General features: G+C 42.8%; 22 protein-coding genes and 1 long non-coding RNA gene across 43 annotated transcripts; 12 read left to right on the top strand and 11 right to left on the bottom strand.

The window, feature by feature from the left end:
• Nucleotides 1-4,312: 4,312 nt before the first annotated feature.
• Nucleotides 4,313-5,922, bottom strand: Ref(2)p (refractory to sigma P). Its single transcript, XM_076763883.1, has 3 exons — nucleotides 5,588-5,922; nucleotides 4,698-5,479; nucleotides 4,313-4,631 (listed from the first exon to the last, which is right to left on the bottom strand). Exons 1-3 carry the CDS (start codon nucleotides 5,769-5,771, stop codon nucleotides 4,377-4,379), a joined length of 1,221 nt encoding a protein of 406 aa, XP_076619998.1. The 5' UTR covers nucleotides 5,772-5,922; the 3' UTR covers nucleotides 4,313-4,376.
• A 280-nt stretch (nucleotides 5,923-6,202) lies between these two features.
• Nucleotides 6,203-10,781, top strand: LOC143341162 (glutamate receptor-like). The gene is made up of 8 exons (XM_076763882.1): nucleotides 6,203-7,485; nucleotides 8,274-8,422; nucleotides 8,630-8,956; nucleotides 9,024-9,180; nucleotides 9,261-9,469; nucleotides 9,536-9,625; nucleotides 9,687-9,844; nucleotides 9,922-10,781. Exons 1-8 carry the CDS (start codon nucleotides 7,314-7,316, stop codon nucleotides 10,250-10,252), a joined length of 1,593 nt encoding a protein of 530 aa, XP_076619997.1. The 5' UTR covers nucleotides 6,203-7,313; the 3' UTR covers nucleotides 10,253-10,781.
• A 12,067-nt stretch (nucleotides 10,782-22,848) lies between these two features.
• On the top strand, nucleotides 22,849-101,571 carry LOC143340783 (cell adhesion molecule Dscam1). Of its 7 annotated transcripts, none has more exons than XM_076763066.1 (26): nucleotides 22,849-23,163; nucleotides 39,517-39,609; nucleotides 63,217-63,537; nucleotides 65,190-65,351; nucleotides 69,049-69,198; nucleotides 74,643-74,968; nucleotides 77,560-77,809; nucleotides 81,303-81,447; nucleotides 81,958-82,220; nucleotides 83,298-83,459; nucleotides 87,197-87,538; nucleotides 90,283-90,588; nucleotides 90,867-91,166; nucleotides 91,589-91,720; nucleotides 92,057-92,196; nucleotides 92,535-92,698; nucleotides 93,070-93,284; nucleotides 94,076-94,669; nucleotides 94,842-95,111; nucleotides 95,314-95,768; nucleotides 96,082-96,355; nucleotides 96,499-96,645; nucleotides 96,771-96,925; nucleotides 98,722-98,941; nucleotides 99,321-99,411; nucleotides 99,638-101,571. In XM_076763066.1, exons 2-26 carry the CDS (start codon nucleotides 39,552-39,554, stop codon nucleotides 99,900-99,902), a joined length of 5,907 nt encoding a protein of 1,968 aa, XP_076619181.1. In that variant the 5' UTR covers nucleotides 22,849-23,163; nucleotides 39,517-39,551; the 3' UTR covers nucleotides 99,903-101,571. The 7 variants fall into 7 exon arrangements, with proteins under 7 accessions (XP_076619181.1, XP_076619180.1, XP_076619182.1 ...); XM_076763065.1 differs by having other exon boundaries at nucleotides 96,487-96,645; XM_076763067.1 differs by lacking the exon at nucleotides 87,197-87,538 and adding an exon at nucleotides 84,729-85,010 and having other exon boundaries at nucleotides 96,487-96,645.
• On the bottom strand, nucleotides 93,031-94,445 carry LOC143340784 (uncharacterized). The gene is made up of 2 exons (XR_013079507.1): nucleotides 94,257-94,445; nucleotides 93,031-94,176 (listed from the first exon to the last, which is right to left on the bottom strand). It is a non-coding gene; the product is annotated as an uncharacterized LOC143340784 (long non-coding RNA).
• A 353-nt stretch (nucleotides 101,572-101,924) lies between the features above and the next one.
• Nucleotides 101,925-105,110, top strand: LOC143340886 (actin-like protein 6B). The gene is made up of 6 exons (XM_076763276.1): nucleotides 101,925-101,964; nucleotides 102,052-102,246; nucleotides 103,124-103,561; nucleotides 104,040-104,380; nucleotides 104,454-104,549; nucleotides 104,640-105,110. The coding sequence occupies exons 1-6, from the start codon at nucleotides 101,940-101,942 to the stop codon at nucleotides 104,802-104,804; spliced, it is 1,260 nt and encodes a 419-aa protein (XP_076619391.1). The 5' UTR covers nucleotides 101,925-101,939; the 3' UTR covers nucleotides 104,805-105,110.
• A 125-nt stretch (nucleotides 105,111-105,235) lies between these two features.
• On the bottom strand, nucleotides 105,236-111,852 carry Cln3 (CLN3 lysosomal/endosomal transmembrane protein, battenin). 3 transcript variants are annotated; one of them, XM_076763273.1, is made up of 9 exons: nucleotides 111,497-111,851; nucleotides 111,350-111,384; nucleotides 110,040-111,077; nucleotides 108,715-108,863; nucleotides 107,977-108,135; nucleotides 106,845-107,181; nucleotides 106,354-106,503; nucleotides 106,080-106,220; nucleotides 105,236-105,821 (listed from the first exon to the last, which is right to left on the bottom strand). In XM_076763273.1, the coding sequence occupies exons 3-9, from the start codon at nucleotides 110,235-110,237 to the stop codon at nucleotides 105,681-105,683; spliced, it is 1,275 nt and encodes a 424-aa protein (XP_076619388.1). In that variant the 5' UTR covers nucleotides 110,238-111,077; nucleotides 111,350-111,384; nucleotides 111,497-111,851; the 3' UTR covers nucleotides 105,236-105,680. The 3 variants fall into 3 exon arrangements, with proteins under 3 accessions (XP_076619388.1, XP_076619390.1, XP_076619387.1); XM_076763275.1 differs by having other exon boundaries at nucleotides 110,043-111,077; nucleotides 111,350-111,852; XM_076763272.1 differs by having other exon boundaries at nucleotides 111,350-111,851.
• Nucleotides 111,853-115,052: 3,200 nt separating this feature from the next.
• Trm7-32 (tRNA methyltransferase 7-32) lies at nucleotides 115,053-116,850 on the top strand. The gene is made up of 5 exons (XM_076763731.1): nucleotides 115,053-115,526; nucleotides 115,595-115,664; nucleotides 115,748-115,947; nucleotides 116,009-116,403; nucleotides 116,472-116,850. Exons 1-5 carry the CDS (start codon nucleotides 115,406-115,408, stop codon nucleotides 116,781-116,783), a joined length of 1,098 nt encoding a protein of 365 aa, XP_076619846.1. The 5' UTR covers nucleotides 115,053-115,405; the 3' UTR covers nucleotides 116,784-116,850.
• Nucleotides 116,851-116,922: 72 nt separating this feature from the next.
• LOC143341109 (uncharacterized) lies at nucleotides 116,923-119,311 on the top strand. Its single transcript, XM_076763729.1, has 4 exons — nucleotides 116,923-117,087; nucleotides 117,164-117,404; nucleotides 117,473-118,585; nucleotides 118,782-119,311. Exons 1-4 carry the CDS (start codon nucleotides 117,073-117,075, stop codon nucleotides 119,189-119,191), a joined length of 1,779 nt encoding a protein of 592 aa, XP_076619844.1. The 5' UTR covers nucleotides 116,923-117,072; the 3' UTR covers nucleotides 119,192-119,311.
• A 323-nt stretch (nucleotides 119,312-119,634) lies between these two features.
• LOC143341111 (putative U3 small nucleolar RNA-associated protein 11) lies at nucleotides 119,635-120,698 on the top strand. Its single transcript, XM_076763732.1, has one exon. The coding sequence runs from the start codon at nucleotides 119,873-119,875 to the stop codon at nucleotides 120,632-120,634; it is 762 nt and encodes a 253-aa protein (XP_076619847.1). The 5' UTR covers nucleotides 119,635-119,872; the 3' UTR covers nucleotides 120,635-120,698.
• Nucleotides 120,691-121,641, bottom strand: LOC143341112 (uncharacterized). The gene is made up of 4 exons (XM_076763733.1): nucleotides 121,622-121,641; nucleotides 121,393-121,479; nucleotides 121,231-121,321; nucleotides 120,691-121,034 (listed from the first exon to the last, which is right to left on the bottom strand). Exons 2-4 carry the CDS (start codon nucleotides 121,430-121,432, stop codon nucleotides 120,812-120,814), a joined length of 354 nt encoding a protein of 117 aa, XP_076619848.1. The 5' UTR covers nucleotides 121,433-121,479; nucleotides 121,622-121,641; the 3' UTR covers nucleotides 120,691-120,811.
• A 620-nt stretch (nucleotides 121,642-122,261) lies between these two features.
• On the bottom strand, nucleotides 122,262-123,212 carry LOC143341383 (uncharacterized). The gene is made up of 3 exons (XM_076764271.1): nucleotides 122,807-123,212; nucleotides 122,538-122,686; nucleotides 122,262-122,450 (listed from the first exon to the last, which is right to left on the bottom strand). The coding sequence occupies exons 1-3, from the start codon at nucleotides 123,210-123,212 to the stop codon at nucleotides 122,262-122,264; spliced, it is 744 nt and encodes a 247-aa protein (XP_076620386.1).
• Nucleotides 123,213-123,294: 82 nt separating this feature from the next.
• Nucleotides 123,295-124,870, bottom strand: LOC143341184 (uncharacterized). Its single transcript, XM_076763910.1, has 3 exons — nucleotides 124,683-124,870; nucleotides 124,315-124,599; nucleotides 123,295-123,964 (listed from the first exon to the last, which is right to left on the bottom strand). Exons 1-3 carry the CDS (start codon nucleotides 124,771-124,773, stop codon nucleotides 123,597-123,599), a joined length of 744 nt encoding a protein of 247 aa, XP_076620025.1. The 5' UTR covers nucleotides 124,774-124,870; the 3' UTR covers nucleotides 123,295-123,596.
• A 460-nt stretch (nucleotides 124,871-125,330) lies between these two features.
• On the bottom strand, nucleotides 125,331-132,778 carry LOC143341182 (uncharacterized). 2 transcript variants are annotated; one of them, XM_076763907.1, is made up of 7 exons: nucleotides 132,581-132,778; nucleotides 129,472-129,672; nucleotides 128,521-128,609; nucleotides 128,273-128,458; nucleotides 128,022-128,111; nucleotides 127,171-127,339; nucleotides 125,331-126,899 (listed from the first exon to the last, which is right to left on the bottom strand). In XM_076763907.1, the coding sequence occupies exons 3-7, from the start codon at nucleotides 128,594-128,596 to the stop codon at nucleotides 125,756-125,758; spliced, it is 1,665 nt and encodes a 554-aa protein (XP_076620022.1). In that variant the 5' UTR covers nucleotides 128,597-128,609; nucleotides 129,472-129,672; nucleotides 132,581-132,778; the 3' UTR covers nucleotides 125,331-125,755. The 2 variants fall into 2 exon arrangements, with proteins under 2 accessions (XP_076620022.1, XP_076620023.1); XM_076763908.1 differs by lacking the exons at nucleotides 129,472-129,672; nucleotides 132,581-132,778 and adding an exon at nucleotides 128,737-128,838.
• LOC143341183 (uncharacterized) lies at nucleotides 131,466-134,101 on the top strand. Its single transcript, XM_076763909.1, has 4 exons — nucleotides 131,466-131,968; nucleotides 132,557-132,784; nucleotides 132,976-133,180; nucleotides 133,422-134,101. Exons 1-4 carry the CDS (start codon nucleotides 131,896-131,898, stop codon nucleotides 133,924-133,926), a joined length of 1,011 nt encoding a protein of 336 aa, XP_076620024.1. The 5' UTR covers nucleotides 131,466-131,895; the 3' UTR covers nucleotides 133,927-134,101.
• Nucleotides 134,102-134,364: 263 nt separating this feature from the next.
• LOC143341016 (uncharacterized) lies at nucleotides 134,365-152,391 on the bottom strand. Of its 2 annotated transcripts, none has more exons than XM_076763520.1 (6): nucleotides 152,011-152,391; nucleotides 148,416-149,767; nucleotides 139,114-139,350; nucleotides 138,078-139,036; nucleotides 137,717-137,999; nucleotides 134,365-137,345 (listed from the first exon to the last, which is right to left on the bottom strand). In XM_076763520.1, the coding sequence occupies exons 2-6, from the start codon at nucleotides 149,692-149,694 to the stop codon at nucleotides 137,158-137,160; spliced, it is 2,946 nt and encodes a 981-aa protein (XP_076619635.1). In that variant the 5' UTR covers nucleotides 149,695-149,767; nucleotides 152,011-152,391; the 3' UTR covers nucleotides 134,365-137,157. The 2 variants fall into 2 exon arrangements, with proteins under 2 accessions (XP_076619635.1, XP_076619634.1); XM_076763519.1 differs by lacking the exon at nucleotides 152,011-152,391 and adding an exon at nucleotides 151,124-151,243.
• Nucleotides 152,392-174,996: 22,605 nt separating this feature from the next.
• On the top strand, nucleotides 174,997-178,433 carry LOC143341382 (uncharacterized). Its single transcript, XM_076764270.1, has 2 exons — nucleotides 174,997-175,831; nucleotides 175,919-178,433. The coding sequence occupies exons 1-2, from the start codon at nucleotides 174,997-174,999 to the stop codon at nucleotides 178,423-178,425; spliced, it is 3,342 nt and encodes a 1,113-aa protein (XP_076620385.1). The 3' UTR covers nucleotides 178,426-178,433.
• A 12,155-nt stretch (nucleotides 178,434-190,588) lies between these two features.
• On the top strand, nucleotides 190,589-196,890 carry LOC143341070 (solute carrier family 41 member 3). The gene is made up of 9 exons (XM_076763663.1): nucleotides 190,589-191,175; nucleotides 192,119-192,229; nucleotides 192,396-192,674; nucleotides 193,360-193,514; nucleotides 193,983-194,304; nucleotides 194,864-195,158; nucleotides 195,240-195,445; nucleotides 195,547-195,695; nucleotides 195,790-196,890. The coding sequence occupies exons 3-9, from the start codon at nucleotides 192,398-192,400 to the stop codon at nucleotides 195,967-195,969; spliced, it is 1,584 nt and encodes a 527-aa protein (XP_076619778.1). The 5' UTR covers nucleotides 190,589-191,175; nucleotides 192,119-192,229; nucleotides 192,396-192,397; the 3' UTR covers nucleotides 195,970-196,890.
• A 994-nt stretch (nucleotides 196,891-197,884) lies between these two features.
• Nucleotides 197,885-201,818, top strand: LOC143341408 (uncharacterized). 3 transcript variants are annotated; one of them, XM_076764321.1, is made up of 5 exons: nucleotides 197,885-198,186; nucleotides 200,081-200,198; nucleotides 200,279-200,353; nucleotides 200,465-200,632; nucleotides 200,965-201,818. In XM_076764321.1, the coding sequence occupies exons 1-5, from the start codon at nucleotides 198,178-198,180 to the stop codon at nucleotides 201,165-201,167; spliced, it is 573 nt and encodes a 190-aa protein (XP_076620436.1). In that variant the 5' UTR covers nucleotides 197,885-198,177; the 3' UTR covers nucleotides 201,168-201,818. The 3 variants fall into 3 exon arrangements, with proteins under 3 accessions (XP_076620436.1, XP_076620438.1, XP_076620437.1); XM_076764323.1 differs by lacking the exon at nucleotides 197,885-198,186 and adding an exon at nucleotides 198,756-198,785; XM_076764322.1 differs by lacking the exon at nucleotides 197,885-198,186 and adding an exon at nucleotides 199,055-199,924.
• Nucleotides 201,296-202,472, bottom strand: Rtv (QVR superfamily protein rtv). The gene is made up of 3 exons (XM_076764324.1): nucleotides 202,339-202,472; nucleotides 201,848-202,015; nucleotides 201,296-201,737 (listed from the first exon to the last, which is right to left on the bottom strand). Exons 1-3 carry the CDS (start codon nucleotides 202,406-202,408, stop codon nucleotides 201,526-201,528), a joined length of 450 nt encoding a protein of 149 aa, XP_076620439.1. The 5' UTR covers nucleotides 202,409-202,472; the 3' UTR covers nucleotides 201,296-201,525.
• A 90-nt stretch (nucleotides 202,473-202,562) lies between these two features.
• On the bottom strand, nucleotides 202,563-205,149 carry LOC143341407 (uncharacterized). 3 transcript variants are annotated; one of them, XM_076764318.1, is made up of 10 exons: nucleotides 204,927-205,149; nucleotides 204,624-204,859; nucleotides 204,234-204,337; nucleotides 203,994-204,152; nucleotides 203,800-203,867; nucleotides 203,541-203,723; nucleotides 203,343-203,476; nucleotides 203,156-203,260; nucleotides 202,925-203,064; nucleotides 202,563-202,643 (listed from the first exon to the last, which is right to left on the bottom strand). In XM_076764318.1, exons 1-10 carry the CDS (start codon nucleotides 205,121-205,123, stop codon nucleotides 202,632-202,634), a joined length of 1,338 nt encoding a protein of 445 aa, XP_076620433.1. In that variant the 5' UTR covers nucleotides 205,124-205,149; the 3' UTR covers nucleotides 202,563-202,631. The 3 variants fall into 3 exon arrangements, with proteins under 3 accessions (XP_076620433.1, XP_076620432.1, XP_076620435.1); XM_076764317.1 differs by lacking the exon at nucleotides 202,563-202,643 and having other exon boundaries at nucleotides 202,896-203,064; XM_076764320.1 differs by lacking the exons at nucleotides 202,563-202,643; nucleotides 203,156-203,260 and having other exon boundaries at nucleotides 202,896-203,064.
• Nucleotides 205,150-206,083: 934 nt separating this feature from the next.
• Nucleotides 206,084-209,165, top strand: LOC143341404 (protein lin-9 homolog). Of its 2 annotated transcripts, none has more exons than XM_076764309.1 (7): nucleotides 206,084-206,220; nucleotides 206,938-207,277; nucleotides 207,345-207,650; nucleotides 207,728-208,145; nucleotides 208,224-208,573; nucleotides 208,651-208,897; nucleotides 208,974-209,165. In XM_076764309.1, the coding sequence occupies exons 1-7, from the start codon at nucleotides 206,202-206,204 to the stop codon at nucleotides 209,163-209,165; spliced, it is 1,872 nt and encodes a 623-aa protein (XP_076620424.1). In that variant the 5' UTR covers nucleotides 206,084-206,201. The 2 variants fall into 2 exon arrangements, with proteins under 2 accessions (XP_076620424.1, XP_076620425.1); XM_076764310.1 differs by lacking the exon at nucleotides 206,084-206,220 and adding an exon at nucleotides 206,288-206,791.
• On the bottom strand, nucleotides 208,183-212,658 carry Nup50 (nuclear pore complex protein Nup50). Of its 6 annotated transcripts, none has more exons than XM_076764313.1 (5): nucleotides 212,434-212,658; nucleotides 211,918-212,081; nucleotides 210,910-211,847; nucleotides 210,670-210,819; nucleotides 208,183-210,589 (listed from the first exon to the last, which is right to left on the bottom strand). In XM_076764313.1, the coding sequence occupies exons 2-5, from the start codon at nucleotides 212,071-212,073 to the stop codon at nucleotides 210,283-210,285; spliced, it is 1,551 nt and encodes a 516-aa protein (XP_076620428.1). In that variant the 5' UTR covers nucleotides 212,074-212,081; nucleotides 212,434-212,658; the 3' UTR covers nucleotides 208,183-210,282. The 6 variants fall into 6 exon arrangements, with proteins under 6 accessions (XP_076620428.1, XP_076620427.1, XP_076620429.1 ...); XM_076764312.1 differs by having other exon boundaries at nucleotides 212,465-212,658; XM_076764314.1 differs by lacking the exon at nucleotides 212,434-212,658 and adding an exon at nucleotides 212,308-212,326.
• Nucleotides 212,659-214,182: 1,524 nt separating this feature from the next.
• LOC143341403 (uncharacterized) lies at nucleotides 214,183-225,569 on the top strand. The gene is made up of 8 exons (XM_076764308.1): nucleotides 214,183-214,692; nucleotides 216,873-216,905; nucleotides 217,465-217,530; nucleotides 219,958-220,202; nucleotides 220,268-220,532; nucleotides 220,622-221,018; nucleotides 221,140-221,325; nucleotides 222,842-225,569. Exons 1-8 carry the CDS (start codon nucleotides 214,615-214,617, stop codon nucleotides 224,761-224,763), a joined length of 3,192 nt encoding a protein of 1,063 aa, XP_076620423.1. The 5' UTR covers nucleotides 214,183-214,614; the 3' UTR covers nucleotides 224,764-225,569.
• The last annotated feature ends 12,981 nt before the right edge of the window (nucleotides 225,570-238,550 follow it).

Below are 238,550 nucleotides of genomic sequence, written 5' to 3'. Positions count from 1 at the left end.
CCTAACCCAGACCTAACCCAGACCTAACCCAGACCTAACCCAGACCTAACCCAGACCTAACCCAGACCTAACCCAGACCTAACCCAGACCTAACCCAGACCTAACCCAGACCTAACCCAGACCTAACCCAGACCTAACCCAGACCTAACCCAGACCTAACCCAGACCTAACCCAGACCTAACCCAGACCTAACCCAGACCTAACCCAGACCTAACCCAGACCTAACCCAGACCTAACCCAGACCTAACCAGACCTAACCCAGACCTAACCCAGACCTAACCCAGACCTAACCCAGACCTAACCCAGACACCTAACCCAGACCTAACCCAGACCTAACCCAGACCTAACCCAGACCTAACCCAGACCTAACCCAGACCTAACCCAGACCTAACCCAGACCTAACCCAGACCTAACCCAGACCTAACCCAGACCTAACCCAGACCTAACCCAGACCTAACCCAGACCTAACCCAGACCTAACCCAGACCTAACCCAGACCTAACCCAGACCTAACCCAGACCTAACCCAGACCTAACCCAGACCTAACCCAGACCTAACCCAGACCTAACCCAGACCTAACCCAGACCTAACCCAGACCTAACCCAGACCTAACCCAGACCTAACCCAGACCTAACCCAGACCTAACCCAGACCTAACCCAGACCTAACCCAGACCTAACCCAGACCTAACCCAGACCTAACCCAGACCTAACCCAGACCTAACCCAGACCTAACCCAGACCTAACCCAGACCTAACCCAGACCTAACCCAGACCTAACCCAGACCTAACCCAGACCTAACCCAGACCTAACCCAGACCTAACCCAGACCTAACCCAGACCTAACCCAGACCTAACCCAGACCTAACCCAGACCTAACCCAGACCTAACCCAGACCTAACCCAGACCTAACCCAGGCCCTAAACCAGACCTAACCGGAGGCCCTAAACCAGACCTAACCGGAGGCCCTAAACCAGACCTAACCGGAGGCCCTAACCCAGACCTAACCGGAGGCCCTAAACCAGACCTAACCGGAGGCCCTAAACCAGACCTAACCGGAGGCCCTAAACCAGACCTAACCGGAGGCCCTAACCCAGACCTAACCCAGACCTAACCCAGACCTAACCCAGACCTAACCCAGACCTAACCCAGACCTAACCCAGACCTAACCCAGACCTAACCCAGACCTAACCCAGACCTAACCCAGACCTAACCCAGACCTAACCCAGACCTAACCCAGACCTAACCCAGACCTAACCCAGACCTAACCCAGACCTAACCCAGACCTAACCCAGACCTAACCGGAGGCCCTAAACCAGACCTAACCGGAGGCCCTAAACCAGACCTAACCGGAGGCCCTAAACCAGACCTAACCGGAGGCCCTAAACCAGACCTAACCGGAGGCCCTAAACCAGACCTAACCGGAGGCCCTAAACCAGACCTAACCGGAGGCCCTAAACCAGACCTAACCGGAGGCCCTAAACCAGACCTAACCGGAGGCCCTAAACCAGACCTAACCGGAGGCCCTAAACCAGACCTAACCGGAGGCCCTAAACCAGACCTAACCGGAGGCCCTAAACCAGACCTAACCGGAGGCCCTAAACCAGACCTAACCGGAGGCCCTAAACCAGACCTAACCGGAGGCCCTAAACCAGACCTAACCGGAGGCCCTAAACCAGACCTAACCGGAGGCCCTAAACCAGACCTAACCGGAGGCCCTAAACCAGACCTAACCGGAGGCCCTAAACCAGACCTAACCGGAGGCCCTAAACCAGACCTAACCGGAGGCCCTAAACCAGACCTAACCGGAGGCCCTAAACCAGACCTAACCGGAGGCCCTAAACCAGACCTAACCGGAGGCCCTAAACCAGACCTAACCGGAGGCCCTAAACCAGACCTAACCGGAGGCCCTAAACCAGACCTAACCGGAGGCCCTAAACCAGACCTAACCGGAGGCCCTAAACCAGACCTAACCGGAGGCCCTAAACCAGACCTAACCGGAGGCCCTAAACCAGACCTAACCGGAGGCCCTAAACCAGACCTAACCGGAGGCCCTAAACCAGACCTAACCGGAGGCCCTAAACCAGACCTAACCGGAGGCCCTAAACCAGACCTAACCGGAGGCCCTAAACCAGACCTAACCGGAGGCCCTAAACCAGACCTAACCGGAGGCCCTAAACCAGACCTAACCGGAGGCCCTAAACCAGACCTAACCGGAGGCCCTAAACCAGACCTAACCGGAGGCCCTAAACCAGACCTAACCGGAGGCCCTAAACCAGACCTAACCGGAGGCCCTAAACCAGACCTAACCGGAGGCCCTAAACCAGACCTAACCGGAGGCCCTAAACCAGACCTAACCGGAGGCCCTAAACCAGACCTAACCGGAGGCCCTAAACCAGACCTAACCGGAGGCCCTAAACCAGACCTAACCGGAGGCCCTAAACCAGACCTAACCGGAGGCCCTAAACCAGACCTAACCGGAGGCCCTAAACCAGACCTAACCGGAGGCCCTAAACCAGACCTAACCGGAGGCCCTAAACCAGACCTAACCGGAGGCCCTAAACCAGACCTAACCGGAGGCCCTAAACCAGACCTAACCGGAGGCCCTAAACCAGACCTAACCGGAGGCCCTAAACCAGACCTAACCGGAGGCCCTAAACCAGACCTAACCGGAGGCCCTAAACCAGACCTAACCGGAGGCCCAATCTTCCAGACCTAACCTTTCCAGACCTAACTGTTGAGCCCAACCTTCGGGCCCAACCCCCGGGCCCAACCCCCGGGCCCAATACCCGGGGCCCTACCCGCGGGCGCAACTCCCGGGCTTAACCCACAGACCTAACCATAAATGGTTAGGTCTGGGTTACAGGGTGTGGTTAGGTCTGTAGTCCGAACCCTCCCACCGAGTCGTAACCACAGATGGTTAGGTCTGGAAGGGATTAGGACTGGAAGGGGTTATGTGTAGAGTGGGTTAAGACTGCAGTTCGGACCCCCCCCCCCAACCGAGTCCTAACCTCATGGGGGTTAGGACTATAGGGGTTATGTATAGGGTGGCTCTAATTCACACGCTCCTTACTCTGTTTATTGTAGAAAGGTGCGGGATTCCTATATACCGATACACATCTGTGTTTCCGAGTTCAGGTTTAGCCAGCCGAAATCGAAACTGCCGCTTCTGACCCTCAACGCCGCCTTGTCGCAGGAGATGTTACCCCGTCACTTTGACGTCTCATCCCCATAGAAACGCCACTACCACGTCCTGACCATGCCAACATTCCCGGGTGCGATTCATGACGTCGGCGCTACGAGGAAATTCACCGCCAGAGCGGCACGCCACCCCCGGTAGGAAATCTAACCAGGTATGCCTAGGGAAATCCTTTCTTGCCAATGCCGACAGAATCCCGACGTAACAACTGTGATAAATCACTGTTAGTGATTTTCCACGCCACCCCTAGTCATGACTGAGGAGGTTAAATATTGTAAAGGACCCCAATCTTAACGCCTTAACGTTCATGCTCGAGTCTGACTGCTTCGAAAAATGATATTTCTTTAATTTAATGGTTTGAAGAATGGTAATATTTGTTTTCCTTCACATTGTACGTTAAACACAACATTGTAATTAACAAAAACTACATTTTTAGAAACAAATCCAATAAATAAAGCTGATCATTTATCGTTAACTCGAAAAAAAATTGAGCTTTAAGGTGTTAACCGTAAAAGGTTAAGTCTGGTAAAGGTTAGGACTGAAAGGGTTAGATCCACGACGGTTAGATCAAGCCTCGAATGACATCGACGTACAGTCGTTCTATTTGTGCAGAAAGAATTACGCCATCGGAAAATATACAGACGAGAGCTGCAACGGGACGGTTACTAGACAATCTAATCTTTGCGATGCTGCTCGGAACCTTCCTAAATCTTACAAAACTTGTGACAGTGCTGGCTCTCTGGCCGAAACTGACTTTACGATATTACGATATAACTTGATCAAATGAAATTAATAGCCAAAGACGAGAAACGGAAGGAACCGTAACTTGCAAAATTAAACGATATAATGTAATGCACCCGGAAAGTTTCAACCCAAAAGTATCCATCCACCAATATTTAGCTTAAATACAATGCATGGAAACTAACGAGAGGATTTGTAAAACGTGTCGATGGGTTACGATTTCGTCTACTGTATTTTTTCATAACTTCTAACTAATAACTACTATTATTATTTCATAATAAAATAAAAATTTAGTGTTTGCAACGTTACAATAAGGAATGACAAATTTGCTTGCGCATTTTATTGATTTCGGTGGTACAATAAATCCCAAGGCATGTTTTAACTATATTCGTTCTATTATACGTTGACATAAAAATATCGTTCAAGCGGAAGTTTTACGTTCATTTGTCCGTAAGTAAATCCAATACTTTATTGATATTCCCGTCTTCAGATTCTAATAAATAAGCAATATATTCGAGGTTATGTGAAAATCCCATCTCGATTATATTTGCAAAAGCTCTTTGAAGTTTTGGGTTAGAATGATATCTTGTGTTGATAAATTCGCTGATAACCTTTTCTGATAATTGAGGATAAATCATTTGGTTTGATGGATTATCTTTCGATGCTGACGATGCCACTGATGCAAGTCCAGAAACCTAATAAAAAATATATAATTTAAAACTTAGTTTACATACATATATATATATTATTTTACATCTTACTTGTTTTTCAACATTATTATCTAAACTGGATGAAACTGAGGAGGATGCGGATCTAGAGTCCAAAGCATCATTTTTATCTATGACTGTCCATTCTTCTGTTCCCTCAGTTTTTTTAACAGTTGTATCCGGACTCGAAACTGATATAACATTGTTTGACAAAAGTTTCTTCACTGCATTAATGGTGTGTTCTATTTCTTCTGCTGGTAATTTCGTACTTTTGTCGGTTGTCACATTTTCTTTGTCTTTCTCTTTTCTTTCAGCTTCATAGGCATTTAAATTGTGGGAAATAAATGAATCGATGACACAGTCAGACGAAGCTGAGGATAGTGTACCGTCTACTTTAATGTCTCTCTGTTTTGGTGGCCCTTTGCAACAGCCGACGTTGTCCACTTGTACATTCATGTTATTCAACTTTAATAAGAGTTCTTGGATGAAAGAAAATTTTCTTATTTCTTGAAGGAAACCTTGCGCAATTGACAATTGTATCTGATGCGGGAAACGAATCATACAATGATTTGCATGTAACTTTAATGCTTCGCATTGTGAACATAAATCGTAATTTATGCATTCGATACACTTGTAACGAAATCCTTCGACACGATTGTTGCAACCATCGCATATAACCATACCGTAATAACATATTTCCTCTTCGTCCTTACAAGTTGGTTTCTCTTGATTTTCTGGGCGTAAATTTACATATAGCTTGCAATCTTCAAACATGAATTTTATAGCAACTGTCAATTCATGATTGCTTCTTATTACGATTTTATCCTTATCTTTGTCTATATAATTGAGATATATTTGGTTTTAACGAATATAATTAAATTATTGATTAAATTGCATGGAAGTGTAATTTGTTAGTAAAATAATTATTGTATATAAAAACATACCTAACCACGAGAGTGTGAAATCTTTGTCACGAACTTGGGGAAAAATATGTTTTATTTTCTCACAAACATATTCAAAATCTACTACGTCCACCTCTGTATCAAATCTTCGAATCTCTTTTACAGTATTATCGTTATTTGTTAAATAAAGTTTAAAGCTCAATGGTCCCGTAAATGTAGACTTCATGTTCGCACTTTGATAACAAATTTTTACGTAATGCACAAATTGATATATATCTTAAATTATATTTCTGCAAGCGATAAACGTAAAAATATATAAAAAATATTATTATCAACGACTCGCAACTTGTTCCACCAAATTCGAATTTCCGTATGTTCTGTTGATTCTGTTACGTACGACGCTTTTATACTGTTTTGCGTAATTAATACAAAATGGCGTTTCTGGCATGTAATATGGTTTCAGATTGAAACTTTCAGTTGGATTTTTGTCGAGATCTTTTCGGTTACGTTCTTCTTGCTTACATCGATCGTTTATTGTTGAAGAAGGGACGTTACTATACGCGCAAAAGTTCCATTTTATACGAATTAATGATAATTTTCGCATAAACTTGATCGGTGCCATTTTTGAATGAAATGCGAAATTTGACAGATGCTTACGTGGCTGTTTGCGTAGAAATGATGATTCACGATACACATCGGTAATTTAAATTTCTCATCCGTATACAGGGTGTGACAGAGAAAATCTGATCGCAGCCAACCCGCAATATTTTTAATCTTCTCGAAATGATGGGCATTCAGAGGAAATGTCTCGTTCAGTCGCTTAGCAACATGATGCGACGTTTCCTCTTTGGTACTTCTTACCGGTAATAGAAAGTATACATACATACACATATGTGTGCCTAACTACATTTCTTGACAACCCTGTCGTGATAGTCTTGAACGTTCCGTGCAAACTTGTTGTCATCATCGATGATGGTTGCGTAAACAGTTTGTCCATGATTTTGTCCAAGGGTAATCGGTATACTTTGGTTCTGAATTATCAGTCAGTGTCACTCACAGCAGGTCCCGTTACACAAGGACTCGTTTGCCAACGAAACTGTTGTTGCTTTACTTTCGCAGATCGACAGACCGCAAAAACATTGACCGCAAAAATATTTCGCCAACTATTATAGCGACTATGTATTGATATCCTTGCAAAATCGCCAGTTAGACTTGCAACGACGCGCGACGGCGTTTCCTTGACGGGACTCGATGAAAAACTTGACAAATAATGTATAAAACTGGATCAGACTAATTAAAGCAAGCAAGTTAGCTGCTGATAACGGGAACAAAGAGAACAAACCGTCGGTAATTGTGATTATGTTAACTTTTCGATGCGAATACGAGCCACGTGTGTAGGTACGTAGACATGTAATTTACGTTTATATCGGCGTTAATCTTTGCGGAACTTTTCTGTAGCTGGTACGATTGGACAGTCCGATGCGTGGACAGTGTGTAATGTGTGACATTATGTTTCGTTCGTAATGAGGATACTATCCTCGTGTCTCTAGATCCATAGATTTGATAAATTCGAACGCCCATGTCACGGGAGTTTGTTGCTTTTCAGTTTAGTTAGTTAGGGGTTAAAAGTGGCTGGGCATCGCGCGAGAGAAACGGACTTACTATCGGTACTTGGGTATCTTTCACCAGTCGAGTGATATATTATAATTACAGTGATTATATTTTGACAAGGTTCAGTTCATTAATAAATGTTAACCCGTAGTATGCAATGGCACAACGGTTCGTTTGTTACGCTACCGTCGCGTTGTTGCTGCTCTCGTTCGTTTCCGCGTACCCGGTGAACCTAAACGACATTTACAATTACATATTTCTAATTACTGACGTTTACAATTATTATGGAACAAGCTGCATCACGATCGTGCATTCCGACAAATACACCAGTAAGTTCGCTCTTGGTAAACATGCTCGTTTGCATGGAATTGTATTTTACCGTTTTTACGAATAGTGATATATGTACGAGTCACGTGTACATATACATGTATAGTCACGGAAACATGTAAGATATTTAGCATAGAACGTAAGTTTCAAGTCGTTTCAAATATTATTCGAACCAAACTATCATACGTTAAGATTTAAGATCGCTCTAGACCTTAGGCTCGAAAAATTTCTTCAGTTTCGAATGATATTAAAAACGACGCGAACGCTGGTCGTGACCTATGGTGGAAATTTATTTAACTTCGGTTTCTTCTTTCAAAACGCGAAATGTCTCCAACGTAATTTTAAAAATATTTTCTTCTTGTTCGAAACAACAACAACAACTGTCGGTGAAACGACCATCTACGTATGTATCTAAGTAAGTAAGACGCAATTATCATTTCAGATATGAACGAAACAACTCTGACGCAAATATGGTTTCGTTCGTTTTCCCACAGAGGTATTCAAACCATGGTCGTAAGCTTTTCCAATCTGTCACGCGAAATTAAGAAACACCGTGATTCTATCGTGCGTCCGCTGTACGTTGTCCTTCTTACGACAAACGAGACCATGAACGAGTTCGTAATAGCCAGTGGACGTGTCGACGTCTCTTTTCCCGTCTGGTTGGTCATGTTCCTACCATACCAGAATAATCCTATGAAGAGTTTCTGTCGAGATCCGATCGGGAATCCGTTTAATCTGACGTTTAACACCGAAATGCTGGTGCTATGTTACGATTTGCCAATTTTAACAGAATGGTACTCGTTGAGCAAGAATATTACCAGAGTCTCGAATCTGGCCGTGTGGAAACCCGGCGGGAAATTCAACTTAACCACAAACAGCAGCTTGTACACTAGGAGAAGCAACATGTACGGTCAAGTTATGCGTATAGCTTATGTCAAGGTGAGTATGGATTTTTGTTCGATAATTGCCTCTGATGTCGCGATAGGGGAATGATTTACGAGGCTGGAGAACCAAGGACGATGATGCAGATGTAATTTCGATTTTTCGACAAGCTCGCTTATTTTCGTCCGCATAATTACTTATACATATTTTTCCAACTTGCCTTATCAAGGAAATATTTTATTTTCCAATCGTACCGAATTCAAGGCATCTCCGTTCGTCGCGATGAAAGACGGAGCCCTCACGCACTTCTTCGGGGCTGTAATGCAAGAGCTGAGCAAGTCGATGAACTTTACGGTGAAAGTGATGGGTACTTCGGCGGTGTACGGTAATTGGAACGAAGAGAAGAAAATCTGGACAGGCGTGATAGGCGAAGTAGTGTCGCGGGTGGTCGATTTCGGTATCGCAGAGTTCAGCATGAGCAATCATAGGCTGGACGTAGTCGACTTTACGTTACCATTGATTCTATCGCGCAACAAAGTATACTTTCAAAAGCCCGATGCCTCTTCTGTCCAGTGGTCTGCCTATTTCAAGGTTCTCGTCTTAAACAGCACAACCAGTATTTTTCTTTAAGATAGTTACATACGTGTCCTGTCTTCAGACGTTCAAAATGGACATTTGGATGGCGATAATATTTACAATTGTGTCCGCCCCGATTCTTCTAACGCTTATGAAGACGAGAGGCCGGATCGTAATGAAAATTATTGCGGACAATTACATAAAGGTTTGGGGGATTTTTTGCCAGCAGGGAATGTCAGGTATCGTTGACATCGATATTCGCAAGAATCTTAATATTCATATAACGTGTTCATGTGTTCGCGTGTTCATTTTTCACCAGAATTTCCGAACGAGTCTTCCTTGAGATTGGCTTTTCTCTCGATTTTTCTGTCAGCGTTAATTATCCTCTCTGCTTATTCCGCTTCGTTGATCAGCTTTTTGACAGTCTCCACGGTTGCTCTGCCTTTTTCTACTCTCGAGGAATTCGCGTGTCACGGCTCGTACAAGTTGATCGCGTTCAAAAACAGCGCAGACTACGACATGATAATTGTAAGCACGAAACTACGATTGTATTGAATGATTCCAAGGGTAGAGAGTGAAGTGAGTTAATTTTAGTCTGCCAACGACAGCGTATCGTTGCGTTTGAAGAGACTGTTGAAGAAGAAACAAGATCTTCCTATGACGGTGTTTGATGCCTTCCAGCAGGTACCTTACCGAACAATTCATTTAAATATTAATCGCAGAGTTCATTCTTACCTTTTTCTAGGTTTGTTCCGAAAAAGTGGGATTTTACGTAACGGAGGTGATACAAAACGCCATGGATCGAGTACCTTGCGAAATTGTTTACATCGAAGCTGGCAAACTTGATAGTTTGGCACTAGTCTTGAATAAAGGCAGCTCTTATACAGGATTAATAAATTACCAGTAAATAATACATTTTAACGCTTGGTCATTAAGGGTTCGCCTTTCAAATAGATCGTGATCTTGGTCGATACTTTCAGGTTGCAACGATTCAAAGACAACGGAGTACTGAACAAGCTAAAAAACACGTTTCTTGTAACAACCTCGTCTCGCGAGGGTGGATATCCTGTAGTTACCTTGGGTGGCGTTGCGCCCATTTTATCTGTTCTGGCTGGCGGAGTGATTTTAGGGTGTTTTATATTGGCGTTTGAGAAGATATATTACACTTTTTCGGAGAGCAAATACGGAGAATCTTTGAAATTTCGTCCAATACTTGAGGAAACTGCACGAGCGAGACTTGGCCTAAAGTCGAATAGAAAAAGAGAAACAAGTTTGAAATCTCGCGAGTTAAATACGTATATTTCGAATTAACGATTGAATATTGTTAATCTTTAATATGTGAATAGAAAAATATTTTTTACGCTTATCAAAAGTGGAGAACTAAGAGGGTTAGGTTAGATCAAGGTTCGTGCGAAGCGATACATTTCCTCGAATAAAACTTTGACAATAATCTAGATGTCGATTTGTTGCCGATTAACAGCTGACGATAGCTTTGTTAATTCGTTCTATATAGATTCGTACGAAATGCTTCCCTTATGATCTCTTCATTTCATCATATTTCATCATATTTCGATCATATTTTTATAAATTCTGGTTCTTAGTTGGTAATTGTAAATGTAATTCCTCGATAGTTTCAAGCAACGTATTACGAACATTTCATGAATAATAAAGTTTCTAAAGTAGACAATCTGTTTGTAAAAGAAGAAAAAAGGTACCGATAAGATGCAATAAACATAGCCCCGACAATATACATATAGAGTAATTAGAGTATTTTCAGGGGAACGTAGATTGAAGAAAAAAATAGGTTCGTTGATTAATATAAATAAATAAATTAAATAAATGTTGGTTAGAACAATTATTTTTAGTCTATCCTATACCACAGACGATGTATACGAATAGACCTTACACCTTATGGACTGAAAGTGGCCGAATCTGACTGCCATACCGACCTGAAAATTCAGGGGTGATTTTAGCGTCCTCTTCTCATGGATGGTGGTCAGTTGACAAACTATTCACTGAATTAGTATTGATGGGCTGACAGCTGTAGTGTGTGTATAAATACATGTGAGTTGAGTATGCAGGGATTGAAATTCATTTCTAAATCTGTTGGTAATATTACAAATAGCACGAAAATGGTAATGGGGTTTCGAGACTCCATAAAAATGCGTCGAAAAAATACATTGGATGAAAAATCTACTCGTATACCTCGTCTCTGACAATACTCTAGAATCTTTGATGAATCAATGAGAATCCAAACTAACCTAGCGAAGAAGCTCTATATTCATGATGACCTATGCAAGGCGGATCGCAGCCAATTTGCTAATATTATTTAGTTTTTAATTAACAATTGCATTACCCAGCTAAGAGTGATACGATTATTAATTAAACGTAAATAATATTACCCAGGTCTCACCACGAGGAGGTTGCTGCGAATGGAGACCCGAAGGGAGATAGATGGAATCCAAGTTCCATCGATCTCCCTTTTACATCCTTAGAAACTAGATTAGTCATGCCAAGTAATTATTTTGTTTAAAAAGGGATAAAGCTAAATTGTTGGAGACGCGACGCGACGCGATGCTGAACCGTGCAGCAGATCCGAGGATCGAATCGACACTACCCTTGGTAAATTGATTTCTATTTCTAGAAATCGATCTATCATTGGCAGGCGACTAGATCTTTCGGACAAACTGGACGGCCGATCACATGTTTCGTTTGATGAAACAGTGGTGACCGAAGCAAGAAACGAGAGAACGAGTCGAGAGAAGCTACTTGTTAAATAATTACTTGGCAATATTGGGAGACGCATACAGTAGGGACTTAAAATTAACGTCGAAGCTCAAGTCTAGTCAAGTTGAAGCTAAAATTCGGACGATAGAAGGAAACAAAGTTCCTTGTACCAAGCAATTATGTGGTTAAAAAGAGGGATGAAGCTAAATTGTGGAATACGCGACGCGACGCGACGCTGAACCGTGCAGCGGATCCGAGGATCGAACTTACTGCCCTTGCTAACTCGATCTCAACAAGAAAACAGAGAACTGCAACTCCGAATCGAGGTCTCCATTTCTCCAACGCAACCCGCCGGGAGCCCGAAGGACCCGACTTAGGCTGTCTGACAAAGAGAGAGTACCTGAGACAGAGTCGACTTCCGCTGGAAGGTATGCGTTTCCGCAGAATACGGAAACTCCACACCTTCCAGCGAAGTGCCGTTTTCCCTCGATCAAGCTTACCAAGGGAAGGCAATTAGATCTTTCGGACCAGATACACGGCCGATCACATGTTTCAATCGATGAAACAGCGGTGACCGAAGCTAGGAACGAGGAAACGAAAGAACGAGAAGCTACTTATTGAATAATTGCTTGGTAAAACGCGAAAATATGTACAGTAAAGAAATCTTGGACGTTAATTTTAAGATTCGCGACGAAGCTTAAATCTAACCGACTTGGAATTAAATGTCCCTCGGCGGATGTGGCGTACTCCCTCGATGTCCCTGCGAATAATCTGAAACTAAAATTGATACCCATATTAGTGACATACGAAAGGAAATTTAATAAACACTATAATTAGTCGTGCTGATGTACCTAAAAGTGAGAATCTATAAGATTCTCGATGCTAGACCTACCTAAGGAAATGTACAAAATTTACACATCTTACCAACAAAGTATTCTAACTATACTTGCGTAACGAGAGTATAAAGTCGAAGTAAAATAGCGAATGATTACAAAAATTGTCCGAAGAACCATACAAACTTCAAAGACGAACAGAAACAAAGATTGAAAATCCAACGATGAAATCAAAGAATGAAAATACCCAAGAATTAAACAAAATATCTTAGCGAAATAGAACAAGAATAAAAATCTTATTCTAATTAGTGACATCGAAATTCATAAAATAATATACAAACAAAAATGGTACATGATCCAACACAATTATGCCAATTCAAAAAATAAGGCAGAAGTAGAAATAGAGGAGGAACACATAATAACCAGATAAAACCGGACAGTAAAACAACACCGAATTATGAGCAAACAAATAAAATAAACTGGTCAATTCTGTGATAATAACATAAACAAGTAAAGTGAACTTACTACTTGTTGAGCATTAGTTACCATTACCAAGGAACCAGCACCAGAGGTCCAGCTGTAACATAAGAAACGATTCGTAATTTAGCAAAAGCGTTGGACAGTTCCATAACGTTGAATTGGTATCAAACGACAAAATAGAAGTGGGGAGAGCAATTTTAAATAGTTCTTACCAGTGGTCATCACGGTCCGGCACTGGTCAGTAGTGGTCAGTAGTGGTCAGTCATCGGATCTCCACTGGTCAGTAGTGGTCAGTAGTGGTCAGTTCTGGTCAGTCCTGGTCACTCCTGGTCACTCCTGGTCACTCCTGGTCCCCCCAGTGGTCACCGCTCCACGAATGGCCTGACTTCGGCCCGCGAGACCCGATTCCCCTGGATGCTCCAGGGGAACTGAAGAATGTTTGTCCAGCGGTAGCCTTCCAGTGGGGAAGTCGAAGAGTGGGGAGACAGTGTCAACACGAAGAGATAAGAACTGTTAGAGAACAATGCTATTTCGATTGGTCCCATCTCTTGACCCTTTCTGGATCTTCACTGGACCGCTGACCTTAATGTCAACCTCACTGTTGGCCACCAGTGACCATAAGCTAGCCATTAATCGACCCATTAAAACCATTACGAAGATTAAAGCCTTCTTACGAGGATCCCCTTACAATTTGATGCATGGTCATTTTAACATTTTGTTCCACTTTGGAGGAGAGTCTCTTATGTTATAAGACACTAGTGGTACAGCGATAGCGTTCATCCCACTAACGATAGGTCTAGTTTTTACCTCGGATTTCAGCTGTTTCGAAAGCAAGAAAGAAAGACTCATATTCGCCTTCTTTCGAAGCTGTCCATGCGTAAATACATGTGAGTTGCGGTATACGTGTCATTGAGATACATCCTTAGCTATTTTAATAATCTTGAAATTTTTAAATAATCTTAATCGATTGATTACTCCAATGAAATTAATCGATTAATGTCCAATTATGAACCGTAGAGCTTTCATTCCGTTAAAAAATAATAAAATTTCTGTAATTTAATTTTCTATCTCACTTCCTCTTGTGTTCATTTCTAAATCTGTTGGTAACGTTGCGAGTGGCACGGAAATGGTAATGGGGTTCTAGAGCCTCAGAGAAACGGGTCGAAAAAATACATTAGGTGAAAGGTCTACTCGTATACCTTGTCTGTTAAGAAAAAAAATTAGGCTCTAAAAATATAACTCTAAAAATGTAGCGAGAATATCGTGTATCGATATAGAAGGAATCTAGTTGAAAACGAATGAGACGCGTCTATAACTTCTGTCGGTAAAAATCGCATAGCATTAAGACTCGTCGAAGAGGAAATATTTGAATAAAAAAAAATCATTGAAATAAGAAAGAAATAAGCGCGAAAAATGTGTCGGAATATTTTTGAAAACGCTGCTGGGTTTCGGCGAAAAGGTTTAAACACATATTTTCTCAATTGTCGTCTCTCAATTAATACGTTCACGATCCATTATTTCGGTAAACTATGTATTTATCGCGAAAGGAATACAGTTTGTTTGTAGCTGTGGGGAGGGTGTTCGTGAAGAAAGCGTTTTTGGGGCAAAGTGAGAAGCGCAATCCCGACCTCGTGTTTGTTCTCCGGTGGTAGAGAAGCTCTATAAATCAGTCAAGATCCGCGCGCGGTATCGCGGATCTATTGCGCAAAAAAGAGGAAAAGAATGAACCTCGTAGGAGAAGAGTAGCGTTACTTGATCCAGTTACTGGCGGTGGTTCCTTGAATGATCAAGGGTTAGGATCGTCACGTACACGGTGCGGCGATGATGCCTTTTGTGACGAGGGGCGGCAAGGATAGAAGAAAGAGAGGAAAAGAACGCTCGAGCGTGCTTTCATGGGCGCACTAAAATATTCATTGTCTGAAAATGGGCGTTTGTTAGAGTGTGTATAGTCGCTCTGCGCCTCGAGTGGCGAGAGGTCTGAAATACAGGGCGCGAAGCCTAGAGTAGATGTGGAGGCGTTCTATTATATCTCAAAGCACGAATCCGCTCGAGACCGGGGGTTCGCAACCCCGCAGAAATTCAATATCGTGTTACGTGGACGCGTAATGAGCGTTATTCTGATCGGTCGACGATGCTCGCAAGTTGAAAGTCGACGGTCACTACTCGATTTTCCGATACGGTCTTGTCCTTGAAATCATTCGACGAACGAACCCACGTTGTCGAACGTACGAGAACAAGATTTATCAAGTATGTTCGTCGAATCAAACGATCGAACAACCGCGCGCACTCAGAATACGATGCAGACTTTGCATCGCCACGACGCGACTCGACGCAAGTACCGACGGATGGCATAATATCGATGCAGTCGAATTAATTACTTTTCCCTTCTTTTAATAAAGCATCTAGTTTCGTTTACATGTAACTGTTTCTAACTATTTTTAGACGGTGAAATAATCGATGCACTGGTAAATCGGTTCGCGACTTATTTTTGCGAATTCATCGCTCGAACGAGCGATACGAGGATGGGATCAAAGGGTCGAACGAAAGTTACGCGTTCTATTTGTTACAAAAGGCCACGCCTTTGCACTATGGCATTGAAAATACTTAAAAAAACGAAGGGTTTAGAAGAATCCGATACGCGAACGAACCAAGTCCCGTCCGGAAATTCTTGAGAATTTTCAAATAGCGGGGGTGAAAATGTCAAGTTTTCGTGGCAGTCGAGTAACGCTCCACGCTCGGATATAATCTCGGCTCTTCCGGTGGAGCTTACAAACGCCCGAGGTGGTGCGAGGGTAAAGTTGACTAGAACCAGAAAAAGGGTTTGCTTCTGATACGATGCGGTGTCGGAGTTTCCTCGCGACGAACCACGTTGTTTCCTGCGAAGAATATAGATTTTATGCATGAATAAAGAGAGGAGGGGAAGATCGGTTGGTTGGTTGGTTGCACCCTTTCGTCCCAACAATTTCCCTTACCCGTGTCTGTCTTCGGACAACTAATTCGGTGTCGTTGTGACACTGTCGACACTGTCGCCTCCACGCGGGCAACGATGACGCGACCCGACGCGGCGCGGCGCGGCGCGGTACACCTGCATTTGCAAATTTGCATGCACAAGCACGACAATCCGCGTGTGTTTGCTAGTGTCGCATATTCGATGCAGACGCTATCGACGATGCTGCAACCGCAAAATTTTTTATTCCGTTCTCGTGTACACATCTTAAAGGGAACGCCTTTTAAAAATTCTGCTTCGGGCTACATAATTTCTTACGCGGGAGACCTTGGGGCTGAACATTCCATAAAATACGCGCAAGCCGTTGGTAAATTGCAGCTTGAAAGTTTAGGGATAAAGAGAAACGTATTATTCTCAAGTTAAAATTATACCCAAGTTACCTTCTCGATGAGGAAAATGATCACCAACGAAAACGTAAATCGTTTAATTATAATAAACGTAAATTAAACGCTGGTCGTTTATTAAATCCGAAATAATAGCGAATGTCTACGGAATACGAGTAGTACGGATCGTTTTTGAAAATGAAAAACATACACAGTTTTGCAAACATGTTTTCCTTTACCGACGTTCTCTGCTACTATTTCATGGTTCGTGCCTACATAAGTATGTAGGTATATGCCCGCGCGTTTGGTATCATTCGACGTTTCGATGGGAGGATTTTTCGGAGGGTTATCGTCGACGCCACCTGTAAAATCAAACTGGGTTCCGCTAGGTTGGTGCCGATTCAATTGATTTCCGATTCAGACGAGACTTCTTTTCCTCGATAGACAGACCATGGACGTTGCAAGCGAGCGAGACTCGAGCAGGCTAAGGGACCGAATGCGACCAAAGGACAAAGATGGAATCGCCAAGCGAGAGAAACAGAGGGCGGTAAAGGGGTTCGGGTTGAATCTACCCAGCGCAGTGTGTACCTCTATTCAGAATCATGCGGCATGGCTCGTAAATGGAATAATCAGTGACACGAGGGAACATGGAATACGCTGTTGTCCCGGTTTCCTCTCTCTCTCTCTCTCTCTCTCTCTCTCTTCTTCCTCTCTTCTCTTCTCCTCTCCTCTCCCTTTCTCACCTCTCCTCTCCTCTCCTCTCCGCTCCTCTTCTCTTCTCTCCTCTTCTCTCCTCTCCTTTCCTCTCCTTTCCTCTCCTCTCCTCTCCACTCCTCTCCTCTCCGCTCCGCTCCGCTCCTCTTCTCCGGAACCCGAGCTATTCCTCTCTCGGTTTCCCTAACCTTCCGTTTTCCTCGTTGCTTCTTCCTCTCTCCAGCGACACCGTTGTGTCCCGCCATCGCCCTCTATGGAAACCATCCCCCTTGGTAGTTGCGGTGATGAATAATCCTCAGATCCACGGCGAGACGGCAAGTTGCGAGGTTAACAAGTGAAAACGTCAACGGCGAGCGCGACAAGAACCGGGCTTCGAGATACATACCATGACGGTGTTCCTCCTCGTTTTATTACGGTTCAACGGTGGCGAAATGCAATTCCGCGTTTAAATCTCGCCAAAGAATCTGACTCTGCCGTGACGTTACATTCTTCGAGACGCAATGGAAAGTCGAAACGAACGAACGAACGAACGAACGAACGAACGAACCCTGGGATTGTTCGAAACGTTACGTAGCTGCAAACACCGGCTGCGTTTTGCTCGCGATATTTCAGAATTCGTTATTCTTTCGCATCGGGATGTTCCCTGTTTTCGCTAGTAGACAATTTACCGCAAACAGCCTCGAAGAATTTTGGAAAGTTGTCGTACTGGAAATGTCTATGACTTTCCAAGCTAAAAGTCGAAAGAATTTACCAAGTCGGAAGTTTCAGTCAACGAAGAATTTTCGATGAATTTTCCCGTTAACGATTTGCGACGTACGTCGAAATTTCAGCTCTGATCAGGGTGGTGAAGGCGAAGGCGAAAGAGTAGCAGCAGGAGGAAACGCGAACGGAGACGCGAAGAGTAACAGGCAAAGCCGTAACGAAGGACGTGGAGAGAAGAAGATACGACCCCAAAGATGGGGTTGAGCCGATGGTACTTTCAGACGTAAATTGCAAATGTTCCGGAGAACCGGATAATCGGATAATCAGCCAGACTGTTCCGTCTCCGTTTGCCGATTCCAATATCTGCTGTCTCCGAGACATCGACCTATGGATCAACGACGACGAGTTATCGACGAAATAAAACTACTCGCTACTCTACGCGTGCACTTAAAGCGGTTTATTGTCTCGATAGAAAAGGATACTCTTTTCGCTGAATGTTCTTTCGCTTCATTTTTCATAAAACATTATTATCCGTCTAGACTAGCGATCGCAGTTGCTCGTTCGACGACAAAGATATTTTCGTTTGCTTTTAAGTTTTCAATCGTCTACGTAGTTTACGATTCGCGTTCGAAACGTTCGGTTACGATTCAAAATTATTAGTCGGAGGAGGACGTTTGATCGTTTTTTTGTTTCTTTTCCTTTGTTTTGTCGAAAACAGTACACGTAGCGAACAAGCGCGTCTCCATAGTTCGCGATGTTCGATATCGTAAGCCGCAGACCGCATGCCGCAACCCGAGCACCGGAACTTCATACTAACTGCACTCGCGACAAGTCAGTCGATCGGTTACTTGTGTCTGTACTTAAATTCAATCGATTTTTCGTTTTCCCTAGAGACGGTCGACCGCGACCGTCCTCTCATTCCAGATTTTTCGCCTGCTTCGTCGATCGACTTTCGTTCCATACGAAATTACTTGGTCGATATTCGAATATTCCTACCATTCCTAACGAATAGGATATTTTTCAATGTTCCTTGATCGAAACAAAATAAGCTATAAAATTCGACGATCACGCTGAGACGTAAAATTTACGTTAACGTCGTCTTTTCTCTTAATTGTCCCCGCTATACGCTATAGTTCATTGAGACGAACTTGTCGCGTACGTATCGTACATGTATGTATATACATATACCCCGATATGTATGCAAACGCGACGCGACAAGACGAAATCGAATGGAGCTGATAACTGGTAGCTATTAGCGATAACAAACTTGGCGTCGGACGAATCGTTTTCCAACGCGAAACTGTCCGTAACTGCCAACTGCACAGTTCCAGACAAACTTCTGTCCGTCCGTTGCCGCTCTGCAAACTTCTTCTCGCGTAAGCGGTTCACTGTTCTACGCGGTCCTTCTTTGTCTACTTTTCATCAAAGAATCACGGGAACGAACGAACGAACGAACGAACGAAACCCGTTTCAAGAAACGATACAGGCGGTATCGCTGTTATATACCAATACATTCCAAGATTCCATCTGTAAAAGTTTTCTCTGGGAAAAAGGTGTCGCTGCGGCCAGCCGTTTCAACAACTTTTCAGCCTCCTTTTTCGAAGCAGTCAATTTTTCTCGATGAAATTTAAAACAATATTTCCACAGCACCGAACGTCGACGAATAAACGAACAATTGGAATAAATACTGTTCTTCGCGTTCTCAAAACTGTTTCTGGAGTAAAATTGTCTATTCGAAGCATCGATGTTTTTTCAAAATCGCATCGGGTGTCTTTTCATTCGAGTCAACCGTTCGAAACGTATTGTCGGTCGATATAAGTACAAAAGGAGTAAGGGTATGCGCGCCAAGTGCGAAACGTCAGTCAGCGGAAAAGACAGAATAAACGGTCGGTATTAATCGAGGAAGGGTGGAGGAGGGTCATAGAAAAACCTCCAAGGGAATTCACCATGGATAATATCAATCCGATGCACGTTGATCTCTAAAATAAATAGTTGTTTCTATATTTGTTATGTCCGTCAGAAACGTAACTGGGGAATCGCCGTCTTTGGAGCACGACAAGAGTTTGACTACGTGGCTCCCAAAGGACGCAACCGGAAGTGATATCGAGGCCTTATGTATGTAGGTATAACAGCCGATGACTGTGTATGCTATGCTATCAGACGCGGCGCGATTCGACGCGACGCGACGGTGCGTTGCGAGTAAATCATAATCGATAATCGAACCAGTGTCTTTCTAATCGAGTCTACGTACAAAGTCCTGCTATCCGAACCGACTTTCGATGTAGCGTCGAGTCAAAGAACGGATCGAAAAAGAGTAAAAGAGAAAAACACGAGGCCTCTGAGCATCTTTATGAAAAATGATAGAGCGCAGTCTGTTCCGTGAGTGAATCGTGTTCGGTGTCTCGATAACGTTGGATTCGTATCAGTTACTCGCGCGCGTTTATCGTGACTGCTTTTAAACGCGCCAGACAGTGAAACTGACCAACTTTCTATAATTTCATTACATGGTACATATAATGTAAACGTTGGTTGGATGAAACAACGCTAGTAGCCGCGGCCTGATAATTAATTGCCCTTCCAGCGATCGCATTTACGTCGCTACTTAGCTGAAAGAGTCATTAGTGGTAGCAGCAGTCGGAGAATTCCTGTTTGTCAACCGGACATCTTGATGCTGCGTGGCGTAACGTTTCGTTATTATTCGTAAAATACAAGCTCGCGGCCTCGTCAGCCCGTGAAAGGACATTTTCCATCGTTCGCGTATTTTAGCTTGTGTGTTCACCGCCATTCGTTCATGTTTTCAATATCTTTGTCCCCCGTTCTTTCTCCGTTCCTTCTTTGTCTCTACGGCTCTCCCTGTTACCCACTCGCGTTCGCGAGCCTCTCTCATCGTCTCTCTTTCGGTTACGGCCGACCAACGCTACCACCCTTTTGCATTTCTTCTCTGCGCTTTGCTGTCTCGACCGTGCGACTTCGCTTCTCCTTCTTTCTTTATTGTTTTCTCCCTTTCATTCGCGGTCTTCTTCAGACAATGAAAAGCCCTCGCTCAGAGGTAACCGAGAAACGATAGGAAATTCCACGACGATAATTGTTGGAGATTTCGCTTTTATCGTGGCCAGAAGTAGATCTGGATGCGGTTGAATTTTAATCTCGGACTCTTTGCTACGATTCCACCCACCTATCCGCCCACTTTCCATCCGGACCGAGATGCGACTGAAAGAATTGCCCTTGCGTTGTCATCTTTGTCCACTGTTATGCCCCGATTAATGAACTTTGTTCTTTACTCGATCCAACGCATACGTTTACATACTTTTTTTCTTTCTTCTCGTTAATTAACTGAATTTTTCATAACGCAGTCTATGCTCGACGATAATTATTCTCGTTCTTCGCGAATCGTTTAAGAACCGTGCTCGAGCATGGAGTTGTACGTTTAACAAAATTATAATTCCAATGACACGAAACCGTACGCGAGACGGTAGTTGAGTAGCATAGTCATACGGCAATTATCATGGATTTCAGGTTCCGGACTACGCAACCACTCGATACGTACGCAACGAACACATTCGAAATGATCAATTTCAACAAAATATAATACTCTAGTTGTGTACGGATAGTATTTACTTTTTTTCGTTTCAAATGATCGTTAACGAGCAACCGCGAATGCGATCAAAATCTTTGCTACTTTTTCGTTGCAAGTTATTCGAGATATAATACATAGATACATATTCCGGAAATGCAGTTAGAGCATCGTTGCGAGTCTCGTTCGAATTTGCAACACCGATACGTTGAGGCACGTGTATACGTATTTAGAAGACGACGGTATTGTAAGAGCAAAGCTTTGTACACTACAAGGTATTAAAAGTTCTCTGTCTGCTTTACATTCTCGTGCGCTCTCCGACGCCAAGAGCGCTTTTAATGTTTCGAGTTGTATTAATCGCAACCATTTCGTACTTCCGTCGACGGTGTGCAAAAGCAGCGGTGAAATTTCGGCCGCATCTCGCGGTCAATATTCGTTTACGATTCATAACCAACGCGACGCAACGCGACGCAACGCGACGCAACGCGACGCGATGCATCGATACTATTACGAATTGTTTGTCGAGTAAAGTTTAAGAATTTTGGGTATCGTTACGGTTCTATGCGTCTTCGATTCGGAACACGATGTTAAAGGGATCGTTTAACGCGTGAACATTGGGGCTTCGAGAGCAACTGCAACGCGCTTTGTGTGTCAGCCGTGTATACCCACATTTGAAAAGTTTTCGCGAGTTCGCCTACCGCTCGAATACTAAATGAGCCGGGCCATCGAGTCTCACAATATGGCCTCCATAGCCCAGTAATTATTAAGAAAAGTTTCACCCCTAGGTAGGTGCGAGGGTCGGTTGGATGAGATGCAGGGCTGTAAAGGGGTCGCTGGTGTGTCAGAGAGTGCACAAGGGTGAAATTTCGCGCGTGCTCCCTTTCATATACCTTTATGCTTGCTAGATGCTGAAGGTCGACCGAAATTAACTTTCGTTAGATGGCTGTACTCGCGAAATTTCCCCTAACCCAGACCAGCCAAACAACTCCCTCGGCGATACCTACCGTATCGTATTTTCCGATCGAAAAGCAACACGAAAGGAATACCCATACCTTTAATCCGCGACGTGCTTTTAATATCGCGGTTGCGCGTTATATAGCTTAAACGGATTAAACGGACAAATTTTAATTGCTTATCTTTTTTTATTAATTTTGTTTCTCTAGGTCTACGGATAGTTGCGTCTACGTTATCAAAGATAACGTATTCGGTATTCGATTGCATTTGTCTGTTGGAAAGCGCGCAAAGCCCGGCTATCCAACTGATAATTATCGGTCAATTCGTCTTTCGTTTCAACCCCTTGACATTCTTCTGTGGCGCGAGGTTCGAGTCTGCACAAAATAGATCTGTACGTAGCCGAAGAGCGAGCGAAATGCGAAATGCGAAATGCGAAATGCGAGTTTGATAAAGAGAGAAGGAAACTGTTGGTAGAGGGTGGGAGCAGTACAGGGGCGGAATTTCGCGCGTGCTCTGCTTCATCCCCCTCGATTGCCGCCGCCGCCGCCGCCGCCGCCGCCGCCGCCGCCGCTGCTGCTGCTGGATGCTGAGGGTAGCTGGACCGCGCGCGCGAGGTGTCAGTTCTACGCGCGACCTCTCCCCTAAAGGTGTCAACCTACTCGCGACCTGCTCCAAGGTGTTTGCAAAAGTCTCGTGCAACCAACGAGTCTGTCCTCGCGAGTTTCTTTCTTCCATTTTCCTATCTTCTTTGTTCGTTGTTACGACCATTCGACAAGGACCGACCAGTGAACACACTCTCTCGACTTATCTTCCGCGAAAGGAAGAACCAGAAGTTCAACTGTTCATCCGGCACGTGACACAGCTTCAACATCGCTATCATGTTCGTCGGGATATCCAGAAGCAGCAATGTACGTGAACACGTTTCTATTGCGAGCACGCGTATTATTTAACCGTCCCGTGATTCGGAAAACGTTTTCTTAGTTTTGATTTTACATCGATACGACCGAACGGGTTTAGGAACTTTCCTATTTTTTCAACGACGGATCGTTTCGCTTTGGCCAGACCGGGGAACGCGTTGACTAATGACGCTCGGAATAAAATCCATTCGTCCGGTTAGAATTTAGTTCGTTTGTCTCGACTCCGGCTCGTGGAGTTTCGTGCATGAAGCGCGCGGTATCAACGATACGTAAACTTTAGCGATAACCTAACCACGTTGTACCTACGTGTACGCGGGTACCGTTTATGTTCGTTCGTTTAACGATACTCTGTATCGAATTTTCACGATAATGTATACGTATTCGACGGCGATCGACCAGTTGGACAGCAACGATTCTACTTTTGCGAACCTATTTCGCCGTTCAATGGCCGAATATTCAAAGTTTTGTCGTTCGTTTCCGCATCGGCGATCCGCATCGTTGTTTCGTTCCATTTTCTTTCAACGAAATAGTAGAATTGCTGAAAAGAACAAAGGATCCTCGTAGGCAGGTACGAAAGGTGTATATCATCCAAGTTAGTTGCTCGGGTGGCGATAATTCATCAGACTCGAGTAACTCGGCCACAATCGGATGATTAATTAACTTTAGAGTCAGTAGCTCCGCGCGTCTACCCGGCCCGTTTTTTTCTTCGCCGGCCAAGATAGCTTTTCTGGCAATTTCTATTCCTTCTATGAACTTTTCGGTGCGTCGTCGACAGGCTAATATCACCGTAGGTTTTCAACTCGATCAAGTACTACCTTTTTCTCACTTGCCAAGCATTTACTCGTGAAAAAGTTTGTCTCGGCCATACATTTCTTACGCGTAGACGAGAGTCATCTACCGAACTTTTCTTACACTAGTCAAGCAACAAGTTCGTTTCAAGGATTTAAATTTATGCTACCTTCGAGTCTATTTTGAAACGTGAGAACATGAAAGAGCGTTACTCGCGTATACGACTAAAAAAGAAAAATGAAATTCTCGATAAGTGCGCGTGGCAGAGAGATTTTTTACATTTTCCGACCAGTTTTAAACGTACATAAGTGTCTGGAGCGCATAACGCGAGATATACGATGGCAGTGGTCGTTGGGGCGTAAAATTCGCGATCCGATTAACGATAAAATATTGTCTGAGAAAGTGCTAGACGCGAAGCGAACAAATGTTCAGTGTACTTTGATATAATGAAGCCCGAAAGGAGCTTCCGCGAAGGTTACTTAAATTAGTTTTCCCCAACAAGCGCTTCCCTTTCGAGATAATTCCGCGTCACGCTTCATGGACGGTCGTCCGCTAAGTGTCCTTAATGGAAAATGCGTAAATCCTGAAACGGCGCGCAGTACGCCTAATCCTATTCCGGATGATCCTCGTAGACAAGCGCGGGCAATTTTCATTTAATCGGGGCGACGAGCCGAGCCAGCCAGCCACGCCGCGTCACGTCGCGACGGTTCCTCGTCGCTAAATGCAGTTAAGGGGAAAGGAACGATGAAGAAAGGCAACGAGTGGGGTTGGTCGCGCGAGAAAAGAATTTCTTCTCTCTCACCCTTCGACTTGAAAGAAGAAGCGTCGCGCGAAGGGAAGCTGGGTCGCGTGATCGTCCTCTTTTTGCTTATAAATCTTTTCTCGATCCCTCTATCTATTGATATTTCTATCGATATTCCGTGATTTTCTCATACGTAACTTGGCCGTTGTTTTAACGATCCTTTTCCACACCTAGCGTGTTTGACACGCTACGCAAACTTCCATTCTGGGCTCGAGCTAATATTTTAGCGCGACAAAGATTGAATTTATTCCATGTCTATTAACGCATTATTGCCTGGTACCGGCGCGGCATTGTCTACCTTTCTTTCTTCTTTCTGACCAAAATTTGATAGGTAGGCTCGCGTGAACCAAGACATCACCCTCGCTTTCTTTTTAGAAACTCCTCGGGTAGACTGCGCAAGGGCATTTATTGTTAATACAGCCCCACTGGAGTAAATTGTTTTCTGCTGCTGCTGCTTGGTATAAGTTGACTACTTTTTAATTAAAAAAATAAACATTTAATACGTTAGTTGGACAAGAACTGGAAAGAGAAAAATTATCTTCTATCGAAACAATGATATTTACTCGTAATTAAAATGTTCGTCGAAACACGATTTCCGCGTTTTCTGTGTCTCCGTGAAGCATTTATACGTGCCTAGGTAAGTCTTCGGTGTATAATGTATTCTCATCGTTGACCCACTATTTACGTGGCTTTTATTAACGGTGGTTCTTTAAAAATTCCTTATGGAACAGTCGCGGGAGCGTAATTATAAGAGACGAGAAATGAATTAATTGTATGTTCATATGTCTGCAGCATCAAACGAAAGGAGACGAAGCTACGGTGATTTTGATTAATTTCGATCCTGTCATCCGATGCTGCTTGGCGAGAAACGTGGTTTCGTAAAAAATAACTAAAATAACTAAATACGGGGACGATCGATGTTACATTCAAGGGGTAAAACTCTCTTAAAATGTCGTGCGTCGAGCGAATCGTTGGTAAAATGTAGGTCGAGCGAAATTAGACGTCGCTTCTTATTACTCGCGTCGAACGAACTCGGCGTATACTTACGCGGAGAGGTTTGTACATGCACGGAACGTTATTAATTCCCCGATACGTAGGCAAAACAAAAAAAGAGAAAAAATAAAGCAGAATATGCGTCAACGGCACGGCATTTTCCAACTTTGATTTGAATCCTGAAATAGACGATGAATAGCAAATTACTATTCGATGCTCGATACGCAACGAGCTATTCGATCGTACCATTTTCGGACGAATGTGGAAACAATCGCTGCGTGCCACGTATCCAGGTGTTTCGCGCATCGTTGCATACATTACCGATTGATTTATGGTGAAGATTCGGTGTGTCATGAACCCGATGTTTTGCTAAAAAATTATTTATCGCGTATCGATACTTTCACGATGCATGTATTGTAAAAGATCTACGATTTAAGTTGTATATCGATGTAAGTAAAGCAGTACCTACTTGTTTCCTCTATCGGTGAGCGTAATTTAAAGGGAGTTATCTAAAGTACGATTTGAAACGATATCGATCGATCGTCGACCAACGGTGCGGTACGGAGCGGTCACGTCGGTTTATTCTTGGTAGCCTGTCTTCTTAATCCTTCTATCTGTGTCACGAACTCTTATTTCACCGGTCAAACATGGGCAAGTGACGCGAAGCCGCAGCAAGTCGTGAAATAAGCGTAGAAAGGAAAAGAGCGAGTGTATTTGGGCGCAGTAAATCGGCGCTAGCTCGAAACTCTCGACGCCGTTTTGTTAACTCGGCGAAACTATTTCTACCGACGCGCGTTACCGTCCTCGGACTCGAGGGTTGAAAAATGGCCACCATTCGTCGGGTGGGGGTTGGGAGGTCGATGACGGAGGCTGGTGGCGGTTCGAGGAGTTAAAGGACATTACATAGTACGTTCAACAAAAGTTTCCCGTGCGGCGTGCAGAGTGGACACTGCTCAATTCCTGCTTGGTCCTTGAAATTTACATCCGTCTCGTAGGAATATACATATACAGCTATTTTCCTTTTCCTCCTTCCATTCTGCCCCTCTCCCGATCCCGTATTTTCCAGCTTTGGAGAATAGCAGGTGAGTTTACTCGGGCCAACTTATGCCATTTGCCATTGCTCTCTCTCTCTCTCTCTCTCTCTCTCTCTCTCTCTCTCTCTCCCCCCCCTGTCTCTCCTTCCCTCTTCTAGTACCGAGTACACTCGTACTTTAGTCTGGAAAGTTGCTGGCCCATCTCGAAAGTAAGCTTGCAAAACAACTGCCGGTGTTTCCTGTGCATACGTGCGTAATCGCCTGCTGTTATATTTTCTTTATTTTTAGCTGCGTTCCGAGCGTAGCGTCGATGGTAAATATCGACGATTATTCTTCGTTTCTTCTGTTTTTCGTGTTTCGTCAAGATCGTTATCCACGAGGCGTATTTGATTGGAAAAAAGCCACGCTCTTCGATCGCGTGCGACGAAACGTCTCAACTCGCTCGAACAACTTAAAGCGCACTTTACGATCGCAAAGTAACCCCATCGTGCGGCGAGCGACGTACTTTCGTTTCTGAAAAATGTTCGATTCGTTGAAATGTATTGGTTACGAGGATACGCGAGGATACGCGAGGATACGCGAGGATACGCGAGGATACACTCAGCGGGAAATCACAGCAAAACGCGAGCTTGCATTCTTTGATGTTTTCGGTTCAACCTTCGTTTTACATGGAATTAACAAAGTTATTCGAGGAGAAATGATAAAAGTTTGTAGCTGCATCACCGACTACAGTGAAACCGAATAACGGAGATAGCGGCTCATGGTTTACCAGTTAAGAGATTGATGGAAAGAACGATTAATCCATCGTTTCCGTATTTAATGTTTCCAATATTTGTACCAATATTGCGTAATCGTACTACTTGTATAAAATTAGGTTTATCGAGAAAGTAGGCGCGAATGATCGTGCCCGCGACGATGATAGAAACGTGTATACGTGGTTAACTCGTGGCATCGTCGTTTTCGAATCGATCGTACCTCGCATCGTTTATACGGAATTTAGTTATTTTTTTCTACATGTCGCATGGGTGGAGGTAAGTTTAAAAGTTTCTGTATTTTTGTTCGATCTCGGATATACGTATACCTCCAGGCATAAAGATTCCTCAGGGATGGTCGAATAGAATTCTGGCGAGAATTTTTGGCTCGTCGATGAAAAATCGAATGTTGCTTCTTTATAAATTTTTAATTTCTACCATTAGAGTGTTTTTTTACCGTATGTTTATGATATTCTCTGGAATGCGATATATCATGGTCCGTTGAAATCGATATTGGGGTGAAAGAACGATATATCGAAAAACCATGAGAACGTAGGAAGTTTCCATGATCGGGCCGTAGAAGGTGCGCACAATACGGTCGCAATTAAACTGCTGTAGGGTTAGGGGAGGCGAGAGTTAGCGTAGTTTAGCGTAACGTAGCAGCGCAGCGTCTGGTTGCACGACGCGACGACATACCGTGCCGGTAATATAGCATACCGTGGCATAATGCAGCATAATAAACCCGGAATAGACGGCGGGCGTTCTACGGTCTGGCCCCTGGAGTACGCACGACGATATAGCATTATCGGTTTCCTGACTATAGCGCGGCCACGGCGGAGCATAGTTCCGGTATGCCGTATTCTATCCGTTAAGCTGTGCGCTTTCCTCGCGCTCAGCCTCTCATTATCTCAACACAATGAATGCTCCCGGACGTCCGGTATTGGCATTTGCGGCAATTCCAATGGAATTTAATTGGAGAAGATTGAGCGGACATATGTGCAGACACGCGTGCGCAGGGGAAAGAATAACGGTCGACCGTAGATACCGTCTCGAAAGAGTTTATCTCGCTAGTTTTTTTAATTTCGTCTTATTAACAGCGACGGTCGACTGGATCCCTAGTGTTCGATCGCGATCAACTTTGCTATTTAAAAAATTCAATTGGAGATGATACGAATTGTGCGAGGAGTGTCCGATCCAGAGTGCGATATGCGTTTTGCGGTTAAAATTGTGTATATACATCGTCTTCCTTTCGCCGCACCTGCCGGGTATACAACGTTTACGGGAACAATACCGGTTTTCTCGCTGGAGGGCGGCTATTGTTCCGTGGTATGGTTTTCAATGGGGGATGCGTCTTGCAGGCCAGGAACGTTTCACGCGTTCACGCTGGGAAGCAACGTAACTGGCTTTGGAATCGAGGGAGACTCGTAAATCGAACGATTCTTTTTTGTCCACGGTCGATCGTCGCGATCAAGATATCGTGCGACAACAGCAATATGTATTCTGTAAATAAATGCTGACGACGACGACACGGTATGGAAACTGTATGTACGTATTTACAAGTTTCTTCGTGCTAATCGAGTCGTTGCGTCGATGTCGTTAGCGAGTTTGGTGTATTTTGTAAATGTCTGAAACAAGAAACGTCTCGATGCACTGTTGTGCCGATCGTACCGTTGCACGATTTGCAATTGAAACGAATGCTAACAATCCGCAATCGCCGCGACGTATCTTTTCGACAGAGAAACGAAATAGTGGATATGCAACTATCGGCCGCGAGTCGGATTTTTCAAAATGGCTAGACTCGGTATTTACATTCCATCGGATTACAAGTCCGTTTACAGTAATCGCAGAGAGGCGCGTGGCGCGTGGCGCGGCCGATCAGTTTCGCGAATTTAATTTGTTTTCAATTTGCCCGTCCGACACACAGCAAATAAAGGTCTGATAGAACGTGGCGGCGCGCTCGTTTCGCATTTAAATCGGAGAAAGTATAACGGCGCGGGCCAGCGATCTGCGTATGTCGCACGGACGCGGTTAAAAGTATGTATTCTCCGTTGAAGCGCGTTGCCGTCTCCATGCTTGCGGACAACGTAACGCTCGGCTCGAAGTGGATCGATATATCGGAACGGATATAACGCGGTCCATAATTCACTCCGGTTATATAACGTAATCCTTTAATTCGTGCCAATATAAATTAGAATAAGCTGCCTATTCGCCTTTTCCGGGAACCTCGGGAACGGCTCTGGACGACTCTCGGTTCTCATACGTCCTCGGGTTACGATCGATAGACGCTGAGAACCCAACGACGGATCCAATCGTCTTAGATCGAATCGAACGTACAACGAACTCGGAAACATACAGACACGCAAACGGTGGAATCCTTTAATAACGAATCGCGGCAACTTTCAACTTGCAGCGCGATATTAGTCTGGGAAAATGTGTAACGCGGTTATCGACCTAAACGCTCGGCCCTCTATGCCTATTTATCATCGACCGTCGTCGCGAAAGACGATTAGGAGATCGCAAAGAGGATGACGGAATCCTCCTCCTAAATAACCTTCGAGTCTATCGGTGAACTTTATTTTCCTCTGTTAGATCTTGACGCAGTCAGAATCGCGTAGTCAGTACATATCTGTTTCGGTCTGAACAAAAACTCGAGGGTTCGTTATTCGACGTTCCACGATCATTGTAAATTATGAATCGTGTCATCGTCCGCGTTTCTTTTCGCTGCCAGCCGAACACAGACACCGTGTCGTCGGATAATAAATTTCATCCACCGTGAAATCCTGCAACCGAAAGCATTTTCGAAATATGATTTATCGCACGTGAGCGCGAATACCTAACAAAAAGAGCAGTAAATAACTCATTTTGTTTTTGACGTTCCATTCTTTCGCGCGCGTATCGACACGGACCTTTCATGCAATATTCAAACGCAGCGTCGAAACACGATTTATCTTCCCCGACAAACAACGGAAAACAATTTTCTCCGGTGAACGTAAGACGAAAGCACTCGCCTCACCTCGCCTCGCCTCGCCTTGCCAAGCCTCGCCTCGCCTCGCCCCGCCCCGCCTCGCCTCGCTTCGCCTCGCCTCGACTCGCCTCGCCTCGACTCGCCCGGTTATCGATTTAAACGTTTTACCACCTTCGTAATTCGTCGCGGTTTCAACGACACCTAAAACTAGATGAACCTTTTCACGCGCATAAACCGCCTTAATGTACCTGCTACGAGAGTGCATCATCATCCCCTGCAAACGACACGCCGCCCATTCATTTTCTTTTATCCGTGTTTAGTTGATTGTACCGACGCGACGCCACGCCACAAAAGCGTCATAACGATTTAATAGAAAGGAGTCACGCATCTTTTGCCGCGACAATCTACCGTACGCCGAGTTTGTTTCGTCTCGTTTCATCAAGCACTTGACCGTTTTGAGTATCGATCCAACGGTCAAACGAACGTTTCGCGCAATCTCTGACATTTTAACAAGCTCCTCGAAATTCGAACAATCGTATCTGTTTGCGATCGATATCCGTCGTTTGAATTCGTGCGCACGACGATCGGTCGAAAGTGCTCGAGAGCGCTTTTCACAACGAACCGTTCGAATCTAGATTATCTCGGTAATCGTCGCTGAATCTTTCAACTAGACAATTTCGGTATCCGTTGTTCCGTTTGTTACAACAAATCGCAAGCTTAGGCCGATCGCGATCTTCTAATAAACCGGTAAAATTGATTATTGGCGGAGGCAACCTTACACCCGGAACATTCTAGTACGGTTTCAATGAAAGCAGCATTTGAGTCGGGTTAAAAGACCTCCTACCTCTTCGTGTACATAAACCGCGTTAATGCACCCTCGGTAGCAGGCCATTACACCACGCATATCCTCTTGCAGCCCTGCGCACCCTCCCGTCTTGTTGTCGACTTGCGCTGCACGTTCGCACATTCATGGAAACGAGGGGCTCTGCTCGTGGCCCTGCCCGTGCCCGTGCCCGTGCCCGTGCCCATGCTCGTGCCCATGCTCTCACACGTGTTAACCTACCCATTGATACGGACGAACCTACACGAACGAGAAACATACTTGCCGCATCCCCATTCAGTTTCCCCCTTAACGCATATTTACGCTACATCGACCGGCTAGTGAGCGAAATTTACACTACCAGCAGCGATACATTATTTCCGCGAACATTAGCGAACCGGCGCGGCGTTATTGCATTCTCGCTGTCCGCTGGGAATTGCACGCGACAATGGATTCTCGGGTTCCTGAGCGATACGATGAAAAAATATTCCTATCGGCGAGAGCATTCCAACTATTCCTATGGGTTTCTGAGCTTTTACGTTCTTCTTAAGCCGTTTTAAACATTTTTATACACGCATAAATCTTTCGATTAATATACGATTAAATAAATTGATAACGCGTCGAAAATATAATCCATTATTCTCGCAATTTCGATTAATAATAATAGTAATAATTTTGTAAGAAAAAAGGCAAAATGATAACCGACTTGTTATGGAAATCAATTGACACCGATATTGCATACGTCGTGGCGTTGCTTAGAAAGCTAAGATTTTACCGCTTGTCGTAGATACATTTTATTCTCGTCGATGTAGTATACCGGTTCAAATTTTACGCACGAAACGACCTCGGTTTTTTCCTTTCTTTGTCTTCTCTACGAATTCAACGGGAAATTGCGGCTCGGCGTACCCGCGCTCTCGGGGTATACATACATATACACCAAGCGGTCTATTCTCGTGCACATATTCGCCGGCGTGCCTGTCCCGCAACGCGACCACTTACAGCCATCGAATAATCCCAGCCAGTTTGAAAAATTTAGTCTTGGACCGTGGCGAGCGTAAAAGCACCGATCAACTCTGTGAAACTTTTGTCCGTTCTTGTTATTTCCTCGTCGAGATTCTGCAACGTACGCCGCAAAGAATTTCGACGTAATCGTTGCAACAGCTTCGAGTAAAAAAACATTTTCCGAAGAATCCTCCGTTGCAATTTTTCAATAGCATTGTTCGATGCTAGCTGGTTTGATGATTCCGCATGCAGAAACAACGCAACAACAAGAAATTATCGAAAAGTTCGGTTCCGGATTCCGAATTTCGAACTGTAACGCGATGCAATTCGCATGTGCTAAACGACAAGCATTTATGGAACCATTCTCGCGCATAGAATCCGAAGCATTTCTTTCCTTATCGAAGTGCACGAATTACATATCTACCTTTTTTCCGTCGATTACTATTGCTTCGGGGTCGGGGAACAGAGCCCGGGGCGCTCGATTACCTACGCGATCAAATTAATCGAATGGATATTTATTACTTTCGAGTATTCGTTCTCGTTCTCAATTCTTCGTTTCGATTCTTTCGATCGAAACATCCGAAACAGCTTGATTGCGAAAAACGTTGCTTGCTTGCGTTTGCCCCGGGGCGCGCTTCCTTATCAACTTTCAGTTTTCATTTCCGCCCAAAGTAGTTCGCAGCTGCGCGCAAAGTAAAGACTAGCAGCCAACAACTCGACCTCTTCCGATATTATATTTCGTACGACGCGATGCGACTAGATGCTTTGCGTGAACTTTATTATTTAGACGCGCGTAGTTGGAAAAACTGATATTTCATACTAAGTGTAAAGTTACTGGAACCTTACACTTTGTCGAGCTGGAAACTGTTTATGGTCGACGAACGCGAAATATTACTTTTGCGTCTCGATAAAATTTCCTTTTTCAAAAAGGAACCGAGTTCCATTAACGACTACGTCCTTGTCGCTTTTCCAACGTGCACCGAGTTACAAGGATGCAAAATAGTCGAAAACGATCCAACTAAGAAAAAATGTTTTCCGAGCGGAAAGAAAACCGTTTTACTCGAAAATACTTGCAGGCGCAGAGACAAGCCATTCACCTCTCGACAAATGTTTTTATTCATTTAAGTGTCACCTGTCTCTTCTGCGATCCATTACTAAAAAAAGGAATATTTTTTTCTTTAGAGAAGCGGGTTTTTCAACAGAAAACCGGTGATTACCGCTCGCAGCGCGTAATTTTCAAACAATTTTCCGGCGAGGTTCGCTTCACGCGGCCCCGTGCTCTCTATCGAGTATTATACAAGTTTATGTTTTAGCTCGGCGCTCCGAGCTGCTAACTGCTGCAAAGAAATCCCCGAGGGTGCAGCGTACTTTCAGGATAGCCTGACAACGGGCCGATAAAGCAAAACGGTACGGATTCCAGCCGAATGGCTAGCTCTGGGTTATATTGCTGCCGCCATTCGGCCCGAGTGCCGTGATCTAGCTCGTTGTAAAAATATATTTATCCCCCGCCGTAAACTAGAAATTTCTCCGCGTAAAGTGCCAGGTACATATATGCACATACTACCCTTTGCCCGTTACAGGCTGACACGCAAAGAACGACCGACACGATTACCCTCGATGTTCCAGCGCGTGCGGTAAAACGGTTCGCATTAAAAATATTTCATCCAAGAGGATGGATTGGATTGGATTCGAATCGAGTCTCGATTCTGATCGTTTCTCGATCCGCTGGCTGACGGTCGGTTTTATGATCAAGTACATGCTGATACAATCACCCGGTAAATTTTTCACGCAAACAGGGGTTAACCAAGTGGTTCAAATATACTCCTAGTGTACTCGCATTCGCATTCGTTTACGGTAAACGAGAGTCATGAACGGAAAGTAATATCTGATACTATGTACAATACTGTTCTATGTACTGATATGTGGACGAGAATCGTTTTCGAGAGAGCTTGTGAACAAGTGAAAGTAAAATAACAAATAAAATTGATATTTTTGGAAAATTTCGGATACACAGATGGAAAGGATGGAAATTTGATAGAAAATGGAGTATAAAGCGCGTCTGTCTAGTCTATGTGTACGTGGTGCGTATCGTGCACCGATGAAATTAGGTGTACGAGGAAGGACTCGCATAGTCGGTTCACGTTTCGCAAACGAGCGTTCGCGCGCGTTCCAATATCTAAGGTCATAATTTTAATGAAATTCCTCGGCCCGTCTCGCGGTCTCCGAATTTCAATTCACGATAAATAACGGGTCAGCTCGACGTCTCTCGGAGAATGCCAGCGCCTCTGGTGAACGGCTGCCTCGCTGCCGATATATTATTTTGCTCGGTCAGAAAATGCGGTCAAACCGACCAACTCGATAGGACGCGGAACGGAGGAGGAAGGACGGAGGATGAAAAGAAAAAAAGAGTTGGCGGAAATAGAAATAACGCGCAAGTATTTCGAGGAATGAGAATTCCTTGCCAGATAATGGGAATTCTTCGCGACGAACAGTTCTCGAGTGTTCGTGCGCGGAATTGTATCACGTGAAAAAACCTTTAAGGTCTGCATCAAGGATAGCGGAAATTATCATTTATCGCGCATTACTTTTTTACGATAAATCTCTACTGTTGTTGTTGTTATTATTATTATTATTATTATCAATAGAAGCAAAGTTTGAAAAATTTATCGCCATTTATCGATAGACTGATCTACCGGTATTACGACCCTGTACCAGTAATTTGTTTATCAACTGTACGGAACGATGTTATTTTTCGGACGATCGAGTAACGCGTCTGTTTCGGGATTAATTTCATGGAAACGATGCCAGTGCACGTGAAATGCAATTACTACGGTATATTTGATACTCGCATGCGAACGCATTTTCTTCCTCCGGCTTTCACGTTAATTAATATCAGTTGGTTCGCGGCAACGTTACCAGATTTATAGTAGGTACACGCAGAGAGAAATATCCCTGTTGCGAACACGTAGCGCTCGGGGTTCGAAAACCTTAATGCATCGGTAGCGACGCATTATAGCGACGAAAAGGACCGCCGAGGTCTGGTTTCGAAACTTTGTATGGACATACATATACCACGTATACCACGTTACGAATCGATGCGACGTATATACCAGTGTTTTCTCGATCAAGTTAACGCACCGTTATTTAAAAGACACTCGGTCTTTTTTTCGAGGCTGGCCTTAAAATTAATTTCATGCTACGAACGCGACCGAACAGACTTTGGAACTTTTCAAACTTTTAGATCGTTTCGCCGTTTACGTAACGTTTACGAACATTTATTTATTACGTCTATTCTCTTTCGGCACGAGGAAAGAATGGTCGAGAATCAACCGCATTTACCGGTACCGACTGTACCTTTAACCGAAGCTCCTGTGTAAATAATGTTTCCTCTTGGTACGCTTATTACGACTTTGATTCCCGTTAGAGGGATGATATATTAACTCCAGCTACGAGGCACTTTGGTTCCCTCCGGTTATGAATTCTGCATAAACAGGGGTTAGCTCGAGAGATACGTGTGGTGGTTGCGTATACGCGCGAGCATAGGCTCTGCCATCTCGGTCGTGCGTCGTCGCGTTTGAATCGTGACTTTGGCACGAGTACATTAAATTATAGTTGACGCTTAACGCAACACGACCACGACCACGACCACGACCACGACCACGACCACGACCGCGACCGCAACCGCGACCGGTACGTGTTACGTAAAATTTGCTTTTCTAATTCCTAGAACGAATCTCGATCGTAACGCGATACCTCGAAACTTCTCGAGACACTGGATTCGTAAATACGATTACCTGGTCAACAAGATCGCATCGGATAAATCGATGCGGTTGAAAGGGCTCGGCAACGATTAGGGGACGATAGGCAAACAGTGGTAATGGTATCGGTTCAGAAATTACTTATTTTAATAAAGACTCGGTAAATTGCAAAGCATTTTGCTAAAACGATTACAGTACCGGGAAATTGCTTTTAGCGCCACAATTACGCTCGCGCGTCGTTTCGCATCGAACGATCGGTCGACTGTGCAACTATTTCAAGAATCTGTACATTTTCTTCTTTTCGTTTCACGCTACGCACAGCATTTTGCATCGATCGCGTTGTATTAACGCTAAACCTATCGGTACTTCATGTATACCCATTCCTACCATGACCGGTCAAATGACCAGTCTTCCTTTTTCTCTTATAAATAAGTAATTTATAATCCAGTATTATCGCACACCAGTCGTATAATCAATAGGAATTGCTAAAACTTCGTTTGATCTATAGTGTAAAAGTAAATGTGAAAATAAACCAAGAAGACAGCGTAATTAAAAACAGTTGGTATAGTCACCGAATAGTGGATGAAATGCCCTTTAAAATGAGCGTTCGAACGAGGCGATATCTTTATTAGTTCCGAAGATATAGCGATTTTAATTTCAAGTCGATGCGGTGGCTAGTTTCGGAGATACGACGGACCGCAGCGTTTGTTTACGTTTCATTGACGCGAGAAGAATGACCGCGCGCGCGTAAGTAGTAGCGCGTAGTAAATTCTTGGAAACACTACGCGGAACTAGGTCACGGCAGTCACGTACGCGAGGTAGGTCAGCACGACGCACGAGCGTGCGAGAGCTCCGACGCGCTAGACGAACACAGCGATAGTCGAATTAAGAAAAATTACCTTTTACATAAATTACGATATCTCGAAAACGGAAAGTCGGATCGACAAAAACCAAAAACCATTTTAAAGGGGAGGCCCTGCCGCCGCTAACAATGCCTCGATAATTAATAAAACACTAGTAGTTTCGGAACTGCACGCGTCTAAAGTTTAACTATTTTTAATACGCGTTGTTAGACTGTTCCAAGACAGTGGAAACTGAAAACCCTCTCCTTTCGTCTTCATACCAAATTTTGTCCAGTTTTTTACAAAAAAATATAAATCATTCAACCGGTCAGATGACCGGTCGTGGTAGGCAAGACAGACTACATATTTATCTGAGAAAACAAATGATAAGAATAAAAGTGAATATTGTAAAATTCATTGTACGTATACTATAAGAAAAGTTGTAAAGTTAAATGACGCTAAAATAATATGGTGTGTTAGAAATTCTAAACGAAAAATTACGGCTCGACTAGACCCGAATAAAAATACGCTCCTTTATAATATCATTTCTATTCGATCAACTCACCAATAGATTCTTTTCGCTGTCCCTTAAGCAACTGGCACGTCGGACTAGCAGTTATACTAAATAAAACATAAATAAAATAAATATAGAGCCAGGTTAGCTTATTATCCGTTAACGTTGTTTCAAGAGTATTTTAACCTGCTGGAGGGGAAAGAGCGATAGTAGAAGATACGGGAGTTCTCCCACTAATCGAATTCGTATTTGCAATAGTAAAATACAGTTAAGCATACACAGCCGCGCTGCATTGCGTTCTTTCGGCGTAGCTTAATGACGTTGGCGGCAGCTTAATCCCGGTCTCTTTACATCTCGCTAATTAGTAAATACGTTGTATATTTACCATGTACGGTTTTATAAACTGTAGTATATTCTCGTGCCTGTTCACTGTCCACGATAATTTGGACAGTAAACGTTTTCTATTCGCAGTTTCGCGCGCGTCGTTGAATCGCATCTCGCTATACGCGTACAACGTTCCTTGAGGTAGAAATAATCTTTTAATGTTTCGACGACGTACGTTATTCTCAAATTCGTGGCATTGAAAGATTCAAACTACACTCGATGTACATATATGTATACCATACGGTCCAAATAAAGCCTTACAAACTAACCAAGATATCGACTTGATTTTTCTAATCGAATAGTTAGAGTTTAATTTAATAAGAAACCAAGTCGGTGCCTTTGTTGGTTTTTCGAGGAAACAGCTTATAACAGCACATTACTTGGACCATACGATATATGTATGTATAAGATAACTATGTTCTCTAAAAATTTTTAATCAATATTGTCGACATCATTTTGTACTCGTGAATCGACTTAAAAAAATTGAATTTTAGAAATGCCGCATTTATCGGCAGGTAATAACGAAGGGGTCGTTAACCGTATCGCTTTCTTCGGAACGAGACGAATTCAACGTCCCGCCAATCATCACAGTTACTAGCTCGCGTGACTGTCGTCTCTTCTCTCTCCCCCTCTGTGTGTGTGTGTGTGTGTGTGTGTGTGTGTGTAGTGTGATTGTGTATGCGTGTATGACCATTCAGCCGACGAGCCCCTGGAAAATCGAGGCGAGAAAAAATGTTCAATATTCAACGTGGAGGTAGAGAAAGGAAGCGTTGGAGTGTACGATGAACGGCTAAACTCGTAAATAGAATGCAACGAGACAATCGTATTTATATTCTGTTTGCGGGAACATCGATTCCTTTTGCGCATTTCTCAACGGAATTTACTCTTTGTCGTTTCGAGAGCTCGTACGGGTTCGTCAAAAATGTTTCTGGTCGCTGGATCGAATATTTACTAAAAGACAAATGTATATAGAGAATCTTGGAATGTAATCTATCCAATTCCATTTATATCGTATCTACAGGAAAATATTCGATATTCGTACATTTGAAAGATTCGAAACGCTCGATAGTGGAACATTTGCTTCGAACACTTTCGCTCGTAGACGCGCAACAATCTGAACCAGTAATTCTAGTAAACATAGTTAAGTGATAATTTAAGGAAAAAGAAATCAGTAAAAGGAAAGAGTAATCGTATTAAGTTGCGTATAGGAAGTACCTGCTCGTTGGCAGGTAAGCATCGCCCGTTTTATGATTATGTAGGCACGTTGCATGACGCGCACCGTCTGGGAGGACTTTCATTGAGCGGACAAACCCGTAGGCATGGATTCGAGAGGAAAAAAATTGTCGATACGAAGAAGGGGTTTGGGCACGAAACGAAGGGGAATAGGATGGCTGAGGGTGAGCGTAGAACGGGCAGTCTGCCAGAAAGGACGGGGCGAAAGGTGGGATGAGGTCCGATCGTGGGCATGCATCGAAAGGGGGCGACAGAGACAAGATGAGAGTAAACGAGAGAGGATGAAGTTGCACGGAGGGAATGCAGAGTGTGTATGCCTGGATAAGCGTGTGTGTGTGTGTGTGTGTGAGAGAAAGAGAAAGAGAGTGAAACGGACAAGCTAGAGTTGGCTGGGATACGCGGATAGCGGATTGGGATGGATGGGTTGATTGATTGGGCACGCTTGTATTGTTTCAGGAGGAAGCTGAATCGACGTAACGGTCTACGCCAGGATGGCCAGTTGGCCGTTGAAAATCGTACTCCTGTCCAGCGCCCTCATCCTTGTCCGCGGTAAGTAAGAACACAAATCGCTGGTTGTGCCCGTGGAAATCATTTCTCCTGGTCGTTTCGCCCACCGTGTTCGACCGTCGGCCATTTCAGCAACCGGGGTCGGGCAATGCCGTCGGGATGGCTATTTCGACACGGAGAGGGAGTGCGTTTAAATGTAGAGTAAATATTTGCGTCGCTGAATACGAAGCGAGAAAATGAGACCGTTGCTACCACGTCTGCCTCCAACAGAAAATATTTCGTTAATAAAGTGACTTTCCCTCGAAACAAATTATTTATTTCGGATCTCTTTAAAGAATTAATTCGATGATGGTCGTATTCGAGCAAGTTAGAAAATAAACTAATATTACTTAATAGCATAAATAATCCCTAAGCATTCCAATTGGAAAGCTACCGATAAGATGAAATAGAGGTTTTGGAAAACCATCCGTTTGCAGCGAAACCACTCGCATTAGTACTCGCACTTGGATTACAATGTAACACGATCCTTAAGCTGGGATCGTAAATCATCAACACTGGTGGACTCTGATAAATATTCTCTCAAACATTCGGTAGCTTGATTCTTCTCTGATCCTTCTCTGAATCCTCGTCTTGGCAACGAGAGCCTACAACTGTATGTTTTCGACTATCAAGATGGTTGACGGATACGTTTATTTACCAAATAACGTAGGTACATACAGATCGTTTGGAAGTTAATCCGTCTCGCGCGGCGTTTAAATAGAGTCGGCCAAAGTGCGAGAGCAAAGTATAATACATAGTTTCGTTTCTCGGTGACCGAGTTGCCGGTGATGCCTTTGCCATTGGTTCGAAGCAACCCAGTTTTATTTATTGCATTCCTATAAACGTCCCCGGGGGCATTAAATCGCCGATAAATTCAGCGTATTTCGCCCGATAACAATCGGAACTCTGTCGGAAAAACACGTAGACCGTCCAGCTCGATACTTGTTGCAGCGGATCTTTGGCCTCGAATTTTCCTTTATTCCATTCTTTCTCCTTTCTTATCTGTTTTCAATCATCACCAAACCCAGCCATCCTCTTCCCGCATTGCCACGATCTTATCCGTAATTAAATATCATAGTTTGCGAACCAAAACGGTATAAAGTTTCGCGTCAAGTTTACGACTGCCGTAAAACTCTCCTGCTATTCAATATCATTGCGAAAGACGTTTAAACGTCGAATCTCCCCCGACGATAGTAAAAAGTTTTTAATCGTCGTCGACTAGATTATCGATGTTTCTCCCGAGCATTTAACAAACGCAACGCGTCGCACTTATTTCTTGTACTTGCCTATTGAGGTAGTAAACACACAGATAGTCGAGAAATCGGTTCGGGCGCATCGAATTCGCGTTATCCTAAGCCGCCAAGTAAGTTTGTATTTCAACGCGACTACTTTGACAGCTTTTCTTGCCACTTTATTCCCGGTTTGAAGAGGGAAAGGATGAAACGCGCGTACGAGTACGCGCGGTCGACGCTTTCCCAGAATACAGAGTCGCGGTTGCCAGACGGTTTGCGGGCGCAAGTTGTCGAGAAGAGGAAAATAGCGAAGAAAGACCGTGGAACGATTTTCAAGGTAGTGGTGGTGGTGGTAAGTTGGTTGGGGGCCAATGTGAGCAACGAGGAGAGAAACGGCACGTGACGATGGTTGGGGCGCGTGCGAGAGCAAGCGGCGGTGCTAGTGGAACTGGAAGTGGAAGAGTAAAGAGAAAGAGAAAAAGAAAAAGGAAAAGTAAGAGAAAGTAAAAAGAGGGTGGGTGGTGTTAGTAACGACGATAGTGGGTTAAACGAGAGAGGATGGAGGGGTGGTTTCTTAAAGACGCGAATCGGAGCGCACTTGTTGCACGGAAAAGGAGTATGAGCGACGCCAAGGAAGGAAGGAAGGAGGGAAGGAAGGAAGAAAGGAAGGAAGGAAGGAAGGAAGGAAGGAAGGAAGGAACAGGCGTGTGCAGGCTGGGGAAAGACGGTGTTTCGTCGAGGGTGGCCAGGACGGAAAGGGAGAAGAAAAACGACCAAGGTTAGAGAAGGAGATTTGACAGTGGCGAGAGTTGCCGGAGTGGATGGTAAGGCGAGGAAAAGATGCAGGACCAAGGCGCGGCTAGGGAATCGAATTGATTCTCTTTTACGTGCTGGCATTACTTTTCTTTACCGTCTTGCGATCCTTTGCCTCTTGACCGAGCTTCTTTTTATTCTCCCTCGCACCCCACTCGCTTCGTCTCGCCTCGGCCGTCTTATTTATTTATCAGCTCCGCACGTACCTTTACTCATCCTCGTGCAAAGGATTTGCCGAGTCTTACACTCCTCCTCTTTGTCTTTATCTTTTCATCAATGTTTCTTTTCTACCTTTTCTCTCTCTTTCTGATCTTGTTTCTCTCCACGCCTCGTATAAATCATCTTCTTTCGTTTATTACACCATCCTCAATTTATTCTTTGTCGAGAATGGAAAAAATCGGCGTTGCGATTGTACTACGTATGTATATCGGAGGAAAGGAATGGTCGGGAAGGTTCGATGCCGTTTAAAAGCAAATTACTGAATAGTTATTCTCGTTTTCCATGCGATAGAGAAGAAGAGGCGCAAAGGTACGGACGACGAGGCGCGCGTGTTAATTCAACGTGGATTAGAATTTGCCGGAAAACTCGAGAGAAGAAAAATAGTGCACTCGAGTTTATTAACCGCAAAACAGAGACAGAGTAACAGCTACTCCATGGAATATAGGCTGCAGTCCATTGAACTTTTGGGTCGAGAGAATTCACCGTGTTACTTATTTATCAGCGTCTACGCGTACGTGTGCCGCAGCTATTTTCCTGTAAAGAACCACGCAACCATCGTCCGCTGGGGAAAAGGCACTTTCCAGTCGAGTGGATAGAATCACCCGGTCGGGATTGGATTGGAGCCTCGACGAAAAACTTATTGGGATTCCTTACGGATATAACGGGGTTTCCGAGTTCGCTTTCACCCGGAAGCTCAACGAGCAAATTGATCGACATCGACCAAGGGTATCGCCGCCATATTAGCTAGAGAATCGATATCGCGGAGATAATTTCCCGCTTGTGCGAAGCAACTTGTGCTATAATCCAAGCTCCAGCTTTCTCACACTTTACTTTAAGAAATAAATTTGATTACGAAAGCTTGCCGTTGCCTCGTCTAACCGTATCTTGTCCAGAGCCAATCTTGTTCGACGAATAACCGTGTCCCTGAGAATGCCATCAACTAATCGTAAATTAATATAACGTAGACTCGCGCAGTAACCGGCATGCGGGACAAATTTGCCGCGATGACGCTTTATTGATTTCAATATTAACGCGGCCGGGCGGTTCCACGAGACTTTGACGGAAATGGGGTCGGTAGCACGGTAAGGAGAACCAGGACTCGCATCGTTTCACGCGATCGGTCGATCGTATCCAGTCGAGGAGATCGAAAGCTGGAAACGGTCCAACATCCTTTAAAATGTTCGGTTCGATCGGTTTTTCTGGAAATTTAACCTACCGTATGATTTCGCAAGCGATCAGAGCAGGTATGTTGCAACGTTTCACTCTATTCTCGGCGGTCATGTCGATAGCTTTGTAAAATAGAACGTAATCCCTCATGTCGGAATGCTGAATCCAGAGAAACTCTTCTTCCGTAAATACATATGTATGTGTATATTGAGATAAAGGATTCCGTTACGCGTTACCGTGGAACTTGTATCAATCGGTTAATTGAAATCGAGCTAGTAATTCGGTTTTCGGACCATCTTCTTTCCGACCATCGGAGTAGAATTCACCTCTATCGGCAATCAAACCTTGGAGCGGCAGGAAAGTTTCATAAAAGAATTCAAATTAGTCGAACCTCGGAATTTAACTATCCTGTTCGAGGTTCGCCGATTAAATTTTCGCTCGAGAGTATTGACCTCGGCTGCTTCGTACCACGGGTCGATGTGTGCCTTATTTTTACACTATCGATTTCCTTCGCCTCTTTGACGCGGGATCTTGAATTATTCAACGACTTTTTGGTTCGCGCTGTTTCGGTTCTCATTCTACATATATGGAATATCAGAGATCCGCGTTGGTGCCTTTTTCCTTTTCGGCCGTAGATGATCGATCATCGTTCTATGATTCTCGGACGCTAATTAATATCGTCGAACCACCACCGCCGCGCTGATCTCTCCTATCTCTTGAAAATCTTTTCCGTACGTAATCCGATCTATCGGGCCGAAAGAGGATTTCCTTTGCTACCCTTTTCAGGAAGCAGCCGCCGATTCGACGGATCGGTATCTACACCCCGTGAATCGCGTATATTCCGGCTACGTGAATTATGCGAGTCGGGAACGGCTCAACTATATGTACATACTTGGATCGCAGTTGTTGAATCGTACATTTTAATTAACCAAGTCGTATGGAGGCATTGCCTAGGCTAACCGTCTTTGCTCGATTGATACTCGTGTTGCGAGGGAAGAAATTAAACATTGCACCGATCGAACGTTATTCGTGGTTAACGGTCAGCAAGAAAAGGTACAAAGGCTAACGGAAAAGGACCGAAGGTCGCGGATCCCCGTAGATTCGAGCAGCGACAAGCTATACATATTTGCGCAGAATGTCTCGGGCTCAGTCGGCTCGTTTTCTCTCGCGTAAAGTGTTAAATAAAGAAATTTAAACGTGACTCTGAATGTCGCGCCGACGGACAGCCCAATGGCATGGCGCGACAACATTAAGAGTACATATTCGCAGAATCCTACAATTCCAACACGGTCGCAATTGCTACACACCGTGGTCGAAACGTTATATCTATGTAGCTTTCTTGACGATGGGATACAAAAGAAAAAGCAATCGCAGGTGTATGCGTAAAAGTGATCGATCTGAGCAGTTAAACTGAATTTCCCCGTGCGTGGGCAGCAACCGAACGACACTCGAATCAACCCATGTCACGATCACGATGTTCGTTTCGTTTTAATCTGGAATATTTGTTCGGACACGTAATTGGTAACATGGGCAACGCAGAAAATATTGTATAATTCGAAACGACGTCAACGATTTCACCGTGGAGCATTTGTTTTCTTCAAAGCCCGGGTCATTTAAGCTGGAACGCAAAGTTGGCAGGGTTTGTCGCGTAGAGGCGTGTACACGCGTTGTTTATAAATTTCCTTTCTGGCCGTGGTCGCGCGCCCCTGCGCCGTATTATTCTTTTGTAAGGGAGAACTGCGCTCCCTTTGGGACGCCGCATGGATTTCGCGGCGCGCATTTCCATAAACACGCGGCTGAATTTACAACCGCCAGCCGAAGGGGACCAAAACAAAACGCCTTCTCCCTAAATCGACGCGATTTTCGACTGCAACGCGAACAGGCGGGAAACAGGCGAGCAAGCAATACACGGATCAAAATTTTGCATTCGTAACGCCGCGCCACGCCAATTTTGTTGAAATATTCTGTAATTCACCGTGCTGCGCGTAACCTTTCTGATCTTTTTACCTCGAGACATTTAAATTAAAGCACGTTGCAATTCGAAGATACTCTGCGACGATCAATTGTTGCGTACGGTGTTTAATCTAACGAGACGAAGTGTAACAGTCGGCTCGCGACTGTAAATAAACACAAGTCCCAAACTGAACAAATATTGTTTATATCGTTGTTGTGAGAAATCGTGACATGTATATACCAAACACTCTATCGACGACGATGCTACGTAAAGGGAAGTATAAAGTACTGTTACGTGTCAGGTTGTTAGCTAATTTCAGCAAACCGAGCGACTGGTATCGATCCGGCTCAATTTCCGCTTCCTCTTTCCGGCGTTGCACGCGTGCGTCTTGTAATATCGAAGACGCTTGGCACGGCGCGACGCGACGCGACGCGGAGCGGAGCGGCGAGAGGCTGCTCTGACAGTACAATTTCTCCAGATTCTCCGCGATGCGACGCGGAATTATTGGGAAGGCATTGAAGCACATCGGAGCACACAGCGTTGTGCTTTCAAGGCGGCAACAAAGGCGATTAAACCGCGTGTCACGGTTATGACGTCTGCTACAATAAACGGAATATTCAATGGACAAGGCGGGAACTACGCATTGATAATACTAATCGCGTACTTAGATTCGAGCGGTGTTAGTAATACGTCGCTCCGACGTTCTCGCACGGAACACGCGTTGTTTCGCGTAATTTATGGTATGCAATTTCGACGCGGTTGCAACAAGTTACGCAAACAGGCATTTTAATTAACGATAATCGTACGATTCCATGGCTTTGAATTCCACAAAGAAATTACGTACATGAAAAATGTCAGTTGGCGCGGACGAACGAAAAACAGCGTTGCGCTGCGTCCTACCGATTAAGTTGAATTAATGGAAAAGTAAAAAATAATCGAAAATATGTGTGTCGTTGAATAGAGAGGACGAGTTAACTCGGCTTGCCCGATTCAACGGTGAACGCAATATCTTTCCGAATGTTTTCCCTTTGGAGCTTTTCAATTACCCGCCGGCAGCAACGAACAAGTCCCGGAAATATAGTTTGCTGAATTTACACCTCAGTCGGTTTTGACCAAGTTTCCTGCGCTTCGTGCGCTTCGTCCTCCCCTGACGGACTTTGTTAATAACACGGCACGAGCAGCCACTCGACGGTTTATTCACGCGTTTCAGCAACAATTTCGTTTCCTGGTTGTATACTTTGCCTGGGGAAATCGTAATGTCCGCGGTGGATTCACCGCTGTAAATTGACGGAACGAGCAATTACGCCAGAGCTCGTAAATGGACATCGCACGAGACACATTAGTTTGCGTACAGTTAATGCACGCACGTACCGCTTGTATGCATCTCGCTCAAGTTTACGAACCGGAACCGTAAACTTTCCAATTAAACCATCGAACGTGTGTTTTACCTTTCTGCATCCTTCCGTATTAATTAGACCGAAAGGAACATTGTAGAGAAAAGGAAAAGGTTCGCGTGCAGCGAATCGTGCGCCAGGCCAACAACTAGCGAATCAAAGAAATCGTTTCGATGCTTTCCACTAGCTACAATTCTGACGAAACCTTCGCGACGCTTACGGTCCGAGATAAAAGTTTTCCATCGTGCAAACTATTAAGTTACTTTCAAAGTTGAACGCGTCACACTCGATGGCTTAAACACGCTTCGCCGTAAAATGTTCAGTATATCGAACAAATCCTCGAACGGATCTGGTGGCAAGTTTCTTTTACGCATCGATGCGTTTCAGTGTCTACAGAGACACTTTGTCCCCTCTCCCCTCTAATCGTTTTCACGGTTTTGTTAACCGTGCAGCCAAGTCATACGGTCTTGTTAACGGATTAGACGAAATTTGTCAACTTTCTATCGATCTTTATCGATAGATTCATGCACGAGAGAAATATTTTCTACGTAAACTATCGTTTCGTTGCTCGACGTATTCGGATATTTTCCGAAAGGTTCGCCACCTTGGTAAGGAAAATGTCGATGTTTCCGGCGAGTTCTAAAAGAGAATTAAAAGAAATGCGAATTACAGAGCGAAGGAACGCGGTCTCCACAGGGCGAGGTCTTCGACCTCGTGAGTTTCGGCTTTTGACACGTTCCGCGTATGGTCGTACGCCTCTGAACTCCCAGGCCTCGATGTTTCGCGCTTGTTAACTAGTTAAAGCCATTGTGTTCGTACGTCAGAGCGTGCGGGCGGACCGGCTCCGAGGCCCTGCCTGCCGGCGCCCCAGAGACGTATCTGGAGATGTCTGGAGACACGAACGACGTCGACGACCGACGTCGTACAGGCACACAGGAAGTTCTGTAGATGAGATGAAACGCGTCGGAAACAAGAGGCTCCTCCGAGGGTGGAAAAAGGAAAAGTGATTACGTTGGGAACGTCACCCTACTCAGTCGCCAGCCGTTTCTGGTACACCCTGGCTCCGAGTCGATAATTAACAAGCCAGACCAGCCGAGTCACTTAGGCATGCTGCTGCGTCCTCGTCCTCGTTGCACCCATACTTTTGCAGCGATCCTTTTTTTACCCACGATTTCTCTGTCCGTCTTTTTCTGTATCGCTCCACAACGAACCCGACACTGTGAACAACGGTTTAATCGTTAACGAGAAAAGTTTGCATTTTCGAGAAAACAAACGTCTGCAATTTCTGTGCTCGTTGCTCTCGCTCTGCCCTTCCCCCAACCCAACCCAACCCAACCCAACCCAACCCAACCCTACCCCGAACCCGATCGTCCTTTCGCTCCATGTATTTCGGTAAGAAATTCCACGAATCGTGGATCGTTGCCGATCCTTTTTCGGTTTTTTCATTGTCCGTCGCGAACACGACTCTTTTTAAAAAGGCAAAGGCCCGGCATGGTTTCTGTCAACATCGCCATCGGTTGCGAAACGCACGATCATCCTGTCTCCGTCTCTTTCGTTCGAACAGCATCGTTTCAACATTCTTCTCGAGTTACAATTACTAATTGGATCGCCATTTGAGCTTTTATACACGCGACTGTCTGCTCTTCTTCGAATACCGTCGAATACGTACACGGACAAGGTACCCATTTATATTAAAAAAAAAGAGGTATTCGCAATCGTGCCTGAGGATGTCATCGCGCTTCTCTGCGTCGTCTTTCTTCCGAGGCGATACCCAAAGGCAAACGAGCGTATATTGAATTTTTCGTTTATGGTGTAGCGTATTTGTTGCGAACCGTGTGGTCGAATTCTTTGATTTCGGTTTACGTTGTCGTGCGTGATCGTTGCAACGCGCGCGTTATTCTTTTGCCGTCCGTTCGGTGAGCAACTAAAGGCTATACGAAACGATGCCGTTGAGTAAAAAGCATCGAGTCTCGTCCGGTAACGAGAGTATCGGGAGAAGGAGGACTCGTCTTCCGAGGGAACTCGGGATCCCGTGCGACGCTCGCCTCGACACTCGTTAACGAACACTCGATGAGACCCGTGCACTTAGCCCACGGTATCGGCTGATTCCTCCTACCCCTCCGGCACCAGCCTCACCACCGCCGCGTCGTCGTCGCGCACTCCGCCACTTTGCCTTCGTTTTCGCGCGGCCATTCGCCCCGCTCTCGCAACCACGAACGCCAGTTTATCCGGGGTAAAAATTTAATTTACGCCGCCTGTCGCCGCGGCTATGAGCCGAAGCCGGTGAAAAGCTTTGGCTGAGCCTGTACAAGTGACAAGAGGAAAGAGGAAAGAGGGAGGGAGGGAGGGAGGGAGGGAAGGAGGAGGATAGAGTGCGGATCGAGCCAGAACCCTAGGGTGCGTCAAGAGTATAAGTGCACCAGAGGGGGTGACTGCTACCACCATCCCATCCTCCTTCTAGTACCCAGGGAGGGTAGAGTTTCCTATGGTTTAATTGGGCGCGAAATCATTTCCGATGCAATGCGCGCGGATGCAGCCGCGACGACGAGTAATCACCGTAAAAGCTCGACTTCTCTCTCCCGCCTCTCGTTTCCTATCCCTCTGGCTCGCTCGTTACCTCTTTCCTTCGTGCGCTTCACCCTGTACAAGTTTCCTTTCTTCTTTCCTCTCCCGTCGTTTTACTCGCGTCTATCTTCCACCGTGTTCGGATCGTTTCTCAAGGCACAAAAGAAGCCGCGATCGATACCCTCACTGTCGCACAGCCCTGCACGCGTTCCTCTCCATCCTATTTGTCGTCGAGCACCAATCGGCCGTCGAATCGCGGATCCTTTTTCCGATTCCGTTGCGTTTGTCGCTCGTCTTGACCGTCGTACGCTGCTATTACGTCCCCCTTACGAATACGCCAAGCAAATCCATTCGAAATATCGAAACCCAAAGCCAACTAACGTTTCGCTTGTTGGATGAAAAGTAGCCAATGTCCTGTCCGAGTAACGCGCAATAGTATCCGCACATTCTGCTGCCAAACAGTATGTAATGCACGCGTTTTTCGATCGCTCAAAAGTATGTATCGTATCAACCATAAACAGACAAACGCACGTCCAACTACATATTATAGTCGTTCCTTTAAAATCCCTATTGATTTGCGACACCGATTTCATTAACTCCGTCCTGATTATTATTATTATCATCATCATCATTATCATTATGGTCGTTATTTTACTCTTACGTGGAAATAATAATGGTTATTGCGATATTAATCGTGTGTGTGCCGTGTGTTTGGTGATTTTGCACAGATTCGAGTTGCCGTCCAGCGCGTTAGCCGCAGAACGGAAATGCGCAAATTGCGCGCCACCATCGTCGCCGTTGGATTTCCGATATTTGGTAATTTCCGAGCGGCGGCCACGCCAATGTAGACGCTATTAACATGCCGACGAACATGGACTCGATTTAAAATTAATTACGTCGAATGTAATCGGTTCTCCCGTCGATTCTTTAAATCAGAAAGGCGTAACGACGCCCGAAACGTTTGATTCTCGCGACTAATTACGCGCGGTACCGTATTCGCAAATTTCGATTCGTAATGCTTGCCAACTTGAACGCGCTTGCGACGTACGAGTAACGAGCAAATTAAATTTTGCTATACCTAGAGGCTCGATTTACGAACAATCGACATACTGCGAGGGTAAAAAAGCGTATTCCTTCGTGGGCGATTTAATCGCATTAGTATCGCCTTTTCGAGCGAAAATCGTATCTACAAGACTGGATTTTGGTACGCTCCCGCGTCAGCTATCGTCTGATATACATACATATGTATACTATGTATAACGTGGCGTTAACAGCTTTGTATTCTATCGTAAAAGGCACAGCCTCGTGGCTAACTATCGCGTCCGATAGTTAAACTAGACGGTATAACGAGGATGCTTTGTAAGTCGCTTTTACGTTCCTCATCCTGGGCTTGTCATATCGTTATCACGGAGGAAACTTAAATGGAGAAACGGGAGATCGTTGACACGTGTAACTACGAAGGCCAGGAAATTGCAAAAATACTCGCGGCTCTTACCCGCTTATTTTAATATCGACGCTCCGTCTGTTCGAAGCCATTCCAAACCTACCTCGAATACAGCTCGCCGAAACAGATACGCAATATCTACACGAGTATATTCTTGGTAGGTTACATCAGGTTGCAGGTTGAAGGTTGCATCAGCATTATTTAAATTACAACTTGCGAAAAAATAAGCTAGCATCCGCTGTTAATAACGAATAACAAATATTGAGTAACGTCCTTTATTAAATGAAGCTTTCGGTTCGCTTAGTACGCGTGGTCGCGCTACAGGCAAACCGTCGATGCATTAATCGTGAATAGAGAGATCGGTGGGGGGGCTTCGACGCGTTCCCGTCGCTCGAAGAAAACGAAGCTGCGTCTAGCTGGCGGCGAACGTGCAGCTAGATTTTGCAACGTTGTAGGAAACTTGGCGCAGCTGCTACCACCGTCGTTCACCTTCTCGCCCGCAATTTATGCTAAGTAAATTAACATTGATCTGGCCGGGAAATATGGGTTCGTTCCGGCAGACAGGAAACGGAACGGAACGGAACGCACTGTGCTCTCTGTACTTCCATCTCCATCCTTTCGGCCGTGGCATATTCGAATTTTACGCGCGCACACACATCCAGAAGCAATCCGTGATTCCCGTACATCGTCCCCGGAGCGTTACGGAGCTTTCGTTCGGTCGGTTGAACGCGAACGAAAGCAACCTGTGAAAGGGCGCAATGCACGCTAAGAGGTGGCGTAAATGGTGTAAAAATCGATTAATCCCGCGACGATATTACGCTGTTGCTGCGGAACGTGAACCCTTCAGCGAGCGTTCCATGCTCGCGAAACTTACCCCCAGAGATTCCTTGTTAACATTTTATAAATGGACATATACCTTCATGGAAGCCTTCATCGACAAATTGGTATTCTTGATTTTCGTCTTATTTTGCCCTCTAGAATTCCCCATTAAAATTTTTCCCAGGGGTGGCCGAACACCCTGTATATTGCCCATTTTCTATTTCAAGCGAAAACGTGTGCACGCGCGCCTACAAGTATCTACGTACCTAGCTACATACGTAGGTAGTTGTGCAATCGTCGCGAGAGTATAATATCGCCCCACTCTACGAGAACCAATTAATCCGTGCGACCGACACGATGACCAAGAGTCGATCGCGCTCCTTCCGACACTGAACCCTATATCTATGTATATCCCGTTAACGTATCAATTTAACGACACAAATCGAGTCCGTGTACGCTTCAAACTGATCGTTAAAAATTTTTGCTAAACGCAGCCGGCTGTACGCGAGAACAAGGGCGCCGATATTTCTCGATACAATCTATATGTATAGTCACGCGAAAACCAATTAACCTACATTCGGTTCGACTGCATTTGCGCTCGGCCATTTCCCTAATTATACGCGACAGCTCACCGCGCGTTCTACCTACATATATTTTATTTTCGCTCAACGTCGCAATTCGTCTCATCGAGGATTGTAATATTTTTTTATTATTTATTATATTTACGTATCTATTACTTCAGGAACAGGAAAAGGAGGAGCAAGATAAGATTTACAATGCAAGACAAATAGCCAGAAAACCAGAAAAACTCACGTTTCGTGGATGTTCCGTGTTCTTGGTAACACGCGAACCGTACCTACGTATAATTATTCCTATTTATACGTAAAATATGTACGTCGAATACGTATAGCTTGAAACGAACGGTCCGAGTAACGTTGTTCAGTTTTTCCCCCTTCGAATCGATAACAGTTTCGAGCGGCTTTAGGCAAAAAAAAAAAAAGAAAAAATAAAAAAAAAAAAATAAAAATAAAGGAATTAGAACGAGTACGCGCGAGCGCTGTTACCTTTTTACCGTGGACCTCGACACTGTTTGTAGCCAGGTATCCCATCTGCGCGAGAAACGACGTTTCAAATCGATCGATTAGGAATCGAGTTTCCTCCATTCGATAATAAGAAAATAATTATGCGACTCAACAATTTCACATCTTCCAACGTTTCTTTTCGCTCGGTAGAATTTAAACGTTATTTATTGTTTCTTTCTTTCGTTTCTCTTTGAAAATTCTATCCTCTTTCGCGAATTATTTTTCCACTTCTTGCCGTTTCTGTTTCTTCTCGAACGATCGTACTACGCTGCATCAGATTTTATCGGGCGCACGGTAACAAGCTTCATGAATTTTATTAGTCGACGTTTGAAACGGTACGCGCTGACAGAGTGAGAACTGTGTCGGATAGCGCCTTGTCAACTTCGCCCTACCGATCGATACGCGACATTCGAATTTCACGCGATTTAAAATACGTTCGCTAGTATAGAACCGAAATAAATGAGTTTTTTTCAATGCGAAGGAAAAATCTAGTGCCTCTCGATGTCGACACGATAGAGTTACATCGACGATTAACCGTATTTCGCAGCAGATATTGCGAGAGCTAGTAAATTCTAAAGTTAAACGAAATCGTCGGCGCCACGGTTAAACTTTGTTGCTAGCAGATAGAGAAATAAAATCGCACGCCAATATGCGCGCGAGGCATGATGCGCATTAAACGTACTTGATAATAACGAAAAATCGCGCCATCTTGTTACCTTTTTTGCTCCCGGTACGACACACCCGGCATACATATTTCTCCCTGTAATGACCGTGAGCGAACCATGAATCGCGTAATTTATCTTTCATAAACGTATATTTACACGCGGTAAGAGTGTAAATATAGGATGCATGCGAACGCGTATAGAGGAAAAATTAGGATCAATATTTACCGCGCGAAATAGTCGGTGTACGTAAATACTCGAATAAATCTCGATTAATGCACCATTCGAAACGAGAGAAACAAGCCTTGCACTCCTGCTGCGTCTCGATTATTTCATTGGGGTATTATAAACGATTCAGGCTTGCGATTATATGAACGATCGCTCGTTCCGTTGCAAAGGGACATGCTGATTCGAATTATATTTAAACTCGTTGATCGAATATTAAACGATTAATGGATCTTTATTGAAATCGGCTGAGAGCGAAAATGGAACACGACTACCATGATTTCGTTCTTTCGGTTAATTTTTTTTGTCGAGGTGATTTCTTCGAGCTCCAGCGGACACGATTAGCCGAGAATTGAATGTTCTTTCGCGGAACAGCGAAAAGTTCTGGTAACTTTCTCTTTGGTAAAGAGAGAGATTACGTAGATACGCGAGAATGATTGCGAGTAATATTGTTGGGAGGTAACTCGACCGAGAGATACGCGCGTCAGGAAGAATCACGGAACCGGAAAGAGACAGAAAAATAACACAGCCATTAGCTCATATTATTTGCTATGTAATTAATACTTATATTAATTAGATAGTAAATAATATGACCCAGGTCTCACCGCGTGGAGGTTGCTGCGTAAGGAGACCCGCCCCACGTATGTATGTGTCCTGATTATTAAAGCACCAATATGTACTTTATTATTAATTGGACGCTTTTATTATGATAGCGCCTGATAAGACACTGATGGTCCAATCAGAAATAAACAACGAGTCACGCGTCGATAAGAGGTTTTTAAATTCTATCGGACACTTGAGGGGAAAAAATAATTAAAGGGTAATTAAACGAGCAGCGACGATCGATGAAAAGTATACCGTGATACGTGATGTAAGCGCTATAGGTGGATCCGGTACGATTGCGAGTCCGTGGTAGATGGATAATAAAAAAAATCCCGGGCATGTGCGGCGCATGGTTGGTTTTTAAAAAAGGGTGACTCGACGAAGCAGAAATACCTTTGGTAGCGCAGAGTCTTTGAAACGATTTCGACGCGAGATCGTCGATACTCGCTGCGATAAGTTGCCTACGACGCGTTGTCCCTGGACGCGTTTAACTCGCATCGCTCGACAAAAAAAAGCAAAACGTTCGACAAGGAACAACAGCCGCGTAAAATTGAGGAAAAGAGGAGAGAAAGCCGGGTTGGTGGACGATGCTGGCGGCGGCGGGACGAAGTGGGGCAGGACGGGGGAGTGGCACCGGAGGGTGTTAGGGAGCAGAGGAGGGTTGAGTCTGGAGAGGGGCGTAGAGATCGATGAGATAGAAAGAGAGACGACAAAAGAACCGATGGGACGGAATGGAACGGAACGGAACGGAACAGAGCGGAACGGAACAGAGCGGAACGAAACGGAACGAAACGGAACGGAACGGAACGGAACGGAACGGAACGGAACGGAACGGAACGGAACGGAACGGAACGGAACGGAACGGAACAAAACGAAAACGTTGAAAAAGGAGGTACAGGGATAAATGAAGTGGATAGGGAGAGAAAGTAGCAGAAACGAAACGAGCGAGAAAGAATGAAATATAATTGATAGGGAGCGAACGAGCGGGAAAAGTGTACGGCGTATGCAAATGAAAGGGATGGGAAACCGGGGTTAGAGAGGAGAGAGGAAACGCGAGTGGAATGGAGAAAGGAGGAGGAAACGAGAGGCGCATATGCATACGTGCGAGATGCGACGCAGACTCCGGGGACTGCGTTAATTCCAGGGGAGCTGATTAATCGGAAACAGGACTATCGTGCAAATAGGCGCGAGATAACCCCGTTCTCCGCCGCGTCCACCACCTATCTGCGTGCATGTCCTCCCTGGCTCCATAATGTATCCTGATGGTGGGTTCGATCGACCCCGTTCCTAGATTTACAGTTAAGTCCATGGGAGCTGGAGCTGGAGCTGGAAGGGGCATGGGGGTAGCGCGTCGGATCGCATCGATTTAATTACGATCGATCTGTCGAGCCGATGACGCTGCGCGCAACCAACATCGGCACGATATATGTATCTCGTAGTTTGCCCTAAATTTCCAAACTGTCCGGTCACATGACTGCGCCCGGCCCGGCCTGGCCCGGCCGGCGCTCCTCCGCGCCATGTTGCGTTACGCTGTTTCGTTTATACCATATCTATGTAGTACCTATCTACTGCCTTGCGATTCGCAACCTCTACCGATGCCAATTTCATTCTACAATTACCATTCAGATCCAAAGGCAAATTAAAATTTCCTACGAACATCACCACTCACCAATACGTTCAGACATAACGGGCATCGCCAAGTTAAATATGACAAAAAACTTGATCTTCTTATCAAAGAAAATTTATACGTCTCGAAAACACGTAACATCCACCAGCACGTGACATTTTCCATTCGTAGAGACATTGTCGGTGATTCGTCTCTGCATTCGTTGGCAAGGTATAAATTTCAACGTAGCAGCCAGATTACGGGTCGCCCGAGTTTCCAAAGATACGAATCTCTCGGCGTTCGTCGCGACCACAAGGGTTTCGCCTATGTTGAAACAAAGCTAAAGATATATTCCAAAGATGATAGTTGCAATGTCGTTACTTGCACTTGAATACATTTTAAATGGTATTTATTGGATAGTGTCAGCAGAACGTATTAAATTAATCGATAGCCGCGTCGTTGGTTTAGGTAGACAATTTCGAATAAAAGTATTTATTCTGCAAAAAAGAAGAGGTCGTTTAATTTACTGAGAAATTCAATTAATCGTAGGAATCTATCAGGACGCAATAGCAGTAACAGCGGTTGCCCTGTTTCGGTATATCGCAACTTGGTCCGAATTGCGAAAATATCTGTTCCGCGCAGTCCAATTGCATCGAACCGCACCGCTATTATCGAATGCAGCGTTCGCGCAACCGATTTTCACGATAAAATACGTAGGTACTTTATTCGTGGCCGACAGAGCAACGAACTTTCCGTTTATTCCTCGGGTTGGTTGTACTTTTTGCGCCCTTGGAACCTATCGTGCTATGTACTTGGAACGTCGAAACGGTTAAAAGTTTCTTCTTCGTTTTTCCCCCTCAAAGTTTCCCCACCGCGAAAATGGTCGCGCAAGTTTCGAAATAAAATTCACGCGACGCGTATCATCGATTCCCTCGCGATTTATCCGTCGGAGCAAAGAAGAAACAGAGCCACGCGGTTTCGTTCGAGAAAATAAAAGATATTACAACTGGTTATTAAATTGCGAAATACCTACTATTCTCGGATATCGAGAAACCTAGCTAATAGCCTGAACGATTTAAAACGAACCGTTGTCCGATAGGAGAATAAAGCAGCTTATTCGGGTTACTTTTGCCGACAGTTGGTCGGCGGGCGGATCTTGCGAATCTTATCGTTGATACGGTTGGTTCTTGTCGCGAACGTGTAGCTATATGTATGTACTTTGACCTACGAGACGAGCTTTTAAACAGGTTTAGCAATTAAAAATGGTCAGCAATTAATCTGGGAAACGCCAAGTGGGAATAATTGTAAGAATAGAGGGAACAGAAAGTTTCGTCTCTCGCGGAACTTTTAAATGTGCTCAGTAAACGAACCGTATGCGCTCAGCGAATAGAGTTTCGAGTTAAATTGCCATCAATAGACGTCTTGGCCGTCGCTACATTCGCGCAGGAAAAGCGAGAAAAAGCGAGAAAAAGCGGGAAAAAGCGGGAAAAAGCGGGAAAAAGCGGGAAAAAGCGGGAAAAAGCGCGGCCAAAGGGGCAACGAAACAATTCAACCCGGAACGCGCGCTCTCTCCCACTTTCCGTTCAACGGCCACTCCGGTTTCCCCTTTAATTGTATTCCAAGTAATTAACGATGGATAGCGTATAATGAACAATATCTACGAGCCAGACTGTATTTACGGCGCCGCGCCGCGCCGCGACGGCGGTAATTTGTACGCGGACCATACTTAATCTTACAATTGAAAATAATTTACGATTTACGTTGCGACGCAACTTACGATTAAAGTGCAAAATGAAACGTAAAACGCGGAATGACGGTAAACTGTCGAAACGCATCGAGTGCAGGCGCACCGTACCCTCGAAATTAGAATGACGTTTTCTTGCCGCTCGCGGGGTTCAACGAGCGTCGCGTTGCGTCGCGTTGCGTCGCGTCGCGTCGAACCTAACCCCCACTGAATTATCTCCGTGCCCGGTTAACAGCATCGGATTTTAAACGATCAAATTTTCACGCGTCTACGCGCGTAATTTGTCACTCGCGAACGCGCCCCACGGAGTCAAGTTTATTTAGTCGTAGTTTAAGTTTGCGTCGTGAACAAGCGGTTCTTAATAGAGCCCCGTGCAACGGTTGAACGGAGAAAAGGGAATAAAAAATTAGTGCACGACGAAAACCCGACCCACCAATTATTTGTCGCGCGCATACCGTTTCGTTTCTTCGTTGAAACAACGAGCGTTCCCTTTCTTTCTTTCACTCGGCGCAACTTTTCCGCGCGCGTGCCTTCCCAACCATCATTTCATTTTCTCCCTATATACCGAGTGGGGAATTATTTTCAGATCGTGTAACCGTTGCCTCGGCAGTTATTGTTTTCTGGTTTCGTCCCCATTGCGAGTTTCGCCTTTCTCCCTTTAATACGTCAAGGGGTCCGACGTTTCGTCGTCTGCACCTCCGAGCAGACTAGCTTCTCTCTTGGATCGATATTCTATTGTATCGAGTATCCTGAAGAGTTCTACTGCCTCGTAACGACACCGATGGTATTATGCGTATCGTTCTGCTGTTTGTAGCGATAAGCTACGTTGCCTTTACGCTGCTGTGCCGCATCCGTGCGAGACAGCTTCGGAAAATCTCTCTTGTTCGTTAATTTCCCACCAAACTAGTATGATGTAAACTAGTATTGATGTTGCCCGCGTCAATGACGACCACCACGCGCAGCGCAATTTATCGGCATCCAACATCCCATTGAAACGCTACGTATTGTAAATAGAAAAATAGTAAGCGACGTTCAACGGAAATCCGAAAAGAGAAATTCGTTGAACAGAGGGCTAGCAAGGCATTAATCGCGGAGATTAACTTCGCTAAGAAGGGGATTAAGAAAGTTAGTCGTGCAGCGAGCGAAGGAACTCGGAAGCCGCTATCTGCTGCTAAGCAGTTTACGAAGGACCGACCTCGCGATGTCGTCAAACGCTTTCTTCGCCGGAGAGCGGGACCGCTGTACTTTTTTCTTGCTCCTCGAGATGTTCTTTCCTTTGGAACTGAGAATCGTAAGTAGGGCTCAACCGTATTACCTTTCTCCGAACTCGTTTCTCGTTCGCTGTTTCAATTATCCGGTAGCTCTGCTAATTGCACTTTGCGCTTTATTCTCTGGCCCACCAATTGGCTTTTCTTAACTTGTTCTTGTCCTGCGACAGAAAACCGTTCCCACGACAATCTATCGAACGCGGTTCCTTTTTTAGTCGAACCAACGTGGTTTCCAACGTGGGTGGATCTTTTCGATGTAACCGGTGTTATCGATGCATCGATGATAGTTGGCGATGGTAGGCGGATTCTCTTCGAACGATGCGCGCATCCTCTTCACGATGGCAATTAACGAGTTATCAGCGGCCATCAAGCTCGTCCAAGGACGAAACTTTCCCAATTCGTGCTCGAGAGTTTAGACACCAATCGGTTCATTCGATTTCGAAGGAAAAAGATTGGATCGATCGATTGCCGGATTGATGGAGCCGCTCGAAATTGCTGATTGCGCCTGTCGATGCCCGTTGAAAAAGAGTCGCCCTCTCGAAACGTAAACGCTCGAGAGAACTTTGGGTAGCGTTGAAAATTCATCGTTGTGCTTCGTACAAGTTACGTTCTTCCGATTGTACGATGACCATCGATCGCGAAATAACGCTTCGATGCTTGATATTCAAACCGAACAAGTCACGTTGATTTAACATCCGAGAAATAATTTTGTGTAAACATTATTTAAAAAGTAACATAAAAAGTTTTTTATATTCGAAATAAATTCCTTTGAATGAAATAATAAAAAATAAACGGCAAGACGAATAAGAATGCAACAAAGATAACTGACGATTCGCCAAGTTCGTTGTAAGCTGCTTACGATAACGATCGGGTCAGCAAACGAGCTCCGAGCTCCGAGCTCCGAGCTCTTTCCGAGATGCAAGGGGAGAACGTTAAGGGCGAGCGCGTTTAAGATGCCTGACTTCCTCCCATATTACGATCCATTTACCTTGAGTTTCGTGATATTAGGAATCGACGACGAATCGATTTCACGCGATAATACGGAGACCATAGTTTCCACATAGGCCCGGCGATCGCAAAGTCGTGCACGTACGAGAACGCACACGAACATGGATAGCATGGCGGAAGGCAGAAGGCACGGATCCATGGAATTGTCAGCCATTCCAGACTCCAGGGATTAACTCGCCCAGGAATGCATTCCTCCTTTCTCTACTCCCACCACTCGTCTCTCACTCACTCGCTTGTTCGCTCGCTCTCTCACAGTCTTTCCGTTTTTTCCCGTACTTGGTCTCTTCCTCCGCCATTCACCTTTCCTCTGATTTTCTCGCCTCGTCCCTCTTCATGATAGGATGAAGCACTCACAGTCATTTTCTCCATTCTGCGATTCGATTTCCGTCGATATTGCTCCCGTCTCGCTAGATTCTTCCATTCGGTCGGATGAAGACGCTGCTGCCGAGGGAAATATATTCATCCGCGTCTAGCAGAGAGAACGAGAGAGAACGAAACGGGGGGACAGGTCGAAGGAGCGATGGGTAGAGACTGATTTGAAAAAGGAGAAGGCCAATTGAATCGTTAAGGAAAAAGGGGGAAGGGAGGGAGGGAGAGAGAGAGAGGAAATATAAGACGTTTCGCGACGCAGCCAACTAATTTCATCGTCGTCGATGCTATTCATTTTCCTACAACCTCGATCGATGTACTCCATGGTAAATACAATGTGTCTACGTATATGTTCCAAGATCGGGCAGAGGATCGCTGGTATTTAAAACGAACCGGTAGGATGTTGAGGATTGTCGCGGATAAGGAGAGAGATAATCGAAAGACGCGAAAGTCGTGTCGGAGCAAATTAAAAAGCGTTTAGCGCATCCATGCTTTCGTATTTGTTCATTTTTTACGGTACGTAAAAAGGTAAATTCGTTGCTTTAAAGTAGAAAGGAAAGATACAAGACTGGTTGGTTACGTTCGAGTCTCGATCAGTCTCGAGTTAGCGCGGCTCTATCGATCGTAGGTAACCACGCGATCGGTTGGTGCACGTTTCTTTTCACGCGGCGAATCGCGCGCGTTACCTGTCTGCGTAATACGTGTTTCAATGGAGAGAGCAATCGGATTGCTCCGTGCAGCGCAGTCACGGCCATGATTGGTACGGCATTGTGCGCCAAAACCAACGCAACGGAGAAATTAACCATGATCTCGATGATCAAACGATTCCAACGGTGTGCGCGTGCTAGCGAAATCCAGAGTGGCGCGGTGCGGCGCGGCATCGCACTGCTGCATTGCAGCTAACTTTGGGATGTGTATTCGTATTTATGTAGGCGCTCAAGTCGGATTAGCCGAGCGGAACGCGAGGATAATCGTGGTCGGTGCTATCGATCTTGGCGAACCGACATCGAACCGTTGTTTAAACCGAGTCGAATCAACGAAAGGAACTCCCACCGATCGCGATCGTGCGTTAAAACCGATCGACCAACGAATCGCTGCGATCGGTCTCGAGTTATTCTCGGCCCGCCCCTCGATCGATCGTTCACGCACTCCATTTCCTGCAATTCGAGCTACATAGACAATTCCAAGCCTGATCGAGTCGAGAAGAAAATTTCTACTCGAACGCGAGCTTGGTCTAATCGGAGAAATCGAAATTGCTGTTGTCGCGCGTCGGTGCAGGATCGTTCCGACAAGGAAACCGCGAGAATACGGTCGCGAATGTCGATAGTTCCGGTTCGTAGGTCCATGACGCGTCGATGATACGATGATACCGCGGTGCTCAGCACCGTAACGGTGCTCTGTAATTAATCAAGTGCGCGAGGCGAGAATACAGGGCTGCTCCTTGCAACGCGACGCACCGTTTACATACTCGATGCTCCCGGCTGAACGATGCACGAGCGCGTATGGCACAGTCGCGCGCGCACCAACAATTCGCTACGGTGCGCGCGTTCAAACGAGGGAAAAGAGGCCGGGGTGCCGAGTGTACGATCACGAGATAAATAGCAATGGTTGCATAATCGTCGACTGGGACAGATGTGTATCGTGATCGTAGAAATGGAAGAATCGAGCCGCGTAACCGTCACGCACGGACGAGTTGTTATCTACCCAGCACTGGAGCCAACGATTTTTCTTCGACACAATCGGATTACCGATGTTTCTCGTGTTTCGATACAATGGTCCAGTCGACGTCAACACCCGTCGACCGCGAACAATCCTTTTACGGAAATGCACGCATTAAGACAGACATAACGACACAGTTTCGGATGTAAATGCGAATTTCTACCAACACGCACAAATTACAGAAACGTTTCTGGTCTTGGACGAGTACGTATCAGCTGGTTCGATATCCTATTCGATTCGATCGTTCGGCTCGACGGATCGTTAGAAAAATGCAGTCGAGGAAGAAAAGCTGATCCAGATTCGTACGAGGCAAGGGATTGCACGATATTTGAAATTTGTCCGAGACGAGCCACCGTTAATCCGAGACAAATACACGTTTGTAAATTGTAGTTGGATCGCGTTACGGAAAGAGACGAGAGACAACGGGTGTACCATGTCAGCGTGTAAATATCTACCAACGTACGTAGTTATCCGCCGGTTACGCAATATCGGAAACAACACGTACAATTGCATCCAACTTGTGGCTGTTACGTAATTATCGAGAGCTCGCGGAAAAACAATAGCCTCGAGTAACTATCGAGCCTCCTTTATACAAACATGTAGAGAGAAATATCATTCGTAACGAGGTGTGCGAAGCGATAAGTATTTCTGTTTAATCGTGCTTCGCACCGGTGTTTCCTTTCACGGGTGAAATTGAAACCGGCCACGAACGACTTTTACCAACAATTATCGCGTATTTCCCTCTGATTAATAAAACTTTATACGATCGTGTTCGATAGTTGGATATTATGCACGTGCGATAGGTATCTTATCTGAAACCGCGATAGGGCGCGGCGGTTTGATAACGACTCGAAATAAAATGTTAAAGGGAAAGAAGGACGATTTGAATCGAGTTAAATCGAACGGAACGTAACGCAAACGCAACGTAGGTAATATTCCTTTAGAAAAATGAAATACTTGTTGGTTCTTAATAACCGCTGCACAACTGGTTTAGCTGATTGAGTGATATTTTCCGTGGTTGTCGTTCCAAGGACTAGGAAATGCACCGGCCCATGCGATTCACCATGTACGTACAATATACAACTTGGCGAACGTAGGTACACAGTTACGACAAACATGGTATGCGAGGCGTAAAAGTGCAGCGTGGATGAAACTAGTAGCGCAGGTGCATCCGTGCTGGTATAACGCAAGAAACGGCCGGATATAAACGTATTTCCGACACGCGGTACAGGTTCCTGTCGCGGTACGCTCTTTCCGATCTTCCGGATTCACGCGTATCCGTTTCTCAGGTTATCAAAGCACCGTTCATACATAATGGAACCGATCCCTTGGTACCTTTCTGTCGTCGCGTCGTTTCGTCCTCGATCCCTCTTTGCCCTCCAGCCATACCGCTCTCGCTCTCGATCGGCGGGAAAAATCGCTCGCGAAATTTCGACGACAAAGACTAGGACTAGACTAGGCCAAGACTAGAGCCGAAGAGACAAGGGCTGGTTAGAGAACAGAGGGCTGCTGGTAAGAAAACGAGGAGCGGTAAATGTTGGAATCGCGAGAATGCGCGCGGTAAATCGAGAGACGACCAAGCAACTATTTGCCCGGTATATTTACTTTAGTTTCCCAGCAACGAACCAGCAATCCGTTCTAAATGAAATTTTTAATAACGATAATAGAGTGTGTAAAACCGATAACGTAACACGGTATGCGATTGATAATGTTTCAGGGAGGGGAGTGGTGCTGGATAGTCAGGGTCCGGTGTTGATCTCGGAGCCACGCTCGTCGGTCGAATTCTCGAACGAGACCGGGACAATGATCCATTGTTCGGCCCAAGGTAGTCCCTCGCCAAGGATCGATTGGCTTATGGGAGACGGGTCACCGGTACTCCCTATACCGCACATCCGTGAGATCCTGGTAAATGGCTCGATGTACTTATTGCCGTTCGGAGCGGAGAGCTACCGACACGACGTCCACTCGGCGGTCTACAGATGTCAAGCCTCGAACAGTGTCGGCAGAGTGTTGGGCCGTGAAATTACGGTAAAGGCCGGTGAGTACCTTTATTTTACCTCTTCCGACCGATCGACTCTTTCCCCCCCCGAAACTTGACAACTCTCTATCCTCTGTATAATACATGTATAATATGGCATATCGAAGACCAAAGAAAACATTTATTTTATTTTACCTAAAAGTAGCTTTATTATAAGAGAATTAATGTTAGTGGTACGCGAGCGATGCGTACACAGGCCGGCACAAACTTGTCCTTGCGTTACAGATGCACGCACCTATACTAACCTAACGTAACTCGTCGATGTCGTCGGGTCAAGCTTTGTGCCAACCTGCGTATCTATAGGAGAAGAAACATTGCAACGCGGTAAGAGGATACTGCGAAAACGTTTTACGTTTTACGTCTAAATAGACAAAGCATAGAAAGTAGATTGTAGAAATATGCAGGAATAATCGAGGCAAACACAAGTATTTGCAGTAAATAAACATTTATTGCCGTCACGTCGATCGCGAACCTTATTTACCTGTATTTCCCAACGAATGTAATTTTCTCCGCATAAAGATTCCGCAGCGTATTGTCGTTACTCGTAATTATGCAATTGAAAGCGACGCGGTTGTAACGCGCTTACTGCATTTATGCGAGAGTGAATTTAGCGTGGTCGCAGCAGCGTTACCCCGTTCCAGCGTCATCAGTGCCGAATAGGTATACATGCATATGTATACTTACTGCCACGCCGCGATCCCTCGTTTTCTCGTCGCGTACAAATCGGCCGTTTCTCCCTGTTACGATGTTCTAAACCACGACAGAGGGAGAGAGAAAAGAGTGGAAAAACGTTCGCGACTCACGAGCCAACTACATTTATCGCCGTCCCGCCAGCCAGGTTCCTCGGCTACCTCGCCAGATGTACATTAAAACTTGCACTCGCTTCTAGCTAACAAGCGGCACAGGCACAGGCACAGGCGGCACTGCCAAGATCAAGATTCGCGGTCTCTCGCGCGTTGCCAAGTGCTTTCACCCAAATTTTCCTAAGGACGAGCGTAAACGTTCCTACTCGTTCGCGTTTAACGTACAAGAGAGAGGATCAGGCGAAACGCCATACCCCCGTTGCTGACCAAACTTGCGACAAACGACCTTTCGCTTTCCGAGCGAACGAGATCTCGCGATCTCCGAGTCCTGCCAACGATCGGTTATCGCGTTTAGCGGCTCGCGAATCCTGGCGAAAAATCCTCCCCTCAAAGTGTGCGAGTTACAGCGGAACTGCGAGAGGTGACTCTAATTGCCGAAACTACGGTTTCCATAATGATTTTAAAATCCGCGTTGCTCGCCAACGGAATAACGAGCTTCCGATAGAAAATGTCTGGTGGCAGTTATTGGGGTTAACGAGGTAGGCGGCGATCAATTCTGTTTGGAAATTCATAGTGACGCGTTATCGAGGCGCGACTCCTTTTACGATTATTCGTTTCTACACCGACTATAATATCTGATAACGAAAATAGTAAATGTAAATATTGCTTCCCCACGGATAATGTCCAAAACTTGTTCTAGTCGTTTCGTTGATTTATACGTTACGCGAAAATTTTCATTTCTCGAGCGTTCTCTACTTCGATCGTCCAACACCGGCATCGCAGCTTTTCATTCAACATTTTACGAGGACGTTTTCTTTCTCGGTAAACCGATAGTAACTTTGTTTCCAGTGGTGCGTCAGAAGTACGAGGTCCAAGTGCGAGATGCATATGTCCTGGCAGGAAATACTGGTGTGCTCAGGTGCGAAATACCAACGTACGTTAAGGAATATGTGGCGGTCACATCGTGGGTTCAGGATTCCGCCTTCAACATCTTTCCTACGCCGAAGAGCGGTGAGTGAAATTGCAACAAGTACAGTTGTCGATCTCGTGTCTCGGTACACGCGATCGCGGAAGCTTTTTGTGTGTCGCGCGTTTCCTTTCGTCGCGTCGACAGACTCGTTAAAATGGCATTTTCTATCTACGCGGGCTCGATAATCGTTCGTCGTATCGTGTAGAAGGAACGAATCCTCTTGGAAAAACTTGATCCGAGTTATTTGTTGACCGAACCCCTTCGTTCCCTTTCGATCGTATTGTACCGAATAAACGGCAAGTTTCTGACGCACGGTCTGATCTACATATAACTTTTCCGAGCGATACGTTTTCCATTCAGATCCGTGCCGGGCTGCGCTCTTGTCTCTCCGTTTCCTCTTGAACCGCAAGATTGAATTTTCCTTCGAGAACCATCGGGACTTGAAGCGTCGAGTTTTCCGCGCAGCGACGGTTGGTCGTGATATTTCATTTAATCCTCGGTATAAGTATCATTTTACGACAATTTGTCGGATGATATTTTGGGTACGTTCGACGGGTGTATGCGAACTGGTACAACAGACCGTACACGTAATTTGCAAAATGAACATTCAGGCGCCATGTAATTGTTTCTTTCGCGTGAAAATAATTCCGACAATTTTCTAAAGTAACGCGTGCACAATCAACAGCGCGAAATTCCGTCTAGTACTCATTTCATCCGAGCACCGAGGTTCAATTAGAAATGGCAACCCTACCAACTAATTTAATTAACGGCGAACGTAAACACAAATGTAATTGACGCTGGAAAGTGACACACGCGCGCTCGCATACATTTTCAGAGTCTTGTTTCAGACGGATGAAATCGTGAATTAGACAGAATTCGCGTCGCTATTATGTTAGCGCAACAATTGGACGCTCGTGACACAACTGATGGTCAAAACTCTGACAGACGTGGAGAAAAGAAAGATAGAGAATCGTATTATCCAACGGTTTGGATATGTTCCGGTGGTACGTTAACGCGAACACTCTATGGTTCTCTAATATCGAAACAATACGCGTTTGCCTGGTATTTAAATGCTCGAATGGGTAAAAGCGCACCGCGCGCTATTCGCTCGCCTGCTATTGTACTCTCGATTTCGCGTCCCAGGCTAAAAAAGAAGGAAAACAAAAAAAAAGAGAAAAAAAAGAAACACACACACGCACGCACCCGGCTTCGTAGGAGCGTGCACCTTTCTTGAAACCGATGCTTTCAGAATTATTACACCGACTAAATGGCATTTCAGCTCGTTAATGGGTATTAAAAAATGTTTCATTTGACCCAACCGGAAATCCGCTATCTCCATTCATCCGTATTTTCATTCCGCGAGAGCGTCGGCGCGTCCCGAAGCAGGGAACGCGATCCGCCAAGTCTTGCAGCGAGATTAAATCCCGCGTAATCGGTTGGTCTGCCCTCTCTGTCTATGGCGTCCCTTTTCGGGTAAAGAGCACTCGGTACCATGGCGCAGCCGGGCTCCTATTCTGCCGGTCTGTACACCGCGGCTTATTCGAGCATATTATTCCGCGTGTACGTGCACAAATATTCGCGTGGCCGAACGTTGGTTAGATCCTGCCCCATCAGCCAAATAGACGTCTGTCATTTTCCCTACCGCTCTTACGGATGCGTTGCATGTCGCGAGCCCTTCGCCCTCCGATACTCCATTACGCTTATTAGCGTGAAAATCAAGTAAATCCGTTTAAAACGATATTTTTCCCCTTCGATCGACGGACAGAGATTCCTCGGCGTTCAAGATCCTTGACTTGTTGACCGGCCAAATAGTCGAGCGTGTTTTACACGGAAACTTTTACTTCCGAATCCAGCCTAGTTGCGAGGCGAACAATTTTATCGAATATTTTCATTCACTTTTCATTAAAGTTTTCCGGCGTTCGGTTGCGTCGTAGCACCAAATTCCTGGAAAGGTTCGAATAATTGCGGCACTTATGTATGTGCTTGATACATTCGATATTCGATTATCGGTCGTCGATTTTCTATTAGTTCGTAGACATAATTTGTATCGTAAAATCGAGAATTTTCTTTTCTGATCGTATGCCGGTCCATGAATCTGTTGAAACAAATGGCTGAGTAAGTTGTTATGGCACGAGAGAGTTATCATCAACGGGTAGAATATCGAGCAATTTCTTGGAGAATAATGCAATATCACGAGCGCGCGGAGGATGCGCGGAACGAGCGACGGAATATTGACACTGGCAGCCAGGCGGGCGAAACGGGAAAGCAAAGTGGTAGGTAGGTGGAGAGGTAGGGGAGCAACGAGTATGAATACAGTCATTTATACGGTGAGGTGTGCGAGCGCGGGCAAAAACATTTTCACGCGATATATGTTTTCCGCGTCACCTATGGCACACGTGCACTCGCCGAAAATACTCACGGAAGAAGGAAATTTACGTAATATATTACGCGTCGACCCAGAAAGAAAAAGTGAGAAAATAGCGGCTAAAGCGTCCCTTTGTGATGTGTCGCGTCGAGTCGAGTCGCATCGCGCCTCGTCTGGCACAATACACGCGAAACAATTTCCCATAATTTCCATTAGAAGGTGCGCTCCGTACCCCGTGCCCCGTCTCGCGGTATTTTCATCGTTGTTCGCGAAATACGATATTCGATTTCCTCTTTGTTCGCCGAATTTTCAAGCCGGTCCAAATCACTTTTATCAACTCGTACGGCAACTCGGTTTGCAACCACCAAATCGCGACTGAATCGAATGCACCGTTAACAATGGCTATTTCAGCATCGCGACCTACGATCGTTGCGTCGAAAATTTCCACGAAACGCGATCGAGGATTAACGTTCGTTTTATAAATAGACACGACCTACTACTAGTCTGTATCTCCGTGTGCGAATTTTTCCGACCATGTATCGATTCAACTTCTGACCCAGAATTATCTTGAACCGCTATATCGATAGGTATGCAGAATACCGATCGTTACCGCCAATCTATTCTTTCAATGTTTTCATCTTATTCTCCAAAGACTTTTTATTTTATCTCGTCCATCTTTTCACTTGGGAACATTCTACCAAACTTGTCGAATATAAAAATAGCGTAGAAATTTTCTGTAAACTGTTTAGAAACTTGCCCCCAAGAAAATTGTTCGAGCGGTGTCCAAGGTGAATATTTTCCTAGAAAATTGTTCGAATAATGGCCGTCACGGCAAGAAGCTGCCACGTTGAGACGTCCGCCGACGCGGTAATAGTACACGCGATTTTTTTACCAGCATGAATCGATGAGACTGTATGAAATTAACATCAACGTCGACGTCGAGGCTCAGTTATTTTGGTCAAGCCCGGAGGACAACGGTGTCCATCGGTCGAATTTTCATTTTACGCGTCCATTTAATGACGCCCCGTTGCCGACTCCACAATTAACGACCAAGCCCAGTTTCCAAATCATTTTCCGTGCACCTTTAATTATTCGTCGATTTACAAGAGGCGCGATGCGCAGCGATGCTGCGAACAAAAGGGAGGATTTTCCATAAAAAAAATTTACATATTAATGGAAGCGCAGCCCGTCGTTAGAACGAGACACGATCGAGTCGAAATCTGGATAAAAAAAAAGAAAAAAAGGAAAAAAGGAAAAAAAGGAAAAAAAGGAAAAAAAGGAAAAAAAAAGAAAAAAAAGAGCAAAAGGGGAACGGGAATGGGCAGAGTGCCTATGCGCGTATCGCGGAATCAGTGATACGGATCTGCTTTCAGATGGGAAATATCATATGCTGCCGACCGGGGAGCTCCTGATATTCTCAATGACATCGGCCGATGCACAATCCAGTTATCGATGCCGGACTGTGCACCGCGTCACAGGCGACACCGTGGAAAGTTCTTCGTATGCTCGGCTCATGATAAACGGTAAGTTTCAGATATCAAACACCTGTCGTTATCCCGTGGATCGATCACCCACGCGATCTCGTCGTAAATGGAATTTTCGACTAGCGAATTTATCGCCACACAGCGACGGGTCACGGTTAAGATGGACTCGTTTTTATCGTTTCAACGCGTCGATACGCGTCGAGTCTACATATTTAAACATTTTTAATATCAAGCTCAACAATCGTTGTTAAGGTTTACGTCGCAGACGATAAATTGTAACGACGGCCTTTGTCGCGGCTATTGAGGAAAAACTGGCCAAGAAAGGATAAAACGAACGAGTTCGTGCGGTAAAAGCTGCATAATGTCGGCATAATGATGATTAAAGTACCTACGTGAGCAGCCGTTCGTTCCGAGTATTTCTCAGTGATATCCAGGGAACGTTTCGCGCATCTACTTAAACACGAGCGTTTATACAACGATCTCACGCATACCTCTTGCATAATAAATCATAATGCATTGTTGCGCGTTTCCTGTGACGGCAGGACGCTCGCTGTGCTCGCGCGTTGCCTTCTTCATGAATAAATCATGAGTGTCCGAAATGCTAATGGCCGAAACGTTCGCATTCTCTTCTGGTCGTTGGTGTTTCTCTTTCCACGAGCGACTTGTGCTCCCAGTTGTAAAGAAAATCTACCGACGAATCGATTCGAACCTTTCGGCTATCGGCACCGCATTACGCATTACTTTCGATCTATACAGTCTATAGTTAGGTTAAAACATGCAGCATCCTTTGCAACGCTCGATTATCGAACACTATCGTCGTTCGTTGCCGAAACACTGACTTTTCTTTTCTCAAAGATTGCGTGTATCCAATGCTGCGATCGATATAAATGTTCCTTCGTTCGTCGGTATTTGATGGACGCGTGATATGTAAACGGTCCTAATCGACCCCTGTTAACGATCGTAGCCCACGAACACGATGGCTCGTCGACGGTGCACTTGATCCGGTGCAAGAGAGCTGCTGATTCGTAAGACATAAAATGGGTCGAATGTGGATGAGCCGTTGGAACAATGGGTTGGCTAATGATGAAAGTGCAAGCCGAGATGCTCCGGTGGTTCCGAGATAAAGAAGACACGAAATCGAATGCGAGATGAACATATTGTTCGTTGGTAGTTGCTCGTCGTCTGAAACGATGAAATCAGAGGCGGTTGTTGAAGAAACTTGGACCAAAGTAAGACATTTTTTCACTTCCTGAAACAACTGCTTTCGAAAACCGATGTCTATTAAAGTACATCACCGAGGAACGAAACGTCGAGCAAACCGTTGTATATTACATAATTACGTATGTACTATACACATATATCATTGACAGCGTACGTTTGTTTCTTTTATCGATATCCGTCCGAGTGACATTCGAGTCGACCACTTGATGCGAGTAAAGAAAATCGCTGTGAAAAGAAATCCGAGAACAAAGTTTTCCCTTCGTGGGCAAAGTTTAATCTGTACTGTTCTCCGAAATGTTTCCGGAAACTGAGGACGTGCCTCGAAATATGTTTGCCTCGAGGCGCGGAGAAATTTATTTCCCGAGAAATCGGACAGTTAACGCGCTTCTTGCCAGACTCGTGGAGGACTGTTCCTTGGACGTTGGGCTTTTAAATATCATAATTAATACTTTGAGGAGGGAAAATAAAATAAAATAAGAGAAAGAATAGTATCCGCGCACGTGCACGGTGGTATTACTTGCAAGTATTTTAAAGACTCTCTCGGCCGAAAGTTTGGTAAAATCGTGGAACGAGGCGAGCAGTTTCTTCGTAGCACGGTTTTACGATACCCCCGTGGGTTTTTCGCCTCGGTCAATGACGGGGGTATGGCCGAAGGAGAACGGAAAGGATCGGTGAGATAGAAAGGCGGGGGCTGGACCGAGAGGGGCAAGAATAAGGAAAATGCGGCGAAGAAAGGGGACGGAGGAATATCGCTCCATTGGAGACTCGACGAAAACGCAAACTACAATCCACGGTGCCAGGATGCTAGCAGTCTGCGGAGCAACGTCGGCAAGAAACAATGCAGCCATCACGGTTCCAATCCCTTCGCTCGCTACCCTGCAATCTTATCGAGCTCAACCTACTTGTATATCTCTTTTTTTCCACACCCTGGCGTATTCTACTACGCGCGTATATCGCACGCGATAGATTTTAAATCGTAAGATTTCAGATGCAATATTATCGTTGAATTACAACTTTGCTCGAGGATTTCTCCGTCCGATCGGATACATCGAGTAAAAGCCAATTAGATATCCCTCTCTCTCTCAGAGAGATATAATTATACCGTATTGCGACCGGACGATATACGTATTATACGACACGCACCGAAATACGTGTACGCCTTGCGTGCAAATCGCGCGTTGTGACCCGAATTCTGAAGCAATCAGTGGCTTGCATTAAATTACGCGTGTGCTCCATCGGTTCGAGAGCAGCTCGCCGCTTCGACGACGTAATTAGCGAACGACCTAATACGATTGCCTAAAATTAATGGAGAAACCTGTCGTCTTCCCGACTAATTAACCAAGCACGAACGATCTACCGATTCTTCGTTTCGAATCTTGTTAAGGATTCGCCACGCGTCCAGTGTTTACCTAAAATCCACTCGAACGTCCCTCTCCCTCCTTTCATCCGTACTCTGGTTTTGTTTGTTCGTGGTCGGCGCGGCAACGCTGCAATCAAGAGAATATTATACCTTGAAAGTATTAAAATTGGCATTTTGGTAACGCTTGGCGGAGGTGCGCGCAGGAAAAAGGCGAACGGCGAGAAGCCGCGTCTCTCACCACGCGCGTTGTACAAGATACATTGTACGGCTAATTAGCGACAACTTTGTCACGGTGAAGTTGCTTGCTCCAGGTAAATACGCGGGAAAGACCGGAGCCATTTGAAATTCGCTTTGCCGGCAACACACGCGCCCGGTGTATATTTAATAGAGTCTTAATTGGAGTCGACGGCTCGAAAGGTTTAATTGGACATCGTTCCGCCGCGGTCGCGTTTTTCCCCTCGCTCGCTGCATCCCTCCTCGCCTCGACCGAACGTTTCACGTACCCTTCTACTCGCAGATCGAGTGCCGCGAGAAAGAGCGAAGCCTCTGAATTACGCAGTCAATGACTGATGGTTCAAAGGATATCAAGATGTTCGTTCGAGAACACTGTCTGCCTGCCCGGCCGATGTTCCGCTTAAATGTCGTGCTCGTGCTCGTGTATCCGCCGAGTGTTCTCCCTCGATATCAGTCGAGTTTGCGTACTTGAAAATCACTTGCCGCTGGTTATTAATACCATTCCCACAGAGAAAAATACTTTTCAAATTTTTTTCGACCGGCCTTTACACAATTTCTTTCCTTCTCTTTGCCAGTCTGTCTTGTCTGTCTTTCGATTGCCGATTCGATCGTGAAACGGAACGATAATCATGCCGGAGACGTGGAAAAAGATAAACGAAACAATGGAAATTTAAACCGGTTAGAGATAGAAAAACCAGTTTTGCGAATAAGTAGACGTGCTTCCGCCTGCGATCATCGGGTTCTACTGTTCGCTAATGGGGTTCATTTTCGGTGTTGACGGTTTTCCAAACATCATCGACGGGTCCTCGACGTTTAAATTCCCGGCGATGCTAGTTAAAAATGGCGAATCGATCGACACGTTCCCTCTATCGAGTGGCAGACGGCGATCAAATACTACCGCGGTACGTCGACGGAAAGAGCGAGCAAAGAGTATCTGGCTTCGATGATATACATATAGTTATTAACGCGGTAATGAACAATTGGTCGCCAGAGGAATCTGCGACGAGAACAGTTGTTTCGATTCGAGCATCGATCGATCGGTCACATTCTGCGCAGCCGCGCGTGCGCGTGTTTTTCATCGGTTGAACATCAACATGGACGACAGTGACGCTGACGCTGACGCTGACGTTGAGGTGCGTAAGTCGAATGAGAACGGCATAAAAAGTTTCGAATGTGGATGGCCCTGAGTTGGTGGAACCACCGGTAGTATGAACAAGGGTGTGGTGGCGGGGCGTTGCGGGAATATGGCAACTGGAATTGCACACTGGCATCAGCGAGAGAGAGAAACATTGTGGGCGAGAGCGTGAGAGATGGTTTGAAAGCCAGCGAGAGAAGCAACGAGAACCAAGAGAAAGCGAGATAGAGGCAAGCGACGATCAATACGCCATCAGCTTAAATTACAATAATAACGCCGACCAGACAAAAGCCGAGCGAGCCATTATAAAATAGTGTAGCTGTAAAAAACTGTGGCGTCGCAGGGTCGAAATATTCGACAAACAGTACTCGGCGTTTAAGCGTTACTAGAACAGAAATAAAATGTTGGTTATTTTGGATCGTTGTTAGACGTTAAGTCTCTAATTCCGACAAATTCGGGATGCTCGTTTCGCCATGCGCTGTTTAGCGAGAGCAAAACAGCACGGCAATGCGCCTCTCGAGATTACACTCGTTAAAGTAGATACGTGTTCCCAACTTATTACGTATGCGTATTTCGATTAAATAAATGGATCGATCAATTTTTACGGGTCCATGTTACAGTGAACATTTCAAGATCGTTGAGCGATCGAAACGGCGAAAATGGATTCTTCTTAAGCGTGCAATTACCTTATCGGTGATTGAAACGTAACTCGATCGATCCGATGTTTGTGAAATACGAAATTCTAACGAGGTTCGAGCACTCTCGGACGATGCTCTACGCGTTAGATTTACATTTTGTCGGTAAAATGGTTATTCGTTTTGTAATATAATAATATAGTATCCCTGAAACCTGCGCAATGAACACAATTTCTACTTAAACCGGGAAGAGTAGTAATGTGGGCGTATGAGAGAACGGAGGAGGTGGAGGTGGAGAGAAAAAGAGAAAGAGAGGGGAAGGAAATGAATGTAAATTTTCCGAGCATACTAATTCGCATAATACGTAACAAGAACAAAAGTAGGTCTTTCGTAGACATGAAAGATTGATACCGAGATCTTTGTCTCTTTCAACGAGTCCTCGGAGATTTCTTTCTCAGAAACGTCCAGGAGCTTCAAAATGTATTTGGAGGTATCCACTGTTGGATGGTTAAGGATAAATTGACGATGGTAAGAATCTACTTTTGGCGGTGCGGCGCGGCACAAAGTGCTTCTCTTTCCAACGTTTCACGATTCATCGACCGCACAACTTTTTCAAATAGAGTGGCTAATTCGGACGACCGCCTAAAAAATGTCTATTACCGCAATTTAATACAAGAAATTAGCAAGTATGCGGTACTCGTTGCTCGTGTAATTTTATTTTCTAGTAAGATAACGCTGCGGTTCGTGTTACTAAAATTTTTTAATTTTAAGTAATAATTTTCATCTGAAAATATTTCATTTCTCGTGTAAAGCGTCTAAGAGAGTAGTCGGAATATTGAGAAGAAATTTTCAAGGCAAGGGGCAATCTCTAAAGATTTTGTCCCATTCTCCTTTTCAGACCAACCAAAACCAGTCCCGCCACGATTCAACGAACGAGTCAGCCCAGCACCGATACGGACCGGAGAAACGATCGTCCTCTCCTGCATCTCTCAAGGAATACCGCCCCCGACGTACCTGTGGTTTCGTGAGTCCGAATCAGGCACGGCGATGATCTTCAATTCGGAGAGAATTCACGCCAGAGCGGGCGTGTTGGTACTACAGTCAGCCAGAGCCGAGGACGCCGGACGATACGTCTGTCACGCCAACAATACGGCCGGTTCCGAGAGGGTCGAATTAGAAGTCTCCATTATAAGTAGTCTCTCCATTCATCTAGCACCTCAACAGGTTAGTTTCCGCTAACTTTGTTTCATCTTTCTGTACCTTTGCTCTCTCTCTCTCTCTCTCTGAACAGCCAATCGATTTCGAAAAATTCCCACTTGGATCCTTCCCCCTTTCCTTATTCTCATCCATTTGCCGCCTCAACAGGTTAGTATCCTGTTTCCCGACGATTGGATCTCAGAAACGAATCGAACGATTCGGTTGCTTTTCTCCTCGACCCTCGATAATTCTCATCCTTTGAGAAATCTTTAAGCTCACCCTGTCTCCTTGTTCGTTCCGTACGCCTTTTCGGTCGCGCTGCGTCCTCGTCTTCCGGTGTACTCGATTACTTATTCTCGATTCACTTATCGCAACGAGATACTTTTTTGCGGCATCGACCCATAAACTACCCCACGTCTCGATAATCTCGGCTGGCGTACAATGGTCGCGTCGAGAACGCTTTTCCAGAAATAAATTCGCAGCAGTTTCCACGACAACGCAAAAGGGCTAAGGTTCTCGATGATAAGTAACTTCTCTCTTCGTCCATCTGCAACATCAACAGGTTACCGTTCCTTTATTCTATTTTGTAAACAACTCGAGAGCTCCTTCTTCTCCGTCGGTTTCTTTTTCTTCTCGCTGGTCGGTCTTTCCTCACCCCCAACCCGTTACGTCCCAGCCTATCCTGACAGCGTAGTCGAGATTTCGCAACGACCGTCAATTCTATTTCCAACAGATCTGCAAACTGCGCGACATAACGGTTCGTTGCTCCGAGACTTTGTTAAGTCGATGAGATATTCCCGAGCACGATCTCTCCAACACTGTACTACGCAGACCTTTCCGAATAAATTCCCATCGACTGCGAGACGTCGTCGACTAATTCTCGCCGTCGTGGATAATTGGAGGTCGAGGAATCTAAACACAACAACGGACGACAGACTGATGACGCCACGCCGAGGTCCGTGCTTCCGTTTCTTCCCTCCTATCGACCGAATTTCGCACGACAAGTAACGAACACCGCGCTACTCGTTGCGAACGAAATGGCCTTGGTTCGCTTATGGAACGTTTAAAAAGTAGTGGTCGCACGGTGTACGGGACGTCACGACTCTGCTCGCCGTAATACTGCTGCTATATTGTACGTATCATATAGGCACTGAGAGTTAATCGTAAGGAGAGACAAAAGAATCAAGTTGAAAAACAACAGCGCCTTTGTTTGCCTTTTTTCTCAATGCGACGCCTTCCAGCCTCCCTCCCACCAGCCAATCGGTCGTCTCGAAGGCGCCAACTTGCTCGTCTTATTTCCCATTACTTGTTCGCCCGCTGAATTCCCTATCAAAGGATATTTAAAACCTCTTTCAGTTTAAAAGAAACTTTCCTTCGACGAAACGAACACGAAATCCTCTTGACGATGTTTAACGTTCGCAAATTCGATTCGATCGATTGTTCGTGACTTGTCGGTCGCTTTGCGTCGCTTTGCGTCGCTTTGCGTCGCTTTGCGTCGCACCGTGAACATCCCTTTTCCAAGTATTCGAGTGTCCGTTCGTTTATTCGGCGGCTCGAGCCGATCATTTGTTGCGGCCCTTCCGGTCGTATAGCAAAATCGAGTCTTCCTTCGTTCGATATACATACTCTGATTCTTTCACGCTCGAAAAACCTTCCAATTCCTTAACAGAGTTTAATAGTTTACGCAACAAAAACCATCTTGTTTAATAATATCGATACAAGCTAGATACAAGCCCGATGAGATCGAAGCGTAATATAATAGATCCCGATTAATGGCCGATTCTCAGTTAATCGGTATTCGTATAAATAGAAGAGCAATGTCGCGTCGCGTCCGACGCGTCCGGCGTGCCCGACTATCACAGGCTTTTTCTACTTGCCGTTATCGAACATAAGCACCTACGACATACATATAGTACGTATGATACGTATCGATTTATAGTTTCAACTCGTTGCTATACGATACCCCTAAGAGAAAGAGCTACGTCGCTACAACTTGCCTACTCAAAACTGGAGGTTTTGTTAAACACTTGGCCGCATCCCGTTTACCTAGAACGGTTCTCGTTAATGCTATATCGGTCGAGTCACGAAGCTGATCAAAGGAAGATGCCTGCGAAACTCGGAAGCAATTAAGCTTTCCAAGTTGGACGATGAAATACCCAGCAAGACATTCAATTTGCTAGTATGAATTCCTGTATTTGGTCGCTTGAAATTCGTTCCCCGTTGTATCCACGCACTTTTTACGCAACCGTTTATATTTGTTGAAAACGAGCTACATACTACCCGTCGCACTGGACTTGAACGGCGATCAACATTCTAGCCGAGAACGAAAATAAAAGTTATCGATATTTTTTTATATACATATGGTATGTTATTTTATCTTGACGAGAGTATGCTGTTATTATATTAATGATGCTATCTCGACACAATTTTGTTCACACGTGTTTATGGCGAAACGATAATCACGGTAATACTAAATACTGTTTATCTTCCACTTGTACAGAGCAGCATCCTTTCGGTCGTTTTAAATTAGATTATACTTGGTTTAGGATCAAGTTGATTTATCGTTGTTAATAACCGTGACGAACCGATATATGTATACATGTATGTATCTGTTGCAGGTCACAGTCGACTTGGGGAAAGATGCGAAATTTCAGTGTTCCGTTACTGGTAAGCCAGTTCCGGTGATCTCCTGGACAAAAGACGGTCTTCCAGTGAGAGAAGGCGCTTCCGGCAGAAGTAAAATCACTGGAAACAACGGCTCGACGTTGTACATATCCGCGATCGCGAGAGACGACAAGGGGATGTATCAGTGTTTCGCAAAGAACGACTACGAAATGGTTCAAGCGACCGCGGAGTTACGTCTAGGCGGTGAGTGTATTTTTAATGCGTAATCTTTCGTTTGCCTCTTTGCGAATAATAGAGAAACGAGGCGAGATAAATGGCGTGGAAGTTTGCACCGCGAACGAGCCCACCGGTGAAATTAGTTTTACCACGAGCTAAAAATTTAAGGTCGATGAAAACATATGTATGTATCTCGCCATCGCGCGAGTTACCCGAGGAACTTTTCAAACGCGACGCGCAACACAGAGACACACTAAAAACGACTTTTCAGTCCGAGCCCAGACGGATTAGCTAATATATCCAAGCGCGAGTAACGCGAGTGATTGCACAACTTTCGTCAAGTTGTATAAAATTTCCTTAGGAAAATAATAGAGTTAAATTAAAGCTATTACCGGGTATGCTGTTAACTAAGAGCCGTAAGGCTGTATCGTGAAAGTTTGGCAACTAGCTGTGCAGTTTTTATCGGTCGTTGCGAAACAAAGTCCGTTAAACGCGATAAAAATATACGTATTATAACTAGTCTTTATCCCGCGTTACCCTTTGGACGAGTTGAATATTTTTAATTAAGCGAACGGAAAAGTTTGTTCGCGACGAGCGCGATGGTCTTGGTCAATTCGACGACCGATCATCCCCTGAAACTTGATTTTCTTTTTTGCGACACACAACGCTAGATTCGCTCCGACGAAATATTCAGCCAAGTATAACCTTTTCGTAGTTATGAATTTCGGTCAGAATTTTACTTAGAATCGACGCTAGGTTAATAACATATAATAACATATAGGGTGTGGTGTTTGGCCACCCCTGGGAAAAATTTTAATAGAGGATACTTGATAAATTTGAATAGAGGGTCTCTTTTATTGGAGAAATCTGATTCGATGCGTGAAATCAAATACTCCCGTTACTTGGCCGGCTCTCTCGACTTGTAGGTCTTGCCTATTCTCAAGCTCGTGGAGGCGAGGGATGAAAAAAAAACTGTCGGCAAAAGAAATAATAAGACCTAGAATGGAAGAGACACGGGGAGGAGGAGGAGGAAGTAAGAAAAGATGTAGAAGGTGAAAACGAATAGCGAGAGAGCCGATCGGCGGTAGAGAAAGAAGGAGAAGCGAGAGAAGAATAAAAAGCCAGGGAAGAGCGTCGAAATACTAAAGAAAAAGAAAAAAAAGAAAAGAAAAAAAGGTGCTTAACGAGGGCGATGCATAATGGAGAAAGGAGAAATCCACTGGCTGGCGTGCCGTGAAATAAATACATACCGTTTGTCTTAGTCACGAGAGTGGGAAGTCGGCCGAGGCGGCTGCTAGTTGGCGAAATGAAAGAAACTCGACGCGACGGGGCGTGGAGTAGAAATTGTGGTTCGATAAAAATGTTGGTACCGCTCGAAATTCCCGCGCAAAAACCGCGGGCTAGGACGAACGCCGCTTCGGACGAATACTACCGTCATCGTTCTTTAAAACCATGGTCGCACCGCGCTGCGCCACGCAACACATAATCCATTACCTTAAACGACCGTGTCGATCGACGGTCCCAAGTGCACGTACATACGAACGGCCATTTCCGTCTTTTCGTCGCGTCTCGATGCATCGACCACGTCTGTAACAGAACGAAAGAACGATCCTTGGAATCGACTTAAAAGTTGAAATAAAAAATCGCATCTAATTCTCTCCTATGTGGCATGAATCTGTGCCCGTTTTCTGCTCGTTTTCCCTCGTGCGATACCCTTTCCCCGTATCCGGTTATTCTCCTTTTAAATAATTCATGCATACATCGAATACGCCATGATTCGAAACAGTCCAAATCGAATACATACTTGGAAACGGATTAATCGTTTGGCGTAACAAAGGGAAGGAATCAAAGCGGCAAACTTTCATAACGATGGCTGGCTAACTGACTCGAATGGGCAAATAAATGTATAGCTACGCGTAACGTGCTGGTATTTTTATTCTTGTTTTTCAGTTATACGGCTGGCCGAAGCGGAAGCGTTTACGGAACGCATGTACGACGGAAAGACAGAATTGGTGAAAAATTGCCTGGATTGTCGGTTCGAGTCATATCATTCGTCGAAACGTTCAAACTGGTACAGCGTTTTAGAAAACGAATATGCTAAATATTTAACCAAAGGATTACGAAATCGGTATTACGTATTTTCCACGATTCTACGCGTTCGTGAAACGCGAACGATATTCGTATTTGGTATAGAAAAAGAAAGAGAAATTTAGTGGTTCGCGAGCAGAATGATAGCTCGGCTTACGGGTGATATCAGCCAGAAACAAGCGTGGACAATAGTATATGTATGTATATCGGGCAGCGGGTAAAGTTTTGGATAACCGAGGTGCGGGAGGAATAACGACAATGAGCAGCCGGTCCGATGTGGTGCGACGCGGTGCGACGCGGTGCGACGCGGTGCAACGCGTATACAATAATACGAGATTCGCAAAACGGGGCGTGGCATTCGGCAATACGGAATCCTGATTTACGCGGCGTGCAAACAGCCGCGCAGCTCGGAGCCTCGGTTATTGTCGGCTCTATAATTTGGGGTTAATTCACTAGGCGGCACTCGAGTTCAGGCGTCAAACCGCAGATCGATAGTTGCACCAGCGTGCAGGGCTTGTCATGTAAATGTTGCGTGCGTAATACGCCGCCTTGCGGCTGCCCAGGGTCATTTAGAACGGGACCTCGGGCTACTTCTGGGGTGCGTGACCCCGTGAGCGCACCTGAATCTGCAGTTGCACCGCTTCACGATTTCGAAATTTCGCCCCCAGGTACATCGCGTCGCGTCGTCCACTGCGCCGCGCCATATCGTACCAATTTCCGCTCGCTGCTGGCTGTCCATTGAAAATGAAAACGACCGACGACCTTATGCTACGCGTGACATGCTCTAAAGGGAAATTCGAAAACTCGAAAACGCGAATTCTTCGAAAGCAGGCTAGTAAAATAACACCCCGTAATAGGCACAGCGTATACTCGTGAGATCGAGTGGTAAGCGTGTCTTATCGATACCTTTTCTAAAACGCTGACAACTGTGTGCAACGCACTTTCTCTACTGGCCTCTTCCGTCTAGTATACGTGCTCGAAAAATGTTCCGCAGCTATGTAAAAATAGGTATATCTACTCGAAAGAAGAAAATACGTGACGACGCTGACGTTGAAACTCAATACCGATCAAACATCATAAAGACATATTAAAATGATCCTAGCGACAGGTTCGTGAAAATCTGTTTCGTTTAATTGTGTAACGGTAACATCTCGGAATGCCGGAGAAAGTACATATGTACATACATCCGAAATTACAGCATACGTAAACATCTGTTAGCGCCAACGTCGATACGATTCGATACGATTTAGCTGTCACGCGGCTGTCAATTATTCGCTCTTTCTACTTTTCTCAACGTCCAAGTCGAACTCTCTGTTTCTTTCGTCTGTCCCTCTCCCTCGTGTTATTTAATTTCGAATTTTTATCGACATTTCGTTATTTTTCTCTGATTCGTGTGCCTGCATTTACCTAATCCGAACGGTACGACTTTCAGACGTTGCTCCGCAGCTTCTCTATAAATTCATCGAACAAACGATTCAACCCGGTCCTTCGGTCTCGCTGAAGTGCATCGCCACAGGAAACCCGACGCCGCACTTTTCCTGGACCCTCGATGGATTTCCTCTTCCGCAGAACGACAGGTACGATGTCTCTTTCCACTTTCCGGTGCCGGAGAAAAGAATTAAGGGTTGCGCATCCGTTATGTTTCGCGAGTAGTTTGTTCCATTATAAGCGACCAAGGTTTGCAATTTGAGTTAACTTGTATAGAACAATTATTAAACCAAGGTATTACGATCGATGGAAAATCAGAGTAGAGCTCCTCGTTAGAGCGCAGCTCCCGTGGGAACGTGGGATGGATACCTCCTCGCGGGTTTCCATTCTCTGAACCAATCGAGAGGAAAATTACCAATCAACCGGTCTCGGTTTAAACTTTTTACAGCCGTTCGATTTCGAATGATAGATTTAACGAGCCCGTGTACACGTTATTTGATAATACCATCAGGATCGTTTAATTTATAATATTTCTTCCGTTTCGTAATTTTCTCGTGCGTAGCAATTATCTACCGAACAATTATCGTGCGAACAGAGAAAATATTGGACCAACGGCACGTAAGGTTACGTAACGAAAATCTTATGGTGCTTGCTCGCAGGTTTATGATAGGTCAGTATGTGACGGTGCACGGAGACGTAATATCGCACGTGAATATAAGCGTAGTGCACGTGGAGGACGGCGGGGAATACCGATGTACGGCGGCGAATCAAGGGGCGAGAGTCCACCATTCGGCTCGTCTCAACATTTACGGTCTGCCCCATGTACGCCCGATGGGAAACTATGCCGCAGTGGCCGGTGAAACCACCGTCATCAAATGTCCGGTCGCTGGTTTCCCGATCGCGAGCATTATATGGGAGAAAGGTCAGTGATCGCGGTGCTCGATGGAAACCATTAAAGCCGACGCGATGCGATGCGATGCGATGCGATGCGTTTCGTTTCGAGTCCATTCGTTAAACCTTATACGTCGTATCATCTACTTGGCTCGCTTTACCTCGACCTAACTAACCCTTTACGAGACTCGTCGGATTCCCTGTAAAACAACCTTCGAGGTGAAAGATTTAAATATAATATGCAGAGTATAAGCAGCATATGCGAACAACTAGCAATCGTAAATCTCCACGATCTAACGCGGAGTTAAAAAAAAATGGAATCAAAAAATGTTCAGTCTTTTCTATTTCTTTCAGAGAAAAACCAACAAACCTTTTCCCCCTTAAATTGGAATTTTTCTAACTAAGAAAAAATAAGCGTAACTTTATTTTTGCCCATTTGAAAAATCAGCATCGGTCACGTAAAAACGAATTGCTGGTTTTGGGTTTCATTCCTTCGAACGAGAAAACTCGAGGCCGCTACCTCCGAGAAGTTGGAACGTTTTCTTTTTCCAGTAATGATGAACCAAACTTTTGGAAAAGTTTCAAACGGTACCGTAACTTTCTCCCTTTTTACGAACGATGTAGCATGACGGTGCGCGCGTTATATCGTTCAAAGTCGAGTCGCGACTACAGAAAGCGGTTTGAAAACTCGACTGTATGTATGTAGATACGTAGAGGCGCGAGATACCGTAACGTCGAGAGTTGAACCTTGATTCCGTAGCTGTGTAAACAGTCTGCTTGCACCAACTAAATTTATCATTCTTCTCGCTTTAGGTCTGGGCTATTACGAACTGTTCGATTTATTTAATGCCGATAATAAAGCTCCGTAAGCGAGTAGCGTCTTAAAATTTCAGTTTTACGAGTGGACTCGTGCATAGGTTCCAACAATTTTCATCTGTTGTTAAACGGTTTACCGGGCAACGCAACTTTTATTTCATTTTTACGGTATCTATCTACTATATTATTATGAAAAGCGTTATTAGTTTACTTAACTCGCGAGAGAAAGTGGAATAGTTGCGTTTCGAAATAGAAGCAACGTAATGAGAAAGGTTTCTTGTTGGAACCGCAGACGGTAAAGTGCTACCAACGAGTCGACGTCAGGAAGTATCCCCTAACGGAACGCTGGTGCTTCATCGTGTCGACAGCAGCACCGATCACGGTGCATACACCTGTACGGCGAAGAACAAACAAGGTCGCTCCGATTCACAGACGGTTCACATCGAAGTGAAAGGTAAAGTTTCCTCCCTCTCTTTATCCTCCTCCGTTCGATTTTACCATGTCTTTTCCGAGTGATTTTACCTCCGCTTAAAATGGAATAACAGCGTGTTCCGTTAGCGCTGGTATCTATCTCGTTGTTGGAACTGATCCGCTCTGTCAGGATTTTCCGTGTTTCGACAGCATAGATCGACACCTCGACGGCTCGAACGCCGCGCCGAGACGTTTTCGCAACTACGCGACGTCGATCGATCGATTCTACGCTACTTGTAATTCTGGAAAAGTAATTCTCTTCGGTACGGCTCGGCCGTCTGAGTTTACGTCCGTTACGTGTCGGATCGTTGTTTTGGCGCAAGAAATTGGACGACTTTGTCGCGATGTTTGCAAATTGATGTGCCGTCTCTACTATTTGTTCGGAAATCAAGTCTTCCCGTGACGATTAAACGCGTCGGTCTCTGCGTTTTTCCAAATTATAGTGTTTTTCGAGTAGGTTGTAGCTCGCGATGATTGTTCGATATCCGGCGTGACGCCGGAAAATTATTCGTTAGATATTTCGTAAGGATGATTGTTCAACCAATGATGCTCGAATCGTTCGATACACTCTGTTGTTCCATCCGAGCGAAACATAATAAAGTTCATGTTCCAATTGTAACCGATTTGTTGGTGGCCAGCTATAACGTCGACTCGATACACGACACCGTTTCTCTTCTCTTGGATCGATAACGGTTTCGGATCAACGATTTTGTACGCAGCAATCGCGACGAACCGTTTTCACAGTTTACCGTGTCGGTAAACTTATCGGACGCAACACGAGCATGCGCAATATCCAGATGGCTGTGAAATCGCCTCTATACGTGTATGTACGTTATCCTTCCATAGTGCGATTCAACTCGAGAATCGAGAGGATAATGCGGTGTTTCCGTCGGGCGAAGAAAACAGAAAAGAAGCCAGGAAAGATCGGAAACGTTATTCGAATCTAGATATCGGTTCGCAAGGACCGAAAAGACGACCGTAAAGAAAGCAACGAAAGACGAAAAGTCCGATAGTCGAGCAGACGAGTTGGAGGAACCCAGAGGTAACCCGTGGGGGTCGATGCGCGGAGCTTTTTCTTTCCGCGTTGAATCGTTTCACGACCGTTTGGCGTATCGATCGATTCGTAAAAGTTTCCTCGGCTCGAAACTGTTGGACACTCTCGGCGATGAAACCGATAGGAAGAACGACGAGAAGGAGGTTGTCCAGCGGATCGTGTTTAAATAAAATGTGTCGTGATTCCTGTAATTTTCAGTACCGCCTAAAATCGATCCGTTTAACTTTCCCGCCAATATTCAAGAAGGAGCGCGGGTGCATGTCACTTGCGTGGTCAGCGAAGGCGATTCACCGCTCAAGATCACCTGGCTGAAGGACGGCAGACCGTTGAAGCCCAAGGAGGCCAACACCCATCATATCGGCGACTTTGATCTCGCATTGAGGATACAGAGCGCGTCCACGGCGCACAACGGCAACTATACGTGCGTCGCGAGCAACGATGCCGCCAATACGTCTCACACGGCATCGCTACTGGTACACGGTACGCAGGGACGAGCACGATTTACCTCGGAACAGTTTCTGCGTTTCCAACGTTACTACGTTTTTCTCCTATTCAACGACGCGGTTCCTGTGTACCTTTGACAAGACGATGTCGGTACTCTATCCCGCCAGTCCTCTCTCAATTTCACCCGCTACCTTACGATTCTTTTAAGAAACAGTTTAACTGATTGGTTAACATTTCATTGAACGCACGCCGCCGCGCCGCCAATACGTCCTTCAACTTTTGCTCCCTTTCACGATCGATTCGAATTCAACGCTTGACAAATGCAACCATGTGCTTCTATTTTACTCGAATGTGCTTACTTATTGTCAGCACGACCACAGATTGCGAATAAATTCGCGTGGAGCGTGAAACGATTACCGCCGAGCACCGAACGAACGAACGAACGAACGACTGTGAAAAATGAAGGAAAAAGACGATCCGGGGATCGTCGATATTAAAATCATCGCGCAGCATTCGCAGGACCTCTCGACCGGTTGAAACTCCCGTTGTAACGCAGCGCGCAAGATGAATCGTTGGCGCTCTTCATCCTCGGGCGAGGACTCTGCATCGCCAGGTTTCCTCTTTTTCCTTCCACCTCGCTCTTTTCACGCTCGTTTGCATACACGCATTCGTGTTGTCAGCGCCATCACCAGAGAGTCAGTTCGTTTTCGTTTCTGTCGTGCGACGGAGCGGCCGGCATTAAAAACCACCACCCCCTTCTCACCCTCTCTCTTTTTCTCTCTCTCTCTCTCTCTCTCCCAACCTCGGTTCCCTAGAGGAACAAATCAGTGCAAGCGGAACGAACGAAACTCTTGCCCGCGCGGCAAATGAATTCGAACGAACGGCCCAAGGCTCTGATTTTAACGCGTTGTACCGTGACGAGCGACGATAAACCGAAACGGCATAACGCGACCTGCCCTTTTCTCTGCACGTACGCGTACCAAGATTCCCTCTGAACAACATAAAACGCGCGATCGGTGAAACTATCGCAAGATAGATATTTCATTCTGATTCTATTCGCGGATCGCTCGCTATTCGTTCGCGAAATAAATCCCATCGAAGCCCGCTGCGGCTCGGTCGACGCGAATGCGAACCTATTCGTGTAATGACGCAGAACCGCGTTCACGTTATCGCATTACGTTAGCCCATACTCCATTATGGGAAGCGTAATGCGAGGTCTATGTTCAGCAGATACTGTGTCGACCTTTGGATTCATAGGTTCGAATAAACTTGCCGTACCAGAAACACGCTACCGTCAACCGTTTTTAACCGTCGAAACGTTGCGTTCTAAAGCTGTTTTCTGCGAAATCGACATTTATCCGTGCATCGCAGCCAAATTATAAAAGAAATATAATTACTAGCGATACAACATGCAACATACAACATTCATTGTTATCATTGTAGGAAAATCGGCCAAGCAGCCATATCGTGTAAGAAGAGTCGATCAACGTTGCGTGTTGTCATCGACCGTGTAATAATAACGTTAACAAAGGAGAAAAAGAATCGTTGAGATTGGTTGGATGGGGATAGAGCAGACGCCCGACAAGCAAACGATCCATCCGGTTTCCGAAACCCGGTCCAGTCTTGGTTCTTTTTCTCCTACATTTATACATGTTCATGTATATTATACCATACATCATGTTCCACCGGTAGTTTGTTCGAATTCATCGAGGTATATATGTTTCAAGGATAATACATCGGAAACTGTGCGTTGTTTTGCAACTGATGTGGAAATATGGTACCTTTATAATACCGATTTCAAGTAGGAAAACACAACGTAGCGTATGAATATTAATCCAGACCAAGATGGAAAGATACTACGGTTCGTATGCCGAGATAAAACGACGAATCATCCTCTTTCTATAAAAGTTATTCCTTCTCTCAACATTTTCTATAGTGAAATTGTGTTTGCAGCGACAAGTTGCAACCGTCGGTTTGTACAACGAGTAGACTCGTGAATAATATCGAAAGAAAGCATTATAGATAGGTATGGTGCATACGTTTAAACAGTCGTTTTCGAAACAACAAGTAAAAGCAAGTCGATCGGAGAGTAGTCGGTTGTGAGATTGGTAAACCATGTTGTACGAATCAGAGGAGCAGACTAGAGCTATGGATTCGCGTAACACGTACATGGATACATCGATACCATGCGCTGACAGCTTGATCTTTTTTTTTTTGTGCAGTTCCACCCACGATAGCTCCCTTTAGCTTTAACAAGGATCTCTCGGAAGGTGTGCGTGCACAGGTAACTTGCATGGTCGAGAAGGGCGATCCTCCGTTCACGATCGGTTGGTCCAAGGACGGCGAGCCGATCGCCGGACCGGGTCCAATTGGGTTCGGCAACTCCGGCATAACCGGACTCAGGCACACGCAGACACTCGTCGGGCTGCGCGTAACCAACATTGACGCCCATTCCAGTACCATAGTTATCGAGCGCGTCAGCGCCGCGCACACCGGCAACTATACTTGTTTGGCGCGCAATTCCGTGGCCGAGGTCCTCTGGACGGCCGAATTGATCGTTCGTGGTAAAGTAGACCGAATGAAATGCGAGCCGCCGGTTGAACGAAAGCTCGTCAAACCAGACTCGTTTGCTGTTTAAATGCCGTTTTCACCACCTTTCGTTTACACGTTTTTCTTGCACCTCGCAGCGCACCTTTCTCTATCTTGTCGATATATCTTGTCTACGTACGAGGCGATCTATCCGGAAACGGCAACTTTTCATTCTCCCCCTCGAGAACGGTGCCTGCCGTTCGGAGCCAACTATCGAGTATACTATCGACGCGTTGCATTTTAAAATGGTAATCTTACAAGTTACAGACCACACGTATGTGCATCCTTTCTAACTAGTCTAGTCAAAGTTGGATCCTAAACGACAAACGGGATAATCAGTTGGCCCGTCTCCGATCGATAGTCCTCTATACGTTTATATTCTATATTATTGTTATCATTGTGTAATCACGCGTAAACGCAGCCGTGCAGTCGCAGCAGCAGCCGTAGCAAACGCCGCGCGTATTTCAAATACATATCTAGCATGAGACTTTTCATTCACCTAGGGCTGCGAATTCTCACCTTTGCAACGGATTTTTATTCGGTTCTCCGTATTTATCGACCTTTATTTAAAATTTCCTTACCGTCGAATACGATAGGTACGATCTTTGGTCGGAATAACGATGCCCACACTATTGTTTCTTAATCGTAATAGCATGATCGGTAAATGATCACTTGACACGGTATCGATCAAAACTCTCGTATCTTCCTCGCAGATAAATACCGGTGCGCGGTAAATTGACTTTTTTTTTTTTTAAACGCAGCTCTAGAATCAATATTCTGGAGGATTCGTGAAAAAGCAGCAGCAGCAGCAGCAGCAGCCGCTCAGCCTGCAACGCAACGCACCAAAAGCACTCGAGCACCGCACAATACGATAGTATTTCTCCATGGTCACTGTACAGTTTGTCTATATAGTTGTATATTCCACAGGTGCACCGTCTCTGAAATCGCACCGTTCCTTATCTTCGAATTCGACGAGGTGCCGCGATCCTGGTTTCCAACGTGTCAACTTGTATATTTATAGTAAAGAAGCTCGACAGTTTTCTACGACACGGAATGCTGCGATCGCGGTTCTTCTCGAAGTCGAGAGATTCTGCATGAAAGGGCACCAGCCACTTTTGCGAAATTCGGCTTCGGCGTAGCACTACTTCTACTTGAATTTTGTACGAATATCGGCAGCAGCAGCAGCAGCAGCAGCAGCAGCCGCAGCAGCAGCATCGGCAGCAGTAGCAACAGCAACGGCGACAATCTCCAAGTTGAATTTCGAGCACCGACTACTTATTACTCTCGGCTCGTTCACTTAATCAGCGCACGCATATATGCACCGACACCTTTTCGTTCGTTCGATTTTTCCCCTCCTATTTTTCTTAGTTATTCCGTTCAGTCGATTATGGAACACTTGGCACCAATTCTTTGCGTTGACACTCTTCCCTACAACAGCGTCCGAATCTCGTTTCCCCGAAGCCGATTAGACGATGACGAGAACGGCAGCCAAATCGCGACGATTCAACATTACGTGGCGAATAATTAATTCCAACTGCATCGAAGCATGAATCTGATAAAGTATGCTACGGACCGTCTTCAGAGTCCCCGTATAGGTATATTGTTTCCGTTGTATCGCGATAAAATAATTAAGAGAACTGCATGGTCCAAAACTTATTCGCCACGTATGACTGTTTGATAATTCGCGCGACAAACTATTTAAAAAGAACGCACAAAGGGCCTTGTGATTCTTCGCGTGTATGTACGCAAATGCACACTCACCGCATCGTTCTGTAATCGAAATGTACGCACAGCACTGATTTCTGCATTCTCCTATTTCACTATGATCTTGATATCGTGTTTATCCTTTGCTCAGACCTCTCTCTGTCACGAATCGAAGAAAAGATCGAGTTCTTATCGCACTGTTCGTTTCCATCTTAGACTCCTTCTCCAATCGTTTTCTCTTTCTCGATCGTGTCCACCTTTACGTCTCCTCGTCTATTCCTTGTCTTGCCTTTTTCTCGCGACAGAGAGACAGGAAGAGGACAATTATCCAATATACATATTTAACGATCGATACGATAAGGCTAATTTTTTTTGTTACCGCGAATCTTTACAGAAAGCAACCGCTTTCTTTTTAAGAACTATCTTTGTCCTCATTCTCTCTCTCCCCCCTCTCTCTCTCACACACACACACATACTCACTCACTCGTACTCACACACTCACACGCGCACGCACGCCCACGCACACGCACACGCACACGCACGCACCGTCACTCTTCCAAGCTCGCGCGCACACTCTTAAATCACCCACGTCTTTTGTTTCACTTTGCGCTAAAGTAGGAAGTTGCAGTAGGCCAATTCGACAAGTTAGCTGTTGCCTTGGCTCGATAAATTTCTATACGGGCGCAGTGGCATCCGGAAACGTTACTTTCCTCGAAATATCTTTATATTCATGGCGCAAACTCTCGGTCGAATAACGAGCATTCGTCTGCGTTCGGAAGACCGTCAGACTCGTAAAAATTGTACAAACTAACGACCACGGCCGCGATAATTGTGTCGGAGGTGGAAAAAAGAGTAAAAAAATGGGCCGTATCCGGAATCGAATTAAAACCAGTCGAAATCTGCAAGTAAAATAGGAGGGGACGCGAGAGAATAAAATGTCCAGATGCCACCGCGGTCCGCGCGTGAAACTCAACGACACAGGGCTGGTTAACTAACGACCGGTGTTACGTAACAGTGCCACCCCGTTGGGTGATGGAACCCCAAGATGTTCGCGCGTCAGAGGGAATGTCGCGGCTGGTGCTTCACTGTCATGCGGACGGGTTTCCGCCTCCGGCGGTCACGTGGCGGCGCGCGAGCGGCAAGAAGCCTGGCAATTATCGCGACATTGTCGCCCACGAGCACGCCCAGGACCTCAGGATACACTCGAACGGTTCGCTGGTGTTCGGCCGAGTGCAAGAGGATCACGAGGGATTCTATTTGTGCGAGGCAGTGAACGGGATTGGCGCCGGCCTCAGCAAAGTGGTACATCTAACCGTGAACGGTAAGACGTCGACCTTTATTTGATTTACTCCCTCAAAAAATCGGGCTTTTACCATCAACATACACGTGTAGGGGTTTCTAGGCGACGGGACTAGTCGGAAACTAGGAGATTGTGAAACTTGATTTTTTTAATAAAATGTCAAGGAATACGGCATTTAGTTATCTTTGAAGCATGTTAATTCTAAATTAGATGATCGTCGATGTGATTTCAGTAAAAAGAAAACAAAAGAAATGCTATAATTTTTTTGAGAAAAGGCTAGTTATTACTATGACCCGCAGTACCCGCTCAATTCGTGGAAAGACATCGTAATCAAACGGCGAGGTTAGGCTCGAACGCCTCGTTGCGTTGCGAGGCGAAAGGCGATCATCCCCTAAAAATACTTTGGAAAAAGAATGGTGCACAGCTGGAGCACAAATTGTCCGACTACCGTTACACGATGAAAGAAGAAAACACTACCGATGGTACGATCAGCACTCTCGGATTCATCAGTACCAGTCGAGAGGACAGCGGGAAGTATTTGTGTTTTGCGTCCAACACTTATGGCCGCGACGAGATGACGATTCATCTGTACATTCAAGGTACTGTCAACTGTTTACGAATCTCCGAAAACCATAAATTTCCTTACTTGAAAGAAAGGAAGCGACGAAACAAGAAGCCGCGATCGTCCAGCTCGTATTTAGAGGGAATAATTTGCTGTATCTTTGCGATCGACTCACGTGAATGAAAACACCCGAGCCTAAGTAAATCGAAAATCGAGCGGGCATTCCGCGCCGCGCCGCGCCGCGGCGGTGTGACCGACAACTAGTCCATATAATTAAATGCGTTTCCGCATCAACGACAGCCATTTAAATACTTATTGTTAGCTATGCGAACGACTGGAGAGGTAACCACGGTCGCGAAAATAAATAGCTATCGTTGGCATCGTGTTGGATTGTGGCTGCGGCGTGGCGCGATTGCTAACGAAAATGATTCTTTTTTTTTTGTCGGCCACGACCCGCAGAACCGCCCGATTTCCCACGGAATCTACACGTGATCGAGAAAAGCAGCCGCTACATTAACATCAGCTGGACGACCAGCCAAGACGGAAACAGCCCGATAACGCAGTACATTGTCGAATATAAAACTGACACCGGCAAGTACACAGATAGTTTCGTTTGGTAATTTTTTATCAACTTTCCTATGAAATTCATAAAAACGAAAACGACTAGACGGAAAGCGAGTCCTGTATGTATAATAATATAATAATGTATAATAAAAATATAATAATATGTAGACCGGTGTATGTACAATACTTTGCGTGTCGCTTCCTTGGATTGATAACGGTTATTCAAATTGCCGTTATGCCACTCATTAAGGACTCGTATTTGACAATGATCGTATTTGCTCGGAACGTTCGAATAACAACGGTTTTACCATGCTTGGAATTTCTCTTTCCTCGTAAGTAATAAAAACGATGTACGTTTTACAGAAGTGTGGCACGATCACACGTTTCACGCGACAGTGCCTGGTACTCAAGCTTACGCGCACGTGACCAGTTTGCGTCCAGCGGTTACTTATCAGTTCCGAATATACGCCGAAAACGAATTAGGTCGAAGTCAGGCGAGCGACGTAAGTACCCCAACCTGTTACCAGTTACACAAATTGGGATAACCTGTAATTATTTTCTAACCGAAGACACGAAAACTTTATGTATGAAAAAATCGAAACGATGACATCGCATCTTCGATTAGAAAAAAAGCTACAGTTTGTCCCACATTTTAAAATCACCCTGCGCGTCATTTTTTTACGACTGCGCTTGAACCGACGACCGCTCTCCAGAACCGTTACTGCAATTTTCTTCTTTCTCGCTCGATTGTTTTCGCAAACAATTCGGTCGAGAACAAGATGATAATTAATTTTAATTTCACGTCGAACCGTATTCCCCATCTCGCTATTCCTTGTTTCAGATTTTGGAAACAACGACGGAAGGGGAGAAGCCAAGCGGTCCGCCGCAAAATCTCAAGGTGGACCCTGTCAGCTCGACCGAGTTTAACGTCACCTGGGATCCACCTAATCGCGATTTATGGAATGGAGAGATACTCGGTTATCACGTTGGTTACAAAGAACATCGGTAGGTAACGATTCAAAACGACCGCACAATTTAACTATGCGATGTCACGATAGCTTCGAATACCGTTTCTTCCTACATCACCACGCGCCGTCGCCGTCGCCGTCGCCGTCGCCGTCGCCGTCGTTGTTGTTGTAATTGTCGTCGCACGTTTCACGTTCAATATCTTAGTATTGTATATTTTCTGGCAGTCGTGTTCGAATAGTTCGCTCAACGTCCAACGCTGAATACTATGACACTTTATTTAAAAGTTTTTAATGGTATAAAATAAGGAGAAGGAACGATCTGTCCTAATAACTCGAACGAAAGATCCGAGCGACTCTGTTGCTCTTTAAAATATACGGTTCTAATTGTAATTTGAACATAATGTCCAGGCTGGCAGCGGACCAATATACCTACAGGACCGTCGAAAGACGGATTTCCACGGCCAACCTAGCCTTAGGTTTAGCAAGAACCTCGATGCCCGGTAGGCAATATCAATTGACAAACTTGAAAAAGTTCACAAGTTACAGCGTCGTGGTACAAGCTTACAACGCGCTTGGTCAAGGCCCCATGACGCCGGAAGTAGTTGCGACAACTCTCGAAGATGGTAAGAAAGTATCAAAAACATTATCGTATTTAGAAATTGACATTACATGTTTCGCGCATACCGTACGTATATCAGCGAATATTTTAAATGGTAATCGAATATTCGATTCGCGATAAATGTTTGAAAGTCAAGTACCGAAGAGGCGTCGTATTATTGGGAACAGATTTAACGAATACGATTCGATGGCGTGAAAAAATTCATCAAGAGAATAATATTCGTGGCCCGCGAGCCTATCGTGGACTCCGGTATGAATACCAACCACCGAACCGTATTCGGCATCGAGTTCCGAATAAATATTAAATTCAGCAGCGAGACCGAACAACTCTGCAGCCTGGAACTGATCTGCTTGCAAACAAGTTCTATAATCGCAGCGTCGTGAATGCGACTCGTTTAAACTGAAAAATGTTTTACGGGAAAATGTCGGACTGTTTTTTACACCGTTACCGATATCGTGTAAATTGTCGCGTTGCCGCGAAATAAACAGATTTTGCGACAACGTTTCTTGTTAGACGTTTCCAAGTAGCCTCGAGAAGCAACTGTGCTCGCGAACTGGGGTTGCGTAAACCCCATATTAAAAATAAATTAGTTTAAATATAATTCCTATCAGGGGAGACGTAAACAAGATAAATTATCGGAAATTGCATAACGAATAAAGGTTGAAATGAGATTATACGTACATGGTTGAATGCCCTCGGAAGATGAAATTTTCCAAGTAATCGAGTTTTCACGTATTGCCAAGGCCCCGATAGATTCGCCGTAATTGATTTCTGACGTCGGTGAAATGTTGTCAGTGCCGAGCAGCCCGCCCCAAGACATACGCTGCACGGCGCTCTCCTCGCAATCACTGCAAGTCTCCTGGGATGCGCCGCCTGACTCCAGTTTGAACGGGATCCTGAAAAGCTACAAAGTCATATGGGAGAACATGGACGCCCTGACAGAGTCCACCAAGCCGGAAATGAAGATCACCGGCACCTTGATTGTCGTAATTCACGGCCTTGAGAAGTACACAAACTACTCTGTTCAAGTGACGGCTTCCACGAAGGCCGGCGACGGCGTCCCATCTGCGCCGTTGTATTGCATCACCGAGGAGGATCTGCCAGAGGTGCCGGCGGGTGTGAAGGCGGTCGTCAGTTCCGCGACATCAATTATCGTGTCCTGGCAGCCACCCCTCAGAAGCAACGGGAACATCACATCGTACAACGTTCATATCCTTGGAGTCGACCCGGAGGGAAAATGGTACAGGCGGGCGCTTTTGCCGCATCAAACCAGCTATCAGGCTGAAAATTTGCACAAGAGGAAACAGTACGAATTTAGTATAGCTGCCGTCACCTCGGTGGGCGAGGGACCGCTCACTCAGCCTATCATGGTCTCACCGTCGAGCGAAGGTAAATTTAAATGCTGCGATCGAATTTACCCATCCTGTTTCGTTTCGTTTCGTTTCGTTTCGTTTCGTTTCGTTTCGTTTCGTTTCGTTTCGTTTCGTTTCGTTTCTACCTTTTGCGTTAACATACATATGTACAATATATCGCGATAATTATGCATTTTAATTTATTACAGTCCGGGCAGCGATATATTCATTCGGCACTGTGCTGATCGTTCCTTGGAAACAAGACGCGACATTACCGTGCCAAACCGTCGGAAAGCCAGAACCGTCGGTGACGTGGAAACAATGGGGCCAGATAGTAAAATCATCCGCTAGGGTGTCCTTGTTACCGGAAGGTTCGTTGCAGATTATGGATCTTCACAGGGAGGACAGCGGGAATTACACGTGCTACGTCGAAAATCGTCATGGTTACGATCAAATAACGCATCGTTTAACCGTGCAAGGTGCTCATTTTAAATAACCATTGCCTTTGATTTCAAATAATCATGCATTCCGACAACGCTACATTTGTATTCGTATTAAAACTGTTTGTACGTAGATAGGTGTCCGTAAAAGGAAATTTTTAATACGTATATTTACATACATAGATGTGAGAGAAGGCACGCGACCGCGTACAACGATCACTTATACGGGACTTTTCTCTAGTTCCGCCAGCAGCCCCGTCGCTTCATGCTACCAGCGCTACAAGTAATTCGATCAACGTCCAGTGGAAGAACGGCGACGATGGCGGAGCCCCGATCAGAGGTTACATTCTCCACTACAAACGAGAGTCTGGCGAATGGGAAGAGATGAAAGTTTCGCACAAAATCAACAGTTTCGTTCTATCGCGGTTGTGGTGCGGCAACGATTACCAAATGTATCTGACGGCGTACAATCGGATCGGTATGGGCTCACCTAGCGAAATCGTGAAAGCCACGACTAAAGGCTCCAAGCCGGATGACTCGCCGAGCAACGGCGATAAATTCGTAACGGTCAACGTCTCTTGGATAAATCTTCATCTAAGCATGTGGAACGACGGTGGATGTCCGATCACTTACTTCGAACTCGAGTACCGAAAGAACGGAGAAGACATATGGACGTTGGTATCGAATAATATCGAGGTACCATCAATTTCGAAAACTAGCTAAAATATACATATAACCTGTAATATTAAAACCGTATCACCAGCTCCATTAATTAATTGATCAGACGTATTTTTTCAAATACACCAAACAAAAAGAAAATACAATACGAACCCATTGACTTTCTTTCTCGTTCGTTTCGAGGATAATTAATAATTTCTTTTTATTTCGTTCTCGTAAAACGGTACCGAACTCGTTAATTTCACTCGTTTGTACTCGTTGTGCAGTTTGAAAAATCCGTAAAAAAACAACTCTTAATGAATTTCTTTTAAAAAAAGTTTTCGTTCTTTAGGTACAAAAGACGTATACGTTAAGCGAGCTGCAATCCGGAACGACCTACGACGTTCGAATAAGAGCGCACAATAACGCAGGCTTTTCGGTTGCCGAATATAGAATAACGACTTTGCAACCTCACAGCAGTAGCACGGTACCAGCCGTGGAGATCGATCACTACATACCACAGCATACATCCGTCTACTCTGATTTGAAGCTCATTGTCCCATTGATATTGAGCTCGTTGGCGGTTATCGCCGCCGCTGGTGCTGTCTTTTATTGTTTTCGGAAACGTTAGTAGAAACCCTATATGTACATGTCTATATGATTTGTAGATACTCGACTCGCGTGCATGTCCGCGATACTGGAATGCCGCGATGCCGCGATGCCGCGATGCTGCAACGTTTAACGACGATGACCGTAGGTCCGTTTATAGGGGAAATCGCGAGTCTCCACGACGCCCAAACCGCGGCGGCCTTGGACAATAAGCAAAACATGGAGCAGCGCGAGCAGTACTACGCTACGGTGCGCAAACCGCTTCGTTCGCCGATACACGAGATGGCTACCTTGGAAAAGATTCCAGGTAAATATGCTATCGATGGAAATGCTTTAACTATCTCGAGAAATCGTTTCATCGGCTACGAGGTACGCGAACGTTATTTATCGGCAGGCTCGAAACCGATATCGCCTTGTTAAAAATGATTGCAGAGTACTCCGAGGACATTTACCCGTACGCCACGTTCCAGCTGGAGGAAAGTGTCCCGCCAGGAGGCGATAGTCGCTGTAATTCTGCCGCGCCTCTTCAGACCTTCGTCTATCACGATCCTCGTCTATCTACCGCCGACACTCTTCAATTACGAGAGGTATCTTTTACTGTTCATAGCTTGCTTTTCTCATTCATGATCGACTTTCACAATTACTCAACCGAGAGCATCGAGCGATACATTTGCCTATCTCCGCGTTGCATGCACGCTTTTCCTCCATCGCACGCAAACGATTTCACATATCCGTCACGACGTTTAATTATTTCGGATACAAGGTCGTACGTCGTCTGTTGCAATTAATTAATAACTTTGTCCATGATATCGGTAGTATACACTCTGAAATCAATTTTCAACTCTGTAGAATGAAAAGTATAGGGAATCGTTTAATCGAAAACCATACGTACATACGACCTTTTATCTATTTTCAAACGAAACGTTCACGTCCTCTTTCACGAACCATAAACGTAACGATTTATTGTACCGACGAATCCTTGATTGCACATACTTTGCAATTATCGGTTAAACGATCGCATGTAACGATAGTTGTACAAATTATTGTACAGAAAATGGTTACGCACGTGGCCCTTATTAACGCTTTGCTTTGTTCCTCTCAACGCTTTTGTGTGTGTGCGTGTGTGTGTGTGTGTGTGCGTGTGTGTGTCCCGAGCAATCGGTAGAAAGAACCAACGATAAATAACCTGTATTATTTGATAAAAAAAAAAAGGGAAGAACGCGTCACCGTACAATCCCGATCACATCTCGCAATTCGTGTGCACAACCGCCTTGCTTCGAGGATTGTTTAGTAATTGTCTCGGACACGGCGACCATTTATACCTACTTTTGTCTCGCGTTGTAACTCAGGATGTCAAAGAAGAAACGCGTATACTAGAAATATGTATACTAGAGATCACGGATCGAGTAGAACAGATGAGCATCGTATCATAGCGAATCGATCATTGTGACTGCTGGTCCCACCTTGCTTCGTTTCGCATCTGTCCTGATCAGTCCATCGAGGAACCGCAACACCGACGCAAACGATACTTTTTTTCACACGTATACTTGCCATTCTACGCATATGGTAGCTCGTTTAGCTGTAGTATAACAGACACTCTCTGTCGAATCCTTTTATACGACTCTGTGTTCTTTGTTCGATAACGCATAGAGAAGACAGTAGCGTGGATCGTGACGTTCTACCTCGGTTTAATTTCTACACCTGCGGAGGAACGATCGAACGATAAGTCGCAGAAAGAGTTCTGATCTATGGCGGAGTCAACGAAAGAATTGATTCGAAAAACGTACCACCGAAGGAAATTCTTCCCCCCCGGTTTCTGCGGTTTAGTGCGACAGCGTTTAACGATCAAAAACTAGGTGAAATATCGGGTGAAATAAATCACAGATACCAAAGAGTTGTCGTGTAAATAACAATCGTTTCGATCAAATACTATACGTACATTGTTCGTTATTTGCTTCTATAACGTATTGTATTTTTTACCATTCGTTGCGATGATGTAACGTCTTAGGAATACTTGGTTAGGAGTGTTTGATACGACAGATGCAAGGCGCGGAGTGAAAACTTTTTCGTTCTTGGATCTTTTTCCTCCAACGGTGTAAATTGTTTCGTTGACTTCACCGTAGAATCTCCGGCCTAGTTGCCACGAATGCCACTAACAGAAACTAACAGGATCGGGGGTTAGGTTAAAATGGGGGGGGGTTAGTGGCAGAAGTGGAAGAGAGAGCGAGAGCGAGAGCGAGAGCGAGAGCGAGAGGGAGAGAGAGAGAGAAAGAGAGGGAGAGAGAGAGAGTTTGTTAAACGAGATATAATCGGTGTAGCGCGTCTCCTCGTTTCCTCGTGCGACGTGCCAATTCATCGTAAACACAATTCCGTCTGATTGCAGTCGGATTGCAACCGGTACACTAAGGTGCGCGGAGGCCGTTCGACCTCTGCGCCGTTGCACAAAACGCACAAAGTCAGTCAGGGCAAGTCCGAGTCGGAGGAATACGACACCCTGGGCTCGGATAGCGACACGGAAGTCGGGACCAGCAGCCGAACCGAGTCTTCCAATCACCTCGTCGATTCGCACCACTCGGTGTCTGCGGCCGACTCGCGTGTCCACAGTATGCAATCTTTCATCCTTCTATCTTCTATTTTCTGTCTCTCACTTTCTGATCTGTCTGGTTGGTTCGATCCTTTCTATCTCGCGATCCTTTCTCGAGATCCTTTCGTTTTCGGACGATTTCCGAGAGGGGAACGAGGGGAGGAGAGGAGCGTCGCGAGATTTTCCACGCACCGCATATACATACCGCCGGAGGTCCGTTCCCGTTGCCTGTTTACGTTTGTAGAGTGCACCGAATACATATATGTACATGTATGTATGTAACCGAGCATTCGCAAGCTTGTTGTTTGTAACGTGAGACGTCGGAACGAGATCGGGGAGATAGAACGCTTATTCGGCCCTCGTTCGCTGAGGAAAATCGGCTAATTTTCTGTTCGCAGACTTCCTGTACCATGGACCAGAATCTAGCACGTCTACAGAACCCTCACCGATTTTTGAGAGAAAATCGTTTCCTGGAAGGGGACGACCCAAGTGAGTTGACAATATTACGTTATCGTTGCCATTTCGTTAGAGATTAGTCGTCAGTGACAGCTGATGATACTCGCAAGCGTTAAATGAATAACAGTTTCCGATACATTTATTCGGACGAACCCACGAACGTATTCGATGTGAATGAAAAATTTCTTCAACGGTCTGCAAATGCTTTTCCGTCGCGGTAAAACCAAACAAGAATAATCGATATCATGTGTCCGAACAGGATGTTACAGTTGGCGCGTCATACCAGCGAGGAGACCCGTTCCAACTTCGGCCCAATCTCCGGGCTTGGCAATCCCAAGCACCAGTCGAGCAATTCCTGTTCCAATCGGGACCAGGAGCGTGACGGATCAGGAAACCTGTTCATCCCCAAGCTGGACCCACCCACGGGGTTCTCCGACGCGTTTGAGCTAAGCGAGGCCGAGTGCGATCTCGATCGCGGCCACAGTAGCCAACGAAATGTCCGTGACTTCGTAATCGCGGTGTAAATAAATGCGTAGAGCCTACGACGAACCCCTCCTCCACACGATGTTGCGCGAAACTACGAAACCCCGTTCCAACCGTGTCGTTGTGAAATAGCTTAAAAAGACAGAAAAAAAGGAAAAGAGTAAAGAAAGAAAGGAAAGAGGATAAGCAAAGAAAAATGAAATGGAACAAGCCGTGGTCCGTCTTTCGTTAATTACACTGGCCAACAATACGGTCATCGAATAATGTACTTTGTTCCCACTGTACGTGTTTCCGGCCTACGTTGAGGGGAAAGTGTCAACGACCGTTGTCCTAGAAAAAACGCAGCTACTGATTCGACTCGATGTGTTCTTTCAACTGCCAGTTCGTTCGAATTTCCGCGAACCCGCGACCACGCGACACCGCCGTTCGCTTTCGGTATACATACATATACATACACAATATACATATATTTTTTCGTTCAAGGGACTTGGAGCGAATCGCGCTGTCCCTCGATCGAGTCCTCGCCTCGATCGGGATTAGCGTCCTCGAATACGTTCGAGAGATATTTATCGAACGAATATAACGACTGCCGTTCCGTTCTGCTAAAGGCAAGAATTATCGTATAAGAAATTTTACTCGTCCTACTCGAAGAAACAGCATTCTTTTGCTGGTTATTCAAACAACATTTTATATCCTCCGCGTCTGTTTCGCGCGAAATATTTGACTGTAAACGATAGATGAGACAAGAAACCAACGTTCCGCTAAACGAGACTCCTATTATGATTACTTGTAACCAAGACTCGAATCGTTTGTTTAATACGTCGATTAACGGGAATCGTCCTATCGTTAAGACTAGATTGCAGTAAGATCACGGTAAACGATTTCATTGTATCGAATGCATATCTCAGCGAGCAATACGCGATTTGTTGCGTGTTTACTTGGTCTTCCAATCCCATAGATCGTTTATCAACTCGTTTTATCAATTCGTACGTACGACTCGCACGAACGAGACGTAAATATGGATGCTATCGTAATCTTGTTTTCACGAACAGTGTGTTATACGTGTATAAAGTAAGAAAGTACGAAGAAAACAACAAGAAAATGATAATCTCTCGTCCTTGTCACCGGTGTCGTTTTAATAACAAGAGACTGAAGCGTTTAGTAGCGAAACGTATAGCTTCAACTTACCGTTGAAAAGAAATAATTTATAAGAAGAATATTGTCTGTAAGGTGTCTATACTACCATGCTAACTGTACGTATTTGTACCTCGGCCAAACCGTGAACGCGGAAATCATTTTACCGCGTCCTCGAAACCGCGCGTCGATTAACGATCGACGGACCGATCAGTGCTGTTGAATTGTTCGACTATCGTTAAAAGAAAAAGAAAAAGAATAAGTAAGGAAATCCCAGCGAGTCTGTACATCCGTTGTCATCGAATCAGTTCAGTGTTTGTCGCCGATCGACCGTTCGTTCGTTCGTTCGGCAATGCGACGATGATTTTTAAGTGTCGTGTTCTCGTTACGTCGAAACCCGGGTCTATCATTCGACACCACGGGAGACACAAGAAGAGATATGGATCTGTTGACAAATCGTATACTTTATAATATATGAAAATGATTTACCACGAAACTCGTACTATTGTGTTTTAGACGACTTTAGATTGTTTATATTCTATTTACTTTGTAAAATATACAAGACTAATTCCATCATTGGAACCTATCGTCTCGTCATTATCCTCTCTCTCTCTCTCTCCCCTCTCACTCTCATTCTCACTGACAACCAACAAAATAAAGTAATAATACAAGTATAATGAAGTCGTAGAACGCATGACGCGCGAAAAGCTTTGGCAGCGTCGTTGAAAAGTCCTATCGCAAACACACTGTTGATCGATCGCGTTTTCTCTTTCTCTCGATCGTCGATTCTTTTATGGAAAAGGAGCAACGCGGATAGGACGAAGGCCCGCAATTTCGAGAGAAGAAAGAAGGAAGGAAGGAAGGAAGGAAGAAGGGGTATGTGGACCGGTGAGGTCGAAGAGGGTTGCCGAGCATGCGCGTAACGGCCGTTTCTATCAGATACTATGAGCGGTGGTGTTTACGGTGGAGGTATGTGCTACGCGGTTCGCATTTTTCACGGTAAAAAACGTGGTTAACCGGTCGAGGACACTGTTAAGCGTTACGACTTTCCCACAGACGAGGTCGGTGCTATCATTTTCGACGTTGGACATCAGAGTCTTCGCGTTGGTTATGGCGGTGAAGATACCCCAAAGGCCGAAATTCCGACCACCCTCGGGATATGGGAGGACACTATCGAAACGCCGGACGGTACTCAAACCGTCAGGAAACACTACAACATCGACGTCACGGCCATTCAAGTGCGAAAGAAGGGTACGCCTGACTCTCTGATCGTAATAGATACAAAGTTATATGCTAATTGTCACATGTTGGCCGTAACCTTCCTTTACCTTGGAAAAAAGACCTACAATCCTACGAGCAACATGTATATCTATCCGATTGTCGTAAATTTTCCCCCAAGTGTACAGATCGCGGGTAAACAAGACGAAACTAGACTTTATAATAACAGCATAACGTTTCAATGGTTAAACATATGTTACCACGGTATTTATAATAATAAGAAACCGTGTTTCACGCTTCAATTAATGACAACGTTTACGCGAATGCTAAAAACGAGATTCGTTAACAAGGAAATAAAAACATTTTCGAAATAATGTTTTAAACATCCGAAATCTCTATAGTTATTTAAATTACGTTCGAATAAAAAATACCGTATAAGAGCTAGCATTTAATAATATCTCGTACCTTCAACTTTCTCTACTGTCTATCGCGATGAAAATTGTATAACGTTTCCCGTATAGTGGGGGCAGGAATTATGAAACGATGTTATTACCAAGTTGAAATGTTCGCGTTCGTAATAAGAAACGTCAGGAGCATTTAAAAAATGTAAAATTTACTAAATTTACAAACGATTGGTCGTTCTGTATCGTTTTATTGGAACACGAGTAAAGATAAAAAACTTTTTCCTAACAATTGTACCGCTCGACGAAAGTGTCACGCATTCGATGTGTGCACAATTTTAACGAAAGATATCTTGGTAAGATAGCTAGATTAGATTTTACCCCGGTCCATCGTTCAGAGATAGTTAGGACGTAGATAATGTTTCGTTAAAATGGGTGTGCAATATGCAGTTGTCGTTTCGATTAGTAACTCGGTACCCCGTCTAATTCGATTATTCAATTTTCCTTAGATATGGATTTGATTAGCGTAATGCAGGATGGCATGATCGAAGGTTGGGACATGTTCGAACGCCTAACAGAGTACACCTACAAGCAACGGCTGCACGCTCTTCCGGAACATCATCCGATTCTGATGACCGAATGCCCTTGGAACACCAGACTAAAACGGGAGAAGCTCTTGGAACTTATGTTTGAGAAGTTCAATGTCCCGGCCATGTACATTTGCAAGAATGCAGTTCTGGCGGCGTACGCGAACGGCAGATCGACGGCCATGGTCGTCGACAGCGGTGCGACACACACGAGCGCGGTGCCTGTACACGATGGTTACGTAATCACTCAAGGAATCGTGAAAAGTCCGCTGGGCGGTGACTTTGTCACCATGCAATGCAGACAGTTCTTCGAGGAGAAGGAGATCGAACTGATGCCCGCATGCCTGGTCGCCAGCAAAGGCAAATCTGGTTTTCAACGATAACCGCTTTACGAGGCAAATAGGTGTCCTTTGTGAAATGGATGCGATTCCTCGTCCGAAAATAATTCGAGAACGTGGAACAAGACTTTTTCGCATATTTCGACAACTTTCGGTTTCGCAACATTCACCGTACTCGAGTTTCAACAAAATCGTTCACGCAACCCGGTAGAGACCGACAAAACACTTTGCGCCGCAACGCTTACGAATTCGATTTATCTTCAGATCTGGAATCGCATTCTCTCCGATCGCACCACCAATAATCATCCGATATCGCTCGATTCTATACGTCGTTCGGTTTTATGAATTTGCGCGCCGCCTAGGCTAATAAAACGATACGGGAAAATTTCTTGATTTTACGTATTTCGTTTAATTTCGACAGCACTTCCACCACCACTACACTCCCGGATACCGTTTCATCTTGTAAAAATAAACATGTCTACATTTAATCAACTACACAGACATAGTCCGGGAGAGAGAAACACCGCGTTGGATAAGAAGAGGCGGCCCTCAACCGTCGTCTTCCTGGTTAAATTACATGGTCCGAGAGCTGTTGCAAGACTTTCAAATCAACTGCCTTCAAGTATCGGACAGTCCGTACGACGAGGACATGGCCAACGCGTTACCAATGAAACGGTACGAATTCCCGACCGGATACAACGACGATTTCGGCTCCATCAGACTGATGATACCCGAAGCGTTGTTCGACCCTAGTAACGTGAAAGGTGTCGGCGCCAGCATCCTCGGCGTTGGACCGTTGGTCACAACGAGCGTGGGTATGTGCGATATGGATATCAGACCTGTGAGTATCTTTAATTTCGATCACGCGATGATAAACCTTCGATTGGACCTTTCGAAACGCATTGTTGCTTCAGAGCTTGTACGGAAGCGTCGTGGTTACCGGTGGCAATTCCTGCCTACAAGGTTTCAGCGAAAGACTGAATCGAGATTTAGCCAGCAAAACCCCTCCAGTGAGTATACCTTTTATTTTACTCTTATTCAAAGGCTCGTCTAGCACGTTTACGTAACTCTGCTCAATACTAATTCCTCCTATTTCGCAGAGCATGAGACTGAAAATAATTAGCGCGAATGGCTCGAGCGAGCGTCGCTACGGCGCTTGGATCGGAGGATCGATTCTTAGCTCTCTTGGATCCTTTCAGCAGATGTGGCTATCGCGGCAAGAGTACGAGGAGTCGGGGAAGCTCATACTAGAACGATGCGCGTGACCGCTTAATCGCCTAATCGCGCGATCCTGATCGAAATCAAATCAAAATTAATCATAGTTATTTTCACAAAGTGTCTAACAGCAACATTTTTCTAACGTTTCTTCGTTACACCGAAGGACAGTGGTGATCTCTCGCGCGTCGAGTTCTGACGCGGCGGGACTGTGACAAGCAACTGATATCGATTAAACGTGATTTTTTTAAACGTGACAACTTGCTACTATTACATATAGAGCTGGGACCGGAAAAGGGAGTATTCGTTCAATCGGCTAAATCTAACGGGCCAATTCGTGAATGTGGAATTTTAATGGAACGCGATAGGAAAGATTTCCGTGGATACGAAACAACTTTTAGAACAACTGTCGGTATACACTTTGAATGAAAGGAACAAAAAAAAAGAAAAAGAAAAAGAAAAAAGAAAAAAAACAAAACAATGAACAGAAACACAGTTTTTAATCGATCGAGGTACCTTTCGTTCGTTGTTTGCTTACATTCGCGTTCGCTTTAATTGTCATTTCAGACACGGACGCAAACTAAAATCACAACCGTTTCTAACATATATGTATACCGTCCTTAGTCTTTTTAAATAATTTCTAATAAATAAATCTTGGGACGATCGAAGTTGAAAAGTCCAGCCGGAACATCGGTCGACTGCATATCCATCGACTAGAAAATTGTACGATGCACGGACGGGAGACAACTATTTTACGATCTCTCTGTCCGAGCGACGTTATGCTCGGTAATGGACAGCATTACCGTGTCCAGGAGGGCACATCGAAGAAAATTTAATTACTAATATCGCGCACGCTTTTACCAAGGAGCGTGTGAGATCATGCTTGATCGCGTGACTATCGTTAAATACTATTTTCTAAAGATCACCTAGCTACCTATTCGACTCGGTTGTGGTAGTTTGCAAATCGCATTGTGAACCGGCATCGATAACCATCCCGCCATCGCGATCCCAATAGAATCAGCCATCGTGGCAATTCCCAACGAGATTTTCCGATCCGCTCTTGGAATCTGTTGAAAAGAGAAACGGTTACGAAAGATTTCGAACGTAGGTACACGAGTTAGTCTGTGTTCCGTAGAGTCTCCATTACTAAATTTCTCAAATGACAAATACTTTTATCCCCCACCCTGAGCTAAAGAAAATACTACGTGATATCCGTGCAGGTCGATCTGTTGCCGACTCTTCGATTCTGACATATCGATAATTATAAATTTCGTACATTTAGTTATCTATTCTATAATAGAGGCTCTTCGGTTCTGTCACATTACCTCGGTCGACATCCGATAAAACGTGTTGACGTACGCCCCACCGCCAAGGAGTCCTTCCCACAAGACAAAGACGAATACTAGCCAAATAGTTGGCATATAATAGTACAGGGTCTCGAATAACAGAACGATCACGTTAACGAACTGTAACAAAGACGACCTCGTTATACCATAGACAGGATCTCGGGTACCGAGATCGAACGCGAACCCGAAAACGCGATCGCGATCGTAACACCATGCATTCGCATCGTCTTTGATATCGACTACACATCGTTACCTGCAACACGGCCATGATCCAAATTTTGTTAATCGTGACGAGATTTACGGACGATCTTGAGACGAATACTCCTATCTGATAATCCACTTGAAGCCAACGGTACTGTTCGGCGTGCGTCAACCAAATACCATCGAATTCGATTAGCTCGTACTGAAAATTAGTTTTACACGCACCGATGACAAATATGTACACGTATCAAGTGCCAGATCGAAGCTCGACAATGTACAATGAACGTGCAGCTTAATAGAGGAAACGATTTACGTGTCGGACAATCGTCCGGCGAAATATTCTTAGATGGGTTTGCATCGAAATGGCTAGACACGTAACATTTCAGTGAAAAATTTGTCAAAGAATAATTGGATGGACCGTGATGAAACGAAACGAAACGAAACGAAACGAAACGAATCGAAACCTTTGATTGTCGCGAAATAAACTAACAAGCATTAATCGATCGATGTTTAAATGCGAACGAGTGAAAGAATAGGTATTACCAATCCTTGGTTAATGAAATACTCGAAGAGATAGACGAGTCCAAGTGGAATCATATACTTCAGCAAGCCCGGTACCAGATTAATCTTTTCTTTGAAGCTCTTTCTTGGAACCTCGATGATTTGCTCCTGACTGTCGATACCGTTCTTAGTGATCGGTATACTGGACTGCGGTGGATGGACCAGAACCAACCAAAAAACGATCCCTTGTATGGCCGGTACGATTAACATAAGTAATAATGTGTCTTCGTTGCTCAACCACGTGGCGAGGGCGGCATAGGACAACGCGCCAATTATTCCGGCACCTCCTGTACCGGAAGACCATGTCGCGATTACCTGTCTGCGAATCAATCGATAGGATTTCATTGTCGTGCGAAACAAAAATAATTTTCAACAAGTTTCGGGGGAAATTAAACGTACGCGTAATTGCAAAAAGTAAAATTCCAATACGAACAAAATTGTTAATCGTCTTATCATGAACGATTCTATTGACAAAGATCGCTTCTACGCATAATTTTCGATAAACTTTTACAACCGCAAGATTAATTATTAATTAAGAGACGATATAAGAATGGGAGAATAGAAGAAACAAAGAAAAAGTAAAATGCGATTGACAAGAAGAGTTTTTTTTCTTTTTTTTTTGTTTATCTTCGATTCTAACCTCCAGTTTCAGAACAGTTTGTTATGTTTCTCGATATATTTAAATACGAAAAGGGCAATCTTATCGCTACTTTTCTACCAACAAATGTCCAAGTGTCAACACGCCGCGATATTATGCGCATCCGATAATACTTGATACACATATGCATCCGCCCGCATCTATAATGCAATATAACGTACGTTGCATTTCTTTATAATTCTCTTTATTTTTGAGCGTTTAGTTTACCTACTATTCTTTACCTTCTCCTTTTGTACTTTTCCAGTAATGGAACGTGCGTATGTATCTAGACGGCGCGCGCGACCTCTAATCGTAACATCAGACATACATACGTTAGTCGACTGGTTATTATCAGCTGGTAAGTCAAAATAAATACGTTTATTAATCCCGAATATTACGAGTAAAACGCTCGAAAAAAAAGAAACTAAAAAAGAAATAGAAATCCGAAAAGAAAGATTATCGATAATGATAGCTTACTTGGGATACTGATGACTATAACTCAGCAGGGTAACTTCTCCCAGACCGGAAGAGAGTGACGTTAGAACAACGCCCAGAATGGCGAGCCATTCGGTAGTGCTTAACGACACCACAAGGAATCCTGCAGCGGAAAATAACACACAGGTAGCCAGTCGAGCACTGTAATTAACGATTCGATTAATCGATTAGCGTTTCATAGGTGGGATAATAGCGGCGCGGCGTGTCCACGGAGGGACACAACTCCGGCGAATCGCCGGGTAAAACGCCATATAATACACAGATAGTATAGAAACTCATACGTAAAAACGGTCTGCCACGCTCCTCCAACTAATTCTGTCGAAATGCTACGCGTACTCGCGTGACAGATAATACAAAGTTCGCGTCGTTCGTATTGTATTTTCTGTGCTGATCGGCACCGCTATTATCTATGTATACATATACGCTTTTACCAACCATCGTCGAAAAAGAGTCCTGTTCGTTTCTTGCTTTGGTATTTCGAATTACAAGGCCACGTGCAAAGAAAATTATCGAAATTTCGATACCGAACGTTAAAATTCAATCATTCAGACTGGTGGTGTTGGTTCGAAATGTCGTTTTTATAAGAATTATGTGCTAAGGACTACTGCCGAGCAGCCTGCAATATACTCTCATTGTACTCGCTCGTTTTGGTAAATATTTACGCGTATGCCACGATCAATGAAATAATATAGAAAAAGCAAATAATATAATGTTACTCACTGTACGTAAAACGGTAAGAAGGGTGTTACGATCTTGACGACTAGCGATGGCAGAATGTCCGCCAGTAGTATGGTGCCCGTAGAGAGCGTGTTGCAGGACCGAATTCCGGTGGTGTTCGCCGTGGCATTCGTCAGCGGTCCGTTTGAATCCTTGATAGAAGGACACGCGAAATCAAGAGAGAACAAGCTGTTAAAACGAGCGATCGACGATCAGTATAGATAGATGTATCGTCGTGTAAGCCGGAGAATCACCACCGATTAATTATTATTATTATTACGTTCCTGTAATTCGGTTCCTGTAAGTCGGAAGTGTTATCAGCACCACCGTATCTCTTTTCACGGACGTTACCACCTTGAACGTGCAGAGTATTAATTTCCGTTGCTGTTAGCCGGTTACGTAACTGATTCGCGTTGCGCTCGGTTGCGGCAGAGGGGGGACAAAAGACCTCGAAGGAAGAGAAAGAGGTGTAGCAGGCGTCGATCCTATCGTACAATGGGAATTCGCGCGCATAGATTTACCGATGACATAACAAAAATTCCTACACGTCCGATCTACTTCAAAGCTGTAATTGAGTTTAATCGCTCGCTCCGTTTGAATCACGAACAAAGATCGCGAGACTGGGCACGCGTCGTTAAACGGATAATTTTCATTCTCGAGACAATAGAAAATGCTTTAAAGATTCGATCAAACGTGCATAATCTAGCCAAGATAAACCTACCATCGAATTTCCGGTTTCGTTTTTAATTTACTTTTACAGAACGGTACACTACACGTCCCGATTGCTTGCTATATGTATACAAAATATCAGATGCCATTACTCGATTATTTTAAAAATACAATTAATTAAAGAATTACACACGTTCGTCGCGAAGATACCAAACCTACGATTAATCGCAATAATATTGTATAGGTAATAGGATAGAATAGCCCTGTGGGTCAACAAGATGGTTGCAAAGCTCCTTATTTGCAAAGCTCTAGAGCAAAGTTGGGCGACAGCAACAAGAGCAACGATTCTGACTACGATGATAGTTGATAGTTGATACGCGCCCTTTACCACCGGTTTAATCATTCGTTCCGTAAAACGAGTAGGTGATTGATCGCACCATGCAAATCGACGACACGTCGATAAACGTGAGCGTCAACGTTCGTCACGCTTCGGCAACTTTGCTGATTCGGATCGGAAGCTCACTCGTGTGACAAGAGAATTTCCGTTAATTAACGATGCCAAAATACGATCGACTAACTAATCGCGCAATTTATCTCGTAATTAGATACGCTTTGTACGAAAGAGAACCGTTCCGAAAACTGCTCCAACTTGTACTCACCACCGTTTTACCAAACTTGCTTTCAAGGATATCGTGCGCGGCGCTAAGCATCACCACGTATCCATAATTATTGCAGAGACCAAGTATCCAAAAGGCGGCCAGATTTCGCCATCGCGATCGGACGGACATCGATTCTTCGTCGAACGTAACGTTGTTGGCACAACGTTCAGGGACGGACAAGGACTTGCACTTTGTCATGTTTTTTTCTTCTATCTCTGTTTGCCTGGTTGTTTCGGAACGCGTCTATTTCCTTATCTCCAGCTACCGATCGCTTTTCAAACGGCTTCGCGTGTTTCCCTGGATCCTGTTGTTGTTCCTACCCTCCTCTTTTCCGAACGGCCCTAAACACACACGACTAAAACGCGCGCACGCACGTCTCCTTTTTAATCGGATCGTTGGAACAGAGACGAACGACAGCTCGGTGTTACGAACGTTGAGAAAACTTGCGAGAGGAATCGCGTCTCCGATAGCTTACGATGTTTTATCGTTCGAACGTTTTGCGGTTCAAGCATCAGACTTTTTCAGCTCCTTTCCAATCAAGTATTCTCTAAACACGATAAAAGTGTTCTTCTTAATCAAAATCAAGTCCCGCGTGGTTTGATCGAAAAGGTCAAGGAATGGGAAATTCTTCACAGGCGTTCACAGAAATTCGTCGTTTCAAGGTTTCTGGAAGAGAAAATTCGTTGAAAAATGTGTGATCGGTTCACAGCCGCGAGCTGTGCAAACAACGGCGGATAACGCCTTCCTCCGCCTGAACGACGATACATGTGTCCTATCGAGTTCTCTCTTTTATCGAAAACCTCTGTCGCGTCTCGTTCAACACCGGAGGGGGAACAACGCCAACGATACAGTCGGCTTACAAGCTTCCAGAAATTTCTTTCTCGCTGTTTCCTAGCTGTGCGATCGACTAGATTCAACTTGACCAAAGTAAACTCTTTTTTCGTCGCATCGACTTCCCTGCGTGGCTCGCAGGTTCGGTTTTTGTTCGGAAATCGGTCCGCGTTACGGCAGCTGCTGACTTTGGCCAAGTGACGAAAACTGTTGAAACAGGAAAGGAAAATTCGTGATGGAAAGTCCGATTCTCTGGTTAATCGGTAGATACGGCATAGAACCGATGGTAAAAAACACAAACAATTGTCATTTCGTTAAACAGTTCCGCCACGTGCACCATCGGCAGCTGAATTTTCCATTTTACACCCGAGTCGCTTTCTATGTTGACTTTGACGTCGACTCGTCAATTGTACGCGTCAACCGCGATTGTTGAACAACAGCTGCCGATGCAAACGCGCATTTCTTTCGGAAACACTTACCTACGATGTCGTCGAGCGAACAGATCCCGTTTAATCTTCGACGAAAGAATAGATATCGTTAACGTTATCAAAGTCACAGATCACAGCAACAGTAACGAAAACGAGTAACCGTGTCGCAATTCGAAAGTAACAATGAGCGATACCAACCCTAAAGTGTCTTAAAGAGAAATAAATCGGTAACGGGAACGTTATTCACGATGATAGTAATTCGTAGAGAAAAAAATTTGATGCACCGACGAATCGTAAAACTGAATAGAAACAAAGTCACTTTGATTGTCAATGCGCGTGCACTTTATCTATTTTTTTATTTTCGTTTCCTCGTTTTGTCTTTGTCTTCGTCTTGACAACTCTATTTTTCTTTTTCTATAGTGTACGCGTGCTGTTTGCTATCGTCGGTATCCCAGAATATGTAAAGAGAAAATCGATCGACCGACTCGCAGCTGCGATCTTAGGCACGTGGTAACCGCGGCGAGTTTCAGATTCGAAATAAATAAGCTCCAGGCAAAATCAGCCAGTTATAGAGGAGCGTCGCGAACGCGAACGCGACCACGACCGATTCGCTTCGGTTCGACTCGCCGCGAACTCGGCAGTCGCCTAGTCGGTCAGCTTTAAGTACACATATGTACATATACCTATTCTGCTCGTTCGCTCCGACATAAAAACCTTTCTTCCTCCACCCTCCACCCTCCACCCTCCACCCCTTACCAGACATTATAATTTGTGCTCGCACCAATTGTACAAAACCCGCGTTTAGACTTGTCGTTTTCGTAATTTCGAATAATAGCGAGGGTTTGCTACCACTTTAATAACGAATAGTCGACAAATTATGAAAAAAAAATTCTATACAGATTTGTAGAACGTCTTTTCGGAGAAAATGTTGCGCGTACTTGAAAACGGAAGTCGGCGACAGAGCAACACCAGGTTTCTCGTCGATTATGGTGTTGATTTCAAGAATGCCTCCACACAACCTAGCCTTGGACTAAAATTCGTTCCAGAACAGATCTCGTGTCTGCTCGTCAGCATATCGGATTGCTCAAGAGTGCAGGAAATGCGTCGAGACGACACCGGTAATCTCTCTTAATTCTGTTTCGCGGCAAGGTGGTCAATTACCGTACCGAACACGTGCAATGCATATTTACCTACGCGCAGAGCTTTTCGCGACGAACAAAGATCGAATATCGTGGCCACGGTAGACAATTTTGTCCTATCGCGACAGAGTACATAATTATTAATGATTGTGAGTCACGTTCAACTACGTAAGACCAAACACGCCGACCTGCCACTAAAGCCTTAACAGCTATCGTTACAATTTATCAGCGACATAGGTACGCGCATGCAAACATATGTATACGTAACTAGATTTCTGACCTAACGACAACAACGATAGTCACGGCAAACGACACTGATCACTGGCCATTCATCGTCAAACCTAACCCGCCAGCGAATGGAAGAAAGAAACTACCATCGAGGTTCTCCGACCATTACGGAAGGTCATTGCAATTAAGTTTCCTACAGTTCGTCTTTATTGGTCGGAACAATGTCAAACGATATTAATTCAGAACAGCATGCTTCCTAGAGAAAACAGTGTCATGGTTGTCGAGAGACCTTCCTTGCATCGCGCATAACAATATTTCGTACATTTATTGGAACTTTGGTTTCGAAAAACCCGAAACGATTTCTTCCTCTCTTGCTGTTGTAATAACAAACTTGTTAGAAAAACAATATTCTCTCTAATAACAAACGATGGAAGACTGCTGTTGATAGACGGATCAAGAAAATCGATCGATTCGAACATGGTTTTAGAAATTAATCTTTGTCTTAGCTCCAAGTGTATAAAAAAAGTGAACCGTTTATCCGACATGATCGGATGGTATATTTACGTAAAGTTATTCCTTTTTATTCGAGTAGAATTACGAAGCTGCTGAATAATTCGTCGGGAAGAGTGTGAAAAATAAAATACGTAGAACAAGATCTATGTATGTACACGACGAGTACCTACTTCCATTATACATACATGTAAAAAAATGTTCAAACAGTTGCGTGCCGTCTCCTTCCAAGTTCGCTAGAAAGGGAAACATTTTACGTGCATCGATCTAATTCAAGTTAGGATAATAGATCTCAGGTTCTGAGACGGGATTAAGAACGGCGACGGAGATGATTAACGCGATAAGGGAAACCGATAAAAAAAGCGGTTTCTTCTAGTGGAATTATTTACATATCTGTCGTTGTAGTTGTCAAGTTATCGCGTGCGCTAAATACCAAAGGTCTTCATAACTTGATGATAAAGTTGGAAAACACGCGTCGGCGGGATGCGTTGTTGTTAAATGTAACGTCGTGAAAAACGTCAGTTCAGCCTAGTCTGAAATGACTCGTTACGAAAATATTATTTCTGCAATCTATCTTAAACACACACAATCTAGATATAATACATGTATCTGAGTGTTATTAAACCGAGAAACGTTTCGTCGAGTGTACGCATACAACGTGTATCGTACCTATACAAGATTTGTTAGTACAAGCGGGATATCCCACATCACAATTTCCTATAAAAAAAAACAAGCCTTGAATTGACGCGCGACCAATGAAATCATTACCTTCGATCAATTATAGAGATAGAGAGTTCGAAATGGAAAATACATTCTTTAACACAAAACAAACATTTAGTATACCTAAATCGCATAACAAGCCCACATACGCAATTCTGAATATTTGTAAATTCTATTTGCCAGCAGTTGGATCGTATAAATGTGGCAAGAGGTACGATTTATTAAACAATCGAGGCATTGATCGCTTTGAATCCGACGAAGAAACTACTATATGTATACCTATACTAAACTACGCGAGGAAGATCGCAGCCATCAGCTCATATTATTTGCTATGTAATTCATTATTAAATAATTATGTTATACGGTAACAAGCGATAAAATTAATAAATTAATAAATTACTAAATAATATGACCCAGGTCTCACCACGTGGAGGTTGCTGCGAATGGAGACCCATCCTAGCCTCACCCCAACCACCCTCCTCTGATGAGGAATCCTAACACCTTTGGATACTTTCTCCTAAGAGAAAAGAAGCTAGAGTTTTCAGAACAGCTGCCTGATAAACAGACCAAAAAATTAACAAAATATCGATACACGTGAGATGATTCACCACATGTTTTCTAGGAACGGAACTAGAATATGCAACTGCACGTACGAACCCTGACTGTTATGAGAATACCAATGTGTTGTATTTCGATAGTGCCTAATAAGACATTGATGAACCAAGTAGAAATGTGCAATTGCAGGTATGAATCCTGCCTAGTATACATATACGATACTAGTATGTACCTTAATATTAATTGTTCTTACTTAAATATACGCGTATGTTACGTTAGTACCTAATAAGGAGGCGCCGCAGAATATGCTTGTTTATTTTATAATCTATACGCAATAAAACTTACATATACATATGTATTATTCCAACGCAATCTGTAGAAATAATTTTCTTCTTCGTGTCTGTTAATCCCACGATGTTTTCTTGAAATGTACACTCATCTAGAACAAATATACATATACATATACATATATCTCATATAAAAGAAATAAATATGATAAGATATTATCTTCATGGTGTCTTTGTTAATCCCACGATGTTTTCCTGAAACAAAAACTCAAACGATAATTATGTAACTTGTATGAGATAGTTACTCGCCTAAGAACGATCAAGTTCGAATCTCGTATCTTGTAGTAACTTTTACCTAAAATCTATATTTTAGGAACAAATATTTTAATCAGCAATTATTAATCGGTGGCTCAGAGCATTACGTACACGGACCAAGTATACGAGCCTGTGGTGAAATGTTTCTTTCAGTATAGCTTCTAGCCATTTTCTTCTATGAAATTCAATCGAATCATTAGTTTATTAAATGTGTATGTGTTTGTTCCGAAAACAGCATGTGTATCATTTAATTAATGAACAACATATTGATCCTTTACAATTTTCCAATTTTTATTCCCCTAACCTATATATGACACAAGCAAATTGCATTTGTTATTGTTGTTTAATTAACCATGGGGAAAACATCAAAAGATAAACGAGATATATATTATCGTCGAGCAAAAGAAGAAGGTTGGAGGGCAAGGAGTGCATTTAAATTGCTTCAAATAGACAATGAATGTCGTATCATGGATGGTATGTACATAGAAACAACAACTTATAGTAACAAGTGTAATTACAATGTTTTGTTCATTTTGCAATAGGGGTAAATAAAGCAGTAGATCTATGCGCAGCACCTGGTAGCTGGAGTCAGGTTTTGTCACGCAGGTTAAAGTATATATTCTTAATTTGTAAATTTCTACTAAATATCGTACACGATAGATCCATGGAACATTTTAATTTGTCCACATTTGCAGTGAAAACTATAAAAATATTTCAAAGAGTGAAAACGCAAAACCTCCAAAAATAATTGCCGTTGATTTGCAAGCTATGGCACCGTTAGAAGGAGTTATACAAATTCAAGGGGATATTACCAACACTAATACAGCGGAGCAAATTATTGCTCATTTCAACAACGAACAGGCTGATTTGGTAGTTTGCGACGGTGCACCCGATGGTAAGGATAAATTATTATACATTGTCTCGATCGACAATGTTAATGCATCGGTTGTTTTTAGTAACAGGGCTCCACGATATGGATATTTACATTCAATCGCAACTGTTATTAGCTGCTTTAAATATCACCACTCACATACTAAGGAAAGGTGGCACGTTTGTGGCGAAAATATTTAGAGCAAAAGACGTTTCGCTGTTATATTCTCAATTAAAGATATTTTTCCCTTACGTTTATTGTACAAAGCCTAGTAGTTCGCGAAATTCAAGTATAGAAGCGTTTGTGGTGTGTAAAGATTACTCGCCGCCTGAAGGGTACAAACCTCATATGTTGAATCCTCTCTTAACGCACAAATCATGCGATTTTAGCGATCTTACAGGAATTAATAGAGTTGTTGTTCCCTTTGTTGTCTGCGGTGATCTTGATCAGCCTGATTCTGACACTTGTTATCCTCTCGACGTAAGTAATTATTTTCATCTAAAATTTTTTTCGAACAAAATCAAATTCTATGCTATAAATTTTTACAGTACGACGGAAAGGAGTATAAATACCAAGCACCGGTGCAAATACCAATCGCACCACCATACGAGGAGGCATTGTCTTTGCTAGGAAACAGAGACACAGATTTCAGAAAATCAGATGTTAGCGTGGTAATAGACAACCTAAACTCAATGTCTATCTCCGATTTTAAGAAGCAAGCAAAAGGAAAGCGTAAAGGAACGGATGACGGAAAATTAATGAATACAAATGATAAGGAAAGTAACGGCGAGGACTTGTCGGAAGTTGCTGAATCAGTACTCACGGTGTTACCCAATAACAAAGACCATAATAATGTGTAAAACTTAACGTATTGTAATGTTTAAATACAGATAAGCGTTACTAAAAAATAAACATTCTATACGAAAACCAATTTCTTTTTTTACCCCTCGTATTAAATCTCCGAAAATGTTTCACTACTACCCATTGCCATCGTTAGTCTTTCGTGCGAATTTTGAATTTGGCCGCGTTTCAAAATAATATTTCTTTGATTGTTATCGATACAGCTACATACTCTTCGTACCTCACGACGCATCGACTAAAATGAAATGGTAAACATTGAATCGTCAGTTGCGACGACCTCGTCGAAATATGTCGTCTGCCAAGGTAAGTATTTACCAAATAACTTTCTACGTCCAGTTTTATGAATTTTAGTAAAAATTTTGTGGTAAAAATTTTACAGAGAAACCGAACTTGTTGCGTCTGCGACAAGTTGTTTTGCTGCGCTCAGTGTTGCGAACGCCACGAGAAGAAGAAACATTCGAACCGGCAATTGAGCTGTCCGCTTTGCACGTCCCAGAAACTTCCGTTGCGACTGCTCGAGGATAAATTGTTACTTTGTCACGTAGCGATTGCTCATCTTCCTCTCTATTGTTGTTTGTGCGGTGAAATTTTCAAGCAGAGCGAGGATTTGGAATCATTCGGTAACTATGCGACACGCACGCGAATACCATTTATAACCATTTTTAAATGTTATTTTCTACCGATAAAGGCACGTGCAAGTGGTGGAAGTCTCGGCATCGTCATTCGTTGTTCGTCGACAAAAAGCCCGGACTGGGAACACCGCCTGCAATATTCGAAGGAATAGAATCGTCTATAACTAACTTGGATTCATTGACTTCGCCTCCGGAGCTCTATAGAAACACGAGTACGCCCATGGTCGTCGGTCAAAAGAGCAATTTCGACTTGAAAACTCCAAACGTTCCGAACTTTTCTCTCAAGACACCGAAGGCCAATTCCGTGTCGTTGGACATACAAACTCGTAACGATTTTGGAGATAATTCAGAGAGCAACTACGTAAGCTTCGCTACATTCGCGACTCCCGAGGAGAGACCGTTTCGTTCGAGTCACGGGAACAAGGACAGTCTTCGTAAAAACAACTCCAGAAAGCTGGACACCATGGAGGAGCAGGAAATAATTAATTCAACCGATCGTCGCGTCGACAACAATGACGTTCAGGACATGGAATTGACCGGTATCGAAGGTGAGATGTTACCTGACTCCCAGAGTTTAGAAATATGTGTTCAAACGGAGAAACGCTCGGATTCGTTGAAAAAAGTCCGATTTTCCGACGAGTATGAGACTCTACCAGGACCTAGCACCAGGACCAGCAGCACTTTTAATGCTACGGAGGACGAGGAATACTTCGAAGTATGCAATACGTTGTCGGAAATGAACGAATCCCTGGAGAATTCGCGGATTAAGATTTACGAAGAGAACGTGAAAAATACGGAAAAAGAAAATTGCAGCCCCCAATCATCGTCCGATTCTACCCGTGTCGTGATGATGGTGGTCATGGAGAACAACTCTACCTTTTCGACTTCTGACTTGATAGATTCCGGTTTAAGAAAGTTAGATCGTATCGCTTCCAAAGCCAATATCTCGACTAAGAGCCACAGTTCTTCTGGTTGTAGCAGCTCGATAACGACCGTGGATAGTAATTACACTGTATCGAGTCCTCACTGCTACTCGACCCCAAATCAAGGGAACAATTCTGCCCAGAGAGATTCAAACTTATCTTCAAACGTTAGCGAGAGTAGCGGCTCCAGTAGACTTTTCTCAATGGTCGCCAGTGTAGTGAGAACCGTCATGAAGAATCTGTCTGGTACGTGCCTGGTACATGATCGTAATAGTACTGTCAAGTCGAAGATTAATGGGAGTAATTTTATTTTTTATTGACTTTCGTTTTATTCTCTCATGTAGGATCTTTTTTAAAAGTTTAGTCGGTAAAATCTTTCGCCTGTAGTTGAACTCCTTGTAAGGAAAAATACATATTTTCGTTTTTCGTACTTGATCTATAGGAACAAGAACTACCAGAAACGTCGAGAGGGAACAAGTTTCTCAAAGAGAAGTAATTATTACGAGACCCTCGACCCCCGAAACATTGAACCCGATGTTGAACTTGGTATCATCTCAACTACGAAGACCAGGAAAACGACCAAGAGATACTTTAGAGAGTGCACCCTCGCCGCAGAGGCAAATGGAATTTGTTGTTCCTCAAGCCGAGTTCGGAAGTCCGGCTGCAAAGCGACACCACGGATGGTACAGAATCAAGGCACGAGAACCGATTATGAGGATGCGAAACAGTCGATTTACATCTCCGAGGGGTGTGTCTTCCGAGACTCAAATCTTTCATCAGGGTTCGTTGTCTGTCGGTGACACCGTTCTCCCTCTTCCCTCTAGGGCACATCAATCTACGCAAACCGAATGATATTATTAATATTATGTATAGTATAGGTCCTCCGGTTGTTCGCTTCGTATCTTTAAAAAACAAATCAAAGGAACTCGACTTGTACAATGAATTTATATTTTTATAGTAATTTTATCGATATCAATGTTTGTATATCAATGCTATATTTAAACAAATTTGATCAGTTTATACATAAAGTTTATTCCGTTCTTATGATACTTGCATGTTTATTGAAATCATTTTAGTATACTTTATTTCTTTTACATCGTTTAATTATTATTATTATAGATCGTTATTTGTATAATTAAGATATTCTTAGGTGAATCGAAAATTGCTTGTCCCTGTTGTTAATAATAAAATAACGAAATAAAAGAAAAGTATTTCATGTTATTAATTTATTTAAAATATTCCTTCTACAGGGTTACTATTTAGGTGTCGGGTCAATCGGATTTTACAACACGTGTATATCCTAACCTTTACTTGCCTTTACTACTGATTAAGGTTATGTTATTCGGTGTTGTAATATTTCAAATAAATTGATACTATATTTCTTTATAAAAAAAAAAGCTAAATGGTGCATTATATCTGCGTATGTTTCTTTACTCTTTAAAACCATATAATTGTCTAAATCCATAAAATTACTTTTTAATCAGCAAGGATTTTTCGAATAAAATTGTTTATCGAATTTTGTCGTGTTGAAACATGTCTTCGTGGAAGAAAGCAGCAAAAGCAACTCAAAAAACTCATCGGGAAAGACATCAACCGGAATCGCGTAAACATTTGGGTTTTCTGGAAAAGAAGAAAGACTATATCTCTAGAGCTAGGGATTATCAAGAGAAGCAACAAACGTTGAAGCTTTTGCGTAAACGTGCTCTGAATAAAAATCCAGATGAATTTTATTTTCATATGATCAATTCGAAAATTGAGAATGGCGTGCACAGGGAAAAGAGCAAAGACGATACTTGTACACCAAGTCAGATACAATTAATGGAAACTCAAGATGTTCGATACGTTGCTCACAAAAGAAACATAGAGGCAAAGAAAATAGACAAGCTCCAAAGTCAATTGCATATGATAGATGCTGCCAACGAAACTGAAAATACACACATATTTTTCCTGGATAATACAGAACAAGTCAGAAACTTTGACATTGCCAAGAAACTGAATACTCATCCAGCATTAATATCTAGACGTACAAATAGACCAAAGTTGAGCAAATTAAAGAACATGAAATTACCAGAAGTAAACGAGGCTATTTTAAGTAAAATTGAACAGAGGAAACGCATGACTTATAAAGAATTGCAGAAAAGGATCGACAGAGAGCATCAGTTGACCATTGTACAACAAAAATTAGAAATACAAAGAGCATTGAAAGATAAGAAAATCACCAAACCCAAATTAGTGTCCAAGGGTAGCAAGGATTCTGCTCCTGTTTACAAATGGAAATTTGAGAGGAAGCGATGATTCATTATTTATTGTGTATAAATTGTTTTTTTAATAAATGTTTTTAATTGTTCGAAGGAAAAAATTGTTGCATTTATTCTTTAATCGCTACTTTGTACGTATTATAGCGAAAATTTAATCTCGATCAGGAAAATATTTTGCATATCAAGTATACTATTTTTTAAAGACCATAAGTGGTCAATCAATATCTACGATTGTTGTAGATTCGCTTTCTGGTACCGTCAATACTTCCACATCTCGAGTCATACCTTCAGTTTTAGCTTTAGTTGTCATTGTTGTCGTGATCGTAGTTATCATCGTAATCTGACTGCTAGATAATGCCGACGTCATTTTGGTTTCCAGTGTTGTAGACGTCCCAAAAGATATTTCAGTTCCATTCGTTGTTTGTTCTGTTGCTATGCTAACGCAATCATAATTCATTTGCCAGTGTCGTTTTTTAGAGAAAACGTCCAATCGAAGGCAAACCGTAACGGACCTCGTAAAATTTCAAATTAGTTTAGTTGGAGGGAAAAATTAAGACGATTCGACTAGCGACTAAGATCGTTAATCACGAATACAAGAAAATTTAATTAGAGATTATATTATATGTATCGTACCTGGAAAACTGATTAAGCTCCAAAACGTTAACACACGCGGATGAAAAAAAACATCCTGGTACATTAACGCAGAACTTGAACGGTTTATAATCTGTAAAAAAAATGATTAAAAATTAATGACTTACTAACGGAAATGTTCAAGAAAGCCGCGATAATAATTACCCGTGACGCTTCTGATTTGTATACTGTTGGAATTCAACATCACGATGAAATTTAATCCATTCCTTTGATAAGCAACATTCACGCAAACTGTGTAAAATGGTATCAAGTTGAATAAATTTATAACCAGGGCAATTTAAGCGATCAATACAATAAAAGATTAACTTAAAGAACAAAGAATATTAATTAAGGAACAACCAGAGATAAAAATGTTGCAGCTTTAAAAACTTACGATTTTTTTCAGCTTTAGTATGTAAGATAATCACAGTCTGACAGCAGAAACACGAATAAATCATTGGACACGTACAATATTTCTGAAAGGTTGATATCGTTCGATAGGTCAGGAACTCTTTCGACATGGGAAAACCTAATAATATCGTATAAATATATTTCTTTATCGAACAAAATTAAAAATCAATGTTAAACGAAAGAAAAAATAAGGAAAACAAACTGTTTTTTGTGATAGCGCCGGACCATTGAAAGAATAAATGTAACCAAAACGAAATTAGGAAATTGCATATTCTAGAATTCATGCTTAGAATCTTAAAATGTACTTTTCTGTTAGATACACTGGTTGCGTGTCCGATGATTGCAGCGAACAGCATCGACGATTGGTGTTCCTCTAAACAATACTGTCATATTTGTTCTCGGATCGGTGGTTACTCAACAGGATATAAAATTACCGAGGTATACTGAAAAAGTAACTTTCTAATGTATTTGTTTATTCGTCTCTTCTTTTCTAAAAGAAGGTATAATACATTTTTAAAAACATACAATAATCAAAATTATTATAATACAGTGATAGTAATCAATGCATGATTGTATTAGTAAATCGGCCACGCTTATAGTCATTAATAGAATCTCTGGTTCCCTTAAAAATCAAGTAAATCGTCGTCGTCGTCGTCGTCGTCGTCGTCCTCGTAATCATAATTGTCTTCATCTTCATCTTCATCATCGTCAAGATCACCTGGCAAGAATTCTATTTGGCCTAATCCGCCTCCGTCCTCCGGTTTTACCAGAGCTAAGCCATTAGAACCGAATCTGATGCAGTCCAGTCCGACCTGAAAATATACGTAGATATTATGTATTGAAAAAACGGGTAAAATGAAGCACTTGTCTCCATAACACGTAAGATTTGAACAATTTACCTTAAACATGGTAGTCTCTCTGAACTTCCCCTCCATATTTATGCATAGATGAATGTTTCTACCTTGGAAATATATGTTGTAAAACCTGACACAGGCTTTAACGATTGGTATTCGTGGTACTGGCACGCACACAGGTCGCGGATTTTTCCCTAAATCATGAAATACTCATCAAATAGATTTCATTACTGGATTGCTCTCTAATATTTATAGGTTTCTCGATTTTATAAATACGTCTAAAACATACGTAGACATTGTATCGGTAAACCTACCGGACACAGTTCTGGTGTATAGCACTCTATCGTTCATCGAAATTTTCGCTGTGAAACTGAACTCATCCGGTTCGTAGGTGACGTTCACGCAAGCCTTTTGTTTCCAGGTATCGTATAAAATTTTTGAGCAACAGCTACAAAGACCACCGCCGCATTGGCACGGACCTTGTCTCGTCGCAATCACCTGGTTAGTTGTGTTCGATGTGGAATTGGTCGCTTCTTTTAATATCTTCTGCAATTCTATCAAATTTTTTGAATGGACGTTTTTCGATCTCGATGGCGATGACGATTTATTTATCGAAGGCTTTGATATCTCTTCCGGACGACTGACCTCCCTCTGATTGGTCCTTTGAAATGTGTCTTGAATAAAAAGAAAACCGATAAAAAGCAACCAGACGGTATTCATTGTTCGAGCTTAGCCAGTTAGGACTTGGTTGTTGCGAGAGGACATCTTCGTCAGAGTGCTCCTTGCTAGACGATCAAAACTCGACTGGTCGGTTAACGGACATCTTACTCTGACCTCGTTTTAGTGGAGAAATTGAGGTTCTCGGTGAGAACTGCTTATCCGCGTTTCGTTTTCTAGACAATTCTCGTGGCATTTCGATTAAAGAGAAGAAACGACAGGTACTGATTGAAAGTAAATTAATCGATTGCTACCGGTGCGGCGGTAATGCCATTTATTTCTTCAGGTAACATTGTATAGTTTCATAGATGGAAAACAATAAATATGCATAATTGTATAAATGAAAATTTAATAATCTTGTATTCGATCGTAGCTCGAAAATAACGATCACAATTTGAGTTGTCCAATAAGCGCCTCCTCTTCGGGACTCAGTGTCGAAGTATAGTTTACGTAAATCTCAAGATCTTGTTGTTCAAAGTCCACTTCATCGTACTCTTCTGGTTCGCTTGGTTCTGGTTTCGTTTGTAGAGCAGCAACATCGGTATCGTTTCCAGGTCTCGACCACGAGATGCCATCGCTTCCCAGTTGTACACAGTTGAAGTGCAAAATTAAGATCGGCGAACCGACGATTCGCGTCTCGAAGTCGATGCAAGTGTGTAAATTTCTCCCGACGGTGTACATGTCGAAGAAGCGGACGCAGAAGCTGATGAAAGGCACGTAGGGTATCGGGGCACACAGCGGAGGCGGGTTTTTAACTGTAACGTTAACAGAGGATACGAAAAACGGTCGTCCACAATGAGTATAAGCTGTAAGAACCAACGCGAGTTCTTCGAAACGTTAGAGTTTCAAGTTACGTTTCATAAATAAAAAGCAAGCTTGTTAATGTACACGTTCTTCTCGATAGTCAAACGAATAAAATACATTTCGTAAAACTTTACGTTTGCCAAAGTACATCATCTTCATTTGTTCATTTTCGTTTACTATTATTATACACTTATATCGTTAAATATTGTTTACGCACATTTAACAACGTGAAAACAATAGATGATCATCTAGTTTTCGGGATTTCTAAAATTAGGTGTTAATAGTGTGATCGAGTACTTACTGGAAAAAGAATTGGTGTAGATTTCTCTCTCGTTCAAGATCAATGTCATTTTAATAGCGAATTCTAAGGGATCGTAAGTGAATTTTGTACATCCGCGACGATTAAAGTTGATCGCCGTTATATTAACGCCGGTACAGCAGGTACAGGTGAGGTTTTCGCAGTTGCATGGCAAACCTCTGAATGCAATCTTGACAGTCAAAGGATCTCTGCTAGAATCCTCTAATTCTGCTTTCAGTCCAACTCCGGTTTTCGGATCGTAATAGGAGGCATTGTATCGACGGATGTCTGCGCGCGTTTAGAGACAAATAACTTGGACGTTATGCCGGTAATCGATTAAACTTTCTTGTGTTATAAATATTACTCGTTACCTATATGATGCTTCCTACGATCAAACGTAGCGCTAGAAATGTTTTCTACCGCGAAAAACAGCACGAAAACGATCAACAACTTGGCCAACATAATTCGTCCGATGAAGGAGAACGTCTGCCGTCGATCGGCTCTGCTCGAGTACTGAATTCCGGTTAAAGCGTTAAACTTCCACAGTACCTCGATGCTTCTGTGCTCATTAATTATGCATGAATGGTCGAGGGAAAGTAAGATCGAAAGAATCGAAGGCAGGATACCTGCTTAACCACGACCGCCATTGCATACTTGTACGATATTTCTTTTAAGCCTAACCAATTTTCAAGATTGTTAAACGTTTATTTATGCGGTAATAGAATAAATCATTAAATTATTTAAAAATTTGCAGTTTGAAGTTTCAACGAACGAGATATGTAAATTGTACCGAATGTTGTGAAATATTGTTACGATTACAATAAAAACTATGAGAAAAACGTTTGGGAATGCGAATCATGTATTAGCTCGATATACATAATTTTGTTTCGTAATTTTTCTACAGCTCTTGTTTTTTGTAATCAAGTTTTCCGATTTCAGGATAAAAATGATTTGTGAGGATAAAAACACGCGCACGTGCACAACCTCTGTGGAAATACTCATTTATTTGATTTGTTTAATTATAGTTTAAATAAATAAATTAAATAAGTGTATAAATATAAATATGTGCCTGTCTTAAATAACATTATACTAATGAAACATTTCGATATGGCTTGAGATCGCAAGCAATGCTCGCGACTCGTTTGATCATTTTCGATCCACGTCTTTGTATTTATGTATTTAGAACATTCTTTCTATACTTATCGACAATCATATAATAAAGAAAGAAAGAGAAAGAGAAAAAGAAGAAGAATACAAGGAGGAAAACAAGTAATCATCAGTCTCCATATTTCTCAATCTAGCAAACAGCGTACCGTTGCTCGATCTAAATCACTCAACGACCAAGACCTTGTGCGATCGATCGATCGTTTAAAGGATTCGAAAAGTCTCGTTTCGTGAGTTTCAAGTGGCCTACGACCGACATGCGAATAGACAAAAACGGTGTTCAAAGTCTCATAACTTTGCTTTGGCGACCGCTTCTCGAGTGCCTGTTTCTTGCCAGAAGTCCGGAAATACCGAGCCCGTAATCCGCATCGTCGTCGTCGTCGTCGTCGTCGTCGTCAGCATTGTTTGCCTGATGATCTTTTTTTATCTTATTTTTCTTACCATCCTCCTTCTCATCGTACACCAGAGCACTGATCACAGCATCCTCAGCGTCGTCGTCGTCGTCGTCGTCGTCGTCGTCAATAAGGGCATCGACATCTTCAGCCTTTTCATCTTCATCCTCGTCATTCTCGTGTTCTTTTTCACCTTCTTCGTCCTGATTGTACTCTTCTCCTTCGTCGCTATCGTTCTCGTCACCGACATCGGCTAAAATCTCTTCATCATCATCGTCGTCGTCATCGTCGTCGTCGTTGTCGTTGTCGCCGTCGTCGTCGTCGTCGTCATCGTCCAAATCGGTCCCTAATATATCGTCGTCACCATCATCGTCATCTTTCACCGGTTTATTCAAAGGTTTTTTTTTATTCGTTTCATTTTCGATCGCGTTGATGCTGTTACTCGGGACACTAGGCTTCTTCTTGTTCGCTTCCGACATCGTCAGTTTGTTCGTCGAAGTTTTAGCAGGCTTCGCGTACGTAGCTATTTTATTGGAAGCATCGGTGATGATTTCTTCGACTCCGTTCGATGCCGTGTCTGTGACGGGAAACTCTTGGACGTCGGCGTTTAAAGACTGATTGTACTCGTTTTCCTCTTCGCTGTGGTTGGTCACACTGTTCTCAACGGTAGCCACCTCGTGCGACTCCAAGAGCGAGACAGACGTTGGTTTCGTCAGGATCGGAATCGTAAACTGAACAAGTGGCGTGGCTGTGGTGAGCTTCGGTTTCTTCGTTGAGGATTCGTCGTCGCCCGTTATGATGTCTAGAAGAGCATCAAATCCAAGGACATCCTCGTCGTCATCGTCGTCTTCGTCGTCCTCTTCGTCCGAAGAGTTTGGCACAGAGTTGACTAACGGTGTGTCCCCTTCGTTGTCATCGTCCTCGTCAGAATCCAGACCAAAGAAATCGTCGTCGTCGTCGTCTTCCGGGGTTTCTGCTTCAACGACCGGGAGCGGCTCCGGTGGACGCAACTTCAAACCGTCGGGACCAAATCTTGGACAAACAATTTCCTTCGATAATAGCACGTACGTTGGGTTTTATATTACTTATCAGAAAAAAAATATAATATTTAAATTCGAGACGATCGATTGGAGAGAAAAAAGATAATCGATACCCGAAAATAAACGTTAATAGAAACGAATACGTACTTTTTAATTATTTTATACCTTAATGTTGTTTGAATTACAGTGGTTTTGTTTCTTGTAGATCGTAAAGTAGCTAAAACGGAAAGATTCTAAAACGATACTAGAATTTCTAGCGTTACCTGAAACAGCTTACGCGTAAACTCGCTTCGAGTTCGGTCGAGGACTGTAGTTCCAGCCCGAGACAGGCTTTAAAATGGTTCTTGGCGTCGCGTTGAATCGAATAAATCCTGCCGCAGAATTTCGTAAAACCTCCTGGCAATGGAACGCACACCGGCTTTGGATTCCTTCCTGAAACCCCCGTCGCATTTAATCTGTTATCTAGGAACCAACCAAGTCCGACTTTTTCGAAAACGCATTCCTTTGTGTTACCGTTTAATACACCCAGCTGTATGACTTTCACCTTGACGCGTGACCAATCCGGACGTGTATGTATGTATGTAAATCCAACGGTACGACTCCTCAGCGTCATTAATATCTTATCTTTTACGCGACATCCGGTTTTTAGTGTTTACGTTTAAAAGAGAAATCGATTTTTGTTGCCGCGAGAATGAACCTCATGAACCTCAAATCAATGATCGAACGTGCTTTGGGTGAAAGTCGAACAGCGTTTCCTGAATTCATCGTCACGACCGGTGTCCACGTCGAACGGCTGGATGAGCCTTTACGTTGGTAATTGTCGCGCGACATCAGTTTCCGAGCGCCCGTGTCTATGAACCCTAAAGAAACTTTTCACGCGAATAGCGTTCAGCGGCAATTCGATAAATATCAAATGCGCAGAACGTTCTCGAAATTGTAAACTGTTGACTCTTTAGCTTTTTAGGCGATTCGACGCAGCTAGGAGAAATGTTAATTGTAATAACGATGCTTCGTTATTGTTCAAGTGGAATACCATCGATAAAAAAAATACGTGTATTTTAAATGTTATTGTTCGATCAACGATATGCAATTTATTTATAAACACTATATTTACCGTTAACGATAGTGCTGGTCAAAATGTTGTCGCCGAAGCTCAGCTGCACTGCTAAATTGTCCTCCTGCAAATATTGCAACGACGCGCATCCTGGAACGAAGAATACAACCAATATATTTAACTGTTTGGTAGCTATTGAAAACGCGAATAACGCGTAAAGCAACGGAAGCATATTACGTTATTTCATTTTCTCAACGTTTATAGTCTGTACGTTCTGTTGCTTTCGATCAAGAGAAACAAAGATTATGTACCTGGTCCCTGCAACTGTACCAATGGTATGTGAAAGTCCCTGCAGCAATTGCATATGTTCTCGTTACAGGTACAATATCTGTTGACATTGTCGGTCGCTTGTTTCAGCGATAAAGTCGATATTCCGACGTTACTTTGCTCGAAATCATTAGCATCCTTGATCGTTTGTTGTACGACCCGATCGTGTTCTGAAATTTAAACGGTGTTGATAATCAATTGAAAGATTAGGGTGGATGAAAGAGAATCATACCGATAACTCTGCCGTAAGCAGCAAACGCGACCAGCAGCAGAATTAGCAACAGCTCGATCACCGCCGACAATCGCATCCTTTCGTTAGTTCTGAAACGCAAAGTTCAAGAATGCCACCTATAACGTCCGCTCACATATCTATTAATATCTAATAAGATACTGTAGCTAAAATCTAGAACAAGGAAACTAGTAGAAACTGTTTGGTAAATTGGTTTACCGAATTGTCGGTTGATCCTTGAATGTTGGTCGTTTGAAGAACAGGTGTAAAATCCATCGAGAAACAGGTAGGAAAAGTAACGGAACGCGCAGAGACACCGGACGCGGCAGAACTTGGCGAACAATACGAACCGTCGCGTGATACGCTCGTTAACAATAACGCACGAAAGCGACGATTGTTCCGTGTAGCGAGGCAATCGTTTCGAGCAGAGAACACGCGGGGACAATAAGAATTTCGAACGGCAGAGTCGTACGATGCGGTACGGAACCTCTCGTCTCCTGTCTACCGTCGACCGGTTGACCTAAATCCCGGTCACGGTCAAAGACGTGTTCACCGTTCGACTGGTACATACACCTCGGTAATGCGATCGAAAAGGCATGCGATTGCGATTATACGTATGGTCATGGCGCGGGAACCGGTAGATCGGTACACCTTGGTATGTTCGTTCGAGCTATTTTTCCGACTCTGTGATATCGATCAACATATTCGACGATATCGATATTTCTACAACTGTACATTTGCCTGAAGAAAGAATAAAAATAATAGAGTAGGTACGCTACGGTGATTCGAACAATTGTAAATAGGTTACCTAGTTGTACTTGTCGAAGAATGAAATTAAAGGAAACCAGTTGATATGAAGGTTTCTGTTCGCGGTATTGCATCAACGATTTAAATGAAAATGTTCTTGTCGAACAACAAGAAACTAGCTACGTTAGTAAACTAGTTTAAACTCACCTGTACAACGAAGGAAGAAATTCCGGATAAAAATTTGATTAAAAGTCTGTCGATTCTTCGGAAAATGCGTCCTCGTCTCTCTTCGTCGCACCCTTCGGCTCTTTTTTCCGACTCTTCGTCTTACGGAGGCCAATGTCTAACTGAAGATGCCGCCCAACTCCCCCCAAAGGTTTCTTTAAAAGTCGGTCAAGCCACCACCACCTACCTCGGTCAACGCTACGATTATTAAACACTCTAATACGTTCCAGGTAAATAAGGGAACGATTTCCCAGCAACAAGGATCACTTGTCGAAACAGAGAACTTGAAACCTTCCTGAAACGAAACCTTACGCGTTTTCGTTGCTGCCTGAACCATTAACAGAATGAACAATTTCATAATAACGTGGCGTTGCGTCGCGCGATCACTCGTCTCGTATGAAAATACATATGTATAGATACTTGGATGTATGTAGATATAGGTTTGTGCAGCTACGAGTCTGCAAGATGTTACGAAGAGAAGGAAAACAAGAACCAGAGAGTCCGTCCCCCCGTTGTCGACCGATCCCCTCTTACGTTAATCCGTTTGAATAATTAAGCGGTACGCAATTTATGAATAAAATATTCAGAAAAACAATATAGTTTTTTCTTTTTCTGTTATACACGTACCTACGTGGATACGTGATACAGAGATGAATTTATGTTCTAAATAAATAATAATGGCAGAAACCAGAATCGCGAGTCCCACTTTCCGGCAATTTCACCCGCCATAAGATTCTATCGTCCTAAGGTGTCCGCGGTGCATCCACAATGAGCGATTCTTCATTCATCGAACGTACAACAGCTCGCTTTTACATCTACGATACAATTCGCGTGGTGTTTTCACCGACCTTCAAACTAGTGTCTCGTATGCAATCTTCCAACTACGTACATAACATATACATATGTATGTATAATACCCGAATACAAATGATGGGATACGAATTAGATAGATATGTACTATCGAGGTGTGAATATTGATTCGTTTGCAAGCTAAAATCTCCGAAATCTTTAGACAGAGCTGCGTTTCAGTGAGGTCTTTGTTCGGTCAGTAGGTCGAAGAAAGTAGTGACCAAGAGTGGTTTACCTTGGTTAATACTTGTCCAACGGTATGGAGATTCCACGATGACAATCAGCCATGAAACGCTTACCTCGGAAATCGGTGTGTATTTTAAGATAACACGGACTCGAACATAAACCGTCTAAACTGGAAATTATGAAAATGTAGGTCAGGACGAGGAACGAGTTTTTACGTAACGTCAGGGGATAATCTGTTTTGGACGCAAGCACCGTGTCGAAATCAACAGCAGCTCAGGAAAAGAAATCAAGGATCGGTCGAAAGATTTTAATAGATTGGTTTCGTCGCCGCGCCACCCGACTTTCCACTTTTCGCACTCTTTGTATCGTGCAAGCAAAGATCGTAGGGTAGATATTATTGCCAACTAATACGTTTTGTCCAACGTCGAACCGTAACCAGAATGGTTTTCTCTATCCAACCAAGGATACGTTATTTTCCCTTCCCCTTTCGTTCGATGTTTTCCTTCCGCGCACACGCGCGATCGGCCGCGAAAAAACCGAAGGTATACATATACTTGATCGAACGAAACGATCTAATGGAAATCGAAGGCAACGGGTGTTTGATTTTCGTAGCGTCGCGTGTTGTCTGTATCGTCGGTGTGTCGTGGCAGCTGGCAGAATGGGAAAGAGAAATAAAGAATCGGTACTCGGAAATAGTAAATAATAGAGTAGCTGTCGCAAACGACGTATTGCTTAAAAAGGTACAACGAGGCTCGGTGGGTTGAAAATAGAAAATCAGATTATTAAAATATACATAGATATAGATGTGTAGACGAGGTAAAAGTCCGAGGAGATTACAAAGGATCTCGCGAGCGAGGCTTCTGTTTCGTGAAAATGAAAAAGAAAAAGGAAAATGTAAATGGTCTGACGCGTTCTAAACGGTAGCCATCGTCGTTGTCAGTTTGTTTTTTGTCGGGGCCCGTCCGTGCGGCCAGACCAGCCGCAGATGGGACGGTTTCGCGTACTATGTACGCAAGTCCTCTCTTGGTACTAGGTTGCCAAAGGAGGTCACCCGGTCACCCAGATGAGGTTCCTTGCCCGTTGTTACCTCCGCACCTCGGCCAATGGCGTGGCACTTGATCGTCGCTGTGGCCAATCCTGTCGCCAGTTTTCGTGCCGACTGCCGACCGATCGCCGATCCGAGACCCACGGCCGGCTTTGTGCCCAGATTTAAGCTTCTTCCTTGTTAGACAGGATCTCCAGCCTCTTGAACGTTGCGTATCCTTTTGACAGTTGGTACGGTAACATCCACGTCGCGTTCCAACGGACTCTCTGCGAGGATTCTTGGTCCTTCAAGTAGGACTCTCGACCGAAAATTACGGAAGCAAAACGATGGCCGCGAGGTCTACGATCCTGGTGTTGCTGACCACCGTCGTCGTCGCGGTGTCATCGGCTGGATTTCTTGGTGAGCGGATCAGCTACTCGCGGCTTTTTCCAAGACGTTTTGCTCTGCGTGGATCGGATAAGTACCTACTATCAGTAACAGCGTAGTGCGATGACACGCGTTAGAGCTAGCTCTCTTTACCTTTTCCCTCGAACGGTGCAAACGTTTGAGTTTTTATGCCGAGCTTGGTTATACATACATATGTAGAATTCTCACTCGCGTTACCTGTTCATTCCTTTTCATTTCATTGCTGTTCTGCTGTACTTTGCGTTAAAGAGATCTTGGATGTTCTTTTAGAGACGTTAAAATAGCATTTTTAAGAGCAGCACCTTGTCCCGGTAAAGCGTGAAAGGAAGTTTCCGACTCGTCGATGCGACACACTTGTCGTTTTCTTTGCTTGTTTGAGAATACGGACGCGTTCGCTTCGTTCAAAATGAAAATAGAATCGGTGTCAGTTTACCGAGAGAAAACTTGATAACGTGAATGGTAACTGGTCGATGGAGAGCACAACGATTTTTTTCATTGACTTTCGATCGACGACTTTCGTTTCGTTCTAATTTCTCTTGGCGAGTTTCTCTCGTACCTACGCCTTTTATTTTCTCTCGACAGAGACGCTGCTCTCATGGGACCTACCGGACGCCGTGGGGAGATCCTCGACGCCGCAGTCGCAATGTTTGTGCCAGACCTCCAATTGTTTGTGCTGCGTCGATCTAAATCTAACGGCGACGATCGATTTGGGCGGTGCTGCTTGTATCAACGTCAAACAGAAGGATCAGAACGTCTCGTTGAATTTGAGCTACGGTGACAATCCTGTCCACAATGCCACTATAAAAATTGGTAAACAGTATAGCTGTCTACTTGCTCGTTCGTGGCTGCGGGTTGTCAACCGAAAATTTCGAGATTATCGATAATTATCTTAATTATTTTAAACGATACGTTCTACGAACATGACATATTTCGCGAGCTTCAACTTGTAACTGTTAAGGCTTTTAAACGTTATTCCAATTATTGATTGAAATTGTCCACAGCCGACGCAGCGAACAAACCGACGTGCATGAATCTTCTGTCGGATCTAGCGCAGATATGCGCGAAATTTACCTCGATCAAACAAACCGATGCTGGTTACGATGGTTGTCTAGTAATAGAGCCTGCATTGCTGGGTACACCGCAAGCCACCTATCGCATGGGATGCTTCAATTTCAATCAAGTCGTGCGGCAAATTCAAGTGTCTGCGTGAGTACGATTGTAAAAACAGTATGCGAACACGACGTACATAGGTAGATATGCCATTAAACCGGCTACGTTATCCATGTTGTAGATGACCGGGTTTTAACACGTTCGCATAAATTCTGCCTTATCGTCTAATCAAAGTTTAGGGATAGAGTGAGATTTTGAACGTGTTAACAACAGCTGGTAAATGGTTTGCCGGAGAAAATGTCCACCGTTAATTCCTTTGACTAAAATTCTCTCACAGCATCACGGAAAGCGCAGAGGCTGCAGAGAGCACGGAAGAAGACGAGGAAACTCTAAACACCGAGGAACTGATAGCGGCGGTGACCGCCAGTGCGGAGCAAGGTATAGCTCTTTTCTCCCAGTGGCTGGGTCTCAACCTAAATCCGAAGCTGAACTTGACCAGCAAAAACAACAATCAAGCAATCGATCAACGAACCGTTGCGTCCACGACATCGAGATCGGCTCGCACTCACTGGGACCAAGAGGAGAAGAACGAGGAACGGTTCAAGCAACTACTTAGTGCTCAGGATAACGTTTTAAAGGGTTCGGCGACGATCGGTCGATCGATCGGGGCCGAAACGACTTTCGTTTACTCGAAACCATTGGAATTATTATCGGATAAAGATTCGCTCGGAAAAAGGGTCGACGAGTCCAAGATCGTTCCCCGACATCTGGTCATGGTGCCGAAAGAATCTAGGCGGGGTGGTAGAGCGTACAACATACATCAACACGTAAACGAGATTTAAGAGCGTTCGTTTTCTTTAAACGCGACAACCTCGAGCCAAGATGAAAATCGAATATGTTCGTAGAGATTAGGGTATCGCACGTACACATTGTATTCCCATCGTCTCTTAGTCGGATCTAATATCGCTGTGTCTCTCTTGTTTTACTACTATAGAATTCGGACGCGATCAACCTGAATCGAATATTATGTCCCCTTTAGCTCCGACAGAATGATCTCTCGTTATTGTGATTGTCTTTATTTTAATCTTCGTCTTGTTTACTTTGTTCGATCAATTACCGACTACGTATTCCCTTTTTCCGAATATTCTTATTTCTTTAAAATTCATCGAAACTACGTACTAAATACTCCGTAACGATCGTACGCGACGAATAGGAAAGTGAAACCGATTCGGAAGGATGTGATAACATGAGTTTCATGATACGTCATTTCGCACGTTCGATTTCATTATGCGAACCATTTATTTGTTTCGGACCCCGCATAGTGATTAGAAAATACAATAACATTTCCATTCGTGTGCATACGACGAGTTGTGCTCACGCACTCGCGATAGAAATATCAACGTTTTCGACAGACAAACAAAATTACCAATCGTGCGTAGGTATACGTTATATGCACAAGTTTTGTCGATCACGGTATCACTCTTCGGAACATCGGACAGTATGAACTCGCTTCTCGAACGATCGATTCGAACGTTTCCTAATCATGTACTCTGCGGTCAAATTACAAATCAATTTTCCTAACCGCACTTGCGACATCCTCCTAACGAGAAAGAAATTAATAAATTCAAAAACAAACGATTCGATCGCTTTGTTCGGTCGTCCCGTCCTTCTTTCTATCAATGTTGCACATTTCTACAATGATACGAGCACCATTACCAAATCGCAAAACGATCCACACGCGTTCGTTTCGAAAAGAATAACCGTACTAATGCTATAAGTAGCGCGATCTCGCTTCTTCCGTTCATTAACGAAAAGTGTCAGCATGTGCTGCCATAAATAAATAACTGACTGCTTTCTAATTTTAATAAATTAACCTCCACAATTGTCTTACAAAGGCTATCAATTACTACGTAAACCATAAAATAGCGAATCAGACGAACAATATTATAGTTAATCCATTGGCGCACTTGGTACGAAACGAAAGAGAAAAGATCACGCTCTGTCCCACTATTCGCACGCATACTTGTAATCATTTTCAACACTAAAACGGTTACTTTCTTTTTTTCTTTTTTTTTTTTTTACTTAATTAACGTCGCATCGACCCTTGGAAGACACGGAATGTTGCTGTAAACTTTGTCCGCTATTTTGGTTCCCCGTTCGGAGGTCGTAAATGTCAGAGTCTGCATTGAAGCTCGAAAATTTAAAAAAATCTCAATCTGGTATTAATTCCCTCATTGAAGTAACGATAAATGTCATTAAGAAGTAATATCGTTGGAAAGGCGACATCTTAAGTCTAATTAATTATTGATAAATTGACCGGTTTCGTTGACTTTGATATCGTCTTAAAAATTCGATATAAGAAATATATAATTGTATATATATATATATCACCGCGCGCGCGCGCGCGCGCGCGCGTGTGTGTGTGTCTGTTTGTGTGTGTGTCAATGTGCATTTTTTCTTATTTTTTCCGGATATATATACATCTATATATATATATATATATATATATATATATATATATATGTATGAGAAAACGAGAGGATTGAAAACATTTCCTCGAAACGAAGTAAGTGGACTAGATACTAATAACATTTCTCGCCTTAAAGTAAATGTGTTCCGCTCATTCGGTCAATATATATATATATATATATATGTATAGTTCTATAGATATGCATCTTCTTCTTCCTGTTCGTTTTATTTGTCTTGTAGTAAAAATATTTTTTGGACTTCATCTTTGGGCAATCATCGTTAACACTATGCGTAATTAAAAAATAATTTGATTCTTAATTGCGACAACATGGAGAACTTTGGGCATCCTGTTACGTGTGTCCTGTTTGATCAGGCCATTAAAATTGCAGTTTCGTCACAGGCATCGATCAGTCGTTTGGATCGGCCGCTATACATACATATAATTCGTTGATATATCCACGTGCATTTGATATATTCCGAGACTCGAGCAATATCGTTTTTATAAAAATAAATGATCGTATGTTAGTTAGTAAATGAAAGGACGTCGATTCGCTTCTACTCCTATTCTTGTCGATCGATTCAACATCAGGATCGCTTACAGAGCAGTTTGATTTTATCGAAGATAGTCAAAGATGCGAGTAAATTCGGAAAAAATGCGCAACTTTTGTTTCTGAAAAAATAACACGAGAAAGAGTTACGAAAACTAAAATTTTGAGCAAACTCTTCCAAGTAATGGTGATTTAAATGATTATTACGAGAATGATTAAAAATTATCGATATACAATATACATACAATATGGTTCGAATAAAGTGTTGGAAATTGTTTTCTCAAAAACCAACCAAGATACCGATTTTCCTCTTCTTTTCTTTTTAATTAAATGATCCAGCAGTGTGTATTAGCTCGTATAGATTATTTAATTGGTTTCTAAAAAAACAATTTGTAACAATTTATTTAAACTACATGTATAACATTATAAGAGTATTTTGATTTGTTCGTAGCTATTATGCATGAAACATTCTTTCACGTTCGAGCATTGAATTTTTGCGATTGACTATGCTGCTGAAACGCAAGTATCCAAGTCTCTTATTCGAATAGTGTCACGGTAACTTCTTATCTCTCGGTTTCCACTTGAATCTTAAATCGTTTAACTTACACTATGCTCGAGTGTATTGTATATTGCGTCGGCATCGAGACGAGTTACCTACCATTGATATTTCTTATTTCGAATTCGTACGTCCGTCGAATCAAGGGTCTCGTCGTTCAAGAAACACGAAAAAAATGACTAAAACGCAAAATATAACCATCTCGATATCTGTTCAGATTTCGGCTGGAACACAGGAAATTCTGTAACGCACGCATACTAACGACACGATTGTTAATTAGAAGTATCGTTGAAGCAGCTTCTTGTTGGAGCGAAAAGCCGACGCATTCGTGCTCTAGCAATAATAAAGGATATTGCTCGCAGGTGAGAAGCGATCTGCAAAGTATATGTTATTGTCGAAAGTGTCGGTGTGTTGGCTAAGATCGATAACGGCTGAATACGGAGTGGAAACGTGACGCTTTTGCACGAATGTGGAACCAAGAGATCAAACTACTGTTCGGTTCACTTGACTTGTTGACGCGGCACAGGAACCACGGGTGGTAAAGTCAAGGAATCTCTTTTCTTTCTGTTCACGCGACGCCCAACATGCAAAACGACGTCCCCAGCTTTCACTGACTTGAACTCGGCGATCGCCTCGGCATGCGTCATACCGTGAAGAGGTTTCGAATTTATCGATAAAATTTCGTCCCCTAAAAATACGTTTCGTTCGTTCTTTAATCGATAACAATCAACGATAAGACATTGCTCGAATCAATCGGTGGATCAAGGTTCTACGAAATTTTTCCAATTCTCGAATACAATGTATTTGTGCAAGAATGTTTTTGAACAATGTACGTATTATAGAGCCTGAAATATTCAAGTATGCGATTCTCCAATTATTTCGAGCAGCATATACATACACATCTAATGGTATAGAATATAAAGACTGTTGGTGCATTTTTATTTTTCCAACTTTCCAATTATCTATCTCTCGATCAACTAGCGTATAAAAAATCGATACACGATGCGAATAAAAATAAGAAAAATGTTCTCACGGCGACTAAAGTAGAATTATTTTTACCTTCTCTGACAGTGCCAAGGTCAGCAGCCTGACCATTTGGAAAAACGGTTTTCACATAGATTCCCATGTTTCCGCGTGGACTGTCCGTGCCGCCAACGATACTGAAACCAAGTCCTTTATGCCCGGGACCCTTATAAAACCTGGCAGTCAAGATCGTGAATGACGCGCCACCCTTTCCGGGCCTCGGTAGGGTGCAAAATCTCGACTCTTCACCCTCGCCAGCTTCGTCGATATCTTCGAGTTCGGAGTCGGTATTCAGTCCTTCGTCCGCATCCTGAATACCCTGCCAAGACACTCGTCGCGATGATGGCCCGATTATCAACGAGGATCGAGAAAATAGTGTTACCTTTTCTGTACTTACTTGCCAAGTCTTGAACCCGGAACCAGAGGAACTAGGGATATTGGCGACGCTTCTGCTGTTCATTCTTCTCGTTGTCTTCTTGCCAGGACTGTTCTCAGTCCCCAAACTGGACGGACCGTCCTCCTTGTTCAAGCAAACGGAGCCAGATCCGTTCGAGTAACTCGAGCTCACCTGTCCCCCTACTTTGAAGTCCGTCACTCTCTTTCGGGGCGCCACCCTGGGTATGTGAATCTCCTCGAACGAAGGTTCCGATTGATTTCTACATTTCACATTCTTCTGGAAGTGGACATTTTCATAGGAATGATGATCTCTCGTCTCGGAATTGCTTCGCGCCAGATGTTTGTCCGAATGTGTACCACCGACGGACGAAGTAAACTCGGACCTGTAACCCCGTTGAAAGCGCACGTTCTCGTACGAATGGTCGTGGTCGTGGTGCTGGTGCTGGTGCTGGTGCTGATGATGCTGGTGCTGGTGGTGGTGGTGGTGATGTCTGCCGGTATCACGATTCTCGGAATTACTACGCTGCAACGTTGCCCTGGATCGCGGGCAACAGCCCGGCGACGATCCGCTCGCGTACACCACGTTCTCGTAGACGTCTTTTTTACCTGAATCGTGATTAAGAATCGAGGTATCGTACGCAAAGGTCTTTTTGTCGCCGTTGGTCAACGGACTCGTACAATTCGGGGTATTCGGTACGCTACCCTCCACCAGAGTTTCGAGGTTCTCATGGAACGGATAAGGCGGAAGGGAGGTCGGTTCGCTGGAATCGTAGCACTCGTTGTCCAAGTTCTGACTGGACGACGAGGTCAACGGACTCGGCACGTAGAAATTAGACGCGGTATCTTTCGACGAAAACACCTCCGTTACGCTCAAGGCTTTCCTTTTTCGGATTCCGGCGTTTATTTTGCTGAATTTGCTTCGCAGAACATGCTGAATGTCGGCGATACCCTTGTTCGTGCCTGGAAACATCGAATCGATTAAAATTAAATTTCGCGTCTCGTTCGATATTACATCTATAAACGCGACTGTCTCTCACCCGGCAGTCTCAGGGAGCTAGTCTGTAACAGTTTCTTCGGCGAATTACCATCTTGAAGACTCTTCGTAGCCGGGGATGACTCTCTGCTAGCCGGACTGGACCTAACCGATTCAATTACTCCCTGAGTCGTTCCGCTTTCTATCAAAGCTTCCTGTGGTTCCGAGGTTTCTTGCACGGAACATCTTCTCCTCAGTTTTCTCCATCGTTGACTGATACTTTTGTTCCATAGATTCAAGTCTGCAAGATAGAAAAGCAAACAATTTTCTTACGACTGACGGGTCACGGTAGTATATGTATATTTAAAAGTAAAACTGAAAATCACTGATTGCGAATCGTCAATCATAACGACAACAAAACGCGCTCATACACACTACGCTGTTCTTTAGAAGGCTGTGCTAAAAAGAAACGCGTTATCGTATCGGGTGATATCGAACGGAATGATCGTAACTCGTTGTTGGTAAACGATATCGCGTAAATCGAATTTAGAAAAAATTTATCGTGCGATTACAATTCAATATAGTCTCCATGTTGTCTTTGAAGGATCCACGTGGCCGTGAAAAACGACAATTCTTTCTGCTCTTTCTGCCAGTCCGCTCCCTGGAAGGGTCGTGTCTTTTCGACTTCTTCCTCCTCCTCTTTGTTGGGTAGCTTCGACGACCTTGACGAAATGACGCGCATAACCAGCTCGACGATTTTCTCAGCGGTGCGCCGGAGGAAAGACGACAGCGATCGTGTCATGAATTATTAATAAAAGTCGATGAGAATCACGACCACGGGGTCGCTGAATTAACGCGTAACGTTCATTCGTGTAATCGTATTCGCAATTGGAATTGCGCGTTGTTTTTGCCACGTTGAGAACGAGACCGTTCCGCGGCAAGGCATCCTGGGAAAGGTGTCGTATCACGGTCACAACGAGAACAACTGCAGCGAAATAGCGTCGACGACGACAACGTCGTTGCCCTCGACGATTGTTGGAAACACACTGGGGCGTCGGTAACGACTTGGTTCGCCATTATCCGTAGTTACAGTCATCTTGCAAAATGCACTTTCACTTTTGGTCGTATCTCCGGATGCACCCGGCGCTGGGTCGCCGCATTACGTTTCACTGCGATCGCTGATCGCCGATCGCCGCGCCACGACGCGCCGCGCCGCGCCGAACGGCGTCGCGCTCCGCCTCGGGACTATTTTTTTCATTTATAAACCTTACACTTGGAATTATTCGACAGTTTTTTCAAATCTCAGCATCGTCATCGCAACTTGCAGCGATCACGTTCAAAGTATCAACATTTAAAGGTATCCATCCAAACGTTGCTCCAACTTGTTTCGATGTCCCGTATCTTATAGCATGCTCGATTTAACTAAGTAAAAGATGCCTTGGTACCTGGCTGTCGCTTTATCGGAATTCAAGTTTCTTGTTCGTTTTCGACAAGTCGTTCCATTCGTTCGAATAGCGGGAGTCACGGTTCATCGTCGGTCTGATTGTTCTGGAATAGCAACCAGAGCGAATCGCGCGAGACCGAGCTATTCGATGTAGAAACACTTCCTCCGGCATGACGTTGATTAAAATTTGCCAGCATCGGCGAGCTTGATGCAAATCAGTATCGATTGCTCGGAAAACCGGGATTTTACCTTGAACAGGTCGACCGATAGAGTCGATCAAGGACTGTCCGTTGCCGTCTCGTAATTCCGTTTATACCGATTCCGATTTATTTTTTCTATTTCTCTTCAGAGCATGAACTTGGACAGTTTGTACTCGTCTGGATGTAAAAGCATTTGCAGCTCTAATCGAAGCAGTTCACCGTAAAAGTAGAAGAATCCGAGAATGTACGCCAGCATTATCGAATCCGAAGTCGAGTTAAAAAGTAATTTAAAAGATAACGCTACAAGGACGAAAATTCGAGCGGGAAAATTCGAACGCGGCGTTTCCACCGATATTCCGAAAACTACGGAGTCCACACTGTACGCGGTCTCGACATGAACTGAAAGACTGGAGGTTTACGGTTAGCCGTGTGCGTAAGGCATTACGTGCGTGCGCGGTTCCGCACCTGTGCATACAGGGTGGCGTACGAGTAAGCATCGTGTCCCGCGCAAACTCCATTCCGCCAACACTTTTATCATTACAAATGCCTGGCATAGCTATGAAATGACAAATTACCGTTGTTGCGATGCAAAACGGTATAATGCACTGTTCAAGAACCACTCTGTGGACACTTGCCAAGTGTCGCTTGATAAGATTTACAGACAAAATCAACGAAATCCACAACTATTTTATTTTATTTATTACTTCACCGAGACGGGACCGTGCACGTGCACCGTGATCGAACGTTTAAACCAAGTTTCGATTTTTCTTTCTGGCACACCGTGTATACCACCGTGGTAGACCGATTGTGGGAACTCTTCGCCGCGTGTTTGTGAACATTCTCTCTCGAGCACACTTGCGCGCACGTACATAAGGGTAAGGACTCGCGCTTCTCTCTCTCTCTCTGCGCGCGCGCGTGTGTGTGTGTGTGTGTGTGCCTATTAATGTGCATCACGGCTGCATGCACACCCTACATGCAATTCTACTCGTGCGCCTCATGGTCAGGGCGGGACGCGCATTATTTTCTGCAATAACGCGAGTAAGTGCGTTCTTTGTACGAATTATGCACGAAAGTGGACACTCGTGCGGCCATGGACCCAAGATTTTCTACTCGCTTTGCTGAATGAACAGAGCAAGAGCGTGGGACAGAAAAAGTTCAACAAGTTGGGGTTCTTATTGCATATCGCCAGCCCGATCGGGACAATGAATTAAAAGGGAATTGCGCGAAATCATCTTGTTTCTCCAAATGACCTCTTCGGTGCGATAAATTTTCGAAATTTCTGACCTACGTTAACAGTATTCTAACAGCCCTGCAATTAGCGAAGGAACCTTATCAGCGCGGCGGCACTACGGATAAATCATCGTCGTACCTTTCCCACTATTTAAGAAGCCCTTAACGGTAGTTCTTCTATATGTATACCAGTACTTTAAGCGCCATCCACTTTTCGAGCAATGCGCGTTTCATTTTTTATCGTGGCGAACGGTAAATGTTGATTTTCGGGTATTCGCGAGATTACGTTGTGCAAAATATGTATCTATCTACGTCCGTCGTTTCTATTTCATCTAGATTCCATCGAGAACTTCCGACCTGTATTCCCCCCGCCCGTCGTACTTTTACTGCCACATATCGTTCAGAATTCGCGATGGGTATTTACAAAGGAAAATTTTTCGAAATTAAGTAGACAAATTGGCTACCAGTGGTCAACGATGGATGATATAAACCTCCTACAACAATGACGCACACGCGAGCACCAGAAGCGCGGTTTCGCATACAGGATCGATCAACGAGGCACGGTGTTTATGCGATAAACAAATCAGTTTACGTAATAAGCACAAACGGTTGTTATATTTGACTCTGATGAAACAAACTACCAGACTTTGATTTTTTCATTTATTTTCTTTAACAGGGAAATAGTCCTGATTCGAAATTATTCGTTATTACAGAGAAACATGCAAAAGCAACGTGTTCGTTTCGAATTTTCGAATAAAGTGTTAACGAGGTGTATCCACGATATGAAAATGCACGAGTGGCGTGATTGTCACGTAACGATTGTTCGTCGAATGAAAAACAGAGCAGATCGTGCATAGCAACAAAGAAACAGGATGCGTAACTCTCTTAATATGTACTTTTACTATTATCGTTGTTCTGAACCTATTACTTTTTTTATACAATATTTATTAACAATATACGTTTCTTTGTAAATAGTTTTACGCAGCAAGGTAGCGAGCAACGTAATTTCTACACGCGTATGGACGACAATAGAAACGATTTAGAGACACGTAGTGACATACGTATACGTGCAACTGCAAAGAAAGGAAGGAACGATATGAAAACGTGGCTGGGAATAGAGAAACGTTGGATGACTAACTGACACACGTTGATTTGTGAGGTCAAACCGAGAGAAAGAATGCTTCTGCTCGTTGTGTCTTTAGAGTTGCTAGTAAGATTACTGGCTATCACCGTGTAAACGGATCGTTCGTTTAAATAGAATCCAGAAAATCCTACCGCACGTGATAATGGATAAACCAAAGTTTTCTTGATAAATGTCAACTCCAACATAGATTTTCCAAGTAAAAATGTCATTGTATCACGGTTTCTATATTTTTCGTTTTTTTTGTCTGCAACATTTCAGCTTTAATTCCGTCCAATATTCATCGTCTAATCTTGATCACTTTTCTCACTGTGCGTCATCTTGCTTCGAACCGGAGCCGATAACTTTTCCTTTAGGCATCGACGATGATCTTTATTCGTTCCGAGTGTAATTCGGTCACAGATAAAACGATCGAGACTCAAAAGAAAAGATTGGAGTAAAGTCAAGTGACGGGCCATTGTACGAGCGAGATATGCTCTGTCTTCGCTTCAATCGTGCAGTAGACAGTTTTGTCAACGGTGTGAACAGTTTGAAACGTGTTCGCGGAATAATCAGCTAACTGTATGCAAACAATGGCCGAGGCCACACGGTACGCATCGTTAACTTGAATTATGCAAGGAGTTCTCAACTTGACGTTGTTGCCGTGATTGCACACGGTCGCGTCTACATGTATACATACATACAGGTATAGTATGTAATATCGAACCACGCAAGCATCGATTTAGAAATAATACTAATATGGGAACCTCGAAATTATTACGAATACAACTTCCTTCGCTTTCATATACGATCTTTACGAATTGGTTCTACTAGTTTCGGTGTGTGTTGGGGAAGGTAGCGATTTTACTTTCGACATCGACCGTGGGGGACTGGCGGTTATTCGATGTTGCTCTATGCCGTTTATTCTCAGTGTACTTGGTCTATTTAATTTTCTCGTTGGATACGTACACCGGGAAGAAAAAAAGCTGCCCCGCGGTAACGGCACGCATATGGCGCGAGGCTTCCCATCGATGAAACGACACTGACGACACGTTACATTTTCATCCCACCAATCGGAAGACTACAATATGTATACAACTTGCAAGAGATTCTTGCTTCCCGATTTACATATCCGACGAGACGATTAGATAAACGGTATAATTAAATTTCAACCAATTGTATTTTCTTTTCACAGCTCTCGTGTTGGCGATCTCTCTAGTCTCTCAAATACGCGTCTCTCAAAACCTTTAAATATTCGATACTTTCGAGGAATTAGTAATTATTTCTTTTTTTTTTATTACAGTTTGATAAACTGTCGAAGCACAACCAACGAAAATGTAAATCGTTTGTCATGCGACGATGACCTTTGCAACCTAGTTGGAATTCCGGAGCGGAACCAGAGGCGCGTGCGTGCATGTCGTTTTAAAAAATGCAAAAATTATGTATGTGCGGGCTCACGATGCGTGACGTAAATGTCTGCGAATACCCTGTTCTCTCTTTCCGAACGAATTATCGCAGTTTTTGCAATCGAGCAAGTTCTCGTTAGGCGATTAACCGTTAGAATCGATGCCATTTCGCGGCATTTCGCAAGTCGTGTCGAAAAAGAAACAAATAAGAACGTGCTGTGTCGTGTCGTGTATGCATATCCGAGGCACAATGCGTACGCAATACTGAACGGTCATGCTCGTCGGTGTCAACGTTCGCTAACTAAAGAATAGTATCATTCGACAGGAAGTACTATCTTTATACACCGAATTTCAATCAGCCCTCGCTCTCGACCGCTCGTTTGCGGTCCGTATCCGGTCAATGAGCGATCGAACAATTCCGATAGAAACACGCCGCGCCACGGCGTTGCTTACCAAGCAATCGCTACCTTACAAGCTGGAAAATGGATAACGGTGCGTGCGGAGGAACTCGGCAACAACTTTCTTTTCGATGAAAAATCAAATTTTCTTTATAGCTAGCTAGATACAACGATAAGAATAAGAAAATTTCAAACACTTTAAATTGTAAAAAACAACGATCGTACGTAAAATATCATATCGTCATAGAATCATACAGGATACATTTCGGACGTTGAATTCGAAAACTGACCAAAGGATTTTCAACGTACAATTTTTCTGGTAAAAGTTTTTCTTTCCCTTATTCGCGAGGGGAGAAACGCGAAACATAAAGCAACCGGCCGGAATCGTTCGATCGATTAACTTGACATTATCGCGCACGGTACATGTATAAATAGCATATAGAAATGGTGAACGGAGAGGGTTACTATTATCGCGAAAGCTCGAACAAAAGTCAACGATTTCTCTGAAAACCCGTCGACCGACTCGAGGCACGTGCGATATACATACATACACCATGTATACCACCGCGGATCGATCGTTCCATAAAGCCTGAACTCGAAACAAAGTCAAATCTTCGTTGTTCCATCTAAAACTATATCAATAAGTTCCATGCCTTCGCTCGAGGAAGCCACGTTTCGAAGCTGCCCGTGAAAAAGTGTTTCGTTGAAAATAATATGTATTGTATATCACGATGCCACAAGCTGAACGCGCATCGACGCAGCTCGCGTACAGTTTCAGTACTCGTAATTAAGTGCATAACGAGGCTTGTTTACACCGAGTCGGGTCCTCGTAATCTCCAGAGCCGCTTAGTCTGCTCTTTTAATCGGACTCTTCTTAGAATGGAATTTATGGCACGCCCATGGTGCACAATGCATCTTCGTGATGGACAGCCTTTGATGGAATCTCCACGATTGCTAATAACATCTCTCGTACAATAATTAAATGCACGACCAATTCGAATTTACGACGAATTAAGGTGTCGGGAAAAATAATTAAAATATTGTATTCTCCAGATAAATTAGAACGTCGAGTCGAGTGAGATGATGTATTCTGTCTGAACCTATTTAATCCAATATATGTATTTTACATTGACTTGTATTCAAGAATCGAGGAAGAAAAAAGTGGTACGAGCGTCGTGCGCAAGTTTCGTTCACTGGGTTCTGTGAAACGAGTAAACGAGTAAACGAGTCGGAGTGATAATGTCAGGCATTTACCACGCGATCGCCACGGTTTACTCACCTTTACGACCGCGTGCCGCCGTTTCTAATAAATATCTTTTCGTGGCAAGAACGTACGGACGAAAACGATGAAATTTGGAACGATGCTCCGAACACCAGAAATAATAGCAACTTTTCTTTTCTCGATGAAAACGATCGAAAAACGTTCATTGACGATCACGGTATCAAGCTCCGACGAGTAACGACCTTGTGAAAAGTTCACTTTAGAGATTAACTAAATTAACAATTGGATGGATATCGCGCTGCTACCGTGATATTCCCTTGTCCAAGAAAAAATATCTCTCACCTTTGTTATCACAGACGTCGCAAAGCACCATCTCCGGCAAGATGTACCGACTCGCGTGTGCATCCGATCGCGTGATCACGCCTGCACTGGAGACACTTTGCTCTTTCGAAGAGGAAGACGTCGAGGATCGTGTGCGTATCGACCGAGTTTGATAATGCGCCGCGTCGCCACCGCGTGCTCGAGCAGGACAGAATCGAGGGGAAAGGCTTTAGTGAAAAGAAATTGCGACGCAAAACCGAAAGAAGAAAGAAAAATGGATCGAGAAGGCAAGATGAACGAGAAGATAGGGGAAGAAGAATCGATCGACGCGAGCGGAACGCCCGACTTTTCGACCGTCTTGAAAACTGTTAACTGTTTGACAGCTAGATTTGCACTGAAGAGCAACATCGGCGGCCCACACGCCGAGTACGTAGACGATGGGTCTGCGGGCTGATGGAGAGGCGAGGGGAACTCGACGTGTTATTGTACGCAGGCTATGGGCCACCATGGAGGGGCAGGAAGGCCGCCAGATCAATATTAGGGCGTAGACTCAAGGGCAAGGGCCGTTACTGCCTCTACACCACCACCTCCGCCTCTCCGTCTTTCTAACAACGAGGGAAACCATTGATATTTTCTGCGCATACATCGTAGGTCACCGTTGCCCGATACACCGATCGATCAATCGTCCGTGGAATCCTTATCGGATCCGGGGGGCTATAGTGTATCGAAATTATCTGCGATTTACCGGTCGGTAATCGCCCAGAGTAATTTTTCTAGTCTTCACACTTTACGCATTGCGTTCCGTTCGTTTGTCGAGATTTTCGAAATTTCGAACCAATTCGAAACACGAAAATCGAGAAAAGCAGACGGACGGTTCCCCTCGTACGAGTCTAAAAGAGTCGATGTTTCATAAATATTTAACGATCCTTGCGTTCCCCATAATCGAATGTACGCAATACTCGTTGAACGATTAACGCAACATTTTACGTAATCATTATTCCGAATCGTAGCCTGCAGAAATCGAATACGGGTAAAAGTTGCCGCGTCGATGCGCAACCAGATTTGCCCGCAAAAACCAGCCCGAGAAGATAATCAAACCGAAAACGCATCGTTAAACGTCTTATAATAAATAGTAGGTGACGGTTTACGGATTCTAATGCGTTAAATTACACACGTTACGCACATGTTACTTATTCTAACTAGGTACAATGTTATCGACGACGTAGCTAGAAAAACATTTTTACGTGAAATTGTTCGTAGAGGTGTTCCAACGTGGATAAACGCATTTCCGATACGTGGCATACGCGTAAGCAGAGATAGAGTACATCTATACGATAAGAGATAAACCATAGATAAGAATTGTTCACCACCGAAATAACTAATTCCGAGTCACTAATTAAATCTCTCTACGAATCGTTGGAATTGTAAAAAATTTGTTAAATAGTCTTGCTTTTAATAACAAGATTATGTGTGTATATATATATATATGTATATAGTGTGTGTTGCGAAAATATGAAAACTTTCGTCAAGTACTTTTATATTATATGTAGATGTGTAAAATATGAAAAACCCAGCGTATCTGTTTCTCTGGTTAAATACGCTGGGAGGGACATACTATACATATGTATTACACCTACGTTAGGGACACGCAGCAGTAACAGAAACGAGAGAGAGAGCTTAAAAAACCTCGCGACGGTCGTAATATTAAATACTTGGTAAAACGTGGCTAAACCAATCTACCGGTTGCACGCGCAACGCGGCCATTTAACCACCCAACCAACTACCCGTATTCCGTGTTGCGAGTCGTTTAAAGAAATTTCAATAGATCTCGCTTCTAAGAGCAACCAACTATCATTACTTGTAAAGATTAATAAATTGCATTCAAGTAATGATTAAAATTTTTAACCGACGGATGTAAAATATCGTAGGTATAATTAATCGATCAGATTTCCATAGGTACGTATGCATGTAGAGGAAAAAAACACGTCTGCTGTTCGCGCTACGAACGAACCTTGTCTCGCTCACCTTTTTTCTGATCCTCGCTATCGGAATGAAGTTCAACGTCATGTAATCTCATAGATTGCACGAATCCCCTCCAGTGACTCCTCAATCTTCCTCTCTGGTTGAAATCGAATTTCAGATCGGCCAGTTGTTTGTCAGACTCCTTCAACAACCCATTTAGTATATCCGGTCTATCGAGCTCCCTGGTTTTTGACTTGAAATCGTTCCTTGTCCTCCCTGAATTCGAGTACAAGTTCCGATCGAGCGTCGCCTCGACCTCACGTTGAACAATTTTCGAGTTTTCTTCGATGCTATCGTTTCCATCTATCGTTTCCATATTATCGCTAGCAGTTCTATTCCCGTCACCGTTAAATTTCTTTTTCCATTCCTTTCTCTTCCGCGTCGGAGGACGTGGGTGTACTTGTTCCAAGTGCCTTTTTTCGAGATCCCCGATGGTTTTTTGCGACGATGATTTGCTCGTTTCTTTGGCCGGTTGTTTGTTCGAGACGACGTTCCTCGGATTGTTACAACGATCCTTCGGTGACTCTCGATTGCTCCGAGATGCCTCCAATAGCTTTTGAGCCAGCAATCTCGTTTTGTTCGTTTCCGTTTCCGACCTTTTCTCTTGTTTATCAGACTCGTTTCTTCTTCCGATCCTCTTCTCGTTGGTGCATTTCATCACCGTCCGCGGAGAATTCTCGGATGTTTGAAACATCTGTTGTATCTTAAATATATCCGATCGAATTTTCGCAGAACTCGACAGCTCGGTCTTTTTGTTTGCTATCAAAGGCTTTGGTTCGGTCTTTGTCGCGGTCCTGGGACACCTCTGAGCGGGTGGAGTGTTTCTTAATCTCTCCAAATCCTTCAAATCGGCCAGCATGGAGCTCGAGATCCTTCCAGGCTTGCTGGAACTGTCGATGGCGATGGTTCTCGGACGATCTCGGTCCGTTCGGCCGATTTTCTCCATCGGTATCAAGGTAGAATCGACGAAAACCGTGTCCCGTATCTGATTGATATTTCGTAGCCTGGGCGCACCGACCTTCATACCAGTCGTCCTCATAATCACCTTCTCTACGGACTCGATGTCCCTTTCACGGCCCAAGCGTCTTTCTTCGATCAATTTGGCACGATGTACGTCGATTGCTGACACAAACGGCCCATGATACACCGGGCTGTTAATAGAGGAACCCGGCCGCGAATTCAACACAGAATTGCTTGGCCTGCTGGTTCGAAGCGGCGATATTCTGACCAGCCGGGGCGCATCGCGCGGATCGTCCGTCTGCAAACTCCCTCTGTACACCATTTTTTCTATCGATTATCGGATTCTACACTGTCTACGTTCATTCGAAAACCATCTTGGTTCGCGAGTCTCCGGTCTGAAAAATAACGATTACAATCTATTAGTGGAAGGTGCCTGCGACTAACATGTATCTATGTATCTTACTTAAAGGCATATTTAAAGCATTATTTAAGCACGGAGATGATCGCCTTCCGTATCCCGTGCCAAGGAAAAGAGAAAGAGTGATATAAGGGAAGGCAAAACATTGGATTACGGGAACCGACGTGTATACATATATCTTCGATTTTAATGCCTCGTCGTTCATTTTTGTTTACCGAACGAATAATCACCGGCTAGAGTGGAATTTAAATCTATTAGAGCGACAATCTTCAGAAAGAGATTTTTTAGTTTATTTCGATATCACGACATTACGAACAAAAATCTCTATTACGTATTTGGCAAGTATACATATATCAAAGTCTCCTATCCGATTACAAGATCGATACAATTGGTAAATACGGTATCGAATCGATCGATCGATCGATCGATCGATTAATTCGAGCGGAGCTGGTTATTCTTGTATGCTGGTGTGGGTCGTTGGACGTTTCCTCCGAGCTTTGATTCGCGTAACTGTTAATCGACATAAATTGCAATCGAGAGAGAACCCAAGCAGTATTCGTGTCGACGGCTGTGTCTCAGGAGTCAGTGGGTGTCACGATGTAGGCAGTGACCCAGCCATCTTGCGACACGTACAGCATATATCGGCATGTAGGAGTCCGTGCGCGTTAATACGACAGTTTTCCTCCATTTTCAATGCATATCTGTTTGTAGTTTAATCGCTCTTAACGCGTGCATTCTAATTACGCGAGATGGGATGTCGAGGGTGACAGTTGACGATCGAACGGCCGTAAATGGGCACCGAAACCGATCGCATGGAACGGTCGTTACGTTCGTACGTTTCTATTAGGATCGATACGTCGCGCCATTTTCTGGGCAATTGTTATCAGCTCGCGATCCGTTACGTAACGCTTTACGTTTTGTCTTTCTCGGCGGAGCCAATCGTCGCAACCACGGCCAACAATCATCGGCTTTCAGCTTCTTAATAGAGACATTATAGTATGCGATTTGTCATTTTGGAAAGACAAGTTTACGACGTCTGTTAGTGATTTGGACTTGTTTGTCGTTCGGTTGGAAATAATGTCGGTGTTTCACTGCACGTAATCGATGCGTGCAACTTTTGCGGTTTGCGATAGAAGAGAATTGCCGCGTCGATCTTCGGTATCCGGTAATATAGTCTCGCTCTAAACCAGGTACTACACTTGCTATTTAAGATTCTTTCTACCGGTATAATCGTTAAAAAAACCATAGAAAAATATCGAATCATTTTCTCTTCGTTTCTGTCCATGTGGTACGCGTCCTCTATATCGATAAAAAACCATAATAATTTACGAACCGCTTCCGTCGTGAACAGCGTTCATGACGCGAGGTTTGTTTCCTTCAACGCGCGGAATTTCGCTGCTCTATCTTCGATGCTCGAAATGTTTTTCTTTTTCTGCTTCGTTGTAGAATCGTAATAATAGAACTTGTTCTCGACTCGTGACTGGACTCTTGTTAGCTAGGTGTATCTCTGTAACAAAAAATTCATGCATTTTCCATAGAAAGAATGCCGCGTGCGCACATACGTTGTTTCTTTATTTCTCCGAGAACACGCATCCATTTTCTTCCGATTTCGCTCGTTTTACTAGCCTTTCCATTGGAATCGGAGCCTGACTCTTGAACGTGTCGATCACCGGAAACACCAATTATTCAGGTTCATAGGTCATAGTAGGTTCACTTTTTTCAATTTCAGAGTTTTTTATTATCAATTGCCCCCTCCCCGGAGCAACCAGCTTCTTCTTTATCGTTCGTCCCCGATAAGAAGGACAGTTCTCGGTAATTGCAAGCTTGTCTTCGATGCGTAACCCTTGATGCTTTTTTCGCTGGTATAACGAGGAATGGAAATCGCTCGGTACATACAGATATTTATGTTGAAAAGTTTGCTGATTCGCAGCAATAGCTATCCATGAAATACTATAACCGATCCCATGCAATGGAGGATGGGAACCTCCAAGGAGGCCATGAAATATTCTATTTTTACGCGCGCTGCTGATAAAGTTTCATTTCATTTCGCTTGCGCGTACGAATCCTACATGGAATCGACTAGGTATTTTTACGCAATAAACAATTTCGTTGAGGGTAAAGAAACTCGGTGTAAATAGTCGATCGTAATCGGGACAATCTACATATTATTGTGTCGAGACGCAAAGGTAAAAAGTAAGGATGACATCGATTCAGGCTCACCGAAATACGGTCCCACGGCAAACGATTAATGTGTCGCGCACACCTCCGATCAGCTACCCTCCTAACGAATACCAGGCGACCGATTCGAATACACACACGTGCGCTTATCGAGAGGAATTCTCACACTGTTGCGTCGTAATAACTGCTGACACGCGAACGGAAACAGCATCCACCACGCACATGTCTCTCTTTAACAGTTGGAAACTAACAACTTGGACGACACGCGCACCAGACCCTGGCCAGACAAACTAGCCAGGACGAAACGGACTTACTGATCCGTGATCATTGGATCAAACGCATCATCGTTCGTATATACCACCGACAACACCAACTAACGAGCACTGAATGGATTTGCCAGCGAGGAAACATAATCGCGTTTACGGGCCAGCTGTAGGTACACCACTCTTTTCCTTTCCTTTCCTTTCCTTTCCTTTCCTTTCGATTCTCTGCCCGAGCCAGTAGAGTACCGGAGGATCCCCACTATGTGCACGCGCAGACCACCAGAGTACTCCCACGCGTCTAAGTAAGTACCTACGTGGGTAGACCATTGCTGACATTGAGGAGGAATGGAGAGGCCAGATGCCCGCCAACTGTCAAATATCCTCACTCGTTCTTCGCGCGACTTTTCCTCAAACCGAACGTTATCTTTTCTCAACTAACGAGTATATGTATACACGTCTAGCTACATGGGTAAGTGTTCGCTTCTCAACATGGATTTAATAGTAAAAGAATTACAATACCACAAGTGTTTCAGAAATGAAGCTATTCGTTGCGAGGATGAAGAAAACTCGTACGAACATGCCCATTTTTCCAATTAAAAGCACTTGTCGTTTACGAGAGATCTTGGTAAGAATTATATGTATACGTCTTCCGCTGAATGTTATCGGTAAACCGTGTTTCGCAAGCGCCAGTCTACCAATGTGAACGCTAATATCCACCCACGGTTCTGGACATAGTAACGAGTTTCTCGGTAGCCGCAATAGCGGATTTATGAGACAAGCGGCTCAACACGACGTTCTTTCTCCACCGTCAATTTCTCAATAAAATTATTTCAAGCCGACATATTTACCATCCGATTCAAATACCGAAGATAACAATTAGAAGAAAGGCTCGATACGAATGCGATTCCTTATAGATAATGTTTTAAGAACCTGTGTATTTTCACAAATATGTAAATCTTAATCATCCTTTCTTATCATACCGTCCGACCCCGTCCGTTATCATTACGGACACGTAACTAGTTATAATAGTAACTATGTATCCCACTGAAACAATACACACAGCTTCATTTCTCGGACAAACTGTCTGTGAAATAAACGCGTCAGGCATCATTGTTCTCTCTGTAACAATAGTCATTATCGGTGAACATTATTATTTCCTGGTTTCTAATCATTTCAATTGGTATAGATACAAGTTGTGGAGCCAGTCTAGCCTGTACGCAGCACGGTAATAATGGCATTCTGGACAAGCCCAGAGATGACACAACCTGCAAACAATGCAGCACACCGAGATTAAACATGCTCGAAATACTAAAACTGTAAAATCCAAGGTTTCCGTCAAACTTGCGATGTTAAAAGTTTTCTTTCAACTTGTCCGTCACTTTTAATTAACACTTCTCGACGAGGATCGATCGTATCGATGACGGTCCCTGTCATTCCTGTCCGAGTGAATTTCGTCGTCAAGGTTATTCTGTTTTTTTCTCGATCAAAGAAACAGATAGCATAACGCCAGATCGTCTCCTACGAAGGAACCTTTCGCGTCTAATCAAGCATCTTTACGAAGAAATAAAAGTACGCAGCAGAGTCTTATTCTCCAATCGAGGTTCTAGTTTCTGTGGAACGTCGAGCCTTGTAGATCCGCGTACTGTAGATCGAAACGGTAAATAACGATTATCGCTCGTCTTTGTCTTTGACGTTCAAAATTCAATCGGCTTCAAGGATTTTTCCTCGTACGTATACAGTACAGTACATACGTTTGGCGATGCGCGCGCGTGTACCGTTTTCTTAATCAGGCAGAGGTCACTTCCGGTCATACGAAAACCGGAAACGCAACAACGCGTGCTTGCCTGTATCCGGTCCGAGTGGATACCTAGGTATGCTAACTCGGTAGGATAGACCCCGTCTTTCGTCGCAAGTTAACGATGCACTTTATTTACAGATACCAAACCCCTTGTACACAAAGATAGAGAGATAAAAGTATAAAATATACATATATGTAAGTATAAAATCATAGAAGCTTATAAACTTTAAGTTACCGAACATTGAAATTAGAATTGAACGCAAACGTACACAGAGTGCAGAGCAAACAAGAAACACGTCTGACAATAAGCTGCGACCGTCAAGCCACGAATTCTAACCCTTGATCATTCAAGAAACCATCGACAGTAACTGGATCAAGTAACGCTACTCTTCTCCTACGAGGTTCATTATTTTCTTGACTGATTTATAGAGCTTCTCTACCACCGGAGAACAAACACGAGGCCGGGATTGCGCTTCTCACTTTGCCCCAAACAACCATACTGAATTTTTTTCTTGAAACTGAGTAGGATTTCGGGGGTATGTCTAGTTGACCAACCCATGATTATAATTGACCCCTGCAACTAAAAATAATTTGTCCAAGACGATTCGAAAGTCTTTTTTTTTCACCCAAAACTTTCAGCACTTACTCGAATTTTTTTCTCGAAAGTGCGTAGGATTTCCGGGGTATGTGTATTCACCAAAAATGATTGCAATTGACCCCCGGAAGCGAAAATAATTTGTCTGCCCATCGATACTAATTCAGTGAATAGTTTCTCAACTGACCGCCATCCATGAGAAGAGGCCGCTAAAATCACCTCCGACTTTTCAGGTCGGTATGGCAGTCAGATTCGGCCGCAAAATTCCATAAGGTGATAGGTCTACTTGCATACCTCGTCTGTGGTGATAGGTCTACTCGTATACCTGGCCTGTGGTGAAAGGTCTACTCGTATACCTTGTCAGTGCTTTCGACGTTATGCGATTTTTATCGACTGAAGTTATAGACGCGTTCCATCCGTTTTCAACTAGATTCCTGCTATATCGATACACGATACTCTCGCCTAACTTTTAACACAAGTGTAAGTGAGACAAGAAATGAAATTACAGAAATTTTAGTATTTTTTAACGGAATGAAAGCTGTACAGTCCAGAATTGAGCATCAATCGATTAATTTCATTGGAGCAACCAATCGATTAAGATCATTTAAAGATATCAAGATACGTAAGAATGTACCTCATTGATAAGTACACCGCAAATCCTCTATTTTTTATTTGAAAACTAACTCGGTAAAAACGTATTTGCGACTCGAAATCGAATAGTGTTATCAGACCGCACACCGGGGCGAAGAACGTACAATGTGGAACTACATATAAGAAGAACGCAGCCATTAGCTCATATTATTTGCTATGTAATTAATAATTATATTAATTAGATAGTAAATAATATGACCCAGGCCTCACCGCGTGAAGGTTGCTGCGAATGGAGACCCACCCTAGCCTCGCCCCAACCACCCTTCCTTTGGCGAGGAATTCGAATACCTATCTAACAAAGAGAGAAGCTATCGAAAAGTTCGAAATGAGCTACAAAGGGAGAATTCGTAAAAAGAACTGCCCAACGAAGAGATGAAGAACCTAACAAAATGTCAATACATGTGAGATAATCCATCATATGTTTTCTAGAAACGAAATTTTAATGTGCAACTGCACGTACGAACTCTGACTGATGAAGAGATCGAAAACCTAACAAAATATTGATACATGTGAGATAATCCAGCACATGTTTTCTAGAAACGAAATTGGAATGTGCAACTGCACGTACGAATCCTGATTATTAAAGTACCAATATGTACTTTATTATTAATTATTCCTTCTTAAATCGATGCTTTTATTATGATAGTGCCTAATAACATACTGAAGATCCAACCAGAAATGTCCAACTGCACGTATGGATCTTGCATAGTAGAATACTAATATGTACCTTAATATTAATCATTCCCACTTAAATTTACGCACACGTTACACTAGTATGTATTTAATAAAACGCTGGAGAATGCTTCTATCTACTATACATTTGTACTTTTATTCTAACGCAATCTGTGGAAACGAAGAAATACGAGGAAATATTTTCTTCTTGGTGTCTTCGTCAATCCCACGATGTTTTTCTAAAACATACACTCGCATGCAATAAATATAAACTATACATATAAAACGAAGATATGACAAGATATTTTCTTCTTGGTGTCTTCGACAATCCCACGATGTTGTCCTGAAACAAAAATTCATATCCAATAAATACATATAACTTATTTAAAACAAAGAAATATCAGGAAATATTTTCTTGTTAAAAGTAAACGCGAAAAATAGTAATTCGCAACGCTAAGAGCAAACCGATCAGTTAATTCGCAATGCTATTCTTAAATAACAATAAAAGCAATCGCGTATGGAATTCACAACGACGCTACCCTGAAAAGGAAACGCGAAAAATAGGAATTCGCAACTCTAGAAGCAAACGCGATTATTGTATATTCGCAACTCTATCTTTAATGGAAATATATTTATGTTTCGCAACGCTAATGCAAATCGCGTTTTGCCCAAAAATGCTGCACCGTGGTGCTGGCGGCGTCCATACATACATTGATACAAATACACATGCAATAACTACTTGAAGCTACTTGAAACTACAATAGAGTGGCACATACGGGGATGAGGTTAGACGTTTTAAATATCGCAACACTACGGGGCAACAACGCGAGAAATCAACAATCGCAACGCTAATTTGTAATAGAAACAATTCCAAACGCGACTTGTAACGACAAAAGCAATCGCGAATGGTAATTATTCGCAACACTACCCTGAAAAGGAAACGCGAAAAATAGTAATTCGCAACGCTATTTTTAAAGCAAACGCCCGGTTCCTAGGTTTGCATAAAAACAATCGCGAATCGTGTTTATAAACAACACTGACACATCAACGCGATAAATATTTGTTCGCAACTCTACGAGCAAACGCGAACATTGTATACATATTGTTCGCAACTCTAACTTTAATCAGGGCTATTGGTACATGTACATACACATGTACTGGCCACAAAATAAACTAACTACAACTACAGACGAGTTAAGTGACAAAGTACAATAGTAACAGGAATGACTTTCCATCCTCATCCAAAGATGAAGATGAAAAGCCATTTGTTGTAGCCCACTCTTGAAACAGTTTGTCAGGGCCTTTTCAGCTCATTGAGAGCCTTTTCTTTCTTCGACGGTCCTGCCTTCGCCTGAAACTTACTTAAGACTGGGCTCGAGATTTCGTGCAATACGTAGTCTTACAACAATATACGAATTGTTGGAAGAGCATACGTGGTGATTCTCGAGGGGAACGAACGTTTCGAAAGGGACCTGATCACGACCGCGAGCGCGAGAGAGCGACTTTAAGAGTCGTGCTGCGATTCGAGGAGTCGAAAATAAAGCCAAAACAAACAGCATACACCGTTTCAATCAGCAACATTTCTACCCTCGAAATCGTAACTACAGGAACAGAACTGCCACGCGAGAAACGCGCCTACCCGAATTACTAATGTGGACAGTCCAGCCCTGACCCTACCTACTTATATCTAACACACATACCAGAAAATTAAGTTACCTACCTACCTAACCCTATATTTAAAAAATTCCAAAACTCATTCTCGCAAACGTACGCTCCACGGTTCTCACACATAATGTCCGGGCGCAAAAGCCTACACTAGAGAGGACGCCCCGGGGTTCCTCCGACACCCGAACATTCCACGCAACATTCACACTCTAATGTGTACGTACCAATACCTGAAATCAACCGACAAAGGCAAGTGAACATTGCGTATTTCAAGTAACTTTCAAATAATAGAAGTTTCGATAAAATGATTTTCTGCATTCTGTTGTTTAAAATCAAGAAATTAATTGCATCTACGTACGTTTCATCAAATATTTTATGTCATTGTCTTTGAACATGGAAAAAGTATGAGCAAGGTGAAATAGAATTTCATTTGTAAATTATATTAAACTTTTAAAACGACGCAATTCCGCAGCCTAACCACACACACACACATGTGAAATTGCGTCGCGCACGATACACTAGCGCAATGTCAGTCGCAAATAGATATTATTAAGAATTTTTCGAAACTAAGTCATCGTGCTCGTTGCCTTCGCTCACGCAAGTAGCACCTGGGCACTTGGGTGAGTTTAGGCAATCAACACGGAAAGGTATCCTGAAAATCCTCAACTAGAAAAAATGGTTACTGTAAATACTAGCGCATAACGAAATTCTAGTATTTATATACTCTTTCTTATTTTACTTCTTTTACTGGACTTTATATTTCTGATAAATAAAGAGGAAAATTTTAATATACAATAATAATGAGAAATATTATTAGCGAAGGAAATTATTCCGACTAAAATTGAATTCTCTAAGTCGAATGGCTTTACGATAAAATAATTTACTTTGAAAATGTAAGGAAAAACTATTGATTGCAAAACTGATGAAAATATTTAACCTTTGAGCAATTCTGTTGTCAAAGCGTATTTTTTAAAGATGAAAGTAATACATAACGCATGTTACTTTCACTCAAGAATTTACCCATCGCGAAACGTCTTTTTGTGCATGAATTGTAACATGAAAGTTTTGAATAAGAAAAGCCTTTAATGCCTTCGATAATGAGTCATCAAATTATATTTTCATACGAAGCACGAACAATATAAAAAACAATCAATATTACAAGTCGAAGAATTTATTTTTATACTCTGACAAATTTCACGTTATATAAAAAATCGCGGAGCACAAAAAGACCCTAGCCTGATCTATAAAATAAAACAATATACATATGTTTCTATTCACGGGTATAAAAAATACCCGTGGTCACTACTCGCCAAAAATACTACGTATACAACCGGGCACCCGTGTTGTTTCGGACCTTTCGCCCTACAACATGATCGGGGACCGGAGGGACAAAAATCACATGCGACTCACCAATCGTTGACTACGACGGCGACGATGCTGCCCAGTGAAATACATCAGTCCAAGTTATCTGCATGGTCCTGTTGCTGGGTGTAACGATGAAATCCATAGTCTGTAAAGCACAAGAAAACAATCATAATCTAATTACAGGTTTTTTATCATTCGTTAACAAAATTTGAAAATATTATTATTTTCTAAAGGTGCATAGAATAAATTAGGATGATACTTACGTTTTTTATTCGTAGACTTTCGCTCATTATACATATATGTATTTCCCTTTGGTGATGCACCGATTCTAACACCGGCGTCGAGTAATTTTAATTTTTACAAGAAAAATGGAAAAGAAATGCTAAAAAAATGATTAACTAACGCGACCGAAAATCAAAGTCGGCGAACAAGAGGCTCTACCGTCGCGATTTAGAAAACAAAGAGCCACGATGCTCTGGAAAAAATATAAAAATGCGCAATATACACTGACTCGACTTTCGCGTGTGCCTAAAGTATAAACGAAACTCGAAGCAACCGTGCTTCGAAAAACAATCAACTAATCTACGCAACAAACACTGACTCTACCGACCGCATTGCGCGCGGTCACTAAAATTTCTGGAAAATATTCTGAAATAAGAAATAAGAAATAATTAAGTAATCACTCAGGCATGTCTATTTATAGATTTAGTATTAAATTTGACCGATAAAAAAACATAAAAATATGTAAACATATATAGGTAGAAACTCACTTGTTGTAACGAAGTTGATTTCCCCAATATTCAATTTCGCATTCCTTCCATTAGCGGATTCCAGGCATAATGGCGTCCATTGCACGCCGATAGCGTCCCTTCTAGTCGAACTCGACAATCAAAATCTGTAACAGCAATAAAACACATATTACGATTCAATGCGTTAAAATAAATGTACCTATAACTTAATTAAACATCTACTGAACCCGAAATATGGTCCCTGAATTGTTAATTATGTTTACAGACTTCAAAATTGACGACGATTATGTATGAGAAGAGCACGCACGCAATAGATGAAACATGTTTCGCGATTCCGATTGATTTGAACGTCAGAAACGTGTTAATATTAAATGAAAGCACTAACAGACAGTAAAGGAAAGTACTAGAAGCGATTTGAAACATTAAGATGTTAATAATTAAAAATTACGTACCTCATTAGACGCAAAGCCTGTCACAGCACCTCATCACACGAGTGTCCAGAGGACGAAAGACCGACAGTAACGGTCGCGTCTCCCACAGGGGGCAAGGGGTGGGGAGCAGGGTGAGATGGCACGTAGTCCAACGTCTCGACTTTTAATCCGTATTTCGGAAGAAAAGGTTAAACCTTATATCTAGAATAACTGAAAATAAATGATGTAAATGAATGAAATAAATACAAACAGATATCAGATTAACAATTAATTAATGATTTATTGTCTTTATATCCTTGTGACGTCAGAATGAGTAACAGCCAATCACAGGCGCTGTTTCAAAATGTAATATCGATCTGTTAAGCGACTCGTAGGTAACTAGATCGATTCGAATATATTAATTAAAATTATAGAAACACATAACGTGTAAATATTAACTTTTAATCGAAATTGCAATCAGATTCTCATATAAATGTTCCTTTTGTGTATAGTATATTTTCGAAAATTATTTATTTCAGTTTTCACTAGATTTACATAAAAATCTATCTTGATTCTAGGTCGATAACATTGGGCTTGTTTTATGGTAAGAAGTTGGTAGTACAGACATAAACGAAGTGTGAAATAGATGTCCCTGGCGAACATTTTTTCGTAACACACGGATTAAGGGACAGGCGATGCATAGTGGAAATGTGTAAAGCAACTTTTTTTCGTGTCGCGCGGACAAGAAATTTGATAGCCCAGCTGCAAGGTAAAGTCGAGAGGCCGGCGTCCGCGAATATAAACAGAATTTAACGGAGCGTTGATAAAACAACAAACGTATCAGATAACTGACCCTGGCTTACGAATGCTGGCAACGGTAATAATAAAATTACTTTTACAAAATAATGGAGAATACAAAATAAATAGATACAGACAAGCAATAGACTAGGGCAGTATTTAATGGGAGACAGAGTCCTATGACGCAAAGGAAAAACATGGTGAAAAATGAATGTCTTTCTATATTTTATATATATTATTTGTCTATTGTTGTGGCAAAATAGTGATAATTAATGCATTTCAATAGATCTAGTTACTTGTGTGTCGATTAACAGATCGATATTCGATGTTCAAGCAGCGCCTGTGATTGGCTGTTACTCATTGTGACGCCACAATGATATAAAGACAATAAATCATTAATTAATTATTAGTCTGGTATCTTTTTGTATTTATTATATTTATTTACTTTGTTTATTTTCATTTATTACAGATATGAGGTTTAACCTTTTCTCGAGTGTCGAGACGCTTGACTACGTGACCATCTCACGTTGCTTCGAGTTTCGTTTATACTTTAGGCACACGCGAAAGTCGAGTCAGTGTATATTGCGCATTTTTATATTTTTTCCAGAGCATCGTGGCTCTTTGTTTTCTAAATCGCGACGGTAGAGCCTCTTGTTCGCCGACTTTGATTTTCGGTCGCGTTAGTTAATCATTTTTTTAGCATTTCTTTTCCATTTTTCCTGTAAAAATTAAAATTACTCGACGCCGGTGTTAGAATCGGTGCATCACCAAAGGGAAATACATATATGTATAATGAGCGAAAGTCTACGAATAAAAAACGTAAGTATCATCCTAATTTATTCTATGCACCTTTAGAAAATAATAATATTTTCAAATTTTGTTAACGAATGATAAAAAACCTGTAATTAGATTATGATTGTTTTCTTGTGCTTTACAGACTATGGATTTCATCGTTACACCCAGCAACAGGACCATGCAGATAACTTGGACTGATGTATTTCACTGGGCAGCATCGTCGCCGTCGTAGTCAACGATTGGTGAGTCGCATGTGATTTTTGTCCCTCCGGTCCCCGATCATGTTGTAGGGCGAAAGGTCCGAAACAACACGGGTACCCGGTTGTATACGTAGTATTTTTGGCGAGTAGTGACCACGGGTATTTTTTATACCCGTGAATAGGAACATATGTATATTGTTTTATTTTATAGATCAGGCTAGGGTCTTTTTTTATATAACGTGAAATTTGTACACATTAGAGTGTGAATGTTGCGTGGAATGTTCGGGTGTCGGAGGAACCCCGGGGCGTCCTCTCTAGTGTAGGCTTTTGCGCCCGGACATTATGTGTGAGAACCGTGGAGCGTACGTTTGCGAGAATGAGTTTTGGAATTTTTTAAATATAGGGTTAGGTAGGTAGGTAACTTAATTTTCTGATATGTGTGTTAGATATAAGTAGGTAGGGTCAGGGCAGGACAGCCACAGGTCCTGTACCTGTAGTTCGATTTAAAGAATCGAAACGTTAGCCGATCCAAACGGATTGTACCATTTGTGTTTTAGTTTTACTCTCGATTTTTGGAATCGCGCGGCTTTACAGTCGCTCTTCGCGGTCGCGTTCTTTCGCGGTAGGATCCCCAAAACGCTCGTCCCGCTCGAGTTTCTCCACACATGTTCCGATAACGATTCGTAGAATCGTTGGAGGATTGTGTATTGCACGGAATCTCGGGCGTAGATTTAAGTTTCAGGCTGTGGCAGGACCGCCGAAGAAAGAAGAGACTCGAGATGGAGTCGAAGTGGCCCTGACAAACTGTCGCAAGAGTGGGCTGCAACAAATGGTTCTTCATCTTCATCTTCGGACGAGGATGGAGAGTTATTCCATGTTCCTATTATGTCACTGTTGTCGCCTGTAGTTGTAGTACTTGTAGCTTTTCAGATGGCACCTTCTCCAGCATCACTAAACGGCCTGGAACAGCTGTATGCATTAGTAAAATTAGCGTTGCGCATTATTTAATACGCGATTTTATTAGTGTCGCGGTATATGAATATTATCGCGTTTGCTTCCAGGATAGCGTTGCGACTGATATTAATATATTATGATAACAGTTAGAGTTGCGAACGATGAATATTTTTCGCGTTTTCTTTTAGAGTAGCGTTACGAATAAGAATTTTGATAGCGGTTTGTTATCAGCGTTGCGTAGTATGAATTATTCGCGTTTCTTTGCCTAGTTACAGTTGCAAATAATTTACATTAATTGTAAAGTTTACATACAATGTTGCGAACAATGAGAATTTTTCGCGTTTGCTTTTCCAGGGTACAGTTGCGTATAAACACTAATTGCGGTTTGTAGTAGCGTTGCGAAATATAAAAATTACTCGCGTTGTAAATATAATATCATGAATTTTATCGCGATTGTTTTTAGTATTGCAATTATTTTTTCGCGTTTACTTTCCAGGGTAGCATCCAACAATTACAAAACAGCTGATTTGGCTGCATCAGCTGAACTTCTCCTGCTGAGACGGCTGTTCCTAATTTTGAACCGCGACTTAACTGTGAAAATGGTAATGGGGTTTCGAGACCCCATAAAAAAGTGAACCGAAAAAATACATTGGGTGAAAGATCGACTCGTATACCTCGTCTTTGACAATACTCTAGAATCTTTGATGAATCAATGAGAATCAAAACTAATCTAGCGAAGAAGCTCTATGTTTATGATGACCTATGCAAAGCGAATCGCAGCCAATTTGCTAATATTATTTAGTTTTTAATTAATAATTGCATTACCCAGCTAAGAGCGATACGATTATTAATTAAACGTAAATAATATTACCCAGGTCTCACCACGAGGAGGTTGCTGCGAATGGAGACCCGAAGGGAGATAGATGGAATCCAAGTTCCATCGATCTCCCTTTTACATCCTTAGAAACTAGATTAGTCATGCCAAGTAATTATTTTGTTTAAAAGAAGGACGAAGCTAAATCGTGGGTGATGCGACGCGACGCGATACGACGCGATGCACCATGCAATAGTGCAAGGAACGAGAGACGCGAACCGAATAGCGAGGTCAGAAGGGTCAGCTCGTTGCCTCTTGGCAAGTCCGATCGAAGGGGAAGGGAATCGACGCACCCGACACAGGTTCCCCATTTCCCCCAAGCATCCTGCTGGGAGCCAGATGGACCCAACTCGGGATGTCTGACAGAGAGAGGGATCCTGAGTCGGGGCTACCGTAGACAGGAACAGTCCCTGATCCCCTCTAAGGCCGAAATACCCTTTCCCTTGGATCGTCTCGCTAGAGGACGGCAACTGACCCTTCGGACCAGCTAATCGGCCGATCACTTGCTTTCTACATGGAAGCAGTGGTGATCGGAGGGGACGGGAGACGAGTCAAAGAGAAGCTACTTGTTACATAATTACTTGGCAGGACACGCGGCTACACTAGGGACTTAAGTCTAAATACCAAGTAATTATTTTGTTTAAAAAGGGATGAAGCTAAATTGTTGGAGACGCGACGCGACGCGATGCTGAACCGTGCAGCAGATCCGAGGATCGAATCCACACTACCCTTGGTAAATTGATTTCTATTTCTAGAAATCGATCTATCATTGGCAGGCGACTAGATCTTTCGGACAAACTGGACGGCCGATCACATGTTTCGTTTGATGAAACAGTGGTGACCGAAGCAAGAAACGAGAGAACGAGTCGAGAGAAGCTACTTGTTAAATAATTACTTGGCAATATTGGGAGACGCATACAGTAGGGACTTAAAATTAACGTCGAAGCTCAAGTCTAGTCAAGTTGAATCTAAAATTCGGACGATAGAAGGAAACAAAGTTCCTTGTACCAAGCAATTATGTGGTTAAAAAGAGGGATGAAGCTAAATTGTGGAATACGCGACGCGACGCGACGCTGAACCGTGCAGCGGATCCGAGGATCGAACCTACTGCCCTTGCTAACTCGATCTCAACAAGAAAACAGAGAACTGCAACCCCGAATCGAGGTCTCCATTTCTCCAACGCAACCCGCCGGGAGCCCGAAGGACCCGACTTAGGCTGTCTGACAAAGAGAGAGTACCTGAGACAGAGTCGACTTCCGCTGGAAGGTATGCGTTTCCGCAGAATACGGAAACTCCACACCTTCCAGCGAAGTGCCGTTTTCCCTCGATCAAGCTTACCAAGGGAAGGCGATTAGATCTGTAGGACCAGATACACGGCCGATCACATGTTTCAATCGATGAAACAGCGGTGACCGAAGCTACGAACGAGGGAACGAGAAAACGAGAAGCTACTTATTCAATAATTGCTTGGTACAGCGCGCAGATATGATATAAAGAAATCTTGGACGTTAATTTTAAGATTCGCGACGAAGCTTAAATCTAACCGACTTGGAATTAAATGTCCCTCGGCGGATGTGGCGTACTCCCTCGATGTCCCTGCGAATAATCTGAAACTAAAATTGATACCCATATTAGTGACATGCGAAAGGAAATTTAATAAACACTATAATTAGTCGTGCTGATGTACCTAAAAGTGAGAATCTATAAGATTCTCGATGCTAGACCTACCTAAGGAAATGTACAAAATTTACACATGTTACGAACAAAGTATTCTAACTATACTTGCGTAACGAGAGTATAAAGTCGAAGTAAAATAGCGAATGATTACAAAAATTGTCCGAAGAACCATACAAACTTCAAAGACGAACAGAAACAAAGATTAAAAATCCAACGATGAAATCAAAGAATGAAAATACCCAAGAATCAAACAAAATATCTTAGCGAAATAGAATAAGAATAAAAATCTTATTCTAATTAGTGATATCGAAATTCATGAAATAATATACAAACAAAATACATAAAATAATATACAAACAAAAATGGTACATGATCCAACACAATTATGCCAATTCAAAAAATAAGGCAGAAGTAGAAATAGAGGAGGAACACATAATAACCAGATAAAACCGGACAGTAAAACAACACCGAATTATGAGCAAACAAATAAAATAAACTGGTCAATTCTGTGATAATAACATAAACAAGTAAAGTGAACTTACTACTTGTTGAGCATTAGTTACCATTACCAAGGAACCAGCACCAGAGGTCCAGCTGTAACATAAGAAACGATTCGTAATTTAGCAAAAACGTTGGACAGTTCCATAACGTTGAATTGGTATCAAACGACAAAATAGAAGTGGGGAGAGCAATTTTAAATAGTTCTTACCAGTGGTCATCACGGTCCGGCACTGGTCAGTAGTGGTCAGTCATCGGATCTCCACTGGTCAGCACTGGTCAGTAGTGGTCAGTTCTGGTCAGTTCTGGTCAGTCCTGGTCAGTCCTGGTCACTCCTGGTCCTCCCAGTGGTCACCGCTGCACGAATGGCCTTACTTTGGCCCGCGAGACCCGATTCCCCTGGATGCTCCAGGGGTACTGAAGAATTTGTCCAGCGGTAGTCTTCGAGTGGGGAAGTCGAAGAGTGGGGAGACAGTGTCAACGTGAAGAGTTAAGAACCGCTTGGACTAGAGAACAACGCTATTTCGATTGGTCCGACCTCTTGACCATTTCTGGATCTTCACTGGACCGCTGACCTTGATGTCAACCTCACTGTCGACCACCAATGACCACAAGTTAGCGACCCATTAAAACCATTACGATGATTAAAGCCTTCTTACGAGGATCCCCTTACAAGTCAATGCATGACCATTTAACATTTTGTTCCACTTTGGAAGAGTGTATCTTATGTTATAAGTCACTCGTGGTACAGGGATAGCGTTCATCCCACTAACGATAGGTCTATTCTTTACCTCGTTTATGTGTAATAGGTTCAAATGGGTTGGAAAATAAAAATGCCTGGACAGTTGAGACTGAAAATCGTATGCAGGTTGACACAAATCGGAGTTTAGCTGTTTCGAAAGCAAGAAACAAAAAAGACTCACATTCGCCTTCTTTCTTGAATTCCCGAAGCTGTCTAAAGCACCTAAGCTCGCATACACATGGCCGTGAATTGATTTGTGTAAATGGAGGGGTAAGCTTACCCTGGGCACTGGTCTGTGCAGGGATTGAAATTCATTTCTAAATCTGTTGGTAATGTTGCGAGTGACACGGAAATGGTAATGGGGCTTTAGAACCCCAGAAAAATGGGGCGAAAAAATACATTGGGTGAAAGGTTTATTCGTATACTGCAACTGAAAATAATTTTTTCAAAACGATTTGAAATTTTTTTCTGTCGTCGAAAAATTTAGGCACCTAGCCCCTGTCGATTTTTCTTAAAAATTCCTTTTTCATTTTTAATAAATTTGTTTGACACTCTACGGAAATGTTGTTTAAAACTTTTTTGTAGGTATCCATGAACTCTAGTTCATAAATAAATTTCAATGAAATACATTCACTATTGTAGACTTTGTACGTATCGCTTCTGAAATGAAACTTTTATTGCTTCTGAAATAATAAAATTCTCCTAATATTTAGTCTTAATTCCAACCACCAAGAGTGCTAAATTCGAATTCCAGTGTGTACCGATAACGTTGGAAGCGACACGGAAATGACGAGGGAGCTCGCAATCCTTGTAACAGAAAAAAGCATTGCACGCATTACGAATAATACCCGCATTACTTTCCTACATCATTTTATCCACTGTTGGAAATATCAATGCCCGTGAAAGCGATTGTTATCGTTAACCGATGCAACGTCGCTTAACGTCCGCGAGAGTAAAGTTATTTAAAACGATTCCAATAAGGAAAATTAACGTAAAATACATATCGACTTATTCTACATTCAACATTTGCGAATAAGTTCTAAATAAGATAGCAATTTTTTTTAATAAAATGACCGAAAGAGAATTCGATGAAAAGAAAGAAACATTTGGTTGACGAGGAATCATTGGTACCAGTATTCTATAAAAAATATTTAAAATATACGTGTCCTTGGTATAAAATCGGCCGTAGAATGTATTTGTAGATTGTCCAGAGATAGAGAGGAAAAGAATCGCATCTAGGGCTACTATTGTCCAGCTGTCCAGTAATGGGCGACCCTCTTTTGGCTCGAGCTAATAATGCCGAATTGATCCGGGTCGCTTTGGTGATTATATTTCACGATGCCGAACGTTTGCCTTTTATTACGGTCGAACTAAGGAAAGCAAATTTTTTATCGTGGTTTTTCCGTGTCCGACGTTTCTAGCTGTGCGTTTTCCAAGCATCTGCCCCTCGGACCATATTCGTCGCGTGGCACAAAACACCTAAAGAACGTAGCTGCGGGACGCAAATAAAAAAGTACGCGGAAAATGATAAATCGAAAATTCATCGACGATTGAACTTTATCCGTGTAATAATAAATATGTACGAAGAATTTGTCGAACGGGCGGTATTATCTGTGACAATATTTCTTACGTTTTGTTCTTTTTCTTACGTGGACCAAGTGTAGCGAAACGAAAATTATTACGAAAGCGAATAATAATTAACGTACAACGTACCGAGCGAGCAATTAAAGTTTAATTAACAATTGCCGCGAAATATCTACGTGTTGCTTGACGTGTCTCTAATCTCGCATGAAAATTTCATATTTAACTTATAACTGGTACAACCTACGCGCGTATTCACGCGATGAAAATTACCACCATAGAGAATCGTTGGATCCTCGGTGACTGATTCGCGTGGCACGTGGTGCTCCTGTCACTTTTTTTTTTCTAGCGATTCGATTATTCGACGAGGGAAACGGACAAAATGCAGAAGGGAAGCTGACCAAGGTACGATCTCGCGTGTACTTGGACAAACTGTCGAATAAAAAGCAATTCACCTACTCGCAACTGCATATGTATATTCCGTCAGAATAAATACTATAGAAAGCATTCGTAGTTTCCCTGGTATCTGAACTTGGTATATGTATGTACATATATCGTAGTTAATTTTAGCTATCGTTCTCTGAGTTAGTAACTATTATATTATTGTATTGTCGTATAAAAAGATGGGTTATACTTAGAGTGCACGATAGTTATTTATAAGGCGATAAATGAAACTATTGTATTCCTGTTAAATTGTTACCCCTTTTGTTTGTTATTAAATTAAACCCTTGCCCGTATTAATCCGAGTTCGAGTAAGTTGATTATGTATTATCTAGAGAAATGTTTGTAAGCGAAAAGTTTCTCCATAACTATTAATAACTATCGCGATCATTGGTCTGGTCCGACAACGACGTTGGATGGGAAAACAAGCACCGGCCGACACAGCCGCGGACCGTCAATTGAAATGCATCATGCAATTGAAAATTATTGGTCTACGGGTTACGGAGCTCCTCGCGTAATATCATTAATTTGGAACAGCCAATGCGGCCCGAACCAACTTCATTATCATTATCAATACCGCACAGAATCGCGTGACAAGTGTGCGACCGCAGAGCGGAACGCCCTAGCGTACCCTTGGACGTTTCTGGCCAGCCGGTCCAATTTATCCTTTAAATTATGTACGATCGCAGCTATCGCGTCGAATTTTCATTCACGAATGAAAGAAATCATTTTGCTAGACGAATTTTATTCCAAGGTTCGTGCTTACGATTAGTGGGTAGGTCTGCCAGTACCTTTGAATTGCTTACAGCCGCGCGTAAAGGGGATGGCAGTTGGATATTTTACTATCGTGCAACGTAGAAATGAAATGTAAAATTTTTTTTTTACGATGGCTACTTGGACGAGTCGGGTTTTATGAAAATTATCCCAACGAATCGTCCAACTTTGATCGATCGCACGTTAGTTATTCCATTTGGAAAAGTAGGCCGCGCGGGGCGAGTGTAGCGAAAGAAAGGAAAAACGAAAGGTTCGGGTTGTGGTTGCAGAAGCTAGACCGAGTAGTTTTCGAAAAAATATCTGATTCGTGTAAGGTGCGAGTGTGTCTCGTAAGATTTTGCGCGTAATTTCCCAAGGAACGGAAGGAAACTCGTACCAGTTCGAACTTGTCCGTGAGGCTAAACTAATTTGCTGCGCGAGGGTAGTTGCTGGGCTAGAGCTTCGAGTGGGGTGACACAGACTCGGTGCAGATGGAAAGTTCGAGGGACGAAGGGAGAGTGATCCGATTCCGTGTGGTGGGAGAACCGAATTCCGAGTGACCAGTAAAAATCCCACCCGCGCACCAACCCCCTACCTCCCTCCCTCCCTCCCACTTTTTCCACTTTCCTTCACTTTCTCTTTCCGTTGGACCTTGTACTTCTCTGTTGGATATCTAGCTGTAGGAAGAACCGTGAACTGGGGTGAAAAACTGCTCGTGCTGAGTCGCGAGGGAGACCGGTGATAGCTCAGAGACGCGTGCCTGCGTGTGTCTGCGTGCGTCCGCGAGCGCGAGCGCGCACGCTTCTTTTTTAACGCACGCGTGTGCAGGTGCGTAATCCGAGAGAAGAGGACGCGTCTTAACGAAGAAGAAAGACTTTGCCAGTGACGACTACGCGCCACGGAACACAACCTTCCTCCTTATCCTACACGCTTGCTTTTCTTTCCATCGAACAAAAACTTTGGCTACAATTTCCGATCGATCGACCTTTTCGAAATTACTTGGGCATTGCTTATTTTACCGAACCCCTTGGCAACGATTCACGATGCGATTTTTACATCGATTCTGCGATAAATCCTAATGAAAAGTGAATTAATTAATTTGGTAAAAGTACGACGGTGTCGTAACCTTCCTTGATTCGATAAAATCTGGAAATTTTACGAAACTGGAGGAAAATTGTATTCGAAGAAAATGTAAGAAACCAGCGGAGGCTAGCAAGACGTCGTTCCTGGCTTTGAAAGAGGGTGGCAAGGAGTAAGGGGTGAGTCAGTTGGGGGGACTAGAAGCGAGGGTATGATGGCAGTAGCGGGGATGGTAGAGGGCGGTGGGGTGTGTTGGGGAGGTGGGGGGGGGGGGGGGGGTTGAATCAGCGCGGGGGTGTATGGGGGAATTAGTAGATGGCCGTGGACAATGTGGGGGATACTTTCTCATATCAAGTATGGCCGCCATCGTGGCACGATGGCCAAAACAATAGTAAGTAGAGAGAACCGTAGACATTTGCTTGGAATTCTTAACTCTCGTTATTCTTATTTACTTCCCATTTTACTAATTTTCAGTTTCGATTTCATTCCCGACGACAATCGAGTTTCTTTTCGAACGTTCTCCCATTATTTCTCTCTGGTATTTCTAGTGCGCAGTGAATAAAGTGACATTATCGTCGTTATCAGTCGCGTTACCCGTGCCTCGTTCAGTGAAAACGATTCATCATCGTATCGCGATAATTGACAAATGGATAACGGCAAGGAATCAGCCGAACGCGAATATTTTTGGTTCTTTCGCGTGGTCAAATCGATGCTGATTACGGTAAGTGTTGTTCCCGTGTTTCCAGTCGTACGATGTCATTCAGCTTTCATTCAACGATTTTAAATCCCTAATCGATGCGTTATTAACGTATTTCTACAATGACAATTCGTGTGTTTGATACGCGAGCGCGTAAAAATATACGTTGCGCGTTAAGCTTTCGACGGACGAGCTTTGCAATTTAGCCAACATTTTTCGTAACGAATTAGAAACGTTCGTTCGAGTAGCGCGTTTGGTTGCTTCGGTCGTTGCTTCGGTCGTTGCTTCGGTCGTTGCATCGATCGTTTAAAACGAAAATAGGAATTCCGGAGACTATCGTATTGGAATTTGTAAAACGACGCGACACCGTTGCCTATTCGGGGACGACTAAAAGACCGCACGATATCCACCGACGTCTTTTGCATGCGAATACTCCACGTGGTTCATCCGACGACACGCATTGCGCAGATTCAACTTTCCACGATCCCCACCTTTATGCGAATCGCACCTTTTACCATAGCTTCGCGATTTCAGGTACGAATACGTCATAGCACGCGAACGCTTTTCCTTTTCCCTTTGAATTTCTAACGCAACGCGTAAAAAGAACATTCTTACCCGAAAACTTTTCTTACGGATTATAAAAAAAAAAAAAAAAAAAAAAAAAAAAAAACTACAAATTTAAGGAATAACAAAGAAAGGATAAAAATCCTTAAAGTTGTCGTGAATTGTTCCAAGGAACGAATATCAGATTCGTAACGATTTCGACTACAAGCACCGAATTTAGAAGAATAACTTTTCCGAGATATCGTAATACGCGTATGAACGCGTTGAAGAAATTGGTTGCTTTGGCAAGTATTTGAAAATTTACCAAGAACAACGGATCTGGCCAGTCGTCGACGAGTCGTGATTGAAACGCGAGCGAATGTCGCGAAAATGGTCGAAAAAGGGCGGGTGAAATCGAGTCGAACGTTTAAAGAAAAAAGGATAGCCGGATAGATTTTCGAGACTAGCGCGAATGATATTTGTCTTGTTTACGGTCGAACTTATGCGCGTGTGCGAGCCAGCAAAGTTCGCTGCTCGATCAATAGGCCTCTACTAAAATCACATATAAACGCACTCGCGCGCACACGCACGCACGCACGCACGCGAGGGACCGTCGCAAAAAGTTCGCGAGCTTTTCTTTCGACTTGGAGAACAGGGATGATCGAACGACCCGCACGGAACTTGTATAATTCACCCTTCTCGCGTCCGCTTATCGATTCGAGAAATTCCTGGTTCTATCAGCGGACATTCGTTGGTCGTTGAATCCAATAAGCGTTGTTGGCAATCTTATCTTGTTCGTACTTGGATTACGTACCGATCCCTAGACTCGGGAGTGTTTCTCGTATACGTAGCACGATGCTTTAGCACCAAGAGAAGCATCAACGTGGTGTAACTACGTAGAACGTACCGTTCATCGAGAATTCCGTATCGATTGCATGGCATTCGATGTTAGTTACATCACCGTAGCCAAAACGCATTATTTATCGTGGCATCGTTTCCACGACACGATAAGCAGTCAGCTGTGAGTCGCGAGTCTAGGAGCGTTCACGGCACAGCAGCATATGTTTTGCGGGTCGAAATATTGTTTATCGCGTGATACGCCCACGCAATGATTCCCGCGAAACGATTCAAGGGAGCGGAAGAAAGGCATATGCAACATCCGCGACAATACCTTTTCTCCCCGAACCGACCCCCTGCAGTCGCGTGCTTTCTACTCTTTAACAACATGTTTTTCTCGACACCCTTTCGAGAACGACCAGAAATTCCCCTCGATCTCCGTTTCCCAATTCATTCGTCGTCATTCATCCAATTTTAACCAGAAACGGTGCAAAGGTTTATCCCGAAATATCTATGGAAACATCGACCGGGCTATACGGGCGTATTTACGCGAATTTTTTCAATATCCGTCAAAAGTTGCCGATAATGCGGGTTTTCCCCTCGTGTACTCTGTTCGTACTAGACATTTTCAACTACCGACAATCCAATTTTCACGTTCCGATATTTTCATCGTGCATATCTGCGTATCCCGGCACCGCCAACGACGCAATACATTTAAAGATACGCTATCTTTGGGAGCGAAATCTTTCTCGCACGGTTGGATTCTTCTACACGTATTTTCTCTTATAAAAAATTCTATACGATAATTTTAGGCACGACTCCCGTCGAGTAAATATAGTCGGTAAGGGTTCTTTTCTACCGAACGATTGGTTTACCCGTTATTGTATATAAAATCGTTCTCTCGATATCGATCGAAGAACGATGCGTAGATAGAGACTAATTCGCATCAAAGAGAAATTGGAAATTATTATTAAAAAAAGTTTCGTTTGGTAATTATTCGTTTTTGATTCGATCGTTTCGGAAATGATCGGTGCGAGAAATATAGCGAATGCTGCTGGCTTCGTTAGCACCGCGGTGGGGAGAAAAGGGGCGGGGAGAGGGGAGAGGGGACTCGTTGTGCGGTAGCTCTTGGAAGGTGGTAGGGACGAAACGATGCGACAGGCCCTTCGTAGGGCACCGTGACTGCACCTAACAGTAACCTGGGAGAGTTCAGGGAAGCGTAAGCCTACGAAGAATCGTAGATTAGCACCTTTTCGAGATCTTAAAACTTTCGTTCGAGTCTCGTCGGGGTAGGTGCTCGTATCCCCCGGTCATCATTCGCGTCTCTCTACTCCGACTTTGCCTCCAGATCGAACTGACTTTAGTCTGTAAATTTAATCGATCGATGCAGAAACCGAAATATGCCTTCCCTTCCTATCGTCCCTTCCTTCCGACGAGATCGTAAAATTTCTATCACGTGTTTCGTTGGTTGGTTCGTTCGAGAACTCGTTCGACCAGCACCGAAGCACCGTAGCCCCTCGATTTACCTGCCCTCGTCCACGACACGTGCCCGTGACACGTATTCCTAACGTCCTCGACGTCTCGAAGAAACGTCGTCGTGTTCGCGGCGACTTTAAGAAGAAAGTGATATATTTACGCGCGATTTGTTCGATAAAAATGCGCGATAAAGTTTCACGCGACGCTCGATGGAATTGTGTTGTTTCGGAGCCGTTTTATTTACATTTAACGACGTTCATTGGACGACCTCGAAGCGGCGATGCTCGACAGGTGATCTCGAATCGAAGGCAGACGATTTTAGCACGGGATTAAATTAATCACGGGTAAGAGAGTCACCATACAACATAGTCATTGTTTTTGTTTAGTGGAAGAAAATTTAGCGACTGGTACATTTACGTCCGTCTGTCTCTCGTTGCAATGATACGTAGATGTCCATCGTTTTGCCGTTTATCTTTTCGTTCGTTCGTTATGTCGTGACAGAGGTTCGGATCTGTAAAGTATGATCGGTAATTATCGTAGAATTTCGGAAATGGATATTTCTTCTATCATCCGAATCCAGTCCCGAAGCATGGACGTATACATAACACGTTCCCGAAATCTCTCCCTTTTCCAAACATGTCCATGTCGCAAAGTATAGGGTGTCTATCGTTGATCGCGAGTCTCGAAAGCGTCAACTTACGCAGGCATTTGATCTTATTATCGATCGTGTAGATACGCGGCGAACCGATCCATGGAACGCGGGAATGATATATGTATAGCTATATGTACAGGTAGATATTACCGGGCGCGAAAAACGCGAACGTAACTGATGGATACGGATTGTTCTGTTCGACAGAGGAACGAGATCTAAAAGCAGGAGAAGATCGGAGGTTGCGAGCAACGCAGAGCCCGAGATGTCTTGGACGTTGGGGCGCGAAACGAGCATGACGGAGCCGACGGAGGAATTGGAGAGCGACGGTTCGAGTTGCGGGGATCGCGGCGACGCCAAGAAACGCGTTCGCGTCGATGCGGATTCGACGGGACCGAAGAAGAGGCGGAAACAAACAACGCCCGTACGATTCTCGTCCAGCTTGATGACCGGCGCGAACGAGGACGAGGAGGAGGACGGTGACAGCGAAGGTAAGCTGTCGTCGCAGTCACCGATACTCGACGAGAATCTCGATAACGAATTCCGTTGCCGGTATTGTAGTCAGTTTTTCGACAGCAAAGAAACGCTGAACGCTCACCTCGATAACGAGCACGGTTCCCGACAACGAGAAAACAGCTCCCCAAATTCCGCGAGCAAAATAACCGCGATCGCGAGCCAACCGGAACAATCAGAGATTCCCGTTAATTATCTCACCGCGACAAACTGGCAACACGTACAGTCGCAAAACGAACCCGATCCCTGGCCCGGTTCTGCGAATCAAATAGCCGGTGGCGGCGCATTACCCAATCATTTGCAAGCGTTTACCGGCGCGTTGGCGCAGTATTTACCTCTGTCAGCGTTTCCGCTGACAGACTCCTCCGGTCACATGGCCAGAGCGACGACGATCGGATCGGCGCCGGTGAGGATCTTTAATCCAGACGCGTACTGTGACCTGTGCAATAAAGAGTTTTGCAACAAGTATTTCCTAAAAACGCACAAGGCCAACAAACACGGTATCTACGTCGATTCGCCGGGTTCGAGCGCGATAGATGGTAACGCGTTTGTTGGTCCGATCTATACCGGAAACGTAAAACTAGAGCCAGTAACAGCAGGGACACCGAGCGTGGCGAGCACGGCGAGCGCGGCGAGCGTGTCGTGCGTGCCGTGCGTGCCGTGCGTGCCGTGCGTGCCGTGTGTGCCGTGCGTGCCGTACGTACCGTGCGATCTCTGCCAAAAACGATTCAAAAACGAAGAATCGATGCGCAAACACAAGCAAAAGATGCACACCGAGCTGTTGCTCGAGCATTCGCAGGAGACGGAAATTAATCTGTCGGTGAACGAGGAGGACAGAGAGACGCCGCGGACGAGGGACAGCCCCGGAGGTATGGAAACGCTTTTCAAGCTCGAGTACGGGGTAGAACAAGAGGATGCAACGTTCGTGCCAGCGCCCAGACACCTATCTCCTCGATCGATTCAGCAGGCAAGGGACGCTGGCTTTAACGCCGATCGGCTACGTCGTTTAGGGGTGATAAATCCGGACGCGTTCTGCGAGATATGTTGCAAAGAATACTGTAACAAATATTTCCTTAGGACGCATAAAACCAAGAGACACGGCATTCTCGTACAAGATAACGACAAGTCGCCCAACAATCCAGGATCGGCGGTCACCTGGCACCAAATACAAACCAGTCCGTTGAATTTGATCGTGACGGAAAGCACCACCAGTAGCACAGAGTCCAACGACCGACCGGGGGACGATTACGAGTGCAAAATTTGCGGGATACGATTTCAAACGATCGGCCTCTATCGAGCGCATTCTCGAAAGATGCATGAATCCGAACAACACCGTTCGCCTAAACACGAGTCTAGCTTGGAAACGGCGGTATCATCGTTGGATCAGCAGCGGAACGATTCGATCTCCGAAGACCTCCAGAAGCTGCAGACGATGCTGTTGCAATTGAACGGACTGAAGACTGGGAAAGAATCGTCGTGCACCGTGTGTGGAAAAGAATGCGAAACCAGAGCCGGTTTGCACGTTCATATGGTTACGGAACACGCCGAGGACTCGGCGTCCTCGCCGCTGGATAAATCACCCCTAACCGTCGCGACGTCCGCGTGTTGCGCCCTTTGCGGAAAAGATTATCCGAATCAGGATGCCCTCGGAAGGCACATCGCGGAGGAACATCAACCCGGGGTTTCGAGTTCTCTGGCTCCTCATACGCCCAGCGCCGTCCCCGGCACCCCGGCGACGATCAATTCAAACTCCCTCGGCAGCCAGACTACCTCGTCCGAGAGAAAATCGATGACATCGATGACACCGACCTCGAGTTACTGCGAGATATGCAACAAGGAACTGTGCAACAAGTATTTCATGAAGACGCACATGCAGAGAATGCACGGCATCGAGATCGAGAACGGAGCTCAGATCGGCGGCGTGATCTGCAACATTTGCAACAAGGAATTGTGCAGCAAGTATTTTCTGCGCGTTCACAAGCACAACACCCACGGCATCGTCGACGAGAACGCTCCGAGCACGACGAAACAAGAGGCTCACGACGCAACGAATACCGACGACGCGGCTCTGAAACCGGAACAACTCGGCGACTTGAGCCACAGATATTTTACTCACTTCACGGAAGTTTGTCCGATCTGTAGCAGAAGGTTCCGCAGCATAAAATGGTTGAAAGCTCACTTGATGGGTGATCATGGGAAAATCGGTATCGATAAATGGCGCGAAATGGAACAGCAATACCAAGCAACGCCCAAAACAGGGACCAGAGTTCTAAATGTCTCGAAAACCGTTCAGAGTTCGAATCTCAAGATACCGAATGGATTCGAAATTTCCCAGCAAATTAAACCTGCCGATTACACCGGTTTTGGTAATCAAGTACTCTCAAATTTGTTGGGTAGTACCTCCTCCGAGGACCACCAGCTGAAAAGCTACCGTTGTTCCTATTGTAATTTTACTACGACCGTGCTACCGTTCCTCTTCCTTCACGAGAGGTCTCACGCAAATTCGACTCAGGAGAACGCCGAGGACGAAAAATCGCTTCAATGTCCAATTTGCTCCCAAGTATTTTATCAACCGGAAATGTTGCATCGACATTTACTCGCGGCGCATCAGTTTCCCGCGTTGCTGTCGCATTTTCAACCCCCGATGGTTTTTAATAATTTCGGGCTGGACGCCGAAAGATCGAACGAATCTAAAGAGAAATCGGATCCGGAAACGAAAGAGGACCGTACAGAGAACAGCCCGCAGCAAGTCACTGCCAACCAAACGAACAAACCTCAACGACAAGACGACACGGCGGTTCAGGTCACTTCTCAGGGTGTATATAAATGCGCTCAGTGCGGCTACGCCACGACCAATTTAAATCGAATTAAAAAGCACGTTAGGAAAGATCATAAGACGATCGGCGACCCCACCGACACCGTGATCGCTGAGCTTAGCAAAACCCTGAGAGAAGTTGCCAACAGGCATAAGACGCCAGCTTGCTACGCGATGCCGCAAGACACGAACTCGAACCCTGATAAAACGATCATGCAGCCGTTTTTGTTGGAAGAACAAAACACGATGCAAGCTGGCGAGGAATCAAACTCGGAAAAACGATTCGTACCGGCATTGGTTTATTTACCGGTGAAATCGCGAATCGGTAACGCGCTGACTGCTTCCTTTACACTCAGTCCCGCTTGAGCATCCTCTTTCGTTCGCCGTACTCGATCTCGATTCTCTTCGTAACTCGTTTTCGCGCCAGCGATTTCAGCACGTGTCATTGGTTCCTATTTAACGTCTAAGGAAATAGTTAGTGAAAATTTATATTTTTCATATACACGGTTCGACGAGAGTCACGTTTATCCACTACTTAGAGTACGCGTACTTTTTCGGAGAAACGATTTACAGCGAGAATAAATTTTATTTAAGAATATTTGCCTCGCAGATCTATGCATGCATGCATGCATAGTGTGTCTGTGTGTGTGTGTGTGCGCGCGTGTGTGTGTGTGTATTTACCGCGCGATCGATAAAAATCGAACAAGTAGATTTTAGTAAAGACTTCGCTTCTGTAGTGATTTATTTACAATGATGTGTATTTTACGCATAGCGCATATGTATGTATTTACACATTAATGACCGATAGAATATCTTGCATCGATTGATTCCTCTTCTAAAAGAGAAACCGACGACAAGAAGAATCTCACGTTTCAATGCCACGTTGTTATACTGTTCCAGTTCGAGAACGTTATATTTTAATTAGTTGACGATATAACACGAACGTGTGATCGAGAAAAGTTCCTATTTTAATACGCAACGGGCCTCCAAAGACCAACCGACTGTATCTAACCCTTCGAGCAGCAGTTTCCTTACTTCGTAACATTATTCTCGTAGTATCATTTTGCTTTAACTCGAGTCTAGCAATTCCGAGTAAAACGGAACAAAAGGAAAGAAAAAGAATATGTGACGTTGTTAAATCGACGTTTAACGGCATCGATATCCGATGATTTTCATATTTTCGCAATTGTGCTAGTCAATATTTTATATAGGAATGTGTATGCATGCGAGTGTATATGCGTACGTGCGTGTACATTGTATGTATGCAATGCATAATGTATAAGCAAAGATTCGAAGGATAGGAAAGAAGATTAAAATGTATGCGTAACGATGTGGTAAAGAAGAGAACGTGGAATGAATAATGCTACGGTAAAACGTAGAAGAAAAAAAATAAGCGTCATTACCGTCTCGAGGCGAACATAATTAAATCTACGATCACAATATTTAGATATCAACGCGCAGAAAAGCCAATCAACTCAGGGCCATCGCAGTATAACCCGTAACGAAAAGTACAATCGTATACAGAGCCAACGCACTCCGTAGAATTAGAATACTTTAATTGTTATTTATAGTATTTCGAGCGGTGCGAATACCAAATATGTACACGTGAATTCTTCCCGGCGTAAAAAAATTTAACGACTACTCGGGAGTATTCGGCTGTACGATTTTTACTTTTGTAAACTATTTACAGTTGAACCTATGCCTCACCGACTACCTATCTACCGATAAGATTTTACATACTCTAGTTTTTTTAAAAAGAAATAATAATGGAAATCGTCTCGGCGACGTGGAAAAGTAAACTTCCTTTTACGAAATGTTGTTTCAAATCTCGTGCCTTGCAGCTGATGAAACTGAGAATTAATTATTTCTTTATCGCCATATACGAATCCGTACGATAATACTTGTCGGAAAGATTAATACCTTTCTTTATTCTATTTCCTATACAAGAAAAGAGAAGAAAAATTCATACGACGAATAATAATCCTCGAAACCTCGTAATGGTAATTTGTTATATTGTTCGTACGTGAAACTGCACACGTACGGACCACCGCTTATTCGCGATAATCGTCCTATTCTGATTGAAATAATACGGACGTAAAATGATGCACGATCGGTCGAGCGGTATTTTATTTCGTTTTCAATTTTTCGGGTAACGGTCAGTGAGCATTTGATCGAAATATTCGAAAAGACAGCTGTTTTTACAGTGGGCGTGCGCAGCCGTTTCAGACTTAACTCGCCTCCCAAAATGTGTTCCTTGTACCGGTAGGGTCTTCGTCCCTTCGATGAACAAACACGCGAGTTACGTTTCCACCCTCGATGCACGCCCACGCGATGTTGACCTTGGATTATGAAATAATAACGCGGCTCGTTTCGACTACATAAGTACTCTTTCTCCTATTCCTTTAACAAACTACGATATTCTGTGTTTATTTATTTTACAAACTGCCAGCGGAATAAAGTAACGCGAAAGTTTATAAAACACTGAATTGTCGGAAGAAAAAGCAAACTACTCGTTGTATGTGGGTATATTCGGCAGACCGAAACGCGTTCCGCACGATCACGATTTATGGTAGCTACATACGAGCATAATATATTGAAAAGAAAAACAGCATAGCATGGACCGACCCCGACCGCCTGACCGCCCGACCGCCCGACCGCCCGACCGCCCGACCGCCCGACCGACCGGGCAAACACGACCTTTGTCTCAAAGTTCATAAAAATTTCCCCGGAACAGCTGAAATTCGAGAACGACCGCGTCATTTAACAGGGTTCGTCCGTGCTTTCCAGCGTAAATTCGGCTGAATTAGTATGCGCGCTCGCGTGCATTACCATATTTTAGGGGACGAGAGGAATCGGCCATTACGAATCCATTGAAAGCAAAAGCTAGAGGAGGGGTATGGTGGAGTTCGGAGGGGGGAGAGAGAGAGGAAAATAAGGAGAAGAGCCTGTTGGAGTAAAAATACAAGAGAAGGACGGGGATAAATTTTGGTAGGGAAAATGGAATTTTTAACGGTATTGTCGAGCAGACGAGATGGGCCTGGCCAAGCAGTCCCACATCTGGTCCCCTTGTGGGAAGGTCAGAGAGGAAGAGGTTACGACCTTGGCCGGGATTTTTCCGAAAAAGTCCCAGAGAAACGAATTTAAGGGAGGGGAAAGACGATATACGCGTGTGCGCGCACGCGCCTATAACTGCTATGTGTCCAAAGTGCACGCTTCTCTCTCTCTCCTTTTGTCCATTTTTCTCACCCCACGTACGTAACGCACGGTGCGACATGCAAAACGCGTGCGTCCATGTAAATCGGTACCCTCTTAATTGCATCCCATGGAAATACGCATATTGTGCACTTAATGGCCCGTGCGCGATCACGAGGGTCGTAAATTTTAATTATTCCAACGACTCGCAGTCGATAGTAAATCGGACAACGAGTCTAGGGCGTCATGGTTTTCGACTGCAATTTATTTCGTGAAATTTCGACCAAATACTCTACTCTTTCTTACTTTTTGTTCTTGCTTTGGCCAATATTTTACGGGTACATATTCACTATTGTCCCCGCGCAGAGAAAATCATGACGATCCGACATCGGGAGAGTTATGTTAACCAAAAATGTCGTCCCGAAACTAGCATTGCCTTCATTAACGTAATTGAGCGCAAAATCAAATATTTCCCCTATAAATCAAAAAATTAGAAGACAACTGTGTTAATGTGTATGTGTATCTGTGTGCGTGCGCGTGTGCATGTGCGTGACATAGGTTTAGGATATGTTTATAAATAAGTACTCGAATTAAGAGTGTTTCGCATATAAATGACAAAGAAAAGAAATATAAAATATGTACTATACTATAATAGGAGAATAAGTGGTTTGATAAGCGTAACGTTTCATACAAGTGTTCCGCGTATCTAGAAAAATTACTTTTAGCTCATCTAGTCATTTTCATAACGAATCACAATTCCGAACACTGATCTAGTCACTTGATATAGTCGGAAGAAAAACATATACATATATCTATAGGTATACATATACATATATGACAACTAACCTCGAATGATTTATTGATAGAAGATCGATCGTATATTTTTATATAAGACTGTGGAAGTAATGAATATTCTTTTGATTTGATACTTGACGTTTCTATTCATTATTGTATTGTATATTTCATTTATTTTGTTACTATTTAGAGCGCGCGTATTCGAAACGCGTTATGTACGAGAAAAGATTATTTTTTTTTCTTATAATTTCATATTTTTTTTTTCGCAACACCTTTTTTCACCCTGTACACAGGATAGGAAAAGTTGTATAATTGAATCCGCTCGACCGTCTGTCGGTCGAATCGATCAACTTTTCCACTGTTTCGTGTTTTAAAGGGTGCTGCTACTAGGAAATTTTCCACTCCGTACAAAGGGTGTCCGGACAAACTGAATGTGACAAATTGCTCGCGCGTCCCACTCTGTTGACACTTTATCGAGAGAAAAACGTACACGTGAAACGAGACCGTATCCGGTTCCCTATCTAGTAACGAAAGTTTTTCATTAGTAGAGAACGCGTTCGAAAAAAATCAAGTTTCTTTCACTCGACGATTTCCGAAAAATGTGAATGTAGCGAGAGATGATATTTGACGGGGAAACGAAAAGAAAAGTGGGTTGGATGATTTTTAGTAAAAGGAAGAACGAAACGACCCGAAAACGCAGTTTTTCTTTCGGTCTATGGCCGGAGTGGACGGTTTGAAAAGGAAAGATGGAAGACAACTATTTCTACCTTTCCCCAGCCATCAACCAATGAGTAAATGGCACAGCTAACCCCTACTCTCGTTCGCAAACACAGAAACGCACGTACACACGAAAAATTGGTCGTCCAGCCGCGCACACCCACCATGGATATGTATAAAAATCAATAAGATCTTGTGGTTTCCAAGACCTCCGAAAACTGGGGATGTATATGTATGTATATTCGCACGCGGAGGGTAATGTAATTTCCTCTAATAAACAATATCACCCATTTTTTTTATTATCCTCCGCTTCCGGATATTAAATTCTATCCGAACATTTCTGAACAACTCTAACGATAACTAGAGTTTTTTAAAGCAGAACAACGTAAATTCTGCGAACGAAAAGCTTCCGAATAAATGCAAAATCTTCTTTCGTCGATTTCTTTACTTCCAGACTGTACAAGACAGAGTGCCTAATCGAGATCGTTGCTATTATTTTTCTGTTATTTATTTCATAAACGCGATGACGGTGATAGCGTTTCCCTTCGATATTCCGGGTCCACCCTGGTTTCTTCTACTCATCAACCACCACGACCACAGCGCTACTTATACCCTGACGAGGAAGTGAATTGCAATTATCAAACTCTCTCCCCTCTACGTTCGATACTTGCGACCCTTTCTCCACGTTCGCTTTCCCCTATCACTCGGCGACTTGGAAATTTCATCCCTCTGTAATAATTTTTCCACCGCTAGCCACTGATAATCAAAAGCAGAATTCATGCGACGAGACGATATTTGGCGAAATATGTATTTTGCTACGTAGGAAATTTTATGGAAGACTATTGTTCGATGGTATTGGTCGGTAATAGGAACGACGATAACAACTACCAAGAGATTCAAAGTTTTGCTCGATTCAGCCGATGCGCTTTAAAAATTTCAATCGTACTATTATCGTGAGGGTTTCCTCGAAGTATGTCCAGTGACGTATATTTGCTCTGGCAATTACGCAAACGCACTCGAGTTCGATCGACAACGATGTAAACCGGATATTGTGATGCGACGCGACGCGACGCGACGCGACGCGAGGTTCCGATCAAAGGTACTCGAAGCACCGTGATATACTGTTCTTGCGGCGCCTTTTTTTTTGTTAACTATGCCACAAACCAGCAAAACATGGACAAAGTAGCGTTAAAATAAAAAAAATACCGTTAAGAGGATCGCGCGACAGTGAAGAAACAATTCGTAATCCCGCGAAAAGTAGAAAGGTTCGAATCGATGGAATCCTTTCATCGATCTCACCCTCGTGTTTCTCCACGCGACAAACACGCGCGTTCTTCTCCCTGAATCTCCGCAAGATTCGCGTATACGCGCACACGCGTATATTTTTTTGTCTAGTCGAACGATTTCCGAATGGGGGAACGCCGAGAAATCCGCGATACGGGAAATACTTGATCGAACGGGGTGAAAATACCGGCATTGTTCGTCGTTATTCGGTTTTCGGATATTTGAAAAGGGGGGTTCGCGAAAATGCCGCGCAACCCTTTATTTGTGCAACACTATCGGGAGCGCGTGAAGCGTGCCGGGTGCCGGGTGCGCGCTTCGACACACACGCTCATCGTTTCGACGAATTTCACCCCAAATTTTCAGCTGGCCTGGCACGCACCCCAGTCGATTTACACAATATTTTGGAAATCTTTTATAAGATTTTCGTCCCTTTCCCTCTTTTCTGGTTTAGCACGAGCAACCTCCTGGACTCTCCATTGTAACCGACCCGTCCGTCCGTCTCTCCCCTGTCTCCTTTCCTTCTCCTTTCTGTCGACGAACGACCACCACGACAGATGGGAACGTGCCGCTGTTGGAGAAATGCTAACCAAGGGACACGGGAATAAGAACGGAGGAAAAAAAGTTTGTAAAACGCGGCGATATCGTGAAATTAGGGTCAATGCCGAAAAAAAACGCGGAGAATTAACATGAGTATTGTGAATGGGCTCCGTCGAGCGGAAGGGTGAACAGATTTACGTGCACCCCGTTCACGCGACACGTGTCTTTTACTTCTCTTCATTATTCCCGTTTCTTCTTCGGTAGAATAACGAAATAACGGAAAAACGCGTGTAACCGCAACGGTATCATTATAATATTACGAGACAACGTTACAAACGAATTAATTTACATAAAACTGCCAAGCATACAAATCTACAAAGTGCAAATTCTTTAGTAAAAATTAAAGTTTACGAATATAGTTTTAATAACTATAACTGTTTTTATAAGCAGAAGAAACCTAAACTGTTTTAAACGTCTTTCTTATAGAGCAGCACCTATTTATAACAAATGGAGGGTCCCTAAAACCTGAACTACTTCGTTCTCGTTCGAAATTACTGAAATAATGATACCTGCACGTACATGTATATGTTGTTATTTTAAAGAATTTTCTGTAGAATTCTCATATTTATTTACTTATCTATTTGATTATTTATTTATTTATTCATTTATTCATTTATTCATTTGTATATTTATATATTTATTTATATTTTCATTTTGTTTTTTCTTACGTAAACTTTGTACGACCGCCTGACAATAATAGCTCTGGTTGAAAACGTTACGCAAGCGTCACGAGAAATTCTGAACGCACAAAGATGTATACATAACGCACCATGTTATACGACTACTTAACTGACGTAACAGCTAACTATCTTCCAAGTTCGGTCCGACGCGAGTTCCATCGCGGCTACCGTACTTTGAAAGTTGTCGAGACACGAAATTGTATAATGTTCCTGGACGAACCGACTGTAAATATCATTCGATCGGTAATCTGGACGCGAATGATGATGATGATGATGATACGGCGACCCGCGATAGACCGATGATTTCTTAAGTTCCTATTACTTTATTCTATACATATACGTATAAACGTACGTTTCTAAGTTAAGCTTTACTTAATCAAGATACGCCGCGCGTTAATCTAAACTTAGAAAAATGTTATACAATATAGAATTGAAAGAGCATGTTGTCCCAAACGGGACTCGACCAACAGTATCCCATTCGATTACATTTACATGCGTTTACGAACGTTTGTTTGTACATTTAACAAGCATACGTGCGAATGTGCGTGAAATGTACAAATCGTTTGCACGTCTAAAGTTAAGCAATACCGTAAGCGACGAAGCTACATTTAAGGATATCGTAATACGTAACGTACATAGAGGGATAAGTAATTGAGAAAAAAATCAAAATTTCGGGGAGAATACAGCCAATCGCGATAAGTATTTCCAGTACGACGGATAAGTATGTACCACCACGATTCAGCAGGGTCCTCTAGTTAGTTTTCTGAATAATGTAATTAAAGTGAATATGTATCTGTTCGGTGAACCACAAGTACAAGTAAACATTGTTTTGATGACGAATTATTAAATATTTATACATACGTATGTATACGTATGCATATATTTATAAAAAGTGTGCAAATAACACATGCACGAGTGTGTATGCACCAGCGTTGAATAAATTTTATTCACCAACAACGAATAGAAATTTTCGATCGATTCGTAACATAGTTTTCGCTCGCAGTTTCACTTGCTTGTACGTACTTTTGCTGTCGGTTGAAACAAAAATCCGTTAATAGACTCCAATTTACCAATGAAACGTAAACGAAAGTTAGTTTACGACCAATCAAAGATTTGTATTCGTTATCCACGAATAAAATTTCCTCGACCCTGGTGTGTGCGTACATAAAACGCGGTAATCGCAGAAAACCAGCATAATTTTGTCTAATCAGGTACAGACGAATATGCTAATTGTGAAGAATCGCGACGATGAACATTAAAAGGGACGACAATTATACCTTTGTTCGTGCGGTATCGTCATAAATTTGACAGGTAAAAAACAGTGATTATTATTGGTAAGAGCACACTATAGTACCAAGGTATTTTTGGTGAAAGTCAGAAATATGGAAAATCATTATTTTTACAATGCAAACGTCGACGGAACTGCGAGACTTTTTCGAAATACATATACATAGATATGTAGAAAGATAGCTTTTGTACACGACAGAATCACTTTTCCACGGAAAAAAGAATCGATTGTTTATTACCAACGGGAATCCATACTTTTAAGCATAACGCTAGTTGTAACATAATGTTAGTTAATGCAACAAACCAAATGTTCCTAATATAATGCTTTCATCTAAATACGTATATTTATAAGTACTTATGCGATAGAGGTTCTAATATTTATGCCTTGCTCCATAAAATTGTTGTTTCTATTTTTTCGAGAAACAAATAGACCGATATAATTATACGTATAATAAGACGTTTATTGCGATTTAATTGAGATCGAAGATTATAGAGTATTTGTATCTGTGAATCGTAAGTATACAACGTGTCTGTTCTATCTAATTTGTATACAAGACATTACAAGACGTTCTGCGCAGAGTGCACACATTTTTCGAAAGAAAGCATTTTAAAAAATAATTCTTCTATACAAGCTAGATACACGATGTCTCGCGATACCTGGTACACGTTCGTACCAATAAGAACTTTTGCCACCGAACAGGAAGAACAGAAAGATATTCTAAAGTATTCAGGAAGTAATTCGACGTCGCACAAACGATCTCATGTATTAACGTTCATTGTAACCTGTAACTATGTTTGATATTGTTTCGAAACGATTGTTAGCGATGTTCTAACACTGATCGAGGGTACAAAGCATCGAAGGAGCGGAAATCGAGAATCAAAATATTCAAAAATCAAAATTACCATGTAAGTTCATAGAGATTCGTTGTTTGTCGATGAATATTATTTGTTAGTCAAGAATAGTTGGATACGTCCAATAATATAGTCTAATAATGATTAACGGTGTAGTTTTATTTTCTTCTTTCCTTCCCGCACTATCCCTAATTTAAACGCGTAACGTTATTGGCACGTACCAAGATTAAGACCGTAAATTAGAGATTTATCGAAGCCATTGCAACGATATCGAATCGATTAATAATATCGTACGTCCAGGAGAATTATAGTTTTAATTGTTTCGTAAACCAAAGTCCGTTGATATTTCATACCAGATAGATGGAGCAACGAAGCTTCCGTGAACTAGTTACTGGTTACTAGTAGCAACGAATTTACAACCATTATTTGTTATTCGCTATGACTGTAATATCATTAATCGAATCATACCATTCTAATACATTACTTAACCCAAATGTTACACGGTCTCAATAGATATCAAACAAATGGAATTTCAATCGAGAGTGAATCGATAAAGATTCCGATAAACTACTCCGTCTAACAAGGTCAACGCGATAATCGCTAATTGGACATAGAAGATCGGGCATCGAAATCGCTCGCCTCGTACCTATTATGATCAGCCGATCCGTACCTTGACGGATTCGGTTCGACAAACAAACACATGCGGACGCGTAATGTTCCGATCTATGCTTATTAATCGCATAATTGCTGATCTCTTCGCTATGAGAAATTTGTATTTTCGTATCTTAAAAGAGGCGGTTAATGAAACGTTTTGTCTGTTGACTACGTCAGTTGTGCCCGTAGAGTTTTCCATCGAACCGCTTGTAAAATGACATTTTAAACGGAATTTCCGTTTTCCGATTTCTTCGTAAAAACACATTCGAAAACAATAGAACTCTTCGTTTGGAATTCTAACCGACGCGACGCATGCATTTTCATTTACTCGTCGCGTCGTAAGAGGATATATCACCGACAATGAGTTTTCCTCAATTCACCGCAATTATTTAGCCACTTAAGTTGTATCGAAGATGATAACACATTCAATGTCACTCGCGGTGTAAATTAACGCGGGAAACATATTGCATTGTTAAACGTTACGCGTTATTATTTAAAAAAGAATGCACCGGTTGAAAAATTTCATTCCTTTTTTCTCGATACGTAATTTCTTTTCCTTGAAATCGAATCGAAGAAACTATCTTTCTTTCGCGGAAAAAACCTATGACGATAATACGGTAATCGAAAGATAAAGGAGATGGCAGTTTGAGAGAAATGAGATTTATCATAGAAGAAACCCGGTAAGTGTGAAACCACGGTCAAAGAAACGATGCGTGACACGTTTTATAGTGCTAATTACTGCTGAGAAATCGCAGAAGAGATTCACGCGTTTTACAACCAGCAATACAGTCGCCATAAACTTTGTTTATATTGTAGTACGTATTTTGATTCGTACGAAAAGTGAAGCAATTACTCGATAAGAAGAAAGGTATCTCATCGAGATCGTAAATAACGATCGGTTAGTATCGGCACAATAATCTCGTATTTTGTTCGATCGGGCGATTAAATCGAGCAAAGTAGAACTACATGCATACATGTTTATCTGGCAAACGAACGAACAGAGATACGATATTAAAATCTGCTTTCTACTCTCGGTATCAGTCCTTTCGGAAAAGATATGAACCGTTAGGCGGTTACCAAAAGGTAGCTAGATTATTCAGACGCGTCGTATGTATACCTGCTGGGTGTTTTTGTTTGGTGACAATTGTCGTGAAACGATCGTTGTCGCAGGTACGTGTAAGCATCCGAGCATGATGGAACGCGTTCGATCGAGTCTATTCGAAACCAAGTTGTACGTACATGTATAACGTTTCGATACCGGGAATCGTCTAGAGACGCGATAACACTAACATCTAACGCAGAATATCGAGTGCCATTTAATCGTCAGCCGTATCTTGGAACTCTCACCGTATAAAGTTCAAGTAGATTGATATGTATATGTATACTCGGAATCGTTAAACGGGAATTGAGGTATGTTTAAAAAAATCACTCGAACCGGTGGAAAAAAAAATAGTATTGCAAAGAATAAAAATGATCTAGTGATCGGTTGAAAGAGCGGCGAGTGATATACATATCTAGTCGGGTCTTGTACCGGATGACACGGTCTGTGTGTTGGGAACGACTACTCGTACAGGGAGCCTCGATGTCTCGTACCGATATTCTTTCAAGATAGTGTTCCGGTTTCCATTATTTTTCACAAAACTTGTGTGTTGTTTGTTTAAACGTGACACTGATTGCGATCAATGTTTTCTTGCGCAATCGCGTTAACGTAATTACTGTTAATAATGGCCGTCCCATTGTTTCCTGGCAAACTCATTCTTCGAATCGCGGTAAGTATACACGTATACGTATACGTATACACTCTCTGATCGATGAAGCTTCCCAGCTTCTCAGAGATTCCTAAATACGTGTACATACTTCCCTGTTCGAAACATACGATAAAAGGTGAATCCCAATCTATCGGTAATTCCACGCACGGCATACCAATTATTTTTTAATGCCTTTAAATACGATAGGTCTCTGGAATTTTATACCGATCGATTCATCTTAATACCGCATAGAGAAACTAGACAATACACGTTGCCGGCCGCGTGATCTATTCGACCGAGAAAACAATATTTGCGTCAGAAATTCGCTCAAGTGTTCGTTTCTACGTAAATAGAAAAAAACTGCCTAACGACAATAGAAGAGTTCCCAGCGTTCTAACTATACACTCCTTTCTGTGTGCTGAGTCAGTTACCTTGGTCGGGCACTTTTAACCAAAAATAATTTAACGAATGTCCAACGATAAGGAAGAAACATCGTTAACTTGAATGCTCGATAACACAAAGTAATTGAAAATCCCGTTTACGTCGACTCGAACGAGAAAATGTAATTTTACAACGATATGTTGGCATTTTATGTATATTTCTGTAATATTTATAATACTTGGAGCATACGCATATACATGTACATATGTATGTATGTATATGGAACTACGATAATCGAAATTCGATGAGGCGGGAGCACCGAGGTTGTAAACAGTACGGGCAGATAATCGCTACAAGTTTCAACGGAGATTCCGACTATGCGATGTCGCAAATCAATTAACGATCTACAATCTATTCACGATCGGCTCTCCCACTATCGTTGAACGAGATAGCGCACGTGCGTATGTTCGGACAGCAAGCAAATCGACGCGACGCGACGCGACGCGTCGTGCCTATGCATATGAGCGGATCAAGTACCGACAGACGGACCGAGGCTTCTTTTATCAGTCAACGACGACCGCGTGAAGCAAACGGTTCGGTACGCGGTGGTGCATTCATCCGGCAAGAAGCTTCCTTTACGCTATTCGCGTTGCCCGCTGTCCGCTTTTCACCTAACATTTCACGACGCTGGATCGCCTATCGATCTCGGTACTCCACCTGAACTCGACGAAACACCGACAATTTTGTCCCTGCCCGCCACCTTCCACGCATCGGGAACAATTTCGTGAGAAATCGAGCGCTCTTTCGAGAAGAAGGTCGAAGCCGTACGAGGCAGAAGTGGCAGGGTCAATCGAACATCACGGAACAATAAACGTTTTATTAGAAAACGTCGACACGCTGGCGCAAATTCCTCGATACATCGTTACTACGTAAGTACATATGTAACAAACGTTCCTTTTTTTTGTTCTCTCTCCTCTGGAAACGATACTAAAACGGTGACTAATCGTCGATTATTGTATTCTCTATGTCGTTTGCTTTTTTTCTTTTTTTCTTTTTTTCCCGCGGTCAAGTTAATTCGTATTCATCGACACCGTTCGGTTTTACGCCAATGTCGCAGCACTCGAAGGACACTATATTTTTTTATTCGTTACGTGTACACGTAAAACGAACAAACGATCTCTAGATACGGAACAAGGTATGTAGTTCTATAATCAGGGATTTCGGCATACGCGTGCGATGGATTGCCGCTCGAAAAATCGAGCTTGATATCGACATTGTTATCTTGATTCGTCGTGCAAGGAACCCGCGAGCTAAAGTAATTAGCGGTAGATTTATGTCGTTAAACAACAGACGAGTCGAATTAATGTTCACCGGTTCCGAGTAACGGCATAAGCAAACAAACATACGTATAAAATGAAAATAAATTTACGAAATCCCAAGGTCTCGTTAACGGTAAATTTCTTTACCTAAATTGCCTTCTAAGTGGCTTCTCAACTATATCCACGCGCACCGCCATTTTTTTCATTCTTCGCACGCGTGAAATTTAAGTCCACCGACACGTGGAATCTGATTAGTAGTAATACAAGAACCAAGTTCCTCGTGTCGTTAACGATACTGTATGCTGATCTCGTATATGTACATATAACGTTTCGCGCGCTATCGAAGCGTCCAAGAGGAAGAGCAACGACATTAAAGGAGTCGCGAAGCACACAGCTATCCAGCTGTGAATTCGTTTCGCGGAACGCGTACCCCTGCCCGATCGATATCGATCATCGAATTGACTCGTAGTCCCGATAAGATTTAACGAGCTGCGTATCTGTTTGTTCGATGCACAGCTATACAATCAAATTTACCTACAAAACATTTTTTCAGATCAAGGCTGACCAAAATAGGCAGATCCGAGGTGAAATTATCACAAGTCGATCCCAGGTTTTCTCAACTCCGACGACGATACTTCAAGATCGTACGCCAACAGCGAATCCGGTATGTGATGAGAAATTCAATTGAAAATTATTCTTCCCGAGTTCAGTTCGATTTATCGTCGTCTAAAAGGTGACCTTTGGGGGTAGCTTGCGTATTTGCAATCGATTCGTTTAACGAACATATATGTACATGTACGTATACGTATATTTATACGAAAAAATTGCAGGTATGGTCGCTTTTCCGGACTTGTCGACTGAACCGGCGGCGTTGTTGAACATAACTGATGGAAAGTTAAACAATCACACGGATCGCAATGAGCAGTTAGCAAACATGCCTAACGACACCAGAGTTAAGGATCACGCATTCACCATATCGCGAGTCGACGCGTGGAACGGCAAGGATAACTATGCGTTAGATTTCGACTGTATGGAAAAGGAGAACGACAAGACACAGAATGCGTCGGCAGGCCATAAAGCGGAACCGGATGTCGTGAAAAAAGTGCCAGGTGAGCAACTACTGGGCGAAATATTGCTGCTACAAGATCCCGAATCAACCTGTAACCTCTCGACGTACGGTGTTTCGAGGTCATTTCGAGACATATGATTTTTCGAAAGATTCGCTATCGTCGGGAGAAATCGAGCGCGGAACACGGTAGGCTATCCGTTTATTGTCGCGGCGATGACAACGCAAAAGTCGTGTTTTGTTCCAGAACCGATTCCATTAAACGGATAGAGTCTGCAAAAAATAATTAAAGGCAAACTGATGTTTGCACGAACAACAACGGATCGAGAGAATTAATTAACCCCGGGGCGTGTATCGATAAGTTCGCGCAACCCGCAGTGAGAATCAAACAAAAACGAAATAACAAGCTTGATAACTGTGTTTCTTAATTTCCATCTACTTGTTCGATCCGCGAGAGTAGCAAAAACGTAATAGGACGCAGTAGGATCGCGTGCGAATACAGTCGAACAATGAACGCGCGAATGGATCGGCGACGCAATAATTTATTTAAAGTAAACGTTCCGAAAAGGTCGAGATGGGTTGATTTTTCGATAGCCGATGTGATTGAACAAACACCTTTAATGGAGAAAAGAACAAAACGGGCATCTTACTGCCCGAAGTCGGTGGTGAATCGCCTCCGATCGCCAATCCGGGTTACCTAGTGACGATTTCTTCCGTCGCAAATTCAGATCCCGATCCTGATTTTCGTAATAATCCGGATGGCTTCGGGAATAACGGGCACGTAGACGAGAGATGGTATCATACTACCCTGCAAATCGCTGTTCCATTCTTCATCGCCGGAATAGGCACCATCGGAGCGGGTCTGGTTCTTGCAATGGTCACGGTACGTTCTAACGCCCTAACTGAATCCTTCTTTGAAATCAAAATTCCAACCTCTGATCATAAATCAGATATCTTTTTCCCCTGAAACTTTCTGTACTCTTATCGAACGAGCACTTGATTCTTATTGTCTGAAGATAATACTAAACGCGCGCGACATGGTCTTTTCTCATTTATCGCGCCTGTGCATTTTATCTGTCATAGAAATAACGTTACGACACGATCCCAGAACAACACCGTCATAATCTCAAGAATCTTTTACATAAATACCCTCTCTGTCATCGGTACAAACACTCGCGATCCAACATTTTATCCGCTTCCACTAATGTGGAAATTCTTTGAATGTAATTTACATTCTTGGTCGCGTTCCTTGCTCGTAACAATACCCAACCGAGAAATCGCTAACCCACCTCCGCTCCCCTCCGCTCCCCTCCCTTCCATCGTGTAATTAAAACCGGCCTCTGTGTTTTAGGAGTGGACAGTGTTTCAAAAAGTACCTCTACTCATTATGGTACCCTCTTTGTTAGGATTGAAAGGCAATCTCGACATGTGTTTGGCTTCCCGTTTGTGCACGCAAGCGAATTTAGGAAACATGCACGGGTATCGAGAAATAGCGAAAATGATTATCGGTAACATCGCGCTGGTACAGATACAAGCGATCGTCGCCGCTGTTTTGGTATCGATTTTCGCAGTCGTGGTCAACGCCATAACAAAGCATAGTTTCGAATGGGAACAATGTTTGCTAATGGCCGCATCCGGCGTATCGACCGCCACCAGTTCTTGCTTTATCCTAGGTAAATAATTATCAGTTATCACTGGTTATATTTCCTTCTTTTAAATAATCGATGGATATGACGTGCGAATCGAGCGTGAGAGGTGAGAGAGGGGGGCGTGTCTAATTTTGTGGCCAGCTCTTTCGCGATACTCTTAACACCGTTCGATTGTTTCCTTCGGGAAGCATTAAGAGAGAAAAACCAACGCGACGGAAAGTATGAGACAGAGGATCGTTTCAGAAATTACAACACTTGCACGTGACCCGACCCGACGCGACGCAACGCGACGCGACGCGACGTTGTAGTAATCATTTCGAGCATCTAAAACGTAAGAATCGTTTCTACGACCATGAATGAGCTTGTACTATAATTTAAATAACCTGAATAGTCGCCGTTGCAAGACCAACGAAATATGTAGAATTTCGTTAGTAGATAATAGGACTTTAGACTTTATACCGTACAACTTGTTTACACAAAGTTTCGCTTTATGTCGAAAAATAACGAAATATTTTTTCGACGGACAAAATTTCCGCTCTACTCTGCAACGAAAACGTCGATTCGTTAACTTTCTTCCCAACAGATTTTGTAATGATAGCTGTCATCATGGTGTCGTATCGATGCAAAATGAACCCTGACAATTTAGCGACACCTTTAGCAGCGTCCGTCGGAGATGTTGTATCGCTTAGTGTTCTATCAATGATCGCATCCTCGTTGTTCGAGAACATAGAGACACAACTGTGGGTTTTGTACGTGATACTTGGCTGTTACTTCTTGTTGTTGCCATTTTGGATCTACGTTGTTCTGAAGAACAAATACACCAGAAACGTTTTAACGTCCGGATGGGTACCTGTCTTATCTGCTTTATTTATTAGCGGGTCAGTATGTACAATCAACTACGTAACATAATTAGTTAAATTTTATGGAGCATGTATTACCATGTTTGCAATTTAATTTAGAATTGGCGGTTTAATTCTCGAACATGTCGTTACTTCTTTGGCTGGATTCGCGATCTTTCAACCTATAATAAACGGAATTGGTGGTAATTTAGTCTCTGTACAAGCATCTCGAATCTCAACTACGTTGCATCAGACATCGATTATGGGAACTTTACCGGCCTCCTCGAAAATGTGGGTTACCCCGTGGACGGCGCTCTTTAAAGGCTGTAAGTGGCGCATATGATGCAAGAATAACTAATGTTACTGCTACATATTTTTCGCGCTTCCACGGTTGCCTAATGTTCCCTTGTTCGCTTTCGATCTCTAGCACCGTACGCTAAAACTGCCAGAATACTAATTTCCATGGCGGTATTCGGCGAACTGGTATTCATTTATCTCGCCGATTACCTCAAACAGGGAAAATCTACGTTGCACGTGTATTTCGCGGTCTCTTACATCCTCGTGGCCGTTTTTCAAGTGAGTACATCAAACCGATTCAAGCTGCAGCGGAAAAAGTGAAAGGTTCCAGCTACATCGAGAGAGAAAAAAATATGCGATTTATCTTTCGTAGGTCATGTTGCTGCTTTACGTGGCGCACATAATTATTCACGCCATGTGGCGGCACAAAATTGACCCGGATAATTCAGCTATACCGTATCTGACGGCTTTGGGCGATCTTACGGGAACTATGTTCTTGGCAATGGCATTCTGGTTTCTAAAGAGCATACATCAAGAATACACCAGCGAGTAATTTTCCACGACTCGTGCAGCCGTTATCTCGCCTAGATGAAATGGAAAATAAACTGCGTATCGACGTTCCTTCCGGAAATATCGGATCTAAATTTCGAAAACGTTAAATTTCCTCGAAAAGATACGTGTCTCTCGGAGAAAAAGGCGAACGAAAACGTGCGAATTAATTGTGAGAGTGAACGTTTCGTGAAACTGAGTACAATGTATCTTTACGGAACAATCTAATCGACCCGAAACAAACAAACAAACAATACACTTTCTTTTCCTCCATTAACATAACATTTTAACGTCACGTTAAAACTTTGCTACTCTTGAAATATAAAAATTCTAATAACACGAACGACCCGTAGTGACTCCATCATGATATAATTTATTATAATCTTCTAACAATCGTGCAATTTTAATTACGCAAGAAAGTTTGTGATAAATCTATTGATCGGCGACTGACTACTTACAAACGCGAGATTTATACGTTTTTATCACTTTTTTAATTCTACGCGATTGCTTGTTAGTTAATTTTACCATTTAAGAGCAAAGGATCTGCTCGATATATTAAAACTGATTAATAATTATAGTGTGAAGCCAAAGTAAAAATAATGCTGGCCTAAATTTTTACAATAGCACGTGTAGTTTTAATCATGAGATTATATTATAATTGGAGATTAAAACATTTTACTATCGTTAAAAGTTTTAAATAAATTTTGTAGATCGAATAGATTTACAAAATAATAGACTGCTAGAGTTGCGTACGTATGTATATTACACAACGCGAATATTTTTTAATAACATAGTTTGTCGTCTAAGAGAAATTGCAGACATAATTTAAGAAATATACTATACTCGTAGAATAAATTATGATAAATTTGGTTCTGTGAATAATATACCATTACGTCTAGATAATAATAAATTATTTTGTACAACATCTTGTGATTTATAACGATACCTGTTGTCACAAACTATGCGATAAGTTATGCATCTTGAATAAAACTGTGCAACTTTTGAATTAGGTGAACCTTTCGCGTTAGCCACCAAACTAACTACTAATGGTAATTTGTTTCTTTGCCCCTTGTTAAATTTCCATAGAATTTAATAATATATAATATTTAAGAAATATTTTCCACAACTTGAAAACAATTTACCTGCAATGCTATCCTTAGGAAAGTTTTCTCCGTAGAAAATGAAATGCATACACTCCATATACTGCATATACTGTAAAAGACGTTTACCACGTTATTTATACAATATTCAAAGTACATTATCCATGTTGCTTCATATATTGAAACAGCATTGATTTTTGTAACACAATAGATTCTGCGTAAAGGATTAAAATTCACCTATTTTTTATACATATACATATTATTGTACAGTATTCAAAGCATTGCTTCGAACGTAGAAGAAACATTGACTTTTGTAACACGACACATTCTGTCTAGAGAATTAAAAAGATATCCTGATCATGCGAAAGAACGTGCATGTCTTTTAGGTTATGTCGATTACGCATAAATTTCAATCAAATTAGCGATTTAAGAAAAAACTTTATAAAACTTTTCATCGTTTGCATATATAATATCCACTGTCAATAGTTATTTTGCCATTAGTTCTATTTTAAATACGATCTTGGGACGAAATAAATGTAACGCGTACACGTGTATAGAAAAGAAACGTAAATGACAAGCTAACGAGAAATATTCAAGATATTAATCATTGCGTACGCGATAACAACTAGATATTAATCGAGTTACATTTCTTACCCTTTTTATATCTATTTCATAGCACCTTGAAAATAAACGTGTATATGTAGAAATGTAGTTGGGAACATCCCGTCCCGCCAAATGTACATTAGAGCGCCACCATTGGTCATTTACGCGCGTGGTAATTTCAAAGTCGTATAAAAGCTAGTTGCATCGCGTTCACCGAAATGAAAGTTCTACACTGTCCCCGTGCTAGTCGTTACGAACCTTCGTAATATGGTTTCTACAGGTGGGGTACATAACGAGAAGGGGGATGCTGAAACCTACGCGCGACATTCTCCCGAGACATTTAAACTGGAACAGTTCCTGTTCGCGTCCAGAAGACGCTACACGAGTCCCTTTGTGAATTCACATCGCCGGAAGTTTGTTTCAACACAACCAGTGTCGAAACAACCAACATAAACTGAACAATAGTGTTTCAAGTTCTTCAAAAGGTGACGGTGAGCTTCCTTCCAGCGATGACAATGGTGGGTGGCACGATCATTAACGATAAATGTTTACCGAAATATTTTTCAATGTGCGTGTGTGCGCGTGCGCGTGTGCGTGTGTCTCTGTCTATAAAGAGATCTATAAAATAAATGAAACTGCACCGATGATTAAGAATATATGTTTTCTTCCGTACAGCAAATCGATGTCTTTGGATTAACGTCATAAATTACAATTTACGTATACATATACATGTATGTATAGGTTGCGATCCTTGACTAGGTTAATCGACACAAACGAGACTCGTTGATGCGACTAAACGCTGATAATCTTTCCATAGCTAAAATAACATCGTCTTAGCTGTAATATGTATATGTAGATATTTTCTTGATCGTTGGTAATCAGTTTGGCTCGCGTGGCTCGATGACGTTAAGATTACCTGGTAATCTTGGCAGAGTTAATTTTAGGTTGGTTATCGCACGCAACAGGTGATTGAAAAAATTAAATTTAGTTTCTCTCGCGAATGATAATGATCTCTTTACATCGATTCGATTTATAACGCGTCGTATTTCGTTTCGTAACCTGACAATAGAGGGAAAATTGATAGGAACCAGCTCTACTCAGGAATCGCGAAGTGAAGGTGAGCGGAAAAGAAGGCGAAAGGGTAGTTTGACACGCACCGTCGAACACACGAATGTCTCTAGCCGTTACTATCGTAGATACAATGACGCTTTGCAAACCATAAATGCGCTCTTTCCATGTGAAGGTAATGAAATTGTACAATCCGGTTTTGATCGCGATATCGTTGCGTATTAGATCAGCATAAGTCGGGAAAACATATAGGTATACAATACGTTTCTCGATCAACATTTTATTACGAAGCAAATACACAGTTGGTAACCGGTAACATTCCCTCGAGTCTAATCTTAACGAGTCGATATCGAATATTCACTATTCCACTCGTCGAAACGATCGTCCAACAACAACCGATGAAAAAGTCGGGAATGTAAAGTTTGAAAGATCGTCGAATAACGTCGAATACACGAAAATAGGAATGAAAACGACAGTAACTCCGAAACTTTGTTCCGATTTATTATCGAGTTATGATGGTTATTAGAAACAAATTAGGATCGTTGTATAGCAAACGCTGTAATTTGCAAACGTTGTTTCTGTAAATTGATCAGAGGCAGACGATATACCTATCGCAGGAGACTGGCGTTTCACCTAAAATACATATAAACAGCATTTGGACGTTTACTTTCTACGAACGTTCGCGTTCGACTGTACAACTGAGTGGCGAAATCATGAATAGAAGATATCTATGTAATCCGTAGGAAGATGCGCTGCTGCAAGCCATGTATGAGCGAACCAATTCCTAATCATCTATCGCGTACATCTGCACAGCATGCACACACGCATAGATACTATTGCACGCATTCGAGGATATTGCTTCCAGATTCGTACAATCTGCAAAACACGTATCCGTGACCGACGTATCGTTTATTTAAATGGACATCAGATTTACGTGTTAGGCAGTTTGTCCAAGACTGCTCGATTATGTGTATCGCAATAACGATGATACGCAACACGGGACTGCAAACGAATTATTACTGGCGCGGTGATTTCCGACGAAAGTCGTGCGATTACACGTAGTTACGATTTTCGTCAGCGGTTCTTCGACGTGTACGTTTCAGAGTGCAGGAATTTTATTCTCACGTACCTTGATCTAATTCCACGTACATACATTAGTATCACTTTCTATGGTCCTTACGGCAAATGGTAAGAGACTTCTACATAACACTGTGTGTCGTGGTCGATTACACCGACAAACACGTTCAATTAGATTATGTATTTAATTCCGAGTTGGTCTCAGCTTGTGATTTCTCAAAAAGGATCCGTGGTACGCGATTCAACATTCAAGAATTTTAATTGCAGATGAAAGCGGCGGTCTTCCTAGTTGCGATAGCAGCAACTAGAGCTTTACCCCTCTCGAAGGTGCACGTGAAATTTATTTCCCCTCCTCACGTTTACGAACACGGTATTACGACAGACGGTTAGTCTATAAATCCACCTAGATTGCATATCGTTTTTAAAATCTTGCACCATCGAATTAAATTGATTCTTATCGTACAGGGGATCGAACGATCGACCAGAGGTCTTACGTTTCCATAGGAAGAAGAAGCACAACAGGTAGCTCGAGGCAATTTGGTAAGGCTCGAGGCTCGATAACAGACTCTTATCGTATACTATCCTATTTACAACGTTTGTTCATTATACGATAGTATTAAAACTGTTATCATCTGTATTTTGTACCTATAGGGCAACGTCTGCGCTCGACAAACAATAACATACCCATATATATTAAACCGGAAAACGCGGAATCCCTATGGCCAGTAGGTGTTTTCCTGCCGCCAGTAGATATCAATGATCTAGGGTACAGTTCGCACGAATCAAGGCATACGACACCTGATTTTTCCAACGGACTTGGTAAGAAATCTTTACAACGGATTATAGCGGATGAATGTAAAGATCCATCGAATGCGGGCGTAACTTTCAGGGTGAATTCAGTGCACAAAAATAATAGAAAGAGTTAACGGCGTCGTGTCTAATCTTTTTCCTATAGAGTATCGAACATTAAAAAACATATTATTTACGTGTAACCAGTAATATCGTGCGTTACGCTTTCAGCAAAGGAAACAATCGATGCTATTAAAATGTTGTAAACGCGAAACATTCTGTATAATTTATTGCCTTGTGGTATATTTCCAACCAAGAATTTCTAAAATTAAATCATATTTTTACGCTCGACGATGTTTCAGAATATCACGACCCGTATCTATTGACTGGCGAAAAAGCAATGTTAGCGGTGAAATATCTTTACGGGCAAGGTGAACTGTTTTACGATGATATTCCGCACGAAAGAGCGCTTCTGAAGAATCAAGAAGAAAGAAGACAAAATGGTCTTCATGGCCACATACTCAAGAGTTTGAGGCCTACCTCTCCATTCTATAGGAAACATTGACTAATTAACGATCGCATTGGTTATCTCCAACACTCGCTAACCAACGTCGCATCGTGTTAATGAATAAAAATAGTATCAAATTTATTTCTCTTTGCCTTTAAGATGGGACAAGAATAAATTTACAACACTTTTAAATGGATGCGCGTTGATTTCACTATGATTATCATACATATTAAAATTCGTAATATTAAAACACTGTAATTATTATACGTAAAAATTTACAGGTATTTTACTCGTCCCAGTTTTACGACAAATCAATGTTCTTCGACGAACTGATTATTCGTGAAAATTTTCGCTTCGTGTACAGATACAAGGAACTTTTTATACAACAATATATGTACATACATTCGATTACGCTCTAACATTTCGAAACAAACCATCGAAACAGAATGCAAAGTGTTGTAAAAATCAACCCATTGGAAATGCTCGGTGTCGTTGTTCCATTACACAAATCCCCGAAACAAAGACACATATACACTTTTTTGTAACTCCACACTGTGTAGGCGCATCTCTCCTCGCCATCATCAGGTCCGCGTTGGAAACAAAGTCTTTGCGTAGCAGTACCGTATTCTACGCAAAATGAATACTTTTCAAACGCAAAGTAATCTCGTGGAAATTTCAAACATATAAATACATGATTTATGATCGTAATTCTTTATTATATTTTGTTACATTCTTACCATTATTTATACCCTGTCTTTCGATTATTTTACCGCACCATCCAGACGCGCAAGGGACAGCATCTACACCTTTCTCCATTTCGATCTCCGTCGAGTTCATAGTAAACGGATCTTTGCACGAACCTAAATCTCCTCTCGATCTGCAATTTACGCATCTTCGGAGGAGTCCTAGAACCGAGCAACGATAAATTAAACTTTTGTTCCATCAGACGACTCACCCGTATTGATAGAAATCTCCCGTTTTGTCAAAGGTATATTTCGGTGCACTCGCGCGATTTAAGGGAAAAACGACGAGGTCCAACGCAATGCAATGCAATGCAATGCAACGCAACGCAACGCAACGCAACGCAACGAAATGAAACGAAACGAAACGAAACGAAACGGAACGGAACGCAACGCAACGTTTCGCGGGAAGGATGCGCTGTTCGGTATGCGGTGAAAGTGTGCCATTCCTCGCACACACTTAGATGCAATCTGTGCACGAAACTCACCGGTTGCTCGCTGAAGTAGAACCAGGCAAAGAATCGCGAGTACCGCGGTAACATTTACCCCGAGATTCATTCTATCGCGAGTCTGGTTTTCGGTACTATTGTATTTTCGATCGGTCTCCTCACTCGTCACAACACTCGAGTCCAACGCGGAGACAGGAACGATCAAACGCGGCCATTTTGGAACTAAACTATGACTATGAGAAGCAGACACGACGCCATGTAGTTGTCCCTCCCAGACCCTCCTTTCACTTGGCTACCTTTAGGCAAGCCTTCTTCAGACGGGATCGCGCGACTCACTGAAACTCCTAATAAACATTCGTCAAATGTCTGTCTTCGACGTCCCACTTCAGCTTTTTACAATAATTCTATACAATAATCCAATAATCTATTGTTAATTTTTTTTGGAAAGGATACTTGTGCCTGCATGACTCGTAACTACATTAAAAGCTTGATCGGTCCAGTATATGTCATATTGAATACTTTTGATCGAATAAAAGCAAAAGTTACTGCGTTACACGATATGTTATATTTATTATATGTTATTTAGTAATTTTTCAAATTATTGTTGTTGATTGATAAACGGTACTTGTTCTATTATTTCCTGTTTCGTTGAATCGACTTTGCGAAATTTGTACCATCGTCTGTACGCGTGAACCAATCCACTGCAGTAGCAAAACAAGCACAGCAGGAATATAAATCCCAAGTATCCCAAATGACGTAAAAATTCTGTATAACAGAAGAAATGAATACCAAAATAACGCAGACGTTATATCGCGTCGGTTAAGTATCGTTATCAATTGTTTAATAAAAATGTTACCTTGCGTTAATAGTTTAGCTTTGGGAACAACAATTACATTTAATTGCATCACTTTAATATTATCGACAGTACAGGTATAGTTCCCTTCCTCATGAATGGACACGTCTAATACGCGTGTACGTAGACACAGAAAAATGTGAAACTTTATAACGTTGGAGGTGTAATTTATAAACTCGATGTACATTACCTATTAGATAAAGTGTTCCAAAGGCGTCCACTACCACGCGTGCAACTGGATCCAATTTACGAAATGATCGACGAACGCCTCTTTCCAATGTAATCGAATCCTTCTTCCACGACACTTGCGTATCTAAACTCGATCTGAAATACATAGTCGTATGAAATAGCGAATACACTTGATCAACATTTAAAAACCACAGTATACTCTGGACAAACGATAGTGAGATAAGCTCCTTCTGCAAGTACAAATCGTTTCTTGTATCTAAACGATCGAGCCCACTTCTTTTTCCCGCGTGCACATTTTTTACATGATTCTTTAAGGATGAAGTCTGGCAAATATCGCACCGCGATGCTGACACCAGGAAACTCTTTTTCGAGTTGAATAGATCTTAAATGAAATACCATACGACTCGTAACACTATAAATGTATACGCTTTTTATACTAATTTAATCAATTTTCTCACTTGCATGGTAATAACGGAGTTTTTCGGAAGAATTTAACTATCGTCGAATCGCTCTGATTTGCAATTGTCTGTAGTAGTAATAACAATGGTTTAAATTCATTGTATTTAATAAAAAATAGATAACAAAACTAATAAGAATTATTCTACATAATAGAAGCGATAGTCTTATCTAGAATTCATAACATCCTTCTTACCGTATTTATAAATCGCTTTAATCTACATTTTCCTATGCTCGATTTATAGCCCCGATTACCTAAACAATTTTCACACGGACTCCAAGGTGTCCACTCAGAAATTACATGCAGAGTTACTCCAACATCTCGAATTTCAGTTAATTCTAACATTTGAGAGATCTAATACAAACCACATCCAATAGATAAACACATTTTATGCAAATCAGTGAATGAAAGTAATTAAGATAAATGTAATATTACGGCAAATCTAGTAGTAATTGGTGTCAGATATATTTCTCGATATTTCTCCCACTCTGTTATATTCCCTTGTTCTGTGTGTATGATGCCGTGGTCCTTAAAAATCACTATTAGAAAATGTATTTACTCGACTAATCATACATATATGTGCATATAACGAGACCAAAGGAAACTAAATAAAAAAATTAGTTCTGGTGTAAGACCTTGAATGCTTTAGAAATGGATGATAATTTAAAATTTAAATTTACGAAATATTAATTAAGCATAACTTAAATAATTAACTAACGTGGGTTAAACAGTACAAGTACGAATAAGATAAAGGCTTCCATTTGTAAAATTCTCTACATCAAATGCACTAATGTTTTCTTAGATGAATTTTGTTGAAAGTATTACGTTCGATTCTATAGTTGAATTTATTTTCAATCTCTTGTCCATCCTCACCGTGGCACGAATAAATGCCAGTATCCGTGATCTGGAGATTCTTAATTACTAAGGAAAGCTGGGGTGTAGTATAGATTCTATTATACGACATGTTATTGTCCATCCCTAATTCTACCACTTTCTCAGGATATTCTCTGTACCGATCTTGATAATACCAAATTTTTGTCTGTCTTTCTTCATTGTCGTTGCTATTTCATAAAGACAATCATAACGATAAAACCTGTTCTCTTTTATTAACGAATTAGTATTTTATACCAAAAACGACATTCCATCACCACGATTGTATCAATCTCAACACTAATCAGTAAATACTCGTCATTTTCCTCGGCTGTTACTAATCTTTCTTTATCCCTACAATATTTGGTAGGCGCTACGGATTTATCGGACGAAATAATATTTTCAGTCATGGCTAATGACATCACTAATAACCAAAAGTAATTCATTCTTAACATGGCAATGTGCAATATACATAGTTATATTAATACTGAAGTACGTAATAAGCAGTGTGAACCGTGGCCAGATTTGGCATAATTGAGTGCATCGACGATTACACTAGTAACGACGAACTTTCTTAGCATCTAACGGAATGGTAGGGAAACCCGACATATCCTACCGCAAGGGCCATGTTACGTGAGCTTGATACTTCGCGCAACTTCGGCAAGTCGAGAAAGAAGGCGAATTTTAGCCCTTTTAGCCAATTGGCCAACCTGTGGCCTTAAGTAAAACTCGCGGCAAATATCCCACACGCAACGCATTCATACCGGTGTTTGGTGGTCCGCGGAAGCTTTCGCTTCAACCTTCGGGATGCCACGCGAGGATGCGGCCACTAGCTTTCTCAGGTTGATGACCTCATCCTCGTATCCCATCCCAGCGGCTGCCCCTATCCGTCACCTGGAGACGCGCCACGTAGGGGTTCGTAACGTAAAAATGCCTGGGCAGTCGAGATTCGAAATTGACGCGAGGACGGACTTGAGCTGTTCAAGTGTAAGAAGGAAAGGCCCCCCATTCACGTTCTTTATCGATTTCCCGAAGTTGCGTCGGGTGCTGACCTCGCGTAACATGTGGCTCGTGCGGTAGGATATGTCGGCTTTCCCCACCACTCCCTTAAACGCTAAGTAAATTCGTCGTTACTAGTGTCGCCGTCGATATACTCAATTATGCCAAATCTGGCCACACGGGTAATAAGTACGTTCATAGCAAGGTATGTATATCACTAAAGTTAGTAACAAATGTATCCTGTTAAGTAGATCTGTCTGCATGTATGTAGAAACAATAGCTTTATATTTTTAAATTTATACGTTGCCGAACTAGTTGAATTTCATCGCTCATTTCATTTCCTTAATTTCTTGCAACTTTCTGCAACTTTAATGTACTTTTAAAAATTCAGTGTAGATCGTTTTAGTATTAAAAAAAATAAGTTCTAGCCAATCGTAACGTTTGGAACAACGGAAAAAGACCACTAGGAAAATTCACCGCGAAGCTCGTGAGCTCGGCGGAAATACGTACCCATGATGCATCATTGATAGCAACATGGCGGAGATGATTGAAAGTGAGTAAATGTTAACTTATTCTTGATAAAATTAATCTAACAATGATTAATCAAAATAAGAAAAGTAGTTGTACGGGAAAAACGAATGTTTCGAAATCTATAATGTTGACATGTAAACTCTTTTCGAAGGATATTTACGAACTTATAGTTGGTGTTTTAATTGCGCTCAGAAAGATCTGGTTTAAAATTTCAAAAATGACCAATACACAATTCAAGCGGGACGGCGAAGATCTTTACTGTTTCGATCATCATTTACCGAGCAATATTTTCGAGACTTATATTAATCGATATGTTTCACAATATTTGTACTGCCAATGGCTCTATTACTTCAACTTTTGCCCTAATACAATAAGTATACGTACTGTTTACGGAACTACGATAAGTTTGGTTATGTCTTCAGCTAACAGCAGAACGATCGAATTCTTGTTTTTTCTTGGACCATCGATTCGAATAAAGTCTTATATGACATGATTATGGACGCGGAATGACAAATGAATTTTATACTTATAAATGCATAACTATATCTGATATTACTATCAATTGTGTACATTGAATTTTATTTCCTTTATTGGTAATTAGGAAGTAATAATTTCGAAACTGTTTTGAAAAGGGATGATATAATTTGATTTCAAACAATATTTTTTAAAAAAATATCACATTAGATTGTTGATTAAACGCATTTTCACTTTCAATGCACGAATAATTCCCTCTTTTTAGGCGAATCTGCTGAAACGCTACTATCTATAAAAAATGGTGGTTATCCATCAATCGACGAAATTAAAACTGAAATAATAGACGATGATACAATGGATTTGGATGATCAACAAATTTCAAATAACTCGATGGATTCACACATGGATACGGAAGAATCTGATCCAATCCCTGAACTTGGTCCTGCTGCTTTAGGACTTCAAAGAGTAGGCACTCAACCTCCGCCAAAGCCAAATCCTCCTACTCAACCAGTTCAAGTTCTAAACCGGAGAGGAATGCCAGCAAGAATAAGAAAAAAAAATAAATTATTTTACGACGATATATTAGTTAATCATCCGCATCACAGGTGAATTTCTACACTGTATATACGATCAAAATTTTAATTTATATTATTTCTAATGTATATTTTTCAGAATTAAAAAGGATCCATCCCATCCAGACGCTAAACAATCTCCCAAAAAAGTACCTAGACCATCTCCAGCAAAAAAGCAAAATAGAATAAACAACGAGCCACGAAAAAATAGTAATATGTTAATCCAATCGTTAACGCCTGCAGTGACACCAATTAAACAGGAAAAAGAACCCGATAAACCATTACAACCTTCGTCTCCAGATCGTAAAATTGGACAAAAAATTGGTATGAGATTGAGAAATTTATTAAAGTTACCGAAAGCACACAAATGGGTTTGTTACGAGTGGTTTTATAGTAACATTGATAAGTATGTACGAGAACTATAAATATTTGTATATTAAAATTTTAATATAATATAATTAAAAATTTAATTCGTTTACACAGAACACTGTTTGAAGGTGATAATGATTTTATGATATGCTTGAAAGAATCGTTTCCACAATTAAAAACTCGGAAATTAACTCGCGTTGAGTGGTGTAAAATAAGAAGGATGATGGGTAAACCGCGAAGATGCTCTCAATCGTTTTTTGAAGAAGAAAGACGAGAGCTAGAAAGAAAAAGACAAAAAATTCGAATGCTACAACAAAGAAAAGCTGCAGATGTCAATAGTTTCAAAGATTTACCACCAGAAATACCATTGCAATTAGTAATAGGTACTAAAGTTACGGCAAGACTGAGGAAACCACAAGATGGATTATTCACTGGAAGTATTGATGCAGTGGATACTAGTAATAATACATATAGAATTACATTTGAACGAGCTGGACTTGGAACACATAGTGTACCAGATTATGAAGTATTGGTATGTGTAAATATCAATCTTTGTAGTAAAACAAAAATTAAGTTTGGTGTAATTATTGTTGTTGCATGTAATTTACAGTCAAATGAGTCACCGGAAACAATAAGCGTTGCTTCGTTTGCTCAAAAGTTCAGACCTAGACATGTACAATATGTACCTTCTCCACCATATGCAATGAAGTTAATGTCTCCGCGTCTGAATAATGATCCTTTAATATCTAACGCTTCTGTAAATTTGCCAAAGAAATCTCATATTGGTGGAACAATGAATGGTTATCCTTTAAAATTGCTTGAATTTATGGTAAAAGTAAATAAAATACTAGCTGCAAAAAAGATAAAAATTAAAAAATTAAAAGAGATGAACAGTGAAGCAGAAAAAAGACGATCTTTTGGAGAACCACTTCCACCAGATTTTGAAAGAAGATACGCAGGGTACTTAATTACTATATTAATATATGTCATTATAGAAATGTTATTTCTTTTCTTATACATATTCACGTTTATGTTAGAATTGTGGTTGAATTAGAGAAGATGAATAGTGCTCTTCAGGACTTTCTTAACGATGTCCAAGAGTTATGTCAAGAAATGGCTCCTGAACCGAGCGTGGCTGCTATGCTAGCCCCGTCTCACCTTCGCGAAAAATGTAGGCAAGAAGCTGCAGATATGGTCGCTAGAAATAATACCGTCAATGACAAAGAGCCTGGAAAAATGACGCAATTAGTAACAGATTTAACAGCTCTTATGCTTCAAGTGAAGGTAATATTAATTAATATTTTAATAAAATAATTATTTTCTGGACATCGTTATTTATAAAATTTTTCTTACGTTCTAGAGTTTATCTGATTCAGATCGAAATGCATACGAGTTAAAAGTATTACAGGGCACTATGGAACAAATACGTTCAAAACTGAGTCCACAAAATCAACAAGTTTTTCAAAATTGTGTCGAAATACATATGCAACATATACAATTAGGTCTTGGACAAAGAGGTGCTTTAACACCATTTATGGCCCAAAGGGCTTAACAAATGTAAAAGTGATCTTCACGATACTTTTAACAGATGTACATACATTACTAAAACAGATATAGAACGTAACACACTTTAATATTTTATAAGAAAATCGAACTTTATTTTATTATATTTTGTATAGGGCATATCATTATTAAAGAGTACCTATATTAGTAGAATACAAATGTGTATTACGCTATTTCTGTACATACGATGTTTCTAAAAATGTTTTTTCAAGCTGCATTCTATAAATGCGTTTTAGGGTAATTATGCTGTGCTGTTATTTGCATTAAACGTTTAAAAGATTTACATGTCAGCTTTGCAATTTAAATACAACACGAAGAGTTATCTATCAATGACTAAATCCAAGTTACATTAATACTGCTGTAAATAGAGTATGCATGTTCTACAGTGGCAGCTTTCAAAAACTTCGTATAAAAAATTATTAATTTTTAATTTTTTTTTTTTTTTTTTTTTTTTTTCTTTTTTTTTAATTGAACAAATTAATATATTAGAATCTTTATGAATAATTTCTGATAGTTCTGTATACGAGTTATATGTACTAACATTGAAAAATAAACTGTAAATACATCATAAATGGTATAAATATAATGACTTTTTAGTTTTAGGAAAATATTGATAGAAATTTAATCAATTTCAATCTAACTTTGCATTAATGAAATTAATATATTTCTATTAATGTTACATTAATATTTCACGCAATGATTACATTTTTAATATAACATACATTTACCACAATTACATAGATAAAATTAATGTAAATAATTCAAGTATGGACATTATTTTCAATAACAAGTTGTCTTTATGGCTGTATGTAAAATATTACCTATAATAATCATGGTTCAAAAGTATACATACTCCGTGCAGTGGAATAAATTTTGTTTACTTCTCTAGTTTTATTTTACAGGATACTTTATACTAAGCATTAAAGTAAAAAGTATTACAATAAACACAAAATTTATATTGAACAACAGTAAAATTGTGTTTTTCATTAGTCACCATTCAAAATTATTTTAGTATATCCTTTTTTTTCCACACATGTCCTATTTAATTGCATTGTAAAGCCAACACGCTTATTTTTTGCAAATTCAAATATTACCTATTATTCTCCTCATTTTTTATGTTTATTGAGTGCATCGATCAATGCATCCGCATCTTCATCGGTTTTTACTCTTAACAAGACTGCTACTGGCGGTGGTAAAGATTCAGGTTTTGGTAAACAAACCACCATTATTGTGTTCTTATTTATACGTCTTGTTGGAATATTTTTAGTTAACAAAGTATTGAGCAATAAATTTCCCAGGGAGGTCTCTGCACGTACTATTAATTGCGTTTTGTCATTTGGTGTTGGTTTCAAGAACAGTACTCCAACACCTCTACTAGTAAAACTACCACCTTTCTTCATAAAAATTTTACACCTACAAACGAGTACAATACAAATAAATAGTGTTATTAGAATCGTGTTTACCCCAGGTTATATATTTATAGATTATATTACCTTTGTTCGTATATAGCGCCTTCCTCTGTTACTGGCTTAAAATCTGCTTTTGGTGGTTCTTCATCTTCGTCATCTTTTCCTTCATTTTCTGACTTATCTCCAGACTCTTGTGGTTTTACAACTTGAGCCCCAAACGTAAATGGTTTAGCACTACAAATTACAACAATATCAAAATGTTCGAATTTTGTTAAAATAATTATTTGTCATGGGTAAAATGACTGCCAAGATTAAAGAAAATACCTTCCAAAACTAAAACCAGTTGGTGTATTACCAGTAGTAGAACTCTGACCAAAGCAAAAAGTAGCGGCTGTACCGAAAGAACTATCGGTAGATTTTGTATCTGATTTTGACTCTTGCTCTTCTGATTTATTATCCGAGACAGTAGATAATTTACTCAGGAATGGGTTTTTTTCAGAGCTAACGTTTCCAAATATATTTTTAGTACTAGCTTTTTGTTCTATGTTACCGAAAACAGATTTATGTGGATCTGTAGGTTGTTCTGAATGACTAAAAATGGATTTACTATTGTCTATAGTGTGCTCCGATTTACCAAATATAGATTTATACGAATATAGATCAAAGATTGATTTTTCTGACTTTGAATCTGTTGAAAGCAGTGGAGACTTTGTATTTGTTCCTCCAAATGGAGAATTGAGAACTTTCTTTTCTGTGTTTGCACTTTCCTTATTATCGCTAGTATGTACAGGTTGTCCAGGCTCTGACGTATACATTGTCTTTTCAGTTTCATTTCCATGTTTGGATTCAATTTCCTTAAGGTATCTTTCATAATCTTTAAAAATAGGTGTTAAAATACAAAATGGATTTGCATCTACATGAATTTTAATCCATTGTGCTACACTCTCGTTCAATCCTTTTAATTTGGCAAAATAATCAGAAGATTTTTTAAATATATTTTGATCTTCTTGGTCGCAAGAACTTTTTTTACTTGTAATTGTGCTGGATGATGTTTGTGTTTCAGAATCTTCTTTCTTGTTTGTACCATTTTCATTACCTTTCTTCGATGCTCCATTACTTGCAGGAGATTTGTTGATGGGTGCATGCATTTTTAAAGATGCATCGGAAGTATTACTGTTAGCTAAAAAACTAAACGGTGAATTGTGCGATGTAGATGTTGCTTTAAAACCTGAAAATGTACCGAACGTACTTTTGGTATTATCCTGAAAAATAATCAAAGAAAAATCTATAAGATTTGAAAATAATAAATACAAAAATCCAAGTGTTACTTACTTCTGTGGTTTGTAAACGACGTTTAGCCCTTTTAACAACTCTTTTCTCAAGTACATCGTCGGATGCTTTTGTAAATGTTCCTGCTTCTTCAGGTTCGTGTTCTTCGTTCCAATTATCACGATTTAATTCTGTAGTCGCAGATCTCTTACCCGACATGTTTAACACTATTAAACAAAAGAAAAAATAAAATATAAAAATGTTTAATTATTGAAAATGTTATAGAAAATTAAAAAGGTTATAATCTATAGTATGCATCTTATTTAATACTTCTTTGTACGATATATTTTATAATTGTTTTTCGTGCAAATAATTATAAAAACGTATTTATTAATTAAAACAAGGAATAAATGCATCTTGTAAATAGAACAAAAGAAATATTCTCGATGTAACCTCTTGGCCTTTCAAATACAATGATATTGATTTTTCTATTTTTTAAATAGAAATTTAACGGAGATATAGCGTTTAATTTAATAAATTCACCACTATAAAGAAACTAATTGAAATGAATTTAATTACACTTATATCGTAGTATATATGGTTAACGTACATAAGAAATCATACAGGCTTGAACGATAGAACACAATTTTTTAATGTTCACGCATGCGTAATCAACAACTATGCCTACTACATTCAATGAACAAACCAATTCTTAAAAGGTTAAACGTCAAATTATTATAATAATTTGAGTTCTATTCATGTAATGTATATCAGATGTGAACATATTACTTAATCTACGGGCAACAATAAAGTAACGCAACTTTGCTTGAAGCAATTTTGGACAGACTAATCATTATCAACCAGCAGCATATACATATTTTTGTCTAACGATTGTTCCTTCTATTATATTTACCAAAACATGTAGATTCAAATTCGCTACGAACTGATATAAATTACGTAAAAACATTAATAACTTTCATATCTAATTGGGTGGTTCAGGTTTGATTATTATTAAACACGCGATTATCAATCGTAAGTATAATCTAGAATCATGACAGATACATTTCAAGGTTTAGGAAAAATTGTCGTGAACGTATTCCGTCAAAGTAATATTTTTAATATTTGCTGTTTTTTAAACTTTTTGGTTCTTGTAAAGAAATATTCGAAGGGAAGTTCTGCACCCAACATAAATTGTAAGGTATACATATAACTCTGTGTGTCAGTGCAGAGAATAACCAAACATTTCTACGATACAAGTATGTACATACATACTCTTCCACGAACAAAGAGGTAAAGAGATTCTGATATCTTTCTATGCGAGTACATTTATATCTATTCGTTAAACTATGTATATGTATGTATGTATGTATGTATAGCTTACACATGTGTGCGTGATGAAAGATCACGTGATATATTGTACTACTATCGTGTGCAAATAAACGATCGATTTAAATTTCACTCTCGTATATATTTATATGTATTTCCTGTAGAAGCTACTAATAGTTTATATGTATATGAAATGTCCAATGTTAAGAACGCATTCGATAACAGATGCATTAAATTGGTATATTATAATAACTTACTTGTACAACTTGTAATATGAAATAACTTTTAAATATTATTTTCATTCTGGTCGTACTATGCATACGAAAAGTCTGATTTTTAAAGTTTTAAACGTATAAAATAGTAAATATACTAGTTTTGTGGTTTTAATGAAAATACGTCCATAAACGACTTAACGTAATCTATGTGAAAAATTCGTTATGTCGAGTGGTATATGTATATAAAAATAAATGAATATAAGTAAAAGAAACGTTCGGGACGTTGCAGGATATAACTATTAATGTAATTTAATGTGCCTAATAAGTGTAGCCATATTAAGACGTGTCTTCAAATGCGCAGAAATTCCGAAACGCGTCTCCGGCTTTGAGAAACGAGTACGCTTGTCTCCTATCGTGAACGCCGTTTCGTTTCGTTTCGTAATCGCAAATATGTGGCGCCACTATCGTCGGCATTACCAACGTTCACTATCGTAAAAGATCTGTCTCGAGAAAATCTTTTCCTCGAACGTCCTGTGTTTTTGTAAATTCGTGAGTGGAAATCGTGCTGGTGTCGAACGCGAACGAAAATACAAGTTAAATAAAATTGTAACATAAATTGGGTGGCTCTTCCGCGTATCGTAGATACCGGTTGTACAAGCTTGGCGCGAAAACTCGCTTTCAAGGAGCGCGTCGGATCCCTGGGCATATAACGCAACGTGAGGGAAGAAGAAAGGGCGAGGGAGAAAGAGAGAAAGATCGAGAGCACGGGCCAGGGGTGTCAGGGGATCTCGAGCAACTTGGCACGTCCGTGTACGGAGGCAACAGTGCTGGTGGCAGCACAGACGCTCGTTGATGAGCGAACAATTCGCTTTGGTACGCGGTTTCACGACGTTATTTCGTCCGATCAGTGTCGTGAAACAAGGATATTCATATGTACGTCTGTAACGAAGTGACAAAGTGCGTCTGTGACATTTTTACCTGTTCGATTTTCCTAAGTTAAAACGGTCGAGTGTCGTCGCGGTGGCTCGAAAAGTTGGTGGCTGGTGCGCGCCGTGCGTGCGGTTGATCGGAGCGTATACCGCTGTTCTCGTCAATTTGGTGGGAGAGTGAGAGTGAGAGGGAGGAGGGAGGAGGGGTTTCCCGTCCTCCTCTTCTCTCGCTAAAATCGGCCGGATTTTTGAACGGGGAGGAAAAACGAATAATCGCATATAGTAAAAATATGGAGATATCGAAGAATTTGCAAGCAGAAATTCTTGCCGTGCAAAATAAGCTGAAAAATGCCATACGCGATCATCAGGTGAGTTCCGCGACTGTGCATGCATGTATGTCGATAGCGATTTAAAGATTGAGAGTACGAAGCCGAAGGAACGAGTAAGCGAGTAAGTTAACGAATGATTCTTGGACGACCAACAACCAAAGTTTTGCTTCTATTATACGCGTTGTCGTCTATTGATTGAACAATCTAGGTAACGCGTTCGATAAATAATCGACGGATAGAAAATTTTCCAAGATATTTAATCCGTATCTTTCGAAATTTAATTAGTTATTTCCTAGAAAAGGTTATAAAGTAATCGGTGATTGATCACGATCAAAATTTTTTTTACATGTACATCTTTTGCCCAATTTTCCTGACATTGTGTCCTCACGCACAATGCGTGCATGAACGCATGTACGCACAAGGTACGTGCGCGCGTGCATAAATGCACACCTCCTATACTGCATTTACGGAACTCGTTCCTTTAACGTAAATTCTTCGAAGATTCGTGAAACAATCATCGTAATCAAAGATGTCCAATTAGCGTGTAACACTAACGTAAACTTAGTTAACGTGACATGTACGTCTAATTAAGGAAAGTAACACTCGACGTTCTTTTCACTTGTATGTACTGAGCATTTGTGAAATTGTTCCATCTTGGACTGCACGGACAATGTGTTTTGTCATGAAAAACGAAAGAATCGTAACACAAGCTCCGATGGAACTTTTACTCGATTTAAATTATCGTGCAAGTATGTACAGAGCAATGATTATTTTTTTTACGAATCATACAAACTCGAAGGTGAACCAGTGTTCAGACCTTAACCTTTGTGGTAGAGTGCTTCGACCGATGCGTCGTCGCATGACTTTGAGAACCAACATTCTGTCTCTCTTCTTCCTTCGTTCAGTTACTCACTTGTTCGGTTGATCTCCCCCCCCCCCCTCTCCCTCTCACTCTCTCTCTCTCTCTCTCTCTCTCATTTGTTTTAACTCCTATAGCCCTATTCTCCTTCTTTCTCGCGTTTGTTCTCTTTCTCCTATCTACTTTTGCCTTCGATTAATTCGTTCTTTCTTTTAACACACTCTCGTAAACTTTAATTTAACCATCCACTTTTATTTGACAAACAGCTTTCATTATGTTTCATCGTATCAGGAATTTCTTCTCCGTTATTCTTTTGTTTTTTTATAAAATAAAATGTTTAATAAAGAACTCGTGAAATTTGTTTATCCGAGCATTTAAAGAGCAGTTATCGTTAAAATTCACATATTGTTTGTATTTGAAATCTTTTATGAACGTTTTTTCGAATTGACGAGCTTGCATTACAAATGCACATAGAGTTTAAGTATTTTATCAACGGGATTCCAATGTACGTTGGAAATATATAAACATAAACCGATAATATCACATCGTACGTACATACGCGAGTGCCTGTTTCGCCATTAAGCAGCAAACTTTTATTAACTAACAGAAACGCGGGGGAAAGTACACATGTATCTCGGCGCATGATCGGCATTGGGCTCTACTCTACCGACCTTGTCTCGCGTTAGTTCTCGAAATTCAAGTTTTTCATTCCGATCATGGTTACAAATACTTTCGGTCGGTATTGCTCGTTCCATTTTTAGTTCTTCTTCATAACCTTTTCTGCTTTTCCAAACATTTATTGGGAATTGCATCAAGTTCTAATATAGGTATACAAATAAAAATGTATACATATAATAGGTTTTAGGTTAATTAGGTAAGTAAATCGATATTCGTGTGCGGCGTACATGTGTATTTATGGATCGGTTAGGACAAGTCTGTTCGTCCTGTTCGTTGACCATTTTAACGATGCGTCGATTGTCGGGAAACAACTGTGGAATATTATCGGTTTGCGAATTTCAGAAAGTACGAAAATTATTTTTCAAGCTCACTACTGCATGTTGTATCTCACGTTTAATATACTACATCTTATTCGTATTTGTTGGACAAGTACTATTCGTAACGATTTTCAAAGTGTTTCGATTGTTTAGAATTGAATGTAAACTATACAATTCTTAGCATAAGAATTTATACGTTTCTTTCTGTTTAGAAATTTTCCTAATACGCTCAAGCCATGCACAATGTTGTTGCACGGCCAACGAGACGATTACTGTTTTGAAAGCGAAACCGTGAATTTCTGAAAGAAATATTCTAATTATCTTTAAGGGTGTAATTAATCTGAAACTTTTTGCTTGAATTACAGATCTGCGTGGGCAAATTGAAGGATGATCCGAATGTAAGTAATTTTTTCTTTTCTAATCTAGTAAACAATTTAAATTTAATAAATTATTTTTTGTAATAGTCAGTGAATATTAAAACGTATCTGTCTTGTGTCTTCCAAGTGAAAGTTTCCTTGTACGTAACCGAATAATTATCACTTTCATTCGTTAATAATTTCTTTTAATCGTCCGCGTTACTCGTTATAATAACAACGAAATTTTCGTTCTAATTGAAAACACGCCATTATCTACTATAAAGAACTATAATTAGACGATTGTGACTGTTACGTGTCGGTTAGGCGGTGCGTAAATTGATCGTCTTCCGTGTGTGACTAATTCTTATGTCATCGTTGCAATACTACGGCAGTTGCATATTTAGGTATATGTATACGTCTTTAACCGCATTGAAGTAGAGGGAAGTCGATTGTAACTTTATGGATAGAAAGTAAAAGATTTTTTCGTTGTTTTCATGTTTACGTTTTTATGGTAAAAGATTGCCGGTTTGAACACAATACTCGTAGGAACGTAATGCATCGCGATTTGTAAAATGATATATGTATATCTTTTGCTTTGCAGAACACAGACATTCTCGATCAGATACAAAAGATTCACTTGCACATCGTGTCGTTGGGAAGATGCCAGGTAAGTTGAGAATTGATTTTCTCGAGCTTCTTCACTCTTTCGCGATGATCCAGGCCAGACGTGTTCGTGAACGTTCCATATTTAAGTTTGTTCGTCGTTCCGTGTGAATAGGAACGATGTCGCGTCTAATGAATGTCTGGATACCGGGAAATTGTAAGAAATGGGAACTGTTTTAAAGTCGAGGAAAGTTTAACCCTTTCGAAAGATTAAAAATTTTATTTAATCGATGCGCGTCGATCGCGTGAAAACTCGGTACTTTCGAATGTATGTGTTTTTATCGAAACTGTGTATTACCCATGTAACGTTATTTTTTTAACGATCAAAATTCGCCCCGATAGCCAAACAATTTAGTATAAAATTTATCGAAACGAAATAGCGTATAAGTTGTGCAATTGTTCGATCGCGTAGAACTTTGTTCATTGTACTTAATTACGACGACAAGGTTGAGGATTGTTCCCCGAGTCGTGTATCGACCTTGCTTTAGCTTGTGGATTCATTGAATGCACGCATTTTCCTATTATATGTATGTATACATGTTCGGTGAAGTATTATTATTTAAACTGGCCGATACGTGTTGCTGATTCTAATCAGACAAGTTTGAAAAATTTCCTAAACGTAATCGAATCAACTTTTCGTATCGATCTTGCATTAGCTTGCAGCAGATGTATACTGCAGGATATTTGGCGAAAGAACGATATAACGAGGTCGTACGAACTGTAGGGAACGAAGACGGTAGTGGCCTTGAGTGTGTCGAGTGTTAACAGTTCAGGGACAAAGCAGAAGCGATGTTAGGCTGTAGCACTTTGAAGGGTCTGGGCTGGCCAAGGTGAGCAGATGTTGTTACGGGCAATGCTAAACAGCAGTACATATCATCGAGGGGCAGGCGACAAGTCAAGTCTACGATGATATTACAACGTGCGAAAATCAATTTGTTATTGTACTTATCGTTTACGTGACTTTTTTCACAGAACTTTGTTTTATACGATGTGAACAAACTTGGAAAATTCCGAAAAATTCCCAGTCTATCGTTAAATGCATGCGTAACGTGTCAGATTCATTGAAAAATAAAACATTTTTTATTTGATTAAAAAGATAAAGCCATTCTGCGGTATCTCCTACGAAACGATGTATAATCTTTTAACGAAAAATATTTGCTTAATTTTTGCTCGAATATGCGTAAAATATAACGCTATATCAGTTTTACAATCTACATATACTCTGAATACGCCAGTTGATTTGACTTTGAACACTTTGAATAATGATTGCTGGTCTATTGATAGGACCGCAACAGTTCCAGGCTCCCGTACAGCGTTTAAATTGCTTTTTGACGCGTTTCTTTCGAGACTCGTAAATTTACGAAGAATCGATACCAAGGCAATCCTCCTTTCGAAGAGGTCCTGGTAGATGCGGTTTAGCTATGTCGCATCGTCCTTTCCTAAACATTTCTGTGCTAATCCTCCTCAGCCCTCTTGATACGTTTGTTCCCCGTGACCGTGCCCGCCGGTTTTTTTCTTCGTTTTTCTCGCTGGTAAATAAACGACCGATCCAGGTAGATTGCTGACGGAGCAAAGGAGATACGTAAACGGATAGAAATGGATAAAGATGGTGCTCGGCATGGTTTGGTGAGTCGAGAGGAGAGGAGGGAGAGAACGGAACGGGTGTACACACGGATACACGAACCAGGAGTTGCCGGAGGGAGTGAGACGGGGATAAGAGAGCACATAGAGCAAGCGAGAGAATGGAACTTTGGCGAAGAGGAAGCAGAGTGGGGGGCCGGGCAGCAGCGAGGGGCTCAATCAATAAAATGTCCCGCAGAAACGTTTTCAGCTCTTTACGAAATTTTCCCGTTCTCTCTTTCTTCTCTCCTCTCCTCTCCTCTCCTCTCCTCTCCTCTCCTCTCCTCTCCTTTTTCTTCTTGCCGACTTTCCATCGTTTTTCACGCTCGTTTCTTCGCGTTATACGCTCCGTATCGCGTTAAACGTTACATAAAAAACAAAAGGTCCCCCTCGAGACCTATGTATAGATAGGTGTATGATGTATTCGAGAGCCAAGCAAATCTTTGTGTTTGTTGCTTTGTTTCGGCAAGTTGGTCCAAGAGATCGATGCTCGTCGGACGGTATCGTCCAAGTATTATAATATGTAGAAGAAAGGTAGGAAAAATCAGTAGGTAATTGACTCGGCTGATATTTATTTTCCGGATTATTTGTTTATTTTTCATTATTTATATGGATAATAGAACTCCGTTAAGGTGGTTCGACGCAGTTTTCCTAATTTATGGGACAGTTTGCTAAGAATACATGTATATTTACTCGGCGCTCGACGGCACCAATTCGTATTTAAACGATCTGCAACACAGTCTGCCAAGAAAGTTTTCTACCCAAGATCACTGACCGACCAGTGCTCATAGTTTTCAATCTTAATACGCAGAAGCAAGTTGTCCAGCGGCTGCGCAAAGAGGTCGAGACGTTCAAAACGGAGAATGCGAACGGGGCGAAAGTTTCTATCGCATCGCTTCTCGGCTTGAACAACAATAATCACATTACCAACAACAACGAGACGAAACTCAAGACCACCGGAAACGACTTCAGTACAAAAAGTTCGAAAGATGACTATGAAGAAATCGTTAGAAACGGCGATGTACCATCGCCTACTCGGAACAATATACGGACAAAGTGAGTGACTTTGGTTTAGTTTTAATATTTCTCGCGAGTTAGTAATACGATAATATCGTGCTTAGAGAACGGCCAAGTTCGGTGGAAACTATCTCTGGCGAGGACGACGTTATCGAAGTTTCTATGGACGAGAATTCGAACGAAAAGTCTGAAAAAGAAGAATCGGAAAAGGAGTGCAAGCTCGAGTCAATTGAAAAAATTAATTTTCTGAGCGTTCTTGGTCTTATTACTACTGGAACATGCGCCGAATTGCAGAACAGAAGGGCCGAAAGAAAACGTCGTAGTACCGCCAATCCACAATTTGTTTATTCCAGTCTAGACGTGCCAACGGTAAGTTTCAGTGTGCTGTTATATGTATAATTCATTATTTATTAGGCTACCTTTTTCGTTAATATTAACTACGTATTTCCATGTTTCAGAAACGGAAAAGACACTCGTACTTGCAGTCTGGAAATGTTCCGCAAACACGCCAAACAACCGCGCGTATGAACGGACCTTCGCCTCCCCCTGTAAAGGTTTTACCGCTGAAATCAACCTCACCGCCGTCGTCGAGAACTGTGATGAAGTCTTTGATCCCACTACAGAAATCTACTACGAGGCCGAATATTCTTAGAAACGTAACCGAAAGTAAAGTTTTCACCAACAAGGTCAAGGTCGAAAATGGGACCAGTCAAATTCAATTACCTACCGTTCCTACTGTAAAAACAGTTCAATCGATTGGCAACAAGGCTGTACACATACCAGGCTTACCTTCCAGTCTGACTATCGAAAGGATCAGCAATGATTCGGCAGTCTGTATAACTTGTAGAAATCCAGGTACGTTGTGAACGTTTCTTCCCAAGAACAGCTCGTTGATTTCCAAGTTACAATTGATCGAGTTTATCAACATAATTATTAGAAACGTAAATATTTATTGACGAATTACGTCTTACTACAGGTACACTTACGGTGTGTGAAAATTGTGCATCCAATTATCATGTATCCTGTCATTCCATATCACCGGCACCGCCGAGAATATGTCCCAAGTGTGCGTTGATAGAGGAGGAAGAGATCGATGATGGCGAAGAAGGAGAGGAGGACGACGATCAAGGACGCCCGTCGTTCAACAAGGACGAAGAATTCGGTAAATCGTCCTTGGTCTTTCAAAGGATTTTTACCTGTAGTAACGTTGATCGTGTGATTGACAAAAAAGTTCTTGTTTCCTGCAGACACTAGCTTGTTATGAATGTTCGTGGCACGCTTATCTCATTTCGCGGCGAGACCATCCGGGATCCATTCAATGTATATCCTATATGCTTAATGAAAGAGACAAAGCGCCGTTTCCGGTTATATTCGATAATCGAAAGTTACCATATAGTTTCGATATATGATAAAAAAAAAAAAAAACAACAATACAGAGAACAAGTAGATAATGCAAGCACGTTGTACCAACGAAGAGCAGGAAATTGTGTAACATGGGTCCACAATTTCTAGATTTAACGTGCAACGAGGTATCGCAGCGTTGCCGCAGACTTTATTGAGCGTAAGCACACAGAGAGAATAAACGAGAGAGCAGCCTGCCGGAAGAAGTGTCCGCGAGTGAGACCGGCTCCTCGAATACGGCAGAAGAATTTGCAATTAAGAAGAACTTTTTGGTCGATCGTCGGTAATAGGGCACAAAAAAGCAACGTGTATTGAACGCGAAATGTCTTGCAGAGGAGAAAGAGAGAGAAAGATATGAGCTGCGCGAGCGAAACTCGGATCTGAGATTGCAGGTTTACGAGTTGGAAAAACGCTCACAACTACTCGGCCAGTCACTTCAGGTTCGTCCTGTGGCCTGCGTAGAAAGAAATTCATAAATATTTATTTTGATTTGGAATGCTGTTCATTTAATGAAATTGTACGCAAATGTTTTCCATCTCTTTTGTTTTTTCATCGGTGAGAACCTGCAAGATCTCTACGTTTCTCCTTGTCTTTTTCGTTTTGAATATTATTTCACAAAGACAAATCGATTCTTTTTCTTTTCTTTTTTTTTTTTTTTTTTTTTTTTTTCTCTAGCGGAAATTGATTCTCTAGCTTCCGAAGAATCGATTTATCTCTGGCATCTTGTAACATCTATTAACATTATTGCTGTAGAGTCTATGCGCATAACAATTAGTTATATTTAATTAGATTGTACATAATATATTTAATCGCGTGTACTATACGAGTCTACAGCAATAATTCTATTCGTTAATCCGTGAAAACACGGAATGCACGATGCTTCCTTCACGAACAGTTCCGACTTTAATGTTTTTGTAAAAAAGTGATATTAATGTTTCATCCTTTCTTCTTCCTAAATTCAAATTGTGTATTGCTTATGCATTTGATATCAGTTACAAACATAGTTTTGATCGCGTTAAATAGTTTACGCGTGTATAGTGTATTCGTGTACGAGAAAGATATTTAAGAAAGGCGCGTTCGTAGTAGATTCGTAATTGGAAAAATCGGCAAATATTCGGATTCGATTTGTTCGTCACATCGTGTATTAAGTAAGAGCATGCTCATCTTTGTTACGATATTAAACAGTTAGAAGGTCAACGTGACGTTTAAGTTTTAACTTTCGGTTTTCACGGTGTTGATCGTTTGTGTAACTAACCGTTTAATTTTTATTCTCACAGCTACATCATCGCACGCGCCAGGAATTATTAGGAAAACAAGAGAAGACTCAGAGATCTATAAAGCGTCTTGTGGACTTCATAAAAGTGATGCAGCTCAGAAAAAGCGGGGATTCTCCACTGCCACTGCCATCGGCATCAGTCAGCTTCCCTCTTCGACCTTCCTTATCCCAATCTCCTCAAACAGCGTCTCTTCATCAACCGTCAACCAGTCGGATGTCGGGCCTTCCTCGGCCATCAACACCGAACAACGAGAGAGCGGTGTGCCCTACTCCTCCATCGTCCTCAATCAGTTGCCCCGATCGAGCATCGCCTATGTCGACAGGGCAGAACCTCAAGTGTCCTACACCTATCAGCTACCAGTTAGCAGCGTCCAATCCGAGAAACATCAGTCATACCTCATCGTCAAAAAAATCACAGAACCAGCCAGAAGGTCTAGCCAGTCTTCCGAAGACCAAAGTCACGCCACAATGTTCAATTATAAGTTGCCAACCACATCAGGCTACAGCTCTCGCCTTCAGACCGAAATCTCAGTCGCCCACTCTTCTGTGTTCGTCGGCAAGCAGTTGCCCGACACCGTCGTCGCTCGTAACCGTAAGAAACAAACAAATCGCGCAGTACCCGCGCTTAACCGTATCATCGACACCGAGAATCTCTCCATTACAGCCGAGTATCAATTGGAACGATCGTCTTTCAACGGGCGAAAGTCCAGGGCGAGACAGTCGCGAAATAAATTCGGTATCAATCAGCTGCGATCTGTCAGAGCCGCAGAAATCCTACTACCTTCCTACGATAGTGCCGAATCCGATAAACAATTACAAATCACAAAGACACTCGAGCCAGAGGAGGCAACCGTGTACAGTGGTCGTTCAAAGTACAGGCCAAGAACCGGTGGTCTTCTCCACTCATTGTTCGCAGGCCATAACAAGTCCTATATCGTCACCGATAATTCTCGAGACTCACGAGATTTCGGCGCAGCTGACAAAGACTCCGCCCTTGGTCGGCAACAATTGTATCACGAAGACTACCAGTTGGAGTCAAGCGAACGAAACGAATCTCCGGTCCAGTCGCAGCGCGGTGCCATCACAAAATTCTTCGAGCACGTGAAATTGGAAGAAGCGCATCTACCAGCGCCACCTAGAGCAAAGCTAGTATACAAGAGCGGCACTAGTTCCGAGAAAAACGAGATCGATATCGGTGAAACCGCGGATGAGGATACAAATAGCAACGAGTTCGTTACCAGGAGGCCCTTGTTATCCGGTAACTTTGAAGATGATTTCACCGATCGAGAGGTGAAACAGACCAGTTGGCTGTCGAATAGAATCGCAGCGATGAAGGGGCAAAAGAAAGAGAATGTAATGACCAAGAGCATCGATACGTTTGATTCCACTTCGAAATCGTTGACACGAACGGCAGATATTATTACGTATGAACGTAAACGTGCTAATGCGTATATTAGAATCGAACGCGAAACCGATCATGACGAGGAGGATAATGCAATGGTCGGTACGTGTCGAACCGATGCGACTTGTTATCCAAGGCGCATCTCATCTCTCGCGGAAATTGTATCGAACAATCGAAGGGATCGGCAAAACTCTGCTGCATCCCTCTGTAACGCACAAAGCAATTTCTTAGAGCTTCGCAACGAGGTCTCAGTTCCTGACGATAAGGCTGATACCGAGAGACAAGACTTATCCAGTGGCAGACGGTCAACCAGTAGCAGCAGCGTTAGCAGTACGAGCGACAGCGATACTCCTGAACAAGCGATGAACGACACTATCGAGTATTCTCGGCGACGATTGTCCGGAAACGGATACAAAGAACGTTTGGGCATTAGTGCTGTGTCCCCGGAGAGCATGCAGGTACTCGAACAGTTCGAATCAGCTATGCTGGAAACTGATTGTAGCAATGCTGCCACTAGTTAGAGTTAGTTACCTTTGGATGCGGTATTAACGCGTCGTTTATGCTCATTGCTAGATATTTTCTTTATTCTCTCATTGATTGATGTTGGTTGGTTGGTTGGTTGGTTGGTTGGTTGGTTGGTTGATTGATTGGTTGGTTGGTTGGTTGCTTACGTTCAAGGCACTCGTTAGATACAGTAACTCCACGTTAAAGCTACCAATTTTTATCCTCATCGTAATAGTTCCGAAATTATCGTCGCAAACTATTGATATTTCTTCGCTACGAGCAACCTGTCGACTCGTACAGGCTAGCAGTCTTACAATCAGACAAAAGTGGTAAAATACATGGATGGGATTCAAGTTCGTCCGCCGACGACAATCGAATTTTGTATATTTTTAAATTAGCCCAAACATGACTTTGTTCGAACAATTTTTAATTATACGCGATTGAAATTTTGAGAAAAAATGATTCGAATAATGTATAATTATAAATATTATAGTACAAAGAAGAAGAACGTTTAAATTAATTTTCGCTGAGAAAAGTTTGCCGATTAGTTGGCACAAAGATATAAAAAAAATATAAAAAGAAAGAAAAGGAAAGAAAGCAAAAAAAAAACATTTATTTCGTCATTGACCGCTTGTACGCACTCGGTGTATTTGTTCTTCATTCTCCTCGACAGGCTTTCCTTTCGGATAGGAAATTGCCTACGTTAAAAAGTTTCTAAGCGGGTCGAGTTAGTAATTTTAATCGAGGAGTTACTGTACATACTTTTCAAAGTTTCTCAAACTTGTACATGTTCAGTACTGCATTTGTGTCTGTTACTTATCTAGAATATTATCTAGAGAAAGAAAGAATTAGGTTACTCGTAACGGCTGCAGATCTTTGTAGGCAGTTTCAACTCTTCTGTGTTACCTTGTGAAACAATTGTAATCGTTTGTACATCAACAATATCGATTGCAACAGCGATAATAACGATGGTAATCAAGTACCATTTACGTTTCACTCTATACAGATGCTACAATTACTTTGCGATTTTAATATTATTATCTACGTTATCCGTTCGTTTATTTATTAATTATTGCCCATTAGCCGTTCTCCTTGTTCTTTACGTGATACATAATTAACGAACCGTGAGGACCAAGTTCGAGTTTCTTCCTATTGAACATTATGCAATTCATTGAGAAATTAATATAGATACCGATTCGCTTGTGTAGTTTACGCACTGGTATACGTTTTGAAGGTCGATTGATAATATTGCTACCGAATTACTTTGTACGCCGTGTAGTATCTCTGTAAAATTATTTCAACGGACCGAGTTGTCGAATCACCGAGTTAAAAGTTTTAAAACACTGTTCATTTGCAATACCGACGTGTACGAAACACGCACATATCTGACAGATTCTGATCTGCGAAAGGATAGAAAGACTTAAAAGGGAAGTCTACGTACGTAAGCCGAGTCATATTACCATACTGCCTTAATAGTAATTTAAAAATGGTACTTTTTACAATAATTTCTACGGATATGCACGAGACGCGTGTACGATTAAATAGACTGATTTGGATGTCGCCATATTGAAATTAAGTGGGATGATGCGAGGGAAGTAAAAACGTTAATCAAAATGATGCGTTACCGTAATCGAAAACTTAGGCGTTAAGATTGCGTGTACGTTAACAAGTAGATAAAACGTTATCGAAGTAACGTACCACCTTAATTGTACGATTCGGATACGGTTTCTTGCGAACGAAGCGTAAGAGAGCCGTTCTTTTTAAATATTTTACATCGAAGCGAATGCTTAGAGAAAGAAGGTAGGAGAGCGAGAAGGTCGTTATTAACTTTAGCGTATAATTTTCCGAAATTCGCTCGCAAGCATTTCCTTCGATGAATCGATGTAGCAGTATTCACTACATTTCACTCCGCGATCATAGGCGGATGTCTTTCACCAATTACATTGTGCCGAACGTTACGACTTATACACCGATAACTGACCATGATGTTATCGACGAGATAATTTGTCCGATCATAAATTGGGCGTTCATAAATTAAGCAAGTTCGTTAATCTATTTATTGCGGTTTTTTTTTTTTTTTTTCCTCGCGCGGCAATTACCGTCAGCTTGTCCGATACATTTAACTAGTGTATAAAATAAGAAAAGCTGAAAACAGAGAAAATTGTTATGCAATGTAGGCAACGAGATTAAGATCGAAATTCGTATTTTTATGAATAAAGTGAAACTGAAATGTAATAAATTTCAGATTCTATGTAGAGTTTTCTGATTGACGCGGTCAGCGTGTTCGTTGACGAAGAAAAACACAAAAGCTATTTTAAATAGATCGAGTTTAATTGGTCAGAGAAATTGATTCGAATTTACAGGACGATAAATGTACCGTATATATTCTATACGTTAAAATAGCTTTCGTGAGAACGATTTTTGTCGATACGGTATTTTGACCGGCGTAATAAGTTTTATTTCCCATATTGACGAATAACGGCGGTGACGCGCGAGAGGGGAATCCTCGGCTCGAACAAACACTCGGCTAATGATATGTAAATATGGCGGAACTAATCAAGCGGCTGTGCCAACAGGCTGCAAGAAGAGATCGGTAGTGGCGCGCGAGCGTTCGATAGCCGATGTATGCGCGCTAGCCTGCACACGTATCGTGGCGCAGTAACCCGCGTACATATTTAATGGTCGAACGTTAATTGCGCACTGTTTGCCCATTCCCCATTCTACGCTTCGTCCCTATACCCATCACCGTTCTCGTCATCCTTTCTCTACCCGTCCTTCGCCTTTGTTAGTTTCTGCCAGAGTTTAATTTTAACCAATTTATCTCGGATGCTTGATCGTTCATCGTCGCAATCGCACGTAAAACACGAATCACGGGAAACAGAACCGCACTTTTGAACAATTTTATAACGTCGTAAGATCCTGCTACCAGAAATTGTAACAACAGTTTTCTCATTCGTTTCATGCACATGTGTATATTTTGGTCACGACCAATCTGCAGACGTAAGTGCCGTCTATACGATAACGAACGGAAGTGATTATGCGCGATTCAAAGGTAAAGTAACGTCCAAGGAAGTTATCGCTCGAATGTTTGTTCTCTGTTTCATCGTTTAGTCGCCAGATGGACAACAAGTCCCGTCTCTGTTGCTTTTTCTAGGATGAAATTCAAGTCGTGGTCAAGTCGTTTGACCATTTTACTTCTCGCGATCGATCAAAATAACTTTGGAATAGAATACATATACGGTAAAATGTAACGATTTCCAGTAGCACCGATTAGGAGACTATTAGGATCGAGCAACTAGCCATCGTATCATCACGGGAAACACTCTTGTACCCGTACGATAAAGGTATTTCGAATGTTTGTTTTATCGAACATTTAGAATTTCACGTAATCGTACAGATCATTCGAGTTAAAGTTCGATGTATGTAGGTATGTACTATATACAGGGTGTTCGGAATTTGTTGATGGAGGCTTCGTTAAGAAGTTATTAACGTTTAAAGTTCCGCCAATACTGAATTTTTTTTCTCGAAACTGAGTAGGATTTCGGGGGTATGTCTATTCATCAAAAATGATTGCAATTGACCCCTGTAACGAAAAATAATTTTTTTAGAGCGATTTGAAATTTTTGAATTTAATTGTTAATAACTTTTTAACGAAGCCTCCATCAACAAATTGATATTCTTTATTTTCGTCTTATTTGGGCCTCTAGAATACCCCATTAAAATTTTTCCCAGGGTTGGCCGAACACCCTGTATATTAAGAGGGTTTAGAAAGCGGTTGTTAATTATAACCTCGAAACGGTAAAAATGTCGTGTCACTGGCAAAAATAAAATGTATATGGGATCGTTTGTCGATTGATCAGAAAATATTCTGTTGTACGCGACTCGATAGTTTAGGAACGATCGCGGCAGGCAGGAGGATCGCTCTTGTTTATCAAGTATGATACATTTCCGCGTGATTTATTTGATGCGTGTCTAATTGTCTTCTGGTATTATTTTGAGTATATTATTAGCAGCAGCAGTCACCGCGGAAGAGTTCATTTCTAATCGTATCGTATTTAACAGGGGAAAAAGATATCGTCGAATTCTTTGACACGACCGACTCGGTTCACGGAATTTTCGTGCGGTGACAGAGACATTCGCATTTATCGCGTTCAGCTAGCGACGCTGGTCGATTCAGTCGCCATCAGCAGCATCGCCAGCCCCAATTAAAAGCCTTTCATCGCCGCTTCGAAATTGATATCGGGAAACAAAAACGCCAATTCCAGGTGTCTATTTCGCGTGTAACGTGCACGCCCATAGTCCTCGATACCTGCATACACGATGATCCCCGTTCCTCGTGTGCGATCCGCGCAACACACTCCAGTCTTGAAAGTGTTAATTGACCGCTGCCGATCATTACACGGTTCATCGCAAATAAACACCACAATTCCTGCGAACTGACGTTTCGACATTTATAGCGAATTAAAATTGCAACGTTAGCAAAGTAACGCGCGTCGCTCGTTTTTCCTCTACAGAATATCGTAACCTTGCATCTACCGGGAAATTCTTTGTGGTTTATCACACAAAGGATACGCTTTAATTAAGCAACGATCTCTTAGTTATCAGCGAACAGAACTCGTGGCACGCTGGCGTAGCTAATGTGTTGTATTCGGATGCGACGCGACGTTACTATTCCGTCGCGATGTGTAAAACTAGTTGACGCTTCGTAAACCTCGATTTCACGCCTCGTCGACCTCTAATTAATGCAGTAGGAAATTGTTATTCCGTTACGTGCACTCCACGTTCTATGCATTATTTCGGACAGCCGATCGTACATGTCCGCTGCTGTTCACCGTCATTCACCATCTACATATGTATTTGCATTTTTTACGATGTTCGAATCGTTTTTTTCATTACGAATGCAACGTTACGTTCTTCCTCGATCGATCGTCGTATCGGAACGAATCTCGGTTAAATCGTAACGATACGCTCTGATGGACGCTTACATTCGGACGATATTCGATATTCGACAGAGCGTTTTGTTCAAGTTGTTTTAACGAAACCGATGGCGAGTAGAGCGTGCCGTCGCGGCGTCGGCGTCGGCGTCGGCGTCGGCGTCGGCGTCGGAGCGCAAAGGGTTAATAGCAGCCCGCGGGTTCCTTCCAATTTCAAGTTCGTGCTACCAACTTACCGAAAATTTCCTCGTTTCGCTCATTAGCTGGCGTAGCCGCGCGCGATGGACTGTAGCTAGAGCGTAACAGCCGTGGAAGTAGAAGGGTAGGATGGATACGCTGCTGTTACCTCGTACACGTAGATGTAATGCATGCTAAACATGTCAGATAATTAACGCGAACGTTACACGTATGCCGCCTCCATCAATTTTCCCTACACTAATTACAATTAACCGTAACGACAACTAATCGATCGAACAGAGTTTAAGCTTTGATTATTGTATCGGCATCAAAAAATATCATCGACGCGACGCGACGCGACGGTGAGTTAATTTTAATGTAGCGCGTAAACTGGTAAGGATAATGGTAATCCATTTTTACGACGACTTAGATTTATCGGTAATTAGATTTTTGTACCGAATATAAGTAGCTGTTTGTATCGATTTTAAAAGGTTTCAGGTAAATCTTACTGTTTCGTCGATCCAAGGGAAGCTGTAATTTATTCGGTGCTGCTTTCTCTCAGAGCTAACAGGACGAAACATGACGCGATAAACGCAGGGTAGGGTATGGTATTAGATCGGTTATCAAGGGTCGTGAGAAATTTTTTTCGATCGGACCGAAATGTGGGCTTGTTGGGTGGATTCTTTAGATTTAGCGTTAATAGTTTGTTAGACGAATCGGGGCATCGCGTTGGTCGGTCGTTTGCCTGTAGGAGCCCGCATCGGCCGACGAGAATTCAAGCTGAAAGACACAGACAGACACAAAGACGTACGGAACCGTGCTACGAAGGTTCAAAGAAATTCTAATCGAGATACAGAGACCGTGTACGCGACTGGTCCTCCGGTAAATTATACATACGGGTCCCATTACGCGAGGCTGATGGTGTCGGGAATCGAATGGTTCGAATCTCCTCGTCGCATAGATGTGAAAAGTATGCTCTAGTAGAATCGCGTCTTTTGGAAATCAAATATTTCTTTTATGTTACGTTATTTTTGTTTCATTAGAATGTGCACGTGAAAAAAGTGTACGGAACCTTGAGAGCGTAGAAAATGTTGAGTCTTTAATATCGTCGAGTAGCATGCTTTGCGATTGGTACTAAAATTTATTTCGTTTCGAGAATATACATATGTATATATTTGTCCAAAGTTAGATAGATAATTTTCCGTTATGAAAAGCGGCAGGTAAGGTGTAGGCAGGTGCAAGAGAAAGAGTAGAGAGTGAGAGAGAGACGGAAAGGGTAAGGACCTTTAGCCTGGTCCTTGTCACGATCGTACGGGGCAGGCGGGGGTGAGTATGGTCGTCGCGGCGCGATGGGACGCGTCCACGGGACCGACGAACGGTTAGTTAAGGAACACGGGAAAGCACTTTTGAATCACTCTCGATGGCGCGCGTCCTTTCGCTCGCGCTACTTGGAATATCACGATATCGTACACTTTTCCACTAGATATCGCTCCGTGCATATATCAATTTTCTACTCGCGTCACCGACCCGATAGAACGTACGACAAAAGTGGAATTTCCGGAGCGAGACTACTGTCACGCACCGTTCTATTCTACGTGTAGTTTAGATTACCGTCTATTTAACCCTTTCGAAGCTGTTGGTATCTACGAGGCGTTGAGAAAAATGTTTGGACGGTCAGTATACATAGATATAGACTGGTGTGCGGTGAACGCCTATAAGCACCACGGGGACTCGTTTGGTCAGTCCCGATCGACTCGCAGCATACGATACACAGAAATGCAAATATGTTTCTAACAGTTCGCGTATACATACATACATACGCATATCATGCATCGAGATAAATTACAGGCTTCTATATAGTTTGTTACTTTGAAGTTGTGAACGTTAGTGGTAATAATCGAAAAGTAAATCGAAGGAACGTTACTAAGGTTGTTTGTGCACGGGCCGGTACGAGCGAACGCACACGGCCAGATTCCAACTCGGAAGCGATGCGTCATAATCAGCCGGTCAACTTACTTAGCCCGGAGTACTACGTGCTTAAGTTAATTAGCTAATTACTAATTTTAATCGGATGACGTATGCGCATCTCGGGGGATACAAGCAAACCCTCTTAGCAGGGGGAAACTGAATTCCCATCGCCCTTCTCTTACTCTCTCTCCCTGTGTTGGTCGTTGACTTGGTTTCGCTTTATCTTCTTTCTCTCTTTCGTGGTCCCGTCGTCGCTTGATACCGTTGGAGCCGCGAATCCTGCCTAGCTCTAAGGTAAACTCGACTTAATTGGGTCTAAGTAATTTCGCTAAAACTCCTCGGTTATTTTCCAGCCATTTTCGACCGCGCGGTTTCTTCGTCACCGGTCAAGATTTACGCGAAGCCTCGGATATTTTCGTAATATCCGCCGTCGCCACGACGTGGAGCATTCGCGATATCGACGTAGCTGCCCCCTCGCGTAAACAAGTTATTCCTCGTTAAACTCGCAAAACGGCATAAAAAACCGTCTCGCGATAGCGGGAAATAAATATTTAAGTCGATTTAAACGTCGACAGGGAACACGTTAAACCGGTATGCCAGGCTGGGCTCGTTAGGCGAACCGCGTGATTTTAAATTCGCTCATTTTCCATAACGCGACGAGCCGTCGTCTTATTTCCTTTGGACGCCTTTTTATTACCCGTCAGTGTATTCCGCTTGGACGCAGACGCGGTTTTAACGCCGCGCCGCTCTGTACAGATACACAACCATCGACGGTTTTATGTGCGTTTATAATTAATTACGCAAATACCGTTATATTAGGAAACGTAATTTTACGAATGTGATAGGTATGTATGTACGAACGCGAGATTGACCATCGGAGAACCGATCGAAAAGGAAAAATTACTAATAAACACGTATCGTTTGAAAGATGGTCGACGGATTGATTACTCTGTACGATTATCGCCGTTATCGAGGCGGGAGTTAATTAACCGAGCCGAGAGAAAAAGAGGAATCGGTGCGAGATAGGAGGAAAAGAAATAAGCGAGGGTGGAGGGTTGGTTGGAGATCGAGATACGGGTAGCTTAAATAGGGATAGGCTGCACGACGGGGTGGAAATGAGAGAGGCATAGGTGTACCGAGCATGCCGTGCGGGCTCGTAATTAGGGATCTATAATTGCGTGGAGTCAGCTAGAGCGGTTGAGTCGAGTGGCAGGCAGCCGGTACTGTGCGTCACGTCGTTCACACGTGCGCGGGTTTGCGTACCTACGTAGCTTAGGTGTGCGTGTTCTCCGATTCCATTGTGCCGGAAATCGAGTTGGACGCGACAAGTAACACGGTCCGTTGTTACGATCAGCTTGCGGATCGAAGATCGCGCGATACGAAATTCCGCCTAAAACGTTTCGCTGGTATGTATCTCTAGTCGCCTAGGGCAATTGCCATTTTTCTACCTTACTTTCAGAGATAAATAATCCGTCCGCGCGATAGTCGCAACCTGTACACGTATACAATATTTAAATAATTTGCCGGATACACACGGATTACGCGTACCTTAAAACAGCGTCGTCGATTCGTCGCCTTTGGCGATAATTTAACGAACACCGTGCACACTGTCAGGTAGGATTGTTACAGCGGAGACACGCGCGATGGCTCGGGTAACAACGTCGGCGCTAATTGGAACGACGAAAAGTTTCGGTCGTTACGACTAAGCGTTTTGCCTATCGGACAGACACGCGTGGCTGGTTTTCCATCGTTGCAACATCGCGTATTATGCGTGGCTCGCCTTCGCGTAGGCAGCCAACGGGTTCTATCGGTTCCGCTAATGAGGCAGATTATTCCCGGCCCGACCGGACTGACAAGAAAGAACAAGAATGTGCATAGGAAGTGGGTTTGTCGTTCGCATGCTGATAACCGGAACGTCGCGTTCTACCGGAGAGATAAGTGCATCTGCCGGAGATACGACTCCCGGGGCCAACGTTTTACAACTTGCGAGCGAACATTGCCCAATTCTGACGCGCACAATTTCTACGAAACATTTTCATCGGTGGTTAACCAGTTTGAGAAACGAACGTGGTGAAAGTTTTTGGACAAACGGCAAGGTTGGCCGCGTGTTCGATACACGGACTATCGATTATCGACGTCAACCGTGAAACGACCGATAATTGTCACGGCATAAGGTTTCGAGAAATTAAATTATGAATTGAAATTTAATAGACCGATCGAGGAAAAATAACGCGTAAATCGAGTCGAAAATTTCCTCGAGGTATTGTACGTATACGAGGCGTGCGGCTCGGCGCGGCGCGTTTAAAGAGCTTTCCCAGGCGCGGCGTTTTCTTCGGCTTGGCAATCCTTCACAGTTAACGCCCCTAATCGTATTCATTAAAGTGCTCTCAATGCTTTTACACGGCTCTCAAGCTCTGCCACCATTTTCTCGCTCCCACTCTTTAAACAGCAGCCACCGCTCCCCGCCCTCGCCATCCCTCTTCTTCTACCTTTCCAACGGTGCTTTCAACGGCCGAGATCTTGAGTAGATTCCCTCCTCTCCCTGGTGGTCCTTGGTCTGTTCTCCGTTACTTTGCCGCTCCCCATTTCTATCTCTGTCGTGTTAGCCCGTCGCGCGAGAGCTTTTAAGTTCGTAACAATGCGCGGATTTATAAACCAGACCGAGGGCATTGTTATCGACGAGTGATTGGAAGACGGCGTTTCGACACTGGTCGAATACCAACCATTGGTTACCGTCCATTGTTGACCCCTTTATCTTGGAAATTCGTGCTTCGCCACCTTGCTTTTCCCGCCTCGGCCACCAGGGACTCGCTAAATCACTTGGTTTTATTGATGGACCTATCCGTGCCGGTGGAAAGGCAGCCGCGGCCACACCGGTATCACGACTTTTTGATAAACGGCCCATTGTGGCCCGTCTTTTCTTCGCGGTTTCTTCTTGTCGTCGCGTCGCGCGAAACCGATCCGGACCCCGACTCGGCCCATTCCCCGTTTCTCCTCGTTTCCCGTTCTCGCGTTTCAATTTTCATCGACGCGTCAACCTAACAAGAGGAGAGCGTCTCGTCTCGACGCTCTCTGTAGCCGGGTACTTTTTTCTGCTCGAAATTAATGCCGAAGCGTGTGGATGCGCGCGGTTCCCTTCGAATTATACGCATCGGTGACGGTGCTCTGACAATAGGATACGATAGGATGAATCGAGTTTCTACCCTCGGTTTGCGAGTTGACTTTCCCATGATGCGGTCGTAATCAGATCATCTCTACCCTACCGTCATTCGTATCGCCGCTGACTCTGCGCCATCAATGGTTACCAACCATTTTTCTTTATTGCTTAAGTGGATCCATTGTTCGACGTGCGCGGCAAACATTTAATTAAATCACGATTTAAACGATTATTAGAGCCAAAGTTAATTATCTTCGGCAACACTACGGATACGAAATTATTTTTCGGAACAAATGTTTAATATAATCATTGGGATAGTTGAAAAGTAAATGATCGTTCAATTTACGACGTACCATTTTGCGTAATAAATACGTATCTTTGGTGTACGATCGTCGTAATCGATGAAATCTCGGCGAGCGTAACGAAACGATCCAACGATTACGCGCCGTGGGAACTCCCGAGGAGGCTGGCGCATGGCGGCGGCCTGGTGTGCGATGACAGAGAACATTCGTGACGTCCGAAGGTTTGCGGGATCGGACGAGAGGTTAAAGCGCGTTAGAATAACATACGAGATCGTAAGTATCGTAGCTGCGACGGAGGAATATCGATTTTTCGCCATGTGCCGCACGTGTCTCGGGCGTTCGACACGTGCCGGGAACAACGAGATGCGAGAGAAGGTTATCGTGATTCGAGTTTCGAGTTTCGAGCTTCGAGCTGCGAGTGGCACGCGTGTGCGCGTAAAAGTCCGCTCGCACCGATTGATCTCGACTCACGCTGTCACCCTTCGCGGCATGCAGTTAAGGGCTATCTCCCGTTCATCCGATTCCTAATTATGCTACTCGAGGAACAGTTATATGTATTTGTACCGTTTGCCCGGCATTAGTGCACTCACTTATCGGCAATCAAACTTGCTGTTTCTCGTCTTTGCGACCTAACGATATTTTCATTCGAGAACGTTCGATATGTTCTGAAACTTTATGGCTCTTCTGTCCGTCGTCTCGTCGTCGTACCTTTTCTTTACGCTACTTCCATTTAGTTTTAAATATAGAAATCTGCTGGTGTTTATTCTCGTTTAGAGTGTCTTGGACGTCGGATTTAGTTCGATCGGTCGAGCCTAAGACAAGGAGGAAGGAACACTGGGCCCTTTCTTTCGCACGGACAGAGTAGCGTAAATAAGCGAGCGAGTTTTTCTGTGCACAATATGTTGCAGGACCATTACTTAGGCATGAAGCGGGGTAGGTTGGGGCAGCTTCTGTACGGGGAGACTGGCTCTTACCTAAATAACCACTCAGTCACTCGCAGACTTAGCTGAGAAACGGCGTAGAGGGTGGAGAGAAGCGGAGAAGCGGAGAGGGTGCTTTGGTCGGAAGAGTTGGAGGGGATGGGTGGGGAGTTAAGGCCAACGAGGGGGATGGCCCGATACTATTACGCGATGTAAGAGCAGTCGAGCATCCAGAAACCACCCTGCCAGATTAACGAGACCATTCTGCGATTGATTTCTCGAGAAACGCTTCGATCGTTAACTCCGATACCGAGCCGCGGTAGATAAACTAACTTTTCTTACGGCTCCGGTCCGGTACCATACTTTCCGTCTTTTCGCACCGAAGCGAACAAGACTTTAGAAAAAGAGTAACCTAACGCGTAAAAAATTCTGTCCCATTCAGCCATTCGGTCCACCGCACGCAAATATTATTCGGCCTCGCAATATACTCGACTCGACACTTATCCAACTATTTTAGATAATACAGTCTTTTAAATTTCGGATTTTTTTCAACGTACCGTTTGCCATCCAAACTGTCCTCGTTGGAATCGATATAGTAAAAATACAGCAGCGCTATGCAAAACGATCAGAGACGCGAAAAATATATTACATGTGCAGGGTGTTCGGCCACCCCTGGTAAAAATTTTACCGGTACGTTAAAGTTTGAGGTTTCGTTAAAAAGTTACAGAAACATTTCCGGCCACATAGTATATTTTCGGTAAAGAATTTTTTTTCTCGAAAGTACGTATGATTTCGGGGGTATGTCTATTCATAAAAAATGATCATGATTGACCTCTGAAACCGAAAATAATTTTCCCAGAACGATTTGAAATTTTTTAATGTAATAACTTTTTAACGAAGCCTCGATCAACAAGTTGATATTCTTGATTTTCGTCTTATTTGCGCCTCTAGAATTTCCCGTTAAAATATTCCCCAGGGGTGGCCGAACACTCTGTCTATGTATATTATCAACGTATAGGCGTCGAAACGAGCATCGTACACATTTTTGACATCCCTAATGTCGGCGTGCAATTTGAAATGCGACGGAATGAAATGCGATATATGTATGGCGCAACTTTTGCGCGATTCTGCGTTACTTTGATCCTTGCTCGGCATAGCAATTTAGCAACCACATTGCACGCGCGTTGGCCACGTTCCGATGATTGCTCGAGATTGGAGGCGGTCTTTCGCACAAGATTCGCTCGCGATAAAGACACTCTTTCTCGTAACCCTGCGATTCTTTGGTTCTGTTCGGATGAGAAAAGTTTCGCCCCAATGGCGTTCGCATTACACCGAGCGTTATTCCGCGACCGATCGATACCTATCGTTCCCCTCCGATTTGTTCAATATCAAGTATAACTGTAACTAATGTCAAGATTATTCGTAAATTCTTTTTCGGATCAAACATTTACACACGTAGATGTCGAACAAAAGATTCCTAGCGAAAGAACGTGTAATTTAGACGAGTAACGTGAGGCTCTGACGTCGCGATAAGAGGTTGGAAGTTTTGTCTCGCGACGCTGAAACGTTGAGTTTAAGAAATTAGCGTCCCGAGCGGTCGATGGTAGCGAGTCGCGTTAAAACGACATTTGCGGAGAGACGAAGCTCGGACGAAACGAGAGAAACCGAGGTAACGGAGTTAACCGGCTGCTAACCATCGATTATAATTAACCCAGACCTAACCATCGAACAAACCGAAGCTGTTAACTACGCCAAGCCGCAATCGTGCGTTTAGCTTTATGGGTATCGAATGGTAATTGCAGCGTAAAGATTCGTCGTTTGGATCGTTGTTAGTTCTCTAGAAGAAGAGAACAGTCAGTCGGCTTGGAATCATCGAGTGGTCGCTCCTGGCGACCGTTGCTACTACCGTAATTCACGACAAACTTTACTAGTATTATTTTCTCAAAGCACAGCGTTGTCGATGATACGTGAATTTCCGACCGAGGGTGATTTTCTCGAGGTCAGCCAAAAAGTCTGGTTTCTCACAGAACTGCAAACAATCCGGCGCTCGGAAGCGGCTTAAAAACGACACCCGGTACGATCGTTGCGATGGCAGCCGTTGTCGCTTTCTCGTTGCATTCTCCCGAAGGTTAATCCCTATTGTCGGCTGATATAAGCCTCATAATGGATGGAACCGATCCGTGCAGCGAACGGGGCGGCGCAGACCCTGTACAAACGCGTAACGAATTCGATTCGCTCTGTTTGTTGGACGAAACGTTGTCCGAGGTGCAAACAGGGATAGAAGATTTTTTTTTCAACGGACAATAGCCGTCGTCCGAGCCTGTTCAGACTTGTAACGATCGTACG

Source organism: Colletes latitarsis, chromosome 4 (genome assembly GCF_051014445.1).
Source record: "Colletes latitarsis isolate SP2378_abdomen chromosome 4, iyColLati1, whole genome shotgun sequence".
Classification (NCBI taxonomy): domain Eukaryota; kingdom Metazoa; phylum Arthropoda; class Insecta; order Hymenoptera; family Colletidae; genus Colletes; species Colletes latitarsis.
The sequence above is the reverse complement of the archived record's forward strand: the minus strand, read 5'-3'. Positions and strand labels throughout refer to the sequence as shown.

Coding starts and splice junctions, on each gene's coding strand:
- LOC143341183 (XM_076763909.1), top strand. CDS start 131,896: ATGGCCGCGAGGTCTACGATCCTGGTGTTGCTGACCACCGTCGTCGTC. Junction 132,785..132,975: donor CAATGCCACTATAAAAATTG/GTAAACAGTATA, acceptor AATTGTCCACAG/CCGACGCAGCGAACAAACCG. Junction 133,181..133,421: donor CGGCAAATTCAAGTGTCTGC/GTGAGTACGATT, acceptor ATTCTCTCACAG/CATCACGGAAAGCGCAGAGG.
- LOC143341383 (XM_076764271.1), bottom strand. CDS start 123,212: ATGAATACCGTCTGGTTGCTTTTTATCGGTTTTCTTTTTATTCAAGAC. Junction 122,687..122,806: donor ATACACCAGAACTGTGTCCG/GTAGGTTTACCG, acceptor TTCATGATTTAG/GGAAAAATCCGCGACCTGTG. Junction 122,451..122,537: donor GAGAGACTACCATGTTTAAG/GTAAATTGTTCA, acceptor GTATATTTTCAG/GTCGGACTGGACTGCATCAG.
- LOC143340783 (XM_076763065.1), top strand. CDS start 39,552: ATGGCCAGTTGGCCGTTGAAAATCGTACTCCTGTCCAGCGCCCTCATC. Junction 65,352..69,048: donor CTTTCCTACGCCGAAGAGCG/GTGAGTGAAATT, acceptor ATCTGCTTTCAG/ATGGGAAATATCATATGCTG. Junction 99,412..99,637: donor CCTGGAAGGGGACGACCCAA/GTGAGTTGACAA, acceptor GTGTCCGAACAG/GATGTTACAGTTGGCGCGTC.
- LOC143341404 (XM_076764309.1), top strand. Junction 207,651..207,727: donor TTTTATAGTAACATTGATAA/GTATGTACGAGA, acceptor TCGTTTACACAG/AACACTGTTTGAAGGTGATA. Junction 208,146..208,223: donor TACCAGATTATGAAGTATTG/GTATGTGTAAAT, acceptor TGTAATTTACAG/TCAAATGAGTCACCGGAAAC.
- LOC143341070 (XM_076763663.1), top strand. CDS start 192,398: ATGGTCGCTTTTCCGGACTTGTCGACTGAACCGGCGGCGTTGTTGAAC. Junction 193,515..193,982: donor TGGTTCTTGCAATGGTCACG/GTACGTTCTAAC, acceptor TCTGTGTTTTAG/GAGTGGACAGTGTTTCAAAA. Junction 194,305..194,863: donor CAGTTCTTGCTTTATCCTAG/GTAAATAATTAT, acceptor TCTTCCCAACAG/ATTTTGTAATGATAGCTGTC.
- Trm7-32 (XM_076763731.1), top strand. CDS start 115,406: ATGGGGAAAACATCAAAAGATAAACGAGATATATATTATCGTCGAGCA. Junction 115,527..115,594: donor TGAATGTCGTATCATGGATG/GTATGTACATAG, acceptor ATTTTGCAATAG/GGGTAAATAAAGCAGTAGAT. Junction 116,404..116,471: donor ACACTTGTTATCCTCTCGAC/GTAAGTAATTAT, acceptor AAATTTTTACAG/TACGACGGAAAGGAGTATAA.
- LOC143341016 (XM_076763520.1), bottom strand. CDS start 149,694: ATGGTGTACAGAGGGAGTTTGCAGACGGACGATCCGCGCGATGCGCCC. Junction 139,351..148,415: donor TAGCGAGGATCAGAAAAAAG/GTGAGCGAGACA, acceptor TCTATCTTGCAG/ACTTGAATCTATGGAACAAA. Junction 139,037..139,113: donor TAGCTCCCTGAGACTGCCGG/GTGAGAGACAGT, acceptor CGATGTTTCCAG/GCACGAACAAGGGTATCGCC.
- Rtv (XM_076764324.1), bottom strand. CDS start 202,408: ATGAATCTCGGGGTAAATGTTACCGCGGTACTCGCGATTCTTTGCCTG. Junction 202,016..202,338: donor TCTACTTCAGCGAGCAACCG/GTGAGTTTCGTG, acceptor GCTCGGTTCTAG/GACTCCTCCGAAGATGCGTA. Junction 201,738..201,847: donor AAGACAGGGTATAAATAATG/GTAAGAATGTAA, acceptor CATTTTGCGTAG/AATACGGTACTGCTACGCAA.
- LOC143341184 (XM_076763910.1), bottom strand. CDS start 124,773: ATGTTGGCCAAGTTGTTGATCGTTTTCGTGCTGTTTTTCGCGGTAGAA. Junction 124,600..124,682: donor TCGTAGGAAGCATCATATAG/GTAACGAGTAAT, acceptor AAACGCGCGCAG/ACATCCGTCGATACAATGCC. Junction 123,965..124,314: donor CTACACCAATTCTTTTTCCA/GTAAGTACTCGA, acceptor TTAACGTTACAG/TTAAAAACCCGCCTCCGCTG.
- LOC143341407 (XM_076764317.1), bottom strand. CDS start 205,123: ATGTTAAGAATGAATTACTTTTGGTTATTAGTGATGTCATTAGCCATG. Junction 204,153..204,233: donor CAATTACTACTAGATTTGCC/GTAATATTACAT, acceptor GGTTTGTATTAG/ATCTCTCAAATGTTAGAATT. Junction 203,868..203,993: donor TAAAGCGATTTATAAATACG/GTAAGAAGGATG, acceptor TTACTACTACAG/ACAATTGCAAATCAGAGCGA.
- LOC143341112 (XM_076763733.1), bottom strand. CDS start 121,432: ATGTTGAATTCCAACAGTATACAAATCAGAAGCGTCACGG. Junction 121,322..121,392: donor ACAAATCAGAAGCGTCACGG/GTAATTATTATC, acceptor TTTTTTTTACAG/ATTATAAACCGTTCAAGTTC. Junction 121,035..121,230: donor GAGCTTAATCAGTTTTCCAG/GTACGATACATA, acceptor TGATTGCGTTAG/CATAGCAACAGAACAAACAA.
- LOC143341382 (XM_076764270.1), top strand. CDS start 174,997: ATGTCTTGGACGTTGGGGCGCGAAACGAGCATGACGGAGCCGACGGAG. Junction 175,832..175,918: donor CGGAAACGTAAAACTAGAGC/CAGTAACAGCAG, acceptor GCGTGCCGTGCG/TGCCGTGTGTGCCGTGCGTG.
- LOC143341408 (XM_076764321.1), top strand. Junction 200,354..200,464: donor AGGTAGCTCGAGGCAATTTG/GTAAGGCTCGAG, acceptor TTGTACCTATAG/GGCAACGTCTGCGCTCGACA. Junction 200,633..200,964: donor TGATTTTTCCAACGGACTTG/GTAAGAAATCTT, acceptor ACGATGTTTCAG/AATATCACGACCCGTATCTA.
- LOC143341403 (XM_076764308.1), top strand. CDS start 214,615: ATGGAGATATCGAAGAATTTGCAAGCAGAAATTCTTGCCGTGCAAAAT. Junction 220,203..220,267: donor CGGAACAATATACGGACAAA/GTGAGTGACTTT, acceptor TATCGTGCTTAG/AGAACGGCCAAGTTCGGTGG. Junction 220,533..220,621: donor CCAGTCTAGACGTGCCAACG/GTAAGTTTCAGT, acceptor TCCATGTTTCAG/AAACGGAAAAGACACTCGTA.
- Nup50 (XM_076764313.1), bottom strand. CDS start 212,073: ATGTCGGGTAAGAGATCTGCGACTACAGAATTAAATCGTGATAATTGG. Junction 211,848..211,917: donor GTCGTTTACAAACCACAGAA/GTAAGTAACACT, acceptor ATTATTTTTCAG/GATAATACCAAAAGTACGTT. Junction 210,590..210,669: donor GGCGCTATATACGAACAAAG/GTAATATAATCT, acceptor ACTCGTTTGTAG/GTGTAAAATTTTTATGAAGA.
- LOC143341182 (XM_076763907.1), bottom strand. CDS start 128,596: ATGCGATTGTCGGCGGTGATCGAGCTGTTGCTAATTCTGCTGCTGGTC. Junction 128,112..128,272: donor GGTACAGTTGCAGGGACCAG/GTACATAATCTT, acceptor TCTTCGTTCCAG/GATGCGCGTCGTTGCAATAT. Junction 126,900..127,170: donor TTACGCGTAAGCTGTTTCAG/GTAACGCTAGAA, acceptor TGTTTGTCCAAG/ATTTGGTCCCGACGGTTTGA.
- LOC143341109 (XM_076763729.1), top strand. Junction 117,405..117,472: donor CGAGGATTTGGAATCATTCG/GTAACTATGCGA, acceptor CTACCGATAAAG/GCACGTGCAAGTGGTGGAAG. Junction 118,586..118,781: donor CGTCATGAAGAATCTGTCTG/GTACGTGCCTGG, acceptor CTTGATCTATAG/GAACAAGAACTACCAGAAAC.
- LOC143340886 (XM_076763276.1), top strand. CDS start 101,940: ATGAGCGGTGGTGTTTACGGTGGAG. Junction 101,965..102,051: donor CGGTGGTGTTTACGGTGGAG/GTATGTGCTACG, acceptor ACTTTCCCACAG/ACGAGGTCGGTGCTATCATT. Junction 103,562..104,039: donor ATGCCTGGTCGCCAGCAAAG/GCAAATCTGGTT, acceptor TCAACTACACAG/ACATAGTCCGGGAGAGAGAA.
- LOC143341111 (XM_076763732.1), top strand. CDS start 119,873: ATGTCTTCGTGGAAGAAAGCAGCAAAAGCAACTCAAAAAACTCATCGG.
- Cln3 (XM_076763272.1), bottom strand. CDS start 110,237: ATGACAAAGTGCAAGTCCTTGTCCGTCCCTGAACGTTGTGCCAACAAC. Junction 108,136..108,714: donor TTCTTACCGTTTTACGTACA/GTGAGTAACATT, acceptor CGTTAATTACAG/TGCTCGACTGGCTACCTGTG. Junction 107,182..107,976: donor TATAGTCATCAGTATCCCAA/GTAAGCTATCAT, acceptor ATTGATTCGCAG/ACAGGTAATCGCGACATGGT.
- LOC143341162 (XM_076763882.1), top strand. CDS start 7,314: ATGGCACAACGGTTCGTTTGTTACGCTACCGTCGCGTTGTTGCTGCTC. Junction 8,957..9,023: donor AGTGGTCTGCCTATTTCAAG/GTTCTCGTCTTA, acceptor TCCTGTCTTCAG/ACGTTCAAAATGGACATTTG. Junction 9,845..9,921: donor ACAGGATTAATAAATTACCA/GTAAATAATACA, acceptor CGATACTTTCAG/GTTGCAACGATTCAAAGACA.